Source organism: Rhinatrema bivittatum, chromosome 4, assembly GCF_901001135.1.
Source record: "Rhinatrema bivittatum chromosome 4, aRhiBiv1.1, whole genome shotgun sequence".
Classification (NCBI taxonomy): Eukaryota; Metazoa; Chordata; class Amphibia; order Gymnophiona; family Rhinatrematidae; genus Rhinatrema; species Rhinatrema bivittatum.
The window spans coordinates 97,031,143-97,319,500 of NC_042618.1; positions in this window are offsets into that span (position 1 = coordinate 97,031,143).

Here is a 288,358-nt window from a genome sequence, read left to right on the forward strand (position 1 = left end):
TCCTTGATATTGCTATTTGTTAATTACCTTAGGCAGTGTATCTCCTACCCCCTCCATTTGAAGGCTTGAATCAGGACAGAAATGTTTTTGATTTCTGAAAATTATTTACCTGTTGTGAAATAATAATACTTCTGTTTCTGTATTTCCTATCAAGAGTTGTCTTGTCAAATTATGTAAAACTGCAGAAAGATAAAATGTATTTATTTATTTATTTTTCTATACCGATATTCGATTTGAAATATCACACCGGTTTACATACAACGATTTGTCTGAAAGCAAGCCTTTTGGAGACATGGTACATTATAACATGGTATATTTTAACAGATTAATCAAGAAACAAAATATAAAGAGAAACTTGCATTCCATAATAACTCTTTTAAGATTAAATATGTTCTGACATAATTTACTATGTACCACGGGTGGAGAGGGGGGCTGATATTGGTCAGGAGGGGAAAGGGAGGGGGTCGGGGGTCGGGGATTGATTTTCTGGGGGGAATGCTTTCCGGAAGAGCCACATTTTGAGATTTTTTCGGAAGGATGGTGTCGAGGGGTCCGTTCTGAGAGGAGCTGGGAGGTTGTTCCATATTTCGGGGCCTGCTATTGATGCAGCGCGTTCTCTTGTGGAGGCTCGATGAACTTCCTTAATGGAGGGAGTGGTAGGTAAAGCTGTGTTAGTAGAGCGGAGGTTCCTTGTGGGATTGCAGGGATACAGTGGGCCTTGTAGCCATCTGGCCTTGTCATTGTGAATGGCGTTGTGGATGAGCATCAGGATCTTATATTGAGATCTGAAAGGGACAGGTAGCCAGTGGAGTTGTTTAGGTATGGGCGTGATGTGATCTGCTTTTTTGCTGTTTGTTAGTGATCTTGCGGCTGCATTCTGAAGGAGCTGGAGAGGCTTGAGGGTAATAAATAAAAAAATAAGCCCAGGAAACACTATGGATTACTTCTGGTCCCTCCTCCCCTGGAGTAGGTAGGCAGAGCCGAGCCTGGAGAATCGTAAAAGCAGCAGACTGTGTAGTACACAGTCAACGGGAATGCACTGGAGTGGTAGGAGGGTGGTGGAGGACTGGAGGCAAGCTATAAGCACAGGAAGGGAAGGGGTAAGCCAGGAGAAAATGTTTGGACAAAGTTGGGGAGTCTTCTGTCTGAGATGAGTGGACTGAGCTCTGAATGGAGCAGCTGGCTGTGGAACCAGCAGTTCTCCTGGAGAGTGGGACTGGGAAAAGGAAGGAGCTACTGCAGAAAGGAAGATCTTTACACCATGATGAGGCAGTGCTGGGTTTGGGGCACTCATTCTGTGAGCACAAATGCAGCAGCATAACAGTAACATGTCAGAAAGAATTTGTGTTTCTGTCTCAGAGAAAGAGAGAGTCACACACACACCCATATACACACTTTATCTTTGTCAGAAAAAGAGAGACAGAGTGAGAGAGAGTTTGTGTGTGTGTGTGGGGGGGGCATCTTTCTGACACAGATGCACACACACTCTCACTCTCAGTGTGTGGGTGTGACTGAAAGAGAGTGTGCATGACTGTGAGAAAGTGTCTGAGAAAGAGTCTGTCTTTTTATGTGTCAGTGTGTATGTGCCAATAGGTTCTGCAATCTAAAATCTGTTTGTATGACTGAGCCTGTGTTTGTGTGTCTGACACTGGCTGGTACTGCAGTTGTCTCATTACTTGCAAATGGTTCAAGAACTGATTGGTTGGCCAGACCAGGAATGCTGGAGATATATATATATATATATATATATATATACTGTATAGATAGATAGATAGAAAATCACTTATAGAGATTTTTGCTGCCTTGTGGGAAGCCCAATCAATTTGCATTTATTTGCTCACCCCTGGTCTAAATTGTGCTCTACTTCTCAGCTATTTAGGAAAAATGTGCTTTATTGTTTAGACATTTTAGGTCAATTCTGCTAGGTTCCAGGATTCAATTGGCTTGATTTTGGGAGCTGCTATTGCATATTCTGCAGGGAAAGTGCATGAGGGAGTCAAATACCCCATGGGCTGATAATGAAAAAATCCCCTGGCCTGATATTTTACTGCAATCTACCCCTGGCAAGACGAATAGGTTGTCAGGGAGTCCATGCCATACTGGAGGAGCGGGCCAGGGGTATTAGCAGGAAAGGGAAGTGAAATGGAGAGAAGAGGGGTGTAGGGAGTGAAAGAAGAGGGGTAGTGCAATAGGGAAGTGCAATGGGGGGGGGGAGAGTGGAAAGGGAAGAGCAGTATGAAGAGGAGAACAGTGAGTGGAAGAGGGAAGGGAGGGTGGAAATGCAATGGGGAAAGACCAACTCAGCCACACATACCCAGACACACAACCCCATCCCACTCCGGCAACACATACACATCCAACCCCTCTAGCCACACACACACACAGACACACACACAGCCTGCCACCCTTAGCCACACACAGACACAGACACACACACACACATACACACAGTCTGCCACCCTTAGCCACACACAACATGCCACCCCATATCACTATATCCCCCTTAGCCACATACAACCTTTGCCACCCACATCCTGCAACACAATATGTAAAATATTGAAGAGAAATTGATTTATGCTTTATTAAATTGAATCTTCCTAAAAATGCACCAAAAAGGAGGGAACAGTACGAAGTGATACTCCAGAGTCAGAAAAGCGCAGATAAGGCTCCCTACACGATAGAGCCTGCAGCTCCGAAATGCGGCGAGCGGAACAGATGGCCACCAGGAAGACAGCCTTGAGAGTGAGATCCTTGATCGTCGCACTTCGCTGTGGCTCGAACGGCGGACTCGACAGCGAACGAAGCACAAGATTGAGGCTCCAGGAGGGACAAGGGTCCCGTAACGGCGGTCGTAAATGTTTGACCCCCTTAAGGAAACGAGCAATGTCAGGGTGCTGTAGCAGGGAGCTGCCGTCACGCAACAGCGAGCCCAGGGCGGCCACCTGGACCCATAGGGAATTATAGGCGAGGCCTTTGTCCACCCCCGCTTGTAAGAACTGTAGAATCTGAGGGACGGAAGCCTTAGTGGGTCTCGTGTCCTGGCTGGCACACCACAGCTCGAATACTTTCCAGACCCGAACATAGGCCACCGACGTCGACGTCTTACGCACCTTCAGCAGCGTTGATACTACCGCCTCCGGGTATCCCCGGCGCCGGAGGCGGCACCTCTCAAAAGCCAGGCCGCAAGACAGAAGAGTTCTGCCTGTTCGAAAAATACCGGACCCTGACATAAGAGATGGGGGAGGTGGCCCAGTCTGACTGGCCCGTCGATCACCAGCTGCAGCAGGTCCACGAACCAGGGTCGCCTGGGCCATTCTGGGGCGACGAAAATCACGGTTCCCTGATGGCTTTCTATTCTGCGAAGCATCCGGCCCACCAGCGGCCACGGTGGAAATGCGTAGAGCAGCAGGTGTGGTGGCCACGGGAGAGCCAGCGCATCCACTCCCTCTGCGCCGTGCTCCCGCCGGCGACTGAAGAAGCGTGGAGCCTTGGTGTTGAGAGCGGAAGCCATCAGATCTAAGTGGGGGGCGCCCCACCGATGGACAAGAAGTTGCATCGCTTCCTGGGATAGGGACCACTCTCCGGGGTCCAGCAGCTGACGGCTGAGGAAATCCGCCTGAATGTTGTCCACCCCGGCGATGTGCGAGGCCGCGATCCGGACGAGATGACGCTCCGCCCATTGCATCAGCAACGCCGCCTCCAGCGCAACCTGCCGGCTGCGTGTGCCGCCTTGGCGGTTGATGTAGGCCACCGTGGTAGCATTGTCCGAAAGAACTCTGACCTCCCGGTTCCGGAGAAGCGGCAGGAAATGTCGCAGGGCTAGCCTGACCGCCCTGGTTTCCAAGCGATTGATGGACCACTTTGCCTCCAGCTCTGACCACGTCCCCTGTGTGGCGCTTCGATCGCAAACTGCTCCCCAGCCCACCAGGCTGGCATCGGTGGTCACCACCACCCATTGTAGCACCTCCAGGGACACGCCGCGCACCAGGTTCGACGGCTCCAGCCACCAGCCCAGGCTGTCCCTGGTGTTCTGCGGGAGCGGAAGGCTCATCTGGTAGTCCTGCGAAATGGGCTTCCAATGGGAGAGGAGCGCCCACTGCAAGGGCCGGAGGTGTGCAAACGCCCAAGGCACCATGTTGATGGTAGATCCCATCACCCCCAGGAGTTGGAGGTAGTCCCAGGATGTGGGATCCGGTAACGCAGAGAACCGCTGTATATGATCCCGCAAAGCCTGCGCCTTGTCCTGACACAGAAAAACTTTGGTCCAAAATACAAACAAACAGACAGAAAGCAGAGAAAAATACAAAGGCAGAAGAACTGAATCCCACTGTCTGGACTGATCCAGGTACGTACAGGGAACACTATATCCCCCTTAGCCACATACAACCTTTGCCACCCACATCCTGCAACACAATATGTAAAATATTGAAGAGAAATTGATTTATGCCTTATTAAATTGAATCTTCCTAAAAATGCACCAAAAATTGTAATTTGAGCTGTGAAAACATTAAAAAAACCCTATTTTTGTTACCCAATAAATAAACCTGAAAAATAAACCCCTGAAGTTACAATTTATAAATCCTAATCTAGTTCAACAGCAAATTTAATCTGTTTCTTAAATAGCCTTAATCAGAGGTCCTCAACCCAGTTCTTGTGACGCACCTTACCAGTCAGATTTACAGAATATCCAGAATATCCCTCCTGAGCTCTTTAAAACTTCTTCTTTGCCATTCTGACTTTCATACTATTTCTCAATCTCTGATCTTGTCCTCTCTCAACCACTGTAATATTTTATTCTTGGGCCTTCCTAATTCATACTTAAAGTCTTTTCAATTAATTCAAAAGTCTGATCTTTGGCTCCCCTTCACAGGATCACATCTCCCCCGTGTTAGCTCTCTTGCACTGGCTACCTGTGCCAGGTAATTTAAAATTCTCTTTTTGATTTTCAAAGCTCAACACTATCTTGTCCCACTTTGTATTGTGTCTGCAGTATTCACTTACCAGCCAGGTCGACAACTCTTTTCTTCTCAGTGCCTCCCTGGAAATCCCTTCACTGAATAAAGAAACCAGATCTTTAGAACAATTGGTCCCATCTTATGGAATAACCTGTTTGAAAAGATCAGGGCAGAGAAGGATCTATTACGTTTTAGGAAAATGCTTAAAGCACACTTCTCCCTGGCATTCTCTCCCTGAGGTTCCCTTGTCATCTTGGTTGTGGCTTCTGTGTTCCTTGATGACTTGTAGCTACCATTTGTTGGATAATATTGATGTTCTGTTAGTTATACTTGATATATGGTTTTATGGTGTTGCTTTCTTATCTTTTATTGTGTTTTGATTCAAATGTGTTTTCATTTATGACTATGGTCTGTTCGTTCTACTGTTATTATATCTACTTATGATTATATGTGTGCTACTGTTAACCACCAAGATCTGTGGATTGGTGGAATATACATCTTTTTAAATTAATAGATATGCAAATGATTGATATGCATGCAATAGAGGTAATGCATGCAAATCTACCTCATGCATATTCATTGTGAATAGCCTGAAAACCTGACTGGCTAGTTGTGTTCCAAGGACTGGGTTGAGAACCACTGGCCTAAATAGACGTAAGAAACATTAGAATAAATGGTTCTTCCTCTTTCCTTGCTTTGTGCTTTTCATATGTATAATTAAAATAAGTCCAAAAGGCTTGCTACATAGTAAACAAGCTACCGAAACATGTCCTCCACATCCCCTTGCATTTGGTGGTCCACAGGGCAAGGCCACGAACCACCACGCTTACCTCCAGCCCCAAGCCAGGTCCTCCCTTGCTAGATGCTGACATGGATGCCACAAGCCATGGCACGGTAGACCTCTGCATTCAGCTTGATGCCATGTGGCGGTATGCTGCCATCTCTCCTGCTGTCCATAGGTGCGCGCACCCGACTTCCCCTAATTTAAAGGGCCTGTGGTAGAAAATCCTCCACGGCTCACTGATGACATCACAGCCTGTGGCCCATAAAAGGGTCTTCATCCCTTCAATCTACGCCTCAGCAATAGGTCGACTACCTCTGGTAGAGCAAGTTGTCTCAGCGTGTTCCTGGCTTCCTGGTATTCGTTCCTGTATTCCTGGTCTTCGCTCCTGTGTTCCTGGTCTTCAGTCTTGGAAGTCCCTGGTCTTCATTCTTGAGTTCTTTGTCTTCATCCAGTGGTCAGTCTTCAGTTCTTCATCTTGTCCAGTGGTCAATCTTCAGTTCTTCAGGGTCTTCTGCCTGCCTGTGCTGTTCCTCATCTCCCTGCCTGCCTATCCTTCCCTTCTTCCCTCAGATGGATCTCTGGTTCTGACCTCGGCCTGCTCGACCTGCGACTACAACAGAACTCCTCTTGCCACTGACCACCGACTGATTCTCAACTATGACTGAACTCTGCCTGACTCCGACCATTGCCTGACTCTCACCACATCTGAATGCCGCCTGTCCTGACCGCTGTCTGTCTTCGACTATGCCTGTGCTAAACTTGCCCTGGATCCTAGCCTGAGTCATCCATCTCCACAGATCTCCACCTTGTCCACCGAGGCCCAAGCCTAAGTCCTGGCAGCCCTGGCACCCGAGGGCTCAACTTAAGGGGAGCGAGGCCTGATATAGGTAATGCTTCAGTTGGGGCTCTGCCACAGCCAGCTCTGCCAGCTGATGGTGGGAAATCTGCAGGGCTCATCCCTGTAGGTTGCGCCAATTCCACCTCATTCCAAGAGTCCATGCTCACAAACCTCTAATCATGGGGTGTCCTCTCCCTCCTCCCCCTTGATGCCACTATCTGCTACTGTTGTTCAATATCTGGCCTAGGTAGTGCCACCAGCAGTACACCTCTATTGCTTTAAATGTCTTTGACAGCTTTTAGGTGGCCTCCTTCAGTTACTGTTGCTTTCTCTCTCTGCCATGCTCCACCCATTCCTTTGTGTCCACTGGCACATGGGAACATGAAAAAGAAGCAGTAAACCTTTTACCAATCTCCATCACAATAGAAATTTTAAGACCTGGACCAACTCAAAATCTCAAACCCAAGTTTCGAATTCACATTGTGACTGAGGTTTAGCTCTCTGGATTTGCTTCAGATATGAATTCAGCCAAACTTGCCCAACTGGGATCATTTCAGCTTCTGGAATGCAGCTTTTTTCTAACTTCATTTAGGATTCCAAGGGGTAAACATACTTTAACATTAAGCAGATATCATCATGCACAAGTGAACGTATCCTTTCATGAATTGGTGCAATGATGTAATTACTGATCTTAGCTGCTGTGCAGTTATTGTCACTGAAAATTTGAAATCTTGTGAAAATATGAAATGCAAATTATTCAAATACATCGTGAGTGCCAAGTAAATCTGACAGTTTGAAACATAAATTCTAATTTATTTAAATGGTACAGTGTTTCACTTATGTCAGGATGAGAACATCTAGGCCCAATAGAGCACAAAAGGAAACAAACTACACTGTAGAATGATAATTGTCATAACAAGGGTTCCACTATATTCATCACCACAGATTAATTTCTGTACTACTCACAAAGATTTTGAGTGGCAAAGGCTATATTTTTCTATCACTCAGGAATCCTTTGCAATGTAAAAAGATACATATTTTAGCAGAGGATGCTCCTTGCCCTCTTTATTTTATCTCACAATAACAGAATTGCATTATTTCATAAATATGGAAATGAATGTTAGTTTGCCTACTAAACAGAGGTAATAATTGCAAGGTAGCATTAACAATACCAAGAAAAATGCAGTGGTTGTAAATGATAGAATAAATATATGGTAACAGCAAGAAATGATTTAAGACAAGAAGGGAAACAGTATTTCACATGCTCATCTGTTCTTGTATACAATTCTACTGCCAAGACATAAGTTACACAATTTTCATAAACTAATCTAGTCATTCTACATTTTGAGCACTTTCCTGATGAAAAGAAAATGGTTGTAATACTGAATGTCTGCTTTGATTGCTATCCATTACTGCCTCAGCAAAGAAAATGTGCATCTTGGTGCAACCAGCCTGATGATTTATTCATGAATATAAGTATGCTGAAGTAGGACCAAACATTCTTACTAGTGAAATGCCACCAGACAGCTACTAAGGTCAGCCATGTGATGGTTCAGTGGCTTCCCTGGTCCATTCCATTTTACTGTTTGTCCATGCAGTTTGACTTTGGCAGTAGCTTTCCAAATATTACAAACATAAGACTTTGTTTATGAATACACGACAAAGAAAATGCTAGTGAATCCTGGCAAAGATTAGTAGATCTTGCTGAATTTAATGTATTTTTAGAGGTCAATTTTCAAACAAAACAGTTACTCAGGTGAAATCGTCAGTGAAAAGATTGTCCTACCCCCTTTACAGGGACTTTAACCAACACACAAAGAGGAAAGCCTGGTGGAGAGTGGAACTAGCAGACAATGTGCAGGGATTTCATGTTGAAATCCTCATGCCTGTTTTACAGTACCTGCTTTGTGTTACGATTCTGCCCTCCCGGGCAGCTTCTCCACCCTATTTTCCCCTGCCTTTTTAACAGCCCGGAGGCTGCTGACATTTTTCAGCATGACTGGTGCCGTGCTGAGACTGCACACGTGGCAGCAGCCGCACGCGGATAGCCCCTCGTGGCACGGAGGCCATCAACACTCTCGTAGCATAGTTGGTGCCGCCCTGCAACTGCTCCAAGTGGCAGGAGCCGCGCTTCTACATTTCCATGTGTCCGGAGATCATGCACCTTACCCTGGGTCCTCCAGGGAAAGAGGGCCTGCATCCCTGGTCTTTCCTGATGGCTGGAGAAGCTAGCAGTCCCTCTTCAGCAGCAGGTTGCTGCCCCTGATCCCCGGGCCTGTCCTAAGGCCTGCTTCTCCTTCTACAGGCTTCAGTGTGGCAGCAGGGCCGCTGTCCAATGTCCTGCATAGCTTCCTGCTTCCTTCTAGGGGGGCGAGGCTGGCTCTTCTCTCCATATTTAATGGAACAGCATGGGAGTGGTGCACCTCTGATGTCATCATTGGATCCGCCTCTTCTGCAGTATAAAAAGCCTCAATCTTCATTCCAGCTTGGACTTCGCAAGGAGCCAATCCTCTCTAAGACTTCTCTACCATCCAGCTTCTCAAGGCTTGTGTTCTTCGTTGGAATTCCATGTTTGTCTTCTTCGTCCATGGTCTCTCAGCTTCGTCTTCTACTTCAGACATCTTCATCTTCAGATTGTCTGGACCCTTTCTCCATTATCTGATGTCTTCATCTTCGTCTACCTTCATCCTGATCTTCAATCAATTCAGACCTATTCCATGGCAACTTAGCCTCAGATGCCCTGGTTTTTATTGTCCTCGCTCCGAGTTGACCTCGTCCTCGTTGAAGCTTTTATCTTCAGGCTTCAAACTCTGAGTCCACTTGAGCTCTGCGCTGAGTGTGGCCACTGAGTCCCTGGATCCTGAGACCTTCCTGAACCCCTACCAGATTTTCATCACCGCTACCTTTGCCTAAAGATTGGTCTAACCTGTACCTTGGCATTTCCCTTGCCTAGTCTTCGTTGGCCGTGCAAGGCTCGCCTTGGCCCAGGCTTCATTGGAGCCATCGATATGTCCTGTATGGGGAACCACAAGCGTGGTCCGCGACCAGCTATGTTGGGCTGTGTAGGGCGTGCCGGCTGGCGTGGTCCGCGACCAGCCCTCATCGGTTGTGTAGGGCACGTGAGGTGCCCTACACAACCAGTTTGTGGATCTTCTGACTCTTCGTGATACCCACACGTTCCTCGAGTCTGCATCTCAACTCTGTCAGTAAGCCTGAGTACCCTCTCAGTCGAACTTCAATCAACTTGAGACTTTGTTTCTTTGTGAACTCCTCAAGTTCCCCATCCTCAAGTCTCTGTCTTCGTCTTGATGTCTTCATCCTTTGACCACCATTTGTCCTGTCGCAGTTGCTGCTCCATGCAGCAGGTCCGAAAGGGCTAGGAGTAGTCGGAGGACCACTCATGAGACCAACATTGCGTTGTTTGGATCTCTTCTGCTGCATACAGGTGCGGCGGTGGTCAAGGTCCATCTCATCATCCTACACTCGGACGCCTCTCACCTGCTGTGGTGCTTGCTGGAGCTCCTCTACAGCTGCGTCATCGCCCGAGGGCACACGTTCCACCAGAGATGGGTCCGCTACTCGCGGTCCCACAACACTTTGTATTTGCTACATTTTCAAAGGTAAACACTATGGGGAGTTTCGTTTAAAAATATACCGTACCCGAATATAAAATAACTCTGTGGAGAGTTTTTCTTTGACAATACACTGTACCCATATATAGGATTCAAGGTGCTCTGCCTGGTCTTCCTACTCCCCAGTGTTTTGCCCCTCAATTCAAAAATGCCAACCAGGTTGTTTTATACGATCAGCCACTAAACACATACTTGTGATACCACCCACTAAGTTTCTGAAACTTACCTTATCCAGGAAAGGAATATTTAGTGCGGCAGCATCATTACTATGGATGAGATCAGGGACGAGAGTGATGGCCACCATTTCAGAAGGCTGATAAAAACCCACTTCTTCTTACTTGCGTTCAATCTGTCAGGCACCTAGATAGCAGGGACTATCTCTTAGAGGGGGATCTAAAGCTATTTGCTGTATGTTCCGTCTAATGTATCAATTACTTAGTTTATTGTAACTCCTGATTTTACTGATTGTATATGTGTTGAGCTTTGTAACTTGATTGTGAATGTAGGGATGTAATCCGCTGAGATTTGTGGATCAACAGAATATACATTCCTTAAATAATAAATACAAAATAAATATAAAATGTAATAAAATTTAGTTTTAAAAATCACCCCAGGGAAACCTAACCTTTCAAACCTATTTACAGTATAGCATTTGTGTGCGCAAATGTATGTGTGGGATTTATGCTAGTATTTTATAAACAGTGGAGTGGGAGCTTTACAGTTTTATAAAATACACATAGTTTTGCTTCTGAAAGAACATATGCATGTTTTAGTATGCACGTGGCGCATGTGCACAGGTGTGCACATTTGCCAGCTTTTGCACATGGATGCGGTAATTTTAGAATACACGCGTGTATATGCACGTGGACGTGTGCCTATTATAAATCGGCTATACATGTGTACATGTGCAATGACTTTATATTGATTGTGTATGTGTGTGCAAATGCTGCCTCGATCACATAAGTGGGTTTTTTTTTTAAGTAGATACATGCGCCGACACAAATACCTGTTTCCCAGTTCGCCCAGTAAGTGAACGACTTCCTAAACCCCCAGCTAACTTGCCTCCCTTTTACCCCCATTAGCCCCGACCCTTTAAAAACCCCACTGACTAGCCTAGTTTTTGTTATTTTATTACTACATGCCGTCCATAATAGAAGTAAGCTATGCGGTAAGGGACCCAGTGCAAACTTGTGCACTTAAATACTTACGCACAGACTTCATGTTACAGACTCGGCCCGCCCATGCCCTGCACAGACCCTGCCCATTTCCCGCCCCTTTTTTGAACTTTTTGAGTTGTGCACATACTCGCACAGTTTTTAAAATCCACGAGGCAGGCACGAGGCTGAGTCATACTCGTATCTCCCGGCTTTGGCACTCATAGTACTTTTAAAATCCACTAGAAACATTTTGTTGGCACAAAATAAATAACACATACACATAATAACCCTGACTGATATGTGCAGACGGGTATTTTAAAATGTATGTGCATATAGGGGTAGATTTTCAAACCGCGCGATTTGACCTACTTTTGCTGGCGCATCAGGCGCAAGCAAAAGTACGCTGGATTTTAGTAGATACGCGCGGAGCCGCGCGTATCCGCTAAAATCCGGGATCGGCGCGCGCAAGGCTATGGATTCTGTATAGCCGGCGCGCGCCGAGCCGCGCAGCCTACCTCTGTTCCCTCCGAGGCCGCTCCGAAATCGGAGTGGCCTCGGAGGGAACTTTCTTTTGCCCTCCCCTCACCTTCCCCTCCCTTCCCCTACCTAACCCACCCGCCCCGGCCCTGTCCAAACCCCATCCTTACCTTTGTCGGGGGATTTACGCCTCCCTCTGGGAGGCGTAAATCCCCGCGCGCCAGCGGGCCGCTAGTGCGCCAGGACGCGACCTGGGGGCAGGTCCGGAGGGCACGGCCACGCCCCCGGACCGCCCCGGGCCGTAGCCACACTCCCGTGCCCGCCCCCGGAACGCTCCCGACACGCCCCAAAAACGCCGCGCGCTTCGGCCCCGCCCCCGACATGCCCCCGACACGCCCCCCTCAGAAAACCCCAGGACTTACGCGAGTCCCGGGGCTCTGCGCGCGCCGGTGGGCCTATGTAAAATAGGCTCACCGGCGCGCAGGGCCCTGCTCGCCTAAATCCGCCCGGATTTGGGCGGATTTAGGCGAGCAGGGCTCTTAAAATCTGCCCCATACTGTTTTGAAAATACTTGCATGCGTACTTGAAAACACTAGTTCATCGATACCTATGCCAGTTCACCCAATCCATGTGCAGTTCACCCAGACCCTTTAGCATGTCACCTTGAACACCCACCTATTCACACAGACCTTCCACCCAAAAACAGCAGACAACAGACAAGTCCAATTTCACTTGTGCCAGACAATTAGCAGATGTAAACGTGTACCTATAAGTTTGATAATGTAAACATGTATATCTCTTACAAAATAGCAACTATCTCATGTACTCTGAACAACCACCACAAAACGTCCCTTGCCCTCCCCTTTTATCTGCTGCTAAAATGTACATACAAAATAGGAAACCCTTGATTAAAAAAGCAAATCCATGAGTACATGCTACTTATACACGTTTGCCATTTTTATGCATGAAACTGCTTTGAAAATGTACTCCTTAATAAATAGCTTAATGCCAAAATGTACTATGTTAGCTTTTCATATGAATCTACTGATACAGTGTTTAACCTCATATTTTCTCTCCTCACTCTTCTCCATTGAAGTAAAGGAGATGGTTTCTCCTCCATTAATAATTGTTTATTATCTTTTAACCATAAAACATGGTGACAGATGTGGCACAATAGTCCTGGGTTTCTAGATTATTGATCTATTTCTTAGGTATTTCATTTTATTGCTGTATAATTTCTATGATTTTTTTTATTTAGAATATTTGTTACCTTTCCCCTCCAATAAGATTCAGGGCAAGATACAATAAAATTACATAAATTAAAATATTAACAAGACTGTAGAAATAGACAAACCATCATTTGTGCTGTGTACATATATCTCCAGATTAAGAATGCAATAAAGCGGATACAAGATGTAGCTAGAGGAGGAGACACCTGTTAAATGGCTGACATATAAGGAGAAATCACGGTCTAACTTATTGGCAGAAACACTTTGCTGAATAAGAATGTCTTGGGTTTTTTGTGAAGGCTGTAGTGTCCTTTGTGTTACGGATGTCGGAGGGCAGGGAATCTACAGAGTGGGTGCAAAGAGGGAGAATGATCTCTCTCTCTCTTCTCTCTCTCATCTCTGTCAGACATGCAGCCTTTGGGGAAGGAATATGATGTATTTTGATTGCTGTATTTCCTTGATGTGAACTGCCTTAGGTGGAAATTATCTCAAGGAAGGCAGTATAAAAGAGGAGCATAATATAAACACAGACTGCAGAAAGGCTGCTTCCCTGGCATAAAATCCATGCAGGGATTCTGTGCTATCTCATTTATCAGCAGAGCTTGTAGGTGGCTAGCAGGCGGCGGTTTAAGAACGGCTCAGTTTCTGTTTATCACGGCAGTCGGAAAACAGAAGCTAAAGTGAGGATGGCTGCCATGTTATGTATCTCCCTTTTCCAGTGCAAGTGGTTTGCTGGGGAGCACATTCACTACCTGCGCTCAGTCCTGCCTCATGTTCTGCCATACTGGCTTGGGTTTCTTCAACAGGGTAGGGGGAGGGGTCCACCTCCTAAGGCGAAACATTAAACAAGGTATGGTATTCCAATAATTAAAGTTTTTGCTGAAACAGTTCAAAATACAAATGACACCTGATACAGTCTTTCAATGAAAAAACCTATACAGCAGGCACTAATATGATACAAGGAGTTTGAAATCCTTGCCCTGGGATCCCCTTACTCCTCTGCCCGGTGTTTAAAACTCTCTGGATGGATAAGAGAATCCCTAGCACCCAAGGCACCCTGGCATACCTGACTCTCCATAGGCCCCCTTCATAATTATGTAAACCCCTGGGCTGGTTCTCACAGAGAAGTCTATGGGCTACCCTCAGTTCCAAAGGTTTAAAATATTCAGATTTTCTCAGACACTTGCTAAAGCTCCTCTCTGAGCTCTAAGATTCCCTGTCAGGGGTAGGGGAGAAGAGTCTTTCCCTCCAATGCCTTGAGCATTGCTAAGACTGCCTCTGCATTCAGAAGGAAGATACTGGAAGCTGATTGTGGTTGCTGACACTTGATGATGGAATAGTGAAATGTTTATTTAAAACCAAGGAAATCTCTGTAGGGCGATATCTCCCTGTTTACCAATGATGCACCAGTTATGAATTAAAATAGCCATGCACAGGATAAATTCTGACAGGCCCAGACCCTGCTATAGCAGGAGAAGGAATTTTACCCAGGTGAACTTTAAACTACCTTTGCATCAGTGGAAACTAGAGGCCTTGTTCAAATGCAGTATAGATGCCTTATCAGAGAGGCCTGTTTGTCAGTTCCTGTGCAAATAAAGATACATACAGAAGAGACATTACGACTTAAGATCTAAGCAAGTGTCAAGGATATTCAAAAAGAGGCAGCCCGAGACAATGCTGACCACTCTAACACAGCTTGGCATGCCGACGTGGCAGTTTCTTCCCCAAATAAATGGGGGGGGGGGGGGAACGGGACATGCCAACTGCAGTACCCTCCCGAAGTAATGAAGGGGGAGAAAAAGACCTGCAATGTGGCAAGAGACCCTTCACCCACCACAAGGGCGGCTATGCATGATCTTATGCATATTTATCAGTGGAGAAGTATAAGACAGGGGGGCAGGAGGCTAAAAAGAGATTCAGGTCTGAAAAGGAGAAAGAGGCCTGAAAGAAGAAGAACCTCCTGGCAGAGCGACCCAGAAACCAAAAAGGGAGCAGGTACGGAGGAAGAGGGGGACCAAATCCTGAACGCAAACCCAGAGAGAAAACCTTGCAAGCAAGAACCTGTGCTGAGGTGTCCCAGGAAGCAAAAGGAGTGTCCGAAGCTAACCAGATCTCCCTGCCACCAGGTTGCCTAAGAAGGGTAGAACCAACCCTGTCTGCCAGTCAAGCCAGAAAGCAAGCCTCTCCCCTGCCCACGCTCTCCAGTACTCCTGCCAGAACAGAGGACTCACCTGACAGTTAGAATCAGGGGTATGTAAGTTAGTCATAAGCAGGCTAAGGTTTATGGCATGTTTTGTTACCACCCATGATACAGAACTTTCTTTAGGGAAAACTGGTGTTTAGTAGCCAGGATGTTAAAGATAAGAATTATTGTTATTTTCTAATGCTATGTCCTGCCAAATCTCATAAATAAAAGTCTGTTTCAGAGGAGCATACACATTGTCTTTTACCTGACTTAGGATCGAAAGGAAGGTGGGAGGACCGCTAGCAGTGTCTGGTAGCAGACAGACCCCTGCAACCCCCAACCAGCCTACATCTGCAATAATTAAGTCTTTGGTCCTTCTAACTTAGAGGAAATAAAAATCATGCCCAAATTAACTGTCATAAGCACCACCATTCATTGGATGTGCACACACCAAAAGAATCTCTGACATCAGAGAACCAGTCTTAAGTTAGCATGAATTACATGTCTCAACATTCTTAGGTCACCTTGACCAGTAATTTTCTATTTCTCCTTTTTTCTTTCAGCAATCATACATATTTACTTCTGGCATATCTTTATATTTGCATCGCTAAGCATGTCAGAACATCTTTCCTCTGTAACCTTTAACCTTGTTCCTCTTTTCATCCTGTCCCATACGTCTGAAGATACAGCCTTAAAGCATATTTCCTGCACAGCTGTAAGAATTCAGTCACGCTAAATATATTCTACTAATTGCTTGTCCCTACATTGCACAATCATTGACCTCTGCCCACTTCTGATAACTAACACTGAGCAAGCTGAAAACATGGCCTGGCTACTCACAACACAACTTCTCATGCAATCCAGTCAATTTACATTTCTGATTTTGCCAATAAATCTGTACGCGACTGAGTGTACCGACAACTCTTTCATTCTACCTTAAGGAGCCCAGTTCAGGTTTGTAACCAAATCCTCCACAACGGATTCTGGGTGAAAGGAGGTTCCCTTCACCTACCATAAGAACTCTGGCCTAGAAAGCTTGCGGAGGCCCTAGGGATCTAGGAGGACTTCCTGGTATATTTGTACAGACAATTGAACCTAACGAAAGGTGAGCCAATATTTTGTTTCTGTAAGTGTGAACCAAGTCCTCCGCAAATAAATACTTGCACCAAAACTGGACTAGTTAGGTCTCATTGTGTTCCTGGATTATTCCTGAGGCTACAGCAGGCCTGAAAATTTTACATGTGGTTTTAGCAGTGGAAGGTTTTTGCTTAAGTGGGAAGCATAAGTAAAAAACCCATAGCCTCTCAGAAGAAAAAAAAAAGTCCTTTCCTGGGGCCCTCGGACTTCAAATTCTACTATAGCAGGCCAAGAGGGCTATCGCTGCCTGGACAGTCAGGGATCAAGTAATAAGTTAGGGTTGGACAGGCCAGCAGGTATTTTTGTTTTCTCTGCTTTGTGTGAGTTATCTGTTTGGGAGCTGGCCCCAAAGGGAGATAAAATGGAACAAATAATTCAGGTCCTGGCCACAGGTCAGCAACAGCTGCAGACTGCTCTATAAACACAAATAAACAGCAGTGGCTGCAAGACCAATTAATGCAACAAAGTTAAGTCTTAGCTAGCTGAGGCCTAGTAATTGGAGATGACATACATAGGAATGGTAACATTCAAACTGGTGCGTGGACGCACTTTGGTGCATGTGCATGCACGATATAAAATACAGTAGGCACATCAATGTGCGCTCAGTTTTAAATGCCACTTCTACTGTGTAAGTCAGTAAATTTTAAAAAGGGTGTGCATCCACATCATTACTATTTTATCATTTCATTCACCAATTTGCCTAGTTTTGAGCTAGATCCTACAAACAGCTTCTGGTTTAATAGCCTGCACTCCCCCCAATTACTCCAGATCCTTTAAATCCCTCTGAAACAGTTGGGGTATTTTTTCTGACTTACACCTCCTCAATAGTAGAAATAAATGTATGCGGCAGGGGACCTGGGTGCATGCCCAGGCACATAGACAGATACACGCGCATTTCTTGGCCCTGTCCTGGAACGTCCATGTCTCACCAGACCATGCCCCTTTTGGAAACTTATTGAGATATGCATGCCGCACCAAGATGCACGTGCATCTCAAAGTTTTGAAATAGGGTTGGGTGCATATGAGCCTGATTTTTGCTCGCATGTGTGTGCTGGGCTTTTAAAATTCACCTTTAAAGTTCCATGTTTCATACCCTTCTCCAGATGTTTATTATTTACTCTTTACTTCTTATCCATGTTCCTCATTTCTTGCTGGTACCTGCAGGGTACCTCCCCTTTTCAATCTTCAATATCCAGCTGGAGCACACTGAAATCCATCTTGTATAGATTTGACTCAAATATGTTCGCAAATCCATAGTCATGTGGGTTTCTTTTCCTTTTCTAAGTAATAAATGAATAAAGTTTAAAAGCTTCTTTCAGAAATCTACGTCAGTTGATTGAAATGCAAGGCCCTGATAGTTATCTCCTTGCCTATATTTTCCCTCAACCCTAAAATCAAACACTCCACATGCTTTATACAAACTGAATCAACACCGGGGTCATTCTTCAAAATGCGTTAGGCCCTTATTGTGGGCATTAGGGCCCTAACACCAGTGATAACGCTATAACGCATGTGATATTTATTGCAACGCAAGAAGTGAATGCAAATTTCTAAAATTTATTCAAAGGGGAGGGGTTGGGCTGGGCTCTATGAAAATGAGGGGCATTAATGCAACTTAACACACGTTTTTAATGCAGGAAATAACTACCACCTTTTTTCCTGGCGTTTTTTTTTTTCTTTTGCAGCTGTGATAGAGCTTAATTGTAAAAAGTGACAAGAAAAAAAACTATTTGGCTTTTTTTCATTTTTATAATGAATTGAAATGAAATGGGATATTTTGTTAAAATTTTGCATTTTGTTTCAAATGAATGCCCATCTCTATTGTATGATGCGGGTGGTACCAAGCAGGGAAATGAGGTCAGAGGTTGATGATGCATTTAGATAATCTTCACATAATTTTGAAATCTATCAGTACTTGGGAGCTTTATACAGTCACAGATGACTGAGTTTTTGCTGAACACTGGTGAAATAAATATCCTCAAGACAGTTGCCAGTGACATTTTTATGGCACTAACATAAGAGATGTTTAGAAAAGCCTTCCAGTGCCATGGTTTCTTGGTTAAGTTAGTCAGCAGAAATTGATATACAAACTAAGGCCTAGATTCATCAAAATGTGATAATTGTCACATGAATAACATCTGCAATAGGGAAAAGGGGCATAAGCTTCTTTATAAGGCTCTCATAGTAGTCAACTATTTATACCACTATAGGAGGGCCAGCTAGTAACTTGAGGTGAGGTTTTGGTGGTGGTCTAGGGTTTTGGGGCCAGTTTTACATGCACAATGAGATGCACAAACAGCACAGTACACATCAGGGAAGATGTGACGTGATTTTGAGTGAGGAAAGTCACACAAAGATGAGATTTCTACAATTTTCTCTCACCCTAGCTTGATCGTACCCTGGTAGAGAGTGCCCCAAAAAGACACCCCCTATGCACATAACCCCCCACAAACATTCAACATATACACCACACACATACAACCCCCACCCACAAATACTGCCCCCATACCTTCAAATCGCATCCACTACCTACAAACGCACAACCCCAGCTCCCAAACCACAATCCCATACATCTTGAAACCCTCCACAAATGCATCCCACTCACAAAACCACCTACCCACTCAAGAATACATACAAACCCCACACACTTATCCCCCAAATATATCTCCCCACACAGATACCCACACTTCACACAATGCTATACTCCCAGCCTATGCAGCCTCACATTCTCAAATACAATTCCCCATCATGTATGTATACAAAGCCACTAAACCGTACACACACATACCACACAGATACAATGCACCCTGTAATGGAAGTTTGTCTGGGATCTAGCTATACTCACACTTACTCAATGCAGGAAATGAAAAGGATACAGAAAAGGTAGTTGTTATAATAAACAAGGCTTAATATGCCTCTGAGAAACTATGCAGAAAGGTAGTTATTATAATGCTTAAAACACTTCTGAGAAACTATGTAGAGAAGATGACAAGTGGCAAGTGGTACCTTATAAACTAAAAAATGTATTGAGGCATGAGCTTTCGAGGACAGAGTTAATGTCATCAGATATATGAAGTGTAGTACAGGAAGTGGGTAAAATATACTTGATGATGGGTAGGTGGGGGGAGGGAAAAATACAAAGAGAAGGCACGGATTAAGGCAGGACAAGATATGGAAAGACTGTTAATAGGATTATAGTTCAGCCTACTGACAACTGAGGTAAATGTGAAAAATATATGTTAATCTGAAACAGTTACATTCCTAGATATTTGCAGTGTACCATGAAGCCATGGTCTCTGTTCAGACCTAGAATGACGGTGTTAAATTTTTTGATGAGTTCTAATTCAGCAATTTCTTACTGGAGTGTTCCTTTGAAGTTCTTTGTAGGATTATGCAACCTTAAGGTCAGAAAGAGAATGTCAGAAGAAGATAACATAAGTCTAGGGTGAACAACTGCCCAGTTTTGGACCGGACAGTCTGGTTTTTAAGCTAATTGTATAGTGTCCGGTTGCAGAGGTAACCAGGCACTGTAATGTTTGGTCAAAACTGCATGCATGCATGCCCCTAGGACAGCGTCGGCACTATATTGGCTGCACTGCATATCATCCAATCAGAGAATGGCTTGAATGATTATGGTGTCTGCTGTCCCTCCAATCAGATGTCTGGTCTTTGTATCAGGAAGCTGATGCAGCCACAGAAGGAAGAGGAGCAAGAGGGATTTGCAGATATTTATTTATTTATTTATTTATTTATTTATTTATTTATTTATTTATTTAAATCTTTTCTATACCGTCGTTAAGAAGGATCCGTCACAACGGTTTACAATAGGGCACATAAAATAAGGATGCTGAGATATATTAATTTACACAAGTGCCGTAATGCTTCGGTACATAGTTTTCTAAATGATAAAATTGGTTTGTGATACAATACTGTCCAGGAATTATCAGTTTAAAAACAATTCTAACTTTATAAGTGTCAATTTATCTTCTGTTGAAGAACGAGAAGGTAACGTAAAAACAAATAGAAATACAGCTACGCACCTTATTTGTTTAAACCTTTCACTTCGCCTGCCTCACTGTTTCTCCTTTTCTGTTTGGTAGGCTTGCTTGAATAGCCAAGTTTTTAAGCCTTTTCTGAAGGTTTTGTTGTCTATTTGCAACCTTAACTCTAGTGGCATGGTGTTCCACAGTATGGGTCCTGCCAAGGATAGTTCTCTATCTCTTACTTGAGTTAGTCTTGCTGTCTTTATTGATGGGATAGTAAGGAGTGCTTTATTCGCTGATCTAAGCTTTCTGTTTGGTACGTGTACGCGGAGGGCTGTGTTAAGCCATTCCGCTTTTTCGTTATGTATTAATTTATGTAAGATGCAAAGTGTTTTGTATTGTATTCTCTGCTCAACAGGTAACCAGTGTAACTCGGCTAGGGTTTCAGTGATGTGGTCTCTTTTACTTTTTCCGGTCAAAATTCTTGCAGCAGTGTTTTGTAAAATTTGTAGTGGTCTGAGTGAGGTATATGGTAAGCCTAGTAGTAGCGCATAGAAACTGTGCTTGCACATCGAGTGTTCAAGCTACAGCTAACTTCCACTACATCTCCTACCTACAGCTTGCTCAGTCAGTCATGCTATTCCATCACTGCTGCTGCCTTTTCCTAGCCATGACTTGTGCTGGTGCCCCTCCCAACTGTCTGCCTCTTATTTTCTAATGACTGCTGTTACTGCAGCTCAAACCAGACAATTCAGCCAGGTAAAACAGGAATTGTTTATAAAGAAAAACAGAAACCCTTGTCCCTTATCACATAAGAATTACCTGGAGTAAACAAAAACATTTAGGGGTAGATTTTCAAAGGGTTACGCGCATAACCCCCAAAAACCTACCGCTGCCTCCCCCTGCACGCGCTGAGCCTATCTTATATAGGCTTGGCGGTGCATGCAAGCCCCGGGATGCAGGTAAGTCCCAGGGTTTGAAACAATGGGCATTCTGGGGGCGGGGCCGTGGGCGGGGTGCCGGTCCGGGGGTGTTCCGGGTCAAGACCGAGGCTTCCGGAACAGCCACCGGACCGGGGGATGTAGAGCCGGCGTGTGCAAGTTACGCCTGCCTCTGGGCAGGCGTAACTTCTTCGACAAAGGTCGGGAGGGGGGTTAGATAGGGAAGGGAGGGGAAGGTGCGGGGGGGGGGGGCGGAAGGAAAGTTCCCTCTGAGGCCGCTCCAATTTCGGAGCGGCCTAGGAGGGAACGGAGGAAGGCTGCTCGGCGCGCGCAATTTGCACAATTGTGCACCTGCTTGCGCACGCCGACCCTGGATTTTATAATATGCTCACTGCTGTGCGCGCATTTTTATAAAATTGAGCGTAGATTTGTTCGCGCCGAGTTGCACGAACAAATCTATGCCTGTGTGCATGTTATAAATCTGGCCCTTAATGTACTGCAGTGACACTTTCCTGTCCCTCTCCCTGCCCAGCATCCCCTATCCTGACTCCAGGGGGGCGGGCCTGCGCTAGCCGGTTTCGCACCCAATAGCGCCACCATAGGAGGTGTAGCTATTGGGAGCGAAATAGGCAGCGAAAAGGCACTTACCTTTTCACTGTGTGCGCCGTCGTCGCGGAGTCGGCCCCGGTGATGCCCCGACTCCTCCTCTTCCGGGGCCGACTCCGCCCCCATTTTGGTATCGCACGCGAAAAGGGACATTTCGCGTGTGAAACGTCCCTTACCACGTGCGATACGTTTGGAAAATAAGGCCCATAGTTTGAAGCTGAGATGAAATCTGAATTTCTTTATCAGTGAGAAACTTATATGTATCAGCCCACTAGCCCCTTCACATATTTTTCCCTCCAACACTGGCTCATAAAATGGTGTCACCAGCTCATTTGCATATGTAACCTTGCATTATATATGTGACATGGGTTTCTTGCTGTAGGTTATTACTTTAGGGTTAACCAACTTCAGACTTTGCAAGGCTAAGGCTGTAGAGAGAAGTAGATATATACAAGAGACCTGCAGTTCAAGTGATAGCCCAGCACCAATAATGAAACTACACACCTCATTAGCATGTAACAGCATTAAACATTATTGAATGGTAGAGATGTGAATCGTGTCCTCGATCGTCTTAATGATCGATTTCGGCTGGGAGGGGGAGGGAATCGTATTGTTGCCGTTTGGGGGGGTAAAATATCGTGAAAAATCGTGAAAAAATCGAAAAAACGTAAAACCGGCACATTAAAACCCCCTAAAACCCACCCCCGACCCTTTAAATTAAATCCCCCACCCTCCCGAACCCCCCCCCAAATGACTTAAATAACCTGCGGGTCCAGTGGCGGTCCGGAACGGCAGCGGTCCGGAACGGGCTCCTGCTACTGAATCTTGTTGTCTTCAGCCGGCGCCATTTTCCAAAATGGCGCCGAAAAATGGCGGCGGCCATAGACGAACACGATTGGACGGCAGGAGGTCCTTCCGGACCCCCGCTGGACTTTTGGCAAGTCTTGTGGGGGTCAGGAGGCCCCCCCCAAGCTGGCCAAAAGTTCCTGGAGGTCCAGCGGGGGTCAGGGAGCGATTTCCCGCCGCGAATCGTTTTCGTACGGAAAATGGCGCCGGCAGGAGATCGACTGCAGGAGGTCGTTCAGCGAGGGTTCCGGCGCCTCGCTGAACGACCTCCTGCAGTCGATCTCCTGCCGGCGCCATTTTCCGTACGAAAACGATTCGCGGCGGGAAATCGCTCCCTGACCCCCGCTGGACCTCCAGGAACTTTTGGCCAGCTTGGGGGGGGGGCCTCCTGACCCCCCCAAGACTTGCCAAAAGTCCAGCGGGGGTCCGGAAGGACCTCCTGCCGTCCAATCGTGTTCGTCTATGGCCGCCGCCATTTTTCGGTGCCATTTTGGAAAATGGCGCCGGCTGAAGACAACAAGATTCAGTAGCAGGAGCCCGTTCCAGACCGCTGCCGTTCCGGACCGCCGCTGGACCCGCAGGTTATTTAAGTCATTTGGGGGGGGGTTCGGGAGGGTGGGGGATTTAATTTAAAGGGTGGGGGGGTGGGTTTTAGGGGGGTTTTAGTGTGCCGGCTCACGATTCTAACGATTTATAACGATAAATCGTTAGAATCTCTATTGTATTGTGTTCCATAAAGGTTTAAGACGATATTAAAATTATCGGACGATAATTTTAATCGTCCTAAAACGATTCACATCCCTATTGAATGGTTAGCAAACTTGGTCAATCTGCTCACTCCACAAATATATGAATACTGTAGAGGCTTAGACATTAAATCCTGCTCAAAGGTTTCAAACTGGTATTAAATCAGCAGCTAACTCCAATCTTTATACAGTCTTTGCACTGATAACAAAGTCCTAGCTTGTGTCCTACTGTGGAGCCATTTGAAAGCTGCAGGGCGGGAGAAGACTTCAGTGTTTCTTCTGTTACTAAGGGCTGATCCCTCCTTACAGCAGCCTCCAGCCAAGAGAACCCTAAGTCTCTGGCAGTTCAAAGGCCTCTAAGTCTTTCACAACATGGATCCTTAATTAAAACAGAATTTCTTTAGTTTCAGGGCAGAGCAAAGCAGAGAACTCCCTCTGTCTTGCTGAGGAAAGGGTGATCTGGCTGCAAATGCCTCTTTCTGAGTACAGCTCTCTTCGTTATCACACAATCAACATTTAAATGTAATATTTTGTAAGGACAAATACATTGCTTATAGTAATTCAACTAATAACAGTAGTTTGCATATTTTTAAATCCTAACAACTTGCACTATTATATAAGCAAAATAATGATGAAACTCCATTACAAGCTCGCTAACTGCTGTACAATTCACATGAATGCAGATATAAATGGTTTGTAACCTTAATTAAAACAGAATTTCTTTAGTTTCAGGGAAGAACAAAGCAGAGAACTCCCTCTATGTTGCTGAAGAAAGGGTGATCTGGCTGCACATGCCCCTTCTTGACTGTGGCTCTCCAGTGTGTTTACAGCCCTTAAACAGACAGCACCCAATTGGCAGCTTCAGTGTCACAGTGATAATTTTTTGATAGTGACTTTGTCTTCTTACTAAATTTGGGTTCACATAGACAGATACTTTCCTCAGGATTCCAGTGACAAAATGGAGTATGATTTTTTTTTCTCTTTCACTGAGAAAATTTGTTTGGGAATCCAAATTTTTCTCTTCCAAATAATTTGGAAAGGATTTTGAAGTGATTCACGGCATTTTCCAGTGTTTCAGATTCTCTCTTTACCGTAAACCCTACTTCTATAACACCATAATATATTTAAAAATCCCTACTCAAACTTTCATTAAAATAAAATATGTAGAGGGTCCTCTTCCTCCATTTCTGCTCCAGAACAAGGCCTTTGAAACCTCACAAAACCCCTTCAAAAACACAGGATGTATTTAGTTAGGCATCTCTGACCTGACCAATATGGATTTTCAGGTCCACCTTAGGCACTCTAGGGTATTTTTGACACATTCTGAGATCACAGACCACCTTTGGCTATCAGGAAAAGCTCCTCCAATTTGGCCCCAATGCTTATTTTGTCACCATTCTAACTTTAAAAAGAGCTCTTGGACCCCTAAAATTGATTTTGGCAAAATTCAACTGAGGTTTTAAATCCAAGGTGGGAGTCAGGCAGGCTGTCCCCATCTAGAATCGCTTTTTTTTTTTTTTTTTAATATCTTTGTTGCTCAGATCCATTTTTATAAACTTTTAAAAGTTCTTCTGACCTCTGTAAAACCAGGAAGTACCTCCTTCTTGTCACTTCTGGGTTGATGTCAATTCTCCTGCAACTTTATTGCACATTGCAGTCATCAGATTCTCATCAGCACAGGGAGGGAAACAAGAGCTCTTACAGCTGCTTGCACATTTTTACTATGCAGCATCATTCACAGTAGTCCTGGGGGAATTCTGCACTACTGCAGAGCACAGAATTTGTGCACGATTCCCCACCTGCGCAGAATTGACATTTTCTTCACTGAATTTGGCAATTATGTGCAGAAAATGGCAGAGGAGACCCTAGCATGCCGCAAACGGAGTGAGCAAAAATGAAGGCCCTCGGTGCTACGGGACGCATGCCATTCACCGTGAAAATGAAGGCCGCCAGTGCCGCAGGACGTGCGCCATTTGCAGCGAAAATGAAAGCCCCCGGTGCTGCGAGTGTGCTCTGCTCGCGGCAAAGATGAAGGTCCCGGTGAGAGTGAATGTATGTGTGTGAGAGGAGAGGGAGAGGGGTGTGAGAAAGGGGGGTGTGAGAGAGGAGAGGGGAGGATGAGAGAGCAGGGAGATGGTTGTGAGAGAGGGGAGGGTGTGAGAGAGGGGAGGGGAGAGGGGTGTGACAGAAGGGAGGGGAGGGTGAAAAGGGGGGGGGGGAAAGAGCAGGGGGGTGAGCAGGAAAGGGTGAGAGAGAGCATGGGAGGTGAGGGGGAGGATGCTTGAGTGTGGGTGCCAGAGAGAGGGAGCCTATATGAGGAGGTTGCGAAGGAGTGTGCATGTGTGTGAGAGATTGGGAACTTGTGTGTATGAAAAAGGGATTGTGTGTATGTGAGGGTGCTAGCCTGTGTGAAGGGATTGTGTATGTGTGGGACAGAGCCTGGGTAAAGTGGTGCGTGAGAGAGAGACATAGGTAGCCTGTGTGAGGATGTATGTGTGAAAGAGAAAGGGAGCTTGTGTGGGTGTGTATGCAAGAGAGAGGGCCCTGTATGAGGGGATGTGTGTGTGTGTATGTGAAAGAGTGAGGGAGCCTGTATAAGGGTATGTGTACTAGAGAGAGGGAGCATGTGTGTGAGAAAGGGAGGGACAGAGGGAGCCTGTGTGAGGGGCAGTACTGAAAACAGGGTCAAACTCTGGGACTGGTAATAGAGTGGATGGGGTTGAGCCTAGAGGAAGAGGGGAAAGATACTGGCAGGTGGAAGAGCTGGGGCCTGAGAGGGCAGAGTGGTCAGGGGAGTAGGGAGAGCGAGTGGAAGGGACACTCTTCTAGTGAATTTCTAGGGAAATTCTGCTCAAAATATTTAAAATTCTGCATCTCTAAGTAATAATTTTTTTCTGTATTAAAATATAATTACTTAAAAGACTGTCATGTAAATTGTGTTATTTTGACCAATATAAAGATTGCAGAGTTGTGCAGAATTTTAAGTTTTTGTGCGCAGAATTTTTAAGTTTTTTGCACAGAATTCCCCCAGGAGTAACCCAGTGAGAACTGGTAAAAAAAACACGCCACATACCAGCAATGTTTTCTTGGAGCCCAGGTTCCAGGTCAGTAAAAAAAAAAATCTTTACCCCCTTATTTTTATATTTTAACTCTGGTTACACAGATATGAAATTAAACAACTGAGCCTTTGTAAGGGACCTATATGTTATTTTTAGGGCATACATTAAACTCATTTAAGTTAATACATGGATAGGTGTATATATTTTTTACATCTTTATTGAGTGTTTCTTTATTGCATGTAGTAAATGTACACTAAGAAATATGCACTGATGTTAATGCACCCATTTCTTAGCTCACATTTAGTACATGACCCCCTACAAGGCTTTATGAATTTCGGAAGCTAAACATTTGAATCAGTAAGATTATAGTATTTTTTCTTACTCATCTAGATACACTTTTCTCCAACAGAATAGAAACGTTCAAGGCTATGATTTTTATTCTGATCATTTCTCACATGATTTCTAATAGACTTACATGCCAATGGCAGCTTTCTAACAAAAAGAGTATGAGAAATATTTAGTTACAAACTTAGCAGTGACCAGGAATGATTTTTTTTTAGATAGGATGAATTTAAGAGAATATCAGTTCCTTACAGAAATGGTAAAGCCAGAAGGCGCTAACCTTTCCAAATCTGTTTTTTTTTTTCTATGAAAAGAAATGGAGGTTCTTCTGGATTAGCTCGATTCAGAAAACGTCAGGATAATCAGAATACAGGGCTGCAGGAGAACTGGGCCTTGGATCCAGTTTCTCACTGATAATTTAATGCCAACCTTCCCCTCAAGTCTGAGTCCAGGGACTTGATTCTTACAGATAGTCCATAATCTTTCCCTGAGTTATCCTTAATCTTACTTGCTCCATTCATCACATTCCAGCAATACATGGGTATTGCTAGTAATCCCTCACCAAATTACTTCCAGATTTAGCCTCTGGGTTTACTATTTAGCTTCATTTTTTTTACTAATCTCTCCCAGACTCTAGTTTCCAGCAACAATCTGGTCTTATCCACCTTCTCATGGGTTTATGCAAGTTTCACTGAAATAATGAAGACATAAACATTGCCTCTGTAAATTCCCAGAGCTCACAATGTTTTACATTTGGTGCATACATGCCAATTTATCTGAACTACAGGCTATTCTTCAAAATAGTCAGAATATCAGGTACTCTTGCGCCATAACTTTATAATAACATTAAACTAACTCTAACAGATAACTATGAATACCTCAGATTTATTATTGAAGGGTAATTTTAATTGCTACTGCATGCATAGCAAAAGGTATTTTGTCTAAATATTGTTTATCAAGGCTTTCAAACACACAGGGCATCCACATTTCTTGATGAGACTTAGCCAAATACCTTTATTAAAGGGGTTGTTTACTAAGGCAAGGTTTTTTCCCTGGAAGGAGAAATACCATTGCAGGATTTACTAAGTACTAAGTACCAAGTACCACAGCTTATTTATTTATTTATTTATTTAAGGTTTTTTTATACCGGCATTCATGAACTCGTTCACATCATGTCGGTTTACAGAAAACAGGGGTGCGAATAATACAACCAAACATAAATAACGTGATGAAGAGAAGCAGTTACATACATAAAGGTATGTGTACTAGTAACCAAACATAAATAACGTGATGAAGAGAAGCAGTTACAATTAACAAGGGCTAATGAACTGGGAATGTAAGAAATAGAAAGAGATAGAGGAGGTTAATTATATACAAAAGTACAATATAAATATGGCAAACATGGCTTAGCAATATAAATATGGCAATATAAATATGGCAATATAAATATAAATATAAATGGCAATATAAATATAAATATAAATAAATAAATAATATAAATATAAATAAATAAATAAATATGGCAATATAAATATAAATATAAATATAAATATGGCAATATAAATATGGCAATATAAATATGGCAAACATGGCTTAGCAAACCCCGTGGTATGTTTCTTGGTAGGAAAATATCGCTGGGAAATAAACAGCAAGTTATTATCTCCCTAAAAATTCTCTGCGATGCTGGCTTCACAGCCTGGGACCATCATCTTGGTAAAGGGTCCGAGAGGTCCTAAGTACCCTTCTCCCAAAGTGTTACAATACTCTTGGGGGGTCTTGTAGGATCCCCTTGTCCCACCTATCCTGCTGCCCCTTGAGGCAGTCCCAGTGGAGGAAATGTTTAAAAAAGAAAGCAGAAATATTCACTGCACAGCCCCCCCCCCCCTTCAGCCTCCCAAACCCCGCCCCTCTTTCAAAATTATCCCCATCAAGTCTCTGACCCACAGGCCTCAAACTCCCCTCCTCCAAACTAGCCATCCCCTCGACCCTCCCCCATATCATTCACGTCATAGAAAAACAGCTGGCAGGCACCATTTTTATGACATCCTAGGCCCTCTGGGCCCCACTAGGCCACAGGGATTGAAAGTATGGAAAGGGGAGGTACAGGAGAGAGAGAGGATGGGGGAGGGGTGTCAGTGGTCAGTGCGGTTTATGAGGGGAGGGGGCCTCTGCAGTGACTATTTCTGCTTTTTAAAAATTTTCTTTATTGGGGCCACCTCAAGGGGTAGCAGGAGAGTGGGACAGAGGGTCTGACAAAACTCTCAGGAGTTTTGTCAGACTTTGTGGGATTACTTTACACCGCTTGGGCCCTGTGGCTCACTGCCCCAGGGGCATCAGGATGCATCTTAGTGTCCTGATACTTCTGGGAAAGTTAGTTACTACTCCAGAAAATAACTGGCTTGCGATTTTTCAGGAAAGTCACGTTGCTTTAGATACATAGATAGGATAGCTTTAAAAGACCTGTGCTTGAGCCTATATACTCGAGTACACAGATTTACCCCAGTATTTTACAACCCATGAGTATCATATTCACACGGGCTATAAAATATACATAAATCTACCCTGCAACATTCACATGCATGCAAAAGATACACGCAAATAGATATTGAAGTTAGCTGGATAAATTCCGTTTTATCAGTCTAACTGGTGGTTTTAAAGCGCTGGATACGTTTTAAAAACGCTACTTATCCGGTTAAGTAAGATAGTCGGATAATTCTCAAACAAAGCTACTTATCCAGATAATTAGTTTATTTGAGACTTATCTAGCTATCTTACTCAGCCAGGTAATTTATCCGGTTAAGTAGCGCACAACTACTCTGTGCGTGTATTTTTACTTCTTACTTTAAAAATATATGCGGAGAGATTTTACATGCATACATTTACATGCATTTTGCTCCCGTAAGCTGGCTTTTATGCATGTAAGTCAGGAGATTTTCCAATATGCGCCCGTCAATAAAATTACTTATTTTACTAATTCATCCACCAGTTTGCCCAGTCCATCTGAGGGTCTTTGAGACCTTCCTGGCTCTCCAGCCTGAACTGCCCCCAGTTTATCCAGACTGCTCACCCAGTCAGTATTTCACATCAAAGATGTTTTCTCTCACTTATGCCAGATAAAGAACAGGTGTAATATATGCGTGTAAGCTGCCAAATTTGCATGCATACATTTCTTATGAAATTGCATCTTACATGTGTAAATTTTGGCTCCACCTCAGATGGCCCCTGGACCTTTTCTACACGTGTACATTTACTCATGAAACCTTAGGCCTGTGTGTTAGAGGTTTATAAAACACACATGTGTATGCAAGTACATGCTATTTACGTGCGTTATAAGCTCAATTTTAAATGTGCAATCTTTTGAAAATTCACCTTTAACAGAGTAAACGCTTGGAGCTGCCTTCCTCTTGGTTTAAGATTTTATTTTGGGGATTATCGTGATGGACAGCGATTTTCAAGTCAATTTTGTTTAGCTTTGGCTAATTGATACTTTTAAAGGTGAATAATTGAGAAGTTTGATCTTAAGTAACTATCAGAAATCTGACAAGGCAATAATTGATGAAGCCTATTAGGGCAGTTGCTTTTCCTACTCAGTAGAGCTAATTCATGCTGGGGTTTTAAGCTTTACTATTTCCTTTATGAGTCTCACTTCAGTGCTTAGGTCAAGCTCAGTTAAAGGTTTCTGGAGAGTGTAATGTAATATTGCAGATTTTCAAGCTGGTTTAGTTTGTCTTTAAAGAAAGGTTCTTGCATTTTCTCTTCATGACATTTTGCTATCCTTCAAACTGTGAATAAAGAATTTTAGAAGCCATTTATCTGACATTCTGATGACATGGCCAATCCATCTCAGCTGAGCTATGCAGATCACTGCTTCAGCGTCTTTTAGTCTGGTAGGAGACAAGACACTAATGTTAGAAAGCACACCCTGCCACCTAATGAGCACAACACAAATGACAAGTTAGCTTCTTTTAAATGTTTATAGAAACACTATTATGCATATGTAATTTTAATCTCCATTTGATATTTAGGGGGAGATTTTCAAAGGTATTCACATGGGTTTTATGCAAGCAAAGTTTGCTTCAGAAATAATCATTAAAGACTGTGAGATCGATTTTAAAAGCAGTGCTCATGCAAAATGCCCACATACGTAGGCATTTTGCATGAGCAACGCGGATTTAAAAAGGTTGTAAAGTACGCACATATATTCCCATGATCACATAAAAAATAAGAGAGCAGGAAAGGGGCAGGGCATGAGCAGGGAATGTGTGGAGCATGGACGTTCTGGGGTGGGGCCAATAGTTACCCGCATAACTCTGTATTTTAAAACTGGGACCGTGGTATGCGTCGACTTGTTATTCTTTTAGCTTTACTGCTGCTCCAGATGAGAAGTAAGTCTGTAGATCTCAAGTTTTAGGGCTTACAGGACAGGCTGAGGGGTCTTGGTCAACTGGGGGGCATGCAGGATGAACATAAGAAATTTCCATGCTGGGTCAGACCAAGGGTCCATCAAGCCCAGCATCCTGTTTCCAACAGAGGCCAAACCAGGTCACAAGAACCTGGCAATCCCATGCTACTGATGCCAGTGATAGTAGAGGCTATTCCCTAAGTCAGCTTGATTAATAGCAGTTAATGGACTTCTCCTCCAAGAATTTATCCAAACCTTTTTTAAATCCAACTACACTAACTGCACTAACCACATCCTCTGGCAAAAAATTCCAGAGCTTAATTGTGCGTTGAGTGAAAAATAATTTTCTCTGATTAGTCTACTTGCTAACTTCATGGAGTGCCCCCTAGTCCTTCTATTATCTGAAAGTGTAAATAACCGATTCACATCTACACGTTCAAGACCTCTCATGATCTTAAAACCTCTATCATATCCCCCCTCATCCGTCTCTTCTCCAAGCTGAACAGCCCTAACCTCTTCAGCCTTTCCTCATAGGGGAGCTGTTCCATCCCCTTTATCATTTTGGTCACCCTTCCCTGTACCTTCTTCATCAGAATTATATCTTTTTTAGATGCGGCAACCAGAATTGTACACAGTATTCAAGGTGCAGTCTCACCATGGAGCGATACAGAGGCATTATGACATTTTCCGTTTTATTAACCATTCCCTTCCTAATAATTCCTAACATTCTATTTGCTTTTTTGACTGCTGCAGCAACCTGAGCTGACGATATCAAAGTATTATCCACTATGATGCCTAGATCTTTTTCCTGGATGGTAGCTTCTAATATGGAACCTAACATCATATAATTACAGCAAGAGTTATTTTTCCTTATATGCATCACTTTGCACTTATCCACATTAAATTTCATCTGCCATTTGGATGGCCAGTCTTCCAGTCTCTCTAGGTCCTCCTGCAATGTATAACAATCCACTTGTGATTTAACTACTGTGAATAATTTTGTATCATCTGCAAAGTTTATAGCCTCACTCTTCGTATTCCTTTCCAGATAATTTATAAATATATTGAAAAGTGCCAGTCCAAGTACAGATCCCTGAGGCACTCCACTGTTTACCCTTTTCCACTGAGAAAATTGACCATTTAATCCTACTCTCTGTTTCCTGTCTTTTAACCAGTTTGTAATCCACGAAAGGACATCGCCTCCTATCTCATGACTTTTTAGTTTTCTTAGAAGCCTCTCATGAGGGACTTTGTCAAATGCCTTCTGAAAATCCAAATACACTACATCTACTGGTTCACCTTTATCCACATGTTTATTAACCCCTTCAAAAAATGAAGCAGATTTGTGAGGCAAGACTTCCCTTGGGTTAATCCATGTTGACTGTGTTCCATTAAACCATATCTTTCTATATGCTCTGTGATTTTGATCTTTAGAATAGTTTCCACTATTTTTCCCAGCATTGAAGTCAGGCTTACTGGTCTATAGTTTCCCAGATTGCCCCTGGAGCCCTTTGAAATATTGGGTTTACATTGGCCACCTTCTAGTCTTCAGGTACAAAGGATGATTTTAATAATAGGTTACAAATTTTAGCTAATAGATCTGAAATTTCATTTCTGAGTTACTTCAGAACCCTAGGATGCATACCATCTGGTCCAGGTGATTTGCTATTCTTTAGTTTGTCAATCTGGCCTACTACATCTTCTAGGTTCACAATGATTTGGTTAAGTCCATCTTACTCATCACCCTTGAAAACCCTCTCTGGATCTGGTATCTCCCCAAAATCCTCATCAGTAAACATAAAAGCAAAGAATTAATTTAGTCTTTCTGCAATGGCCTTATTTTCCCTAAGAGTCTCTTTAACCCCTTGGTCATTAACTGTCCAACCGACTCCCTCACAGGTTTATTGCTCGGATATATATAAAAAAGATTTTATTATGAGTTTTTGCCTCTACGGCCAACTTCATTTCAAATTCTCTCTTTGCCTGTCTTATCAATATTTTATACTTAACTTGACAGTGCTTATGTTTTTTCTTATTTTCTTCAGATGGATCCTTCTCACAATCTTTCAGGCCGATACAGTACAGTACGCTCCAGTGGAGCGCACTGTTAACCTGCGATTGGATGCACGTTTTCGACACGCTAGCTTTACCACTTATTCAGTAGGGGGTAATAGCGCGTCGAAAACACACGTCCAACCCCCCCGAATCTAATAGTACCCACAACATGCAAATGCATGTTGATGGCCCTATTAGGTATTCCCGCGCAATTCAGAAAGCAAAATCTGCAGCCAAGCCGCACATTTTACTTTCAGAAATTAGCGCCTACACAAAGGTAGGCATTAATTTCTCCAGGCACCAGGAAAGTGCACAGAAAAGCAGTAAAAACTGCTTTACTGTGCACCCTCTGACTTAATATCATGGCAATATTAAGTCAGAGGTCCCAAAAGTTAAAAAAAAAAAATTTGAAATCAGCCCGCGGCTCGCGGGTTGAAAACCGGATGCTCAATTTTGCCGGCACCGGTTTCCGAACCCGTGGCTGTCAGCGGGCTCGAGAACCAATGCCGGCAAAATTGAGCATCGGCTATCAAACCCACTGACAGCCGCCGCTCCTGTCCGAAAAGAGGCGCTAGGGACGCGCTAGTGTCCTAGTGCCTCTTTTTACCTCCGGCCCTTATTTAAATATTTTAGTTTACTGAATCGAGCGCACAGGACACTGGCCTGTGTGTGCGCCGGGAGAGCGAGCGCTCGCCCGCTCTCCTGCAAACCTTACTGTATTGGCCTGTTTGAAGGATGTCTTTTTGACTAAAATAGCTTTTTTCACCTCACCTTTTAACCATGCCAGTAATTGTTTTGTCTTCCTTCCACCTTTCTTAATGCGTGGAATACATTTGGACTGCGTGTCTAGGTTTGTATTTTTAAACAATGTCCATGCCTGTTGAACGCTTTTAACCTTTGCAGCTGCACCTTTCAATTTTTTTCTATTTTCCTCATTTTATCAAAGTTTCCCTTTTGAAAATTGTGGGCCAGATTTTCAAAGGGGTATGCGCGTAAGATACGCGCATACCCCTCGAAAACCTGGCCCAAACTCCCCCTGCACATGCCGAGCCTATGTTGAGTAGGCTCGGCGGTGCTCGCAAGTCCCGGGACACGTGAAAGTCCTGGGGATTTCCTGGGGGGCGTGTCGGGGGCGTGTTGTGGCCGGGATGTCATCGGGGGCATTCTGGGGGCTTGGCCATGGCCTCCGGACCAGCCCCTGGACTGGACCATGGCGTGCCGGCGGCCGGCCTTTCGTGTGCATGTTACGCCTGCCTTGAGCAGGCATAACTGGTGCATCAAAGGTAGGGGGGAGTTTAGATAGGGCTGGGGGGGTGGGTTAGGTAGGGGAAGGGAGGGAAAGGTGCGGGGGGGGGGTGGAAGGAAAGTTCCCTCTGAGGCAGGCTGCGCAGCTCGACATGCACAGGCTGCCGATTTTGGGCAGCCTTGCGCGCGCCAACCCCGGATTTTAATGGATACGCGTGGCTACGCGTGTATCTATTAAAATCCTGCGTACTCTTGTTTGCGCCTGGTGCACGAACAAAAGTACGCGCGGGTGCAGATTTATAAAATCTACCCCTTTGTGTTAGAGCTGTAGATTTACTTATTGCCCCCTTCTAGTTATTAGTTTAAATTTGATCATGTTATGATCACTATTGCCAAATGGCCTCACCACAGTTACCTCTCTCATCAAATCCCGCATTCCACTAAGAATTAAATCTAAAATAGCTCCCTCTCTCATCGGTTCCTGAACCATTTGCTACATGAAGCAGTCGTTTATTACATCCAGAAACTTTATGTCTCTAGCATGTCCTGATGTTACATTTACCCAGTCAGTATTGGGATAATTGAAATCTCCCATTATTACTGCACTACCAAATTGGTTAGCTTCCCTGATTTCTCTTAGCATTCCATCATCTGTCTGACCATTTTGTCCAGGTGGATGGTAGTGTACTCCTGCCACTATACTGTTACCCAATACACATGGGATTTCCACCCATATAGATAGAGCAACTTTCCACCCATGTAGATAGAGCAGCTTTTAAACTAAAACAAGCGGGAAAGCGGACAGTCACTCAGCAGTGCATGGTTCGGAGGAATGTATCCCTGAAGGATACTAATGAAGCAGGAGAGTTAGGGCATCCCAACAGAGAGGTTCCAATAAAAGCAAATGTAGTCCATGTACCTCTATGTAAAAAATCACCTGAGCTAAAGATTTCCAAATTTCCAGATTTCTCCCAGTTAAGGCATCCTTGTTATAATGTAACATTATGCTCCTTTAAATTGTTACTTGTTGATTGGTTGGTTATAGTTCTGCTTAGTTCGATGTAAACCGAGTTGATTTGATTTGTATCAAGAAAGTTGGTATATAAAAGCCTTAAATAAATAAAATAAATAAATATAGATTCTACTGAGCATTTAGTCTCTTGTATGATCTTTATCCTGTTCTACTCTATACCCTCCCAGACATAAAGTGTCTGGGAGGGTATATGATCTTTATCCTGTTCTACTCTATACCCTCCCAGACATAAAGTGCCACACCCCCACCAAGTTATCCGATCCTCCCTATCATTGCGATATAATTTGTACCCTGATATAGCACTGTCCCATGTGTTATCCTCCTTCTACCAGATCTCTGTGATGCCAGTTATGTCTATCTCATCATTTACTGCTCTACACTCTAACTCTCCCATCTTACTTCTTAGACGTCTGGCATTGGCATACAGACATTTCAAAGTGAGTTTTTTGTTTGTATTAACAACCTGCTTTTCAGTTGATATGGATAATTTGGAAATCTTTAGCTCAGGTGATTTTTTTACATATAGGTACATGGACTACATTTGCTTTTATTGGAACCTCTCTGTTGGGATGCCCTAACTCTCCTGCTTCATTAGTATCCTTCAGGGATACATTCCTCCGAACCATGCACTGCTGAGTGACTGTCCGCTTTCCCGCTTGTTCTAGTTTAAAAGCTGCTTTATCTACTTTTTAAAAGTTATTGCCAGCAGCTTGGTTCCACTCTGGTTAAGGTGAAGCCTATTCTTTCGGAAAAGTCTCTGCCTTCCCCAAATGTTTCCCCAGTTCCTTACAAAACTGAATCCCTCTTCCCTGCACCATTGTCTCATGCACACATTGAAACTCTGGAGATCTGCCTGCCTCCGGGGCCCTGCATGTGAAACAGGAAGCAGAGAGGTCTTGAAGACCTTGATATAAAGTGGGCAAACAGGTGGACTAACTGGAAAAACTGGGTTGTCCCTCATGCGAGCATGTTTTAAAATCTACCTACATACTTTGCCGTGTAAAATCCGTCAAAGTCCAAAGAAAGATACGTGAAGTACATTTTCTCAAGCAATCTCTTAAGATTATGTGCATACTTAAGTGCAAGAGGTGTATTTTAAAATATAACATAAAATAGTAACATAGTATTGTCAATAGAAAAAGACTATAAGGTCCATCCTGTCTGCCCAGCAAGTTTCTTATGGTAGCTCCGTGCAGGTTTCCCCATGTGTGTGTTAAGGATAGTAGCTACTGCTCCTTGCAGATTGCTCCCATGCCTTAAGTTAAGGGTAATAATAGGAAGTTGGAACAATCAAAACTAAGCAACTGTCAAACCCATAGCAAAATTACTGCTAGCAACATTTTTATGTGGTGAGCAGCCTTCCTGATAATTCAGACAATGCTGCTTGAACATGCTTTGCTTTTGGATTTGGCCATAGAAACAGTCCTGTGCTTTATCCCTAATGTCAGTGTATCAGTACCCCAGTCCATAAAAGTTGGGGCTCAGTGTTGGCTGTCTTCAGAATCCAATACCCCTCACCCTGCCATCAAAGCAAAGAGCGATGTTGCAGTTGCGTCAAAAGCATTAAGGCTAATAGAAGGTAATCCCCCATGCCTTCTGTCAATGATACTAACTGCTGCTCTGTGTGCTTACCCCCTTGCACCCTTTTCTTCATCATCATCCACAAGCTTTTAGGAATCTCAGGCCTTTTTAAATTCATTTACTGTTTCATCCTCACCACCTCTTCCAGAAGGACATTCAAGGCATCCACCACCCTCTCCATGAAAAAAATTTCTTTATGTTAATTCTGAGTCTTCCCCATTGGATTTTGATTTTGTGACCCCTAGTTCTACTCTTTCATTTTAATGGAAAAGGTTCAAAGTTCTTGCATCATTAAACCCTTTCAGGTATCTGAAGATATGTATCATGTCTCCCCTGCACCTCCTCTCTTCCAGGGTATATATATACAGATCCTTCAGCTTCTCCTCATAAGTCCTCTGATACAGATCCCATACCATTTTGGTCTCCCTTCTCTGTACCACCTTCATCCTGACTATATCCTTTTTGAGATACAGGCTCTATTAATGAACACAGTACTCCAAGTGAAGCCTCACCAAGGACTGATTAATCCTCTCTCAATGCAGCACAGCATTCTTCTGGCTTTAGCTATCGTCTTATTGCATTACTTTGCTGCCTTCAGATAGGCAGGCACTATCACACCAAGTTCTATCTCCCAGTCTGTGCACATTAGTCTTTCACCCCCCATCACATGAGGGGGGTGATCAAATTTGCGGATGACACAAAATTATGCAGAGGAGTGAAATCTCAAGTGGATTATGATGACTTGCATGAGGACCTTGTGAGACTGGAAGATTGGGCTTCCAAATGGCAGATGAAATTTAACGTGGATAAGTGCAAAGTGATGCATATAGCGAAAAATAACCCTTGCTGTAGTTACACAATGTTAAGTTCTATCTTAGGAGTTACCACCCAGGAAAGAGATCTAGGCATCATAGTGGATAATATATTAAAATCGTCGGCTATGTGTGCTGTGGCGATCAAAAAAGCAAACAGAATGTTAAGAATGGAATGGCAAATAAAATGGAGGATGTCATAATGCCTCTGTATTGCTCCATGGGGAGAATGTACCTTGAAAACTGTGTGCAATTCTGGTCACCGCATCTCAAAAAGGATATAGCTGCACTGGAGAAAGTGCATAGAAGAGCGACCAAAATGATAAGGGGCATGGAATGGCTACCCTGTGAGGAAAGGCTAAAGAAGTTAGGGCTGTTCAGTTTGGAGAAGAGACGACTGAAGGGGGGATATGATAGAAGTCTACAAAATCATGAAAGGACTTGAACAAGTTAATGTAAATTGGTTATTTACTCTCTCAGATAATAGAAGGACTAGGGGGCACTCCATGAAGTTAGCAAGTAGCTCATTTAAAACAAACCAAAGAAAGTTTTTTTCACTCAGCGCATAGTTAAGCTCTGGAATTCATTGCCAGAGGATATGGTTACAGCAGTTAGTGTAACTGGGTTTTAAAATGTTTAGATATTGATAAGTTCCAAGAGGAAAAATCCATAAACTGCTGTTACGGTATTTAATAAGCAATAGTAGCTTGTGATTTATCTCATGTTTAGGTACTTGCCAGGTACTGGTGACCTGGATTGACCACTGTTGGAAACAGGATATTGGGCTTCATGGACCCTTGGTCTGACCCAGTATGGCATATCTTATGTTCTTATGTTTATACAGTTCTTTTGGATTACCGCACCCCAAATGCATGACTCTGCAGTTTTTGGCATTGAATCCCACTGCCAAATCCTCTTACCAGTCTTCAAGCTTTCTTAAATTACTTTTCGTTCTCTGCACTTCTTTAAGCATGTTCACTCTGTTGCAGATCTTAGTATCATCTGTAAATAGACAAATTTTACTTTCAATCCCTTCCACAATGTCATTCACAAAGATATTGAACAGAACCGGTCCCAAAACCGATCCCAGTGGCACTCTGCTTAATACCGTTCTTTCTTCAGAGTAGGTTCCATTTACCAATACCATTACACACTGTCTCTTGTCAGTCAACCAGTTTGCAATCCATGCTACTACCTTGATGCCCACTCTGAAGCTTCTCATTTTGTTTGCCAGTTTCCGATGCAGGACTGTATCAAAAGCTTTGCTGAAATCCAAGTAAACCACATCTATTGCTCTTCCTTGATCCAATTCTCTAGTCACCCAATCAAAAATATTAATCAGATTTGTCTGACAGGACCTTCCTCTGGTGAATCCATGCTGCCTTGGGTCCAGCAATCCATCAGATTGTAGATAGTTCACTATCCTTTCCTTCAGAAGAATCTCTATTAATTTTTCCACCACTGAAGTGAGGCTATCTAGCCTGTAGTTTCCAGCCTCCTCTTTGCTCCCATTCTTGTGAAGCGGGACCACCTTGCAACATATTTTTGTTCGTCAGTATGCACATGTATGGGTGCACACATGCTCATTTTTTAAATTATCCTATGTATGTGCAAAGTACATGTAGTCTTTACTGCTATGCGGGCTGTTGAAAATTACCTTCTTAAAGTCAAACTTGTTCTACAGTCGAACTTACTGAGACTAATTTTATAACTGTAGATGTAAGATGAAAATCTGCATGAAGCGGAGTTATTTGTGTAAGTCTGTTTTGAAAATTGGGAAAAACGTACGGAAAAATGATTCGCGTGCAGGAAGTCGTTCCCGGACCCCCGCTGGACTTTTGGCAAGTCTTGTGGGGGTCAGGAGGCCCCCCCCAAGCTGGCCAAAAGTCCCTGGGGGTCCAGCGGGGGTCCGGGAGCGATCTCCTACGCTCCTGACGTCGGGGGACAAAAAAACAAAATGGTGCTGGCGCTACCTTTGCCCTGTCATATGACAGGTCAAAGGTAGCGCCGGCACCATTTCTACAATGCACCGGAGGTCCGAGAGTAAAAGATCACACCGGGACCCTTCCTCTGGACCCCAGGTAATTTAAGGCATTTTGGGGGGGTTCGGGAGGGTGGGGGATTTATTTTAAAGGGTCGGGGTGGGTTTTAGGGTTGTTTTAGTGTGCCGGTTTTCCCGCCCTCCCCCTTCCCCCGATTTACGATTTTTTGATGATAAATCGGGGGAATTGTTATTGTATCGCGGCTCTAACGATTTTTGACGATTTAAAATATATCGGACGATATTTTAAATCGTCAAAAAACGATTCACATCCCTACTGTCTATTTACTACTTCTAGTCTCTCTCTACAGCTCAGCAACCCAGAGATTATATTCCAGTATCAGAAAGACTTCAGCCCTGCTGGACACATCGACTCACTACTGCCACCACTAGTGGTCCAGCTTCCAGCCTAATAAAGAACTATTTGTGTTTATTTCGTATTCTAGCCTAGCCGGTGGTTCCTCTCAGGATCTCATCCTGAGGACGCTATCATCTGCCATCGGCCCAGGGATTCACCATTTCCTCCAAGTAGTCATTCCTTACACTACTGTCACTCTGTGGGAGCCAACCACTACTGACCACTAACACCGCTTACGGAAATATTATATAGATAGCTAACTTCTCTTTCTATGGGACTTGCCAGCATCCTATATATAACAGATTGCTACTCCGTAGCAGAGGCATGATAGATCCAAAATAAAAATTTAAACCCCTCATCTTCCTTAATCCCCCCCCCAAAGACTTACCACAACTCCCTGGTGGTCCAGCGAGGAGTCAGGACGCCATTTCTGCCATTTCTGAACTCCTTTGCAAGGAGCACGTGACGTCGGCGTCACGTCGGAGTGACACGGCGTCACGTGATTCCCCGCGCGATCGCTTCGGGGGACCCTCGTTCGACCCAAAAGGAACTTTTGGCCAGCTTGGGGGGGCCTCCTGACACCCCCAAGCTGGTCAGGAGACCCCCCCCAAGCTGGTCAAAAGTTCCTTTTGGGTCGAACAAGGGTCCCCTGGAGTGATCGCGCGGGGAATCACGTGACGCCGCGTCACTCCGACATGACGCCGCGTCACTCTGACGTGGCGCCGACGTCACGTGCTCCTCGCAAAGGAGTTCAGAAATGGCAGAAATGGCGTCCTGACTCCTCGCTGGACCACCAGGGAGTTGTGGTAAGTCTTTGGGGGGGGATTAAGGAAGATGAGGGGTTTAAATTTTTATTTTGGATCAACAATCGCGATTTCCAACGTATTCAACATAGCTATGTTGAATACGTTGGAAATCCGATCGTTTTCGCCTCATCACTTTTTTAAGTTAAAAAAAAAAAATAAGTAGCGTTTTACATTTAAGTTCAAAACGAATGCACACCCCTACCAGTTCCCAAAGTTCATGTTCTGACTCTGACCGCTCACAGCAGGAGACAATATCCTCCCAGTCTCGCCTGCGCACAGCAGAGGCAGGACCTGAACTATGAGAGGAAGAAGAAAATGAGCTGGAAGAGCCACTAAGTGAGGAAGACAAAAATGTTGACTGCTTGTGTCTCAGCCGCTTGCGCCTTTCCCTGCCCTTGCGCTCCTTTGGGGCAATTTCTTCAATGCTTTGCACATCAGGCTTACCCTGCTTCATCTCGGGCGCACCAACAGCGAAAGGGGCCTTGACAGCAGCTTCAGTGACAAGGATCTGTGGACAGCAACTCTGTGACAGACTCTGCTGAGTGCACTGTCGACAAGCGGTGTCTCTAACTGTATGTGTCGCCATCTATATCTCACAATGGGCCATCTAGAGATGCTGCCAGCCGCTGTCTGCAACTGTGGCTACACCTGTATTGCTCCGGGAAATGACTGAGCCCTCCATATTCGGGATATGGTGAGGATCCTGGTGTGGGTACGGTGGGGATCGGAATGCATTTGCTGAATAATGAGGCCAACCAACCCACCTGGGTCATGGGTCAACATCGTAGGGCCTGCATCCCCAATAATACATGGCGCTGGCCAAGCCCCCATAGGGGTAGTAGTCGTAGGAGGGCCCATGGTACAGCTTGTGCCAAGGGCTGGGGCTGGCGTGGAGATACTCAGATGGAAGTCGGCCAGGATGGGGATCTGTACCACATCTCATTTGGTCTATGTGAGTTCCTGACACTGGGCTTGCGAAGAGATGCCGAAGCATGTTCTTCATGGCTAGCCAGACTTTGTGCATCTGAATCGGGCAGCACATTAGTAAGGATAGGCATGACGACTTTCATCTGGATAACTGCCCAATCCATGATTTCCCCAGGGGTAAGCTGAGATGTATCGGTGCTGAGGGTAACAATGCCTCCGCTGATACCCTTCATCGCTTTTCCTCCTTGGTCCCCATTTCTTGCCAAATTAGCCAAATTTATGTTTCGGGGCTCCTTTATTGGCAACGTTTGCTCCTCGAGGTGGCCCAGGTGCCCTACCTCCTTCCTGTCGGTTTTGAGCTCCCCTGTGGTCAGAAACACCAGCAGGTGGGAGAATCACGGGGTCGGGACCAGAAGGTTCCGGACCAGTGGGTACCTCGGAGACAGGGGTACCTAAAACTCCCGTAGCGCACTGTGCTGGGGCCTGCCGAGCTACAACCGAGGAGTTGGACCTCAGGGACATCTATACAAACATTGGCAGCGTCTCCTTACAGTAACGCAGAACCAGTATCGGCTGAATCGCAAACCAAATTAAAATAGGATTCTTTTTTTTTTGTTTTTTTGGGGAGCGTGACAAGAACCAGCAGGAGTGCAACAAAAGCAGTGGGCAGCTCTAAGTTTAGAACTGAGGGGCTGTGCAGCTCAAAGTCTGAAGCAAAACTTCCCCGTGGAAAGGTGCAGCTTAGAATTCCCTGAGGAAGGGAAATTAATTTCTAGAGCTGTGAGATAATTTAATTCATAAAGTTTTTTTTTTTATTTGTTTAGAGAGAAAGGAGAAGCGGGCTCACCAAGAGCTATGGAGCTCCAAAACAACTCCGCTCGGGGCCGAGGAGGAAGAGGCTGGCCCAAGGGAAGCCAGCAAGATTTAAATCGTCCACCAGCCACCCTCCCCACAACGTCGGCGATGCGCGCTTCCCCCAGCCAATTGAGTGGCCCGACATCGTGGCACATTCTAATGATGTCATTGTTCCTGCCGCCGGAGCAGTCGGGTGGGAACGCTGTCATCAGTGGCACCGCCGCATCACCTCACCCCCTCGGTACCAGCAACACGATGCCGGCGCCATTCTCAAGCATGCAGAGGGGATGGGAATCTGACCCCTCCCCCCACCAAACAGAGGTACGTCGCCAGCTTGGCGGAGGCAGCCGACCGCACATGTGCAGCAGGCGCTCAGTTATTCACAGCGCCCACACATCTGTGCTGGGGAGCCGCCCATTAGTTATCCTACCCTAGGGATGACTATAGTTTGGGTTTCATTTAAACCATAAAGCCAAATATGTGCAGCACCCCATGCATAGAGTGGAGTCCCACCTTGGATAGGCCAATTCTAGTATTTAAAGACTATCTATGAAATGAACCTAACTTTCAATAGGACCATTGATGACCAAAAATGGTAAGAATACTTCACAAGTCTGTACAGAGAAAACATTCTCTCAAGCTCTGTGTCAGTCTGGAGACTCAAGGAGTAGCAAGTTCATTCAGAATTTGGTTAGTTTTTAACGAAATTAGAATTTATGTTTCTTGATGACTTTTGAAAACTGCTTCCTGCTTTGTTCATGGACAGCTTTTGTTTTCATATTTCACTTGCACTCTGCAACAGTAGTTATGCAAATAGCTTGTAATAATTGCTAAATCATATATCATATAGGCTCCTAATTAGAGATGGATGATAAATCTGAGCCATTCGTGACTTGACTATGGTAAGTCCAAACTATTTGCAGCTGAACTTCAAATGCCACATTGGCCTGGTTTGTATTGAATATTTGTTTACATTTAAATCATACCTACTAAATACAGATTAAAACAAGTTGGAGAGTGGCACATAAAACAAAACAGGAACATTTCATAGACCTGTATTTCAATATTTTTATTGGTTCTTTAGTAATAACAAACAGTACAGTATTTGCTATGGGTGAGGTTCCTGGCTGAGTGGGAAGGGCTATCATTTGACTCCTGCAGGGTTTAAGACACAATGAGACTTTTAGAGAGTAATTTTCAAAGGCATTTACATAGATAAAATAATACTTTATCAATGGAAATGGCCTATTATAAAATTGCTTGCCCAATATGCCAGTAAACATTTTGGGTATCTCATATGGAGATTGGGTGAGGTTGGAACTTATGCACATACTTGTTGATTTTTTTTTTTATGTAAAGTATAAGGTCAATTTTCAAAGAGTTTAAGTACCTAACTTTCAGAGTTAGGATCCTAAATTTCTACTTTTGAAAATGTCCAAGGAATGAGAGCCTAAATTTAAACTCCTTGTTTCACTAGGCACCTAAATTTAGGACCCTAAAATGGTGTCCCCTACTGCCAGACTTCTCTTTGCAGCTTCCCCCTGGTTCCTCCCTTGGAGGTTCCCCAGGCCAGGTACTGCAGTCTCTATTGCCTACTTTTACCCTGTTCCTTCCAGGGTGTCACAGCTATGAATTTTGTTTCTCTCACCCCAGTTGGTGAGCTGGGCTTAAGAAAACGTAGTCCCAGGTTGACCTGATAGTTTAAAATCTCTATAGCCTTACTTTATCAAACAACAATAGTCCCAAAACTATGCAGTAATAAAGAAAATCTTTCCTTCATCGTCATTCCTGTTACTCACAGTTGCTTCCTCCACAGCTTAGGACTGGCTTGTACTCTATGGATCTGGTTCTAGGGGAACCAGGCCCTACTATCACCTCCCACTGTAGTCTGCAGTCGTGGTTTGTTCCTCCCCTTTTACTATGGCTGAACTTCTCCACCCATGGCTCCTGACCTGCAGATTCCCTGAGTGTATCCTCTTCTGGAGGGGTCTCCACCACTCATCTCCCAGTTCCATTGGCTCAGGCTCGTCCTCAAGGCTGCTGAAAACCTCCACCTCCATCTCCTCTGTTTCTTCTCCTTGTTCTAATAGAACTCTTTCCTGTTCCTGCCCCACCCCTTCTTCTAACAAGCTCTCAACCTTCTCCCACCACATCTCAACTTTCTCCCCCCACCCCTCGATGAGTAACCCCTGTGCTTTATGTATGTTGGAGTCTGACTCCTATGCTGACTTCTTTTACTTACTGGATCTCTTTCCCAGATTTTCCTTCTTTTATTGACCAGGGAAATATAATACCCATCACAATTACTTGCCTAAAATTTGCAAATCAGATAACATTGCTTGCCTCAAAAAATTGCAAGCTGTGTTATTTGATTCAAAATTAGCTACAACTCAAGAGTTGTAGCTAAATTTCCCTGAAAACATCTTGATTCCCAGAACCAATAATTTATTTATTTATTTATTTATTTATTTATTTATTTATTTGTTGAGTTTTATATACCATCAGTCGGTAAAGCCATCATAACGTTTTACAAGGTTTAACTTGCAATACATTTAACAATTAAGCAAAAAGTATAACAGGATGCATATTAAACACACATGAGAGACCTCCGATTACAAAGATATTAACTAGAACTAGCACTACGGATTGCACGAACGGGTGCACAAAGGGGGGTGATCCACTGAATAAACCCCCCAAGTGTGGCAAAGACCCCAAAGGTCTCTCAAGACCCCCATCACATTTCTATGCTGCCAGCTGAGGTGGCTAAAGTATCCAAAATAAATTATAAGGCCATAAAATTTAGCACAAACACTGCCCCACACCTCCAGACCCATCCCATTTTTCTAAATTCCCCCAGCCTCCCCAACCTAGCCCATCTGCCTGACCTCCCCTAGACTTAACAAACTTGCCCTGATAGTCTAGTGAGGGTCCAGGGTTCCCCTAGTGGTGGCCATTTTCCAAAATGGCACCAGTCAACTAATAGCTTGTCTTTGCCCCATCACAAGATAGGGGCAGCCAATGAATTTTGGAAAATGGCCGCTGCTGGATCCGGAGCCTAGGGCACGTTCCAGGCCCCCACTAGCCTATCAGGATAAGTTTAGTTTCAGGGGAATTCAGAGGGTGGAAGGGCCATCCACCAGTGGAATTTTTAAAAAGAAGAGAATTTGGGGTTCGAGCCATTGCTGCAATTTTATAGCCTTTAACGTTTATTTTGGGGACTTTGGCCAACTCAAGAGGCATTCTGGGGGTGTAAAGAGGCTATTGAGAGAACCCTGGGGTCTTTGTCACAATTTGGGGGATTTACTTGGGGCAGATTGGCCTTTTTATTCATGGTGTCTCCATAGCCTGGGGATGCCATTGCGTGGAATTTGAAGGGGCTGCTAAGCTGCGGTTCTGAGTATTGGAGCTTAGCAAATCCCTGGTATTTTCCTCCTTGGGGAAAATTCCACAGCTTAGTAAATGACCCCAAAGTTAGGTGTTTAGCACTGATTTTAAGCAACTGGCACCTAATCTAGGGCCTCATTTACTAAGCATTTTCCCCATAGTCACAGAATAGGAGAAAAGCCTTAGTAAACCAAGCCCCTAGACAGGCAAATGAATAGCAGGTCTTCATTTAGGATCCTTAATTTTAGGGATTCAAATTTATGTTAATTTTTCAGCTCAAAGCTTAGGCTTCTAAGCTCGAATGAAATTAGTTGCTTCACATAGGTCCCTAATTTAGATGCTTAAATGTCAGCACTTAGAGGGTAACTTTCAAGCAACTCTGTGGCTATACAGAGGTCTATGACAGTATTTTATAACTTGTTTATATGAGGTACACACAGACTATAAAATGCACATATGTCTGCTCCCAAACATATGCGTTTATGAATGGTTATGTGCAAATAACTGCAAGGCATTGAAAAAGCATATTTAAACACTTTGAAAGCACATACTTTTTCTACTTATTTTAAAAACATACATGTGTATATTCTACTTGAGAAAAAAAAAATCGTGACTTGCTCACATAAAACCCTATTTTCATGCAGAAGTCAGTATATTTTAAAACATGCGCATGCAACTGAAATCACCAGTTTGCGGAAACTTCCACCAGTTCACATAGTGCTTCTTGAGGCCATTGCAATGCTTCTAGTTCTTCACTCTGAACTCCCCCCCTCAGATCACTCAGATCTCCCACCCAACCAAGAGTAAGCAAGTATGCAAGATAATTAACAGATGTAAAAGTACACAAATAAGTTGACAAATGTACATGTATAAGTATCTTATAAAATAGTAACTTGCGATGCTTTGCCCTCAAAATGCCTCAAGACCATCCTTTTTGTTTGCATGTAAATGTGTGTGTGAGGTCGAAAATATTCACATACTTTTGATGTTTTTAAAATTGTATGCACACTAGTACATGCTACTTACGCGCGTATATGCTAATTTTACATGTGTAAAAGTTTTAAAAATTCATCCCTTAGATTTTTTGAATATCTGCCTCTATGGAGTAAATTTTCGAAGAAGTTTCATGTGTAAAAAAGAGCATATTTGATCAATAAAAAAAAGGAGGATATATCCACTTTTTTAATTCTTTTTTTTTAAATACTATTAATTGCACTCATAAAAAAGAGCATATACACATGTAAGTAGCATATACCCACATACATGCTATTTTATAAGCGCTGAGAGCACATGCATATTTTCCTGTGTTTGCATTTTACCTACAGATCAAGCAGGTGAGCTAGGGAATTCTGGGGCAGGGAATTCTGGGGCAGGGTTCAGAGGTATTTGTAGTACAGTACTTGCTATTTTGTAAGACATACACACGTATGTATTACTGAAATTATTCATACACTTTTATATCTGCTACTTGACTAACACAAGTGAAATCAGACTTGTCTGCAGTTTTTGGGTGAAAGGTCTGGGTGAACTGGTGAGGGTTCATGTTGAAGTGTTAGAAGGTCTAGTTGAACTGGAGATGGACTGAGTGAAATAATGGAGTATCGGCAAACTGGTGATTTCAAGTTATGCGCACAAGAATTTTCAAAATTGTAAATGTACATACTTTATAAAATGCCTGCCTCCAAGTATAAATTGGGGTTATTATGCATGCACATTATAATTTTTAGGCACATGTTTATAAAATAGGCATTTATTTATATATTTTTATTTAAATATCTGCTTTTTATTTATTTATTTGTTCATTTATTTCCAATAATTTGTATTCCACCTATCATCAGGACCTGTTTTAGGAAGATTCCAGGTATTCAAACATAAACAATAACATTTTTATTTATTTAGGTAGAGAAAGTATGTGTTTTTTCCATGGGAAATATTCACGCATACTGAAACTTATGTGCATACTTTTGGAGCAGAAATATGTGGTCTTTTATAAACTGTGCAGCTGCTGCCGCATAGCTTATAAAATACTAGTATTAATCTCCATGTGTACGCTTACATACGTAAATGCTATACCAAGGATAGCTTTGAAAGTTAAACTCCCTGTGCATAAATTCTTTTGGCAAAACAATGCACACCAAATAGAAGGTGTAATTGTGTGTGCATATTTTGGTGGGACAATTTTCAAAGAGGACTTAAGCATGCAAGTAAGTCCATTTTGAAAACTGGTGTGACTTCTACACATATTTGCTTGCTAATAATCAAATAATTTTCTCCTATATTTCTATTGTAAATGTCAACTCTTACATCTAAAAATACAAATAATTGTGTAGGCTGTCTACAATCTGATTGGCATTTTATCCTGATTTTTGAACTGGAGTTTTGTCTTGCATTCTCCCTTCTTGCTTTCCATATCCCACTTTTGGACCACATGTCACAAGTATAAGAACTATCATTACGGGATTTTTCCCAGTCATGTGACTTTTCTATGCACAAATCAAAACTCTTGATATACAAATCTTAGACTATACAGCATGACTATCTATAAAGGTGCTTGCAGTTATGAACTAGTATTGTACTTTGCTTTTTAAGTAAGCGAGAAGCAAATGGAATACATAAATAATTACAAATAAAGTGCTGTAGACAATTTTCATATTAATTCTGCTCTAGGATTATTTTGAGCAAGTAATATAGTATGCATGATTATTCAGTCAAAAAGCCATGGTACGATATGTAAAAGAGACAACTTTCTTAATCAATTTTCTAAAGTCAATTATTTAGTGATGCTGGTCTTTTACCATAAAAGTAAATGAATTAATGTGGAAGAAAGCTTACTTGTTTCATTTATTTTCAGCAATAACTGTCTCACATTCTGCAGTCTGCAATGAATATGTGATAGAGCAAAAGTGACACCTTCAGTTCTTATACTGTACTTTGGTTAGTTTGAATTTTTAAAACTGAGTCCAGAAGATAGAAAAAGGAATTGTTATGACCTTAAGGTAGGCTAATCCATTTCCATTTGAATGGCCTATAATCACGGGTTGATGTTTAAGCAATCTTTTTGATTAAAATCTGATTGCTAGATTACAAAACTTGTTTGCGGCTGTTAAATAGAAAGTTCTAGCATGACAAAAATAAAGTCATCTCTTCAAGAGGGGAGACTAATTTTTTTTTTACTGAAAAGAATTCTTTTTGCACACAATTCAACCAAATTCAAGATGCAGAAAAATATGAATCCAAAAGTTGTTTATTGATTTTGAAGGGGGAGGGGGGAAGCATCATGTTAAAAAAATGTGTAGCTCATGAAAATTGAATAAATCACCTCTTTAGACCTGCTCCTACTCCAATTTATGTAATATATTACAAACCTCGTTTCACTATGCATGAATCCATTCCTTTGTCCCAGTGAGGTGGCAAGCAGGCATCCCCCTTGCCCACATCACCAGCAAGCTATCATGGAGCAGATAGGGTGGTATTTCACATCACTGTCCCAGGGTGAGAGAAAGGCAGCATCAAAGGTGGTTACATAGTGCATCAGGGAAATAATTGCCCTGGATGATTAATCCCTGCAGGTGATGAGGAATATGGGATTTAGGACACCGCTGCTGCACCTTTTAGCCTCCAGTTACAAAGTGCCCTCTAGGAAAACATTCATCAGTTGACAGGAGGGACCATCATTCCTTTCCCTAGCACAGAAGAACCTTGTAGAAATTTCAGCTACACATCAAAGATGTGGGCACAGACCCATTGGTACTGTGGGCATACAAAGCCATGATCTGGTCAGAGTTGGATAAGGTGGACCATCATTTCCTTTCTTGTCCACCAACCAGTGTGACTAGTGAAAGTTATTCTCAATGGCAAAGGACATCATGAGTCCACATTATTCACATCACCAGATTTGGTGGAAAAGATTGCCTTCCTTAAAATAAAACTCCCTCTGCTGGATTTTCCTGAATTTCTGTGCAAGTGGCAGAAGGTCTGAGTGTACATCTACAGTAAACCAATGTCCACACATTATTACTGCCTGGCCTGCTTCTGCTGCAGGAGCAGACCAGGCAGCAACAGTAGTATAAATTCTGCATATAAAAAACTAGACTTTGGAATTTCTATTGTTAGAAATATCCGGACTTAAAATTTAATCAGGCAAACTGTTTGAATATCAACCTCTAAGTTTTCAGCTGAAGATGTTACTAAATGTATGTACCTATTTTTCTGTGGATACTCCTTCCTTGAAAAAACTATGCCCATAGTTTTAAAAATGAAAAACTGCTTATGTTGCTGCCATCCCTGACTTAATCCTGCCTTTCAATCAAATCTGTTTTCCCCCACAAATAAAAGTATGCACATTGTTGATCACCACATAAACTTTTAACAGGGAAAAGAGTAGACAATCACTTTTTAAAATTTCCTTTTTGTGGGACAATTATGAGACAGATCATGGACCTGAAAGCACATTTTGAAATCCAGCCATTGAGGAAGGGAGAAGGTTCAATGTGCCCATTTACATTTGCACCTGCTTTGAAATGTACCCATGAAAAACCATGTGGGACTTTCATTCTCTGTGGATTTTCACTCTCCGACCACCTTCTGCTCTGACTCCGCCCTCTTTTGGACTTAGGTGAAAGTACCTGCACTGTGACCAGCCTGCGTACTTTTATCCACGGAGGGGAGGAAGCGGTTTTCAGCATGTTTTCTCATAAGTAAACAACTGTTTACCTGCAGTTAAAACTCTAAAAATGTTCCTCTTTATGTATCCTCCTAAGGATTGGTTACCATGAATTTATAAAATACATTAGGAATAGGAATATAATTTCAAGAACATGGAATAAACTTGCTTAGCTCACATTAGAATGTCTTCCATGTTTTGTGATCAACTAGTTTATGGAACACTAATCATGATGAATGAACATTCAGGCATCACTGTGAATTTTGCCATATCACAAGTGATATAAATTTGAATGTTAATGAGGCTCAATATATTTTTATTAAAAGCCAATAAAAATGTGCCTGTTCTGTTTACTGCAAAATGGCTCAACACAAACTAAGATTCATTATCTTTATTATAATCCCTGCAAGCAAATCGTTGTGGAGTTTTACTTTTAGGGCAAGAAGGAAACTTCCTGTAAAGGTTTTATAGATGGAATTTTAGCATTCCAAATATAAGAACATTCTATGAATGTTTTATATGCCAGCTCCAGGAATTTTGCAATTAACATTAATGTTTAAGCATGCCAAATTCTGTCATTATATAAATTAATAATGTCATCAGGAAAACTGATCATTTTTTCTTGGATTCATGAAAAAAGAATTATCTATCACTGAGGGGGTCATGTTCTAAAGGGATCGCATGCGAAAAGGGAGTTTTTGCATGCGTGCGATACCTAGATCGGGGCGGGTTCTGGGCGGCATCCGCATCGGAAAGGGAGGAGTCAGGGCGGCATCAGGGCGGACGCCGCGAAGCCATCGCTGACGGCGAAAAGGTAAGGACCCTTATCGCTGTCAGTAACGTGCCCAGTAGCACCACCTTTCACGGTGGCACTATTGGTTTGCGAAAGCTGGCAGCATTAGCACCGTGGTGGTGCGATCGCTGCCGGCTTTCGCAGACCCGCCCCCCGCTTCGCCCCCCAGTACTGCACGATTCACAGAGCCGCGCGACGATAGAAAATCTAGCCCTATGTTTGGTCCGTTAACATTTTTAAGATGATGCTTTGTTGAAGCAATAATATACAATGTTCCCAATCTGAAAGTCTATCCATAGCATAAAAACAAATTTTGTGTGTAATCATCTGTTGTTACCAGATACAGTACCATGCTCATCTTGGACAATAAACGTTTCTTCTTACCTTTGCTACATAAAAAATGGATTTATAATTGCAGCCATCATGCATATTAGCCTCTCTGCAACCCCACAGTTTGAATGCTTCTCACCCAAATTAAAGAATCTGAGGGTAACTTTCAAACAACTTCATGTGGCACCCATATACATGCATCTATGGCCACATGGAGATTTACTACAGTATTTTATAACCTGCAAGTATCAGGTACACATATCATAAAATACATGTATATCTTCCCCCTAACATACTCATGTACTTTTCCTTATGCACAAATATCTGCAATGCATTGAAAGCATGTACTTTTCCTCTTTAAAAAAACATATGAATGTATATATTATGCAGATAACAAATTGTGACTTGCTCACGTAAAACTCTTTTTCAAATGAAAGTCAGTATATTTTAAAACATGCACATGTAATTAAAATCATCCGTTTGCCGAAACCTCCACCAGTCCTGCGCCAGGTCTTCAAGTCCCTCCTAGGTCTTCACTCTGAACTTCCTCCAGTTCACCTAGACCTCCCACCCAACCAATAGTAAACAATAGATGAGTCTGATATCAATTGCACAAGATAATTAGCAGGTGTAAAATCACACGAATAATTTGCCAAATGTACATTCATAAGTCTCTTATAAAATAGCAACTTGGTCGCATACCTCTTAGCCCTGACCCGGAATGCCAGCTATTTGCGTGTGTATATGCTAATTTTAAGCGTTAAATTATTTGAAAATTCACCCCTCAGAATAAAATTTGCATTTTCTTAAAAAAAAAAATATATGAATCAGATGCCCTGTATACTTTGGATCCCAAGAAGCAAGAAGGCAGGCGATCTATAAAAGCCGTTAGGAAAACAAAAGGAATAGATGCCAAGGTCTTTTTCAATTCTTTATTGAAGTGGAGATATGTCTAAAATAATACTGCCAAACTCTGGCCGAGTTTCGCTGCTCTCACACCGGCTGCCTCAGGGGTTTAGATATATATATTTTGGACTCAGGTTAGCTGAACAAGCTATCAGCTTGTGTATCAATATTGTTTGTACATATGTAATTCTGAGTGGAGACCATAATCCGGATGTGAAGCGCAAGGAGCCAATACATGAATCATATCTACAAGACTATGAATTGCATTTAAAAAGATAAGATTCAATGCCATTGTAGATTACGTATGTAGAAACAATAGAGATGTGAATCGGAACCGGAATCGGTTCTGATTCCGGTTCCGATTCACATCGTGGGTTTTTTTTCATCCGGCCCGATCGCGGTTTTGTTTATCGGCTGCGCCCGAGCCGATAAACAAAAAACCCACCCGACCTTTTAAAACTAATCCCTTAGCTTCCTCCACCCTCCCGACCTCCCCAAAAACTTTTTACAGGTACCTGGCGGTCCAGTGGGGGTCCCGGGAGCGATCTCCCGCTCTCGGGCCGTCGGCTGCCACTATTAAAAATGGCGCCGATGGCCTTTGCTCTTACCATGTGACAGGATATCCATGCCATTGGCCGGCCCCTGTCACATGGTAGGAGCACTGGATGGCCCTCGCCATTTTTAAAGATGGTGCCAGACATTCAGTGCTCCCTCCAAGTGACAGGGGCCGGCCAATGGCACGGATACCCTGTCACATGGTAAGGGCAAAGGGCCATCGGCGCCATTTTGATTAGTGGCAGCCGACGGCCTGGGAGCGGGAGATCGCTCCCGGGACCCCCACTGGACCACCAGGTACCTGTAAAAGGTTTTTGGGGGGGTCGGGGGGGTGGGGGAAGCTAAGGGATTAGTTTTAAAGGGTCGGGGTGGGTTTAGGGGTTATTTTTGTGTGCCATTTTTCCTGCCCTCCCCCAAAATGATAAGAGAACCCCCACGAACAATATTGTGGGGTTTTTCTATTGTTTTGGGGGAGCCCCCAATTTCTGACGATTTTGAAAATATCGTACGATATTTTCAATCGTCCGAAGCCCAATTCACATCCCTAACAAACAATATTGATACACAAGCCGACAGCTTGTTCAGCTAACCTGAGTCCAAAATATATATATCTAAACCCCTGAGGCAGCCGCTGTGAGAGTGGCAAAACTCGGCCGGAGTCGGGCTGTATTATTTTAGACACGTCTCCACTTCAATAAAGAATTGAAAAAGACCTTTGGCATCTGTATACCTTCTGTATACCTTGGGAAAATCAAATACATTTTCCTTATCCTGGTTTTAAGACACACCCGCACTCGGAATTGCAGAATATAAGATCAGGTTTTTTATATTATGCATGAGCCTTATTATCTTTTTCCCAATAAAAAAGTCACTTTTCTGTTATTACCAATGCCTGGAACTGAAGAGGAAGCAAAATGTCATCTCAGACTAATCACTGTACTTTATAGGAAGCAATGTGCATTAAGGATAGCATGCTTTGACAGCTCAGAGCTAACTTTACAAAGTAACCTAGCACTGAGTGGGTATATCAGAGGAAAAGGGATTCTCATCTGGCTCACACAAAAAGCCTTCATCAGCTTTTAACTTTTCATGAACTAAAGCACACAAGAAAACAGGAGAGGCACAGAACAGTACAGTTGCAACTCATATATACACAAACCATCATGCAGCCCAGTAAACTTTCATCAGTGTCAATTTCTAATGTCTAAAAATCACCCAAACAGTATTAATGGTGGGATTTTAATGACAGGCAGAAAGGGTTAAACTAATATTGATGTTACCCCGGTAGAGAGTCCATCAAGCTAGGTTGAGAGAACATTGCCCAAATCTCATCTTGGAGTGAGTTTCCTCACTCCGAAGGCCAGCAAATCTTCACAAGAGACCACTGTTCTGTTCGTAGGTGTCACGTAGAATGTCAAAGTGGCCCCTAACCCCCTACACTCTTACCTAAACCCCACCTCGAGTTACTAGGTGGGCCTACCATAGGGATACAAATACCTACCTATGGGCCATGATATTATGGTCTCTCTCTCTCTCTCTCTCTCTCTCTCTCTCTCTCTCTCTCTCTCTCTCTCTCTCTCTCTCTCTCTCTCTCTCTCTCTCTCTCTCTCTCTCTCTCTCTCATGTCAAAAAGGCCATAGCTTTATTAATATAACACTAATTCACCAGAGCTGCCAAATGCTTATACAATAACCCCCAAGAGTACATCTGCTTCATCCCACTGCCCAGCAAGGAGTCCCATCCATGTGACTGAACCCAATCACATGCATATACTCAAGGTACAGAGTATCAAAATAACCTGCCATCTAGCAGATTCTTTCACATTACCCCCAAAATAAACCTGAAGTATAAATCAAACAATAGAATGCAAGATCCTCAAAACAACTCACTAAGACATGAAAACCATAACTTTGTATCTTCATTATTTGAACTCTATGCCTTTTGTTCTAGTTCAATGTTAATATGTACCAGAAAATAGGATTTGAGAAATATGCTAGATAAATGCCTACCTTTGCATACCACCCCTGAAACCATATTTGTCTGTTAAATGTGTTATAATTATGAATGTCACTTTGTAAACTGTTGCGATCTATAAATGGGATGACGGTATATAAAATGTGTAAATAAATAAATAAATAGTATCAATACTTGATTTTTTAGAACCTTAATACAGTATAGTTTTTGCTTTATATTCTGTATAGTAGATATGTAATGCAAAAAAGGATATTAACTTCACTGTACATACTATTTGTCTTCCAAGATTTCTTACTTTAGTGCCAACACACAACCAGTGTACAAAACTTAGGGTGAAAAACATTCCAAGTACAAGCACGAGTGTGTATAAGTGTGTGTTTAGTCTTGATTTTGTGACATCCCCAATGTTACTGATGTTGAGATAATTTGCAGTTCTGGGAAAATGTTATAACCTAGTCCAACTCTATGGAATTTTAAGATGTGTGGGCAGAACTGGCTGTAGGGCAAATGATGCTCTGGGCGAAAATTTTCTATGGTGCCCCCTAGACATTTTCTTTCCTTTCTCCTCCTCACTCCATTCATTCTCTCCCACTACGTCATCCAGGCATTTCCCCCTTTCTTTCTCTATCCATTCTCTCTCCTCTTCTTCCCTTTCTCTCGCTCGACATTGTCTCCTTTCCTAGCCCATCTCTATCCATTTCTCCCCTCTCATCTTTCTTCCAGGCATTCTCTCCTCCTTCTCATGTACATCTTCTCTTATCCCCACTGTCTCATGTATGATGTATTATTTTACAAACATTGCATAACAAAAACAGTCCAATTTACAGTAATAGGGTATTCAGATTCATCACCCAGCTATGCTTTTTTAAACTTTCTTTATATTGATCTATAAAACATGTCCAACAGCAGAAATACAGAATTATACTTTCACAGGTGAACTTTAATGTACCTAATGTACAAATTTTGGAGTCACTTCAGTAACAGCAAGAAAAACTCTCCACTACCAGGTACTTTAGAAATAACATAAAACCCAACAACAAAAAATCATTCTTAGCCTATATAACAAATCTGCTACTGCAAAACAGTACTAACTTCCAAGACTCAGGGGGTCATTTACCAGATGGATCGCATGCGATACCAAGATGGGGGCGGAGTCGGACCCGGAAGAGGAGGAGTTGGGGCGTCACCAGGGCCGACTCCGCGAAGACGCTGCGGACGATGAAAAGGTAAGGGCCTTTTCGCGTCCTATTTCGCGCCCAATAGCTACACCTTCTATGGTGTAGCTATTGGGCTACACAGCTGGGTGGCTGGTGGGCGTGAGGATTGCCTGGTAACATGCCTACCTGGTGCGAAGGTGGTGGACCTCACGCATCACCTAGATAGGATTTTAGACAGTGCTGGGGAGGAGCCGGCTGTCGTGGTACATGCGGGCACCAACGACATAGGAAAATGTGGGAGGGAGGTTCTGAAAGCCAAATTTAGGCTCTTAGGTAGAAAGCTTAAATCCAGAACCTCCAGGGTAGCATTCTCTGAAATGCTCCCTGTTCCACGCACAGGTAACCAGAGGCAGGCAGAGCTCCCGAGTCTCAATGCATGGATGAGACGATAGTGCAAGGAAGAGGGATTCAGTTTTGTTAGGAACTGGGGAACCTTTTGGGGAAGGAGGAGTCTCTTCCGAAGGGATGGGCTCCACCTTAACCAGGGTGGAACCAGATTGCTGGTGCTAACCTTTAAAAATGAGATAGAGCAGCTTTTAAACTAGAACAAAGGGGAAAGCCAACAGTCGCTCAGCAGAGCATGGTTCGGAGAGAGGTATCTTCAAAGGATACTAATGATGCATTAGAATTAGGGCATCCCAACAGTGAGGTTCCAATAATAAGAAAAGTAGTCCAAGTGCCTGTAACTAAAAACTCACCTGAGCTAAAAAAAATTCTAACTTATCCCTATCAATTAAAAAGCAGAATGAAAATACAAACAAAAAACAAACTTTGAAATGTTTGTATGCTAATGCCAGAAGTCTAAGAAGTAAGAATGGGAGAATTAGAATGTATAGCAGTGAATGATGACATTGACTTAATTGGCATCTCAGAGATATGGTGGAAGGAGGACAACCAATGGGACAGTGCTATACCAGGGTACAAATTATATCGCAATGACAGAGAGGAGCACCCGGGATGGCATAGAGTCCAACAGGATAAACATCCTGCATAAGACTAAATGCAAAATTGAATCTTTATGGGTAGAAATTCCTTATGTGTCGGGGAAGACTATAGTGATAGGAGTATACTACCGTCTACCTGGTCAAGCTGGTGAGACGGAGAGTGAAATGCTAAGAGAAATTAGGGAAGCTAACCAAATTGGTAGTGTGGTAATAATGGGAGACTTCAATTACCCTAATATTGACTGGGTAAATGTGTCATCGGGACACGCTAGAGAGATAATGTTCCTGGATGGGTTAAATGATAGCTTTATGGAGCAATTGTTTCAGGAACCGACAAGAAAGGGAGCAATTTTAGATCTAATTCTCAGTGGAGCACAGTATTTGGTGAGAGAGGTAACCGTGGTGGGGCCGCTTGGCAATAGTGATCATAATATGATCAAATTTGAATTAATGACTGGAAGAGGAACAGTATGCAAATCCATAGCTCTCGTGCTAAATTTTCAAAAGGAAAACTTTGAGAAAATGAGAAAAAGTGTTAGAAAAAAACTGAAAGGAGCAGCTACAAAAGTAAAAAGTGTGCAAGAGGCATGGTCATTGTTAAAAAATACCATTCTAGAAGCACAGTCCAGATGTATTCCACACATTAAGAAAGGTGGAAAGAAGGCAAAATGATTACTGGTATGGTTAAAAGGGGAGGTGAAAGAAGCTATTTTAGCCAAAAGATCTTCATTCAAAAATTGGGAGAAGGATCCAACAGAAGAAAATAGGATAATGCATAAACGTTGACAAGTTAAATGTAAGACATTGATAAGACAGGCTAAGAGAGAATTTGAAAAGAAGTTGGCTGTAGAAGCAAAAACTCACAGTAAAAACTTTTTTAAATATATCCAAAGCAGAAAGCCTATGAGGGAGTCAGTTGGACCGTTAGATGATCGAGGGGTTAAAGGGGCACTTAGAGAAGATAAGGCCATCGCAGAAAGATTAAATGATTTCTTTGCTTCGGTGTTTACTGAAGAGGATGTTGGGGAGGTACCCGTAATGGAGAAGGTTTTCATGGGTAATGATTCAGATGGACTGAATCAAATCACGGTGAACCTAGAAGATGTGGTAGACCTGATTGACAAACTGAAGAGTAGTAAATCACCTGGACCAGATGGTATACACCCTAGAGTTCTGAAGGAACTAAAAAATGAAATTTCAGACCTATTAGTAAAAATTTGTAACCTATCATTAAAATCATCCATTGTACCTGAAGACTGGAGGATAGCTAATGTAACCTCAATATTTAAAAAGGGCTCCAAGGGCGATCCGGGAAACTACAGACTGGTTAGCCTGACTTCAGTGCCAGGAAAAATAGTGGAAAGTGTTCTAAACATCAAAATCACAGAACATATAGAAAGACATGGTTTGATGGAACAAAGTCAGCATGGCTTTACCCAAGGCAAGTCTTGCCTCACAAATCTGCTTCACTTTTTTGAACGAGTTAATAAATACGTGGATAAAGGTGACCCGGTAGATGTAGTACACTTGGATTTTCAGAAGGCGTTTGACAAAGTTCCTTATGAGGGGTTTCTAGGAAAAGTAAAAAGTCATGGGATAGGTGGCGATATCCTTTCGTGGATTGCAAACTGGCTAAAAGACAGGAAACAGAGAGTAGGATTAAATGGACAATTTTCTCAGTGGAAGGGAGTGGGCAGTGGAGTGCCTCAGGGATCTGTATTGGGACCCTTACTTTTCAATATATTTATAAATGATCTGGAAAGAAATACGACGAGTGAGATAATCAAATTTGCAGATGATACAAAATTGTTCAGAGTAGTTAAATCACAAGCAGATTGTGATAAATTGCAGGAAGATATTGTGAGACTGGAAAATTGGGCATCGAAATGGCAGATGAAATTTAATGTGGATAAGTGCAAGGTGATGCATATAGGGAAAAATAACCCATGCTATAGTTACACAATGTTAGGTTCCATATTAGGTGCTACAACCCAAGAAAGAGATCTAGGCGTCATAGTGGATAACACATTGAAATTGTCGGTTCAGTGTGCTGCGGCAGTTAAAAAAGCAAACAGAATGTTGGGAATTATTAGAAAGGGATTGGTGAATAAAATGGAAAATGTCATAATGCCTCGGTATCGCTCCATGGTGAAACCGCACCTTGAATACCGTGTACAATTCTGGTCGCCGCATCTCAAAAAAGATATAATTGCGATGGAGAAGATACAGAGAAGGGCTACCGAAATGATAAGGGGAATGGAACAGCTCCCCTATGAGGAAAGACTAAAGAGGTTAGGACTTTTCTGCCTGGAGAAGAGATGGCTGAGGGGGGATATGATAGAGGTGTTTAAATCATGAGAGGTCTAGAACGGGTAGATGTGATTCAGTTATTTACTCTTTCGGATAATAGAAAGACTAGGGTGCACTCTATGAAGTTAGCATGTGGCACATTTAAAACTAATCAGAGAAAGTACTTTATTACTCAATGCACAATTAAACTCTGGAATTTGTTGCCAGAGGATGTGGTTAGTGCAGTTAGTATAGCTGTGTTTAAAAAAGGATTGGATAAGTGATTTTATAAACCTCTGTTATATCCCCCTCAACCATCTCTTCTCCAAGCTGAACAGCCCTAACCTCTTTAGTCTTTCCTCACAGAGGAGCCATTCTATCCCCTTTATCATTTTGATTGCCCTTCTCTGTATTTTTCTAGTTCATCTATATCTTTTTGCAATGTGGAGACCAAAACTGTATACAGTACTCTAGGTGTGGTCTCACCAAGGAGACATACAGAAGTATTATGGCATTCTCCACTTTATTCTCCATTCCTTTCTTAATAATTCCTAACATTCTGTTTGCTTTTTTGACCACCACTGCAAATTAAGCCAAGTATTTCAAAGTATTGTCCACAATGGCATCCAGATCCTTTTCCTGGCTTGTAACTCATAATATGGAACCTAACAATATGTAGCTACATCATGTTGGTTACGTGTTCACATTAAATTTCACCTGCCATTTGGATACCCAATCTCACAAGTTCTTCTTGCAGTTTCTCACAATCCACTTGTGATTTCATTGCTTGGAATAATTTTTTGTTATATACAAATTTAATCACCACACAGTTCTTTCTCTTTTTTGGATCATGTATAATTATGTTAAAAATTGCCCATCTCAGTACAAATCTCTGAGGCACTACACTGTTTACCTTTCTCTGCTGAGAAAACTGACTATTCCTTTTCTCTATTTCCTATCTTTTAGCCAGTTTACAAGTCCACAATAGGACATTGCCTCCTATCTCATTGTTACGCCTGTCAGTCGCAGACGGCTGTGATCACTAACGCTCACCTCTTTCTTTGCTGCCTTGTCATCTTTTGGAAGAATGGTGGTCTCTGCCAACCATCGTCGACCAGCCTGGTATTCCCGGGATGGCATGGGCACTGCCGACCACCATCTTGTTTCAGGAATTACCTAGTTGCACTCGCGTGCGGGCCACCTTTGTACACGTCATGGCAGGAACCTCGGGGGCGTCCCCTCCGTATGACATCATCCATCTGTTGTACTTAAGCTGGCTGGCCCTTCAGTTAGACGAGTTAGCAAGGAGTTTCCTTGTTGCCGAATTCTGCTCCATCCTTGGACTTCCGGTTCCAGACTCCACACTTGACGAGAGACACTCTGGGTACCCACTCCTCGGGGGCCCTTCCTCGTCTATGGCTATCTGCTCCTCGGGCCTTCCTGCCTTGGACTTCTATCTGTCCCGCTCCCCGGGACCTCTCCTGGAACTACCTCCTGTGAGTACCTTACTACTACGGACTTCAACTATCCCAAGCCTCATTGTGGGATCCTCTTCAGTGTACCCTGTGCCTCGGGCCACTACCGCATCATCCCAGGAGGAACCTCTCTGGTATACCCTGTGCTGCAGGACATTCCAAAGTTGAATATTCTTGGGCAGTGATGGCGAACTCCAGTTCTCGAGTGCCACAAATAGGCCAGATTTTCAGGATATCCACAATGAATATGCATGTGAAAGATTTGCATACAATGGAGAGAGGGCATGCAAATCTTTCTCATGCATATTCATTGTAGATATTCTGAAAATCTGGCCTTTTTGTGGCACTCGAGGACTGGAGTTCACCATCACTGCTCCATTGTCTTCTGGATCAGGAACATAACATACGTGCATACGTTTACCTGCATATCTGGTGGGTAATTTTGTAAAAGGCCATTTCTATACATAAAACCATAATATACCCACAAAAGGCCCTTTTTAAAATTATCCTCAGGGAGGATAATTTTATAGTTCTGCAGTTTCTGATAAAGTCTGCTTGTAACTTTTATACTCAGTCTTTACCCCACATTTTCAAAAGAAAATTATGTGCATAAGTTTACTCTGAAAAAGCTTGGGTAATTTGGGTAATTGCCCTTCACTTTGCACAAAATAACCCCTACAAACTTACACCTACTCTTCGCAGGGCATAAATTTTGAGAGTTCCCTTACATTCAAGAAAAGAAGTATATGTGTAAGTCCCAACTGTGCTCCAATTATGCCCCCAGGAACAACTATCCCCGGTGTGCATAAAAGCACTCACAAAATTGGGTAGTGTCTGAGCCCTAAGCAATTTTTAAAAACCATTTATGTGCCTTAAACACTGTTTTATGTGTTGCGGTCCCGGTCGCCAGGCTAGCGACCGGGTCCTTACCTTTCTGCCGGCTCCCACGGGGCTGCCGCTATCCGCCGCGTCTGGGGCCTGTAGGGCCGCATGGCAGCGTCTCCCTCCACGTGGAGACGCCGCCGAAGGTCGAGCCTGACTCCTCCCACTGCCTGGGCACGCGCGCGCGCGAGGAGGGGGCTCTTAAAGGTCCAGCACCCGGAAGTGCTGAAACGCCCCGTTCCTGACGTCAGACGCTGGCTGGCTATTTAAACCAGCGTCTGACTGCCTTACCTTGCCTTTGCAACGTGGTCGCTCCTTGAGTGGTTAGTTGCCTTGTTCCTGCTTGTTCCAGCCGTGCCGTGCTTCCAGCTCTGGGTCCTGCTTGTTCCAGCCGTGCCTTGCTTCCAGCTCTGGTTCCTGCTTGTTCCAGCCGTGCCTTGCTTCCAGCTCAGGTTCCAGCTCGTTCCTGCTGCGCCTTGACTCCAGCTCCGACTTCACGATTCTCCTTGCCTTCAGCCAGCCACGACCCTCGGACTTCTTCACGATTCTCCTTGCCTTCAGCCAGCCACGACCCTCGGACTTCTTCACGATTCTCCTTGCCTTCAGCCAGCCACGACCCTCGGACTTCTTCACGATTCTCCTTGCCTTCAGCCAGCCATGATCCTCGGACTTCTTCACGATTCTCCTTGCCTTCAGCCAGCCACGATCCTCGGATTTCTTCACGATTCTCCTAAGTCCCAGCGACTCGGACCCCTACGGGCCCCTCCTGGGGGGGTCTCGGGTTTCCAGGGTGAAGACGTCATCCTTCAGCTCCAGCTAAGCTCCGCCTCCCGGCTCATTACCAACTGTGGACGTCGTCCATATCAGCCGGCCCAAGGGTCCACTATTGACTTTCTTCACAACATAACAGTTTGCAAAGGCCATGGACTCGGCGGACTCCTCTCCTGTGCAGGCCATCCCTGGCATGGCTCAAAGAATCCAGCAGCAACAGCAATGCCTAGATGTCTTGGCTGCTACAGTGGATCGTTTAGCCAGCCGCTTGGACGCCAATCCTCCATCGGTGGCACAACCTCTGCCTCCACCGGCAGTTCAGATTCCCGCTCAGACTCAGCTTCCAGCGCCTACACGTTATTCCGGGGATGCCAGATCATGCAGGGTGTTTTTGAACCAATGCTTCATCCGTTTCACCGTATTACCGGGGCAGTTCCCGTCCGATGCCGTCAAGGTAGCTTACATTTTGTCTTTACTCGATGGGAGGGCCATGCTGTGGGCCTCTCCCATGTGGGAGAAACAAGACGCCATGCTGCACAACTTACAGGATTTTGTGACTCATTTCAAACAGACTTTTGACGAACCAGCTCGTGCAGCTACCGCTACCACTGAAATCCTGCAGCTAAGACAAGGGTCCCGCTCACTAGCAGAATATGCTATTGAATTCCGTACTCTGGCAATGGAACTCGGTTGGCAGGATGACTGCTTACGGGGTATTTTCCTGGAAGGACTCGCAGGTCGTATCAAGGACGAGTTGATGGCTCGCGACCTGCCCCTCACCCTGAATGGGGTAATAGACTTAGCAGGGAGGATAGACCGACGATTGCAACAACGAACCAAGGAGGCTCGAGTGCTTCGTCGTCCCGTTTCCTTGGCACCTTCCTTCTCCAGGTCTATGGTAGTACCTCACAAAACATCATCGGCCACCGGCAGTTCCTCGGAGGAACCTATGCAACTTGGAAGGGCGCCTCTAACCGAGGAAGAGAAGAAACAACGCCGCATCCAGGGTCTTTGCCTATATTGCGGTACTAAGGGTCATTTCCTTGCTCAATGTCCTGCAAGACCGGGAAATGGTCGAGTCTAGGGAGAAATGAGGAGATTCCCCTAGGCTGTGTTAATCCTGCTCCTCAATGTACAGTTCCTATAACCTTGGAGTATCCTGGAGGTTCCTTCCAGACACTAGCTTTGATTGATTCCGGTGCCGGAGGGAATTTTATCTGGAAAGAACTGGTACACCAGCTCGGACTACCTACTAAGCACCGGAGACCCCCATTACGGGTTACCTCTATCCGGGGAACCCCGTTACCGGGATACATTTCTGAAATCATGATGCCTCTCACCTTACGAACTGGTGTGCTTCACACAGAGACAATCTCTTTTTTACTACTTGAGAAATCTGTGCACCCTGTGGTCTTGGGACTTCCCTGGTTGCAACAACATGCTCCTGTGATCCATTGGGACTCCCTCCAGATTGTGCAATGGAGTTCTCACTGTTTCCAGAATTGCCTGGATCCTCTTCCAAGTTCAGAGATAGTACTCTCTCACTCAGTCCTAGAACTTCCTCAGCCTTACCAAGAATACTCTGACGTGTTCTCTAAACAAAAGGCCGAACTCCTCCCATGCCATCGGCCTTTTGACTGTGCCATCGATCTCTTACCAGGCTCCACCCCACCACGGGGTAGGGTGTACCCTCTGTCACTGCCAGAGACTCGTGCAATGTCGGATTACATCACGGAAAACCTTGCTAAGGGCTTCATTCGCCCTTCACATTCCCCTGCAGGAGCTGGGTTCTTTTTTGTATCCAAGAAAGACGGCTCCCTCAGGCCATGCATAGACTATCGAGGCCTGAATTCCATCACAAAGAAGGATCGCTATCCTTTGCCGCTAATCCCGGAGTTACTCGATAGACTTCAAGGGGCTAAGATTTTTACAAAGCTGGACTTGCGTGGGGCCTATAACCTTGTTCGTATTCGTCTGGGTGACGAATGTAAGACAGCGTTCAACACTCGAGATGGACATTATGAATATCTGGTAATGCCTTTCGGCTTATGTAATGCCCCAGCTGTCTTCCAGAATCTTATGAACGAGGTTCTCCGGGAGATGCTTCATTCCTTTGTCATTGTTTACCTCGATGATGTCTTGATCTATTCCCAAGATCTCTCCTCCCATCGCCAACACGTCAAACGGGTTTTGCAGGCGTTAAGAGACAATCATCTATACGCTAAATTTGAAAAATGCCAGTTTGAGTGTGAGTCCCTTCCGTTCTTGGGTTACATAGTTTCCTCGTCCAGTTTCCAGATGGATCCAGAAAAGGTGGCAGCCATTACCAACTGGCCTCGCCCGTCTGGCCTGAAGGCTCTACAAAGATTTCTTGGCTTTGCCAACTTTTACAGACATTTCATACCGCATTATTCCCAGAAGGTAGCTCCCCTCACTGCGCTTATACGCAAAGGAGTTAACGCTCATGACTGGTCCACTACCGCCTCGGAGGCCTTTGAAGCGTTAAAACAAGCTTTCTTAACAGCCTCGTGCCTACGACACCCAGATCCACAACGTCCCTTTATTGTGGAGGTCGATGCCTCGAATCTGGCTGTCGGCGCCGTTCTCAGTCAACACGATGCTTCCGGCAAATTGATGCCATGTTCCTACTTTTCTAAAAAGTTTTCACCTGCCGAATGTAACTACGGCATCGGGGACAAAGAACTCCTAGCCATCAAGTTAGCCTTCGAGGAGTGGAGGCAATGGCTAGAGGGGGCTAATCATCCGGTAACCGTGTACACGGACCACAAAAATTTATTGTATTTAGCCCAAGCTCAACGGCTAAACCCGCGGCAAGCAAGATGGTCACTTTTCTTCAGTCGTTTTAATTTCCTCCTCAAGTTTCGACCAGCAGAGAAGAATGTGCGGGCCGATGCCCTCTCTCGCACTTCTCAGCCGGAGGAGGAGGAGGACTCACCACAGACCATCCTGGACCCTGCTTGTATTCAACTAAGTATCACCTCCATAGCCCCCGCAAATAAAATTACTGTTCCTAAAAGACTACGGAAGAAAGTTTTGTCTTGGGGACATGACTCGCTGACCGGGGGGCATGCTGGTAGGCTACGAACTTTGGACCTTATAAATCGCTACTATTGGTGGCCCGGCCTTCGCCGTGACGTTTCCACCTACATCAACTCTTGTCCTACTTGCGCCCTGCAAAAACCACTAAACGGCTCTCCGAGAGGTTTTTTGCAACCATTACCCATACCCACAGAACCATGGACCCATATTGCCACGGACTTTATGGTGGAACTTCCACCTTCGCAAGGCAAAACCGTGGTATGGGTCACAGTGGACCGCTTCTCTAAAATGGCTCACTTTGTGCCTTTGCCCAAATTACCTTCCGCCACTGAATTGGCCTCTCTATTCACACATCATGTATTTCGTATACATGGTCTGCCTCAGGACATTGTGTCTGACAGGGGTCCTCAGTTCACAGCCAGGTACTGGAAAGCCTTATGCAAAAAGTTCAAGATCCAGTTGAGTTTCTCTACCGCTTTCCACCCACAAAGTAATGGGCAAACAGAACGCATGAATCGTTCATTGAAGTTGTTCCTACGAGCGTTCATTAATCACAAGCAAGACAATTGGGTAGAACTTTTGCCCTGGGCGGAATTCGCATATAACAATCAAATACATACGGCGACAGGGAAGTCGCCTTTTTAAATCGTGTATGGTAAACAACTCAAACCACCATTACCTCTACCAGTACCAACCTCCTCACCTGCCGCTCAGGTTACCGCAGACCAGTTGAGTAAACTTTGGTCCTCTGTTCAACATCGACTCCATAAAGTCGCACGCACTGCTAAACACCACTACGATCGTCATCGAAAACCTGCATTCACTTTCCTTCCAGGCGATCGAGTGTGGCTCAGTACAAAGAACATTCACTTGAGACAACCGTCCAAAAAACTCTCACCCAAGTTCTGTGGGCCTTTCCGCGTAGCAGAGAGGGTAGGTTTAGTCTCGTATCGCCTTCGACTCCCTACCACTCTACGCATTCATGATGTCTTTCATGTTTCTCTTTTGAAACCAGTAATTCTTTCCAGATTTCACCCCAGACCGCTCGATGATGGTTCCACCACTACGGTTGAGGATCCTACATTCCAGGTACGAGAGGTCCTTGATGCGCGCTTCGCCAACAGACGTTGGGAATATCTGTTGGCTTGGGAAGGTTGTGGGAATGAGGACAATACGTGGGAACCTGCCCGCAACATTTTGGACAAGACTCTTCTGCAACAATACCATCAAGACCATCCTGACAGGCCAAGCCCTTTGAAGAGGGGGCGTAAAGGAGGGGGTACTGTTGCGGTCCCGGTCGCCAGGCTAGCGACCGGGTCCTTACCTTTCTGCCGGCTCCCCCGGGGCTGCCGCGATCCGCCGCGTCTGGGGCCTGTAGGGCCGCATGGCAGCGTCTCCCTCCACGTGGAGACGCCGCCGAAGGTCGAGCCTGACTCCTCCCACTGCCTGGGCACGCGCGCGCGCGAGGAGGGGGCTCTTAAAGGTCCAGCACCCGGAAGTGCTGAAACGCCCCGTTCCTGACGTCAGACGCTGGCTGGCTATTTAAACCAGCGTCTGACTGCCTTACCTTGCCTTTGCAACGTGGTCGCTCCTTGAGTGGTTAGTTGCCTTGTTCCTGCTTGTTCCAGCCGTGCCGTGCTTCCAGCTCTGGGTCCTGCTTGTTCCAGCCGTGCCTTGCTTCCAGCTCTGGTTCCTGCTTGTTCCAGCCGTGCCTTGCTTCCAGCTCTGGTTCCTGCTTGTTCCAGCCGTGCCTTGCTTCCAGCTCAGGTTCCAGCTCGTTCCTGCTGCGCCTTGACTCCAGCTCCGACTTCACGATTCTCCTTGCCTTCAGCCAGCCACGACCCTCGGACTTCTTCACGATTCTCCTTGCCTTCAGCCAGCCACGACCCTCGGACTTCTTCACGATTCTCCTTGCCTTCAGCCAGCCACGACCCTCGGACTTCTTCACGATTCTCCTTGCCTTCAGCCAGCCACGATCCTCGGACTTCTTCACGATTCTCCTTGCCTTCAGCCAGCCACGATCCTTGGATTTCTTCACGATTCTCCTAAGTCCCAGCGACTCGGACCCCTACGGGCCCCTCCTGGGGGGGGTCTCGAGTTTCCAGGGTGAAGACGTCATCCTTCAGCTCCAGCTAAGCTCCGCCTCCCGGCTCATTACCAACTGTGGACGTCGTCCATATCAGCCGGCCCAAGGGTCCACTATTGACTTTCTTCACAACATAACATTATGTGTATAAATTTCAGTATGCATACAAATAAAGTGTATAAACTGATCTATGCAGTAACCTGCACTAATGCTTGCACTATTCATTATTCATTTCACCCACATTAAGTTAACTGATCATGGCCAAGCCTGGATTTCCCACTAGGCAGTTACCTAAGGGCACCACACTCAGAGAGATGCATCTTATTCCATCCCAGCAGCACTTTTTCATATGCACTAGTTAACCTGAATGGCAGTTCAGACCCACACCTTCTAAATACATGGATTCATGGACTGGTAGCATCTGAAGACAATAAAACAAAATATGTTCCTTCAAGGAGGGTATAATGGGATCCTGCTGCTCAGGCTGAGTGGTGCTTGTGAGAAAGTGCCACTGTGCCAGAGTAGGAGGCAACCGTTTCATTGTGAGGCATGTTCAGAGGAAGAACCTGTGTCTTTAATGGGTGGGTCTAATGGGATGCGGCTGCTCAGACTCAGCTTGTGAGAAAGTGCCACTGGATTAGAAGAAGAGGCACCGGTTTCACCACAAGGCATGTTTGGAGGATGACATTCCCCTCCTCCTCTCCTCCACCACCACCAGCACTCCTGTTCTTGGGAAAGGAAGTTTCCCCTTCCACCCGATGCCTAGGGGCACTCATGAGATAAATCCTGCCTGATTGTGGCTGCTACTATGGAGATCATATAGGTCAGTGTGCAAAGCAGCAAAATTACCATTTCATAAAGGACGGAAACCCAGCAAGACAAGGTACTGGGCTGTTCTTCTCTTCCTGGCTTCTTATTGATCCTCTAAGGAGGTTTAAGATCTGGAGATGTGTGTTTCACTAGGGTGATACAACAATGAAGACATTCTGTCAGGTAACGTGTCTTCTAGGTGGCCATGAGAAGGGGAATGGCTCTTCCAGGGGAGACAGGAAGAGGAGGACAGAGGAAGGGAGTTTGTCATGGGCAAAGAGTTTAATTGAGATATGTGGGGGCAAGGGGATCTGTGCTAACCAATCCAAAATTACAAGATTAGATAGCTTGGGGGCAAGCTAACACATGGAGCCAAAGAGACAAAAAAAATCCAGGCAGGTTGATTTTAGGAACATTGTGCATAGTTCTAATATTTTAAAAGATACTTAACAATAACCTGCTGGAGTAAAATCATTTCTGTGATTGCATTTCTGTTCTGACTCTTGGATATATTAGGATTGTTTATAGTTAAAAGGCCTGTACAGGAGTCAGTAGTCCTTGGCATGTGTGCCACGGGATGGCATGTGAGCACATTTCATCCAGCATGCTGCTTCTCCTGCCACACTATGCCATGGCACTGTGATTGAGCATGTTCACATTTTTTGATTGGCCATGCTGATCATGTGTATTTATTGGGGAAAAACAGCATATACAACTTGAAAGTGATAGTCTGCAATAGGGGTGTGCATTCGGATTGACCGCATTAGTAAAACGCAACTCATATTTTTTTTTTACTTAAAAAATTGATTCGACATAAACGATCGGATTTCCCACATATCGAACATAGATATGTTCGATATGTGGGAAATCGCGATTGTTGAGCCAAAATAAAAATATAAACCCCCTCACCCTCCTTAATCCCCCCCCCGACTTACCACAACTCCCTGGTGATGGAGCGAGGAGTGAGGACGCCATTTCTGCAATCCTTGGCGAGAAGCAAGTGACGTCGGCGGCACGTCGAGTGACGCCGGCGTCACGTGATTCCCGGCTCGTTCGCGCCGGACGGCTCGTTCGGCCCAAAAAGAACTTTTGGCCAGCTTGGGGGGGCCTCCTGACCCCCCCAAGCTGGCCAAAAGTTCTTTTTGGGCCGAACGTGCCGTCCTGCGCGAACTAGCCGGGAATCACGTGGCGCCGCGTCACTCAGACGCGACGTCACGTGATTCCCGGCAAGTTCGCGCCGGACGGCTCGTTCGGCGCGAACAAGCCGGGAATCACGTGACGCCGACGTCACGTGATTCCCGGCAAGTTCGCGCCGGACGGCTCGTTCGGCCCAAAAAGAACTTTTGGCCAGCTTGAGGGGGTCAGGAGGCCCCCCCAAGCTGGCCAAAAGTTCTTTTTGGGCCGAACGAGCCGTCCGGCGCGAACTTGCCGGGAATCACGTGACGTCGCGTCTGAGTGACGCGGCGCCACGTGATTCCCGGCTCGTTCGCGCCGGACGGCTCGTTCGGCCCAAAAAGAACTTTTGGCCAGCTTGGGGGGGTCAGGAGGCCCCCCCAAGCTGGCCAAAAGTTCTTTTTGGGCCGAACGAGCCGTCCGGCGCGAACGAGCCGGGAATCACGTGACGCCGCGTCACTCGACGTGCCACCGACGTCACATGCTTCTCGCCAAGGATTGCAGAAATGACGTCCTCACTCCTCGCTCGATCACCAGGGAGTTGTGGTAAGTCTGGGGGGGGGATTAAGGAGGGTGAGGGGGTTTAATTTTTTTTTTTGCACATATGTACATATACCCAACTCATTGGATTTTTTTTATGTCCATATTGGCCGCAAGTGGGACCCCCTTTCGGACATAAAAAATATGAACATAAAATTTTGCTCTGCACATCCCTAGTCTGCAATATGATGACATACTGTGGAGGAGCGATATTCCAAGGCTAAATTTTGCCAGGAGGGGCACATTCTTCCCTCCCAGCCCCAAATGCTTAAAGAAGTAAAGAAATAAAGTGACATGAATTCTTTGGGAGCCCCCACCCCCTGACACACACACATACACACACACACACATACATACACACAAACTCACTGGAGACCAAAGGATTTTAATGAGAGATTACACATATGTACACACTCCTGGCATGCCAACTATTTGGCATTTTTTGACACTCAGCCAAAAAAAACATTGTTACTCTGAAAAAGCTTAAAGAATGTGCTTAAAGAATAATCACAGTTTCCTGGGGCCCTGACTTGAAATAGCAGTGCATAGTGCATGTTAGAGTTTCAATGGGCTGAAAGAGTTTTCAGATGATGTCATGCTCTACAATAAAAACAAGATTTGGAATTGATTATACACTGTACACAATATTGCAGTATAGAAGAAAAATTCCTTTGAACTTTGACGCTAAACATTGATAAATGTCAGTTTTGGTTGCTGGAACTCAAAGAAAAACTTTCAACAAGATGGGTACAATCTAACACTGAAAAAGTTCAATTTGCCAATGAAATGCCAAGCCCAAACAAAATAGAATCTCTGATATACCTTAGAATAAAAAGTTCCAGGGCTAAATTCGTACTTCACTTTCCAGTTCTGAGAAATCCGCTAGAGGATATAAATGATTGGTTGAGGAACCAAAAGCACAGCTAAAATGGAATAACCTAATAGATTTTATCACAAAAGAACCTATTTAAAATTTTATGATCCCAGCAGAACAGTAAAACTGTCCTTTGATGCATGAAGAGATGGATTGGGTGCAATTTCACTCCAACCATATCAGGGAGCCTGGTTTCATGCATTATAACATATGCTTCTTGTTCACTTAAACCTGGAGAAGGATGTTATGTGCAAATGGAGGAGATTTGAGAGGGTTATTTATTATATTAAAATAAACTTTATTGATTAAAAAAGATTTACAAAGCTATCATCAGATACAAGGTCAATTCAACAAAGAGCAGTTCAAAAATAGGGGCAATAATGAAAAGGTCATGGGTAAACACATGCAACCCACATAAAAACATGGTTTGATTATTGCTTCCACCACATCTAGTAAAAGTATGTGTACTTTGAAACAGCATGCATAATTTTTCACGCAGAAAAAAAAAAAGGGGCAGCGTTAGGTTGGTACGAAAGCAAGTGCAGATATTTAATCTCTGCATGTACTTATGTTATATTGTGCATGTTGATTGCATTTAAAAGAAAATAATATTAAAGCAAAAAATCTATGGGGCTTCTGAAGTAAGGAGGAGGTACTGAGAGTTAATCTGGAAAGAGGGAATGGAATATCTGTTTTTTGTTGCACTGGCGATGGAATGGAGTGCAACTGGGAGCTCTCCAGCATGGGACAAGGAGAGTGTGTGCCCTTGCAGTGAGGACGGTCCAAGTCTGGAGGCAAGAACAGGCAAGGAAAGTCCATGAAGATTTGGAACAGGCGCAAAGACTTTGAGCAGACATGAAGACTTGGAGCAGACGTGGACGAGGAAAGTCCTTGAAGACTTGGCGTAGACATAGACGAGGAAAGTCCTTGAAGACTTGGAGATAGACACAGAGGGGGCGAGCAAGACCCTCAGGTGCCCTACACAGCCCAGAGGCTGGTCGTGGACCATGCTGTCCTCAATGCACCCTACTCAGCCCGATGGCTGGTCACGGACCACGTGGGGAGCGGGACGGCTCGGAAGGTCTCATAGCACAGGAGTGAAGCAACCCCTTGGATCCTCCAGAGTAGGGACAGGTTTCCGGAGCAGATAAAACATGGAACTTGGAACTTGGATTAAAAACAAGGAATCTCCGGAGGCATGGGTTAATCAGGACCTGGAGCATCAGGACCGGGATGAGACATCAAACATCAAGACTGGAACAGAATATCAGGACTGGAACCATGGGTGAAGATCAAGGATGTCAGGCAAGAGCTGGAAATGAGGAGTCCATAGGAGGACTAGCCCCTTGCTGAAGCAAGGACTGACAGGCAGAGAAGCCCCATGGGAGAAGGGATCTCCCTGGGAGGAGTTCAGGAGGAGTTAGAGGGACCACTCCCTGCTGGCCCTTTAATTACAGTGAGGAGATGTGGCCACGACCCCTAGGCAGAAAGGGAAGAACCCTGGACAGCGGCCATGCTTGCTGCTGAGGAGACAGAGCAGGGCTGGGCCTAGGAAACAGTTCCCGATGTGCGAGGCGGCTCTCCTGCTGCCGAAGGAGGAACAGGAGGCGGCAGGAGGTGATGTCAGCAGCCCAGCCGCAAAGGTAGGAGCGGCGGTGGCATGGACTCCAGGCTGCAGAGATGGCCCAGCCAGCGGTGTCCTGCCGCGGGAAGCACGGCGGCATCGGGGGAGTCGGGCCAGCCAGGTAAGGAGCTACTCATGGCTAGGCCTGCGAGCAGAACCTCAACATTTCTATCGCCGGCAGAAAAAATGGATATAAATTTAATGGAGGATATTCACAGCATTCCTAAGAAAGGGGAGGTGCTATTGCTAGGTGATTTCAGTCCATTAGATATTGATAGGGATATCCTAGCTATGGTGTCGACTACAAGCAGGGAGATCCTGGATTCTCTAAAGGAAAAATTACTCCTTCAACTAGTAACAGAACTCAAACCTGGAGAGGGGTGGAGTGGGCAAGGGCAATGCTTGACATAATGCTGACCAAAGGGGAGAGTGTTTCTGATGTCATAGCGGATCATCATCTGTGATCCGGTGATCACTGGATGATATGATTCATTACTAGATGTAAGGCGGTGATGGTTCAGGCAGACTAACTACATTAAAACTACCTGAATGATTTTGTCAAGCTGGATGGAAAAATATATGAAAACTGGAAGAGCAGTGAGCAAAACTAAAAGGAGATACTATAAGGGCAGCTAACCTTTTTGGGGCCGATGCAGTACAGTGCACTCAGCTGAGTGCACTGTATAACCCGCAGTCAGATATGGGTTGAATAGGCGCTAATGAATCCCCTAATTCAATAAGGGGATTAGCGCCTATTCAACACGCGTCCGACGCAGAGTGAGTCTAATAGCGCTAATCACGTGCAAATGCATGTGATTGAGGCTATTAGCATTCACTCCAGATGCAAAAAACAAATGTGCATCTAGGATGCATATTTAGCGCTCAGCAATTAACGCCTGCCTGGAGTGATATTAAGTAGGAGGAAAAACAAAATTAAATAAAGTTAAAAAATAGAAAATAAAAAACCCACTGGCAGTCGAGTGCAGGAAACAGACGCTAGAATGACAAGCGTCTGTTTCCTGAACCCCCTGGCTATGTGGCTGTGCAGAGTTTAGGTAAAACCGACATTGATAAACTCAGCGTCAGTTTTCCTAACTGGCAGCCCGCCGACGCAGATCGGGTTCTCATTAGCAAGGAGGCTCTAGGGGCGCACAAGCAACCCTAGCACCTCCCTGCTAACGTGACCCCCTAATTTAAATATTGCATATCGCCCCCCTTGGAGGCTCCTGGGGCACGTTAAGAAAGCGGGCGCTGACTGTTCAGCGCCCGCTTTCTGCGCATATTTATTACATCGGCCCCTTTGTTAGGAAAATAAAGGTAAGAGGAAAAAGAAAACAGTTTTCTAAAGAGGTAGCTGAAAAGTAAAGAAAAAAGGTTAGCATTCATAAACTATAAGAGATCACACAAAGAGGAAGACTGACACTATCTGGAAAAAGTAAGAGAAACAGGGAAAGCAGATAGGAGAATGATGATTCAAATGGAAGAAATAGTTAATATGGTAAAACAGGGTGGCAAGACTTTTTTTTAAAGATATATTAGTGATAGGAGGAAGTGCATAAGCGGCATTCTGAGGCTCAGAGGTGAAGGGGTGGAATATGTAGAGGCTGAAAAGGAAAAAGTGGAATTACTTACCAGATTTGTTCTGTCTAAATTATCTAGTGGCCAAGTATAAGAGTTGTTTATATTTGCATTATTATGTGCCTTTTAAAGTGGGGCTGCTTTAATTAAGATAAATGTGTGGAATCTAGTTTTTTGTAACTTTGTAAAAAGTAAGGAAAAACAAAAAACCTTTTTGTTTCTAGCTTTGTACTTATTGGGAGGGACTGATTGAGCAGTCATAAGATTAGTGTGTTCTACCAGATCAGAGCCATTTTGTCTACAGGTATTCCTGTGCATAGATGCTTCACCAACCAAGTACACATTTTAAATTTTTCCTGTTTAAATTATCCAGGGACCAAGTATAAGAGATGTCTATTATTATTGTGTGCCTTTTTAGAGAAAGACTGCTTTAATTAAGAAAAATATGTGGAATCTAGACTGTTTTTGTAAATTTGTAAAAAATAAAGAAAAAATCCTAACTTTCAGTAGATTAGATAAGCTCCTATTGTTAAAAGCTCTCCTTCCCTATTCCTCTATCCACTCAGCCCTTAGATTACTTTTTTAATACAATCTTGCTAGGGTACATAATTACAGTAATTGCTAACAAGATACTTTGCAAATCTTTATCATATTAGAGTTCCTTATCAAATCAAATTAACATAGTGGCTATTATTCAATAATAGGGATGTGAATCGTTTTTCTGATGCGGGCCATCCATTGCTCCTACCATGTAACAGGGGCCGGCCAATGGCACCGATAGCCCCTGTCACATGGTAAGGGCAAAGGGCCATCGGTGCCATTTTGATTAGTGGCAGCCGACGGCCCGAAAGCGGGAGATCGCTCCTGGGACCCCCACTGGACCACCAGGTACTTTAAAAATGTTTTGGGGGGGTCGGGAGGGTGGGGGAAGCTAAAGGATGTGTTTTAAAGGGTTGGGGTGGGATTTTTGTTTATCGGCTCGGGCGCAGCCTATAAAAAAAAAAACCGATCAGATCGCATGCAAAAAATTTCACGATAGTTCCCGAATCTGGAATCGGAACCGATTCCGGTTCCGATTCACATCTCTATTCAATAATATCAACTGTGGTGTTTTGAGGCTGGTGGTTACATAGAATGTCCTCCTGAAGAGGTGGACATAGTAATATAGTCCTTTTCTGCCATCATTACTATATTCAGGAGGCAAACATTGTAATATAGTAATGATGGCAGAAAAGGACCAAATGGCCCACCCAGTCTGCCCAGCAGGCTTCTTATGGTACTATCTACTGTGCCATGCAGGTTACCCCATGTTTCTCTTAAGGGTAGGAACTGATGCACTGTGCAGTTATCCCCAAGCCTATTGATAACCCATAAAAAAGATACTGCTATCTACATTTGTACTGAGGGATGAGTCTCTTTGAAAATTCAGACAGTGTTGCTTGACGTGCTTGGATTATGGACTTGGCTGTAAACGCAATCCTATGCTTTTTTCCTTATATACGAGTATCAGTATCCCAGACCGTAAAAGTCAGGGCCAATGTTGGTTGTCGTCTGAATCCAGTTCCTGTTCCTCCATCCCCCTGCCATCAACATGGCAATGCTGCAGTTGCATCAAATGCATCAAGACTTATTGGTTAAGGGATGTAATCCCATGCCTTCTGTTAAGGGTAGTAACTGCTGCTCCATGTAGGTTACCCCCATGCTTAGCATTTCCCTAGACTGTAAAAGTAATAGGAATACTCTGCAGGTGTGACGGGGTCTATATCCCAACCCGGAGATATCGGTTCAAAACCCCAGAACCAAAAATCCCTGAAAGGGAGGGAAGGAAAACACAGAGACACCAAGCCAGGGAAGTACCCTGGTTCCTTCCCCCAGTTGCTCTAAAAGACTGGGAGTCTGGTGCTCCTCCTATTGTGGAAGAAGGACGGCCATCGCAACTTCAAGGAAGGTGAGCTGTTGGATAAAGACTTTGTTTACTGTTTTGGGATTTACCTACCTAAAAGGACATTTTCTCAGGGAAACTGCTGGCGGGTGGTTGTATCTATTGGGGGTAAGCTGAATATCCCAGAGATACAGTGGGAGGTGGCAGTTAGGCCCATTGGGCCAGACTTTTGGACTTTATAAAAACATATGGAACTTTAGTTTGGATGTTTTTGTCCCCATGTTGGATGTTTCTCTTACTGAAAAGCAAAGGCAAAGGTTTAAAGGTGGACTTGTTGAGACTAGCTGTTGTTGGCTCACCCACTGGTTCAGCGGGGCAGGTACCTGCTTTTGGAACAGGTGAGAGATGGTTCAAATCCCGTCTGGAATTTGTAAAAAGAAAATATATATAGCTTTCCCATTGAGTTTTCAAGTGCATAGAAAACTGACACCTTCAAGACAGGTCCCATCAAAAGCAGACCTGGGAGCATACCCCCAAGAGGAAACATGACAGCAGGCCATCCCGAAGCCTATATGTAAACTATAGATATAATAGAAAAGTTACTTCATTTCCATTCTTTAGTCAGCAGAGCTAAATGTCTTTGTCCTACATCGTTTCTAATTCTGGAGGACTGGAGACAGATCAATGTGGCTCATTTTTACAAAAGTGAAAGTGAGGAGTCTGGGAACTACAGGCCACTTAGTCTGACCTCTGTGGTGAATAAATTAATGGAATCACTGCTAAAACAGATGATAGTGCAGTTTCTAGAATCCAGCTTGGTTTTACCAGAGGCAGGTCTTGTCAGACAAATCTGATTGATTTCTTCGACTGGGCGAATAGTGAGTTGGACAAGGGGAAAATGCTAGATGTAGAATACTTAAGAGTTCAGTAATGCCTTTGACAGAGGTCAGCATATGTGACTTATTAAACTGAGGGTGCTTAGTATGGGTGTTACAGTTTTGGCTGCAGTGCAACCGCCTCACCACCAGGGGTCCCTCTAGTGCTGGCTCTCCTGACAGGCCCAGGCCATCTCCCCTGTCCACTCTTTGTTCTGGGTTGGCCCTTATAACCCTGCCTGACAGTTCCCTCGGTGCTTCGGCATCGAGCTCACCTGGGCTCCCTGCTCGAGCCTTGCGCAGCCTTCGGGCCTTTCCTTGCCTTGCCCGGCCTTCGGGCCTTTCCTTGCCTTGCCCTGCGCGGCCTTCGGGCCTTTCCTTGCCTTGCCTTGCGCGGCCTTCGGGCCTTCTTCCTCGCTTCTCTTACCTGGCCTACGGGCCTACTGACCTGCCTGCTCTGCTTACGGTGTGTGGCCTACGGGCCTTCTGTGTATGTGTGGCCTACGGGCCTTCTGACCTGCCTGCTCTGCTTACGGTGTGTGGCCTACGGGCCTTCTGTGTGTGTGTGTGTGGCCTACTGACCTGCCTTGCCCTGACTACGGTGTGTGGCGTACGGGCCTTCCGTGTGTATGTGTGGCCTACGGGCCTTCTGACCTGCCTGCTCTGCTTACGGTGTGTGGCCTACGGGCCTTCTGTGTATGTGTGGCCTACGGGCCTTCTGACCTGCCTGCTCTGCTTACGGTGTGTGGCCTACGGGCCTTCTGTGTGTGTGTGTGTGGCCTACGGGCCTTCTGACCTGCCTTGCCCTGACTACGGTGTGTGGCCTACGGGCCTTCCGTGTGTATGTGTGGCCTACGGGCCCTCTGACCTGCCTGCTCTGCTTTCGGTGTGTGGGCCTACGGGCCTTCTGTCTGTGTGTGTGTGGCCTACGGGCCTTCTGACCTGCCTTGCCCTGCTTACGGTGTGTGGCCTACGGGTCTTCTGTGTGTGTGTGGCCTACGGGCCTTCTCTGCCTTGCCTTGCTTACTGTGTGTGGCCTACGGGCCTTCTGTGTGTGTGTGGCCTACGGGCCTTCTGACCTGCCTTGCCCTGACCCAGCCTAGACCCAGACACTGCTACTTGCCGCCTGCCCTGACCCAGCCTAGACCCAGACACTGCTACTTGCCGCCTGCCCTGACCCAGCCTGAACCCAGACACTGCTACTTGCTGCCTGCCCTGACCCAGCCTGGAACCAGACACTGTTTCTAGCCATTCCTGTCTCTCTCCACCTGGAGCCACCCTGCTGGGTGGTGTTCACGACTCCTGACCGGAGCCCAGTCGTAACAATGGGCTCTAAGGTGGCTGACTGGATTAGAAACTGGTTGGGAGGAAAAAAAGGGTAGTGGTAAATGGAGTTCATTTTAAGGAAAGGGGCATTACTAGTGTTATGCCACAGAGTTCTGTCCTTGCACTGGCTCTTTTCAACATTTTCTTAAGTGATATTGCTGAAGGACTACTGGGAAAAGTTTCTTTTTGCAGATGATACCAAAATCTGCAGCAAAGTAGAAAGCTATGGAAAACATGAGGAGGGATCTAGTAATGTTTGAGGAATGGTTTAGATTCTAGCAACCAAGATTTAATGCTAAAAAATGCAGTGATACATTTTGGTTGTAAAAATTTCAAGGAAATGGTACAGTACAAGGGATGACATTCTTCTAAGCATAAAACAAGAATGAAATCTGGGGATGATCATATCTGATGATATTAAGGTAGACAAACCAGGTAGATAAGAGAACAACAAAAGCCAGAAAGATACTTGGGTTTATAGGTAGAGGAATGGTCAACAAAAATTTGGAGGCAATGTTACCCTTGTATAAGTTCCTCATGAGACCTCATTTGGAATACTATGTACAATTCTAGAGACACACCTTCAAAAGGATATAAATCAGATGGATTGTGTTCTTTGTTATAAAACATATAGGAACAGACTTAAAGATCTAAATATATATATTATTTTATTATTTATTTACTTTTATATACCGGTGTTCAATTTTACATATCACATCGGTTTACATTTAAACAAAATTTGCAGGAACTTATGCGTTACCTTTGTCAAATACATTAAATATATGTAGAGAAAAAGCAGAATCAGAGTGCTATGACAGAGAAATGTAAATATTTCCAAGGTATCAATGGGAGGTGGGCCTCCTTCAATGGAAAGGAGACTTTGGAACAAGGGGGTCATGGAATGGGTGTGAAAGGGGGTTAATTCAGAATTAATCTAAGGAAATATTTCTTTGTACAAAGGGTGGAAGATGCATGGTACAGCCTCCCCGTAGAGGTGATGGAGACTAGGATGGTATCTGAATTTAAGAAAACATGGACAAGCACATGAGATCTCTGAGGACGTGGTAGGGATTGTAGAGTTGATCAGTTATTTATTTACTTGTGTTTATAGGCTGCTATAAACACAAGTTTATAAGTAGTAAGCCTGAAGCGGCTTACTACTTAACATACACAGCCAACATGTTTTGGAGGGGCAGACAAGATAATCCATATGGTCTTTTTCTGCTATAGTATTTCTATGTTTCAAAGGGAAATTCCCTGAGGAGTTTCCCTTTGAAAACAAACTTGCAGTCTTGTGAGGTCTTTACTGCTGTTATGACCGTCGGTGTACTTACTTCCTGCACTGCTCTCCTGCCCTCCCCGGAGCTGCTCGCGGCTCAGGCCAGCTTTCACTGCCGCATTCCCCGGGACTCCTCATGGCAGCCTGGACGCCGCCGCCATCTTCCTCGACCGGACCTTCCTAGGCACGCGCGACCACTGGGCCCTCCTTTCAAGCCTCCTTGATGGGAACCTCGGGGGCATCTCTGGTTGAATGCATCATCAGACCGGTTTATTTAAACTCCACCTTCATCCTCAGCTAGCCAACTTGGCAACAAGTTCCATACATCTTCGACTACTGCTTCCTGTTCCTCATACTACGATTCGTGCCTTGGATGTGAACCCTGTCTGGTTCCTGATCTTCAGGGGCCAGTGCATGCAATGGGGACTTGCTCTCCTTGCTGACCCCGCTTCTCGGGCTGGCTCTGCGTCTCCTGGGTTCTATCCTGCAAGGCCTCCCATTCCTCAGGAGTACCTCTAGGACACCTCAACAATTTGTGAGTTCTACTAAGGGTCTTCCCTGCTCCTCGGGGTTGCAGCCGCATTCTGAACTGGACTGGCCATGCCTCCCCCTCCTCAGGACTGTGCCTTCATATTACAGTGATTGCCAGAGCTCCCCCGCTGCTCGGGGTAGCATTCTCCGGCTTCCCTGGGACTTGTGCACTTCCCCGCTCCTTGGGGTTGTGCCTACGAATTATATTGGGACTGCCTATACTTCCCCGCTGCTCAGGGCAGTGCTACGTCATCACTAGAGGCTCAGCTCGAGCTTCCCTGTCCTATGGGCTGGCCTACGGCATTACATCTTCACTCTACGCTGTGCAGCTTTCCCCTTCAGGGTTGCTCTCCGGTGTACCTCCTGATTGGTCAAGCCTCACGCCCCCTGCTCTGCAGTCTGTCTGGCATCCCTTCCCTCAGGATCCCTGCCCAGGTATTGCCTCCAGTCTACTCTCATGGGGGTCCTCTCCTGGTGCTGCGGGATCTCTCTATTGCCTCACTCAGAGCTCTCCGCTGTCTCTGACCTCGCCTCCCGACAGTGCAGACCTGTGAGGGTCCTTCCCACAGGTAGTAACAACTTGCATCTCGGGCCAAGGGCCCACATACCCACAAATCATAACAACTGCAAGATCCCCACGGAGTCTTCAGATACACATTGTTTAAAGTACAAGAATAGGCATTTTAAATATATTGCAGACATTTTATACATCCTAAATATTGCTAGACCACATCTGTTCTGACAGACAGACACAGTTGTGGCTTGCAGTATCTAAACTGAAAATGGTTTAGTCTTCATCTTCTTCCTCTGGTCAGTTAATGATGGTGTAGCTCCTGAGCATTATCTGGATCAGACTGCAGAAACCTAGATGGATGCTGTCCTTTTCTATAGCACAAAGCAATTTCTAAAAAAGAGAAGGACATCCTTGATGAAGTGGAGAAGTCTCCAAGCATCTTGGACGGCTCCCCATTTACATATCCAATTCATAGGTTATCCACTGGTAGGTGTTGTATCTGCTCAGGATGCAATCTTTGAATTCAAAGGGTTCTGCTTTCAGTATCTCATAGACAAAGGATCACTCCCAGTGTAGGTCAAGTGCATCCCATTTGCTGTGTAGAGCCTTAAGCAGTGCCTGTACATGAAGAAGCATCCTTGCTGGCATGAATGTTCTTGTGATCATCTGCCCTATATCGCCATTTGTGTGATGTCTTCATGCTGGTTATCAGTCTCCTAGAAATTAAGTTTTGCCATGCCATTGTGCAGGTGGCTTCCAGGAGTTTGGTTGCAGGTTCCACGATGCCCTTTGCTCAGATTAGCTTGTAGATGCTCTTTGGAATCCACAAGACTGGCTTCATATGTTGTAATCTGAACTCCTTCGCAAAATCTTTCACTTCTTTGTAGAGAAGAGAGTGAGTCCAGTTGTTACCTTCCCAGATATCCCAACAAAGTCTTCTCTAAGCTGGGAGTAGAAAGAACCTAAGCATGAGGTATCCTGCATGGGCTCTGGAATTTCTTGTTAGGGTAATCCTGATGCTTCAAAGAAGCTCTAGAGCATTGTAACAAGATCAGAGACTCCATTGCCACCTCTCCCCCTTCTTACCTTTCAAGTACTCCTTGTACATAACTGCACACTTTACATGATCCATCTAGGCTGAACAATGCTTGTGAAAAAGTACTTCTGGGAAGGAAGAAGAGGTGGCCCTTTTAGTGAGGCATCACAAGGCCATTGCCTAGTGGGAAATCCAGGCCTGGCCATGATCAATTGGTTTAGTGTAGGTGAAATGAACAGTGTATAGAGCGAGCATTAGCACATGTTAGTGTATAGATCTGTTTATCCACTTTAATTGTATTCATACTTTACACATACTAGACTGGGTTTATAATGATTATTAGCACAGTTAAATTAGCTTTACAATAGTGGAAATAGTAGAAGCCTTCCCATACTTTAGACCAGTAGTCCCCAACCCTCTCCTAGAGCCATACCTATCCAGTTGGGTTATCAGGATTGCTACAATGAACATGTATGACATAGATGTGAAACATTAGAGACCCAGTGCATGAAAATCTATTTCATGTGTATTCATTTTGGATATCCTGAAATCTAGACTAGTTAGGTGTGCCTCCAGGAAAGGGATAGGAAACACTGCCTTACTAGCTTCTTTCTGCCCAGGAAATCAGAAATAAAAATGAATATTGATGTCTTTGCTCTAACTCAATGGTATTCACTAATGGTCCTTAAGGGCTGCAAATAGATTGAGTTTTCAGGATATTTCCTATTGCAGTGGTTCTCATACCTGATCTGAAGGACCCTTAGCCAGACATGTTTTCAGAATATCTGGAATAAATATGCATAACAGAGATTTGCATGCACTGCCTCCATTGAATGCAAATTTATCTCATGCATATTAATTGCAGATATCCTGCAAGAGTTCTCCAGAAAAGGTTTAGGAACCATTAATCTAATGAACATGCATGAGATAGATTTGCCTACAATTGAGGTAGTGTACATACAAATCAATCTCATGAATACTGATTAGGGATATCCTAAAATCCCAACCTGTTTGTGCCCTTGAGGACCAGAATTGAATTCAATTGTCTCAACTCATGGCTGAATTATTTTTAAATTCTCTTAGGTATAATTGTTCTTGTTATATGCATCTTGCCAGACCTCTAGAATATAAGATATTTCAAAATAGAAGTTTTATTTTTTTATTGTTATAGGGCACCCTGCCCAGGATACACACATAGTGTTCTACAAAAGATCAAAGAAACACATCAATATTCATGCAGCCAGGCATGCCTGGATTGGTTTTACTTAGTCATCAGTGATGGATTAAGGTTGAAGCTAACTAAGCTACTGTTTAGGACCTTGCCATATGAGCAGCCTCTAAAAAAGAATAAAATGAATCCATTTCAAATTTAAACAAAATTAGCTGATAAAAAAGAGATGGAAAAAAAGAAGTTCCTCTGTAAATATAGATCTTTTCAATCAAATATGTCAACATATGCACTTCTAGCTAAAAAAAAAAATGCACTTACCTGCCCTTTACCCTTCACTAATTATTCTTTACTGTCAGACAGTAGGCCAGGGCTGAGAAAAAAATAATTACACTTGTAAAATTTATATTTCAATGAATAGGTCTGCTATCAATCTCCTAAGACATTATTTTGTTGGCCAGCTGCTACTGGAAAAACATACCATTTTGTAGGTCACCTTGGTAAAATTTTGGTTGTGCCTTCACAATTTATTTAAATAAAAATAATTTCAGTGATGATAAAATTGGGAAAAATGTGAGGTTGAAGATGCAGTGTTGTGAAGCAATCCTGTCAGTCTCATACTATACTATCCTGTCAATGTCCCAGGAATGACATCAATATATAGCGTCCATCTTGATTGATAAGGCTTAGGCATACTCTTATGTTTACATTCCAGCACTTTTACTCATATTGACTATAAATTTTATATTCAGAAAGCCAGTGAGTAAATAAGCTATCCAGGTAAAGTTTCTTGGATAACTTTACCAAGATTATATCAGCAGAACTGTCGGGGCATCTTCGCTGGTTAAGGGTAACCCCCATGGCCAGAGCAGTCAGAACAATATGCAGGGCAAGATCATCTGCCTGACATGCCACCTCCGCCTCAGGTTGAGCCTTCAGGTTCTGGTGTGCCAGTACCACCAGTCACTGGTGGTACTGGCACAGGCACTAGAATGTACCCACTGAAAAAGGGTAGGACTGGAACAGCAACAAGAATACAAGGGTGTCCACAAAGCCAGATACAAGAAATTACAAGACAACATGAAGACCAGCACACATGACAAGAAGCAGACAGGAAGAAGGCAAGACAAGAACAGAACAAACGACAAGACAAACACAAGGATCCAGACGGCCACAATAAATGGGTCAAATGTAGGATAAATAACAAAACAAGAAGAAAAAGCTAAGAACTATGGAGGGCCACAGCAAGGACTGAAGTTAAACCCAAGCTAAGGCAAGGAACGTCTTCCATTCATCACCGGGGCGAATCCGCACCAAGTTGTAAGCACCCCGCAGGTCCAGTTTCGTGAAGACTTGAGCTCCTTGCAACCTATCCAGAAACTCGGAAATCAGAGGAAAAGGATAACGATCCCTCTTGGTGATAGCGTTCAGACCTCTGTAATCGATGCATGGCCTGAGTGACCCGTCCTATTTCCCCACAAAGAAGAATCCCGCTTCTGCGAGTGACTTAGAGGGTCTGATAAACCCCCTGGCCAGGTTGTCAGTGATGTATTCTGACATGGCATGGGTCTCCGGTAAGGACAGAGGATACACCCTACCATGAGGAGGCATGGTTCCAGGAAGTAATTCAATGGCACAGTCAAACAGGTGATGCTGAGGTAAAATCTCGGCCTCCCTTTTAGAAAATACATCAGCAAAGTCGGCGTAAGGCACTGGTGGAACCACTGAAGAGAGAGCCAGAGAAATACGGGGTCCTTGGATGGTTTTGAGGCAGTTGGTAAAACAGAAGGGGCTCCATTTAGCAATCTGTAAGGAGTCCTACTGAATGACTGGAGAGTGTTGCTGCAGCCAGGGTAAACCTAAAACTACAGGATGAACCGCTTTATCTAGAATCAACAAGGAAATCCTCTCGGTGTGGAAGACTCCTGTGCGCAAGGTGAGCGGGACCGTGGTGGCAGAGATGTCTCCGGGGAGGAGAGTACCACGGATAGAGGTAATGCGTAAAGGAGGCTTACATGGGCGAGTGGGAATCTGTAGTTGTTGGACCAGATCCGCCAGGATAAAATTCCCTCCTGCCTCTGAGTCTATGAAGGCGATGGTCTCGAAGGAACCACCCGAGTATTCCAAGGTGATCGGTACCATACATTGAGGAGCAGCATTGACACAGCCTAGGAGTAGCTCCCCACGTGTTCCTAGGCGCTGGAGTTTTCTGGTTGTTCCTTACATTGGGCTAAAAAGTGACCCTTAGCCCCGCATTAAAGACACAAGCCCAAGGTTCGACGCCGGCGCCTCTCCTCTGCCGAAAGAGAGGTGCGGCCCAACTGCATGGGTTCTTCCGTGGAGTCCTCTGAGCGTGCAGTCTCCCGACTGGACGAAGCGGTCACAGACCTAGACAAACCGGAGGCAAGGGACATGGGGTGCCAGGTTGAGCAGCCCTCCTTAGCCCTTTGTGGCAAGCAACGGTCGATGCGGCCTGCCAAATCTATAAGCTCATTGAGGTCATCAGGAATGTCGCGGCTCGCTAACTCATCCTTGATCCGAGCCAATAGTCCCTCAAGGAACACTCCTCGAAGGCTGTCTTTTCGCCATCCAACTTCAAGGGCGAGGGAGCGGAACTCTAAGGCAAAGTCCGCCAGAGGCCGAGACCCTTGTCTTAATTGCAGCAGTTCAGAAGTAGCCGTAGATAATCTTGTGGGTTCATCAAATGCCAACTTGAAATTGGTCACAAACTGTGATAGGTTGTTCAACAGCGGATCATTGCGCTCCCACATGGGAGAGGTCCAGGTCAACGCCTTTCCATCCAACAAAGACAGAATATAGGCCACCTTTACGGAGTCTGAGGGGAATTGACTGGGAAGAAGAGAGAACCTAATGAAACATTGGTTCAGGAATCCTCTGCAGGTTCTGGCATCCCTGGAGTAACGTGACGGAGCCGGCAGGTGAGTAGGCGTGCTGACCGATACTACGGGTGCGGGTAGGGGAGCCGTAGGAGCCTCTGGGGGTGAGCACCTCCAGGCAATGTTGTTGCTGCTGAATCCGCTGTGCCATGCCCGGAATGGCCTGGAGACTAGACAGATCCGCCGAGTCCATGGCCTTGCAAACTGTTGTGAACGGATAAGTGGACTCTTGGACCGGCCTTGTGGAGAAGATGGTACATACTCCGCTGAGAACAGCAAGGCCGGGAGGCTGAGTCAGGTGAACGCGGATGTGGTACTCTGGCTCTGGAGCCCCGCGACCTCCCAGGAGGAGCCCATGAGGTCCAAGCCACGGGAACAAGGAGACCTAAGATGCTGAATAGATGGCTTTGCCCTGGAAGCTCGCGACCCCCCGGGAGGAGCCCATGAGGTCTGAGCCACTGGGACTTAGGAGATCTACGAGGCTGAGAAGTTGGCTTCACCCTGGAAGCCCGTGGCCCCCCGGGAGGAGCCCGTGGGGTCCGAGCCGCTGGGACTTAGGAGATCACAGACGCCGAAGAAAAACCTGAGACAGACCAGAGTCAAGGCAGGCGCCAGGCAGAAGAGTCAGGAACAAGGCTGAAGTCAGCAACCAGGAAGTCAAGCAAAGTTTCACGGACAGGAATCCTCAGGAACAAAGGCCAGCAGGGGCTGGAGGCACCTGAAGCAGCGCAGCACAACGAGGAACAGCAAGAACCTCGTTGCAAGGTGATTTGTTGTGACCAGACGCCAGGTTTAAATACCAACCGGTGTCTGACGTCACTTTGGGGGCTGACCCACGGTTTGGCGGGAATTGCCCTTTAAATCCTTGCTCCTTGCGCGCGCGTGCGCCTAGGAGGGGAGGGGCTACGTTTAGAGAGTCGGCGGCATCTCCCTCGTGGAGATACCGCTGCGGCACCACCCGACCAGGCCCAAGCTGGTGCGATCCCCGCGGGAGCGGGCACCCCAGGCCTGGACCCCGCCGGCCACGGCCCGCGGAGGCAGGTAAGGGCTCGGTCGCTGGACTGGCGACCGCGACCGCAACAGATACATATACATAAAAATATGACAGTGCTGAATCATGTTGCAAACATGGCTGCCAGCAGGACCTCCAAGCCCTAGGAGCTTGGAGGACTAAGGCAGCATGGAACACAACCCAATGAGGGCCCATGCTGGCAAGAAGAGAAGGGCTGAGTCCTCACAAGAAGTGGATAAGTGTTCTGCTGAATGTCCAAGTAAGGTTATCTGAGTAAATTTTAATTTGCTATTTATACAGACCAACTTTTCTGCATACATTTAACCATGTAACACTCAATATGGCACTTTTCAGATAATATGTTAATCCACCCTCATCTTGCCTCCAACCCTGCCTTGTCTTGGTAAATTTGTCTGTACAAAAAATGTGTACAAAGTTACCCATACATGGGAGGGAGTATTTTTAAAAAGGAAGATTTATGCATGTAAAAGTCAATTTTATTCTCATAAATCTTTTGAATACTAATCTCCTTATGTCTTCACTCCCATCATCTTCATTTTTGTTTAATTGCATAGGGCCATTTACACTTAACTAAGAGCTTCAGAATGTCATAGCCCAGTATTTCCCAATCCTTTCTTGGAGGCACACTTATCCAGTAAGGTTTTTAGCTGTGCCCTCATGAATATGCATGTGATAGATTTGCATACAATGGAGACCCAGTGTATGCAAATCTCTCATGCATATTCATTGAAGATATCCTGAAAACCTGACTGCTGTCATAAGCCAGCCCTAGTATTCATTTAGATCAGGGTTTCTCAACCTAGTCCTCAGGATGTGCCAGGGCCAGTCAGATTTTCAGGATATACACAATGAATATGCCTAAGATAGATTCACATCTACTGCCTCCATTGTATGCAAATCTATCTCATGCATATTCATTGTGGATATCTTGAAAATCTGACTGGCTAGGTACATCTCAAGGACTGGGTTGAGAACCACTGATTCAGATTACTATTTTATGTTATATATACTTGTCATTCACATAGGGGCTGATGTAATTAGACCCATGGCAAAACAGGCGCTAGTTATGGGCGCACGGCTGAAGATGATGCTTCCACGGGATGTAAAAAACATAAATTATGCAAATGATTTGTGCGCAGAAATCCACGCACATGAGGAAAAATGTGCGTACCTAAGCGTGGTAAGGGCCTATGTAATAAGCGGCCGCAATCACGCTCAAAACCCACACTGATAATCCGCACATAAAAGCAAGTGAGCGAACGCGTCTCCCTATTAAGTGAAAATATGACCCTGGAAAGTATTTTTAATATTTCAAATAACTGTGCTGCAGAAATCATGGCAAATATTTTCATGGATGCTAATTCACACTGGCATAGAAGCGAGATAGGTGCTCATTTGGGCACTAATCTGGATGCTCAGGTGCCGACATAGGCACTCAGCCGGGAGTGAATATGGATGCTCTGGTGCCCAAAAAGGCATCTAGCAAATGTTGCCACTCAGGCGCTGAGCTAGGCGCTTAGTTGGTCGCAAATCTATATGATTGGGTGCCCAGAAAGGCACCTAGCTAATCTTGCTGCTCAGGCTCTGAGGTAGGCACTCTTCTGGCCGTGTATCTGGCCACTCGGGCGCTGAGCTAGGCACTCAGCTGGTCACAAATCTGGCCGCTTGGATGTCAAGAAAAGCACCTAGGGAAGCACCTATCTAAGCTGGCCGTTCCGATGCTGAAAAACGCGCCTAGCGATGCTGGCCGCTCGGTTGCCCAGAAAAGCACCTAGCTAAGTTGGCCACTTGGACGCAGAGATAGGCTCTCATCTAGTTGGTTTTCAGGACACTTGGATGCCAACATAGCCCCCCCCCCCCCCCCCGAGTCGACACAGACACTTAACTCGTGCCCTGACCGTGGCGGTACAAATCCCACACTAGCATTAGCGTGGTTCCCTGCATTGCCTATGATTAGCTAATTGCCTCCTTTGCATGCTGTGAGCATGCATTCATGCAGGAAAATCTGCGGGTCTGTAAGCGTGTTCATACGCGCTTTTTTCCCACGCACAAAACCCTTATTACATCCCCATATAGGGATTTGCACAGGAAAACGTGCATACAAACATGCGTACAGACACTCAAAAACCCGTGGCACCTTATTACACCTATAGTGATTCCGCCCCACCCCCTCACTCCCACTGCTTGTTATGCTCAGTGGCTCACAGGATGGACCCACAAGCTGCCTCACTCACCCAGGACGCCACCGTCTGCCCCGCAGGACCCTCCTTGGCAGCAGCAAGAACACCTCCACCACATTTTCCTATTTGTGGTATGCTGCCACCTATGCACACACCCATGCAGATCCCTGGATCTTGTGGGCTCTGCAGTGGGAGACATTACCATGGCCCCTTCTGGTGATGACAGATTCTGGCCCTTCATAAGCCTCCCTCCCACGGATGCCCAGTGCCTCGGCAACAGGTCCCTTGAGCATCTCTCATCAATGCGTATTGCTATTCCCTGTTAGTCCTGCTTTGCTTCCTGTTGGTCTGTCTTGCTTCTTTCCTTGCTTGTGTCTTATCTGTGCTTCATTCTTGTTCCCTTCCAATCCCTGCCTTGCTTGTTGTGGATCTCTTTGTCCTACTTGTCTTATATTGTCTATCTGCTTCTTGGTTCTGTTTGTCCTGTCTGTCCTTGGCTTGCTCACCTGGATACTGAATTTGGCTTCGATTTGTCCTCCATGAATTGCTGCCTGGACCTGATGCCTGCTTAGTCCCATTTCTTGCTGTCTGTCACCCACTATGACCCTTGGTCTGTCTTTCGATTACACTGCCACAGCTAGGATCCTAATTAATTCAAGGCGAAGAGACCATATCACACCTATCCTCAAAAATTTACACTGGCTCCCCATCAACTTTAGAATCCTGTTTAAGACCCTGACCATCATCCACAAAACCATCTACTTTCAATACTCTCTCCAATTCAAAATTCCGCTCAACCTTCACGCCTCTACGAGACCGATCAGAACGGCATATAAAGGATCTCTCCAGGCACCCCCTACTAAACCCTCACTTCACCCCTCCATTCGGAAACGTGCTTTGTCCACTGCCAGACCATCTCAATGGAATTCATTACCACCAGAACTTCGCCAGGAACAATGCCCTTTCACCTTCAGAAAGAAACTGAAAACATGGCTTTTCAAACAAGCCTTCCCTTGAATGGCCACATCTCAAGTAAGGGATTGTACATAAATCTTCTTTCATATCTCCCAGTCAGAACCACCCTGCTCCATTAATAACTTTCATAACTCTGACAGCTCTCATGCTTCAAACCTGTATTAATGCAAACCTCCCCACGAGATTCTCAGCCCTCTGTTCCCCCCCCCCCTCCCACCCTTCGGTCTTTCCCCCTCCCCCATCCCTCTTGACCCCTCTCCTCCTAGTCTCTACTCCTTTTCCGTTCTTTTGTCACCCTGCACAGATGTCACCACCCCTGGAAGAACTGTTTGTTTGAGTACCTACTAGGTCTTTCGCCTAGTTACTATTATACGTTGCTTGTTATTTACTCTATAGTAGCGCTATGTTAAGCTAATTCTACCTCTCTTAGTTGTCCTGAATTCATCACCCTGTTTTTTGTAACTTTCTCCTATATCGCTGGTTATCCCTTGCTTTGCTGTAAACTGGTACAATAAGATACTCGTCTTGAGAATCGGTATATTAAAAGATTTTAAATAAATAAATAAGTAAATACACTGTCTGCCACCCACCTTGACCCTTGGCTTGTCTTCTGATTATGCTGTCTTGCCATCCACTTTGACTCTCGGCCTGCCTATTGGATTATGCCATCTGGCTGCCAGCCCTGACCCTTGCTTGGACTTTAACTTTCACTTCTTCTATGACCCCAGGGACCCACCTAAGACCTGCTGGATATCAGAACCAAAGGGCTCAACCTGTGGGGAAGACGGTTGGTAAAGGTGAAGCTCCAGTTAGTCCTACCTCAGGGCCTATCTACCTGCTGTAGTGTACCACATTACAGCCCAAGGGTCCACTTCTCCTAACACTGCTACTGCCAAATCTCTAGCACATGCTTTTCTTTGTTCTTCTCAAGTACTATAGTAGTTTCCTATGTAATAAAGAGCAGTCAAAAAACTAATTAAAAGAAAGAATCTGTATTAAGTGAATTGGTATAAGTTGGAAATCCATAAAAAAAAGGACATTAATCATCAGTTTCAAAATAATGAAAACACAATGACATAGCTGAGCTACTAACCTCAAATAATGATTGCAGATAAGCCACAAATATGTACATTTTATTACAAATCATACTTGAAGGGCATTGAATGCAATTATGCAGTGATATCAGCCTTTATAGGTGCATTATTAAGTCTATTTTACAAGAATTATATATATTTGTATCATAACTTGATCGTCAGTAGCTGATGGAATCACTTTTGGCATTTTTCCCTATAACTTTTTCCTCAGAAAAAAAATCTTATGTTAAAATGGGAAACAATAATTTAAAAATGTAATATAAAAATAGGGGGTAATTTTCTAAAGGATTTACACACTTAAAATTGGGTTTTGCATGTGTAAATGCACTTTACGCTTGTAAGTAGGATTTTGAAAATTGCTACAACATATGCCATTGAATTGTCAATAGGTTTTATTCATGTAAGTGCACTTTAAGCATGCAATGGACTTTCTAAAATTGCTACATTTATGCGCTTAACTCCTTTGGAAATTACCTCCTAAACAATGTTCCTAGTAGTACCCATGGTTTGCCTGAGGGGAGTCTACAGTTTAATCCTTTTCACATTACCTCTTTCTCTCTCAACCTCTGGATTCAGATTGATAATATTGGACTGTGGATAGATTGTTAGATGACTTTTCCATATGACTTTTCAGAAGTTAACTTAATCATAACCTTTCTTCACACCTCCATCTCCCTTTTCTCCCCTCAAGTTAGGGAGAAAAGGGCATTTTTAGGCTGGGGAAGAGCCTGAAATGAGGAGAGAGAGAGAGAGAGAGAACCTCTGGGGTACCAACATAGTAAGCAGCTATTTATGCTACTATAGGAGGCCCACCTAGTAACTCGAGATGAGATTTAGGTAGTAGTGTAGGGCTTAGGGGCCACTTTTACATGCAGAGTGAGATGTATGAACAGAACAGTGCATTCTTGTGAAGATTTGATGTCCTTCGGAGTGAGGAAACTCACACAACGATGAGATTTGTACAATGTTCTCTCAACCTAGCTTGATATTACCCAGGTAGAGTGCAGTTTGATAAATCTAGGCCTAAGTAAGGTTTGTATATACTAAAATTGATCAAAACTGTATCAAGTTCTTGTAGGAAAAGAGAGTTTAATGAGTTCAGTAATGCCATAGTATTTGTTTGGTTTTTTTGTTACATTTCTAATATTCTATTCTTCTGAAAACGATACAATACAAAATGTGTACAAGCACTGTCTCGTAATATTGCCTACCAAAACTATGCCATATCCAGTTGCATATGAAAGACTATATTTATACAGCCTGTTCCTGATGCTGGTAATGCTGTGAAATAAACTAGGCATGCTCAAGCAAGTAGGTCATGTGCCCCTTTTGTAACCATATCATTTGGAAATCAGTTTGACCAGCTTCAGCAGTCATGCTCCAGGTAGGTTCTGTTTTGTTCCCTAAGGCAGGCTATGCCCAAACAGTGGGACACATTGACACACAGGAACTCTTTGGTTGTATTATTGTTTAAACATTAATATTAATTTCTATAGAGTTGAGGCAATCATTTAAAAGAATTGTTTTATTTCCTTAAAAACAAAAACGTAGACCTTTTGGGGTAAATGATTGACATATTGCAATTCAGCTCAATGCAGAGTATACCAAGCCTTTTGGGCATCTGGTAACTTTTCTCCTAATTTTTTAAAATATAATTCTTTCTAATATGGTATATGGTTTGTTTGACACTTTATGAGCATTGTCTGACAGACAAAGATTTGCTAATATGAAGTGGATTTGTTTTTGTGTTTGCCCATTCCCCTTAACACAATCAACTTTTGTGTCAGCTATGTTGATGTGCCCCTAAGTTCTCTTATTCTTCGACATTACTGGACTCAAACTTAAAGAAGCTTATTAGAGTGAGTGCTTCATAATTTATCATCTTTGATGTTAAAAAGAGCAAAAAACTAATCCTTCTAATTATGGCATATAGCATCAGTTAGAACATAATTAAATCTGTAATTTTATGATTTATAATCTTCTGGGTTTTTTTCTCTATAAAGAGAACTCTAATTTAACCTATAAATACATAGACTAGGGATGTGCATTTGTTCTAAACAAATTTCAAAAACGTGACAAGGGCAATTCATTTCATTTGGGGGACCCCGAAAAGAACTGAGGGCCCTGCAACTGAAAAGAACCATATTTGTTGTGTTAATTTAAAATGAATGCACTGGGTGTAGACCTGAGGCTGGATCCTCACCTGGAGCAAAGGCTGAGGCCCAAAGCAGGGGCTGAAAACTAGGCCCAAGTGCGAAGCTGGGGTCTCAGCCTAGGCCCCGGGTAGGCTGCGGCGTCGGGCCTGAGCTTAATCTCCAGCCTAGGCTGAGGCCGAAGTGTCAGCCTTGAGTAGGCCAAGGCCAAGGTCACAGTGACCTACTATGGCCACAGTCTACACAAGTCCGAGGCTTTAGCCTGAGCCAAGGACTCACCAGCGGATCCACACCAGACTGGGTAAGTAAGAGCCAGGAAGGATCCTGACCCCGGCATTTTTCTGGGTGGAAGGGATGGGTGGTGGGCAGGATAGGAGGCCCTTTTTTCTTTTTTTTATGTTTTTGTGTTTTGTTTTGTTTTTTTACTGATTGATTCTTTTTTTTTTTTTTTTGCACAAATGAAACAAATCACACATTCCAGAAACTGAAAAAACCTCCCAAAAATGAACTGAAAAACAAAAATGAATTTTGTATCCCTGCACACCCAACATAGACACAGATATGCCAAGTTTCATGCAATTTGCATGAGACTTATACATCAGGAGGGGGTCTTATGCTCTCATGCTGTGAATGAGTTTATTAGTAAGTGAGAGAGAAGGGGAAAAGGGAAGGAGTGGGGGAATGAGATGGCCCATGTGACCAGAATAAAGGAGCAGGAGAAGCATTGTCCCAAGCACCAAGAGAAAAGAAGAGAAGTCCCGTCAGCTGCAGGGGTTGAAGATGCTACAGTTTTTGCATTCTAGAGGGTGAAAAGACTATGTGTGTGCGCCTGTGTGCAAGTAAGTGTGACAGCGTGAGCGTTTATATATGACGGAATGAAAAGATAAAGACCTGTAAGGGAGGCTACCATCCAGCAATTCCTGGAGCTCTTTTGTATTGGTGGGCATGGACATGTGAACCCTTAGGAGTGGTGCCAGAAGAAGAATGTCCAGTATGAGAAGATCTATGGATAGCCAACAGATGACAAGCAAAACCAGGCAAGAGATAGGCAATGTTCAATAAGCAGGCACAGGCCAAGACAAGCATCAGGCAAGGCAAGGTCTGGTAAATAGGCTGAGATCGAGGCAGGTGGCAGATAGGGTGAGGTCCGGAAAACAGGCTGAGGTCAAGCAGGTGGCGGCAAGGCAATATCAGAAATTGGCCAGATCAGGATTGAAGGCAAGAATCTGGGCTCAAAGATTCGAGATATGCAGGGACAGGCACTACCCACCTGAATGAGCAAGCTTATATGCAGGAGGATTGATGACATCATCAGTGCACCACAGGAAGTCCAGGATGCTGGACCTATAAAACCAGGATGAGGAGTCTGGGCAAGGCAGGTAACAAAAAAGGAGTTCGTGCCAGAGACCTTGCCAAACCTCTCACAGGTAGCAGAACTCAATACTGTGGCCAGAGACATAACACACTGGGTGCCCTTTTGGGAGCAGAGATCCATGACTGGCAGTATGTTACAAGACATACACTTCAAAATAAATGATGATGTCCAGATATAGTCTTTAGAAGAAATATGCCAAAATCTTTATTAAATAGGAGGGTTAATATTCAAATCCTGGCCTGCTAAGTAACTTTGCCAAACAACACTTATCCAGCTAAGTTATAACGATATTCAGTGGCATGGCTATGCTACTGAATATCTGTGCGTATATTGCAACTTTACCAGATAAATTATATCCATCTAAGTTTAAACATGTTATTCAGCAGGTCTAACTTAGACAACTATTCCAGCTACGTATCAGTATTGCTACTTAGCCGGATAAGTAGTGCCACCTTGATCTGCCCACTGCCCGCCCTCAAAGTTGTCCCCCTAATAGATAGCCGGCTAAGGCCTGGATTTTCTAAAATCACACAGCTTTCTGAATCCCGCGGTAATGGGAGGGGGCGAAGTGGGAGGCAGGCCTGAGAAAGTCGGCAGCGATCACACCAACGTGGTGTAATTGCTGCCGGCTTTCGCACCCAATAGCGCCACCGTGAAAGGCGGTGCTATTGGGCTCGCTACTGGCAGCGATAACGTGTCTTACCTTAACGCCACCAGCGAAGTTACCACCAAGTCCGCCCCGACTCTTTCTCTTCCGGTCCCAACTCTACCCCTATCTAGCTATCTGTTATTATTTGTAAGAGTTTTGGGTGGATCCCTGGGCCTGTGGCAGATGACTACGCCCACAGCGGGAAGTCCCGTGAGGGGCCACAGGTCAGGCTCAGCGTAGGAGACACACACACACACTAGTTCTTTTTAGGGATGTGAATCGTTTTTTGACGATTTAAAATATCGTCCGATATATTTTAAATCGTCAAAAATCGTTAGGGCCACGATACAATACCAATTCCCCCGATTTATCGTCAAAAAATCGTAAATCGGGGGAAGCGGGAGGGCAGGAAAACCGGCACACTAAAACCCCCTAAAACCCACCCCCGACCCTTTAAATTAAATCCCCCACCCTCCCGAACCCCCCCCAAATGCATTAAATTACCTGGGAGTCCTCCGTAGCAGCGGTCCGTGGCTAAATCGGGGGAAGGGGGAGAGCACGAAAACCGGCACACTAGATCGTGAGGTCTTCAGCCGGCGCCATTTTTCAAAATGGCCGCCGCAAAATGGCGGCGGCCATAGACGAAAACGATTTGACGCAAGAGGTCGTTCCGGACCCCCGCTGGACTTTTGGCAAGTCTTGTGGGGGTCAGGAGGCCCCCCCAAGCTGGCCAAAAGTTCCTGGGGGTCCAGCGGGGGACAAGGAGCGATTTCCTGCCGCGAATCGTTTTCCATACGGACAATGGCGCCGGCCATACGCGTATGGCCGGCGCCATTGTCCGTATGGAAAATGGCGCCGGCAGGAGATCGACTGCAGGAGGTCGTTCAGCGAGGTCCGGAAATCTCGCGAGGGTTCCGGACCTCGCTGAACGACCTCCTGCAGTCGATTTCCTGCCGGCGCCATTTTCCGTACGGAAAACGATTCGCGGCAGGAAATCGCTCCTTGACCCCCGCTGGACCCCCAGGAACTTTTGGCCAGCTTGGGGGGGCCTCCTGACCCCCACAAGACTTGCCAAAAGTCCAGCGGGGGTCCGGAACGACCTCTTGCGTCGAATCGTTTTCGTCTATGGCCGCCGCCATTTTGCGGCGGCCATTTTGAAAAATGGCGCCGGCTGAAGACCTCACGATCTAGTGTGCCGGTTTTCGTGCTCTCCCCCTTCCCCTGATTTAGCCACGGACCGCCGCTACGGAGGACTCCCAGGTAATTTAATGCATTTGGGGGGGGGGGTTCGGGAGGGTGGGGGATTTAATTTAAAGGGTCGGGGGTGGGTTTTAGGGGGTTTTAGTGTGCCGCTGGACCCCCAGGTAATTTAAAGCATTTGGGGGGGGGGTTCGGGAGGGTGGGGGATTTAATTTAAAGGGTCGGGGGAGGGTTTTAGGGGGTTTTAGTGTGCCGGCTCATGATTTTAACGATTATGACTATACTTTACACACACAAACGGCAACAATACGATTCCCTCCCCCTCCCAGCCGAAATCGATCGTTAAGACGATCGAGGACACGATTCACATCTCTAGTTCTTTTATTATACAGGATTGGTGAACCACCAGAGGAAGCAATAGTGAGCTGGAAAGTAGCCCGGTTGGGCTTGTAGTCCCTCAGGCTCTGGAACAGCGATCCCACAATGGCTGTGCTGTAATAGAGAGAACTGATATTGTGAGTAGTAGCAGGATATGCAGCGGATATGCAGGATATGCAGCGGTCTCTCAGTGTGAAGCACAGGAGCTGGAGTAAAGGTAGGCCCTCGAGGAGCAAGTACCTGGTTCCATGGAATAGCTCTGAGGGATAGAGATGGTAACTTACAGATGTTATAGGCAGCGGTGTCTTCCTGGCAGAAGTGGAGTCCACGTAGTGAGTCCAGGAACATGGGCCCTCGAGGAGCGAGTACCGGTTCCAGACTGCGACCTGAAAGATAAGAAAGAGAGAGAGGCCCCCGAGGAGCGGGTACCCCAAATAGAGTAGGCCCACAAGAGGCAGAGTTGCAAGGTATGGAGAGCGAATCCCATCCGTTAGGAAACCTTTGCTAACTTGATTAGCTAGCAATCGCGTAGGCCTTTTGTATCCTGGATGTATGACGTCATCCCAGAGGGATGCCCCTGAGGTTCGCGCCACTGAAGGTACTTGAAGCAGGGCTTGTTAATTTTGTGTCCAGGCAGTTAGAACTGTTTCGATATTGAAGCTTTATTATATTGTAATTTAAATTGTTTATTCATGGCATTATGAGGGCCAAGCCCATACCCAACAAGTATTACAATAAGCGTATTGCCATATGGGTTGTATAAATTTGCCTGGCAACAAGCAACAAAGGTCGGGCAAGATGCTCTTGTGTCCAAAGCTCCAGCTAAAGGCAGAGTTGCATCTTTACAGAGACACAGACAGACAGCACAGTAGCAGCATGTCCAAAAGAGGAACCAGTATTTGCCAGCTTGACAACAGTTAACAGAAAGCATAAAGCAGTTTGCCCAGGTGTTGGGGCATAACGCAGAACCAGAGCTGGGACATTTGTGGTCAGAAGGGGGATGATACTGGCTTAGGGGGGAAGTGTATCTCAGCGCTCTTTTTGGTGCATGGTAAATGACAAATTATGCATAACTGAGGAGGGAGGATTGGAGGGGTATGGAGCCTATAGCAAGAATACTGTATATAAGCTGGCTCTCTGAAGGAATTTGAAGAGCAGTCAGACACTGCACTCTATGTAACTGTTCTCTTTCCTTCCACCAATACCTTGTAAACCAAAGACACATTTTTCTTACAATAAAGATTTCATTATTGGCCATATTTGGTTCTCCTGTGTATTGGTACTGGGGATTAAACACATTTTTGGTGACTCCCAATGTGATACCCCAGGGATGTTTAGCCCTGGATGGGTCTTATCCGGCCTGGCATTCTCCGCAGAATGCAGTGCTGTGAAACATCCCCTGCCATGACATCTGGGAAGGAACACATACTGTAAGTTATATCCGTGCCAAGACAGCTCCATAGCAGAAGAGGCTGTGAGTATAATCTTTTTTCTTTTGGGGTTTACTTGTAAGAAATGTTTCCCTGACTACTTGTCCATAAAAGTACTTCATCAGGTTTGTTGCTTTGTGGGGGATGCCGAAGTGTTCTTTTTTTTTTTTTGCCCTTTTAGTAATGAGATCATTATGTCTGACCCTAATTCTAGTTCACCTGTAGATCTTGTTTGTGCAGTTTTCCCGCTTATTAAAAAAGACATAAAGGAACATAACAAAAAAATGGTTCAAAGCTATTAAGATTACTTCCTTTCGGAAATGGCCCGCAGAAGGTTCCCTTGCATGCTCTGTGCTTGCTGGGCTGCACAACTTTTTAAATGAGCATAAGCAGGGCAAGTCCCGTAATAAGCACTTACAAACCCTAGGGCTCTGGGATCTGGTATAGAAGGGTGTCGGGCTGCTCACTTCCCCTCTAGTGCAGAATGGTCTGTTGCAGGAGGGTCTGAGGGTACAGTCAACAATTTCTAAAAAAGCATTGTTTACCATAGGTGGGGATAAATCCCCAGCAGGGCAGTCCTCCATGACTACATTATATCCAAATTTGTTGCCAGTAGCTTACGGATATAGTCCACTTCCAACTGCCCCTGTGCCAGATGCACCACAGGGATCACAAGTCCCTCCACAGGCTGGCACCGTTTTGTCTGCTTCGCTTCAGTAAATATGACATTTTGGGGCATAAGGATTGGGCAAGAGGGAAAAGAAATAGACAAGGAAATGCAGGCTGAAGAACAAAGAATGGCAGCTCCTCAGACTGTGACACAGATGAGGGGACTCTTGGTTTACTTAATTTTTGCCGACTTTGGATTCCTGCCTATAGTGCTCGATCTAAACCCCTTAGACGCCATGTGAAGGGAGGAGTTAAAGGTTCAGACCCCATTACACAACGCCTATGGATCAGGAGGTAATCTCTGATTTGGTGCAAGCTGACACAACAGCCCCCTTCTTATCCTTTTACACACCAGGGGTGCCCGTTGACTTGGTAGTATATCATGGTGCTGCTGGGCTGGGCAGCTGCTACCGCCCAAGGCCAGACTGAGAATCCCGTAGCATTTTTCTCTTGCTCATTTACTGCTGTTGAGAATTCCTTCACTTATTGTGATCTGCCTGTTGTAGCATGTGCCCAAGCTGTTTTGAAATTACACAATCATATTCCTGGAGTGCATATCTCCCTGACGGTCCCTCATTCTGTGGTCCAACTGTTATCTGATTCCTTGGTTAATTTCTCTGCTCCCCGGCTGGGCAAGTATCAGGCAATACTGATGAGTTCCCAAGTTACAGTGAAACTATTTCCAAAAAAAAGCCTCCCTACACCTTTTTGTCACACAGGTAGTTCCCTTGTCCCCTGAACATGTTTGTGGTGCAGCAGTTTTACCTCTGCCACTAGGGATTATTGTGGGGCAAGTCCTCTCCCAAATGCCCTCAGTTGGTTTACCGATGGATCTTGCTCCCAGCGGACTGCAGGGTTTGCTGCCCTTGCCTTTCCCTTGCATTCATTTCAGCCCATACACCAGAACAGTGCCTCCTACCGGGCACTGATAGTGCACAGTGTGCTGAGCTGTCAGCTCTTGCTTGAGTCTTGTCACAGTCACCTTTCTCAAATCAAGATATCAATATTTACACTGACTCTCACTAGGTTGTTTCTTCCCTGACTCAGCATCTCAGAAAGTGGCATAAGAGAGGGTTTGTGGGCACAGGAGGTTCCCCCACATCATTTTTACCTATGTGGCTAGCCATTTTGCAGTTGTTAGAAGAGAAACATGAGAAAGGTTTAAAATCTGCAGTTTGTTAGGCCAGAGCCCACACAGGAAACCAGGCCTGGACCTCCTATTGTAAGGATCAAGTTGACAGTGCAAGTCAGGCACTTACAGTGACTCAGCTCTTTGTTACCCACTTTAGAAGACCCACTGATGAGGAGGTAGTTACAAGGAATTCCCCTACAGACACTGAAAGGGATGAGTTAATAGCTGCTTCTGCGCTTATTTTAGGTGTTGGTCATACAACTGCTAGGTTGGCTACCAGTGTGTTATGCTTACAAGCTATTGTTGAAATTTTTAGAAATATTACTGTAGCTGCTCTCCATCACACAGCTGCACAGATAAGAGAGATCACACACACTTTGCAGGATCACCGTCTTGCCCTTGACTTTTCCCTTATGTCACAAGGAGATCTTTGCCATTTTATTAAAACCACCTAGGGTAAACAATGCTATTTAGAAATTGTTGGCCGTACCCCAATTATTTTTAACTTGACACAGCACTTGGAAGATAATTATAATTTAATCTCTAATTGGTTAGCTGACCCTGAGTGGAGAAAGCCCCTGATTTCTCTTTAGGAACAGGTTAAAACCTGGGGTTTTAAGATCCTGATATATATGTTGTGATGTGGACCCTTGGGCCTAGGCAGGGTTGATGCTACCTGCAGAAGGCAAGCACCACTGTAGGTCACTGCTGTCGGTGGTGGTGTGGAGACGCTACTGGATCTTCACTACTACCAGCCCTTGTCCCCCGCAGATTGAGCCCTTGGGTGCTGGGACCGGCTGGACTTAGGCACGGGTCTCCATGTAAGGATTCCAGGTGGACAATGAGTGAAGGCAGAGTCAGATGGTCCAGAGTCGGGGCAGGCAGCAAGCAGACGAATCCAGGAGACAAGCTGAGGTCAGTGCAGGCAGCGAGCAGACGAATCCAGGGACGTACCAGGGTCAAGGCCAGAAGAGCAATCCGGGGGACTGGAGCAAGACTGGAGCAGGTACTGGATTCAACACACAACCCATGCGGAGCTGAGCCATTGCTGAGGCAGTTCTGGGGAGGCACAGCTGCCTTTAAATAGGCCCTCCCGTTGATGTCATCAAATGGAGCCGCGGATGAATTTCCTGCTGCAGCCCCCTTAATAGTCGAGGCGAGCCGCATTCATGCACCTATGGGACCCCATGGGGAAAGGCGCGCCATCGTCAGCGAGTGGCTGCAGCGGAGGAGGGCAGCGACGACAGCTTCCTAGGGCTGCATTTGCGGGCCAAGTTTGGCGAGGAGTGAGTGGAGCTGGCCCCGGGACACAGCAGCCAGCCGCCACAACATATATTGGTATTGGCATTTGTATTACATTATCCCTTGTTGTTTGTTGTGTTAAGACCTTATTTCAGCGGGCAGTTTACCGTTTCCTTCCAGTTGTTGAGCCTTCTCCACTACTTCTTGATGACATCCCATTACCACCTCCACCCTCCCCTGTGACAGAGACTTGTTTCATGCTATCTGACCAGGCTTATTCTCATTGGGGTCAATTTTTAAAGGATCGCGCGCATGTCTATGTGTGCGCAGTTCCCGGCGTGCGCATGTTATAAAATCCAAATGTACACCCGCGCTTACCTTTTAAAATCCGGCCCACAGGGTTCAAGTGACTTTTTTGTTGTTTTTTCCGGGTTTTCTGGTTGGCACCACAGTAGTGCATACGAATATAATATACATGTTATTTTAATTGATATTTTACTTCAGAAAACAGTACATTGAATCTCCGTTATCATGTAAAATCTTTTATAAATGCATAATTTTTTATTGTATGTGAAGTTGGCCATGGGGGGGGGGGGGGGGCAAAGCTGTAAGTTTGACCTAAGACACCTAATACACTTGCACCTGTCCTGATCTGGAATCACATACAGACAGTGCACATGTGGAGAAAAAGGAGACTATAGCAGTTCCTGGAGCTACACACAGGCAGAGAAAGGAGTGAGGTAAGTGATATATTACCCTGAATTGTTGAGCATAGCAGAGTCTGAAGATGTTTACTGTCCCATGACAAGGAAAACACCATCTGCCTCCCAAGGTACAGGGAAAGCCCACAGAGAGGAAAAGAGAGCCCACATTTGTACCCCAGACACACCACCTGACAAAATCTTACTCTTTTGCCTACAATCTCACTCATTGGAGTGGTAAACCTCACTCATTGGGACAGACCACCCTTTGAGTCTCTATAGACATGACCTATATATGCACATATGAACAGGAAAAACATTAAGCAAAATCAGCATGCCTGCACAGAGCAAAAATCAGAAAATAACCCTCATCCTGGTTGCCATGGAGACTGTTTCACTGGCTGCCTATATAATCCTTCCTGCACACTCTCCTTTCAGCTGGGAATAAAATGGATTCCAGTCTCTCTGTGAAGTAAGAAAAATAGCATGCAATAGGCATGAAAAGTAGAATAGAAATTAAAAAAAAAAGGGGGGGGGGGGGGGGATTTGTTGGCTACTGGATAAAGGCATTGCTCCACAAAAGCTGCAAAAATCAAAAGCCTGGTAACCAATCATAGGCTTTATAAAACAAAATGTCCTCTCTCATGTGTATAAAGAAATCATAATATAGTCCAATTAGGAAAAAAAACAATTATAAAATGTTACATTTTTTGTATGTGTTAATATTTGAAAACTCTTTGAGGGAGATCTAAAGGAGAAAAAAGTAGGCATTTAACTTAAATTGAAGGTGGGATACTTTTAGGTAAAAGAAAGTGAAAAATAATTTATTTAATGACAAATGAAAATATATAAGGTGATACTTTTCTATTGGACTAATAATAATACATTTCTTGACTAGCTTGTAGGAGTTAACACTTCCTTCCTCAGGTCCAAACAGAATAAGGAGGTTAAAGTAAAGGATGATATTGCCAGAAAATGCAAGTGAATCACAGATTACAATGGTAATATGAAGTTGCAGGGGGAAAGGACCCATGTCATGGTCAGGTGCAGAGAAGAGGTGCTGGATATGATAGCTTAATAAGGTGATAAAGAGGCAGTAGAATTATTTCTGAAACTTGATTTTTTTAAACTCAGTACATCTTAAGTGCCTTTAAGTCTATTATGAAGTGTGTGATAATTTTCTTTTCAAAAATCTTTCTCTACTGAATTGTTGAGAATTTACTTGTTATGGTGAATTGTCTTTCTTTTTGGGGTCCTATGATATGTGCTGGCATGGGAGCAATTTCCATTTATCTACAGGGAAAAAAAACCTTTTGACTATTGCCCTCTTCCCATGGTGGGAAAATGGGTAATGCCAGGGATGGGGGTTGAGCAAGCTAGGTAATGTATGGGAATTTCATTTTGAATTCCTGCTCCTGCTTTACCCTGCATACTGTGCACCTTCAAACTATAGTGAATAGATAATCGCTGTGGCACCAGTCACTACAGGATTTCGAAAGAGAAACTCTATGGGGAGTTACACTTTCAAAATTGGCTTGTATGCAGGTCCATTGAGTACAAAGTATCGTGGGTCTGCAATCACCATGGCCATTTTCAAAATCACATCCCCATTTGCGGCGTGATTTATTGCAGGGATTTGTGACATTTTCTTCTCTCTGCATTTATCTGTTAGAAGCTTGTTTCTCATTAGTTTAACTAGAATTTATTGTTTTATGAAATGTATTGCTTTTGTATTTATGTTTTATTGTTAACCAATATGATGATATATAAACTGAATGATGGTTAAATCAAATAAAGAATAATAATAATAACAACAACTTTTGTTTCAATTAGTTGGTTGAAGGATGGCTATTAGCAGCAGAGTAGAGAATGTTTCTTTCAATGACTCATTCTCCAGAAGAAGTGGCTGTAGGTCTTTTATGATTTATTCTCAGATTTTTTGGCTGTGGGTTGTATGTTACTACAAAGAGTATGTGCTCTATAGTTTTCTTTTCTTTGTCTTGCAGTAGGTTTGTCTTGGGTGTTTTAAGTAAAAATGCAATCTCACTAGAGATGATTTTAAAGTTGTACTTTTTTTGCTTGAAGGATTTAATAAAGATTTTTAGGGGTTTGTCCCTGGTTTTTCGATCAGAGCATATGTGGTAATATCATGTGACATGACTGTGGATAATGCACTTTATTGTATGTAAAAAGGGTGGAAACAGGAACTGTGAAGGTAGTTATTTGTACATGACCATTGTTTAAGTGATTGTGGTATCCAAAAAGTTAACTTTTTCTATAGAGTAGTCCATTTCAACCTGATTGAAGCATGGAATTCAGAGTTATGAAATTGATTGAAAGTCCCTTCTCCCTTAGTCCAAATCATAAAAAATGTCATCAACATATCAGTAATCTTTGAAAAGTCTGGTTAGACACCCAATAAAACTTTTTCTTCCAGTTCTTCCAAGCAAAAGTCAGCATACTGTAGTAGTATACTTGTGCCCAAAACAGTGCCCCAATCTTCAGACAGATGTCATTGTTGAAACTTAAATAGTTGTGGGTTAGGATGAATTTAATTAATTTTGTAATATTTACCAATATCTATTGAAGGTCCAGGATGGATGTCTTTAGAAATCTGTAACATGCAGTTGTGCCAACCGCATGGGAAATATTTCTGTTGTTGCGACCGTCACTGCCCGATGTCTCTACTCTGCCCTCCTCACCTCCTTGTCGACTCCCTCTTGCTCAAGTGGAAGGTTGGCTGCCGCGGCGTCATTCTGCCATTTTCCTCCGGCGTCTCCAGAGCAGCTCGATGCTCCAATCCTCCATGTTTCACAAGAGCCTAAGAGCACGCGCATGGCATGGCCCCGACTGATGTACCAGCAATGGCGCGAATCTCAGGGGCATCCCCCTGAGATGACATCAGCAGTACCGGATATATAAGGTCTTAGAAATAGCTAACTAATCGAATTAGCAATGGAAAGGACCAGTTTCACACTCTCCTAGCTACTCTGCCTCCTCGGACTTACCAGGGGTAACCACTCCTCGGGGGCCTCGCTCTCTCTTTGTTTTTCAGGTCACAGTCTGGAACCGGTACTCGCTCCTCAAGGGCCCATGTTCCCAGACTGGTTGCTGAATACTTATTCTGCCTGGAAGTCATCGCTGCCTACTACACCAGTGAGTTACCATCTCTCTCTCAGAGCATTCCCTGGAACCAGGTACTCGATTCTCGAGGTCCTAACTCATTCCAACACCTGGACTACTTCTAGAGACTATTGTGTGAGTGTTACCATCAAGGTTCTGTTCCTGAACTCTGCATACTCTGCCTACTCACTATATTCAGTTTATCTACAGCTCAGTTATCCAGGATCGCTGTTCCAGTACCTGAGGGACTACAGCCCTGCCGAGCACTTCCAGCTCACTACTGCCACCTCTGGTGGTTCAATATACTGTTTAATAAAAGAACTAGTGTGTGTCTGTCTCCATACTCTGAGCCTGACCGGTGGTCCTTCTCGGAATCATCCCCCGGGGGCGTGGTCAACTGCCACTGGCCCATGGATCCACCCACAACTACCTCAAACACCAACAGCTGTATAGCAATTCTACATCCATTTTAACATAGGGGAGATGTATTTGTATCCCACAAATGGCTAAAATATAGTGAATTACTCCATGCTCTTTTTATTTGTTGTTCTCCAAAACAAATAGAGGGAGCCCACAAACTTAAAAAAAAAAAATAATTTCAGTTGCCATGCAAGCCTATGGCCCATTCAAGTCTATGACTATGCTGTGAGCACTAAAGAAACAAGTCCAAGAAACTAAAGCACAAACTATAGCCTATATGACACCATAGCCATCTGGGAGCTGAGGCAGGACAAGTTGGCAAGAAGATAAGACAAGAAAAATCACAATGAAGCATCTTCTTAACTAAACTATAGTTGCCATTTGGATCAAGTGACACTAACATTCTCCCACTGAAAGATCTGAACATGTGCAAGAAAGTCTCTATTTCTTCTCTAGCAGTTGGTAGAAAAGGATATAGTTTTGAGAAGCTTTCATGAGAGTTCAATAAAAAGCTTTTAAAAAATTGGTTTTAGCACTGGAAAAGGGCTGTTTCTGATCTCTGCTGCACTGGTCTCACTTACTGCATTGGAAAGACAAAGGCAATAAAACTGGGCTTTCTCTGTTCACTGGGGAAGGATAGGCATCTGGATATTGAAACAGTGCTTTTGTCTCTGTCTGAGTGTCTAATGCAATGCAATGAGTTTAGCACACTGACAAGTAAAGATTAATCAGAGTCTTGATAGAAAGTTAAACAGAACCAACAAGGTTAACAGCCTAACAATTTTCTGTGTGTGGAAAAGGAGTTAACAGTGTGTGTACGTGTGTGTGTGTATGTGTGTCATGAGAGAGAGAGATTTCTACAAACAGTAGAATGATACTGTGAGTGGTGGTATAGTATCAATAAATAAATTCCTTTATGACAGCCAAACCCCCAGTACGCACTTCAGATTTCATCATGCAACTGAGAAGAAAAGGCAGAATTCAGCCTTGGCATGGGTCGAGGACTTGTTACAGAGCCAGTTCAGCCTAGTAGTAGCAATGAGGAAAAAAGCAGTCCTGCCCCTAAACTGAAAAGAGCATTTCATAACCCTTGAAAGCAGGCGTGGAGGGCAGTTCAAGGCAAAGCAATTGATATTTGGAGAGCATGTTCTTTCACCCCCTGTTCCTCTCTCTCTTATTTTGAAATACAGGGAAAAGATGGGAGAGCCATACGAGGCTAACAATAGCAGGGCAGGGGCATGGACTAGAGCAGCAAAGGTACAACAGCTAAAACTAGCAGTATGCTCCTCTGCATTGGTTACTTCTTCTAAGGATGGATGCAGTATTTTTAAACAACTGATTCTGAGGAAGAATCTTGTGTGGAATTCCCTAAATCAGAAATTGAAGAGCTAGTAATTGAAGAGACTTTCAGAAGTTTAGTCAGAACAATGATGGGGAAGATTGATGATACTGACAGTGTTAAGAGCAACCCTCAGGAAGAGAAAGCAGCATAAATAGAGAGAGTGAGTGATGACCCTGGCATTTTTTCTTAGGGTCCATCCTGAATCTAAACTCTTGTGTCAGCATTAGCATTAGTCCCCCCAAAATGCAGAGAAGAGATCACAGAAGACTTCCCTAATCTGGAGGCACATTAAATAGAGGGAAAACCTGTGCCTTTCTCAATGGTGAAGGAGGGTTCTTGATCCCCCTAAAGTCCCTCTCTCCATTCCCCTAGTCTGAGATAAAAAAAAAAAAGAACTCAGAGTTTTTGGTAATAGTAACTTTATTAGCCTGAGCATGTATATTTGGGGAAGTGCTATACATTTCTAAAAGAATATGGGAAGTATACTGATAATCATACCTTGCCAGAATTTACACGCAGGAAAAAAAATTAAAGACAGGTTATAGTGACCAAATAAGGTTTGATTCTGGAGCAGGTCAATAAAAACTTTTTAATGAAATCTAACATAAATAAAACTTTAGTAGCTAATACATAATCATTAAGGACCCTTCCCTAAAATGTAGCAACTCCTGTGTATGTGCAGCTCATTATAGCTAGTCTAACCACAAACTGCAATTTCTCTAAAGCAGATAGAAATGGGGAAGTTCAACTAGAACAGAAATATTTGCAATCATTCTAATGTCTTGCTCAAGTTGATTTCTTACTCTCTTTCTGCCCTATGTGGCTCCAGCTTTAAATTTATATTATTTCTATTTGTCTATATAGTTATGAATATACCAATGTGTGAATATAATTGAACATGAATAGAAGCATAATTATCTGTAGATATTCTGCAAATACCAGTGCAGGCCCTTAGACAGTTTCAGAGCACAACTACATCAGAGAGGGCAAGGCCCTTCTTAGCTTATTTTTCCCCAAAAGTGTATTCACTGCAGTAAGATATTTAGTCAGGGGAATCAAGTGGGGCATCTGGCAAATGCCGGTATACTAACAAAAAGATCTTACTCTGGAACACAATATATTCCTAAGGTTATTTCAATGGATATACTTTGCATTAAACAGATCTCATAAATAGAGCACCAAATCTGCACCTTGTTTTCCTGGTGCCTGCTGATCTCATATAGACATATGAAGTGCCTTATAACTTATAATCATTAATCTGAATGATTGTAGTTTTTTCCCAAGTGCCATCCAATTATTTTTTAGAAAACAAATAAAATATATACTTTTTCAAAAATCATTGTTCATAGAGGTAAAGAAGACAAACCATTTATCTTGGGGATTGATAATTTAAATTTTCACAATAGTGCAGTCTCTTCTACAGCCTGATGTTGCATTTGGCCGGTTGCGGGTCTGTCCTGCGACCGGCTGCTCTTACCACCAACTCCAAGTCAAAGGAGACCCACTGATGCTGCAGCTAGGCACCTGGTGAAGACGCAGCCAGCCGCCACTCAGGCCCAACGTGCAACGCTAGGAATGCCACTCAGCTGAGTAGGGCGTCCCTAGACATGCACGCGGCTCAGGCATGTTTAAAGGGCCCATGATGGGAAATCCACCGTGACACCCCTGGATGACATCACAGGCCTTCCCCTATATAAGGCCTGCTCTGCTCTGCCTCAGATGCCTCGGCAATAGGTCAAACTCCTCGGAGTAGCTGACTGCCTCTTCATTCCTGGTTCCAGTTCATGTTCCTTGTCTTCATGTTCTTGGTTTCTTCCTGTGTCTTCAGAGTTCCTGCTTTCCTGTCTTGTGGTCCTCATCTGTCTTCAGTGTCTTCCTGCTGTTCTGCCTTGCCTTATTCCCCTTGGATTGACTTCTCGGCTTGACCTCGGTTCAGATCCCTGGCTTTGTCTTCATTTGGATTCCTGACTTGACTTTGGACTGCTACTCAACTACGTTCACTTCTGCCTGCCTTGTGACCACTGCTTACTTCTTGTCTTGTTGAACTTTGCTGCCCTTGACCTCTGCCTGCTCTTGTTTCTGCTGTCTGCTGCCTGCCCTGACCACTGCTTGGACTGACTTTGTTCTATTCCCACTGGCCAACAATATTTTCAGTGATGGATTCTCTTCACAGAGGCCCATGCCTAAGTCCAGTCAGCCCCAGCACCCGAGGACTCAACCTAAGGGGAACAAGGGCTGGTATTGGTGAAATTCCTGTTGGGCCTCTGGCCCAACCAGCTGGGCCTCCTGATGGTGTAGCTCTGCAGGGCCCCTCCCTGTGAGTAGTGCCAACCTCACTTCAGTCCAAGGGTCCACTTCTGCAACTCATGACACTGCAGTATTTTGAAACTACCTGTCTTTATCAGGGGCTGAGTTAACTGTGACAATGAAGATGCGAGAGCCTATTAGCTGTCAAACTTCCAAGCATGACCCTAAAACAAACATATCAAGTAAGAACATTGTAACAAATAAAGATAAGACAAAAAACATTTGAACAAAAAATTGTGCATATCAAGAGAAGAATTAATTGTCCGCTCTTAAACAAATAAAAGCCTCCGTGTTATGTGCTCACACCTCACAAAAATGCTCAGTCTTTATCTGAGAACCGCGCACTTCCCATGGTGTCTTCAGATCCAAAAAAAGAGAGACCCTGCTCTATGCAGTGAGCCACACAAGGAACATGTGCATTTTGTATGTAAATGCGGCTTCTATGTTCAATGAGTCATGTGCAGATTTTCCTGGAAGTATGACCCAAATAAGTCAGTGAGCACGGGCATAACAATAAATAGATAACATGCTGAGAATTGCAATCAGTGTCAAATGTTCAGAAAGCCTTTTTGTCCTGTGCAGGGATGTTGCCAAAATGGGCCAATCATTGTACTGTCACACATATCTCAAGGTCCACAAGCTCTGTGTCCTACAGTGTGAGCACCTGGTGCTGCAGTAATTTGTGGGACTGCTGAAACCACACAATCTTTAACATTTCTGCCACATATGTAAGAAAACAGTGAGAGATGATCAAATACTGGATGATAATTCAAGATGTGCCAATGACTTTTGATGGATGAAACAATTTTAAGAGTAACATTGGAATATTTAAGAACACAAACTATGTCATCAGTTCTCTCTGGTGCCTTATACTGAAGCAACTGCAGATGGTGAGAGAACCATTCATACAACTGTGCAGTCTTGATGGTCTTCTTAGGATGTCCTCGAGTGCTGAATCGCTGTAACATATCTCTACACTGCACATCAAATTCCTCTGATGTAGAGAAGATTCATCACAGTCTGAAAAACTGTCCAACAGGCAGTCCACACTTGAAGGATCTAGGATGATGACTTTCAAATCTCAAAAGATTATTCTGCTCTGTTGGTTTACGATGAATGATAATCTGTAATTTGAACTCACACAGTATATCTGGCTATGGAGTCGTTATATTGACAACAGCTTTCTTATTTGGATTACTTCAGAGACAACCTTATAACCTTTGGCTCAATCAACTAGATGCCAGCTTCCAATTCACAATGACATATCATGAGCTTATCATATTTATTATAGACATGACTATTTACTGGTTTGAGTCCCAATTACAGACTACTATTTATTGTAAACCAACAGAGAAAAATAATCTCTTGAGATTTGAAAGTCATTATCCTAGATCCTTCAAATGTGGACTACTTGTTGGATAGTTTTTTAGACTGTGATGAATCTGCTGCACATCAGAGGAATTTGATATGCAGTATAGAGAAGAGCAAAGTAATCCTGTAACTCTAAAATCACAATAAAAAAAACTGATAATGAAAACAGATAATATATATATAAACACACACAGTAACAAAACCTTTAGTCAGGAAGAAATGCAGGCACAACAGAAACCATGTACAGGAGAAAGCTTTTAAATGTTTTGAATGTAGGAAAGATTTCAGTAAGAGAGAACTAATGCCATACCAGCAAACCAACAAATGGCAGAGCTGTTCAGCTACAGAATATGGGAAAAGCTTTCTTAATAAAGCAAACTTTATAAATTATTACTAGGTGTGGTAACCCAAAAAAATATTGTTCTGTTTTTACTTGTATTTTGGGGGTGGGCGATTTTCAGGTCCACTCCTGGATCTTTTCCTTTTTTGTTTTGTTTAAAAAAAAAAAAAAAGAGAATCCATCCCCAACCCTTCTCATTTATTAAAATATTCAGCCCCCACCCCCACCAGCTGACCTTCCTCACCACCCTAGATCACCCATCCAGCAGAGCCCCAGGAATGACCTCCCACTCCAGGCCTAGCCACGCTTTGCCCCTATCATGTGACGGGGCTACCAGTACCAATGGGTCACCCCTGTCATATGATACGAGCAATGGGCTACCTGTGCCATTCTGAATAATGGCAGCCACTAGGCCAGGGAGTGGGAGGTCAATCCACCAGGGACACTTTGGTGAGTCCTGGAGGGGGTCACAAGGGTGAGTGAGGGGTGTCAACTGATGGAGGTGTGCTGAATATTTTAATAAATTGGAAGGTTGAGGGGATTCTGTTTTTTAATTAAATATTGTGCCTTTAAAAAAAGAAAAAGAAAAAAACCCCACAAAATTCTGTTTTGTTTTTTTCATTTTTTTAGACCAACGGAATGCAATGAAATAGTAAATATCATCAGTGCTATTTCATTGAGAATGAATGCCCACCCCTATAAATTGCCACACTGATGAGAGACCATTGTCATGTCTGATTGTGACACATAGGAGTCTTTCTTCCACTCAGCATTGCTGCCATATGCAAGCTTTGCATCTTAAGGGTCTTGCTGCCACTTTGTCTAGCTGCCATGCCCCAGATTTACCACCTTGGGGATTTTACTGCTACTACATCTGCTGCCATATCCCGATGTACCAACTTGGAGATATGCTGCCACTATGCCTACCTGCCATGCACAAGATATAAAACATTAGGGTTCTTGCTGCTACTGTAGCTACCAACATGCCCTGGATATACCACCTTGCTGCGACTTTGCCTACCTCACATTTTTCTTAGGGGTTTTGATCCCACTCTGCCTAGATTTTATGACCCAGATGTACTACTTTGGGGATCTTGTTGCCACTGTCTCTAGCTGCCATGCCCTGGATGCTATACACTGGGGTTTTTATGTCTTCTTGTTGCTTGCTGTTTGGATACTAGCCTAGTTATTCCACCCTACTTCTTTTTTGGTTATACATGAGTTTTCTGTCCCCAAAATAAAATGTAAAAAAAAGAATATAATAAAAGTTTCCCTTCCTACTCGATCTCTTTTTTTTGTTAACTATCTTACTCTTTTATTGTACATATAGGATCCCATCCTAGTTCTCCTACCCTTCTTTCTTGGTTATACTGGTTTTGTCCCCAAAATAAAAAAAATTTAAACATTTGAAAACCATCTTACCCCATTGTTTGGTTATAACACAAAATAACACAATAAATGAGGGTATAAAAAGGCTCAAGTAATCCATCCAGTCTGTCTAGAAAGTTTATTTTTATTTTATATACATTTTATTCCTTAGGATAGTAATGGATGCTTTGTGCAAGTTACCCCAATTAACATGGGTTACTCCTTTCCTTCACTGACATTCTTTAGCCACTGGGAATCCCCTGTGTTTATCTCAAGCCATTCTCCAATCTTCAGAAAATATGATCCCAGATATAGTAATTAGGGATGTGAATCGTTTTTCAACGATTAAAATTATCGTCCGATAATGTTTATATCGTCTTAAATCGTTATAGAACACGATACAATAGAAATTCTAACGATTTATCGTTAAAAATCGTTAAATCGTGTTAGTGCGCACTAACTCGAGTTAGTGCGCACTAACTCCCCGTTAGTGCGCACTAACTCGATTTAGTGCGCACTAACTGAAAATGATACAAATAAACACTTTCCAGGTCACTGAAGGTCAGTTAGGAATGAATATGTGTTCCTATTGGCTGGCTGCCCTCTTATCTATTGATGTTACCAAGGTTACCACTGAGGTGATGGTTGGGGGGATGGGAAATGGAACTGGAAACTAACGAACACCAACAGAAAATGAAACAAAGTGTTCACACTTCCCAGGTCAGTAAAGGTCACTTAGGAATGAATATGTATGTATGTATTCCTATTGGCTGGCTGTGCTCTTATCTATTGATGTTACCAATATGGTTGGGGGGATGTGAAATGGAAACAGTTGGAAGCTTGACAAAAAAAGTAATGTAATGATCAGCACTCACGTGACTAGAACTTGTTTGTTTATTATTTTTGTTAGCAGGCACCTGAAATGCTAGTGCATGTTGAATTTGCCAATCACTGTGCATTTTAGAAAGGTGGTCCTGGCTGGAACTGTACACAGTTCAAATATATGTAATTGATTGTTGGTAAGTGTATTTTTTAAGTAGCCACACTGGCACCAGTATGTTTACTTTTCCTCCTACTTAACTCACTAGCTCAGCTTTGTAAGAAGGGCTTCTCTGCTTGTGTGTTGTTTTTGTTTGGTGTGAGGAGAGCAGAAACATCAGATCTTTATTCAATCTACTACAGTCATCTCTTACAGTGCCCTATCCCTATTAATACCAGGAGTGTTGTGATCTTCCTGCACACAGTGCCCTAACCCTGATACTAGTCTGAGACAGCTCCCTCCCTGCATTACTAGTGAGAGGCTGGCTTCACAGACAGGGGGGAGCTGCCTGACCCTCACTCCTGACTTCCCCCATGTCCCAGCTAGTGAATCGTGTGTGGGTGAGGGGGGGGGGGGAGGATGGTGAAGTCTGAGACAGCTCCCTCCCTGCATTACTAGTGAGAGGCTGGCTTCGCAGACAGGGGGGAGCTGCCTGACCCTCACTCCTGAATTCCCCCATGTCCCAGCTAGTGAATGGTGTGTGGGTGAGGGGGGGGGGGGGAGGATGGTGAAGTCTGAGACAGCTCCCTCCCTGCATTACTAGTGAGAGGCTGGCTTCACAGACAGGGGGGAGCTGCCTGACCCTCACTCCTGACTTCCCCCATGTCCCAGCTAGTGAATGGTGTGTGGGTGAGGGGGGGGGGGGGAGGATGGTGAAGTCTGAGACAGCTCCCTCCCTGCGTTACTAGTGAGAGGCTGGCTTCACAGACAGGGGGGAGCTGCCTGTCCCTCACTCCTGACTTCCCCCATGTCCCAGCTAGTGAATGGTGTGTGGGTGAGGGGGGGGGGGGTGGATGGTGAAGTCTGAGACAGCTCCCTCCCTGCATTACTAGTGAGAGGCTGGCTTCACAGACAGGGGGGAGCTGCCTGACCCTCACTCCTGACTTCCCCCATGTCCCAGCTAGTGAATGGTGTGTGGGTAAGGGGGGGGGAGGATGGTGAAGTCTGAGACAGCTCCCTCCCTGCATTACTAGTGAGAGGCTGGCTTCACAGACAGGGGGGAGCTGCCTGACCCTCACTCCTCCGGGGTATTGTGATCTTCCTGCACACAGTGCCCTATCCCTGATACCAGGGGTGTTGTGATCTTCCTGCATGCAGTGCCCTATCCCTATTAATACCAGGAGTGTTGTGATCTTCCTGCATGCAGTGCCCTATCCCTATTAATACCAGGAGTGTTGTGATCTTCCTGCATGCAGTGCCCTATCCCTGATACCGGGATGTGTGCAAGAAGATCACAACACCCCCGGTATCAGGAATAGGGCACTGTGTGCAGGAAGATCACAACACCCCCAGTATCAGGAATAGGGCACTGTGTGCAGGAAGATCACAACACCCCCAGTATCAGGAATAGGGCACTGTGTGCAGGAAGATCACAACACTCCTGGTATTAATAGGGATAGGGCACTGTGTGCAGGAAGATCACAATACCCCTGGTATCAGGGTTAGGGCACAAGTTCTAGTCACATTGACTGATCACATTACTTGTTTTCTCAAGCTACCAACTGTTTCCATTTCCCATCCCCCATATACTGTCAGTAGGAAACTTGGTAACATGAATAAATAAGAGGGCAGCCAATAGGAATACATATTCATTCCTAAACTGACCTTAACTGACCTGAAAAGTGTCAAATTGTATCATTTTCAGTTAGTGCGCACTAACTCCCAGTTAGTGCGCACTAACTCCCGTTAGTGCGCACTAACTCGAGTTAGTGCGCACTAATCGGAAAAAACGATTTTTAACGATTTTTTAACTAAAAAATCGTGCCTAAGACGATTTTCTTGCCCTGCCACACGATTTCTATCGTTAAGACGATATGGAAAACGATTCACATCCCTAAATACAGGAGCATATCACTGGGATCTCAGTGATAATCTGAAAGGGAACAAAATGTTACCAGAAAGTATTGAAAGCATGCTTCTGACTGGGGGAAAAATTGCAGGACTAAATGGATCTCCAAAAAGAAGGAAAAAAATTCAGCGGGATATTCAACTGATAATTCTCCTGTGTATGAGCAAATTTCCAGTAACATCATATACAGGGGAAGAACAAAGGGATTCTTTAACTATGAAATCTCATCAGAGAAATTATACTGAAAACAGACAATATACATATACAGACTATATCAAAGCCTTCAGTCAGTTGGAAGAAATGCAGACACAAAAGAAAACATGCACAAGAGAGACCTTTAACATATTTTGAATGTGGGAAAGATTTCAGTAGGGAGAAAAAACTAATCCAGCACCAGAAAATCAATAAAGGTAAAAGGCAATATTCAGCTACAGATTATGGGAAAAGCTTTCTACAATCCTCAGAGATCACCGGGAAAGCCACACTAATCAGAGACCATTGTCTCTTAGCAAATTAAATAATCAAGCAACCCAAAGTTCCATCTAGCAGCAAGGTTAATTTCAAGTAGTAAATATAATAAAAGGTTGTTTCTCAAAAATGATACTGATGACAAATCATTCTCTTGTACTAAATCTGACAAGTGGAAAGTGCTTCAACAGAAAGACAGTCATCTCCCATGCCAATCTACCTTGATACTGAACCCTTGTCTTATACCTTAGGAGTCATACTTCCACTAAGCATCACTGCCATACCTTGACTTTTCAACTTGATTCTCTTGCTGTCATACCATAAACACTGTAGCTAGGGATTTTCTTGCCACTATGGGGGGCTTTGCAACTCTTATAGTGCCTGGTCACACTTTATAGTGTCACACTTTAGCTTCTTTGTCCTTTTATTGGTGCCTTGGGGTTTTTCCTGCCAGCTTTTCTGCTTTGTTCCCCTTTCTTGATGCCTTAGGTTGTTGATGCCACTCTTGGTGCTACTTTCCCTCTTGTGCTGCCTTCCAGGGCTCATGCCACTGTTGTCAATGCCCTCTTTTGAAGCCTTGAGATTTTTTCCCACTCTTGCTGCTTCTCTGCTCCTCCTGCAGTTCCTTGGATAAGTCCTGTCACTGCTGGAATCCCTTTGCCCCTTATTAGTGCTTTAGGCTATTCATGTCACTTTGCTACAGTCTAGATGCTTTGGAGTTTTGTCCCCCTTCTGATGATATCTTCTCACAAGTTTCATTTGAACTGATGAGAAAACCCCAATTTTAGAGTCCAAAATAGGCTGCAGTTTTTCCCCCATTGACTTTAATGGCAATCAAATAAAAAAAATAACATGAATAAATACAATTTGTTTTTGTTTGAAATAAACCAAGCAAGTGGAGGGGACCTAAAACACAAATTAACAAACCAAAGCAAAAATGTTGTCTCTGCACATGCCGGCAAGGACAGTATCAAGCTGCTTGAAGTTCTTTAGCCTGTTCAGAAAGTCAGGAGTGTATTATATGAAGTTTTGTCCTGTGCTAAGATTTTGAGAACTCCTTCTATTAGTTGTTATTTCCATTGTGAATGTGCCATAACTGAATATGATTCATCTGCCAGGATTTTAGGTAGAGTGTAGAAGGTACCATTATAAGGATGGATTGCTATCAGGTTATACAGCTGAGATAGAGCTTGCATTGGATTTGCACTGATAAGATTTTATTCCTGTATAACTTCCTCAATAAGTTTCCTGTAGTATGTATGTTTGAGAGATATCTGTATACCTCTGTGAGGGGTATAAACCCAGAGACCACAGAACATCTTAAGAACAGAGCTTAGCTATCTGGCCCTGGTCCATCTTAAGACAGGAAATTCTGGGTACAGGATGTCTCCTGTGGCCCAGAGATATAATGGAGGATGAGCTGAGAGCAATGGAAGGTCCCAGGATTCCAGGAACATAAGTAAGAAGGAAAAGCAGTCCCTTGAAAATAGCTGACCTGTTTATGTTTGTATGTAATATGGGAGAAGGCAGCTGCTTGCATAGCTGGCTTGAATTTGTGTTGTGCAAACTGTGATTACCAATGGTTTTGTTACATTGTAAAATAAAGCACTTAAAAAAAGAGAACAAAGCCTTGACTGCTCATCTTTGTGCCACAGCCTCTATCTGCTTTGTATGTCCATAATTAACACAAAGTGTATCCTTAATAACTCTCAAGCCACCACAACATATACCGCTAACATTTTATTAAGAATTCACATTGAAGGCTCTATTATTCAGCCAGCCTCTGCCCTATTTCCTCTTCAATCATTTCCAGGTCAAAGTACAAACTTCAACTTGTCCATACAGAAACTGTCAGACTCCTCAGGCATAAAACATTAATATTAGCTAGGAACTATCAGTCATTTAACTATCAATAAATAACATCATTATATAACAGTTTCTTCTTTTGAAACAGAGAGATATAACTGGCTTTTCAGCCCATAGAGACCTGCTATAAGCTATTAATATTTCATTCTGTGTTATTTAGAAATGAATGGGAAGAGGTAGCTAAATAGTGATAAACAGCCATTATTGCAATTTTTGTAACATATAGTGAATCAGGTGAAATTCCAAAAGGATTTAAACATGTAAATGTAACTACTATCATAGCAATTTTCAAACACCATTTATGAGTGTAAAGTGCACTTACGCGAGCAAATTATATGGACAATTCAATGGCATACTGTATATTGTAGCAATTTTCAAAAGCCCACTTATGCGAATAAAGCATATTTACTTGCATAAAAGACAGTTTTATCCAAATAAATGCTTTTTAAAATCAGGCCTTAAGGCTTTGGTTCTGTGTCATTTACCTTATAAACACTTACATAAGAAGTGCCATTCAATGTCAGACCATTCAATATCCCACATACTGTCTATGACAGTGGCCAATCCAGATACTATATCCAAAATCAAAGGGTCTAAGGCAATTATTCATGTCAATATTATCTTTTTATTTTCAATAATCTCCAAAGTTTTACCATAATCTCCAAATTTTTACAAAAACATTTGCTGTATACAGGGACCCTATCCTAAATTTTCATATTCAATGTTTCCATTAAATTACCCAAACATGCTTTACCCCTCAATAACTACACTCCAAACATACCCATATCACATTCGTACCTCAGTCCTCAATCATCCATCACATAAAAATGTGCAACAGTTTCAAAGTTTGCCTTATAGCACTACCAATACAAATTTCTCTACATTTTTACTACATGAAATGCTGTTTTCATATTACATTCAAAGAGCACAATTTTTTACAGGTCTTTTTTTGTTTTCACACTAGAAATATAAATCTTATATCATCCTCTTCTACTCCTGAAAACCTGATGTATTGTCTATGTATGCTCCAGAAGAGTTTGTCTGTGTGTTCCAGAGTATTTGTCCAATGAAAGCCTCGTTTCACTCTAAATCTTAGGGCTTCTTCAGGGACATCATAGTTTTAAACTTCCTAACTTACTCCTTTGCTCATAGAATCTAGCACATGTGTTCATATGAAACTGGTCCACTGTATGACGTATATCTCATTTCATGTATTGTGTTTACCACCGTCTCTCACACATAGCTTCAACACCGCTCGCAACTGCAGTTTTTTTGGCAAATTACGCTTAAACTCTCACGATCTTAACTGACAATTCTTAAAACTGTATGTTGTGTCCAGCTGTCATAAGATATTGTGTCATCATTGTTTTAAACTTCCTAACTTACTCCTTTGCTCATAGAATCTAGCATTTATGTTCATATGAAACTGGTCCACTGTATGACATATATCTCATTTCATGTATCTATAAATACAATGAATATAGTCAAAACTACTCTAAATAACCCAAATACTTTTTTATGTTTTAAAAATTGCTCAAATACAATTACAATATATGTATCCCACACAGTATTAGAATAAACAGATATAGCAAATTTAATTATCCCGTTTCCATTCGCATGCACACCCTTGTATTCTTCCACATAGCTACATAGCAGCTTGACTGTGCTTCACTAATTAATGCTTACATTAACTATGAAACTTTCTTATATATTATGTTCAGAAATTCCGGGATATTGCACAGTATATTCAGCTACACTCTACTATCTGAAATGAGCATACACTATTATCATAACTGCACGAGTTTTACCCCCATACCCTGCTACCTTTTAAAGAACCATATTTCAACACTGTGGATTATACTTTTAAACACAATCACACTCCAACACTTAACTGTGTTTACCACCGTCTCCCACACGTAGCTTCAACACTGCTCGCACCCGCAGTTTTTTTGGCAAATTACTCTTTAAAACTCTCACGATCTTAACTGACGATTCTTAAAACTGTATGTTGTATCCAGCTGTCACAAGATATCGCGTCTGTTTTCTACCATCTGTGAATAAATTGTTGAATTCACCATTATCAGACCTACAAGGCTCTCGCTAATCACACAATATACAATATATATTTGAGTACTATAACGCCCGATACTCACTGTGTTATCACAACCTCAAATGCAGAACTTTGACACCACTCACATCCACGGTTTTTTCAACAAATTATTCTTTTAGACTCTCAACGTCTTTGCTGGTGACTTTTAGACCGGGCCGTGGCCCTTCATTTACATCTTCCTGCATATACTTCGTACTATAAACGATCTTTTAACCAATAGGGCTTCACTAACCCGTGACTTATTTTGAACCATGCATGGCCCCTCATTTGCATATTTCGCGCGTATTCTACGTACTATAAACAATCCTTTAGCTAATAAGACTTCACTAACCCATGACGTAGAATATGCGTGAAATATGCAAATGAGGGGCCATGCCTGCACTTTACTGGTCAAGGAAGGAAAGGAGGAGAGATGCTGGAGAGGATAATTTTACTGGAAGGAGGAATTAGTGACTATTGAGGGAAGGGGGGAGGAATGGGGTTCAAGAACCATTGGGAACTGGAGATCTGACTTGGGGAGATCTGACTTGGGGAGATGAGGAATAATGGGGGGGAGCTTTGAATGGAATATTAGAATCACCAGGGCAGAGAGGAGGAGGAGGAGGGTAGACAGAAAGGACACCATTCTCTGTACACTCCTCCTGCTCCTTCTTACCCTTCATCTACAGCCCCAATAGTGTTCAGCTTCACCCACCAGTGCTTACAGAGCATTGATGAGTAAAGAATGGCTAGCAGTTGAGTGCTGGTATGGGTTGGGGATGAAAGATCACTGGAATGTGTGTGTGAGAAAGTGAGTATGTGTGTTTAAAAAACAGAGAGAGTTCACACCTGGCCGTGGTCCTGCTCCCTCATCTCCAAGTTACAGCCTATCTTGTCTCTTCTCTCCTCACTCCTCCCCCCCCCCCCCCCACCTCTCCAGAGTTCCATTTCCTTTTGGACTACAAAATGGCTTTCCCAAGTCTACCTGGCTAATTTTTTATGGACCTTTCCTTCAGGAACTTGTTCAGCCTTCTTATAAAGGTTCAATAGCAGTCTAGTAGCTGGCAGTTAAAATTAAATGTCAAAAAGTTTAGTCATGTATTTGGTTTCAGAAATCAAAGATAGTGATATGCAGTAGGTAGTGAAGACCTGATGTGCCCCAAGCAGGAAAGTGACTTTGGTGTGATAGTATTAGATGATCTCAAGGTAGCAAAACAATGTGATAAGGTGGTGGTCAGAGGTAGGAGGATGCTTGGATGTATTCAAAGAAGCATAACCAGTAGAAAAAGAAAAGGTAAGGATGTATCTTTACAGGTCATTGGTGAGGTTTCACTTGAAGAACTGTGTTCAGTACTGAAGGCCATATTTCAGAAAGGATATAAGAAAATTAGACAGGGCCAGAGAAGAGCAACCAAAAAGGTGCAGAGTTTGACACCTAAAGCTTTATGAGATGAGACTGAAGGAACTTAATATGTATATCTAGAAGACAGGTGAGATGGTGTGGGGGGGGGGGGGGAATATAATTTTGACTTTTATATACCTGAAAACTATTAATAGACAGGAAACCAAGCTTTTTCAATGGAATGGAAGCAATAGAAATAGGGATCACAATATGAAACTCCAACAGGCTACACTTAGGAACAATGTCAGGAGGTATTTTTTCACAGACAGGGTAGTGGATGCCTGGAATATCCTCTCAGAAGATAGAGACAAGGACAGTGTCACACTTCAAAAAAGCATGGGATAAACACACAGGCTCCCTAGAGGCAAGAGAATGGAAATGAAGTACTGGGCATTGTGGGCAACCTTCACCGACTGACAATTGCAGCCCAAGGCAGTAGTGATATGGCTGCACCGTACTTCCTGGAAGGCATGGGATAACCTGCACAGACCAACAGTTGCAACCCTAAAAGGGACATAACAAGATTGGTGGTTGGGTTCCATGTAAGATTCAGATCTGCTTTGAGTAAAAGTGCATAAAATTGCTGCTGGGCAGACTAGATGGACTTATTTGGTGTTTAACTCCATCATTTAATATATTAATATATTAACAGCCATCCTTCTGTAGCCCTCATAAAATTCTGGGCCTGAGCAGAGGGATACCCCGGGAGGGCCACGGACCATGCAAGGCCCCATGACCATCCCTGGGGTTCCTGCACATGTGAGAAAACACATGTTTTTAAGGCCTTTAGCGTTTATACTCATTCTGGGGCTCCTGTGCACAACAGCTACTCTTTTCACCGCTTTAGGAAAGAGAAAATCACTCTTCAGGCCAGCACTATTGTACAAAATAAAGGGCTGGATTTTAAAAACTTTACACGCGTAGAGGGGGTTACGCGTGCTGGGTCTATTTTATAAAGGCCCGATAACGAGCGTAAAGCGTGCAACCTGCGCCTGCCCGGAGGCAGGCACAGAATGTAAAATATTATTTTGGGGGGGTTTAGGATAGGGCTGTGGGGGGATAGGTTAGGGGAAGGGATGGGAAGGTTAGTTTAGGGGGAAGGGAACAGGGGAAGGCCACGGGCGTCGGCGCGCGCAAGATGCACTAGTGGGCATTAGGGATGTGAATCGTTTTTCAACGATTAAAATTATCGTCCGATAATGTTTATATCGTCTTAAATCGTTATAGAACACGATACAATAGAAATTCTAACGATTTATCGTTAAAAATCGTTAAATCGTGTTAGTGCGCACTAACTCGAGTTAGTGCGCACTAACTCCCCGTTAGTGCGCACTAACTGAAAATGATACAAATAAACACTTTCCAGGTCACTGAAGGTCAGTTAGGAATGAATATGTGTTCCTATTGGCTGGCTGCCCTCTTATCTATTGATGTTACCAAGGTTACCACTGAGGTGATGGTTGGGGGGATGGGAAATGGAACTGGAAACTAACGAACACCAACAGAAAATGAAACAAAGTGTTCACACTTCCCAGGTCAGTAAAGGTCACTTAGGAAAGAATATGTATGTATGTATTCCTATTGGCTGGCTGTGCTCTTATCTATTGATGTTACCAATATGGTTGGGGGGATGTGAAATGGAAACAGTTGGAAGCTTGACAAAAAAAGTAATGTAATGATCAGCACTCACGTGACTAGAACTTGTTTGTTTATTATTTTTGTTAGCAGGCACCTGAAATGCTAGTGCATGTTGAATTTGCCAATCACTGTGCATTTTAGAAAGGTGGTCCTGGCTGGAACTGTACACAGTTCAAATATATGTAATTGATTGTTGGTAAGTGTATTTTTTAAGTAGCCACACTGGCACCAGTATGTTTACTTTTCCTCCTACTTAACTCACTAGCTCAGCTTTGTAAGAAGGGCTTCTCTGCTTGTGTGTTGTTTTTGTTTGGTGTGAGGAGAGCAGAAACATCAGATCTTTATTCAATCTACTACAGTCATCTCTTACAGTGCCCTATCCCTATTAATACCAGGAGTGTTGTGATCTTCCTGCACACAGTGCCCTAACCCTGATACCAGTCTGAGACAGCTCCCTCCCTGCATTACTAGTGAGAGGCTGGCTTCACAGACAGGGGGGAGCTGCCTGACCCTCACTCCTGACTTCCCCCATGTCCCAGCTAGTGAATGGTGTGTGGGTGGGGGGGGGGGGGGAGGATGGTGAAGTCTGAGACAGCTCCCTCCCTGCATTACTAGTGAGAGGCTGGCTTCACAGACAGGGGGGAGCTGCCTGACCCTCACTCCTGACTTCCCCCATGTCCCAGCTAGTGAATGGTGTGTGGGTGAGGGGGGGGAGGATGGTGAAGTCTGAGACAGCTCCCTCCCTGCATTACTAGTGAGAGGCTGGCTTCACAGACAGGGGGGAGCTGCCTGACCCTCACTCCTGACTTCCCCCATGTCCCAGCTAGTGAATGGTGTGTGGGTGAGGGGGGGGGGGGTGGATGGTGAAGTCTGAGACAGCTCCCTCCCTGCATTACTAGTGAGAGGCTGGCTTCACAGACAGGGGGGAGCTGCCTGACCCTCACTCCTGACTTCCCCCATGTCCCAGCTAGTGAATGGTGTGTGGGTGAGGGGGGGGGGGAGGATGGTGAAGTCTGAGACAGCTCCCTCCCTGCATTACTAGTGAGAGGCTGGCTTCACAGACAGGGGGGAGCTGCCTGACCCTCACTCCTGACTTCCCCCATGTCCCAGCTAGTGAATGGTGTGTGGGTGAGGGGGGGGGGGGGGAGGATGGTGAAGTCTGAGACAGCTCCCTCCCTGCATTACTAGTGAGAGGCTGGCTTCACAGACAGGGGGGAGCTGCCTGACCCTCACTCCTGACTTCCCCCATGTCCCAGCTAGTGAATGGTGTGTGGGTGAGGGGGGGGGGGGAGGATGGTGAAGTCTGAGACAGCTCCCTCCCTGCATTACTAGTGAGAGGCTGGCTTCACAGACAGGGGGGAGCTGCCTGACCCTCACTCCTGACTTCCCCCATGTCCCAGCTAGTGAATGGTGTGTGGGTAAGGGGGGGGGGAGGATGGTGAAGTCTGAGACAGCTCCCTCCCTGCATTACTAGTGAGAGGCTGGCTTCACAGACAGGGGGGAGCTGCCTGACCCTCACTCCTCCGGGGTATTGTGATCTTCCTGCACACAGTGCCCTATCCCTGATACCAGGGGTGTTGTGATCTTCCTGCATGCAGTGCCCTATCCCTATTAATACCAGGAGTGTTGTGATCTTCCTGCATGCAGTGCCCTATCCCTATTAATACCAGGAGTGTTGTGATCTTCCTGCATGCAGTGCCCTATCCCTGATATCGGGATGTGTGCAAGAAGATCACAACACCCCCGGTATCAGGAATAGGGCACTGTGTGCAGGAAGATCACAACACCCCCAGTATCAGGAATAGGGCACTGTGTGCAGGAAGATCACAACACCCCTGGTATTAGGGATAGGGCACTGTGTGCAGGAAGATCACAACACTCCTGGTATTAATAGGAATAGGGCACTGTGTGCAGGAAGATCACAATACCCCTGGTATCAGGGTTAGGGCACAAGTTCTAGTCACATTGACTGATCACATTACTTGTTTTGTCAAGCTACCAACTGTTTCCATTTCCCATCCCCCATATACTGTCAGTAGGAAACTTGGTAACATGAATAAATAAGAGGGCAGCCAATAGGAATACATATTCATTCCTAAACTGACCTTAACTGACCTGAAAAGTGTCAAATTGTATCATTTTCAGTTAGTGCGCACTAACTCCCAGTTAGTGCGCACTAACTCCCGTTAGTGCGCACTAACTCGAGTTAGTGCGCACTAATCGGAAAAAACGATTTTTAACGATTTTTTAACTAAAAAATCGTGCCTAAGACGATTTTCTTGCCCTGCCACATGATTTCTATCGTTAAGACGATATGGAAAACGATTCACATCCCTAGTGGGCATAAATAAATAAAAATCCCTGATTTTTATTTATTTTATTTTTATTTATTTAACAGCTTTTTTATACCAACATTAAAATACACATCATATCGGTTTACATCTTAACAGAAGGTGGAAATTACAAAGAATAGGGCGGGGGTGGGGGGGACAAACCTAAAAAAACAAGAGGTAAGAGACTCTAACGGCGAGCCTGAAAAAGTGGAACTAAAACGGAGAGAATAAGTAGATAAGGGAACATATTTACAAGGGTTACGGGGCGCGTGTTGCTAGGCGAGGATTGGTGGCAAGAGGACGGGAGAGCAGAGAGGGAACAGGGATGGGAGAGGTTAATCTGGAAAAGCCTGGTGGAAGAGCCAGGTCTTTAGCATTTTCCTAAATTTGAATGGACAAGGCTCCAGTCGGAGGTTGGAAGGTAGAGCATTCCAGTGCGTCGGGCCGGCAATTGAGAGAGCACGGTCCCTTGTTGCTGTGAAGCGGGCCTTTTTGAGGGATGGGACTTGTAGTGTGGATTTGAGGTTTTGCTCTGGTGGGGCGGGCAGATTGAGTGAGTTGGAAGGGTTCACTGAGCCAGGATGACTTATTTTTGTGGATAGATTTGTGTATGATAGTAAGAGTTTTGAAAAGGATACGGGATGAGATAGGGAGCCAGTGTAGTTCTTTGAGGATGGATGTTATGTGGTCAGTTTTGCGTGCATTGCTGATTATCCTTGCTGTCGCATTTTGTAGTATCTGTAGGGGTTTGTTGGTGGAGTAGGGGAGGCCTAGGTACAGGGAATTGCAGTAATCAAGCTTAGAAGTTAGGGTGGCTTGGATCACAGTTTTGAGATCATGTGTGTGGAGAAGGGGCTTGAGCTTTTTTATAATATTGAGCTTGTAGAAACCTCCTTTTAGGATGGAGCTGATGTGTTTTTTTAGGTTCAGCTGTGGGTCGATTAGGACACCAAGGTTTCGTACATGCGCGCATGTTAGTAAATCGGGCATACATGTGTGTGCGCCGGGTAGCATGTGCACATGTACGCCGGCGTGTATGTTTTAAAATTTACCCCAAAGTCTTCAAGCAACACTGCTGACAAACACAAAATCCAAAACCAGCACACTTGAACAGTGCACCAATACTGGAACAGTGTCAAAAAAGTACAAAACACACAAAATCACAGTCTCTTCCCTCTTTTCTCCAACTGGTTAGATCTTCTGGGCAGGTACCCCTTTCCACACCCTGTGTTCTCCTAGAATCTATTGGGGTAGCTTTTTCTCATCTCTTCTACAACAGATTTTTTTCTCTCACGGCTTGGAGTCAGGCTGATGATATTGGGATCAGTATTTGATTCTGATGACCTTCGCAGGCTGAATGCTACTCTGTTCAACAACTCTTAGTACACCGATCCAGACTCTGTCATCTTCTTTTCTTCTCTCAACTTCCAGGAACTTCCACCCTCTGCGTCTTCTCCTCCTCTCACCTCTTGGGACACAGCCCTAGGGAACCCCCTCAATGGGAGAGGGCTCTAGACACCACTTAGGACTTAGAATCCTACTCCTTACATCTCTACAGTCCTCTGAACTTTTCTTCCACTTTCATATGGGAGCAGGAATTTTTTATATCACCACTTTGCTCCTCCCAGTGGGAGGGATAGTCCTCCTTAACACACCTACCACTATTCTGACATCACCAAAGGGCAGAGTCTGAGAACTCTGTCATACCGAGGGCATTAAAACCAGCTGAAGCCACATTCTGCATGTTTGCGAAGGGAAGGAAATGAACATCGCTTCTACACTTCTATAAAGTTGTGTTAAGGGGGAGGGCGGGATTCTAACATTAAAAAAAAAATCAGGAAAAGATGGAATTAAAACTAAATAAAAGTAAGAAAAAGTAATGAAACAATCTAAAGGAGAAGACAAAACTATTCTATGGTGTTGAATCCTAAAGCATCACATTGGTTCAATTATCTCTCCAACACCATCTGTTATTTACCACCACCACGTTTGACCAGAAATGTTTGTATCAGTAAAAATCCTTAGCTGTTTAGTGTCAAAATAGACATATCACACATTAGCTAATTTTATCATACATTTATATAAATAGGATAGGAAAAAATCAACTCCCAGGGCCAAAACTTTCTCATGCATCTGTAAAAGTCCCTTCTGCCTGTTCTGTGTCAATCTGCATAGGTCAGGAAAAATTCATAATTTTTGACCCCAGAACAAGCTACTCCTAGCTCTAAAGAAAATTGCATAATTGAATTTCTGTTTCAAAAGCAAAGGAAGCAAGAAGGGTGGCATGGCTAACTTCTGCCTCCGGGGAGTTCTCAAGGAATGCTATGAGTTCCAGACTATCCACAGTCACTTATTCTTGCTTTTGTTCACCTGGAACCACAGGTCACTCTACACCCTTCTTAAAAGAAAGGAAGAAAGCCCTATTCAATGGTAGCAAAGAGTCCCCAAGTATCTTCATCAAGTGGACTGATCATTGGAACCTAAAAGAAATTGAGGACTCTCACATTAAGCTCCCTTATCCTGTTTTTCAACATTCTCATTCTATGATGGAAATCTGTGCTGTCTTCTTTAATAATAGCATTAATAGTCTGCACAGATGTTAATTGCTCCTCAAGGGACTCCACTTTATTACTATATAGAATCTCTGTATTTTCCAATGTAGCTACCTGTTCCTTACATTCCCCAAAGGAGGATTTCATACCTCCATTCATTTGGTATACTGAATAAAGGGGCCATTTAGTTCCTAGGATATCAGTGCCCCAGCCTCTGATTCTCTCTGCTATCACATCACACCTGTAGCTCCTGGGATGTCGGGGTTCAGCAGTGGGGAAGATGTTTAGGCCTCTGAGGCCCTTCGTGTTGTGATAGGTATGCACAATGCAGTCAAAAAATCTCACCCACGTCTCAATCAATTAACAGATATTCACTACAAAAGAATTCAATAAGCTTGAATAGCACAAAAAACACAGCCAGGAGCCAATTACTGGTGTTCAAAAAAAAAAAAAGCAGAATTTATTTCAACTTGAAAAAAAATCCAAGTCAAGATTGCAAAGATCATTAACATAAAAAAACAGATGACTACTTCCAAGGCTACAATTTCTTTGTCCATGGTGCACTTTATCACAGATCTCTTTCTTTGATCTGAATCAGTGTCCAGAACTCTCTTCCCATAGAGATTTAGAAAAATCTCCTCTTCTGAAAACATGAGTAGGAGATAAGAATAAAAAAAAATTCCCCTCTTCAAAACTGGATCCAAAAGTCTTCTCACTCAGTATTCTCTTCCCCACTGTTAGCCGATCCCAGGTTGAAACCTCTGGGAAATACAGCCCTTCCAGCTTTTTATCCTGGCCCTCCTGTTAGGAACAGGATAAAAAGCACAAACTTCAAAATATCTCTTCCAAAGTCTTTCACTGATGAGCCTTGAGGCTTTCCTAAAACACCACCTCAAAAAAAACTCTCCAATGTCCAAATGCAAGAAAATCTCCTTGGAGTACAATCAGAAAGAATATATATGCATCCTGAGTCCATCCCAAAAAAGAAATGCTTACAAGCTAGGGGGAGGAGCCCCCAAAATGCTAAATCTTTTGCTACCTGAAAAAGGTTTACTAATGGTTTGGAGTCTCCATTACATATCTGTTATTGTTTGGGATAGTTGTGGGTGGATCCTTGGGCCAGTGGCAGATGACCACGCCCCCGGGGGAAGATCTCAAAAGGGACCACCGGTCAGGCTCAGAATTTGGAAACAGACACACACTAGTTCTTTTATTAAACAATATATTGAACCACCAGAGGTGGCAGTAGTGAGCTGGAAGCGCCCGGCTGGGCTGTAGTCCCTCAGATACTGGAACAGCGATCCCAGGGTGGTAGAGCTGTAGAGAAACTAAGTATAGTGAGTAGGCAGGGCATGCCGAGTTCAGGAATGGAACCTTGATGGTAACACTCACACAATAGTCTCTTGAAGCAGCCCAGGAGCTGGAATGGATTAGGCCCTCGAGGAGCGAGTACCTGGTTCTAGGGAAAGCTCTGAGAGAGAGATGGTAACTCACTGGTGTTGTAGGCAGCGATGACTTCCTGGCAGAAGTGGTATTCAGAAGCAGGTCCGAGAACGTGGGCCCTTGAGGAGCAAGTACTGGTTCTAGACTGCGACCTGAAAGGCAAAAGAGAAAGCGGGTACCCCTGGTAAAGTTCGAGGAGGCAGAGTAGCAAGGTATGCAGAGAGTGAATCCCATCCGCAATGATACCTGGAGAAAGCACTTGCTAACTCAATTAGCTAGAGATTTCAGAGACCTTTAAATATCTGGTGATGATGACGTCATCTCAGGGGGTCGCCCCTGAGGTTCTCGCCACTGCTGGTACTTGAGTCGGGGACGCGCCACGTGCGCGCCCTTACGCTTCTGGGAAACATGGTGGAGTGCAGCATCTAGCTGGTCCGGGGACGCCGGAGGAGGTCGGCAAGATGACGCCACGGCAGCCAAACATCCAACAAGCAAAGAGGGAGTCGCCAAAGAGGTAAGGTGGGCGGAGTGGAGATGTCGGGCAGCGACTGTCGCAACAATATCATTGGGTATCCACTTCCTGCACCCTCCTATAGTAATGTCTATTCCTCTGCATTTCCTCCCCCCAATGTCCTAGCATTATTCCAATCTCTGAAGCAGCAAGCTGCAGTGTTTCCAACACCTCTGTCCCAACTGGAGTAGAAGCCATCCACAAATCTATTCCATCATGGGAAGTGATCACCTGCATAGCTCCTCCTGCAGGTTCCCCTCCACTGCTCCCTGGATTTGAGGGAGTATTATGTCCATCAGGACTAACAGAAACCTCAGCCATAGACTGGAGAGAAGCTCCTTCCTCCTTACCAACCACACTGGGCTCTGACCCCTGATATATTTGAGGCACTTGGGACTACAAACCAGCAAATGGACTGTTCTAATGTTTTAGAGTCAGAGGGAAGCACACATACTGATCCCTTCCTTTTCTTCCCCATAAAAGCAGAAAATTCGAGAAAAAAGAAAAACAAAGCACTGCAATAAAAGACTGAGTTATAGTATCCTGAGTACCAGAGGAAGGTACTTAAGTGACATCACTTCCGTGTCATCCTTCAAGTGGATGGTGCCATTTTTAAAGGATTGAGTGGGCATCGCTACTGCCCTTTTTTACACAGGATCTGGGAAGGGGGTAAGTGGGGCCTGGGATTGGAGCTCCCCAGCCCTGGCACATTGAAATAATAGGGAGGGCTAGGAACAGCCCCAAGTCAGCTGCGGGCTGGCTCCAGGTAGGCACTGAGCAGGCTTCAGCTAGGCCGGTTGTAATTTTGGCCAGGTGTAGAGGTTGGAGGGACCCAGGGCAGTCCAGCTGAGCAAGCCCAGGAGGGGCTCCAGGCCTGCAGGAAGCCCCCCCCCCCCTTTTTTTTTTTTAAATTGGTTTGTTATCAGTTTTTTTGTTTTGGGTTTTTTTCACATTTAATATTTTTTTTTAGTTTGACAAATAACCAAACTGGAAAAAAAAAAACATGAAATGAACTACAAAATGAAAAAAATTCCCAAAACAAAAAAAAAAAGAAATCAAGAAGAAAAATTGGGAGCTGTACATTCCTTGAAATTGATTAGATTTGTCTGACAAGATATATCTCTGTTAAAAAAAAAAAAAAAGGCCATACTGCCTCAGATCTTGTAATCCATTTGATTTCAGAAACTGCACTATTTTATGCTTTAGCAGTGATTCCATTAATTTACTCACCACGGAGGTCAGATTAACTGATCTGTAGTTCCCAGCCTCCTCCTTCCACTTGTGTGAAGAGGACCCGCACCCTCCTTTCCATAGTCCTCTGGAACAGCTCTATACTCTAAGAAAGATTTGAAAGGGAGTCAGTGGAGGTGCCAGAACCTCTCTAAATTCCCTTAAGGTTTTCAAATGCATCCCTTCCCTCCAATAATATAGTGCAGATCTAGGATAGAGAGAATTGCTGAAAATGCTCCAAATGTTGACATCAGCAATACAGTGTATATAATTATGTAGTGCAAAATACTTGTAGATACCTCAAATTAAATTAAAGGGATATTTCCAGGTTTTTCTACTTAACACAGACACATAAGTCAAAGTAGGTGAGCATGGAACTAAAAACACTATAGATTTTCTCACACACAATCCTTTTCCAGGAATCCTTTTCCCTTGAGCCTCTAGATATTGCACTTACAACACCATACCAGTACTATCTGAAACTCCTGGACTAATAATCACACTGGAAGCAACTTAACTTTTAATGATTAAACATGGATACTGATGAAAATATTTCTTTTACAGGCTGTTGTTAAATACAACCTATTGTGTACAGCTTTAGATTTTCAATAAAGTTGTGACCTTACACTTCCAGTCCATTTATTCTGTTGTTAAAGCAAATTTATTATTCTTATTCCTTGCCCTTTCCACCACTAGAGTAGTCTGTAAGGTTCCTCACAAATTCTGGCAGACAGGATATTAACCCCATTTAGAGGTGTTAGAGGAAATTCCCATTTGTCGTACCTTTGATCCAGTAACTCCATCTTCTCCTCACTACCGTTTGTCATACCTCCTCTTCCCCCTTGTTATCTCGATAAAGTGGTCACGGATACACACGATAGGTGCCACCTATCTAGTTTCTCATACTCCTTCCTCAGGATTGAATGGGAATTCAGTCTTCCACAAGAACATTGATTGTCCACAGGTGCTCTCTCTGTGAGAGACATACCTTCCTCAAGATGGGAGAAGAATGGATACCCTGGGCCCTGGGGTACTCAGAAAAAAAAAAAAAAAAGAATAATGCTGAGGAAAAGAGGAAACCAAAACCAGAGGAAGGAAGGATTGACAAAACTGCCTCCTTCTAACAAAACGTCTCCAAAAAATATGGGGGAAAGTTTTCTTTACTTCACCTGGGTATAAGTCCTAGAGACCCAAGGGTCCTTCCCTAGAAGAAAAGAACCATAAGGGATCAGCAAAGGGCACTTGCAGCCCCTAGAAGGGTCAACTAAAAATCCCACACACTAAGACAGTAACTTTTAAACAGGAGCCCAGGCACACCAGTGCGCGTGTTTGCCAGCTTGCATACATAGACATAGCTATTTTATCACATATGGACCTATATGTGTACATGGTATAAAATAGGCTGAGCATGTGCACAGGTGTGTGCAATTTGAAGTGAGCACGCACATATGCATGCAAATCTCGCTTCCACCGTATAAGTGAGGGGATTTTAAAAGGGGCGCACGGCCACACCATTGCCAGTTTCACCAGTTCATTCCCAGTTCGCCCAGGCTAGGGATAGGACATCCAAACCACCCCTAGTGTAATAGCCTCCATTTGCCCCTGTTAGCATCAGCCCTTAAAACCCTGCTGACTAGCCTAGATTTTTTTTTGGAACAGCTCCCCTATGAGGAAAGGCTAAAGAGGTAAGGGCAGTTTAGCTTGGGGAAGAGACAGCTGAGGGGGGATTTGATAGCGGTCTTTAAAATCATGAGAGGTCTAGAATGAGTAGATGTGAATCGGTTATTTACACTTTCGGATAATGGAAGGACTAGGGGGCACTCCATGAAGTTAGCATGTAGCACATTTAAAACTATTCGGAGAAAATTCTTTTTCACTCAACGCACAATTAAACTCTGGAATTTGTTGCCAGGGGATGTGGTTAGTGCAGTTAGTGTAGCTGGGTTTAAAAAGGGTTTGGATAAGTTCTTGGAGGAGAAGTCCTTTACCTGCTACTAATCAAGTTGACTTAGAAAATAGCCACTGCTATTAATAGCATCAGTAGCATGGGATATAATTAGTTTTTGGGTACTTGCCAGGTACTTGTAGCCAGGATTGGCCGCTGTTGGAAACAGGATGCTGGGCTTGATGGACCCTTGGTCTGACTCAGTATGGCAAATTTTTATCCTCTTATAATTTTATGTTCAGGCCTAAGATCATGGCAAAGGTCTAGAGTTCGCCATCTCAGGCTCCCAGAAGGGATGCAAAACTCCTAAAAAAATTCTGTGTTCCCCCTATACAGATTAACTATTCCTCTTAGTAGGAACCCACAGGGTTCTCTACATATCTGTTGCAAACCAAAAACTGGAAAGCAAAAACTATTCTTTATTTGCTTCTACATTCAAAAACTGACTTCTGAGGATCACCATAACCTCTCCTAATTACCTTCTCTCACTCATTCCTTCAAATGCTACTCTCTATCTTATCCCATATTTCATGCATCCTGATCCCTGGTCTTAGATTTGACTGAATGCATTTTTATTCTCAATATTCTTTGTACTAGAACCCTCTTCTTCTGGAAGGTAGGTAACTTGTACTCCATCTAGAAATCTTGTTCAGCATGGAAGCAACATTGTAGGACTCTGCAGAGATGAAGAGAGAGTCAGAATTCCAAGGATCCACTCTGAATTAGGACAACTAAGCTTCTGCAGTCCTATTCTAAACATTCCCACATTATCCCAGAATATATGCTCTACTGCTAATGACATTTTAAAGGCAGGAGGAACCTAGAAATGCTTGGGATAGTCTTGGTTCAGGAATTGAATGCAAATTTCCATAAGAACATAAGAAATGTCCATACTGGGTCAGACCAAGGGTCCATCCAGCCCAGCATCCTTTTTCCAATAGTGACCAATCCAGGCTACAAGTACCTGGCAAGTAGCCAAACACTAAGTTTATCCCATGCTACTGATGCTAGTAATAGCAGTGGCTATTCTCTAAGTCAACATGATTAATAGCTGTTAATGACTTCTCCTCCAATAACTTATCCAGACCATTTTTAAACCCAGCTACACTAACTGCACTAACCACATCCTCTGGCAACAAATTCCCCACAGCTATATGGAAATTATTTCTTCTCTACCAATAGACAAGCAGATCTAGACACAAATTCAGGCTGTTGTTTACAGCATTGTAGTTAGTTACCAGCATTGTAGTTTACCTTGAGAGTGCATAAGGTTAGGTAATAAATTTACAGTTACTGGCAAGTGGTAATGCACAAAACGGCAAGAATCTAGCACTATACCTGTGGTACCAGAGTGGGATATTCACAACATTAAAGGAGCTCATAGTAGAACACTGCATCATTGACCTCACTTTTTAGAGAAAAGCAGAAAGCATGGTATCACTATAAGAGAAATAATCTTTTTCCTAATTCACTCTTTGTCATACTTCCTTTTTCAATATTACCATCCTCACACTAGCTCACAGTCTCTGATTTCTGCTTGGTCCCTTAAGCTTACTTCATTCTGTTTTCTTCAGCATCTCGCATTCTCGCAGGAGACTCAGCTGTATACTAAAGCCATGTGAACATGAGGCTGGAGTTCATTATCCTTCCACCTGCCCAAGCTCCATGACAAGAACCTTTCCTTTTCACAGAAATGCAGAGGAATAAAAGTTATACCATATACTTACAGCTTTAGGATTATGTTAGACTGGGATTGTAGGTTTTTAGAATAGTACAGTCCAGTTTCAGGATAAAATAGTTACAAGAATGGTAGAGTAATATTATGGAATTCCATATTTAGAATTTCAGGGGAAGCTTTGAAGGTTTTATGATTTGGGCCAGGTTAAAAAACTGGAGGTTTAAACATGCAATGCCAACATAGAAGTGAGCATGAAAGAGTCAGAATTCTTCATTAAAGAGTCAGAATCCAGGGTCTTGAGTTTAAGATTGCAGGATCAAGTCACAAGTTTGTATATTCGGGATTTTGGGATCAGTACTGCACATTTAGAGGTTGAAGATGTAGTTATTCTTTGCTAGTTTAAAAGTCAGATGGCCTGCCTTTTACAAACTACTGTGCCTTTACAACTCAAGAAATTACTGTTTGTAATGTCTGTTTTCATAATCTCAAAGGAGAAATTCAAACTTTTATAGTCTGTATAATGGGTAGGAAGTTGAAAAACATCAGGTTAACTCTGGCACTCCATGTCCATATGAATCACTGATGAAAAAGAGCATTCAGATCTTATTCTGTCTGGATCAGTCAAGCAGACCTAATTGCATTACCACTTCCAAAGTAGTAAAACTTCATCCATTTTACAACACACTTTAAAGTTACTCTATCAAAAAATGCACCATTTAGAGCAAAACCTGCACAAAATGTATTCTTCTTCTCAGCACTGATGGTCTTTTACATTGTAAAAACAATAAAATAAAATAAAATGGGATGGAAAGGAAAAACAAAATGTATCTAGCCTGTTTACAATCTCATAGTCCTCTCCAGGCATCATGTCTAGTATTTATATACTGATTTATTGAAAAAGGTAGAGATCATGCAGCATGCCATTCAGCAAAGTTCTCTGTTGGAAAGTGATATATCAGATATTGTACAAAAAAATGATTTCATCAAACAGATCTGACAAGATTGTTGAAAAATATTACTATTACGGTTGTTTGCTACCTATACTTAACATAGTTTATACTTTACAGTTGTCTTACAGACTGAAATACTTTTATATCACTGGTTTCATTTTTCCGGGCCAGATAGAGTTCATTGTCTACATGGATCATAGTCCTGTTTTAATTAAGGAAATCAGAAATGTAATTCCATGCTGGCAGTGAGATATGACCAGGACTGGATCGACCTTTTCTGAAAAACAATAAACCCACAAGTAGGGTGTAATGATTCTGGCTGCGGTGCAGCCTCCTCACCACCTGAGGCCCACCATGAGCACTCTTCCCTGGCTGGCCCGGCCTTCCTTGCCTACCTGTACCATATCCAGAACTCACTATTTAACCCCACCTAACCAATGCCTTGGTGCTTCGGCATTGAGTTCCTTTGGGCTCCCTGCTTTAGCCATCTGTTCTTTGCCTTGTGTGCCTTCCAGCATCCTGCCTTGCTCTGTGGATTACAGGCCCCTTGTTTTGCTGATCTTGTTCTGTGATCTACAGGCATTCTAGTTCTTGCTTGCCTTCTTGTCCTCTCTCTCTCCCTGAACCCCCTTGTAGCTGTGCTATTACTCGTCTGCTTGCTCCTGCTTCCCCTTGGACTTCCTTGCCTTGCTGCCTTCGGGCATTCTGTGTTTCATGCTCAGTGTAGTCCTTGTCCTGGTTTGTCCTGTCATTGTCTGTCTTCCTTGCTCTGGCTCCCCTCCTCCAGTTCATGCTTACCCGCAGGGCTGGAGGAACCACTAGGTGAGCTAGGCCTGTGCCTAGGGTGCTGAGACTTAGGGGGGCACCACAGCAGGCAGCAGAATTTTGAAAGGGCAAAAAGTGTCCTTTCAAAATTCTGCCAGCCCCCGACTCGCCCTGCCTCCCCTCCAGTGCCACCCTCCCGACGCCCCCCCTGGTGGTCCAGCGGAGGGCCCGGGAGTAATCTGCCGCTCCTGGGGTCTCGGCTGCCACTAAGCAAAATGTCATCGATGACCTTTAGCCCCTACTATGTGACAGGGGCCAACCAATGGCACCGGTAGCCCCTGTCACATGGTAAGAGCTGAAGGCCTCCAGCGCCATTTTGGTTAGTGGCAGCCGAGGCCCCAGGAGTGGCAGATCGCTCCCGGGCCCTCCGCTGGACCACCAAGGGGGCGTCGGGAGGGTGGCACTGGGGGGGGTGGCAGGGCGAGTCGGGGCTGGCTGCCTGCCGCGGCGCCCCCTAAGTCTCGGCACCTGGTCTCCGGCTGCGCCAATCTTCCTTTCTTCAGCCACATGATCAGCTAGACCGGCTGCACCGATCTTCTTTCTATGTGTGTGTATGTGATGTATATGTGAGAAAGGAATGGTGCTTCTGTGTGTGTATGTACGTGATAAAGGAACGGTGCTTCTGTGTGTGTATGTACGTGATAAAGGAATGGTGCTTCTGTGTGTGTGTATGTATGTGATAAAGGAATGGTGCTTCTGTGTGTGTATGTACGTGATAAAGGAACGGTGCTTCTGTGTGTGTGTATGTATGTGATAAAGGAATGGTGCTTCTGTGTGTGCGTATGCGGTATGTAGTGAGAAAGGAATCTGCCAGTTTAAAAAAATGAAATGTGATAATACATATACCTCAACTTTTGTGCTGGTAGCGCAACTTTTGAAAAGTTGGATGAAAGATGAAATTACTGAATTTTAAGCATCCCTCTTCTGGAAAATAAAATTTAACAAAGTGGGTAGAGACAAATACTAAAGCAAAAAAATATTAAAGTATGTAAAATGTTTATCTCAGCAAAATCACAAATTTAAGATACTGATGCCAGGTGGGGTTTGATTTTTTTTTGAAGCATAATTTAAGCATGAAGACTAGAATAGTTCCAATCTGGGGGGGTCAGAAGAGTCCCCCAAGACTTGCCAAAAGTCCCTGGTGGTCCAGCGGGGGTCCAGGAGTGATCTCCTGCACTCAGGCCGTCAGCTGCGGTAATCAAAATGGCGCCAATAGCCTTTGCCCTTACTATATCACAGGGGCTACTGGTGCCATTGGTTGGCCCCTGTCACATGGTAGGAGCAATGGATAGTTGGTGCCATCTTGTGCTCCTACCATGTGACAGGGGCCGACCAATGGCACCGGTAGCCCCTGTGACATAGTAAGGACAAAGGCTAATGGCGCCATTTTGAATACCAGCAGCTGATGGCGTGAGTGAAGTAGATGGCTCCCGGACCTCCGCTGGACCACCAGGGAGTTTTGGCAAGTCTTGGGGGAGGGGGGTCAGGAGGGTGGGGGTTTTGTCTAAATTCACTCCTTTAGACAGCTGAATAATTCGGTGAAGATTCATTGTATTCGTGGGAATCGAGATACGTTTCGTGATGCAACGAATACAACGAATATGGCCCTATACGTTGCGGATTGCCAATACATGCAAACGAATGCACACCCCTAGTGGCAATGTCCCTGTATCCCTAGCGAACTACCCCCAGACAAAGCTTGCCCCCATTGCACAGCTACCAGACCAGCTGTTCCACAAGTCACATCAGCCTGTGTTCTGTGTCTACCTATGGAAAACAATGTAATTACAACTGGCACTGCCTTGGTAAAATATTTTAGAAAACCTTCTTATGGCACCTTAGAGAAAACCTCTCAGAAAAAATTAAATTCACTACCAGAAAAGTCTGGCACTCACCTGGTCAGTAATGTTCCTGTGACTCCCTTGCTCTGTCCTCAGAAACAAGGTTCTCTAGAGCAGAGAACACTGATTAAGCCAAGCAGAGCTCTGCCTTTCACAGCTGCAGGTCAGTCACAGCTGACGAGCTGCTTCCCAAGGTGTTCCAGAACTGCCTGTGCTTTTACTAATCTGCAACCCCACACATTATAACCAGGGACCCGTGATCAGAGGATCGACAGCTTGCCTCTACCCACCAATTGCTCTGTAGCCAGGTCTAATCACTCTTCTCAGTCTAACATGGCCAGTTCAGTCATGGAAAATCTTACACCTTGTGACCAGTTAGCAGCAGGCACCCACATCCAACCAGTTGATTTTGCATGAGATGCCTGTAAACCGACACCACGACCAGCAGGAGGCGCCTCCATTCAGCAAATTCTTCCAGCAGACAGCATTTGCTCCCAGCCAGTCCAGCCTACAGTGGTTAGTTATTCCCAGCCAGCCAGTCCTGAAAGGGACATCTACTCTAGTTGCACCTTGCCACCCCAGGAAGGATCTGAGTTTGCCACGCCACCCCAGTAGTGGTCTGAGCTTGCCTCGCCACACAGGAGGGGGTCTGAGCTTGCCATGCCACCCCAGGAGGGGCTTGACCTGGCCTCTCAGCGGCCCCAGCAGTTCCAGCAGGGGCTTGACCCAGAGGAAGGGTCTGAGCTTGCCTTGCCACCTCAGGAGGAGTCTAAGCTTGCCTCTCAATGGTCCCAGCAGTTCCAACATGGCTTAACCCAGTCACACCTCCCCAGAGGAAGTCTAGACAAGTTCACCCTGCAAGAGGCACTTGCTTCCAACAAGTTTATTTATTGAAAGAAATCGATCCACACCAGTCCATAGCATCCTCCTTCAGCTAGTACCCCCTGCAGAGATGGGATCCAGGAGGAGGAGGAGGTCTTAAATGTGGGGATACTGTTACGATTCTGGCTGCGGTGCAGCCTCCTCACCACCAGAGGCCTCCCATGAGCACACTCCCCTGACTGGCCCGGCCTTCCTTGCCTACCTGTTCCATATCCAGAACTCACTATTTAACTCTGCCTAGCCATGCCTTGGTGCTTCGGCATTGAGTTCCCTTGGGCTCCCTGCTTTAGCCTTCTGTTCCTTGCCTTGTGTGCCTTCCAGCATCCTGGTTTCCTGCCTTGCCTTGTTCTGTGGCTAATGGGGCTCCTGGTTCTTTGCTGATCTTGCTCTGTGATTTGCAGGCATTCTAGTTCTTGCTTGCCCCTGCTTCCCCTTGGACTTCTATGCCTTGATGCCTTTGGGCATTCTGTGTTTCATGTTCAGTGTAGTCCTTGTCCTGGTTTGTCCTGTTATTGTCTGTCTTCCTTGCTCTGGTTCCCCTCCTCCAGTTTACGCTTACCTGCATGCGGTTCCTGTATTCTGATTTCACCCTTTCCTGCACTCAGTTCCAGTGTAACATAGAAACATAGAAACATAGAAATGATGGCAGAAGAAGACCAAACGGCCCATCCAGTCTGCCCAGCAAGCTTTCGCACTTTTTTTTTCTCTCACATACTTATCTGTTTCTCTTATCTGCATTCACTTCTATGCATACCCACATTCTGTTCAGTGTTTCCTGAAATTCACCCTTGCCACCACGCACCCAGCCCCAGAGACCCCTCTCAGCCTGCAGCCAGCTCTAGAGACTCTATCCAGCCTCACCAGATCACCTGCAATTGTTCCTGTCATCCTGTTCTGTGTCACTCCTGAAGGTGGTATTCACCACACCAGACTACAGCCTAAAACTGTAACATAGGCTTAGAAACAAACAATATTGTAATGGTAAATAAGAACATAAGAAATTGCCATACTGGGTCAGACCAAACTAGGCCATCCTGTTTCCATCAGTGAGCAAACCAGCCTACAAGTACCTGGCAAGTACCCAAATATAAATAGATCCCATGCTACTGATGCCAGTAATAGTAGAGGCTATTCCCTAGAGATGTTTAAAATCATGAGAGGTCTAGAATGGGTAGATGTGAATCGGTTATTTACTCTTTCGGATAATAGAAAGACTAGGGGGCACTCCATGAAGTTAGCATGGGGCACATTTAAAACTAATTGGATAAAGTTCTTTTTTACTCAACGCACAATTAAACTCTGGAATTTGTTGCCAGAGGATGTGGTTAGTGCAGTTAGTATAGCTGTGTTTAAAAAAGGTTTGGATAAGTTCTTGGAGGAGAAGTCCATTACCTGCTATTAAGTTCACTTAGAGAATAGCCACTGCCATTAGCAATGGTAACTTGGAATAGACTAGTTTTTGGGTACTTGCCAGGTTCTTATGGCCTGGATTGGCCACTGTTGGAAACAGGATGCTGGGCTTGATGGACCCTTGGTCTGACCCAGTATGGCATTTTCTTATGTTCTTATGTTCTTAAGTCAACTTGAACATATCCAAACCTTTTTTAAACCCAGCTACACTAACTGCAATCACCACATCTTCTGGCAACAAATTCCAGAGCTCAATTGTGCGTTGAGTGAAAAAGAATTTTCTCTGATTAGTTTTAAATGTGCTACATGCCAACTTCATGGGGTGCCCCCTAGTCCTTCTATTATCCGAAAGAGTAAATAACTCATTCATATCTACCTGATCTAGACATCCCATGATTTTAAAGACCTCTATCATATCCCCCATCAGTTATCTCTTCTCCAAGCTGAACAACCCTAACCTCTTGAGCCTTTCCTCATAAGGGAGCTGTTCCATCCCCTTTATCATTTTGGTTGCCCTTCTCTGTACCTTCTCCATCGCAACTATATCTTTTTTAGATGCGGCGACCAGAATTATACACAGTACTCAAGGTATGGTCTCATCATAGAACGATATAGAGGCACTAGCAACCGTACCTGTTCTACGCCAGGTGGCGAGCCTTTTTATTGGCAGTATGCTCTTGTATGGAAGCATTAGCTGAAAAGGAAAATCAAAATTGTTTTCACCCAGGGCAAGGGACGTGGAGGCACATTTGCTAAAGCCAGGGCTGGCAAAGTTTATTTACCAAGCTGTCTGCACTCTCCCACAACCCCTCTCCTCTCTCACACACACATTCTCTCTCATCGGCATCCCCCCACCCACCCTCTCTTACCTCCCATGCTCTCTCTCACACCCTTCCCACCCCCCTCTTACCAACCATGCTCTCTGTCACACTCCCTCTCTCACACACACATTCTCTCTCACCGGCTTCCCCCCCCCACCCCATGCTCTCTCTCACACCTCCTTCTATCTCTTACCCTCCCCTCCCCGACACACATTCTCTCTCACCAGCATGCCGTGGGACCCATGCCATTCGCAGCGAAGATGAAGGACCGGTGCGCTGTTCGCGGCGAAGATGAAGGCCCGGGCGCACCGATTGCGGCACACAGGGGCCTTCCCTTTTCACCACAAACAGCGTGCCGGGCCTTCATCTTCGCCACAAATGGAGCAAATGCGACGGGACGTGCTCCATTCGCAGCATGCCAGAGTCTCCTCCTCTTTCCGGTTTTGAATAGTCTTCCTACGAGGGAGGAAATCAGTGAGGTGAGGGAGGAAATCTGCGGGAAGGAGGAATTCTGCACAAATGCTGCATTCTGCAGTAGCACTGAATTCCCCCAGGAGTACCTCTTGTAGCTGGTGTTCTGACATGGCCACTGTAAGGCGTGTTTGAGCCTCCAAGGCAGCCAGGGAGCTGCCTGCGCCATCTATCGGTGGGCTGGGGAACATGCGCGAGCACTGATGGACACACTACCAAGCCCGATATATTATAGATTATGACATTTTCCGTTTTATTAACCATTCCCTTCCTAATAATTCCCAACATTCTGTTTGCTTTTTTGACTGCTACAGCACACTGAGCCAATGATTTCAAAGTATTATTCACTATGATGCCTAGATCTTTTTCCTGGGTGGTAATTCCTAATATGGAACCTAACAGCAAATAGATGTAATGAAATAGCTAATTTTTTCAAGGACAAAATTATGAACCTAAAAACAAAGGGGCGGATTTTAAAAGGCTCACACGCCAGCGCGCCTATTTTGCATAGGCCGCCGGTGCGCGTAAAGCCCCGGGATGCGCGTAAGAACCGGGGCTTTCGAAAAGGGGAGGGAGGGGGCATGTCCGGGGCGTTCCTGAAACGACCCGGCATTTCGGGGGTGTGCCGCGGTGTTTCAGGGGTGTTTTGGGGTGTGGCGCCAGCCCGGGGGCGTGGTCGAGGCCTCCGGACCAGCCCCCAGGACCAGAGGACGGAGCGGGGCTGCCGGCGACGCGCGCAAAGTTAGGGGGGGTTTAGATAGGGCCAGGGGGGTGGGTTAGGTAGGGGAAGGGAGGGGAAGGTGGGGGGAGGGCGCGCGCAGATTGCACAAATGTGCACCCCCTTGCGCGTGCTGAGCCCTGATTTTATAAGATATGCGCGGCTACGCGCGTATCTTATAAAATCCAGCGTACTTTTGTTCGCGCCTGGTGCGCGAACAAAAGTACGTGATCATGCAAGTATTTAAAATCTACCCTATAGATTCCAAAATTATCAACACAAACAATCAAAATGCAAAAATGAGATGTTAAACAATGGACAGCTTTCACTGAAATTTCAGAACTAGAAGTAGAGTCAACGCTAAAAAAGCTAAATCCTGCCCCACATACACAAGACACAATATACCAACCATAGACTTAAAAAAATTGGCCTCCACAGTCTCTCCGACTCTAACCAATATCATTAATCTATCCTTATCAGAAGGAACTATGCCAGATACGCTTAAAGGAGCAACAGTGAAACCGATTTTAAAGAAAAAAAACAGTGATCCTCTTAGCAACTATAGGCCGGTATCAAACCTACCTCTGCTTGCAAAACTAATAGAAAAAACTGTACAAAACCAATTAGCAGAACAATTAGAAACCAATAATATCCTATACCCGTCACAACATGGATTTCGAAAAAAACTATAGCACTGAAACTCTCCTGCTGGCACTAACAGACAACATCGTGAGAGGGTTTGACAGCAGTAAACATCATATACTGGTAATGCTAGACCTATCAGCGGCATTCGATACAGTAAACCATGAAATACTGCTAAATAGACTAGAAGAAATAGGACTAAATAATAATACAATTAAGTGATTCAAATCATACCTAAATAACAGATACTTCCAAGTACAGATCAAAGATACAATGTCAAATAAAATAGAACTTCAAACAGGAGTCCCACAAGGGTTGGCCCTATCCGCCACACTATTTAACATATACATGCTGCCACTATGCCACCTATTAGCTGGACTGGGCATAACGCACTATATATACGCTGATGATATTCATTTAATTCTTCCCATTAACAATACAATCGAAAAAACTCTGGACCTAGCCAATATGTATCTAGATATTATCAAACAGCTTCTCAACCAAATGGAGTTAGTTATTATCATAGAGAAAACAGAATTCCTACATCTAGAAAGAAAAAATCTAGAAATCATCCAAAATCCTATAACACTCAAAAACAACGAAAAGATTGAACTAGCTGAGAAATTATGCAACCTTGGAGTGATAATTGACACTGAACTGAATATGAAACAACATATATCTTTCAAAATAAGAAAAGGTTACAACAAACTTAATGCTCTTAGGAGATTAAAACCCATGCTAACAACAAACAACTTCCTATCGGTGCTACAAGCATTAATCTTTGCAAGCACTGACTATTGTAGTGCCCTACTCCTGGGTTTACCATACAAAACAATTAGACCACTCCAGATACTGCAAAACACAGCGGCAAGAATTCTGACTGGAAAAAGTAGAAGGGACCATATCACTGACACTCTAATTGAACTACACTGGCTACCCATTGAACAGAGAATACAATACAAATCACTATGCACCATACATAAATTAATCCATATCAAAAAAACAGAATGGCTAAACACTGCACTGAAAGTACACGTCCCCAACAGGAACCTGAGATCCGCAAACAAGGCATTACTAACTATTCCCTCTGTTAAAACTGCAAGACTAACTCAAGTAAGGTATAGAGCCCTATCATTAACAGGGCTACATTATGGAACACTATGCCATCAGAAATCAGACTGCAAAAAGACATCAAACTATTCAAAAAAAGCCTAAAAACATGGCTATTTAAACAAGCATACCACAAAGAGAATGGAGAATAGAATCCAAAGAATTGTAGAAAGCGATGAGTTTGTGCTTTGACACAACACACCTACTCATAATGAGTGTTTTTACTTTTAAGCAGTAACAGATAACGTGTAGATTATAAATAATTTTGAACCGACCTGTTAAACCTAAACACACAACCTCACCTAGCATCTTATAGCTATTATGAAACTCTGTACCGTACCTTACAGGCACCTGTCTAGATGTTAAAATAACAGTTAAACAACATTATTTTAAGTGCCTTATTGTTAACTGTTGTGATGGCTTCTAGCTTAATGACGGTATAGAAAAGAGTTTAAATAAAATAATAAATAAAATAAATAAAACATCATGTAACTACAGCAAGGGTTATTTTTCCCTGTATGCATCACCTTGCACTTATGCACATTAAATTTCATCTGCTATTTGAATGCCCAATCTGTTACGGAGCATGGACCCTTTGGCCAAGGCGAAGTTGGTACCACCTGTGGGGAGGAGCCCCACAGGTCTCCACCGTTAGCAGGAGAGGCTAATGGAAAGCCTGAGACCTTGTTGACGCTTCATCACTACCAGCCCACGTTCCCCTCAGGTTGAGCCCTTGGGTACCAGGGCCAGCTGGACTTATATGGGGCCCCAGGAGACAGAGTCCAGGTGCAGGTGTAGCTCTTAGCAGGCAAAGATGAGATGAAGGCTGGAGCTGGTAAAGCAAGACAAATGGCGTGGCTGGAGGTTGGGTAAAGCTGAGGTCTTGGCAGGCAGCGTAACTCGGAAGTCAGGAGCAAGCAGAGGTATTGGCAGGAAGCGAATCTCGGAAGTCCGGAGCAAGCAGAGGTCTTGGCAGGCAGTGAATCTCGGAAGTCAGGAACAAGCAGAGGTCAAGCCGGTCAGAAGTAAGATTACAGGAACGGGACTATCAGGAATGCAAGCAGGAGCTGATTAGCCAAGATACGGGCTTGCAGGAAGGCCTTGCTATAATAGTCCCGGGTCAAGTGGGAGGAGCCCTAGTACCTCTCATAGCGATTCCCTTAAATGATGTCAGAGGCTGTGCGCATGCGCCTAGGAGCACAGGGCACCCCTTCGGGACCAGACCGGGCACCACCGCGTCCAGGCCGAGAAGGATCAGCAGCATCGGAGGCCTGGCGTAGGCCCCGCACTGAGGAAGCACGCAGCCAAAAGGGAGTAGCAGCGTTGGATGCCTGGAGATGTTCCTGTGAGGAAGGAGTGCACAGTCAGGAAGGAGCAACAGCATCCGAGGCCTGGCGGAGGCCCTACGTGGAAGAAGCGCATGGCCTGGGAGGAGCAGCTGCACCAGAGGCCTGGCAGGAGCCCGGAGCAGAGAGCACATGGTGGCTGCGGTGCCCCACGGTTGGGTGACTTCCAGGACTAGGAAGGGGTGGGCAGCTGCGGCGGTAGGTGGAGGGAGCAGGCTGTGGCCTACCGTGGCCGGATCCCATAACCCAATCTTCCAGTCTCACAAGGTCCTTCTGCAATTTATCACAATCCGCTTGTGATTTAACTACTCTGAATAATTTTGTATCATCTACAAATTTGATAACCTCACTCATCATATTCCTTTCCAGATCATAAGAATATGCCATACTGGGTCAGACCAAGGGTCCATCAAGCCCAGCATCTTGTTTCCAACAGTGGCCAATCCAGGCCATAAGAACTTGGCAAGTACCCAAAAACTAAATCTGTTCCATGTTACTGTTGCTAGTAATAGCACTGGCTATTTTCTAAGTCAACTTAATTAATAACAGGTAATGAACTTCTTCTCCAAGAACTTATCCAATCCTTTTTTAAACACAGCTGCACTAACCATATCCTCTGGCAACAAATTCCAGATTTTAATTGTGCGTTGAGTGAAAAAGAACTTTCTCCAATTAGTTTTAAATTTGCTACTTGCTAACTTCATGGAGTGCCCCCTAGTCTATTGTTCGAAAAAGTAAATAACCGATTCACAGTCATTTACCCGTTCTAGACTCTCATGATTTTAGAAACCTCTATCATATCCCCCCTCAGCCATCTCTTCTCCAAGCAGAAAAGTCCTAACCTCTTTAGTCTTTCCATTCCCTTTATCATTTTGGTCGCCCTTCTCTGTACCTTCTCCATCGCAACTATATCTTTTTTGAGATGTGGCGACCAGAATTGTACACAGTGTTCAAGGCATTATAACATTTTCCATTTTATTTAACATTCCCTTTCTAATAATTCTCAACATTATGTTTGCTTTTTTGACTGTTGCAGCACACTAAACCGACAATTTCAATGTGTTATCCACTATGACGCCTAGATTTCTTTCTTGGGTGGTAGCTCCTAATATGGAACCTAACATTGTGTAACTATAGCATGCATTATTTTTCCCTATATGCATCCCCATGCACTTATCCACATTAAATTTCATCTGCCATTTCGATGCCCAATTTTCCAGTCTCACAAGGTCTTCCTGCAATTTATCACAATCTGCTTGTGATTTAACCACTCGGAAATATTTTGTATCATCTGCAAATTTGATTACCTCACTCGTCATATTTCTTTCCAGATCATTTATAAATATATTGAAAAGTACGGGTCCCAATACAGATCCCTGAGGCACTCCACTGTTTACCCTTTTCCACTGAGAAAATTGTCCATTTAATCCTACTCTCTGTTTCCTGTCTTTTAACCAGTTTGTAATCCACGAAAGGATATCGCCACCTATCCCATGACTTTTTACTTTTCTTAGAAGCCTCTCATGAGGAACTTTGTCAACACCTTCTGAAAATCCAAATACCGGTTCACCTTTATCCACATGTTTATTAACCCCTTCCAAAAAATGAAGCAGATTTGTGAGGCAAGACTTCCCTTGGGTAAATCCATGTTGACTGTGTTTCATTAAACCATGTCTTTCTATATGCTCTATTATTTTGATCTTTAGAGTAGTTTCCACTATTTTTCCGGGCACTGAAGTCAGGCTCACTGGTCTATATTTTCCTACATCGCCCCTGGAGCCCTTTTTAAATATTGGGATTACATTATCATTGCAAGAAATGTTTATTTCCTTTGTAAAAACAGTTCATGGAAATAAAGATGGCTTCTGTTTCACTGTTCCTTACCCTGCTGCTAAGGAAAATCTCAGCATTTGTTGTTTTTGTAAATTACCTTTTTTTTTTTTTTTTTTAACATAAACTGCCCCCTGGCTTACTTTTCTATAATAATTTAAGTGACAAAAGTACCTTCAGCCTTGTCTTGCTCTACTTTGCTCTCTGCTGCTGGCTATATTAATGTTCTGGAGGTAAGAGAGCAATAATAGCTCATGTCAGATCCAGCAGCTGCATCAAAAATATATCCTTGTTCAGGCAGAGTGTTTGGATTATGAATGCAGAATATTAACATTACCCTTTACATTTTTTTTTACCAGCTGCTCACAATTATTTTTCATCACTGACACAGAAATGTACATAAACCAATGACTTACAGCTCCTGCAATGTGCTTTGCATTTGCAACATTGTGGAATCTGCTGGAGGGCAGGGGCAGGAGCAAAAAATACAGTTTATTGCAGGACTAAGCAACTCTTTGTTAAACTGGAAGTACAGAAATCCTAATTCCATTGTAATCAAAGAATGGAGAAACGAGGATAAATGAAAGATGCAAATGCTGAAAAGTTGTTTTTTTTAATTGAACATAATCATCAAAATTTGAATGAATGTATAGCAAGTGAACAACTCTATCATTCCTATGTGTACATTATAAAATCTATATGTTGGTTTACTTTTAAAAGTACATCTTGTATTTTTTAGCAATAACAAGGAGGAAATATGTTAGTTTTCCAATCTATTGATTGTTATATCTAAGCAAAAAACCCAAACTGTTCTACACTCTTCACAATTACAATACTATTATCATTTTCCAATTATGGTTATGTAAACAGAGGCAGAAGCAGATAAAGTGACTTGGCCAATGTCAGACTCCAAGGTTGATGACAGAGTTATTAGAAAGCTCCCCGTGTTGCATTAAATTATTTTCTCTGGGACCAAAAATGGGTTTCTGCAGCTTCATACAGTGTTCCCACTTTCTGAAACAGCATAAAAGATGAAAGACAAAGCAAATACTTCTCATCAGATGGTCAGGTCAATCTGTATACAGGACCATCTGTGCATATTAAGGACTGCAATGTACAGGCACTATTGGTCTTAATAATCAAATTGCATGATACAGGTGAAATAGCTATTATTAGTGTAGAATTAGCAATAAAAGTTCAAAATGTGTTGTATGAATGTTTCAACTGCAAATACCATGGTAAAACAGCAAACGTTTTGTGCCAGTATCCATATAAGCATTCACCCACCAAAGAATATTTAACTCAGATTATCTACACTCAGGAATTAGAACAGTTTATAGCTAAAAGATATTCACTGTGTTAGATTTTATGTTTGAAAACCACTGCCTGCTGGTCAAAAAGATATTCTACATGACTCTAATAAAAATATTTGAAATACACAGATGGAGGAAACACTGTAGAAGCTCCATTAGCAGCTTTCAATTTGCCCATGAACAAGCTCACAAAAGTTATTCATCTTACAACTTACATGACTTTTTTATTTGAGCCCCCATACCTGACTATTTTTATTTGTATCCTCCTTCTCAAACATTCACTAGCAGTACATACACTCAGGGGGAATAACTTTCCAAACTGCTCGCGTGCACCTACATACACATCTATATGGGCGCACATGAATTTGCTGCTGTAATTTATAACCTGTGTGCAAATCATGTATGCAGGTTATAAAATACAATAATATATGCGCACACACATAGAAACATAGAAATGACAGCAGAAAAGGACCAATAGTCCATCCAGTCCATCCAGCAAGCTTTCGTTGGTAGTATTGCCACACCATGCAGGTTGCCCCCCAAGTCAGTGCTGCTTGATGTGCTTTGCTTATGGACTTGGCCGTAGAAGCAGTCCTGTGCTTTTTCCTTAATGTCTGCGTAACAGTACTCCAGACTATAAAAAAAAAGCCATGGCTCATGTTGTCTCTGAATCCAAATTCCTCTTCCTTCCACCCCTACCCCCATCCTTTGAAGCAGAGAGCGATGTTGCAGTTTTTTACATACACGACTTGTGCAAGTTCAAACTTATCCGGAAAAATAGCGATACTTATCTGGATAAATTCCAATTTATACAGCTAAGAGTGACACTTAGCTGGATAAGCCTGAAAGGCACTACTTGTCCATCTAATTAGCACTTTTCTGACTTATCTGGGGATGTAACTTAGCCAGATAAATCGAAAACAAAAGTGCTATTTATCTGGATAAGTTCAAATTTGTCCAAGTATTTACAAAGGTGCTATTTGTTGCAGTGGATTGGGGCATCCACTGATGGTGGGGTAAGGAAGACCTGCTTGTGCTGTGCCTCTTAATGAGCATACACAGCGACAATGGCCTGCTTCAGAGGAAGAATATTTTTTCATTCATTGTTTTGCGCTATCTTTTATGTTGGAGGCACAGAAGTTTTATTCCACCCTTCTTGCTACTTGGCTTAATTTTTTCCATTTTTGGGTTCAGCCAATATTGTTTTCCACTTGAAGCTGATGATAACCCATGGTATCTGGAAGTCAGCATACCAAACCTTGGGAACAGGGAAGTTTTTCATCTAGACTTCATCTAGGAGGTGTTACATTTTTCCATCTACAGCAAGGGATCCCAGTAAAGTGCACTGATAGGAGAAACAAAGAAGATGCACCATAAAGTTAACAAGAACTTTGTTAGTATTGGGGGAAGGTTACTTAAATGTGTGAGAAGTGCCCACCTGCCACTGCCTAAGGAATGGAAAGAATTCAGTGAAATACAAAGGGGAGTAAAGTACCCTTAAGGAGTTGCATAAGGAGTTAAAATTATTCACAGAGGATTTCTGAAGAATATTACATCTGGGGCTGAGTTCTGATTAAATATCGGAACTGAATGTGTGTGCTAACCACCGTCAGTGGGAAGAGGCAAGAGAAATAAAGTGGGAGGTAAAGGAAGATTTAACTACTTCAATTCTGTATATGCTGAGGAATTAAGGAATTGGAAACAAGGAGTAATTCTGTATAAATTTAAACCTTTCACTAGAAGTACAGACTTTACTAAGAAATAGTCTCAGATCTAAGCAGTAAATATTATCCAGTCATCTAACCAACCTATCAGGAAAGTTGGAAACCACAGTTCCTCTGCTGTGTGTTTATTGGATGCTGAGACTGTATAACTATTGATGCCGTGAGCTAAGAATGGAAACAGGGCTTAATTGCAAAGAAGCAGGATATAAAAGCTATTCTTCATCCCCATGTATTGGAACTCTTGGACTCAGATTAAAGCTATCCAGAAGGGAGAAGGAGTTGTATAGAGATTGGGAGGAGTTGCGCATAAAGGGCCAGCTCTAATTTCTTTCTATGTGCCTCTGAGTGCCAAGTAAAGGATTTGTGCCGCCCAGGGGTTACACAAGACTTACACGTGTATTTTGGCAGACTATAAAATAGCAATTTATAGGGTAGATTTTAAAAGTGCACTGATTTTATAACATGCGTGCGCTGACGCACGCATGTTATAAAATCCGATACCCACGCACGCATACACGCCCTATTTTATTTCAGCATGCGCGGGAGACGCTTAAGTGGGGATTTTCTTTAAAAGTGCATGGTGATGCAATCTGGACATCCCCAGTTCCCTCCCAGTACATTCCAATAAAGGAGCAGACTGAGAGGGAACTTCCCTAACTCCCTGCCTAACCTTCCGCCTTTTTCCCCTCTCCTCCCCAACTCCTAAATCCTACCTACCTACTCTCATTTTTTTTGTTAAAGAACTTACCTGCTCCTTCAGAGCAGTGGTAAGGTCCGCCCACCGGCCAGCTGCCGGTGGTCACTTCCCCTGGACAGAACCTAATAGTGCTGTCCCGGCTGGCCCCCAGCCCGACGCATTTCTAAACCCTGGCTCTTCCGCATCTACAGGCAGATACATGCATGGTCAGACCGTTTAGAGAATGCACTTAGCTTGCGGTCAGCCCAGCCACACGTGAACCTGCTGGGATTTGCAGGCATCGGGGATTTCAAATCATCCCATATGTTTGTAAATGTTGGCCTCTCCCTGGAATGCCCATGGCTTGCCCCTTTTTTTACAGGTGAAAGTTTACTTGTGGTCCCTGATATTTTACATGCACAAATGCTATTTGTTATGTGCATATCATTTAAAAATTAATCTCCCATTCAGCATAAATTCTAGATCTGGCAGTTAGAATCTGATACAGAAGGCGTGGGGCTAACCTGCGCAGAGCAGCAATTATAGTCCTAAAAAAACGTTGCTGGATAGGTCAGATGGATAACACACAAGTTATCTAGAACATAAGAAACTGCCATATTGGGTCAGATCAAGGGTTCATGAAGCCCAGCATTCTGTTTCCAACAGTGGCCAAACCAGGCTACCAGAACCTGGCAAGTACCCAAAAACTAAGTATATCCCACGCTACTGATGCTAGTAATGGCAGTGGCTATTTTCTAAGTCAACCTGATTAATAGCAGGTAATGGACTGCTCCTCCAAGAAATTATCCAAACCTTTTTTAAACACAGCTATACTAATTGAACTAACCACGACCTCTGGCAACAAATTCCAGAGTTTAATTGTACGTTGAGTGAAAAAGAATTTTCTCCAGTAGGTTTTAAATGTGCTACATGCTAACTTCATGGAGTGGCTTCTAGTCTGTTTATTATCCGAAAGAGTAAATACGTTTACCTGTTCTAGGTTAACATTTACCTGTTCTAGGCCTCTCATGAATTTAAAGACCTCTATCATATCCCTCCTCAGTCATCTCTTCTCCAAGCTGAACAGCCCTAACCTCTTTAGTCTTTCTCAAAGGGGAGCTGTTCCATCCTCATTTTGTTCACCCTTCTTTGTAATGCACTTGGTATCAGTTGGCCTTTAGTGCTATGGCATGGTTAGTGCAGCTTAACAGGTGAGCCCACTAGGCCCACACTGAGAGATGGTGGAAGTGCCCTGTGGCTGGACAGGCTGGAGGTTCACTTATTATACCAGCCACTTTCCCTACAGGTTGAGACCTTGGGTTCTGGCAGTTGGCAAGTCATAGGTAGGTCCCTAAGGCAATCCAGAGAACAAGAGTTTAAGGCCAAGTGAAGATCAAGCCAGAGGTTGGAACAGACAGTGGATACCAGAACACAAGCCAAGGTCAGGACAGGCAGCACACAAGGCAAGGTCAGGTACAAGGCAGAAGGTCAAGTCCAGGTGGCAATCAAGGAATAATTTATTTTATTTTTATTTATTTAAGGTTTTTATATACCGGCATTCATGAAAAATTCACATCAGGCTGGTTTACAATAAAACAGTGGTGCATAAAAAGAAAAAACAAACATGAACTGTAGTGCGGAAGAAAGCAGTTACAAAGAACAGGGATGCTTAAACTGGGAGCAGAAGGAAAAAAGAAGAGGTTAAAAGCATTTGAAATATTTACAACGGTCCAATAATCACGGTCCAATAATAATCCAATAATCCAATAATAATCCAATAATAACAACAATATTTTTTTTATTATTATAAAAAATAATAATAATCCAATAATGGTCCAATAATCACGGTCCAAGTTGAAGTCAGAGTCCAGAAAAACAAGCCAAAGAAGATAAGATGAAGACCAGGACCAAGACAAGACAACAACCAGGGCCAGGTGAACAAGAACAGAGCAGGACAAAGGCAAGACAAAACATACACGAGCTCAGGAACAGGTCAGAAATTGCAGGAACATCAGGATGCGGAAACACAGGCAACATGTACTGAAGAGGAAAAGCACATTAGGAGACCTGTTGCTGAGGCATCTTCTGCTCCTCTGGAGAAGCCTTAAATACAGGGAAGACCATGATGTCATCAAAGGGCACTGTGACTGAGTTGTTGGATGTGTGTGCAAATAAGGGCGAGCAGCAGCATGGCAGCGTTCCTGCCATGAGGCTCCATTGTCAGCATCCTGTGCTCATTCAGGTGCTGGTGGTATTCGGGGTGAATGAGGCGGCTTGTGGGATCATCCCACGAGCCATTAAACATAACATTATCCATCCAAGGCCTCGATTTATTAAGCTGCAATAAGGCGTTATCACGAGTTAAACACAATGTAGTGCATATGTTAAATGCTGTTTATCATGCTGCAGAACAAAATATTTCCTCCCCCTACAGAAATAAGCTGCTTTGCATGTATTTGCATGCATAAAATTGCCCAATGCATGCAAAGCAGCTTATGCATAGGCAAACCTATGTAATAAAATAATGTGACAGATAGAAAAAGGTCAGCTCCTGCATCTCCTCTCTTCCAAGGTATACATATATAGATTCTTCACCCTCTCCTCATAAATCTTCCGTTACTGATCCCATGCCATTTTGGTTGTCCTTCTCTGGATCACTGCCATCCTATCTCTATTCTTTTTGAATTATGATCTCCAGAACTGAGCACAGTCCTCCAGGTGAGGCATCACCAAGCACCAAGGACCTGTGCAAGGGGATTATCACCTCCTTTTTCTTTCTGGTTATTCCTCTCTCTATGCTGTTTAAGAAATCTCCATCTAAATGGCAAGTTTAGAGATATTCAGCCACTTATCCAACTAAATTATAGCTTTATTTTGAGGGGAGGAGCCTCACACAGGTTATAGAGCTGTGTTTAGGCTGTGGCTCTACATGCAAACCTCCACTCCACTGGACTGAAAAAAAAATATATACTTCTGTAAGATATAGTTTAAAAAAAATTATGGGCCTAGAAAGCCCATTTTTACAAGTCCACCCACCCATCTCCCTTGCACCCCAGTGAGCTGTTTTGAATGATTTTGTATTGCAACACCTCACTGGGGGGAATTTCAATAAACTTTAGTGTGATGCTGACTATGCATAAATGACAATTTTTCAAAAATTGTTTTCCAAAGTGATTTTCGTTAAAAAAAAAAAAAATTCCATGGAAAATGCCCAGATTTTTGCATTTTTGAGCTGAATTATGGACAGATGGAAGGATGTTAATGGACCATCTATGGTGTTTCCTCCTCCTGCTTGCTTGTAATATCGTCATGAGAGCCATGCTGAATATCATTTTAGACCACCTCAGATATCTTCCAAATGTCCCCTTTGAAGAAGTTGCTATTTTTCAAAATGGAACTATCCCAAGATATTCATGCTTTGAAACCCTAAACCACAGGGGCGTTCCTGTAGTCAAACTGTATAGAAAAGCATGTAAATTGTTATATAGAGGGTTTGGAATAAATCCCTTATGAAGAAAGGCTAAAGAGGTTAGGACTCTTCAGCTTGGAGAAGAGATGGCTGAGGGGAGATATGATAGAGGTCTATAAAATAATGAGTAGAATGGAACAAGTAAATGTTAATCAATTGTTTACTCTTTCAAAAAATAGAAAGACCAGGGGACACACAATGAAGTTACTAAGTAATACATTAAAAACTAATAAGAGAAAATATTTTTTTACTCAACACATAATTAAACTCTGGAATTCATAGCCAGAAGATGTGGTGAAAGCTATTAATCTAGCTGTGTTTAAGAACGGTTTGGAAAAGTTCCTTGAGGAAATGGCCATTAACCATTATTTAGGTAGATTTGCAGAAATCCACTGCTTATTCTTGGGATAAGAAGCTTGGAATCTTTATACTCCTTGGGATCCTGCAAGGTACTTGTGACCTGGATTGGCCACTGTTGGAAACAGAATTCTGGGCTTGATGGACCTTTGGTCTGACCCAGTATGGCAATTTCTTATGTTCTTAAGACTGATATTTAGCGCTACTTAGCCAATTAAGCAGTTACTTCTCTGGCTAAGTAGCAGCCGCTGAATATCCCACCATGTTCAGCAGTTGCCACTTAGCCAGGTAAATATTTATCCTTTTATGAAGATAGCTAGAGATCATGGGATGGGCAATGAGCTGATTGAAGTGGGGCTATTTATCCAGTTATCTTAACTAGATAAATGCAGATATACAGACTTATCCAGATAAGTTAATCAGATAAGTTATATCTGCCATAAGGCAGGTCCAGCTTAGCCAGATTTAACTTATCTAGCTAAGTAGCAATTTGTACATGGATATTCAGAAGCATAGCTGTGCTGCTAAATATATCCCATTTAAGTTAACCGGATAAGTCTTTTAGTTTTGAATATCGAGCCCATAGATATTCCTGGTGTAAAATCAAAATGTTGATTCATCATTACATTTTCCTTGATTTTCAAAATAGAAAACTTGGAAATTCTTTTAGTTGCTATAATTTAATCAGACCATTATTAAACTTATACATGATAAAACATTTTCCTTTATTGAGACATTCCAGCAATACATTTCCAGGTGAAACCCAAACCTTCCTCAGGAAATGCTAGTTCTGTTCACAGCCTCATTTTGCCAGTTGTTCCTTACTTGCTTCCTCTCCTGGGACCATATTGATTGCATGTTTGAAATAAACTAAAGCAACCTTCTTATGAATTTGGTTCTTAATTTTCATCATTTAGAAATATGCATGTAAAGGAAACATTCCACGTAGTTGTTGCCTCTAAGATAGTACTCAATGTGCTCATGTTTTAGTAATGTTACATGCAAAATATATAACACTTTACATGGTTTCATATGCAGTATGATCACAGGAACATACTGAACTTATATATTTAACAAGGTTATATGAATGTATGTAAAGGTTTATTTCATTTTTGAAATTCAGATATTCTTAAAACAGCAGGGATGCATAGAAAGAAATAGAGCCAGACCCCTTTTGCACCACCATTTCAATGTCTCTATGAAACTCCTTTCCTCCCATCAAATAGCTTTACTCTCTGAGGTCCAGGCTCCTAAGTGAGGGTATGAGAATATCAAGTCCTTTTTTCCATCCCTGGTACACAGCACTAAGCTTTACATTGTCTCTGCATCCAAGTAACACACAGCAGAAGAACGGTGGTTTCCAACTTCTTTTACTCATAGTTGCTTAGATGATTATATGCTATTTACACGTCAATTCTTTTCATAGTCCAAATTAATAAATAATAAGATAGCAAGAAGATATAATAAACTTGTGACTCCAATTCTTCATCAGTCTGTATTCTCAACTGGAAGCTCTTAAATTTACACTGAATTCCTTTTGTTCTTCAGTTTCTTTCTTCAGTATCTTAGTAGAGTGAATGTAGTCCAAGTCTTCCTTAATTCCTAATTTAGTTCTTACAACTTCCCTCTGTAGGTGGTCAGAATATATATATAGTCCCAGAATTAATCTCCTCCAAGAAATCCTTTTGAGCCTACTTTATCTGTAAGACAGCACCAGAAGGGAACTTTACTCTTGTTCTTGATTCTTTGAGCTCCTTAGGCAGTACCAGGTGGGCAGTTCTCACCCCCCCTCATGTAAGACTTCCCTCGATAGCAAAAGATTTCTTGTCATCTTTACATTGTATCATCATTGTTTCTCCTGGTAATGCACTTTATTGGTATCCCTTATTTTTTTTTTGTAATTTATATCTTTATTGATTTTTCAAATTAATACAGAAATAATAGTAAGATCTCATAATAATTCAATCAAACAATAATAATTCCATAATTCTTCCTTATTATTTTATCATCAAACAGAAATAATTATCCATCATCATAATTCAAACAGAGGCTCGGAAATAAGGGAGCATATATAAGGAAATTAAGACAAATTCTTCTATTAATCTCATCCACAGTTGAGCTCTGAATATAAACTTACTATTCACTAGAAAGTGGGGAAGATGTAATTATTCTCCTTTGTTCAATAAAATGTTTTAATTGGTCGGATAAGAAAAATACAAAAACATCCTGTTCTTTTTTTAACATACATTTGCAGGGAAATTTCAGGGTATAGGAAAATCCCATAGTGATCACCTCCTGCCGGAAGGCCAAAAATTCTTTTCTTTTTTGCTGTGTAGCATATGATAAATCTGGAAAAAATTTTACCAAATTGTCATAAAAAGATATGGGGTAGGCTGAAAAATATTTTTTCATTACCTTATTAAGGTCAAGAAAATTTTGAAAGGTAACTAGTAATACCCCCCTATCTATTATTCTTTCAGAGTTTTCCAAAAAAAATTGAAAGGTTACCTTGAAATGGTAACTCCATAGTGTTCACTACAGGGTTTTTCTTAGGTAAAAAGTAACATACACTTATTGCAGGTAATTCTTCTGAAGGAAATAATAAAACTTCCTGAAAAAATTGATGTAATGTCTCCATAGGAACTTGTCCAACCACCCTTGGAAATTTAATATTCTTAAATTTAATTGTTTGGAGTTATTTTCAGAGGTTTCCAATCGTCTAAACAAATATTCCCTATCCTTAGCTACTACAGCATGAAACTCCTGGTACTTTTTCTCTAATTCTTCCAGTTTTTTAATTCTTTCGGCAGATTTCTTTACTTCCTCCCGTATCTCTATAACTTCCTGAGAATTATTTCCTGCCATACTATCAATCTTTTTTTCCAACACTTTCATGTTTACATTCATTCTGGTCATCAAGTCCCACAACAATTCTAGTGTCACCACTTGAGGACGTGTTATGATCTCTATTGCCTCACCTCTGGTTGCAGAGTTTTCCCCTCCAGTCTCGGCCATTTGGGTTGAACGGGCCTTCAGAAGATTTGTTACCTCAGAATCAACACCTTCCGTGACTGAAGAGCTCTCGCCATGGTCAACCAAGTTTAACTTAGTCCCAATAGATGTTGTCTGCTTTGTTATACTCCCAGGGGAAGCCTCACTTCCTCTCTGCGTTGGTGGTGGCCTTAGATTGGGGCTCAGCGATGCCTCATCTAATAACCCAGTGTTTTCTCCCACATACACTGAGTCTGCAGAGTCCTTGGTTGCTGGAGTTTTCAAAGCTACATTGGTCATATAGCGTACAATTTCCTGCTGTATAAGAGAGGGGAGGGGTGCCGGGGGATAAACCCTTACCCTCCCCTTACGTTTAGGAGGCATAAAAATTTTAAATCAATTATAGCAGGAGACGCTTATGTACCAAACAACTGTGGTCTTCTGAGCCTCTGTGGCAGCCAAATTTTTGCAAGGAGTATCCACCCTGTCCGGCCTGCTCCGGACTAAGCCGGACAAAGCCGCACGTGCCCCTTAGGCGCGCGCGGCTTTGGCGGCGCGTCGGCGGCTGCGGTGTGCCGTAGAGCGCTGATTTTGTAGGCGCTGAGTCCCCTCGGATGACGTCAGACGGGGCGGGAAATTCAAGCTCTTTTCTTGTACGGCTCACCGGATGGATTTCCTCCTCGCCCAGGCTCAGCTGCAGCCTAAGCGTCTCAGAGCGCCGATTTTGTAGGGGCTGAGTCCCCTCGGATGACGTCAGATGGGGCGGGAAATTCAAGCTCTTTTTTCGTGCGGCTCACCGGATGGATTTCCTCCTCGCCCAGGCTCAGCTGCTGGTATCACTTATTTTAGATGGATTATGGAACACCTCTGTATCTTTCTGGCTGAAAGACTTCCTTCTTTAATAGGTTTGGAATACTGAACGCCAGATACCATGCGCTATCTGATCCAAGTAGCAACACAATAGTTAAAACCCAAAGGGGGAGTAAGAAGCAGGAAGGATGGAATGAAACCTCCTTGTCTCCAGAGAAGATAGTAAAAAAAGAAAAAAAGGACAGTTAATGCAAAAATGTTCTTCCTCTATAAAAGGTCACTGTCAGGTATATACTCTAGAGGAGATAAAACACTCTGCAGGTCTTCCTTCCTTCAAATCCAGCCTCGAATACAAGGACGCCCCAATCTTCTGTAACATGGGGTATTGGCTGTCAGAGGAAATTCTCAAAAATTGGCTTTAAAAGTCCAAAACAATCTGAAAAGGATGGATAGTCGAGTCAACTGGTGGCTAGAACCTAAACAGGATGCTTCCTTACTCCTTTCCCACAGCTTAGAAAAGATTGCACTCCAGGAGGCAGCAAGCTCCTTACTGTATGAAAGTCTACATGTAAATCCACAAGGAAAGACTGTGCTGTGGGATGATAAACAGCTAGGACTCACCACCTGCCTGTTCCCACATGGGGGAGCAAAAGCCAAACCTCTCTCAATGAGTTCTACACACAAACTCCCCAGTAAGTTGATGCATTCCTTTAGTAAGGGGAAAGCAAAGGTCCCTTACACATTGCTAAGGAAAATCATTGTATAAAAAAAACCTGCTGTAGCCATTGTTGTCATGCTATAGTCATGTGTTGTCAGTTGGATCATGGAAGACTTATAGGGAAACAATAATATTTTCCATTCTTCGCTAAATTTAGACTGTGCTAGATACAACCACAGTTTATAAAGGCAAATATTTGCAGAGGAGTTCAGTTAGAAATGCCTTACAGTTGATTATATGCTTAGATGATTATATGCTATTTACACTTCAATTCTTTTCATAGTCCAAATTAATAAATAATAAGATAGCAAGAAGATATAATAAACTTGTGACTCCAATTCTTCATCAGTCTGTATTCTCAACTGGAAGCTCTTAAATTTACACTGAATTCCTTTTGTTCTTCAATTTCTTTCTTCAGTATCTTAGTAGAGTGAATGTAGTCCAAGTCTTCTTTAATTCATCATTAGAGACTGTGGGTCATAATACTGGTTCAGCCAAATATATATATACAAGTATTATGACTCACGGTCTCTAGTGATGCTGTTGTATGGCATTTCTAGATTATACCATGATATAATCCTCAGAAGGTCATGTTTCAAAGCAATTTATGCAGGTAAAAAAATGTTTTACCCACATTAAGCACCTGTCTGAAAATTCCCCTCTCTCAATGCAACTAAAAGCCTGCATGTTGTTCTCACCATCACTTGATTTCTTTTTTACATAAAAGGGCTAAAAGCATCTGTAAACCATGCTAAGACATAATGGGGCAGATTTTCAAAGGGTTATGCGAAAACCTGCTCCTGCACAAGCCCCAGGACGCGCAAATGTCCTGGGGTGGGGTCGGGGCGGCGGGCCGGGATGGCAGTCCGGGGGCGGTCCCAAGTCCTCCATCACAGCGGCCCTGCCGGGGGATGGCATGCCGGCAGCTGGCCAGCACGCGTAACTCCTGAAATAAAGGTAGGGGGGATGGGTTAGATAGGGGAAGGGGGGGGAGCGGAGGGAATGGGGAAAGCCATCGGGGCTCCCCTAGGGCTCGGCGCCTGCAAGGTGCAACCCCTTGTGTACGCCACGGGGGTGCATTCATGTTATAAAATCAGGCATACATTTGTGCGCGCTGGGTAGCGTGCACAAATGTAGGCTATGGACACAGGTTATAAAATCTGCCCCAATATGTTTGGGTACAAAAAGAGCTTTCCAGTCCTAAAATTTCTAGAGACTTTAGATACCCATCCCATATCGAATACTGATGTTACCCAGGTAGAGAGTTCATCAAGCTAGGTTGACAGAACATTGCACAAATCTCATCTTTGCGTGAGTTTCCTCACTCCAAAGGTCATCAAATCTTCACAAGATTTGTTCGTACGTCTCACTCTGCATGTCAAAGTGGTCCCCTAACCCCTACACAAATACCCAAACCTCACCTTGAGTAGCTAGGGTGCTCATATAGAGGTATAAATACCTACCTAGTATGAGGGCCTTATAGCTAGTCTCTCTCACTCTCTCACTCCTTAAAATCCTGAAAACACTATTTGCGAAAACATCGCAAAGTGCTATAAAGCCATATCGCACGGCTTAATGCAAATGAAAAAGGTATAGTTAAAACTGTGCGATATGGCTTCCACTTGGCCAGAAATCCTGCCCCAAACTCCTCCCCTTTTCCTAATTTGCATCTCACCATGCGTTATGGTGTTTTCGTATGCGTTAAAGGTGCTTTTTGCATGCAGAAACACCATATAGCACTTTGATAAATGACCCCCTATGACAGCTCTTTTGGCTTGGATGGATGACCTAAGAAGAAGTTGAAATAAGAGATGATTCTGTGGTTGTCCTTCTTAACTTTTCAACTGCCTTCAATACCAAAAGCCACATTATGCCATTGAAGAAGTAGAGTTCAGAAAGAGAACATAGATGATACTCTATCCTCCTCTGGGATATTCGAATATGTTGTATTTATTTATTAGGATTTATATTACACTTTTCAGCACTTCAAAATGAATTACATTACTGCAGTAGTCGGTTTGTTCCCTTTACTTTTCAAGTATATACAGATGACATCTATATGTACTATAATCTTGGTGAAAATCAGGGAGAAAGAATTGAGAAATTATTTGTTTAGATGCTATTTGAGTTCAATTAATTGAATACAACCTTTCAAAAACTGTGATATTATGGATTTGGAATACTTCATCAGCTGTTACCTTCCCTCAGATTCTAGTAGATGGAATTTGATTGCCTGTGAAGTCAAAGATAAAAGTACTGGGTATAATTCTTGATAGTATAATCAACTTACAGACTTAAAAAACAAGTGCGGTTTGGGCTGCATTAATGCAACTTCAGTTAATTCATAATCTTTGACCATACTTGAGTGTGATGACTTAACCTCAGTAACTCATATACTGATCTCCTGCCGAATGGATTATTATAATTTGTTCATGTATTAGCCTTGGTAAGACTTAACTTCAGAGACTCCAGCTTATTCAAAACATGGTTGCTATTATACATTTAGGTTTAAATCAGGGCTTCCCAAACCTGTCCTGGTGACCCACAGCCAGTTGGGTTTTCAGGATATCCACAATGAATATGCATGAGATACATTTTCATATACTGAGTCTCCATGATATACAAACTGGCCATGGATTCCTAAGGACAGATTTGGGTAGCCCTGGTTTATATCCCATGCACCACATTACACAAGCCCTGGAAAGCCATCCGTGGCTTCTAGTGGCCTCTAAAATCCAATTTAAAATTATTTCTCTGGTCTTCAAAGCTATGTTATGTAATAGACCACTGTATTTTGGAGATGGAATGAAGATTAATTCCCTTGTTAGGACTCTTTAATCCTCTCAGCAGGATTAGAGAGCCGTAACAGAGGAATTAATTTCTGTACTCCTTTAAAAAAACTAAACTGATAGAAACCATAAAGACCTCCTCATGTTTAGGTCCCAACTTGTAGAACAAAATCCCTAAAGAGCTATTCAGGTTTTAGAAAGCATTGCAAAGCATGTCTTTTAAATACCACTTTTATATGACACTGCTATTTACTATCTGCTTGTTTTTTCATTTCCTTATTATTTTGTAATGGTTGCTTTTATGTATCATTATTTTCAGTTACATTGTTTTTAGTTATATTTTATTTTATGATGTTACCCACATTATATTTTATTGGTGCATGTTCTGTTCTTGATCTTGAGCTCTATTGGGTAAGCAGATGAGAAATTCAATTAAATAAATGTAAATATTCATTCTTTTAGCTACAATGAGAGGAGTTATTCCCGGGGCTGTTTACTAAGGTAAGGGGAAGAAAATTAAAGGTATAGTTATCATTTTCAAATATATCACCTACTTTTTCTCAAAACTCTACCCCTGAAAAAGTAAATGTAAGTGGCTGCATGTACTTTGTACCTGTAGCAAGATTCAAAGCAAAGAGCATACGTAACTGATTACCATACCACATACACAAGTATAAGACCACTGAGCAGAACTGTTATCACATCCAATAATTTTGTTATAAAGCCCACTACATTTTATATTCCTTGGGCATGAGCACCTAGAAACCAAGGAACAATATCAAATTATAAAATGTATACATTTACTAGGACAGATTGAATCACTTCATATTCTTCCTTCCAAATGTGCTGGATAATACAAGGATCCAGTAATATTTATAAGATTTCTGCCCTATGCATACCCTTGCCTGCTGGTGTTTTCCCAAGGCTCTGACCATCTACCTAGATTCTCCTTTGATCTCACATCAATCATTGCTCCTTATGACACATGTCCTACTTATGATGCCTGCTGTAAGATAAGATTGTGTGCCACTGTTACAGTTAGATCTTATCCCTCAGACTGACAAAGAATGTGCCTTTTGTCGCAAATATTTTAGCCTACATTATCTGTCCATCTATCGGAAGCTAGTTCTGTATTGTTCTTCAGATGAGATCATACCAACTTGCACACCTATCATACATACACACACACACAACTCAACCATGCATACTTTCACTTTGTTCCAATGAGAGCAGTTTGGAAATTGTCCCATAATGGCTAAAGATCTCACAGTGACTTGAAAACATCTAATATAAAAAATAGAAATTGTGAACTATAAAAAATGCCATATCACTTTGAATGTCTTTCTCTCTCTCTCATAATAATATTCTTATAATAGCAATTCTAAAATTAAAGTAATGGTAGTAAAATAAATGACCCTTATTTAGTAAAAGAAACCAAAATTGTGGTATGTATCAGCGTGTGCTCCAGTGAGTTCTTTTCATTTTTTCTGCCTTTCATTTGTAAAACCTTGGGGCAAATCTTTAAAGGTACGCACGGGCGCAGATTTGTTCGCACAACATGGCGCGAACAAATCTATGCCCGATTGTACAACATGCGCGCACTGCTGTGTGCATGTTATAAAATCCAGGGACGGCGCACGCAGGGGGGGTACACAATTGTGCAACCTATGTGCGCCAAGCCGAGCAGCCTGCCTCCGTTCCCTCTGCCTCCCCCACCTTCCCCCTACCTTCCCCTATCTAACCCACCCCCCAGCCCTACCTAAATCCCCCTCCTAACCTTTATCAAAGAAGTTACGCCTGCCTCCGGACAGGTGTAACTTGCGTACGCCGGCTCTCCATCCCCCGGCACGGCGGCTGTGCCGGAGGCCTTGGTGCGCCCCCGGCACGCCCCCAGACCGGCACCCCGCCCTCATTCCCACCCAATGGAAAGCCCCCTTTTGCAAGCCCCGGGACTTACGTGCGTCCTGGGGCTTGTGTGCACCGCCGAGCCTATGCAAGATAGGCTTGGCACGTGCAGGGGCAGCTTGGGGTAGGTTTTCGGGGGTTACGCGCGTATCTTACATGCATACCCCTTTGAAAATCTGCTCCTCAGTGTATGTTTACCCTAATCCAGGAGATCTACTCCCTCTGAAAGCTCTGTAATCCTTCACGTTTTGTGTTCTTTCATTATTATTATTTTTTTTTTTAAATAATCCTTGTCACATGATAGAGGCAAAGGGGCTGATTGGCGGCATTTTGCAAAATGGTGCCAGTTAGCCCTTTGCACCTATCATATGACAGGGGTGATTGTTGCCATTGGGTAGTCCCTGCCACATGACAGAGGCAAAGGGCCGGTGCTATTTTAGAAAATGGTGGCTGCTGGGCCAGAAGAAGGGGGGGGGGTCACTACTGGGCCCCTACTAGACCACAGGGCAATTTTGGAAGTCTGAGTGGGTCAGGAGTGTGGGCAATAGAGAGGTCTGGCATCTGGGAGGCTATTTTATAAACAAAAGGAAGGGGATGGGGAGGGACATTTGAATGGAGGTTTTCCCCAAATATTACATTTCTGTGGGAACTTCGGCTGCCTCCAGGGACAGGAGGAGGCATGGGACAGGGAGGCCTCTGGAAACCTCCCAGGTTACAAGATTTGTTGGGGAAACATGTGTGCATTGTTTGCAACTAGTGCACACAAAAATTGTTAGAAATTAAAAGAAAATTTTGTGGTTTTTTGTATCATTTCATTTTAAAAATGACATGAAATCTCATACACAATGTAATTGACATTGTCTGTCTGTGTCATTTCAAATGCAAGCACATCCCTATTGCTAATACGTCATCAGTAATTAAGGCCAGACGTACAGATGAGTTGTCCCCATTTTGTGTCTAAGGGAAAAATGCTCAGTATACCTGGCCTTGAATTTGTTAAAAATGGAGCATTTGGATCAACAATCCTATCGTGCTTCCTGTGAATGCTTGGCTAAGCAAGGTTGGACCTGGATGGGAGACCACCAGGGAATACCAGGTGACTAGTCAGCCAGATAAACCAATTATTCATAACCAAGCAATATAAACTGCACATACAGGAAGAAGAAATTTATTAAAATCATTTCATAAATAAAGGCAGTCAGCCCTTTCTGTTGCTGTACTATCATGATTTATGAGAGAGTCACTGTTATTAATAGCACTAACCAGTTGCTTATAAAAGGCATAATATCATGCTGATCTGTTAACATGTACACTACATGCTGTTTTTAATACTTTAGCAAACTCAGAAAAGTTGTACAAGAAAACTTCACAGATATGGAAAAGCCAAGCCAGAGGCAAACAGTCAAATTCAAAAATGCAAAATATGTCACACTCTGCTGGGAAATGACATTGAGCAATGGTGCTAAAAATAAATAAGCTTTATTACAAACTTAAAAAAATATAAATAAATCCGCCCAATATGATGGCCAGAACAGAGACTACTAATCCCCAAAAGTGCTTCAAGCAAATGGCTCTTTTTCAAATCGTACCTGTTGTTGTGTGTGATTACCCAGGGGCAAGCAATCAGTTCATGCATTTGAATATTTTAACATTTTACAAACACAGTAGATTGCATGAGTAATATATGAGAATATACTAATAGCCTAACAAGAGGTAAACAAAACTAGATGGACAAACACTTTGCATACCAGTTTGACAAGGAAAACACTGAGGATCATGCAGTACTACCAAAGGAACGACTTGCCTCAGGTTAAAAAACATTTTCTTAGCTGGGTGGATTGAAATAATTGAAAATACAGAGGGCACTGGAGAGAGCCAAGCCAGCCTCAAAGAGAACACATTTCAAATGTGCTCACTTTAAGCTGGCTATGTTTGTAAATTGGGTGACAAAGTAGTTTATCTTTCTGCAAGGTATATAATGCAACCTTCATAGAAGTACCCTGAGATTACTCCTAATTTGTTTCTGTAGCAAATCACTTCATACAAATGGCTGTTCAGTTTCTTGTACATCTAAAAGTTTGTAAATTCCATTTTACCACCTTGCAGTAAGCCTTAGGAGTGAATTTTCAAAGGAGTTACATGTGTAAAAGCAGCATATATGTGCATAACTAACTCATGCTAACTTATATGCTATTTTATAAACATCAAAAATGTGTGTATTTTTTGTTTTGTGGTCACGTCTACCTGCACAATAAAGGGGAGATCTAGGGGCATTCTAGGGCAGGCCCAAGAGGAATGTGCAAAGGTGGTGGAAGAGCCAACTACAATCAAATGTATGTAATTTAACCTCTAATAAAAAAAACATTTGAGCATAAAAGATTTATATGAATACATTAGCCATTTATTTGTGCAATTTTATTCCTGCTAAATTATCTAGTGCAATTAAGATCAGACTCCTCTGTTGTCTGCTATTGAGTGGGTGGGCTGTCTAGGTGAACTGGGGGAGTTCAGGGTGAATAACTAGGAGGATTTTGATGACCTAGAGAAGGACTGGCTGAATTGGTGGAGGTATCAGCAATCTGGTGATTTCTATTATGCATGCATGTTTTAAAATATACTGACTGCCACATATAATATCAGGGTTTTATGTGGGCACGTTTTTTCTTTTTTTTTTTTTTTGTGCATTAAATATATGTGCATATGTTTATGTAATGATGCTTTGGGATCATCGCAAGGCCAATCCTTGAACCTTGTGAGCTAGGATAGGAAAGGTAGTGGAGGAAGGGGGTACTTCATTTCTGAACAGCTCCTTCACTGAGGGTGCTGGAATGGCCAGCCCCTGCTGCTTATAAAAGCAGGCTGCAGCAATTCTAGATATGGCATTTTGTTTAAGGGTTAGATAAGTAGGAGTGTTTTTTTCTGAGTTGTTCCCCTGCTTGGGTTCTGGTTTTCTCAGCCTGGACCAATGCCCTAGTGAGAAGAGGATCAGTGCCTGTCTTGGTGCCGATTCTGCTTTTGATTAAGATTTTTGGATGTGTTTGACTTTTTTAGGTTTTCTTCTGTGAAAGCCCTGGCTGGAGAAATTTGGGCTATCCGCCGGCTAGGTTAGATCAGGAGGTAGGGAAGACTCCAAGTGGTGACCCACTGAAGAAGGATTCTAGATTTTTGCTACTTTTATTTGAAGATTTTTTCTGAGATCCCACGAGGAAGTTTTTGGACACTCTTGCTGCCTGAAGAGGGGACATCTGTATAGAGATGCTGTGTTCCCTGCCACTGGACTTTTCCTAAGAAAAATCCTATTGAGACAACTGAAGAAATGAACTGTAAGTCCTAACTTTTTATTCTGAGGACACCCAACAGAGTCTTCACCCTGGGAGAGAGACATTTAGGGGAGACTGTGCAGGGGCTGTAACTCTTTTGCCAATCAGTATTTTTGGAAAGAGTTTTCTGTCCCATCTAAAGATGCCCTGTCTGACTGGGAACTTTGCTTGTCTAAACCACAGAGGATGAGAATTTCTTGACTTGATACTGAGAGATGCTTGCACAGATAAAATGAAGAACTTTAAATTTCATCTTATCAAGACAGGAACTTTGTGAAAATGCCATTTCTACCATTTATGAACTCTGACAGTAAAGATTTAATTTTGGACACTTAATCTGAGCCTCCTGAGTCTTTCCTGGCACTTACATCCCTTGAAGAAAATATAGACTGGTTATCCCCCAGGGCAACAACCCGAGAGTCACCCCAACCATCTTGGGCCCTGTAAGATTTAGTCCACCTCCCATTGAAAAAAGAAACCTGGCCTGCCCTAATGCCCCTGGACTGTGTTGGAATGGGAGAAAGTTAAAGGATTGGCTCTGGAACCCTCTTCTGCTCCTGCCCTCCTGAACTCTAAACCAGAGAGGGGGTTGCACTTATACAATATGTAAGAAAGATGCATGCTTTCAATGCCTTGCAGGTATTCATGCTTAACCAAACATTCACACATAAGAACATAAGAAGTCACCATACTGGGTCAGACCGAGGGTCCATTAAGCCCGGCATCCTGTTTCCAACAGTGGCCAACCCAGGTCCTAAGTACCTGGAAAATACCCAAACATTAAATAGATCCCATGCACCTAATGCCAGTAATAGCAGTGGCTATTTCCTAAGTCAACTTGATTAATAGTAGTACTAGTATATAGACTTCTCCTTCAGCTAAACTGACTGCTTTAACCACATCCTTCAGAAACAATTTCCAGAGCTTAATTGTGCATTGAGTGAAAAAGAATTTTCTCTAATTTGTTTTAAATGTGCTACTTGCTAACTTCATGGAGTGCCCCCTAGTCCTTCTATTATCTGAAAGAGTAAATAACCAATTTACATGTATCCATTCTAGCCCTCTCATGATTTTGTAGACCTCTATCATATCCCCCCTCAGCCGTCTCTTCTCCAAGCTGAACAGCCCTAACCTCTTTAGCCTTTCCTCATAAAGGAGCCATTCCTTCCCCTTTATCATTTTGGTCGCCCTTCTCTGTACCTTCTCCTGTGCAACTATATCTTTTCTGAAATGTGGTGACCAGAATTGCACACATAGTCAAGGTGCAGTCTCACCATGGAGCGAAACAGAGACATTATGACATTCTCCATTTTATTCATCATTACCTTCCTAATAATTCTTAACATTCTGTTTGCTTTTTTGATTGCCACAGCACAGCACACTGAGCCGATGATTTCAATGTGTTATCCACTATGACGCCTAGATCTTTTTCCTGGGAGGTAACTCCAAATATGGAACCTAATATTATGTAACTATAATAAGGGTTATTTTTCTCTATGTGCATCACCTTGGAGTCCCAGTCTTCCAGTTTCACAAGATCCTTCTGCAATTTATCATAATTTTCATTTGATTTAACTACTCTGAATAATTTTGTGTCATCTACAAATTTGATCACCTCACTCATCCTGTCCCTTTCCAGATCATTTTTAAATACAGTATATTGAAAAGCTCTGGTTGAAGTACAGATAATATGTTAGGGGTTAGGCATAATGGGTATTTAATAATCTGTATGTAGTTGATACCTGCAGGTTATAGAATACTGCAGTAGATCTCCATGTGACTATATACACATGTATATGGGAAAGCATGGAGTTTTCTGAAAAGTATCCTCGCTGTATGCAGCATGTATGCAACTAGAAAAAGTTAGATTATAAAAGTGAAAGATACATGCTGCTCAAAAAGACATGTTCAGACTTGGTGTCCTTGAGTCATGATATAAGTAGCAAAATCCCTGGACCTAACTCATGTTTCTCTTTTTCATGAGACAGCAATAACAGTGCAAAACCAGGTTCATAACCTTAGTTTCTTAATTGCCAGCTCCCTGTCTATGGTTCCACAGATCAGGCAGGTCTGTAAGTCCTGCTTTATGCACTTGCGCCCTGACAGGCCTGTCCCACCATCAGTCAAAAAAAACAGAATGTCAGAGTCAATCCTGCTGGTGGCCAAAGAAAGGAAGGTGAGAGTGAAGTCCAGGCGAGGCCACTGGTAGAGTCCATCCTACCGCAGCCAAAAAAAAGAAGGCGAGAAGCAGACCTCGACAGGGTCTCTGGCAGAGATCATCCCACCAATAACTGAAAAATGACAGAGAAGACTGGCTTGAATGAGAGAGGGAACATATGTGAGGCAGTATGTGTGTATAAATGAGAGAACATGTATGAGTGAAAAAGTCCTGGTTGGTGTATAGAAAGAGACCTCATACAGCGCCCTTGCAATGAGTGGTTTATATATGCAAGCCTTTTCCAAGCACTGGAACTTTTTTAATCATAGGTCACTTTAAGAATGATGCATTCCCCGGAGGGTTATACTTTACACATTATTTGCACTTATCTTTGCATGAGAAATCTGTGATGCAGCTGTATTAGAGTTTTCCACATTTGGCATTTAAAGTTCAATACTGCAGTGCTGTGTAGATCATCTGACACTGCAAGTGTTTCGAAGCGCTTTACTTCTTCTTCAGGGAACACAATAGCTGTTAGCTGCAAGCATTTATCTGTGCAATAGAAAACAAAAACCTTTAAAAACAGCTACTCGCTTGGAGAACAACATGGCTGTAAGGGAACATGGGACACTTACTATATTTCAAAATGTGGTCGGTATGCCATCCAAAGAAATTTTTATAAGCACTGATAACAGTAGCTTGTGGCACGACAACGTGAGTAACTCTTTTTTCTAACGTGTTAATTCAGTAAAGTTCTCACAACTTTTAAATATGGGCTGATACTGTTTTCTTCATTATTTCAGTGCTTATAAAAATTTCTTTGGATGGCATACTGACCACATTTTGAAATATAGTAAGTGTACCATGTTCCCTTACAGCCATGTTGTTCTCCAAGGGGTAGATTTTGTAAATCTATGCCCATGCGTATGCAGGATTTTATAAGATACACGCGTAGCTGCACGTATCTTATAAAATCTGGGGTCGGCACACGCAAGGGGTTGCACATTTGTGCACCTTGCACACGCCGAGCCCTGCGCGGGCTGCCAGTTCCCCCCCAAGGCCTCGGACGGAACTTTCCTTCCACCCCCCCACACCTTGCCCTCCCTTCCCCTCCGCTACCTAACCCACCCCCCCAGCCCTATCTAAACCCCCCACCTGTGTTTTAAAAGTTACGCCTGCCAGAAGCAGGAATAACTTGCGCGCCCCAGCGGGCTGCTGGTGCGTGATTCACCGGCCCGGGACCCGTTTCAGAGGCCTTGGCCACGCCCCCGAAATGCCCCCATGCCGGCACCACGCCCCCTGACACACTCCCCGGAACGCCCCAAATGTCGCGTCGACCCCGATGCCCCCCGACATGCCTCGAAACACCCCTTAGCGAATCCCCGGGACTTAGGCTCGGCGTGCGCAGGGAGGTTTTAAAATGGTTATGAGCATAACTTATGCGCGTAACCCTTTTAAAATCCAGCCCCAAGCGAGTAGCTGTTTTTAAAGGTTTTTGTTTTCTATTGCACAGATAAATGCTTGCAGCTAGCAGCTATTGTGTTCCCTGAAGAAGAAGTAAAGCGCTTCGAAACACTTGCAGTGTCAGATGATCTACACAGTGCTGCAGTATTGAACTTTAAATGCCAAATGTGGAAAACTCTAATACAGCTGCATCACAGATTTCTCATGCAAAGATAAGTGCAAATAATGTGTAAAGTTGTATAACCCTCCAGGGAATGCATCATTCTTAAAGTGACCTATGATTAAAAAAGCCCCAGCGCTTGGAAAAGGCTTGCATATACAAACCACTCGTTGCAAGGGCGCAGTATGAGGTCTCTTTCTATACACTAATAAGAACCTACCAGCATAGCGGAATTTTATTTATTTTTGTTTTCAGACAAGTATTTCCAGTTAATTTCAGGATAATTTTGTTGAGTGAAAAAGTCAGCATGTGTGAGTGAGAAAGGGAGCATATGTGTGTGAAATAGAGAGAGAGAATGTGTGAGTGAGAGAGAGGGACCGTGTGTCTGTGTGTGAGAGAGAGAAAGTATGTGAGTATGTTAGAGGAGGAGGGAGTATGTGCGAGTGAGAAAATATATGAGTGTGAGAGAAAGTGTGCAAGAGAGAGGGAGCGTGTGATAGTGGTATCTGAGAGAGGGAGTGTGTATGTATGCATGTGTGTGTGAGAGAGAAGAGAAAATCTATGCACCTCCCCCATCCCCCCACACATTAATCCATGACATTCTCAGGGTGACTAGAAATCAAAAGTTCCCAGTTATGGAGATCAGAGGATTTTTGTATTCTTATTAGTTTTAATTATTAAGGTTATTAGATATATCTGCTGTTTTGAAATAATTTATTGGTGTTTGGGAAACTAAAAAATGTTGGATGTTCAGTTCATCAGCTGTTTTGAATTATTTATTTTTATTAATCTGGTTTTACTATTATGACTGTTTTATATTTCTATATTTTATTGTTTGATGTTTTATGAGGAATGGTAATGTTTCCGGTTTTCTATTGTTGCACTGCATGCAGAGTCCAGCTTGTTGCGATTTCCAGTTCAGTTTGTGTCTGCATGTTTCTATTCATACTTTATGGTCTCTTTATTCTAGCTTTGGTGAGGAACCATCTGTGTTCTGCATGGTGTAACTGAGATGGGTTATTCCCTAGCACAGGGATAGGATATGAAACTCCAGTCCTCAGGTGCCATAAGCCAGTTGAGTTTTCAGGATATCCACAATAAATATCTATGTAATATATTTGCATGCAATAAAGGTGGTGCATGCAAATGCATTTTATGAATATTTAGTATGGCTATCTTAAATCTCGACCAACTTATGGCACTCAAGGACTACAGTTGCCTATCTCTGCCTTCACATGTATATGGATCTATAGCATCCTTGCTTGCTCTGTTCCTAATAGGGGTTTTAAGGGATGTGAATTTATTTTCAAAAATGTGAAAAATGCTGTGAATGAGGCCCTCCAAAACCCCCTCCCACCTCAAAAAATCAAGGTTGGATTCTAGGTCTATTCTGGGCTGACCTGAGTTCCTCCTGTTGCATTTGGCTAGCCATGGGGCGGATCCATGACCAATTGCTCTTACCTCCCGACCTGAACTACGGGTGAGATCCTCCAGCATTGGGGCAGGCCCCCCTGGATAAAAGTGCGGCAAGCCGCTCCACCTGAAGAGGCCCGATGCGCCAGCCAGAGGAACACCACCGCCAGCTGCCTGAGGCATTCCTAGGCACGCATGTGCAAACTCATCGTCTTTTAAAGGGCCTGTGGTGGGAAGTCCCCCACAGCACTGTTGGATGATGTCAGAGCAGCTTCTATTTAAGGCATTCTCCAACATTCCTCAAACACCTTGGCGATAGGTTGACTTCTTTGGAATGGTGGTTTGTCTCTACGTGTTCCTGATCCTGGTTCCTGATTCGGGTCTTCCTGATTATGTTCCTGAATACCTTGTCCTGTTCTTTGCTCCTGTGTGACTGTTTGGTTGAGTTCCTGTCCTCTTCCTGGTTAGTCTTCATCCCCATCATCTTCTCCTTGTTTATATGGTTCCTCATTCTCCTGCTCCTTCTTCGTTCTTTGTCTCCTTGGATGGATCCTTGGCTTTGACTTTGGATTGCTCCCTGATGCTGCTAGACTGCCACCTGCCCCTAACCATGGCCTGTGTTTCAACACTGAATGAAATCCACCTGCCCCGACCTCAGCCTGAACCAGATCTTATTTACCTGTTGCCTGCCCTAACCCCTGTTGGATGCTGACTCTGTTCTTCTTCTCTGTGCTGGCCTGCACCTCTCGTCTCGACAGATCTTCAGTCTCACAGAGGCCCACGCCTAAGTCCAACAGGCCCTGGCACCTGAGCGCTCAACCTAAGGGGAAGAAGGGCTGGTAGTAGGGAAGCTCCAGTTAGGCCTCTGCTTCAGCCAGCACTGCCTTCCAATGGAGGGGACCTTCAGGACTCCCCCTCAGCTCAAGAGACCACTTCTGCAACATCTCCAACCCCCATTCTTGTACTGTCCAACATTTCTGGGGCCAAGAACCTCCCCATTCTCCTTTTATCCCATCTGTAGTGCCACAAAGTCCAAAGGACATGAGCAATACCCATTTGCTTCTGCCCTCAGCAATGCAGTACTTTAAAAATAGCACCGTTGCACTCAAGATGGCATCAAAGTGACATAACTTTGGGATCTATCTCAAGGACAGCTGGAGCCATTTTGTTTTATGGTCATGTACCATAATAGTGCCAGCTGCACCTGAGGAAGGCACTGAAGTGATATCACTTTGTCATTATCCTCAGTATAGCAAGTGCCATTTTTAAAGTTACTGCCAGCTAGGGCAGGAGAAAGTGGAGATTGTTCCTGCCCTTTAGATCACCAGAGCCCACACAATCATAATCCTGGATGCTGCTGGAAGAAGTATTAATGTAACATGCTTCTGGTGGCTTTAGGGGTGTTTGGGGTGGTTCTGGGTGTGGTGGTAGAGCTGAAGTAGGGGTTATGGATCAGTGGAGATGTAGTTAAGTGGGGGCCTGGAGCCTGTGAGTCATTTTCAACATCAGGGAGGCGGGGAGGCCCCTCAGACCAATATGGTTCACAACGTTTTGTATTCTTTTCTGAGGTTTGCGGGGGTGCTCTGTAACTTACTGATAGGGTCATTTATTAAATTGCGTTTTTGCGTTTTTGCATGCGTTAACATGTTAATGCATTTGAAAAATACCTTAACGCATGTGAAAATGCGTTAACACATGCGATAAGCACCATAAGACACATTGCAATGCAAATTTTAAAAGGAGAAGGATTGAGGAGGAGTCTGGGGTCGGATGTTCAAAAAGTGGGCTGGCTTCACAAAGCATAACGCACAGTTTTAATGCTGAATATGACCATAACACAATTTGTGATTTTTTTTTTTTTTGCTAATTTTGTTTCGGGCATTTTTAGGCTGGGGAGGGACAGAGAGAGAGAGAGAGATAGAAACAGATCTGGGGTGCTGTCATAGTAAGCAGCTATTTATGCTATTATAGGAGGCCCACCTAGTAACTCAAGGTGAGGTTTAGGTAGTAGTGTAGGGGTTAAGGGCCACTTTTACATGCAGAGTGAGACGTACAAACAGAACAGTACACTCTTGTGAAGATTTGATGTCCTTTGGAGTGAGGAAACTCACACAAAGTTGAGATTTGCACAGTGATCTTTCAATCTAGCTTGATGTTACCAAGGTAGAGCGTCCATCAAGCTAGGGTGAGAGAACATTGTGCAAATCTCATTCTTGTGTGAGTTTCCTTATTCCAAATGACATTAAATCTTCACAAGAGTGTACTGTTCTGTTTGTACGTCTCACTCTGCATGTAAAAGTGGCCCCTAACCCTACACTACTACCTAAACCTCACCATGAGTTACTTGGTGGGCCTCCTCCTATAGAGATATAAATAGCTTACTATTAGAGAGACCTTGTAGATAGTCTCTCTCTGTCTCTGACTTTCTCTCTTAAGAAATTAATATAAACCCATGCCTTTTTCTACCTCAAGTGATATTTATAGCAATTTGATAAATCTAGCTATAAGTCTGCCATCATTTTTACTGATATTAAGGATGGAAGGTGGCAGATCAAGCTTGCTCTTCAAGAATTTTTTTGTACAGAATAGGCTATATTTTGAATATATTCAAATATAATTGGTTAGGTCTAAAAGTTATCCCGGTAATATTACCCTGATAAATTTAACCGAGTATATTCAGCAGGAGATTTATCCCACTCAAATTCCATGACAAGACATCTAGCTAACTTTAGGCAGATAACTTGTCCAATATGCATATGGATCTGTATGATTTCATAACATGAAAGCATATTTTTTATATGTGTAATAAAATATTGTTTTCATTAATTCACTCCTAATATGAGGCTAAGTGTGAAATGATAAATGACAGATAGCATATGTAATGTAGCAAGTCACACTTATGTTTTAATAGCATTAAATTTTGTCTCCAAATCCTATATCATCAAATAATATAATTAGAATGAAGAACAAAACTGATAATAGTATTTAATCATATTTAGGTCCTTATTAAAAAATAACTTTTTTTCTTATTCTGTGTCAATGGCAAAATCCTTTACTACATAAGTCTTTTAGAGGTCCATATTGAAGGAATATCTAACAGGCCAATACAGTACACTGCGCTCCGATGGAGTGCACTGTTAGCCTGCTCTTGGACGCGCGTTTTCCCTTGCCCCTTATTCAGTAAGGGGAGGAAAACTCGCGTCCAACCCGCGGCACCTAATAGGGCTCTGATGGCCCTATTAGGTATGCACGCGGGATACAGAAAGTAAAATGTGCAGCCAAGCCGCACATTTTGCTTTCAGAAATTAGCGCCGACCCAAAGGTAGGCGCTAATTTCTTCCGGCACCAGGAAAGTGCACAGAAAATCAGTAAAAACTGCTTTTCTGTGCACCCTCCGACTTAATATCATGGCGATATTAAGTCAGAGGTCCCAAAGAGTAAAAAAAGTTAAAAAAAAAATAAATTTGAATTCGGCCCGCGGCTGTCGGGCCGAAAACCGGACGCTCAGTTTTGCCGGCATCCGGTTTCCGAGCCCATGGCTGTCAGCGGGCTCAAGAACCGATGCCGGCAAAATTGAGCGTCAGCTGTCAAACCCGCTGACAGCCACCGCTCTGGGCTAAAAGGAGGTGCTAGGGACACGCTAGTGTCCCTAGCACCTCCTTTTCCCCGTTTCTACCACACCACCTAATTTGAATACTGAATCACGTGCACCAGCGAGGGGCCGGTGTGCACGCCGGAAGAGTGGGCGTTCGTCCGCTCTCCCGTGGACTTTACTGAATCGACCTGTAAGAAAGTTATCCGGGTAAATATACTGTATTCGGTTAACTTAACCAGGATATTCAGCAGTATGGCTGTGCTGAATAATTTGGAATTAGCTGGATAAGTTTATCCAGACAATTTTAGACGTGCTCAATGGCAGGTTTAAGTTATCGGACTAATTTACTGGGAGATTCATCAAGCCGCAGTTTGGTTATAATACACAACAAAGAGTGGATATCACGCGACATAGCCCTATCATAGCAATATCACGTGTTGTTCATGATAATTTACATAAATTTGGCCAGATTCCCTCCCCTATTCCAATGAGCTGCTTTGCATGACATTTGCATGCATGAATTTTGCAAAAGCATGCAAAGCAGCTCATATATAGGTAATCTATGTAAATAAAATAACTCGGCCGACTTAGAAATTTGTTAGCTACATTATTTTATCTATACCTTTCCTAAAATTATTAATCTACCACGGGAGCATCAAGACCTTGATGTGAGTCCCAGTGCTCCAGTGCAGATTTAAAGGGCTCAGCTGTTCCATAATAAAAAGCAGCCAAAAGTATAAAAAGTGTCCTGGGGGTCAAACAAAATCCCCCTTCTTACCCCGGGCTGCCAACAACAAAAGTTTAAAAAAATAGATAGTTATAAACGTGTGACAACGCGCCCCCCCCCCCCCAACCCAGTCAAAATTAATAAAGGCCATAGAGTATCCCTCCAACACCCCTTTCAATAAAAACAATTCCAGATAGGTCCCCCTGTCCTCTTCCCTGAATAAAAAAAAACATTGTGAGGTTGCTATTCATCTGCCATTTAGATGGAAAACATAATGGTTAACCATCTAAATGGCTATATTCAGACTTTATCCAGCTAAATTCTACTCTCAGTTTACGCTTCCAGCACTGCCTACCAGAAGCAGCACTGGAGCTGCTGGAAGAGGGTAGGTAATACCCTTGCTCCTGGCATGGATGGATTTGGGCAATCTGGGGTGGGGGAGGGGGGAGTGGGACAGGGAATCCAGGTGTGAGCCCATGTTCTTCTGTCACTACGGGGAGGGTGAGGAGGGAACAGATTGAAACTTTCATTTTGAAACTGGGCGAAGATTATTGGAGGTGGGAGGGAGAAAGAGGGATTGGACATGTCTTGGAGTAGAGGAGCGCTGGGCTCCACAAGAAAGTTTATTGATCAGTGACGAAGGTTCACATTGGGCCTCGGGCCCTTTGATTTATGTTCTGGTTTGTTTTTTTTATTTTGTTTTTTTTTTATTACACTAACAGCAACTTAACTGGATATCACTGAAGATATCCGGTTAATTAGAAAGTTATCTGGTCATACAAGGTTAGATAACTTTAAAACCTAACCAGCTATATTTGAACGTAGCTGTTTAAGTTTTAAAGTTATCCGGCTACATGTAGCCAGATAATTTTAAGTATATTAGCAGAATGTTTATCCAACTGACTTTACAGATGAAGTTATCTGGATAACTTTACTCTGGCAACTTGTCTACTAAATGGCTGACTGAATATTGAGCTCTCTTGGGATATGGTGCCCCCCCCTCCTCCCCAGGCCCCCTTAAGTCCACAAAAGAATCATTGAGATATAATCCCCCCCCCCCCCCCCCGAAACCTGCTCCCACACCCAATTATCTCAAACCCGTGAAATCCTGCAAACCCCTGACTAGGGAAAGATCAGATTGGTGCCATTTTGGAAAATGGAGCCGAATTTGCCCAGGGCTAGGGGCACCCTGGGCTCTTCTGATAATTGGATTTCAGGGATTTGAGGTAATGGGGTGCAAGAGGACAGGTTCTTGGGTGGGGGATCCCACTATACCTCAAAGATTTTTTTGTGGACTTGGAAGGTTCGGGGAGGAAGTCAGATCATTATACCCCAACAATGTGTCTTTTTTTTAATTCAGGGAGTTGTTTTTATTGAAAGTGTGGAATCTTTTCCTATTCCTGGCTTCAAAAATCTTTGGATGCCTCACAAGCCCTGTCTCTTCTCAGGATTCACCAGACAACACCCACAGACTCTCACTAACCCCAAGCCATTACCCGTGGAGGGAATGCGCCTCCAACTTTACCCCCATCCTTTACAGTGCCAAATTTTCACATCCCCCTATGCTTTCCCTCCCCTAAACAGGAAGGATAATTGCAAAGCACACAGCCCTAAAGTTTGCACTAGCAGAACTCTCTGTCTTCTAAATTAACTCTAAGAGGTACATTTTAAGAGCAGGTGCGTACACATGCTTGTGGCAATTTTAAAACATAGGCACGTATATGCGCACATACGTGCACGTGTTTTAAAATTGACTGTTCACACATAATCATACACATGATTTCATATTGATGCGTGCATGTGCGTCCAAATGCCGCTTTGCTCACATAAGTGTGTGATTTTTCTAGACACTCACCGTTGCTAGAACCCATTTTCCTAGTTCATTCCCAGATCATTCCCAGTTAACCAATCGGCCTTTCTAATCCTCCCTGTTACTTTGCCTATCTTTTATTCTGTTAGGCCAGACCCCCTAGACCTCACTAAGTAACCTTTTTTTTTTTTTTTAATTATTTTATCACTTACACACTGTCCATAGCAGAAGTAAAGTTATGTGGCAGGGGACGCCGGTGCACGCCTGTGTGCGGAAATAGGTACACACAGAAATCATGCCTCAGCCCTGGCCTGTCCATGCCCCACCCAGACCACACCCATTCCCCGCCCCTTTTGGCAAAAATGTATTTCGTGCATGCACCAGGAGATAGGTGCGTACCAGCGTGGGTTTTTAAATCCACACGGCGCACGCCGTGCTGAGCCCCATGCATCTCTCCCGGCTTCGGCGTGCGTAGGGCTTTTAAAATCATCCAGTAAGACAGCAGGAATCCTCTATAAACACACTCTTGATTTGCATTGTTGAGCTGAACCCATCCAGAAGTCTTCTAGAAACATGTCAGCGACTCTAGGTAGGGTTACATATTTATTAAAATGTATTTATTCTCTTCTCATCTCAACACATCAAAGTGAAGCACAATAAATTATTAATATAAAATACATACAGCAATGATACAAATACATTAGCATAAATAATCCCACAATTCCCCCTTGATCCCTGTAAGAACTCAGGCAACTACTCAAAAAGCATACACTATAACACTAAAAGAAACAAAAATAATCCCACTGTTTTCCACTCAGTGTCAGACTCCAGATAACAGCTCAAAAAAAAAAAACAGATCATTTCATACCCTCCTGAACCGAATATAATTGGATGGCATCCTGTGACCTACTGGCAAAGTATTCCAGAGTTTAGATCCAAAATTGCAAAAAGCTGCATGGCGAATGGAATTCTGTCTAATTTCTTTAGCTGTCGGTACAGTCAGTAAAAACTGCTGAGAGGCTCGAAGACTCCTAGGCCGTAGGTAGTCCCTCAGGCACATCGCTAAATCCTGTGGGTTATCATGATGGAGACATCTAAACGACAACATGGCAACCTTAAATTTTATTTGTGATCCAACAGGTAACCAATAAAGATCCAATAATAAAATGAAACATGGTCAAATGATTTGTTTAGCACATACAGATCTAGGTACAACTGAACAGAGACAAATAGAGTTCGATATTCGAAAAAAGATGATTTCCTAAATTTAGGATCCTAAGAGAGAAATATAATCAAGCCACAATATTTTACCATGGGATGGGCAAAATATAGTGGGGGGAATTCCTGTTATATTTCACCCCTTCATGAGAAACTACCACAGTAGGTTCCCCACGATACTTTTTCTCGTAGAAAAATTCCACAAAAAAAAAATATCTCAAGGAAAGGGCGAAAAAATATGTCAAGGTAAGGGCTGTTATAGCAGCCGCCTTCACACAGGGCCACCATCTTCTAAAAGGGCCAGCATCGGCCTTAATCCCCCCCCCCCCCCAAACCATGTAAAATACCCCTTAGAGGTCTGTGCATACCCCCACCCTCCCCCATCACTTGCAGAGGCAGCTCCATAGTAAAAAAAAAAAGAAAAATAAAAGCATTTATTGTTGCATGGAGATGGCCGCCCCTTCCCAAAATTCCTCCTCTTTCAAAAAATATTCACCTTGGGTCTAAATTCCCCCGAGGGCTTCCTACCCCCTGCCCCACCTGGCAAGTCCCCAGAATGCCCCTCCCCAATACATTATCACAAATCTCTGGTATCTAGTAGCCCAGTCCCTGGACCTCTTCATACCTTTAAATGAAATCCCTGGTGTCTACTGGGATGCAGAGCATTCCCTAGCTCTGGGACGATTGTCATCATCTTTCAAAAATGGTGCAGAATGGCCTGTGCCCCATCATGTGATGAGGCAAAAGTCAATCAGCACCATAAATGAAAATGGCATCGAGCTGCGAACGAACAGGAGAGAGGTCCAGGAGTGGGCCACTAAACACCAAGGACCTGTGATAAAGTTTCGAGGAATTGGGAGGAGGTCAGGGGAAGGGATGGGGATAGGAAGCACTCAGAAGGGTTAGAACCTGAGAATATTTTTAGAAAGGAGAAGGGTTTGGGATGGGGTGGATTATCACCACACTGCAATAAAAGTTTTTGTTTTTTTTATTGCAGAGCCATCTCGATAGAGGTGGGTGGGGTCTGCACAGATCCTCAGGGGAGATATTTTACACAGTTGGAGGGGGTTTCCGGGCTGCGTGGCCCTTCAGTTTCAGCCATGGAAGCATCAGGATGTGCTTTAATGTCTCGATGCTCCCACTTAAAAAAATTACCTACAACTCCTGAGCTGAAGCAAATTTTTTGGTAAATAATGTGTCTGTCACAAGCCATGTTATTTTATAATAGGATTACATATGCATTAGCTGCTTTGCATGCATTAGTAAATTTTATGCATATAAAAGCATGCTGTAGTAACATGGATGGTAGTGACTTTGGAAACGGCTTACCTTGCTGTTCTGACAATATTCAACATCAGTTGTAAACTGTCCTCTCTTAGGAAGGCTTCCTCTCTGCTCTCTGGGACCTCCTCCAATCCTCTTGACCCTGGTTTCTTATCCCTGGTCTGCAGTGATCCACCCTAGCCCAGAATCCCTTGCTGGGCTGGGATTTAAGGAAGACCGGTACAGATAGCTGTGGCTGGTCCTTTAAGGTATTCTGAGGGAGTTTCTTATATACTCCCTCACATAACCTCCCCCTCTAGCTCTGCTTGTCAGGCCAGGCATCCAGCCATACCCGGGCTACTTCCCGGCTCCACCTCCTAGATGAACCATCCCTGGGTGGGTTGCCCTGCTTTCCTGTGAGCCGGCGCTACAGGGCTGAAAACTGGGGACAATCACATCCCAGAATAATGGTACAGGAGGTCAGGAAGGACTCCTGCTTCCATAAAGGCATCACCTGCCTGGGTCCTCAACAGGACCTGACTGGTTGGGTACGCCTGTTTGTCTCCATGTATACAGGTAAGTGTCTCTTTTCTCTTGGGATTGATGTGCTCTTTTTGGAAAAGGTCCTTATGAATAAGAGTCTTGCCAGATCCTGAATTCACCAAAGCTTGGGGAGAACATCACCAAGTTCCACCTGAATCATCAATAACTTACAAGGCTGGTGAGGAATTATACATTAAGCTACAATTCTGCAGTTTTGCAAGCATTTTTGCCCATTCTTGTTTCCATTTTCTTTCTCATTCTGGGGTTCTGCCATCACCCCCTGCGTTTTCTTGCGCTGTTCCTCCAGTTTGTGTTCGCACTCCATGTTGTCTAGCAATGGACGCTTTTCAATGATATGGTCCACTACTTTGAAAAAAAAGCATGCCCACTGGGTGGGTTCCCCTTGGCTTTTAATACTTCCCTTCAAGAGCTTCTCAATGTTAGCCCTTCCAAAGGGGCAGCTGTCCTCCAGATGGCACAGAAAGCAAAAGTATCTGAAGTTTCATTCTTGGGACAGCTTGAACGCTTTCAGATACTTTTCTTCTTCCGAGGTGAGAGTCTTTCCTGCTTCAGAGTTTTCCCTTTATCCCCAGGAATTTTACTTTCTGGTGGCGGCTGGGTCACTAATCTGACATCCATAACTTCAAGTCTCTCAAATTGGCAGCCTCTTGCCAAATGATCTCTCTGACCACAGTTAAAGCATGTGGACGAGACTGTGTCCTTGGTTCTGTTGCCCGAAGATGAGTTATCTGCCTCTGAGCTGGGGCGCCGTGACTGCTGAAGTTGGTGGCATACCTGAAAATTTGTTGCTGTCAGATGCCCTAGAACACAATCCATCCTGCTACATGACCTTGTGACCTCTACTTTCTTTGATACAAAAAGCCTATCAATTTTATGCTCACAGAAATCCAGTCCTTAGAGGGAAAATTAGCTAAATCCATCCCTTAAAATAATCACCTAATCTACTAAAATCAGTTACAATAAAATATGTGAATGAAAAAATATTTTCTGCAAGAATATTCAAAACCATTTTTCTGCATGCAAATTAAATTAATAAAGAGCAAACCCTCTGTTTCAAATTGAAATGAGAAAGAGAGGACCATAATGCCATAAAAGCCAGTGATAAGAACCCATAATTTTCACAGCAAAAATTCAACTTACACAAGAATTGGATCTTTAAAATACAGACAAACCCTCATCAAATACAAATTAGAAACATGCCACCAAAAACTATACTGGAAACCAGAAGCCCAGCTGTATTATTATTTCTCGCAACACATCAAGCAATAAAATCAAGAGATATAAAACATCATTTTTAATATTAAACCATGCTAATATAAAGAATAAATGTCAACACAGCTGATGAACATCCAATAATTTTAAAAGAACTTGCATAAATTTGTTCTAATATTTCTGAAATATCAATAAATATTTTGAAAACATCTGATGAATTAAACATCCAATAATTAAAACATGTTCTAATATTTTCCCCCAAAAAACAGCTAAATGTTTCAAAACAATAGAAACATCAAATTACACCCAGTAATTGAATATGAAAAAGATTAAAACATCTCCTGCTCTTCATATCTGGGACCTTTTGATTTCCACTCACCCTGAGATTATCATAGATTGAGGGAGATACGGCCAAACAAACTCACTCTTCTGTCTCTCATTCACACACACACACACACACACACACACACACACACACATACTAACACATTCATCCTTTCACACATTCCCTTTCTCATATACATGCAAATGTTCTCACATACACTCCCTCTCTCACAAACACAGGCTCTCTCCCAAATGCTCCTGCTTGTGAGAGCCTGTATGTGACAAGCCAGGTCCTAGAACATTCATACACCACCTATTGGGCAAACAGAGCAAGCCAGACTGCTTCAAATCCCTACTGAGAAACTACACGCTAGTCAAAATACTGCACCTCTGTCACACATGCACATCACAGACAGACCCTTACCTAATACAGAATAAGCGACTACAAATTTGAAACAGAAATATGCAGGCAAAACCAGACTCTGTGAACTCTGGAATACTGAAGATAAAGCAAAATACAAATATATACGAAATGCACATTCCCAAAGATGGCATATTCCAATTGCTGAAAGGCAAAATCATTTTTTTTTACCTTTGTTGTCTGATCTTATTTTTCTAATCAGTTGGTCCCAGTCTCTTTTTCCTCCTTGTCTGTCTTTTTTTAATTCATTTTTCAGAGTCTATTTTATTCTTTCTGTTTATTCTCTCTCCTCCTGTCTTCTTTCCTTCCTCCTGCATATAAATAACTGATTAGCAGAAATAAACAATACACACACAGGCTCTCTCTCACATACGTGCTCTTATACACAAGCTTTCTCTCACACAGGATCCCATTCCTGCATGCTCTCTTTCAAATGCTATCTCTCACATGAAAGCTCATGCTTTCACATGCTATCTCTTACACGCAAGCTCCCATTCCCACACATACATGCAAGCTCTCACTCTTACATGCTCCCACTTCCACACACAGACACAGGCTCTCACACTCACATGCTCTTACATGCATGTTCCCATTCCTACAAACATACACAAGTCTCACTCTCACAATCTGTCTCACACACAGGTTCCCATTTCCCCTCAGACATATACAGATTCTCACTCTTACATGATCTTTCACACACACAGACATACAGGCTCTCACTTGCAGGTTCCCACTTCCATTCATACATACACATACATACACACATACATATCATTAAACAAAACCCTCGAGTTTTGGGACACCTGCCTCAAGTCCATAAACAACCTTCTATCAAGCCTCAACTTGATCCTGAACACAAAAAAGACGGAATATCTACTTATCTCGCACGACGGCAATTTCACACAGCTTAACCCCCTTCCTGCAACCCTTCCTACTTTCTCCTCCCAAGTCAGAAATTTGAGAGTCCTCATGGATAAACAACTTAACTTCAAAAGCTTCATCAACAACACTACCAAGGACTGCTTTTTCAAACTTCAAGTTTTAAAACGACTTAGACCTCTCCTCCACTTCCACGACTTCCGTACAGTACTTCAGGCAATCATTTTCTCAAAAATAGACTATTGCAACTCTCTGCTGATCGGCCTCCCTGCAAATACTATCAAGCCATTACAGATGGTGCAAAATGCCGCTGCCAGGATTCTAACCAGATCCAAAAAATGGGACCACATCACCCCCATCCTGAAGATCCTCCACTGGCTCCCTATCAATTACAGAATCCTGTTCAAAGCTCTAACCATCACCCACAAAGCGATATTCAACATCACACCTTTGGATCTCAAGTTCCCTCTTAGACTGCACTTACCATCCAGGCCGGTAAGAGCAACATATAAAGACACCCTCCGGGTTCCCTTTCTAAAAACAACTTCAGGAATGAGAGCCCTCTCAGCGTCTGGTCCAAAACACTGGAACTCTCTCCCTCCAGACCTACGGCTAGAACACTGCCCAGTCACTTTTAAGAAAAGACTCAAAACCTGGTTGTTCAATCAGGCCTTTTCCTATTCAGATAATCCTCTGAATTAAAACCTGTCCGTTCATGAGTAGTATTTTGACTCTTCCTATCATTTATATCACCTTAGTCTAAAAATTTCATGTCCAGATTTAGCTCCTCTACTTAGTTCCTGTTGCCTTCACTACGGTTCACATACCTAAAGTTTACCCCACTAGCCTTTTATTATATTGTACAGTGACACCCTTATATGCCCCTCTGTTCCATGATATTAGCTTATATGCCCTCTGTTCCATGATATTAGTTTGGTGCAATCCATTGTTGCTTCAATCCCTAGTTTTCTGTTTCGTAGTTCAAGATCTTAGCCTCTGCTATCACGTATGTACTATATTTACTCTCTCCGAGACACTGTTTTCTGTATAAATGTTAAATGTTATCTGCTTGTTTTATTGGTTAATAATATATTATTCTTATTGGAACCCTTAGTTCTTTGTAATTGTTCTCTTTTGAAGCTCTGTTAATGTTCAATGTAATTGCTTTCATTTACTGAAGCACTGTTTCTGTTCAATGTAAACCGAATTGATTTGTAACCCCTTACAAGAATTTCGGTATATAAAACTGCTAAATAAATAAATAAAATAAATACACACACACACAGGCTCTCACTCTCACATGCAGGCTGCCACTTTATCATACAACACAGTTTCTCACTCTCACATGTTGTCTCTCACATGCAGGCTCACATTCCCCCCATAGACACACCCATTCTCTCTCACACAGCTTCATACTGCCACACAGACAAGCTCTCATATACTCTTTCTCATATGCAGGCTCCCACTCCCATACATATGTACATAAACACACAGGCTCTCATTCTCACACGTAGGCTCCCACTCCCACATAATCATTCACTCCCTCATACCCACACACAGGCTCTCACTCCCATTTGCTCGTTCTCTTTAACACATACACGTGCAGGATCTCACACCACATGCTCTCTCTCTCTACCTCTTTCTCATACACACACACACAAACACGCAGGCATCGTCATGCATGCCCGTTAATGTGCTTTCACTGACTTGGGGGCCCATCAATTTGGGCGTTCAAGCCAGCGAAGCGCATGATGTCACGGCGTACGTTCATATGCTTCCTGGCTTGAGCGCCCAAATTGACGGGCCCCCAAGTCAGCGAAAGCGTATGAACGGGCGTGCTTGACGTCATGCACGCCCGTTCATACGCTTTCACTGGCTTGAGCGCCTGTGCACTATGGGCGTGCGGTCATCCATCTTTGCCGGCGGGGACCTCTGGAAGCCGCTTTCGCCGCTGGCTGTCCCCGGGAGGCAGGGGAGCCGCAGTGCATGCCTCCGGAGGAGGGCAGAGAGGACACGTGCGTTGGACATGCGTTGGACGCGGCTTGCATTTGCATGCCATTTAAATAGAGTATCGAGCGGTAAGCAATCCGAACTGTGCATGCGGCAAACGCGGGTGCGCCCGGCCCTAACGCACCTCTTTCTACCGCACCTTACTGTATCGGCCTGTGAGTTAGTATTGTGTTTTGTTGTACAAGTTGATCTTGAAGTGTATGCTGCTGGTCAATTTGCATTTGTATGACATTTGTATGACATTCTGCAATTGCTGCTACCCTGTACTAAGGACCTAGCTCACTTGCTCTATCTTCCTTGCTTCCTGGGCTGCCTCTAGATGGGGTATCTCTCCGGAAAAGGTATGGGAATAAAACATAAAAATCCTGCTAGCCTGTCCAGCCCTGACTCACTGCTTTGCCCTTGACTGCACAGCGGGGCTAACCCTCTTAGCCTGTTGTAGCTTTGATTGGGGGAGTACATCTGGGAGGATCCAGGAAAAGGAAAAATAACTCTGAAATTAGCTTCAAATAAACTAGGTAGAGAGTGCATTGTACAAATCAGCTTCTCTTGTACCTTTCATCAATTGAAATGACAGAAAATCTTCAGTAATGTGTACTGTGCTGTTCATACCTTCTACTGTGTATGTAAAACCACATCCCCAAACTGACCTCACCCCACTAAACCCCATTCTGAGTTAAAAAGTTCCCCCTCTTACAGGACGATACTATAAAGTGTGCTCAGCTGAGCGCACTGCTTAACCCACTGTTGGATGAGCGTTTTTGATGTGTGTCCACCACGCCTTATACAGTAAGGGGTTTAGCACATTAAAAATGCACATCCAACCCCTCCCCTCCAAAACTAATAGAACTCATCCCAAGGAAATGCATGTTGATGAGGCTATTAGTCATTCGCCCGGGATATGGAAAAAAATGTGCGGCCGATCTGGACATTTTATGCTCAGAAATTACTGCTTGCCCAAGGGCAGCTGCTAATTTCTGAGCAGCCCGAAACAATGTACAGAAAAGCAGAAAATACTCCTTTTCTGTACATCCTCTGACTTAATATCGTAGCAATTTTAAATCGGAGGAAACAAAAGATTAAAAAAAAAATGTGCTCGCAGATAAGGTAAGGAAAGCAGACGCTCAATTTTAGGAGCATCCGTTTTCCTAACCCACGGCTGTGCACTGTATCGGCCTGATACAGTGGTATAAATAGTAGAGTGACATGTTGTTCTCTCTCTCTCTCTCACTCTTTCTCTCAACGGCATGTGCAATAAAAATCTTTTCGCCTGGGAACGTACAGCTAACGTGGACACAACATACAGAAAAAAGGTGTTTTTAGAAGAATACAAACTTGGTACAGAATAACAATATTGCAAGTAGTAACAATATTTTAGGGTAACTAATAAAAGTAAAAAAAAGAAAAACATTAAGGGGTAGATTTTAAAACATGTGCGCGCGTCCATGTGCGCGTGGCTCCCAGAGTGCACATAGTCGCACCAATTTTATAACATGCTTGCGCCCGTGCACACATGTTATAATATCCATTGGCTGTGAGGGCATGCATGCCTTATTTTAAAATCCATGCCAGCCCACTCCTTTTTAAGGGCCTGGCACTTGTGCGTGTATCGGCACTTACGTACTTGCCTGGGCCCTTTTGAAAATGCACGTGGCATGTGCAGGGCCCATCCACGTACGTAAGTGCCGATTTTTATGTGTGTGGCTGTTTTAAAATTTGGCCTTATTAATGCTGGGTCCAATTTTCAAAGATATCCAGTTATCTAACTTATCCAGATATTAATTATCTGGTTAACTTAGAATGGATATTCAGCAGCAACCAGATAAGTGCTAGTTAACTGGATAAATTATATCCAGATAACGTTGGCCCTGCTATTGAGTTGTCTAACTTATTCGGTTAACTTAACCGAATAAGGCTGAATATAGACACTTAACCAGTTATGATAGCTGGATTTTCAGCAGCTGCCAATTAGCCGGATAAGTCCTACTTATCCAACTAAATAGTGTTTGAATACATATTTTATTATTTTTTAGACTACAAACAAAGGGGAGGTGGGAGGTAGAAAGAAAATGGGAAGAATAAAAAAAAAAAAGAAAAGTGAATTAAAAATTTAAGGCCTAACATGAGTCTAACCTGATCATATATCTATCTTAGCCTATAGATCCAACTTCTCCACTTGATCAGCTCGAGAAGCCTTCTTTCCATCTAGAAAACTTCTTAATTGCTCTGGCTCAAAGAAAATATAATCAACATTCTCAAACTTTACCAATCATTTGCAAGGATATCTAAAGAAAAAACTAGCACCAATGAACTTAGTTTTTTGATGCATAGCTAGAAAAGGTTTATGGTGTTCTATTGTGGTCCTAGAAAAATCGAGATATTTCCAAATTTTCTGACTCATAAAAAGCTCTTTAGAATTCTGAAAGTATAAACGAAAATCCATATTAAGCTTTTGCTCAAAGAGAAAAGAGACTGATAAATTAGCTCTTTGAGAAATATCTTGCATTGATGTTTTCAATATCTCTGTAAGGTTGTCCACTACAGATATCACAAGAGGAATAGACAATTCCTTCTTCCCATAAGGCCATAATACAGTATGTTTATAGCTGGAAAGGTTTCCTCTAAGATAGGCAATATATCTAGAAAATATTTCTTAATAAAATCTCTAGGAGAAATTAAATGAGATGGAGGAAAATTCAAAAATCTTAAATTTAATTGCCAGGAAAAGTTTTCCAGATGTTCCATCTTTCTAAGAAATAAAACACTGCCATTCATTAATGCAGGATTAGCCTCCTTCAAACCAGAAACTTTTTTAGAAAGAGATTCACATAAAGTTTATCCTGTCTTTTCTCAAGCTCTTGCATATCCATGTAAGATTTAACATTATTGGATACAGAAACAATGTCTGTTGAACATAAGGAAACAGAGCTGTTCATACTCATCAGACCTGCCCAAATGCGTGTCGAGGGTTACTTCAGATGGTTTTCCAATGTTGGAAGGAGTCAACTTTAATTCCTTTCTCTCCTTCTCTACACATATCAAAAACTCTGCTAAAACATGCCGTCTCTTTCTCTATAATCACCAAAATCCATCCATTCCTTTCTGACTCATTACTAGAACCCTCATCCACATTCTCATCTTCTCCTGCTTAGACTATTGCAACATGCTTCTCACAGGTTTTCCTGCAAGCCATCTCTCTCCACTACAATCTAACCTATATTCAGCTGCCCAACTTATCTTTCACCAAAGTCACTATACCCATCTATATTTCACATCTTCTAAAGTCACTACCTTAGCTCCCTATCCATTCCCACATACAGTTTAAGCTTCTCTTACTCACCTACAAGTTCCTTCACTCTGAAGCTCCTCACTACCTCACCTCTCATATCTCTCTTTATAACCCTCCTTGTGTACTTCCCTCATTAGACAAATCATTTATATCTATGCTCTTCTCCTCTACTATCAATTCCTGACTCTGTGCTTTCCATCTGACTGCACCATGTGATTGGAATAAGTTTTCTGAGCTGGTGTGTCATGCTCCCTTGCTCACCTTGTTTCAATCCCATATAAAAACCCACCTTTTTGAGGTTGCTTTTAAATCTTAAGCCTGATTGCCCACCTTCGGCCTCATTAGTAATTTTAATCATTGTCTTACTATATGAAACTCCTCAAATCTCTTGACTTGTATGTTTATCTTGATTAAATTGTAAACTCTATGGAGAAAGGACTGTCTCTTATGTATACAGCACTGCGTAAGTTGGGTAGAGCTATAGAAATGTTAAGAAATAGTAGTAAGTTGAAACTCTGGTACTAGTAATGGCACTAGAAGGGTTGGTTAAGTTGAAGCCTGCTGGGGATGAGTTATAGATGGAAAAAAGGATAGGGGATAACAAAGGTCCAAAATACCCACTACTAGAGAGGAAAGTAATGGTGTGAAATCTTAGGACAACCATGTACACTAAAAACCTTCAGGAGGAGAAAAGGAAGGCAAGATATAGGTCTGCAGTGGTTTGGAGTTTAGGTTATAAGGGAGAAGGCCATATTTAGATGAAAAAAGAGGTCCTAAAGATGACCGATAACCATAGAAGAGGTAGCTGAATAGGGGCTAATAAGATTGCAAGATTCAAGGCCTTTCTTCAGATACCCAGAGGGAAGATGAGGCACAGTGGACCCTTAGACCGAGGGGGAGTTGCACAACCTGCAGGGAGGAGCTCTGCAGGTCCCCACTGTTGGCAGGTGGGGCGAGTCGGAACAGAGGTCCAGCTGGAGTTTCACCACTACCAGCCCACTTTCCCCTTAGGTTGAGCCCTCAGGAGCTGGGGCCGGCTGGACTTAGGCACAGGCCTTCAGGTAGATGAATCTGAGGTGGTGCAAGGGAGGCTGGCCAGGATCAGAGAAGTGCAGCATCAGGTGCAAGCTGAGGTCAGGACAGGCATCAATCCAATGGAGTCGTAACCAGGCAGAAGATCAGGGCAGATGGCGATTAGATGGGGTCATAAGCCAGGCAGAAGTTCACACCGAAAGATTAAGCCAAGGAAGCTCTGGAACCAGGTCCGACTTGAATCCGAGAACCAGCTGGAAGTGAGGAGGACCAGGCAGGTAGCACAGCGTAAGTAGGAAGCAGAAGTCCAGAGAGACTACCAGAAAAGCCTCAGGAGCAGGGAAGCCAGCAACACACGGGCAAGGAACCTGGTTGCCAAGGACCAGAGGACAGAGAGAGAGCTGGCCTTAAATAGGAGATATGTGATGAAGCAGGGGCTTTACACAGGAGAAGCAAGACAGTTAGAGACTCCAGAGGGCAGAAGGAGCTCTAAATGGAGGTACAGAAGGAATAGTGCTTTAAGGGGGAAAGAAAAGCAAACAAGTTGGCTAGGGGATTATAAAGCCTGAAGGAACGGGAAGCACAGAACTGCTGGTAAATGCAGTTTTGATGTCTTTGGCAGAGAAGTAATTAGGATCCAGGCAAAAGCCAGAGAAAGATATGTTGTTAATTGGATGATCCAGTTGGAGGCTAGTTACAGAATCAGCATCATTTTGAAGCCAGAGAAAACATTGCCATACTGAGGGAGACAGAGACAAAATCAGAAAGGAAGCCCAGAGGGTAAGGACTTACCTGGATGCAGAAGCAGATGCCTACAGCCTTTGAGAGTGTTTCTATATCTGCAATAGGTACAGTTAGGAAGTAAGTGCTATATGGTCCTGGAAAACTGGGCCGGCTTCCAAATGACTGTTAATATACCTTATTGATGTCTGAAGAGAGAGAAACTGGAAAATATCTGCTCTGACTGCAAGTAGCTGGCTCTGAAAGATGTGTTCCAGAAAACTCTTAGCAGATTGTGCATGGCCCAGTCATTAGACTGTTACAAGCCTAAACCACTAAGACTTTTTCCTCATTCTGTATTTATAGGGAAAACACTTAGGGGTAAATATTCAGCTGTTGAGCAAATAATTATCTGGATATCCATATCTGGCTAACTTAATCGGGATATTCAGTTAGAGTTAGCAGGATAAGTGGTATCCAGCTAACTTTAGACCTGCCCTATGGCGCGTCTAGAGTTAGCCGGTTAAGTTAATGGCTTCCTCTGCTCCTCCCTGGAATGCCTACCTCCCACCCTGGGAATGACCCCGACTTACCTGACTAAATTCTAGCCAGATAATTCATGGCTTTTGAATATGTACCCCTACGTGAATCAGTACCTTAGCTTTTAAAGAGGACTGTCACGGCTGGGCTGGCCAGTTTGAGGATGCCCCCTAGCAGGGGGGAGCAGGAGTCAGGAGTAGAGGTCAGGCATGCGATATTCTGCAAGGGTCAGGTGTGTCAGGACCATTATAGATCTTCTGCCTAACCAACCACCTTCCCTTCGTGTTAATAATGTTTTATTTATTTATTTAATTATATAGCCCCTGAAGCAGCCCCTCTTGTATGGGCAAAACTCAGCCTGAATTGGGCATTTTGTTCTACTAATTAATTAATAAAACTACCTTTAACACCGATCTACTACTCTTCTGGTTGCATTTTGCAAATAGGATAGGCCACTGGGAGGCCGGAACAAGACACAGAAGGGCCACTGGGAGGCTCACAAGACACAAGAGAGCTACTGGGTGACCCACATGGAACAACAGAGCCACTGGGAGACCAACAGGAAACAGAAGGGCCATTGGTAGAGCTTCAGGGAACAGGAAGGCCACTGGGAGGCCTTTAGGGAAAAGGAGTGCTACTGGGAGACTGAAAGGGATCAGAAAGGGTCACTGGGAGACCCACAGGGAGCAGAAGGGTCACTGGGAGACCCAAGGGAAGCATAAGGGTCATTGGGAGGCCCACAGGGAGCAGAAGGGTCACTGGGAGGCTCACAGGCAACAGAAGGATCACTGGGAGACACACAGGGAGGAGAAGCACAACTGGGAAACACACAGACTAGGGAGATCACTGAAGGGTTAAACCAGAAAGGACAAGTAACAGACTACAGGCAAACAGAATGGGTCCAAACAAGACAAGGACAAGGGAAGGAACACAGGCAAGAAACAAGGCAGAGTAGACAGGTTAGAAAGACTAAACAGGGCAAGAGCTATACACAGAACAAGGATATTAGTTAAACAAGCAAAGGTCCAAGAACAAAGAGCAAGGGCAAGGTTAAACAGGCAAGCACATAACAAATGGCCAAAGACAGAGAGGATACTCCATGCTAAGAGGGGGAGTGAGCTGTGAGAGAGGTTCATACAGGGCTGGCCTTGCTGATTTATGCTGCCTTCAGGGTGGCGGCTAGAGCGTGCCTGAACATGTCCCAGTGAAGGATCCTGCTGGCAGGGGGGGGGGAGCTGTATAGCAGCCAGGTTTGTGAGAAGGACAATAGCAGATAACATGCTTTTAGAATCAGTAGCAATAACTCCTTTGGAACTTAATGTAAAATTGTTATCAAATATCTTTTAAAAAAGTCAAGACCAGATATTACCTCTATTTCTGGAAAATATACCAATCATAAATTTCTCAATTTAAGGACATTATCCTTGACTAAAACATTGTTCAAAGCTTGCTGTTTTATCATCTGATTTTAAATAGCCTTAGGTTGTTTTAAGCTCTTTTACATCAGAGCTGTAAGATAAAGCATTTTAGATTCTAGCTTTTTAACTTTTATGTGTAGCCACAGAGGCATTCACGGAGCGGGATGCCAGTGGCCAGTGGTAGGTGTCCACCTTCATGGAGCGGAAGGATGTAGGGCTGTCATCTCCCAATTAAATAAAAAACAAAAACAAAAAACAAAACAGGGATGGGATCCATCAGGTCTAGAGGACACATATAAAGAGCAGGTAGTAAAATACTGCACGGAGCGGCAGTAGCCACAGAGGCATTCACGGAGCGGGATGCCAGTGGCCAGTGGTAGGTGTCCATATAAAGAGCAGGTAGTAAAATACTGCACAGAGCGGCAGTAGCCACAGAGGCATTCACGGAGCGGGATGCCAGTGGCCAGTGGTAGGTGTCCACCTTCACGGAGCGGAAGGATGGAGGGCTGTCATCTCCCAATTAAATAAATAATAAAAAAACCCAGGGATGGGATCCATCAGTTCTAGAGGACGCATATAAAGAGCAGGTAGTAAAACACTGCATGGAGCGGCAGTAGCCACAGAGGCATTAACGGAGCGGGATGCCAGTGGCCGGTGGTAGGTGTCCACCTTCACAGAGTAGAAGGATGAAGGGCATCCATCTCCCAATTAAAAAAAGAAAAGAAAAAAAGAAAAAAAAACAGGGATGGGTTCATGGGCTTATAGGTATTACCAATTATTAGGCTTTTCAATATTTGATGATAGTTAATGTGACTTTCAAGGCATTCTTCACTTTCGGTGCATGTCCGGCATGACTCCTTGCTTCAATGACAGGGGAAAAGAAAAACTGATACTTCACACATTTCCAGCATTGCCCTCTGCTTCATGGCAGAGAGCTATGCTGCCGCTTACCCAACTAATCAAACTTAATATTTCACTTGGAAGCAGCTCCAGCACTGCTCTCTACATTAATGGTGGGGGTGAAAAGGGAATTAGAACATAAGGTTACTAAGAGCCAAGAGAAACAGTTAAGTATGAGAACAAATGTGTGAAGCTTGCTGGGCAGACTGGATGGACCGGTTGGTCTTCTTCTGCCGTCATTTCTATGTTTCTATGTTTCTATGTTAAAACCAAAGATTCCAATTTAATAATACCTGTCCAAAGAAGAAGTATGATTTCCTTGGGTAGAACATTAATGACCTCATCTCTAAATAAAAAACCAGAATTTAAAATCAATAGATTCAGGCCAAAATTTAAATTCAGTAAATCCTTCCCTGAAGCTGGGCTCAAGTTGCCTAACATAAATATACAAAGAATAGCAACTGTAATCACATTTGCTTTCCAGGAGTGACTACAGAGGTCTCCTTTTTCACTGGAAAGAAGATTCTTAATTGAACCCTATAGCCAATGAGCACTCATTGAACTAGGTCCACAGAACACAATTCCTTCTTCACTCTTAGCTCAGCGTCCTCACCAAAGGCATCTCCTAGCAAGCTCTGACACTGTTTCCAGCAATGGCAATCAAAATTAATGAAAATAGCACAGCTCAGTTAACCCCTCTCACTTTATACCGTGGGTATCTCACTCAGATTTCAATAACTCCTAAGAGCCATGGATAACTGGAGCATGTTAGGGTACCAGAGACTGAAGTTTCTCCACCAAAAGGGAGGACAACATACAGAAACATAGAAACATAGATGATGATGGCAGAAAATGACACAATTGCCCATCTCGTCTGCCCAGCAAACTTACATCCTATATGATTCACAGACCGTCAGGGTCTGGGCCATGTAGATTACTTGTCTGAGTTGTGTCATGGTTAATTGGTTAAGCGTAATATGGGTCGCATCGGTATGTACCCCTACCCCCCCCCCCCCCCCCCCAGTACTTGATTATTTGTATAGCTATACTTCTTCCTGTGCTGTTTGTTTTTTTGTTTGTTTGTTTTTTACAGTTCTCACTGGCACGTCTCTCCAATGTTTACTTGTTTTCCCTGACTGCCCTCCCCCCCCCTACTTTTTCTTCCTTTTATTTTTCTTTCCCAGATTATAGTTCATGTCTTGGGTTTTTTGCTGTCAGATTATTTACTGTATAAAGGATCTTGCCTCTGTCTTGCGTCTTTCCTTATTTCACTTCTATCGCCTCTAGGGATCTGCAGTGTTTTTCCCATGCCCTTTGAATTACTTCACTGTCCTGGGCCTTACCTCATCCTCCAGTAGGACATTCCATGCGTTCACCACCCTCTCTGTGCAGAACTATTTTCTGACATTCAGTCTGAAATGTCCTCCTTGGAGCTTCATTTTGTGACTCCCCTAGTTCTCCTTATTTCTTTCCAACAGAAAGAAGAAGAGGTTTGTACTTAAAGTTGCATCATTTATGCCTTTTAAGTATCTGAAGATCTGTATCATGTCTCCCTTTCTTCTCCTGTCCTCCAGGGTGTACATATTCAGGACCTTCAACTGCTCCTAGTATGACTTTTGGTGAAGACCCCCCACCACCACCACCATTCTGGTCACCTTTCTCTGGACCGCCGCCATCCTATCTCACTCCCCCTTTGAGATACGGTCTCCAGAACTGTACACAGTACTCCAGGTGAGGCCTCACCAAGAGCTGTACAAGGGAATTATCACCTCCTTTTTTTTGCTGGATATTCCTCTTCCCAGCATTCTTCTGGCCTTGGCTATCGCTTTGTCACATTGATTTTTCATTTTTAGATCGCTAGACACTATCACCCCTAGATCTCTCTCTTGCTCCCTGCACATCAGCCCTTCTCCCCCCAACTTGTATAGCTCCTTTGGGTTGCTGCTCCTCAGATGCACGACTCTGCACTTCTTTGCATTAAACTTCAGCTGCCATGTTTCAGACCACTCTTCATTTTCCTAAATCTCTTTTCATTCTGTCCACACCTTCCGGAGTGTCCACCCTGTTGCAGATCTTAGTGTCATTCACGAATAGGCAGACTTTACCCTCTGTTCCCCCTGCAATGTCGCTCACAAGGAAATTAAATAAAACTGGTCCTAACACTGAACCCTGCGGCACATCACTTAATACCGTTTTTTTCTTCTAAGTAGTTTACATTGACCATCACACTCTGTCTTCTCTCCAACAACCAGTTTGTAATCCACACCACCATCTTATCACACAGTCCTAAGCTTCTCATTTTGTTCACGAGTCTTCTGTGCGGGTCCATTTCAAAAGCTTTTCTAAAGTCCAAGTATATCATGTCTAGTGCTATTCCCTGATCCAATTCCTTAGTCACCCAATAAAAAAAAGTCAATCAGATTCATCTGATACGACCTTCTCTTGGTGAATCCATGCTGTCTTGGATCAAGCAACCCCGAGATTATAGATAGTTTGCTATCCTTTCTTTCAATAGCGCCTCCATTAGTTTGACTACCACTGAGATGAGGCTAACTGGCCTGTAATTTCCAGCCTCCTCCCTACTCCCACTCTTGTGCAGCGGTACCACCATGGCACTTCTCCAATCTCTAGGCATCACTCACGTATCTAGTGATCTATTGAACAGCACGCATAGAGGATCTGCCAGCATGTCCCTAAGTTCTTTCAGTATCCTGGGGTGGATCTCTTCTAGCCCTATGGCTTTGTCTGCTTTCATTTTACCTAGTTCCTCCCATACATTCTCTTCTGTGAAAGGCATCTTTTATTTCACCTCTTCTAAAGTCTTTTTAACCAACAGAGGACTTTCTCCTAGGTCTTCTATGGTGAACCTTGAGCTGAAGCATTTGTTTAATATTTCTGCCATCTCTTTGTTCCCCTCCACAGAATATCTTTGTCATCTTTAAGTTTCAGTATGCCTCTTTGGACTTTTCTCTTTTCACTGATGTACCTGAAAAATGTTTTGTTACCTTTTTTTTTATTTATGCATTTAACAAAAGCTTACAAGAATACTTCTTGACAAGAAAAACCAAGGAATTTTCTCTATATTATTCCAATCTTATTCATCAATCTCAAATAATTTCTTAATATCAATTCCTTACTATAGCCCTCTATATGGGGTGGATACAAACCTCAACCTAAGGAATGTTATATAAACAGAAGGTAATATTGTAGTTATTATAAACAGCAGTATATTTAATTTGTTGGAATTACCCAAAGCTTATGACTGTGTAGTATAAGAGGAAGTACTAGCTGGTGTTTTCCCTACTAAAATTGAATCAACTGTGGAGGGTCATAAAAGATTTAAGAATTTTCCTGATATTTTACCATACACTTGCATGGAAATTTAAGTAGTAATAGACCCCCCCACACACACACACCCCACCTGACCTTTTGCTTTCCTGATTACTTTTTTTGTTTCTCTCAGTTTCCTCCAGTATTTTTCCCTGTGTTCCACTGTCTGGGAACCCTTGCATTTCCTGAATGCTGTCTTTTTTGCTTTTGTAATATCAGCCACTTCTTTTGTGTACCAGATTGGATGTTTTCTTCTTTTGCTCTTGCTTACTTGTTTATCAAATATATTTGTTGCTTTTTTGATTATTCCTTTTAGACTGGCCCACAGTTTTCCTACCCCCCCCCCCCCCCCCCTTTTCCTCCCAATCCTTTAATCGTATCTCCGGGTACTTCCCCATTTTCGTATTTTTGAAATTCAGCACTCTGGTGTTTGAGTGATATCTCCATGTCATGTTTGCAATATCAAACCATACTGAATTGTGATCACTGGTGCTGAGGTCAGCTCTCACCCGAACATTTGAGACATTATTTTCATTTGTGAGCACTAAGTCATGTGTGGCCTCGCCTCTCATGGGTTCCTTTACTATTTGCTGGAACAGAGCCCCTTGGCGGGGCACTCTACTAGCACTCTACTTCTGTTAGAATCCGCAGAGGGCATTTCCCAGTCTGCATCCGGCAGATTAAAATCTCCAGCAATCCACACTTCTCCTTTTCTTTCCACCTTTTGAATGCCTTCAATGAGATCTCTGCCTAATTCCTCTGATTGGGAGGTCTGTAAACCACTTCAGTAAAAATGGATCTACTGTCATCTTTTTTCAGGATGGCCCGTAGTGCTTCTTCTTTGCCCCATTTGCCTTGCAGTTCGATAGCTTGGATGTTGTTTCTGACATAAAGAACTACTCCTCCTCTTTTTCTGCCGGCTCTGTCCTTTCTTAATAAGTAGTGTCCCAGAATGGCCTTATCCCAATCATGTGAATCTCTGAACATGTCTCTGTAATAGCTACAATGTCCAATTTAGCTTCCAACATTATGGCTTGCAGCTCTGGAATTTTCCCACTCAGACTACGAGCGTTTGTGCTCATAGATTTCCAGCTGCTCTCATTTGTGTTAGTGTTCTTTGTGTACTTGATTTGTTGAGTTTTGATAACCCTTCTGTCTGTTGCTTTATGATTATGATTTGGAGTTGGATTTTGTGGGTGACTGTCCTGCTTGCTTTTGTCCCCCATCAACTAGTTTAAATGTTTTATGGCATAGGATTTGAATTTGTCGGCCAGGATCTTTTTTTTTTTTTTTTTTACATTGAGAGATGTAAATCATCTTTGCCATAGAGCCATTTATTTTTCTATACATGGCCCCGGTCTCCAATGAATCCAGAATCTTGTTCCTTACACCAATCTTTGAGCCATGCATTAAATTTAGATATGAGTTTCTGTCTCTCTTCCCCCTTACCATGAACAGGCAGTACTTCTGAAAAGGCTATAGTTTTATTTTTGTCCTGTGAGTAATCTGTTTGGCTAGAGACTCTAAATCCCTTTGTACCTCTTAGATGCTGTTTTTAGCAAGGTCATTTGTTCCCAGGTGGATTATAACATCTGAGTCAGAGTCCTTACTTTCTTTCTTGATTACATCGATTCTTTAGATGGTGTTTCTACCAGCTGATGCTCCTGGTATGCTTTTAGCAATAGCTCTTCTTTTGAATGGGGTTTCCATATTAGTACCTCTGTTGATGGAGTCCCACAGCACAATGAGTTTCTTCCTGTGGTACAAAGTTGTATCATGCATTTTCTATTGGTGTAGGGATAGACCTAACCTTTCTGGTACCTCTTCAATGACTCTTCCTATAGCTGTTCCAGTTAGGTTTCAGAGAGGGGACTTTGTGCTTTTAGGATAGAGAGGGGATTTTATGCTTGATTATCAGTTGGAGAGATATTGTTCAGCAGACCCTGACAGCATTTTAGCTGCTAAGGAAGAAACTCCTATCACTCCATTAACATGTTCCATTAAAACTTTTGAGGAAAAGCCAACAGTTGGAGAACTCATCTTAATTGCATCTAGTAGAAGCAACCATCTTAGGTCTCTCATAATCCATCTTCAGATTTGAGTAAATATGTTTCAATTTGATCCAAGATTTCCTCAATCCCAAAAGTAAGGTTTAACAGTGTATTTTGGTAATAGCTGGGAAACTACATTTTATATTTAAAGGTTTTATAGACACAATTTATGGAGTTACTGGGCTCACAATTAAAGAAGAACTTAAGACATTTTTCTATTTGTTGGATAAGAATGCAATTAGCTGAGGTGGTTGATAGAATAGGAAAGATAAACCCTGATGTTTTACAAGACATTTACATGGATATTTTAATATAAATGCTGAGCCTAACTCAAGCACTTGTGGTCTCAACAGTAAAAACTGTTACTTTCTTCTCTGTATGTTTTTAGATAAATCTGGAAATATCTGTATTTTGTGATTCAGAAAAAGCTCATTGCGATGTTGAAAATATCACTTTAAAATCCATTCTCTGTCCATATCAAGTAAGAGAGTTATTACTAGTGTCAATGTTTCTACCACTTCTTCATCAGATTGCTCTAATATTGCTGAAGACCAAAAAAAACAAGATGGAATTCGGTCTAGGATAGCCACGGATGCCTTGGAAAAGGATGTATTCAAATAAATTGTAATACGCCCGACTCTGGTCAAAGTTTCACTTTATGGCTGCATCAGGGGCTCTATAAAAGATACATTGAAAATAAACTTTAATAACAATGATAAAAACAACCCAACAAGATTGAATAAAATGAGACAAATCATATGGGGCCTCATTTTCTTAGTGGCTCGCACGCGATAAGGGACCTTTCACATGCAAAAAGTCCCTTATCGCGTGCGATACCAGGAGGGGGCGGAGTCGAGGCGGAGTCGGCCCCGGAAGAGGAGGAGTTGGGGCATCACCGGGGCCGACTCCATGATGATGGCACGCACAGCGAAAAGATAAGTGCCTTTTTGCTGCCTATTTCGTTCCCAATAGCTACACCTCCTGTGGTGGCGCTATTGGGTGCAAAACCGGCAGCACAGGCCTGCCCCCCATTTCGGCCCCCCACCCCTCATCTTCTAAAGTATCGCAGGCCTGCGATACTTTAGAAAATGAGGCCCATGGTGTCAAGATAAACTGAAAAACATTCTTTAACAAAAATTATATGAAGAAAAAAGGCAACAAGTTAAATATAGGAATAAAGAACAGAGAAGAGATAATGATTGTATGGATAAACATGACCCTTGATATTGAATAATGTCTTGAGTATGTACTCAAAACAATGTGTTTTCTCTGGGAGTATACACTAAAAATAGAGGTAAAAAATTATTTAAAATACCAACTGTAAAAATTAAAAGCAACATTTAAAATTTAAAAATTGTTAAAAAATAAAAATATGTATTAAAAACATTTTTTGTATATAGAACACATCAGTAATATAAAAATGGGTTTACCTGATTAAATGTATTAGACTGGCTTTAAAAACATATCTTGATCAGTTGACCTATAAAATGGGTAATAAGATCAATTCTATGAAAAAAAATTTTAATTTTAAAATTTAAGTTAAAATTGAAATGAAAAATAAAGATAAAATGAAAATGATGCAAGTGTTGTCTGCCATATGAATTAATTCTAATATTTCACTTGAACTACTGTATTCATTGGGGTAGATTTTCAAACCGCGCAAATTGGCGTACTTTTGCTGGCGCATCAGGCGCAAGCAAAATACACGGGATTTTAGTAGATACGCACGTAGCCACGCGTATCTGCTAAAATCCTGGATCGGCGCGCACAAGGCTATCAATTCTGTATAGCCGGCGCGCGCCGAGCCGCGCAGCCTACCCCCGTTCCCTCCGAGGCCGCTCCGAAATCGGAGCGGCCTCGGAGGGAACATTCTTTTGCCCTCCCCTCACCTTCCCCTCCCTTCCCCTACCTAACCCACCCGCCCGGCCCTGTCTAAATCCCCCCTTACCTTTGTCGGGGGATTTACGCCTCCCAGAGGGAGGCGTAAATCCCCGCGCGCCAGCGGGCCGCTAGCGTGCCGGGACGTGACCTGGGGGCGGGTACGGAGGGCACGGCCACGCCCCCGGACCGCCCCGGGCCGTAACCATGCCCCCGGGCCCGCCCCCAAAACGCTGCCGACACGCCCCCAAAATGTCGCGCTGACCGGGCCTGCCCCCGACACGCCCCCGACACGCCCCCTCGCCAAACCCTGGGAGTTACGCGAGTCCCGGGGTCTGTGCGCGCCGGTAGGCCTATTGAACATAGGCGCACCGGCGCGCAGGGCCCTGCTCGCCTAAATCCGCCCGGATTTAGGCAGATTTAGGCGGATTTAGGCGAGCAGGGCTCTGAAAATCCGTCCCATTATGTATAAGGATCTTAGATAAATTTAATCACCTCAAAAAGTCTTGGAGTCCACGATTAAGAATGTTGTAAGGGCATCTTTCAATGAAAGAAACTATGTAGCTAGTTCAAAGACTCTTTGTATCCTCAACAAAGAGTGTCATATGTGCTTTTCAATGGCAGAATTCTGTAACTATTTTGGGAAAACACAATGTATCGGTTGTAGACATTATCTAATCCAAAAACAGATTTCTATTGTGGAAACCTTTAAAACCAAGTTGTAAGATTTAATACCTGCAATATCCAACATTATTATTTGAACAAGTAAATAGTCAAATTACATTTACCCAAGAGATGTGCTTTGTTTTTTTCTACCGGGTCGTTTTTCGGTTCGAATACTTCGTGGTATAATTCGGGTCTTCTCGTTTCGTTTTCGGTTCGTTTGCCCGAAAACGAAACGAGAAACCCGAAACCGGACCGAAAAACGAATCGGTAACGAAGCGAAAAAAAAAAACCACCCCAAGCATTTAAAAACATTTTTAAGCATTTTCGTACATATATAACAACCCCCCCTCCATCCCGATCCCTCCCCAAGACTTACGAAGATCCCTGGTGGTCCAGCGGGGTCCCAGGGTCCATTTTCCCTCCGTGCCCTCCGTGCCCTCCGTGCCCGGTGTGCTGTGCTGCAAGCCGTGCGCCTCAAAATGGTGCCGAATAGCCCGAACTACCATGTCACAGGGGCTTTCGGCGCTATTGGTCAGCCCCTGTCACATGGCCATCGGCGCCATCTTGTGCTCCTATCATGTGACAGGAGCTGACCAATGGCGCCGAAAGCCTCTGTGACATAGTATGGGCAAAGGCTATCGGCGCCATTTTGGTTACTGGCAGCCGAAAACGAAATCGCATTCGGACCCTTGCTGGACCCCCAGGGATTATTGGCAAGCCTTGGGGGGGTCAGGAGGGGGCTTGCCAAGGCTTGCCAATAATCCCTGGGGGTCCAGCAAGGGTCCGAAAGTGATTTCGTTTTCGGCTGCCAGTAACCAAAATGGCGCCGATAGCCTTTGCCCATACTAGGTCACAGAGGCTTTCGGTGCCATTGGTCAGCTCCTGTCACATGATAGGAGCACAAGATGGCGCCGATGGCCATGTGACAGGGGCTGACCAATAGCGCCGAAAGCCCCTGTGACATGGTAGTTCGGGCTATTCGGCACCATTTTGAGGCGCACGGCTTGCAGCACAGCACACCGGGCACGGAGGGCACGGAGGGAAAATGGACCCCAGGACCCCGCTGGACCACCAGGGATCTTCGTAAGTCTTGGGGAGGGATCGGGGGGTGGTGTATTATAGTGAATTTAAATGTTTGGGGTGGGTTTTAATAAAAAAAAAAATTTGTGCCCCCTCTCCCCAGGCAAACCCGAAAATGAATTTTCCCCCGAATTGCGGGGAAAATTTCGTTTCCGGTTTCGGGGGCTCCGAAATAACGGCGTTTATGTCGTGTTTCGGATACTCCGAAACAGAAACGAATTAGGAAATTTCGTTAAATTTCCTAAATAGGGCGAAAAACGAACCACATCTCTATTACCCATTCTATTCCACCCGAGATTCTATAGACCTCTATCAAAACCCCCCTTGACCGTCTCTTCACCAAGCAGAACATCCTTAACATCTTTAACCTTTCCTCACAGGAAAGCCATTGCACCCCTTTATTATTTTGGTCACCCTTCTCTGTACCTTTTTCAGTTCAGCTATATCTTTTTTGTGATGTGGTGACCAGAATTGCACACAGTACTCTAGGTGTACTCTCACCATGGACCTATACAGAGGAATTCTCTGTTTATTTTCCATTGTTTTCCTAATAATTACTAATATTCTGTTTGCTTTTTTGACTGCTACTACACACTGAGCCAAGGATTTCAAAGTATTGTCCACGATGATGCCCAGATCCATTTCCTGGGTTGTAACTCATAAAATAGAACCTAACATCGTGTAACTTCAGTATGGATTACTTTTTCCTATTTGCATCACTTTGTACTTGTTCACATTTAATTTCATTGACCAGTCACCCAAACTCTCAAGATCTTCCTGCAATTTCTCACAATCTGCTTATGATTTCGCTACTTTTTGTCATTAGCAAATCTGATAACCTCACTCTGTGTTTTCTTTCCCAGATCATTTATAAATATATTTAAATCACCAGTCCCAATACAGATCCTTGAGGCACTCCACTGTTTACATTCCTCCACTGTGAAAACTGATCATTTATTCTAACAGTATATTTCCCATCTTTTAATCAGTTTTTAATTCACAATAGGACAGGGCGTTTTATTTTTCTCACAAGTCTCTCCTGGGGGATTTTGTCAAACACATTCTGAAAATCTGAATACACTATATCCACAGGATCACCATTATCCACGTTTATTAACCCTTTCAAAAAATGTGAGATTCAACTTACAGAATTAGATGAGATACCTGATAAGATACAGCAAATATAGCTAAGCTCAAATCTCTCTGAAAAGACATTGAAGAACTAAGAAATCATGGATGCCATAATAATATACATCTTATGAGGGTACCTGAATGAGCTGAAGACTCTAATTTCATTAAATTTATTGAAAGTGTGGACCCTAGATACTGCAGTTGAGATTTGAAGTGCCATTTGAGGTGGAAAGAGCACATTGTGTTCTGTCTCTCACTCTTCCTAAGACAAAGTTTCCAAGGCCGATCGTTTTCAAGGTGTTAAGGTACTCACAAGCTCTTGAAATCTTTTCTGCTGCTTGATTAAAAATGCCAACTTAATTTGAAGGGAAACAGATTTTCTTCATGCCCAACCTTGCTAAATCTGCTGCTTCCAGGCACAAATAACTCCTAAGTCTACGATCACAATATAAGCAATTAGGAGTAAGATATGGGCTTCTATACCCGGCACAAATGAGAGTAACATACAATAACTCAACCAAAACTTATGAAAATCCCACCGAATTGGAAGCATTTATAAATAAAGAGAGAAATTGTATGGAGAAAAATTAACTTTATTGTCAACTTTATTTAAAAACCCAAGGCTATAGTTCTAAAGTTTCATATAATCAGTTACTAAAAATTATACTGCAGCCATAGTGATATTTTTATCTAAACAGTTTAAGTGGTGGTTATATAGAGCATTTGTTGGTAATCTGCTCTCTCTGATGCACATATGTCTTTTGTTTTGCGCATGTGTCGGGCATATTTGTTTATTGTTTGTATGACTATGTCCTGCATGCTTCAAAGGGGAAGCGTAATGATTGTATAAAATGGCATGCATCATTCGTCCTCATGAAATATTCTAGAAATGAGACAGAATTGTTTTAAGCACAGGCAAATAGATTGTGAATAAGATTGCTAAGTATAAATTTAAGCAGCATTGTATGTAATAAGAGTTCTTAACTGTATGGGTTCCCAGATGATTGAAAAACAAAACAAATTGATTTAATGTTTTGTCTATTGAGAGTCTATACTACCTAAAGATAATAATATTCTTCTGCATAGTGGCGACATTTCAGATATACTTACTCAGTGCAGGAATTAGTTGTGTCCTTGTAGTGCTTTTCTCATAGTCCCATGTCATTCATTTTACTTTGTTACTGCTGGCTTCTCCCATATTTGGAGTTTTAAATCAGCTGCTTGCTTGTTTTATTTTTATTGTGATTATGTACAGGAGATACAATCTATAATTAGGAATTCCTATTATATAATTTTTAATCTAAACTATAAATGTCAATTTGCAACTAATTATTTTCACAAGACTTTTTTTATTTTTTATTATTTTTAGAAATGTATTCTCCTAACCATATTACTGTATCCAGTCTGAGCATTCATGGCATTAATTACCCCATTAATAGGAAAAACAAATCTTGTCCTATATTAAGAAATGTGGATCAGATATAACATATCTACAAGAAACACATTTAGATGCAAAAGAATCATCTAAATTGCAACAGAACTGGGTGAGGATGTTATGATTACCGGCCGCGGCAAGCCACGACCGGGACCTACCACTTGCCCCAGGGCCCGGACGGACCGTTGGTGTTGAGGCGGACTTCGGGAGTTCCTTCAGCGGCAGCAGCAGCTGCTGCCCCAAGATGGCTGTGGCGTTCCTCCCCGCGCGGCTAAGCTCCGCCCCTTGACATCTGCTAGGGCCGCGCAGGCGGCTATGGCTGCTAATTTATAGGAACACTCTCAGGAAGTGGGCTGGCCCCTTCCTGCTGCATCTTAATTGGCTGAAGACTATTTAAGGCAAGGTCTGTACCCTCAGACCTTGCCTTGACTTCTTGACTCCTGAGTTTGTTCTTGTTCCTGGTTCCTGATTGGTTTCCCTGTGTTTGATTCCTGGACCGGTTGACGTTTCTCCTGGCTCTCGATCCCTGGCTTGGCGACAATATCTCTGGCTCTCGACCTCTGGACTGGCTGCGGACATCTCTGGCTCTCGAACCCTGGACTGGCTGTGGATATCTCTGGCTCTCGACTCCTGGACTGGACTTCTGAGGGATCCTCGGGGTTGGCTCTTCGACCCGCTGAAGGTGTCAGCTACTGTTTTCTCGACCCGCTGGAGGCACCAGCATCTGGACTATACGACCAGCAAGAGGTGCCTACATCCAGATCTTCTTGAAGTCTACCTGCCATCCCGAGGATCGGCCTCACCTACCATCGGTGGCCTAATCGGACATCGCCGGATCAAGGGTCCACACCTCTGAGCATAACAGTAAGTCAAGGCCATGGACCCAGCAGAGGCCTCAGCTTTATGAGCCATTCCAGGCCTGGCCCAGAAAATCATGGAACAACAGAGTATGCTCGAATCCATGGCCGCCTCCATGGAGCGGCTCAACGCTCGGCTAGATGCAGTAGTGGCTAACCAGCCCGGTATGTCAGCCACAGCTCCACCGGTCGCACCTGTTCCACTCCCAGCACAGAGCAGCCTCCGTCCAGTTCTTCCACTGCCAGCACCACCACGATACGCCGGAGATCCCCGTCTCTGCCTAGGTTTCCTGGATCAGTGCATGATGCATTTTCGACTACAATCCCCCTTCTTTCCAGATGACGCCACCAAAACCACATACATCCTGTCCTTGTTGGGAGGCAAAGCCCTCACCTGGGCCTCTCCATTATGGCAATGATCGGATCCAGTGTTGCAGAACTATTCTCAGTTTATTGAACTTTTCCGGACTACCTTCGAGGAACCTGGAAAACAAGCAGCTGCCACCAGAGATTTACTTCATCTCCGTCAAGGAGGATGTTCTCTCATGGATTATAATATCGATTTCCATACTTTGGCCAACGAACTCCATTGGGAGGAGAGCGTTCTTCGGACCATTTATTTAGAAGGACTAACTGCAAAAATCAAAGACAAGCTGGCCACTCGAGAACTTCCATCTTCCTTAAATGGCACCATTGAATTGGCCACCAGGATCGACCGTCGGCTACAAGAAAGAGCACGAGAGGGTGGAAACTGGAGGAGACGGTCTGTGTTTTCCCAGGTCCCTCCGTCCACCCCTACGCCTCCTCGTGAAACCCCTACTGGTGAGGGTCCAAGGGAAGAACCTATGCAGCTCGGAAGGGGTCTGTTGACACCAGAGGAACGCTTGAGACGGCGCAGATCGGGTCTTTACTTGTACTGTGGTGGTTCCAGACATCGTTTAGCGAACTGCCCTATTCGTCCGGGAAACTTCAAAGCCTAGGAACTTTGGGGGGCATTTCCCTGGGCCTTTCTTCTCCTAAACCCCCACTCACTCTACCAGTAACTCTTTGTATGAATGGACTGGAATTTACCACCCTGGCGTTGGTGGATTCAGGAGCCGGAGGAGATTTCATCTTGCAAAAACTTGTGGATAGACTCCACATCCCAGTCCAACCTTGTCAAAAACCTCTAGTCATTTCCTCCATCCACAGGGAACCTTTACCTGGAAGGATTACGCATCAGACGAAACCCCTGGACTGTTATATTGCACTGGACCATTCTGAACAAATTACTTTCTATGTCCTCGAGAGAGCCATTCATCCTGTGGTGTTGGACATACCCTGGTTGCAACGCCATAACCCCCAATTCGATTGGGCTTCCTTACGGCTGACACAATGGGGTCCTGAATATTCTGGGACTTGTTTGAAGGACACAGGTTCTGCTTCCAATTACGTCTGTGCCTCAATTTTGGGGGAATTACCCACTCCTTATAAACAATTTGCAGACATATTCTCCAAGAAAGCGGCCGATGCCTTGCCGCCTCATCGGACGTTCGACTGCGCAATCAAGTTGGTTCCTGGTTCCACACCCCCGCATGGGCGAGTTTACTCCTTGTCTGCTGCCGAAACTCGAGCTATGGCTGAATATATTCAGGACAATTTACAAAAAGGATTTATCCGGCGGTCCACCTCGCCTGCGGGGGCTGTATTTTTCTTTGTGGAGAAAAAGGACGGGACTTTACACCCTTGCATCGACTATCGAGGACTCAATGCTATTACCATCAAGGATCGATATCCCTTGCCTCTCATTGCGGAATTATTTGATCGTCTGCAAGGAGCTCAAATTTTTTCCAAGTTGGATCTCCATGGCGCTTACAATTTGGTACGAATCCAAGAAGAGGATGAATGGAAGACTGCTTTCAACACCAGAGATGGACACTATGAGTACTTGGTTATGCCGTTTGGTTTAACTAATGCTCCTGCAGTTTTTCAAAATTTTATTAATGAAATCTTTAGAGACCTGCGTTGTGGTATATCTTGATGACATTTTGATTTTTTCCAAGGACCTACTAACTCATTGCCAACACGTACTACAAGTATTACAACGACTCAGGGGCCATCAGTTGTATGCCAAACTGGAGAAATGCGTTTTTGAAACAGAGTCTTTGCCGTTCCTGGGTTACATTATTTCTAAACGAGGTTTCCAAATGGACCCAAGAAAAATAAAAAGCATACAAGAGTGGTCTCAACCGAAGGGTCTAAAGGCCTTGCAGAGATTTCTTGGTTTTGCCAATTACTACCGACATTTCATTAAGGACTTTTCCAAATTATCCACACCTCTCACCGCACTTACACGAAAAGAAGCTAATATCACCAATTGGCCCACAGCCGCAGAGGAAGCATTTCAGGCTCTTAAGGACTCCTTTTTACAACAGCCCTGTCTCCGCCACCCTGACCCAAGACGCCCATTCACTGTTGAGGTTGATGCATCCACCGAGGGGGTAGGAGCAGTGTTAAGTCAGAATGATGCTAAAGGTACTTCTCACCCCTGTTCCTATTTTTCAAGAAAATTTTCTTCTGCTGAGCACAATTATGCTATTGGCGACAAAGAATTATTGGCCATTAAACTCGCATTGGAAGAATGGCGACAATGGCTGGAGGGGGCCCAGCACAGAATCACTATCTTTACAGATCACAAGAATCTGATTTATCTACAGCAAGCTCAACGTCTTAACCCGCGGCAAGCCCGTTGGGCATTATTTTTTTCACGTTTTGATTTTGAACTCCGGTATCGACCAGCAAGCAAGAATATCAAGGCGGATGCACTATCCCGTTCCTTTGTCTGCGAGGATGGAGAAGAGACTTTGCAGAATATCATCGATCCAGCCCGTATCATCCTTGCGGCTACCTTCTCTGATCTGATCGGGAAAACCGTGGTTCCCAACAGACTCCGCAACAGGGTACTGAAATGGGGACATGAGTCCCAGTTCGCTGGACACCCTGGACGTAAGAGAACACAGGACCTCCTTCAACGATTCTACTGGTGGCTGGGGATGTGCAAAGACATTCGTGCATACGTAGATTCCTGTCCCGTTTGTGCCCAACATAAGAATCCTGTGGGGAGACCGTGGGGATGGCTACAACCATTGCCGGCACCAACCAAACCTTGGACTCATATCTCCACCGACTTTGTGGTTGATTTACCTGCTTCTGAAGGACACACGGTTATCTGGGTGGTGATTGATCGTTTCTCTAAAATGGCTCATTTTACACCCCTGCCCGCCCTTCCCTCTGCTCCTCGTTTGACTCAACTATTTATGTCACATATATTCCGACTTCATGGCCTACCCCTGCACATTACTTCCGATCGAGGTTCACAATTCACAGCCCGATACTGGCGGAATCTCTGTGCCAAATTTCACATTGCATTAGATTTCACTACCGCCTTCCATCCGCAAGCCAATGGACAAGTAGAACGAACCAATCGTGCTCTCAAACAGTTCCTACGGTCTTATGTTAATGCACGACAGGATGATTGGGTGGCTTTGTTGCCTTGGGCGGAGTTTTCACATAACTTCCACACTTGTACATCGACTGGATTCTCCCCTTTTCAAGTTGTTTTTGGCTATCAACCTACACCGCCGGTGCCTCTACCCCTGGCGGTGCCCTCTCCGGCGGCTCAACTCACTGCCACATAGTTCAAGCAATTATGGATACACACTCGACACATGCTCTGTAAAGCAGCACAAACGGCTAAGAAGTTTGCGGATTGGCATCGGAGACCGGCACCTCAATTTCATCCTGGTGATAAGGTGTGGCTTAGCACCAGAAACATTCGATTGAGGGTCCCCTCTATGAGATTGGCTCCCCGGTATATCGGTCCTTTTCCTGTGACTAAACAGATAGTCCTATAACTTACCAACTACGCTTACCTACCTCCCTTCGCATCCACAAGGTTTTTCATGTATCCCTGTTGAAACCGTTGATCCTCAAATGGCCATCTTGGAAGGTTCCTGTGTCACCACACGTACAGCTGGAGGAAGACACGACATATCAAGTCCGGGAGGTTCTCGATGTTCGGAAACGAGGCCGTAGATGGGAGTATCTCCTAGCGTGGGAAGGTTTTGGGCCAGAGGAGAACTCCTGGGAACCTGCTACTAATATCCTGGACAAGGATCTTCTCAATAACTTTCATAACAACCACCCAGAAAAATCCAAGCCTTCTAGGGGGAGGCCTAAAGGAGGGGATACTGTTATGATTACCGGCCACGGCAAGCCGCGACCGGGACCTATCACTTGCCCCAGGGCCCGGACGGACTGTTGATGTTGAGGCGGACTTCGGAAGTTCCTTCAGCGGCAGCAGCTGCTGCTGCCCCAAGATGGCCACGGCGTTCCTCCCTGCGCGGCTAAGCTCCGCCCCCTGACATCTGCTAGGGCCGCACAGGCGGCTATGGCTGCTAATTTATAGGAACACTCTCAGGAAGTGGGCTGGCCCCTTCCTGCTGCATCTTAATTGGCTGAAGACTATTTAAGGCAAGGTCTGTCCCCTCAGACCTTGCCTTGACTTCTTGGCTCCTGAGTTTGTTCTTGTTCCTGGTTCCTGATTGGTTTCCCTGTGTTTGATTCCTGGACCGGTTGACGTTTCTCCTGGCTCTCGATCCCTGGCTTGGCGACAATATCTCTGGCTATCGACCCCTGGACTGGCTGCGGACATCTCTGGCTCTCGACCCCTGGACTGGCTGCAGACATCTCTGGCTCTCGACCCCTGGACTGGCTGTGGATATCTCTGGCTCTCGACTCCTGGACTGGACTTCTGAGGGATCCTCGGGGTTGGCTCTTCGACCTGCTGAAGGCGTCAGCTACTGTTTTCTCGACCCGCTGGAGGCGCCAGCATCTGGACTACACGACCAGCAGGAGGCGCCTGCATCCAGATCTTCTTCAATCCTACCTGCCATCCCAAGGATCGGCCTCACCTACCGTCGGTGGCCTAATCGGACATCGCCGGACCAAGGGTCCACACCTCTGAGCATAACAGTGGAATTGTATTTATTCATCTGCTTTTGACAAGAAAAATGGAGAGGCAATTCTATTTAAGAACTTTATTGCACTCCAAATTATATCTCAATAGTCTGACTTAAAAGGCAGATGGGCATTGGTACTAGTATCTATAGCTAAGCAATACTTTTTGTTGTTAAATATTTATGTGCTGAATGTGGACTGCCCTGAATTTTTAAAGATTTAGCACAGCTCATTTTGGGCTATGGTGATATCTCCATTATTTTAGGCGGAGCCTTTAATCAGCCTCAACTTGATTTTGGACAGACCGTCGAAATGTAGACCAGTTAGATGCTGCATGATAATAAATTAGAACAAGGTTTAGTAGATACGTGGCACATTCTTCAACCTACTGGAAAATAATTTACTTTTTTTTCTTTTACTTACTAATCATACAATCAGATAGCTTTTTTTTTTTTAGTTTCCAAAGTTCTTATGCCGGAGATCATTAATGCAGAAATCCACCCTATTTTGATTTCATATCATGCAGCTGTTACTATGTCATTTTCCATATCGAAACTTAATCAGAGGTCACGCACTTGGAAACCGAATGCCAATTAGCTAGAAGGTGATGAGTTTATGGGCTAAATTTCTAAAGAAATTCACGATTTCTTTATTCTAAGTGAGGTAGATGGAACCCCTTGTCATACTTTATGGGAAGCCTTTAAAGATACTCTCCATGGTGAAATTATAAGTTATGTTGCCTTTAAAAATAAATCAAATTATTTAACGTCAAATGCCCTAGAACATGAAATAGTTATGCTAGAGGAAGAGCATATCCAGAAGGGTTCACCTGATGTTTTACATTGCCTTGTTGAACTGAAATACAAATATAACACCCTGCTTAGTCAGAAAGCTGGAAAATTGATTTTCATGCAAAAATCCTGATATTATGCAAAGAATAATTGGTAGGAAGGTTTCTTGCACAATATCTTGCTATCAAAAGAAATGAGTCATATTCATGTAATACAAACATCTAAACCTTCCATTTTGTTAAAAGATGCTGAAATAATGCGTCAATTTCAGCATTATTATCAATCTTTGCATCTGAGGTCACTGACAAAGAAAAAGCTAAAAAAGACTGCAAAGCACTTTTTGCTAATCTTCATGTACCATGTCTTTCGGAGGAGGACATGAATTATTTAGACTCCCCGATCACTGAAAAAGAAATTGGGCAAGCAATTAATTATCTCCCTACACAAAAGTCTTCTGGTCCTGATGAATATGGGATAGAGTTTGATTGAATTATCCACTCCGCTTTAATACCTAAACTTAAGACCCAATACTCTCATTTCATACATACGGGAAAGGCTTCTGGTAATTTTTAGAAGAAACAATAATATTATTAGAAAAACCTGGTAGAGACCTCTTACTGGTACAAAATTATAGACCAACTTTGTCCCTAAATGTTGATTGTAAAAAATTTACTCTAAAATCTTAGCTACGAGACTAATTTCGACTTTAGAAAAATTGATTCATCTGGACCAAGTTGGGTTCATAAAAGGTAGATACATTTTTGACAATTCCAGGATTTTTCATCACTTAATTGCCATTGCCAAAACAAAACAATTCCCCTGTTAGCTTATCTGTTGATGCTGAGAAGGCATTTGACAGAGTTGAATGGGACTATATGTTCAGTGTACTTAAACAATTTGGTTTTGGAGATGTCTTTATAAAGTATGTGATGGTGTTATACAGTAACCAGCACTCAAGCATCTTAGTTAATGGCATTCTCTCTGACAATTTTTCTTTAAACAGAGGTACTAGACAGGGATGTCCTTTATCACCTTTGCTCTTTATCTTAACTTTAGAGCTGCTATTGCTTGCCTTTTGGCAAAATGTTAAATTCACCGGATTCTCAGTAGAAAATCAAAATTACAAGTTGTCTGCATATGTTGATGACTTGTTATTATTTCTATCACACCCAGCGTGTATCTTAAATGATTTATTGATCCTAATGGGCGAATATTCATCCTTCTCTGGTTTTAAAGTAAATTGGACTAAAACTGATCTAATGCTGCTGTCGTGCCTCCTGGCCGCGGGCAACCATGGCCGAACCCCCCTACCTAGAGTCGCGGCATCAGGGGCTGCTGCCGCAACAGCATCAGGGAAGCACCGGGAATCGCTTCCTCCCATCCCTGTTCCTCGGCATGGTTCCACGGGGATTGCCGGTGGGGAAGCGCCCCCAGGCCTCTTCATAGCGTCATGCTGCTCTGCAGGCATCCCCGAGAGCAAGTTGGCCGCCCTGCTCCTAGGCACGAGGCCACGCCTCCTTAGAAGATTTAAAGGGGCCTCATGCCCTACATTACCCTCACCTGCTCCTGATGGGTCAAGCGTGGGGAAGTATATAAGGAGCCTTCCTCCAGCCACTCCTTGACTTGGCAATGAGTCTGCTCGCTCCGGTGAGTTTCCTGGTGCCTTTGGTTCTGGTTCCTGCTTCTTCTCAGTGATTCCTCGGTGTGTGACTTCGGACTGGCAAGCGGTGATTCCTTGGTGTGTGACTTCGGACTGGCAAGCGGTGATCCCTTGGTGTGTGACTTTGAACTGGCAAGCAGTGATTCCTTGGTGTGTGACTCCGGACTGGCAAGCAGCGATCCTCTGGTACTCGACCTCGGACTTCCTCCGGACCATCCACCTTCAAAGGCCCACCTAAGTCCCAGTGGCCCGGGTCCCTACGGGCTCCTCCCGGGGGGCCACGGGCTTCCAGTGGCGAAGATCCAGTTGACCCTTGCACTGACCTCATGCCTCTTCGACCTCTCAAAGGTCCACCTAAGTCCCATAGGCCTGGGTCCCTACGGGCTCCTTCCTGGGGGACCATGGGCTTCCAGTGGCGAAGATCCAGTTGGCCCTTGCTCCGACTCCATGCCTCATCGCCCCAGAGGTCCACCTAAGTCTCCAGCAGCGAGGATCCAGCCAGTTCCAACTTATGCTTTGCCTCGCCACCCGACGGGGGAACCTGAGGAGCCATCTCCTAAGGTCATATCAACCTCCCGTCGGTCGAAGGGTTCACGTCCCTCCTGGTCATAACAGATTGCCAAGTCCATGAATCCGGCAGAGGCTTCTTCCCACCAGGCCATCCCGGAATGGCCCAACATATGATGGACCAGCAAAAAACCCTTGATGCCCTTGTCTCCGCAGTGGAGAACCTGAACCAACGCTTCGAGGCGTTAGAGCCATGAACCCCACCTTGCCATCTCCGTCTATGGCTCCTGGGGCCCGCTCGGTGATTCGCCTGCCTACACCACCTCACTTTTCTGGGGAACCCCGGTCCTGTAGGGGTTTCATTAACCAGTGCAATATGCACTTCCGTCTGCAGCTGACCCTCTTTCCTGACGACGCTACCAAGACCATCATCATTCTCTCTCTCCTTGAAGGGAAGGCCCTAGAATGGGCTTCCCACTTGTGGGAGTGGGATGACCCCGTACTGAATAATTTGAGAGAGTTCTGGGAGCTGTTCCGAATGAGCCTTGGTGACCCCACTCAGGAGGTTTCTGCCGGGTCCAAACTTCTCCAACTGCGTCAGGGTTCGAGAACGCTTGCGGAGTTTGCCCTTGAGTTCCGGACCCTCTCTTCAGAGCTTGGTTGGGGCCCAGACTGCTTACGAGTCATCTTCTTACAGGGACTCAGTCCGAGAATCAAGGATGAGCTCGCGGATCGGGAGCTACCTAGGTCCTTCAACGCCCTCATTGACCTGGTGGGGTGTATTGATAGGCGCCATCAAGAACGCCTTCAAGAGGCCCAGATGGCCATGAAAACCTCGACCCCCTCCTAGACACCCTCGACGCTCACCTTCTCCCAAAGGTGAATCAGGAGGCTCCCGAGCACCGACCAACGAACCCATGCAAATGGCCTGAGGGAGGCTCTCCACTCAGGAGCATCAAAGGCGAATCAGAGAAGGACTCTGCCTCTACTGTGTCGTGGCAGGTCACCAATTAGCCGCATGCCTGGTGCGGCAAGGAAACTCCCAGGCCTAGGACCTGAAGGAGGTCTCTTCCTGGGCCTAACACCACCGGCACCTCCACTAACCCTACCAGTCACACTGACATCTAGGGATGGCGAATTCCATACTTTAGCCCTAATAGACTCAGGAGCTGGGGACAATTTTATTATGAGGAGTTTAGAGGAGCACTTAAAAATTCCACATCTTCGTGCCCAGGCCCCATTGGTCCTCTCGTCTATCCAGGGCAAGCCCCTCCCAGGGTGCGTAACACACCTCACGGAAGTCGTTCAACTTTGTGCTGGGCTTCTTCACGTCAAGCGGATTTCCTTCCACTTCCTGGAACACTCTATACACCCCATTGTCCTGGGACTCCCCTGGCTCCAAAAACATTGTCCCCAATTCGATTGAAGAACCTTACAGCTAATCCAATGGGGGCCAAATTGTCACGGCACCTGCCTCCAACCAGTAGTTCCAGTGCAATGCTCAACCACCCTTGCCAGTCTCCAAGGCCTGCCGACATCATATGCTACTTACTCTGATGTCTTTTCCAAGTGGAAGGCCGAGACGCTCCCGCCTCACTGACCATTCGACTATTCCATTAACCTTCTCCCCGGCAGAGAATCTCCTCGGGGACGCACCTATGTCCTTTCACCCTTGGAGACTCAAGCCATGTCTCACTACATCAAGGAAAATCTGGAGAGGAGATTCATCTGCAAATCGACATCCCTGGAGAGGGCTGGTTTCTTCTTTGTTGGAAAAAATGATGGAACCCTCCGCCCTTGCATTGCTTACCAGGGCCTGAATGCCATAACAATCAAGGACCGGTATCCATTGCCTTTAATCTCTGAGCTATTTGATTGCCTTCAAGGAGCTAAAATCTTTACAAAATTGGACTTCTGGGGAGCGTTTAACTTGATCCGTATAAAGGAGGGAGACGAATGGAAAACGGCCTTCAACACCAGAGACAGTCATTACAAGTACTTAGTAATGCCATTCGGGCTCTGCAACACCCCAGCAGTGTTTCAAAACACCATGAATGAAATTTTCTGAGACCTGCTATACCACTGTGTGGTCGTGTACCTCGATGACATCTTAATATTCTCCAATTCCCTTGCTGCTCACCACCAGAATGTCATCCAGGTACTACAATGACTAAGAGAAAACCAACTCTACGCCAAGCTCGAGAAATGCCTCTTCGCGCGAGAGGCTCTCCCATTCCTGGGAAACATCGTCTCCAGCAAAGGATTTTGCATGGACCCCCAGAAACTGAAAGCCATTCGAGAATGGCTCCAACCATCTGGGCTGAAACCGCTTCAATGGTTTTTGGGTTTCACTAATTACTACTGCTCATTTATCTCCCATTACACTTCCATTGTTGCACCCCTAATGACCTTAACTTGGAAAGGCGCTGACCCCAAGAACTGGCCCCCCCGGGGCTGTAGCCGCCTTCCTCCATCTTAAAGAGGTATTTCTTCGCCAGCTGTGCCTCCATCATCCTGACCCTCAATGTCCATTTATCATTGAGGTGGATGCATCCTCTGAAGGTGTAGGGGCCGTTCTTAGTCAGAACTTGGCCCAACACAAACTACACCCATGCACCTTCCTCTCTCACCAATTCTCCCCCACAGAACGAAACTACACCATTGGTGATAAGGAGCTTCTGGCCATCAAAATGGAGGAATGGCGTCCTTGGTTAGAAGGAGCTCAACATCCATTCACGGTCTACACTGACCACAAAAATCTAGAATATCTGCATCGGGCACAATGCCTCAATCCCTGACAAGCACGATGGGCATTATTCTTTAGCTGATTCAACCCCCTTTGGTTCTTAGGTAGAAAGCTGAAATCCAGAACGTCCAGGGTAGCATTCTCTGAAATGCTCCCTGTTCCACGCACAGGTCCCCAGAGGCAGGTAGAACTCCGGAATCTCAATGTGTGGATGGCATGATGTTGCAAGGAAGAGTGATTCAGTTTTGTAAGGAACTGGGGAATCTTTTGGGTAAGGGGGACTCTTTTCCAAAGGGATGGACCTTAACCAGGGTGGAGCCAGGTTGCTGGCACTAACCTTTAAAAAGGGATAGAGCAGCTTTTAAACTAAATCAAAGGGGAAAGCCGGCAGTCGCTCAACAGCACATGATTCGAAGGGAGATATCTTTGAAGGATACTAATGAAGCATTAGAGTTAGGGCATTCCAACACAGAGGTTCCAATAATAAGAAAAGTAGTCCAAGTGCCTATAATTAAATATTCACCTGAGCTAAAAGATTCCAGTTTAACCCTGTCAACTGAAAAGAGATTGTTAATACAAACAAAAAACACACTTTGAAATGTTTGTATGCTAATGCCAGAAGTCTAAGAAGTAAGATGGGAAAATTAGAGTGTATAGCAGTGAATGATGACATAGAATTAATTGCCATCTCAAAGACATGGTGGAAAGAGGGTAACCAATGGGATAGTGCTATACCAGGGCACAAATTATCTCGCAGTGACAGAGAAGAGCATCTTGGTGGCAGGGTGGTGCTTTATGTCCAGGATGGCATAGAATCCAACAGGATAAAGATCCTGTATGAGACTAAATACACAATCAAATCTTTATGGGTAGAAATCCCTTGTGTGCTGGGGAATAGTATAGTGGTAGGAGTTTATGACCATCCACCTGGCCAAGATCGTGAGATGGACAGTGAAATGCTATGAGAAATTAGAGAAGCAAATCAAATTGGTAGTGCAGTAATAATGGGAGATTTCAGTTACCAAAAGTGTATCAGAGCAAACTGCACTTTAAATAATCTCACATCAGACAAAAAGTGCAGGTAGAGGGTCAATCCTGACAAGAGACTCCAAATAGATTTCAAAGTTAATGAGGATTTTTATTCATTTATGAGGCAACTCCACTGATTCAAATCCCAAGCAATACTTTACGGCGTCCCCCGACACGGTCCCGTGTTTCGCCTAGGGCTGCATCGGGAGGGTAGCGCCAACAGGATTTCTCAATAGGAAAGCTAAAACAAATTAAACAAAACGTCAGGATGCTATATAGGACTTACGCCGACTAAAAATACAAACAATGATGATTCACCATAACTCTTACCTGACAGCTTGATTTTCTGAATTCTGACAGGGAGCGCACTAACCCTAAACGCTGTCAGGTATTTCAAGGATAGCAGTGGCGCCAAAATCACAGGTGAACCAATGACGTGGGTAAATTGTCCCCGTTCATTGGTTCCGTTCCTGTGAGGTGCCCTAGCAGCATAGTGTGTGACCAGTGCTTACTGTGAGAGATCTTATGTGAACAGAAACCATTCTATCTCCCGATTAAGTCCCTTGGGGGTTACTGAATCTAAAGTAAATATCCACCGCTGTTCAATACGTCCTAGCTGTTCTGCATAACAGCCCCCTCGGGCAGGACGTGGGAACACTTCAATAACACTGAACTTGAGGTCAGCGAGGTTATGAGATTTGTTTACCCAGTGCTCTACCAAGGGTTCGTTCTCTCTTGCGTGCCGGATGTTAGAGCAATGCTCAATAATACGTGTTTTAACCATTCTCGTGGTTTTACCTACGTATATTAAGGGGCACGGACAAATGATCACGTAAATAACTCCTGAGGTGGTACAGTCGGAGTAGGAACGAAGTGGAAAAGCTCTGTGAGATGTTGGATGAATGAATGAAGTAGTAGATTGTGTGTATGAACATACTGTACAGTGGCCACAGGGGTGGTGTCCGAATGTGTTAGGTGGATGCCGTTGCTGCACCAAGTCTGCATGAACAAGTTTGTCTCGTAAATTTTTACCCCGCCGGTACGTGAACCGTAGGGGGCCGGGGAATACCAACTGCATGGATAGTGCACGCCAGTGTTTGCGGATCATAATTGTGATTTGACGACTAAGTGTTGAGAATGGCAAAATACAATTTGTGACTGGTATCAGAGCTAGAATGTGGGAGAAACAGCAGATCACGGTTAGTAAATAGGGCCCGTTTCATGGCTCGCCTTACCACCCGCTTAGGATATCCACGGGTCAAAAACCGGGCTGACATTAGTTCTGCCTGAAGGAGAAATTCGTCACGAGTGGAACATAACCTACGAAGTCTGAAAAATTGACCCGTGGGGATGTTATTTCTTAAGGGGCTAGGATGACAGCTGTGAAACTCCAATAGTGTGTTTCTGTCTGTATCTTTGCGATGGATAGTGGTCAAAAATTGGGCATTATGAACTGAAACTGTAATGTCTAAAAAGGCTATCTGAGATTGATGCCAACTGAAATTAAATTGTAAATTAGAGTCTTGAGCATTAAGCCAATCAATGAACAGGAACAACTGTATTTCTGTACCTAACCAGACCATAAACACGTCATCGATGTATCTTAACCAGGTTGCAATGTGTTGAAACCCTTCTGAGGGGTATATCTGGGAGTCTTCAAACTCTGCCACAAAAAGGCAGGCTAAACTGGGGGCCATGGTGGCCCCCATCGCCGTGCCTTTTACCTGTAAATAAAATTTGTCATGAAATCTGAAATAATTATGTGTAAGAGCTAAAGATGCCAGCGTGACTAATAATGAAGTTGGAATTCTCTGGGGATTTGTACGGGTATTTAATACTTTCTCAATAATTCTAAGAGCCTCAAATTGGGGAATGTTAGTGTAGAGAGAAACTATGTCCAAGGTGACTAACAGAAATGGTTCCGTGGGAAACGGTATGGAATGTAAAAGTGTGATAAAGTGCGCTGAGTCCCTTATGTAAGACCGGATCTGTGGTACAAATGGCTTGAGAAAAAGATCCACAAATTGAGACAAGGGTTCCAATAATGAACCAATGCCAGCCACGATAGGACGGCCAGGTGGATGTTGAAGATCCTTGTGAACCTTAGGTACCGTGTAAAAGACCGAAATAATAGGATGGTCAGTGATCAAAAATTTAGCCTCTCTAGAAGTTAAAATGCGGCGGTCAACAGCCTGCTCCACGATAACTTTAATCTCCTGAAGTAGCTGAGGGGTAGGGTCCTCCAATAATACTTGATAAAAGGAAGTGTCAGAAAGTTGACGTGTGGCTTCCAACATATAGTCATCCCTGTCTTGTATAACTATCCCCCCTCCCTTATCCGCTGGCTTTACTATAATAGAGGGGTCATTCCGCAGGTTTGCCAGCGCTTGTGATTCCTGTCTGGTGAGATTAAATTGAGTATAATGCCGGGCGGAGGCCAGCCCCCTCAGATCCTGGTCCACCAGCCTCTCAAAGGTTAAGAGAAGCGGATCGCCAGGGCCCGGGGGGACCCACCTTGACTTCGGCCGAACTAAAGAGTGATCAGAGGGTGAGGGAACATCTGCAAAAAATTGCTTAATTTTCAACAGTCTACAAAACCGGTAAATATGTACTTTATAGTCAAATAAGTTCATAGGTACCGTAGGGACAAATGACAAGCCCTTAGTTAATACCTTAAGTTCAAGCGATGAAAGTGGTCTAGATGACAAGTTAAACACTGAAGAATGCTCTAAAGCCATGGATCGGATGTCTGAGTCGTGGTCCGGGTGGTCCGTTGAGACTGTTGTGCCCGGCCCCGGGAGCGGGTGATTCGAGTGGGTTTGGAAAGAATGCCTGGATCTGGTGGACGCTGGCCTGAGTCCAAAAAAGAGGCTGCAATAGAGGCAGGACCCAGTGGTAACTCCTTCTACGGCTCCATCATCTTCAACGTCCGGATTATCATCACGCTATGCCTCTATTGCAGCCTCTTTTTTGGACTCAGGCCAGCGTCCACCAGATCCAGGCATTCTTTCCAAACCCACTCGAATCACCCGCTCCCGGGGCCGGGCACAACAGTCTCAACGGACCACCCGTGGAAACTGCTATAAAGAATAAAACACAAAACATTTGGATAAACATGGTTTAATGGGACATAGCCAGCATGGATTTACCCAAGGGAAGTTTTGCCTCACAAATCTCCTACATTTTTTTTGCAGGGGTGAATAAACATGTGGACAAAGATGAACCAGTAGATGTGGTGTATTTGAATTTTCAGAAGGCATTCGACAAAGTCCTGCATGAGAGGCTTTTAAGAAAACTAAAAAGTCATGGGATAAGAGGTGATGTCCTTTTGTTGATTGCAAGCTAGTTAAAAGACAGGAAAGAAGGAGTAGGATTAAATGGTCTGTTTTCACAGTGAAAACAGTAAACAATGGGGTGCCTCAGGGGTCTGTACTTGGACTGGTGCTTTTTAATATATTTATAAATGATCTGGAAAGGGGTACGAAAAGTGATGACAGATGACAGAAAGTTATGCAGAATAGTTAAATCTCAAGTGGATTGTGATAAATTGCAGGAGGACCTTGCAAGACTGGAAGATTGGTTTTCCAAATGTCAGTTGAAATTTAATGTGGTCAAGTGCAAAGTAATGTACATAGGGAAAAATAACCCTTGCTGTAGCTACACAATGTAATGTTCTACCTTAGGAGTTTCCACCCAGGAAAGAGATCTAGTCATCATAGTGAATAATACATTGAAATTGTCAGCTCTGTGTGCTGTGGTGATCAAAAAAAGCAAACAGAATGTAAGGAATTATTAAGAAGGGAATGGCAAATAAAATGATGGATGTGATAATGCCTTTGTATTGCTCTATGGTGAGACCACATCTTGAATACTGTGTGCAATTCTGTTCACCGCATCTCAAAAAAGATATAGTTGCACTGGAGAAAGTGCAGAGAAGGGCAACCAAAATGATAAGTGGCATGGAACAGCTGCCCTATGAGGTAAAGCTAAGGAAGTTAGGGCTGTTCAGTTTGGAGAAGAGATGACTGAGGGAGGATATGATAGAGTTCTACAAAATCATGAAAGAACTTGAAAAAGTTGATGTAAATCAGTTATTTACTCTTTCAGAAAGTAGAAGACCTAGGGGCACTCCATGATGTTATCAAGTAGCTCCTTTAAAGCAAATCAAAGAAAATACTTTTTCACTCAGCACTTTTTAAGCTCTGGAATTCATTGCCAGAGGATGTGGTTACAGCAGTTAGTGTAATTGGGATTAAAAAAGGTTTGGATAAGATCTTAGAGGAAAAATCCATAAACTACTTTATTAATAAGCAATAGTAGCTTAAGATTTATTTAATGTTGGGTAATTGCCAGGTATTTGTGACTTGGATTGGCCACTGTTGGAAACAGGATACTGGGCTTCATGGACCCTTGGTCTGACCCAGTATGGCAATTCTTATGTTCTTTTGTTGAAGCTTCCCAAAGTTCAGGGTGGGGTGGGTCTCCCTGACTTTCAAAATTATCATAATGTTTTTCTTTTAAGATATGCTACCTGTTGGCTTTTAAATATAAAAGAATTATACTATGTACCAAATTGACTTACTCTAGAAAGAGATTTGGAAGTTCCCTTACCTCTGTGCTTGTTGCCTGGTATGATAGCACCAAAGATTGTGAGAAAATTCCCAACCTTGTATGCCACGCACCAAGCTCTATGTGCCTTAGATAAATTATTACAAAATAAATTGAATTTTAGCAGGTGTTCTCCGTTATGGTATAACCCAAAGTTGAAAGTTGGTCAAGCTGTCAAATCAAGAGGATATAATTGCAATATAATTTGTATCCTGGTATCACAGTGTCCCATTAGTTTTCCTCCTTCCACCAGGTCTCTGAGTTGCCATTTAAGTCTACCTCTTAATTCAGTGCTATGTATTCTAACTCTCCCATTTTACCTTTTAGACTTTAGTCATTAACCATTAGACATTTTTTAACTCTTTATTTTCAGATTTTTCAAATAAGACGTCCAGGGGCAGATTTTCAAAGGCTACGTGCGTAACATTCGCGCGTAACCCGAGAATATCTGCCCCTGCGCGTGCTGAGCCTATTTTGCATAGGATCGGTGGTGTGCGCAAGCCCCGCGATGCGCCTATGTCCCGGAGCGGGCTGGGGGCAGGGCGTGACCTTAGCCTCGAGGCACAGCGGGCATTTACCGCTGTTCCTGGGATCGCGGGCTGGCCGTTGGCCAGTGCGCATAAGCTATGCCTGTCGGGAGGCAGGCACAATGTACCTGTCAAAGGAAAGGGGGGGTTCTAGGTAGGGCTGGGGGGCGGGTTAGGTAGGGGAAGGTGGGGGGAGGTGGAGGGAATGGAGGAAGGCTGCGCGGCTCGGTGTGCGCAAGTTGCACAATTGTGCACCCCCTTGTGCGCGCCAACCCTGGATTTTATAACATGCGCATGGCAGTGCGCGTATGTTATAAAATCGGGCGTAGATTTGTTCGTGTCGGGTTGTACGAATAAATCTATGCCCGCGCACACCTTTTAAAATTTGGCCCCCAGAATATAGCGAATTAAGGCCTGGATTTATCAAAATGCACTAAATATCGCATGCCATAGAAAAAGGGGTGTGTTTTATGGTAATAGGCAGTTTATTGCAATTTGCACTAATACCTATGCAAAGCAGTAAGTTACCACAAATTGTGATACCTCTCACTCTGAAGGTCATCAAATCTTCACAAGAGAGCACTGTTCTGTTCGTAGGTCTCACTTTGAATGTCAAAGTGGCTTCTAACCCCTACACTAATACCTAAACCTCACGTCGAGTTACTAGGTGGGCCTCCCAAAGAGATATAAATACCTACCTAGTGTGAGGGCAATATGATTAGGTGTTTGTTCTCTCTTTCTCTCTCTCTCTAAAAAGGTGTAGTTAAAGCCATGCAATAGCTATGGTGCTAATGCTATAACACTATTTGATAAATGACCCTGTAAGAAAGGAAAGAAAAAGTTACATAAAAAGAAGATATATCCTATAAGGCCACTATGGGCCTCATTTTCCAATATCGCATTAGGGGGTGTTACCAATGCAAATGAAGCTTCTTTCGTGCAGTGGGGAAACATCGCGTGTGGCGATGTTTTCGCCATTCGCGAAAACATTAGCACTGCATGTGATGTTTTCCCAGTGTGTCATTGCAGTGCATGATAATTGCCAGTTTTTGCACTTCAATCTATGAGAGAGAGAGAGAGAGAGAGAGAGAGAGAGAGAGAGAGAGAGAGAGAGAGAGAGAGAGAGAGAGAGAGAGAGAGAGAGAGAGAGAGAGAGAGAGAGAGAGAGACTTACTATAGTGCCTGTGCCCTAGACAGGTATTTTAATCCCTATGGGAGGGCCACCTACTAACTCGGGGTGGGGATTAGGTATCAGCGTCGGGGGTTGGGGGCCACTTTCGCATTCCACATGAGACCTACGGAAAGAACAGTGGTCTCTAGTGAAGATTTGCTGGCCGTCGGAGTGGGGAAACTCACTCCAAGAGTAGATTTGGGCAACGTTCTCTCCACCTAGCTTGTTGTTGCCCAGGTAGAGTGTCCAGCAAGCTAGGTGGAGAGAACGTTGCCCAAATCTACTCTTGGAGTGAGTTTCCTCACTCCGACGGCCAGCAAATCTTCACTAGAGACCACTGTTCTTTCCATAGGTCTCATGTGGAATGCGAAAGTGGCCCCCAACCCCCGACGCTGATACCTAATCCCCACCCCGAGTTAGTAGGTGGCCCTTCCATAGGGATTTAAAATACCTGTCTAGGGCACAGGCACTATAGTAAGTCTCTCTCTCTCTCTCTCTCTCTCTCTCTCTCTCTCTCTCTCTCTCTCTCTCTCTCTCTCTCTCTCTCTCTCTCTCTCTCTCCACAGTCCATAATGCAAATTTGAGGGTTGTTGTTAGCAGCTGCACTAACCTTCCAGCTGATCAGAATCAAAGGAAATATATTTGTTAGTACCTGTTTTTATAATACACTTACAGGGAAATTGCAAAAGAAATGATGCACCCATATTAAGCACTCGTTGCTTTTTAGCCAACAAAAGCTTCCTTCTAAGTTGGGTCGCCTTAGCAACATCAGGAAGTAAAGCAAGTTGTTGAACTAAGAAGAATTTGTTAGCAGAATGAACAAACATTTTCATAGTCCATATATGATCATGTTCCTAAGCAAATACAACAAGCAAAGTAGCAGTAGCCTATATTTCTATCTGGGATTCTTGCAAAAATGTTGTCAAATTTTCTTTCTTTTTTTTTAAACTCTTTATTTATGATGTTAAATCAGTTAACAAGTTAAACAACTTGACAGGAAATGGTATAAAGAGACCAAACATGTATAGGAAAAAACATACAAAGAAATACAAGGATCTCAATAATATCCTGTTAGACCACCAATTTAAGAGGTATTCCATTAGTAAATATGAGAAGCAAAGTTTTAATTACAAACATTATAGAAAAAAAGGCCTAACTACACTAAACTGCAGAGCTATCTATATTTTTACATCGGGACACTATAGTTAGGAGCTGATCGTAAGGGAAGGTGGATCCTGTCTTATTTTGTCATTCAGAAAAGTATTAAGCTGGGATGGATCAAAAAAGACATATTTGATAGAGATGTGAATCGTGTCCTCGATCGTCTTAACGATCAATTTCGGCTGGGAGGGGGAGGGAATCGTATTGTCGCCGTTTGGGTGTTTAGAGTATCGTGAAAATCGTTAAAATCGTGAACCGGCACACTAAAACCCCCTAAAACCCACCCCGACCCTTTAAATTAAATCCCCCACCCTCCCGACCCCCCCCCAAATGCCTTAAATTACCTGGGGGTCCAGCGGCGGTCCATAGCTAAATCGGGGGAAGTGGGAGGGCAGGAAAACCGGCACACTAAAACACCCTAAAACCCAACCCCGACCCTTTAAATTAAATCCCCCACCCTCCCGAACCCCCCCCCCCCAAATGCCTTAAATTACCTGGGGGTCCAGCGGCGGTCCATAGCTAAATCGGGGGAAGGGGGAGGGCAGGAAACCGGCACACTAAAACACCCTAAAACCCACCCCCGACCCTTTAAATTAAATCCCTCACCCTCCCGAACCCCCCCCCCCCCAAATGCCTTAAATTACCTGGGGTCCAGCGGCGGTCCGGAATGCTCTCCTGCAATTGAATCGTGTTGTCTTCAGCCGGCGCCATTCTGCGCCGCCATTTTGCAAAATGGTGGCGCAAAATGGCGGCGGCCATAGACCAACACGATTCGACTGCAGGAGGTCATTCCGGACCCCTGCTGGACTTTTGGCAAGTCTTGTGGGGGTCAGGAGGCCCCCCCCCCAAGCTGGCCAAAAGTCCCTGGGGGTCCAGCGGGGGTCCGGGAGCGATTTCCTGCCGCGAATCGTTTTCCGTACGGAAAATGGCGCCGGCAGGAGATCGACTGCAGGAGGTCATGTTTAATAACACATTTACAAGGAAAATAAAGCCAGAAGGAAGCACCCAAACTAGTAACAGCAGGACACATTATCAGGAAACATTTTCTTTTTGATTGTGTTACTTTGGATACATACAGAAACAATCAAATCTTACATCCTAGAAACAGTCTATCTTTCTTATGAAAGAACATTTTTAATACAAAGTCCAGATCTGAGTCCAGAGCAAAAGTGACAATTAAAGTAGAAGATGTAATTCCTTCTTCCGTTGAACTCTCAAGGAAACAGGATAAATGGGATAAATCAGTAGGTACACTATCTACAGGTAACATTATTCGAATGAGACAATATCTTATTTGGCAAAAAAAATTAGCTTTTGAGATAGGTGGAAGCAAGTTTTCTTTGATAGTTAATACTGCTACAAAATATCCTAAGGTTGCAACGTCGTATATTGTTTTCCAGATTTCCATTTTATTTTGTAGAAACAAATGTCCAGCCAATATAATGTACACTGACTTCTGTATGATTGTCCCCTTGGACTCCAGGGATTCCACTTGAGTTTTAATTTCAAGATTTTGAGACTGAGAAGTATTAAATGTGTTTGATAACTCACATTATTGGGAAACAAATTGTGAGACTTAATTAGATAAATATGCAATAGCTTCCCAGATTATGTCCAAAGTAATATTAGGAGGCTTTATTAAAGAAGCAGTTATTATCTCTGATGCAGCCGCTATGGATTGCCCAGCCTTCGAAAAAATTGGGGAAAAATTTGGCAAGAATTCAGCTCCCTTAGCTGGCAAACAGCTCCTTCAGCTTGTCCCTCTATGCTGACTCCACCCGACACTGATTCTGTCGGCAGTCCTCGATCATCAGGAGGTGATGGGAGCAGGCTGATCACATCAGCATCTCCCACGGGGGGGGGCAGGCTGAGGAGGAACCCGACTTGGCTCCGGAGAAAAAGATGACTCTGGGTCCAGGGTCATCAAATATTCTAATGCAATGACATGTAGTGAAACATGACTGTTAGCATTCCCACTCTGTCTAAAGGATAAATAAAATGCTTTGGTAATGGGAGGAATCAAATCAGGAGGAACTTTAAGAACCTCTATGTAAAATTTCCTTAACAATTTGATTGAAGAAATACTCAAGGATTTAGGAAAATTAAGAATTCACAAATGCAATTTCCTTGAATTATTCTTCAACACTTCTAATCTAAGTTGGATAGATTCCTGACCTTTAATCAAAGACAGATCACATTTCCCTAAAGAATCAGACTGTTTTTGCTTTTAAGAACTTGATCATAGGCAATTACTTGAGTTTGAACTTGCACAACTGTTGAATGAACATTATCATATTTGGACACCAAACACTGTTCTAAACCCTTGATTGCAATCCAGAGAGTCTCTAGTGTTATCTGTGCAGGGGTCTCAAGAACTGAATGTAGAAGATGCTCCCACAGTTGGATATGCCAGGGATTCAATAATGTTCCTTGCCGGGTCCTGAGACTCAGCCAAAGCAAGTACTCCCACCTCATAGAGGGAACTCTGGTCACTTTGTGGTTGCAGAGGAGCCTCCATAGAACTTGCTGAAACCACTGAGCTCAAAAGAAGTGGTAAGCGAGAGTCAGGACTGAGGGAGAGAGAGTTCAATAGAGAAGAAGCGGCATGGGAACCCATGCCTAGCTGGACAGGCCCTATGGGAGTACTCAAGCCAGAAGGCTGAAATTAACCCTCAATGGTTGGTTGAGAGAGAGAGGGAACTACTGCAGGCATAGGTGGGAGAAGGCGAACAGTTCCTTTTCAATTCTTCCCCATTCAACCTGAGGGAAATGCAAATAAGGCAAAAAGCAGGAGAGAGTATTTATTTATGTATTTATTTATTTATTTAAGGTTTGTTTGTTTTTTTATACCGATAACCGTTTGCACATTATATCAGTTTACATGGAACTGGGTTATTAAATAATGTAGGATGAAACATTTACATGGAACGGTTTGTAACATAAGTGAAAACATTAACATGAAATGGTTTTGTAGCATAAGATAAAATATGGTACATATGGTTAAATAGGTACATAACTATTGGGCTGATACAGTAAACTTCGCGGGAGAGCCGGCGGAGCGCCCGCTCTCCCGATTGCGTACCCAGGCCACTCTCCCTGGGCATGCGATTCACTAAGCCAAGCATGCAAATTAGGGCCCATGGTTAAAAAGGAGGCACTAGCGGGTTTGACAGCCGATGCTTAATTTTACCGGTGTCGGTTGTCAAACCCGCTGATAGCCACGGGTTCAGAAAACGGATGCCGGCAAAATTGAGTGTCTGTTTTCCAACCCACGGGCCGCGGGCAGCTTTTTTTCTTATTTTTAAAGATTTTTTCTTTTTTTTTTTTATCTTTGGGGCCTCTGACTTAATATCGCTATGATATTAAGTCGGAGGGTGTACAGAAAAGCAGTTTTTTCTGCTTTTCTGTGCACTTTCCTGGTGCTGGCTGAAATTAACTCCTGCTTTTTCATAGAAGTTTGATGCAGCGAGAGGCTTTTACAATTTTGTATAAATGAGAAGCTAAATAGCCTTTAGGGCTTTGCTCTAGGTATATTGTGAGTAGATAAGGTGATCTATTAATCAACTGCAGTGACCCTTTCAGATCATGTAAGACATTACGCAGTTGCAACCAGGCATAAAATTGAGTAGGAGGAAGATGAAAACCATCTTTAATTTGTTGGAAGGGTAATATGATACTGTCAGACAGAATTGAGGAAAGAAACCAAATTCCTCCATCCTGCCATTTAGCCCAATTGAAGGGGTGGCCATCAATTTTTATCTTGGGATTGTGCCATATTGGATTTAGGCGAGAATTCCGCCATGAAGGAATATGAGGGGTGAGCGCATCAAATCCTTGCATAGCTATGTGAAGCGTGCGCAAAATTTGATTGATCATTAAATTAGAGGCAAGAGTCATACCTGGGAAACAGTGGAGAGGAATAGGAGCAATACAATGTTGAGATCGCTTATTTAGTATTTTAGTAGATTATTTATAGATTATTGACATTTTGATATAATATTATATTTTTCTATTCTTTAAAATAAGCCTTGGAAACCAATTCTATACTCAGAAGTATAAATGCAAATGGAAGTACATTTAAGTAATAGTTCCATCTTCAAACAAAGGCCTGGATTTATCAAAATGCGATAGCAAAAGGGGCGTGTTTTATGCAAATAGATAGTTTATTGCAATAATACCTATGTGAAGAGCTAAGTTAGCGTGAATTGTGATAATGTTTTCACACTTTGTGATACGTGCACAGACTAGGGGATGTGAATCGTTTTCCATATCGTCTTAACGATAGAAATCGTGTGGCAGGAAAAGAAAATCGTGTTTGGCACGATTATTTCATTGAAAAATCGTTAAAAATCGTTTTTTCCGATTAGTGTGCACTAACTCGAGTTAGTGCGCACTAACTCCCCGTTAGTGCGCACTAACTCGAGTTAGTGCGCACTAACTCAAAATGATACAAATAGACACTTTCCAGGTCACTGAAGGTCAGTTAGGAATGAATATGTGTTCCTATTGGCTGGCAGCCCTCTTTATCTATTGATGTACCCAAGGTTTCCACTGAGGTGATGGTTGGGGGGTATGGGGAAATGGAACTGGAAACTCATGAACACCAACAGAAAATGAAACAAAGTGTTCACACTTCCCAGGTCAGTAAAGGTCACTTAGGAATGAATATGTATTCCTATTGGCTGGCTGTGCTCATATCTATTGATGTTACCAAGGTTACCACTGAGGTAATGGTTGGGGGGATGTGAAATGGAAACAGTTGGAAGCTTGACATGTGATGATCAGCACTCACGTGACTAGAACTTCTTTGTTTATTATTTTTGTTAGCAGGCATCTGAAATGCTAGTGCATGTTGAATTTGCCAATCACTGTGCATTTTAGAAAGGTGGTCCTGGCTGGAACTGTACACAGTTCAAATATATGTAATTGATTGTTGGTAAGTGTATTTTTTAAGTAGCCACACTGGCACAAGTATGTTTACTTTTCCTCCTACTTAACTCACTAGCTCAGCTTTGTAAGAAGGGCTTCTCTGCTTGAGTGAGGGTCAGGCAAGCTCCCCCCTGTCTGTGAAGCCAGCCTCTCACTAGTAATGCAGGGAGGGAGCTGTCTCAGACTTCACCATCCTCCCCCCCCCCCTCACCCACACACCATTCACTAGCTGGGACATGGGGGAAGTCAGGAGTGAGGGTTCAGGCAGCTCCCCCCCTGTCTGTGAAGCCAGCCTCTCACTAGTAATGCAGGAGGAAGCTGTCTCAGACTTCACCATCCTCCCCCCCCCCTCACCCACACACCATTCACTAGCTGGGACATGGGGAAGTCAGGAGTGAGGGTCAGGCAGCTCCCCCCTGTCTGTGAAGCCAGCCTCTCACTAGTAATGCAGGGAGGGAGCTGTCTCAGACTTCACCATCCTCCCCCCCCCCCTCACCCACACACCATTCACTAGCTGGGACATGGGGGAAGTCAGGAGTGAGGGTCAGGCAGCTCCCCCCTGTCTGTGAAGCCAGCCTCTCACTAGTAATGCAGGGAGGGAGCTTGTCTCAGACTTCACCATCCTCCCCCCCCCCCCCCCCTCACCCACCCACCATTCACTAGCTGGGACATGGGGGAAGTCAGGAGTGAGGGTCAGGCAGCTCCCCCCTGTCTGTGAAGCCAGCCTCTCACTAGTAATGCAGGGAGGGAGCTGTCTCAGACTTCACCATCCTCCCCCCCCCCCCCTCACCCACACACCCATTCACTAGCTGGGACATGGTGGAGGCAGTCCGGAGTGAGGGTCAGGCAGCTCCCCCCTGTCTTTTGAAGCCAGCCTCTCCTAGTAATGCAGGGAGGGAGCTGTCTCAGACTTCACATCCTCCCCCCCCCCCCTCACCCACCACACCATTCACTAGCTGGGAACATGCGGGGAAGTCAGGAGTTGAGGGTCAGGCAGCTCCCCCACTGTCTGTGAAGCCAGCCTCTCACTAGTAATGCAGGGAGGGAGCTGTCTCAGACTTCACCATCCTCCCCCCCCCCCCCTCACCCACACACCATTCACTAGCTGGGACATGGGGGAAGTCAGGAGTGAGGGTCAGGCAGCTCCCCCCTGTCTGTGAAGCCAGCCTCTCACTAGTAATGCAGGGAGGGAGCTGTCTCAGACTTCACCATCCTCCCCCCCCCCCTCACCCACACACCATTCACTACCTGGGACATGGGGGAAGTCAGGAGGTGAGGGTCAGGCAGCTCCCCCCTGTCTGTGAAGCCAGCCTCTCACTAGTAATGCAGGGAGGGCGCTGTCTCAGACTTCACCATCCTCCCCCCCCCCCCCTCACCCACACACCATTCACTAGCTGGGACATGGGGGAAGTCAGGAGTGAGGGTCAGGCAGCTCCCCCCTGTCTGTGAAGCCAGCCTCTCACTAGTAATGCAGGGAGGGAGCTGTCTCAGACTTCACCATCCTCCCCCCCCCTCACCCACACACCATTCACTAGCTGGGACATGGGGGAAGTCAGGAGTGAGGGTCAGGCAGCTCCCCCCTGTCTGTGAAGCCAGCCTCTCACTAGTAATGCAGGGAGGGAGCTGTCTCAGACTTCACCATCCTCCTCCCCCCCCCCCCCCCCCTCACCCACACACACCATTCCCTAGCTGGGACATGGGGGAAGTCAGGAGTGAGGGTCAGGCAGCTCCCCCCTGTCTGTGAAGCCAGCCTCTCACTAGTAATGCAGGGAGGGAGCTGTCTCAGACTTCACCATCCTCCCCCCCCCCCCCTCACCCACACACCATTCACTAGCTGGGACATGGGGGAAGTCAGGAGTGAGGGTCAGGCAGCTCCCCCCTGTCTGTGAAGCCAGCCTCTCACTAGTAATGCAGGGAGGGAGCTGTCTCAGACTTCACCATCCTCCCCCCCCCCCCCCTCATCCACACACCATTCACTAGCTGGGACATGGGGGAAGTCAGGAGTGAGGGTCAGGCAGCTCCCCCCTGTCTGTGAAGCCAGCCTCTCACTAGTAATGCAGGGAGGAGCTGTCTCAGACTTCACCATCCTCCCCCCCCCCCCTCACCCACACACCATTCACTAGCTGGGACATGGGGGAAGTCAGGAGTGAGGGTCAGGCAGCTCCCCCCTGTCTGTGAAGCCAGCCTCTCACTAGTAATGCAGGGAGGGAGCTGTCTCAGACTGGTATCAGGGTTAGGGCACTGTGTGCAGGAAGATCACAACACTCCTGGTATTAATAGGGATAGGGCACTGTAAGAGATGACTGTAGTAGATTGAATAAAGATCTGATGTTTCTGCTCTCCTCACACCAAACAAAAACAACACACAAGCAGAGAAGCCCTTCTTACAAAGCTGAGCTAGTGAGTTAAGTAGGAGGAAAAGTAAACATACTTGTGCCAGTGTGGCTACTTAAAAAATACACTTACCAACAATCAATTACATATATTTGGAACTGTACACAGTTCAAGCCAGGACCACCTTTCTAAAATGCACAGTGATTGGCAAATTCAACATGCACTAGCATTTCAGGTGCCTGCTAACAAAAATAATAAACAAACAAGTTCTAGTCACGTGAGTGCTGATCATTACATTACTTTTTTTTGTCAAGCTTCCAACTGTTTCCATTTCACATCCCTCCAACCATTACCTCAGTGTTAGCCTTGGTAACATCAATAGATAAGAGCACAGCCAGCCAATAGGAATACATACATACATATTCATTCCTAAGTGACCTTTACTGACCTGGGAAGTGTGAACACTTTGTTTCATTTTCTGTTGGTGTTCGTTAGTTTCCAGTTCCATTTCCCATCCCCCCAACCATCACCTCAGTGGTAACCTTGGTAACATCAATAGATAAGAGGGCAGCCAGCCAATAGGAACACATATTCATTCCTAACTGACCTTCAGTGACCTGGAAAGTGTTTATTTGTATCATTTGCAGTTAGTGCGCACTAAATCGAGTTAGTGCGCACTAACGGGGAGTTAGTGCGCACTAACTCGATTTAGTGCGCACTAACACGATTTAACGATTTTTAACGATAAATCGTTAGAATTTCTATTGTATCGTGTTCTATAACGATTTAAGACGATATAAACATTATCGGACGATAATTTTAATCGTTGAAAAACGATTCATATCCCTATGCCAGACCTGTGCACATCCCTATGCCAGACCTGTTCCTGCATACAACCACTGGGGGTTGTATGCAGGAAATAATGGTCCCAGGGAGGTCAGATAAGATAAGAGAGAGAGAGAGAGAGAGAGAGAACCTAGCTGTAATGCCCTCTCCCTAGATAGGTATGTATATCCCTATGGGAGGCCCACCTAGTAACTCGAGGTGAGGTTTACATATTAGTGTAGGGGTCTAGGGGCCACTTTGACATTCGATGTGAGACATACGAACAGAACAGTGCTCTCTTGTGAAGAGAGGAAACTCACCCAAAGATGAGATTGGTGCAATGTTCTCTCTAACTAGCTTGATGTTACCCAGGTAGAGAGTCCATCAAGCTAGGTGGAGAGAACATTGCACCAATCTCATCTTTGAGTGAGTTTCCTCTCTCCGTAGGTCATCAAATCTTCACAAGAGACCACTGTTCTGTTTGTGGGCCTCCCATAGGGAAACAAATACCTTTCTAGGGAGAGGACATTATAGCTAGTCTCTCTCTCTCTCTTTCCCTCTCTCTCTCTCTCTCTCTCTCTCTCTCTCCACAAACTGCTAAACCCAGCCCACTCCTCCTCTTTTTCAGATTTGCATCGCACCATATGATATGGTGCTATCGCATGCGTTAACAGGGCTTTTCGCATGCGATAAGCCCTTAACGCATATGGAAATGCCTTAGCACATTTTGACAAATGACCCCCACAATTTGCTATAGAAAATGGACACATCTTATGTTTCTGAAATATCTCACATTCTGCAGCTTGCAAAAATTACTTACAAAAATGACTAATGACTGATGGCCTAATCAAATGTCCTAGAAAGAAATATTAAATCTATATTGTCCCTGCTGTTGTATTTTCTACTCAGTACGGTCTATACGCTAGGAAACCATGTTGAATTCACTTCAATCAAAATGTACTGCCCTAAAATAAATTCACTTAAAAATCCATCAATCTATCAATATACCAGGATGAGGAAAAACTGGTAGATCTGAAGCTATTCGTAATACTACTGCTGCTATGACAACAATCCCCTGTGTATACACAAGATGTATGTACTCAATTGTGGTATGAAAATGTGAACAAAAGATTAACGAAGCCAAAGTAATGCAAACAAAAAAAAGGATGTTTATATAAAAGGGGAGACAGGTGGGGCAAGGACATTTTTCTTTGGACTCAGCAATACAGATCAGAAATTAAAGCATTATAAACAAAAGACCAGTTAATTTGGACTGCAAAGAAAACAGTTTTTTCCATGGCTGAAGGACAGTAAGTATACTAGGAACGCAAAAAAAGTACAAGACAAGAATTAGCTACAGCGAGGTCTTCTGATTCATTAGATTCAAACATCTTAACCTGTGCTGATAATTGTGATGACCTATATTTCTGTGGCAAAATCAACAAACACACTCAAAACAAGAAGAGCACAGTATAAGAAAGTGAGATTGGAACACAAGAAGGGTGCATTTGATATTTATCTGTCTAGAAGATGGAATTTCAGCCCTGTCCTCCTACCAGGTTTTCGCAATATCCTTAGGGGCAGATCTTTAAACCTGCGTGCGGGCATAGATTTGTTCGCGCAACCTGGCGCGAGCAAATCTATGGCTGATTTTATAACATTAGCGCGGTGCCGTGTGCATGTTATAACATCCAGGATCGGTGCACGCAAGGAGGTGCACAATTGTGCAACTTGCACGCGCCGAGCCGCGCAGCCTTCCTCCTTTCCCTCTGAGGCCGCTCCGAAATCGGAGCGGCCTCAGAGGGAACTTTCCTTCAGCCCACCCGCACCTTTCCCTTCCTTCCCCTATCTAACCCGCCCCCCAGCCCCTATCTAAAACCCCCTCCTGACCTTTATCGGGAAAGTTACGCCTGCCTATGGGCAGGTATAACTTGCGTGCGCTGGCCAACTGCCGGTGTGCCATCCCCCGGCACGGCGGCTGTTCCGGAGGCCTTGGTCCTGCCCCCGGAACGCCCCTGGGCCAGCGCCCCACCCACAGCCCCACCCCTGGAATGCCCCTTTTTTGAAGCCCCGGGACATACCCGCAGCCCAGGGCTTGCGTGCGCTGCCGAGCCTATGCAAGATAGGCTCGGCGCACGTAGGGGCAGCTTTTCGGGGGTTATGCACGTATGTTATGCGTGTAACCCTTTGAAAATCTGCCCCTTAATGAATAGGCATGACATATATTTGCATACAGAGGCAACAGGGCATGCACATCTATCTCATGCATATTCATTGTGGATCTCCTAAAAACCAGACTAGCTAGGAGGAACTCGAGGACAGGGTTAAAAATCCCTGGTCTTGCAGAATCTTGATATAAATTGAGAATGGATTATCGCCTGCTGTGGAGCTTGTTCACTTCACAATGCATTATAAATCAAAAAAACATTTTGAGAATAATTCTGAAAGTAGAAAGGAAGAAGACAACATGACTAGTATGGCATCCAGATCAAAGGATGTTTAATCTCCAATGAGAAATTCAATAATAGATATCTTCATTAGTAAAAAGAAATTGTGGCTAATCTGGTGCCTCAATGCCAAATTTCTTGGGTACTTTTACCCATAGGTTTTACATTAATAAGCAAAGCAAAAGCCCACCCAGGCTTTTCCTTTGATTATTTTCTCCAGAAGAATTACTTGTAGAGATTGTGTCTTCTTTCTCTGAGCATAATTTTTCCATCTGTAGTTCTGCAGTTAGGCTTGAATAATTAAACCTACAGGCATAGTTCCTCCCTGTGCTCCCACTCTGCTCTTGGAAACATCTCCAGAATCTGCAGGTAGGAAGTACTTGTGGTGTTCAATAACGCACATACTTTTGACATCAGGCATTTTAGACAATATTCAAAAACACCACCATTCACTGAATCTACTGCAACCCTTCCACCATGTCCACTCCATCCATGCTACACAGGATTGCCCACTGTCAGAAAGACACATATCAGATGTGGAAAGGCTAGGAAGGGGTATCCAGTTTTTGGTGGTAAGTGCTGCTTCCTCACCATCTCTCCAAATTCCCCCTCAAAGCCTTCTGTGAGGGATTTATTGTTCATCTCCTAATCCCTTATCTATGCTGCCAGCCCTGTCTTGCAGACTATTTTAACCATCTAAAGCCATTCAGGACATGGAACAGATAAAAATAAACTTTTCTTCACGATCCTAGCAATGGATAAAAATGTGCGCAATGATTCTTTATTTGAAATTGTGAAACAATTGCATCTTAGAGTTTGTTAAGTTTACAACAATGTTAGAGAAACCATTGTCCTCTGTTAATCTTATACTTGGAAATACATTTGCATTATCTAAATAAATGTGGATATATTTGTTCTGCATGCTCTTCTCTGTCATTCTCCCTCTCATTCCTGTTCTGCACTCCACACGTCCCATAACTCCTCCTGTTACACGGCCAGATATATCCTAGTCCAACCACAACTAACCCATTGATGATAGAGAGGGAAATCTGCCAGGACTGACTCTAAAGGACACCAATACCAAACACCCCTCCAACCTTCCATCAGCCACCCTATAGTGTTGGGTCCTGAACTGTCCTTGCTCCTGGTGGTGCCCTGAGCAGGTGAAATGAGCACCATGAATCTATGGAGGTCCTAATGAGAACAGTGAATCAGATGGGAGGCTCTGCAAAGTGGCTCCAGTCTAATTTTTTTGCCTAAATGCTAAAGTCTTCTAACCCTATTTGAGCATGCATTGATGTGCCTTACTGCATAGCATGCTAATTTTTGTGCACATTAAATAGCTTTAGCATGCATGCCAATCTTTAGTGCATCGGCCCCATTGCACTTAATTTAGTACAAATGAAATGGAATCTAGGTAAAAGCAGCTCTTGAAAGAATATAAATTAATCTGTGATGAATACAATTTAGTATAAATGGGGAAACTAACATAATTAATGTAATTAGTATAGAATTAATTAGCTCATTTTAATTCATTTTATTATGGTTGTATGAATTGAATTGGCCAAGTTAGTTCTTAAGATTAAATGTGTTTATTTACCATATCCTTATTATTAACCCGTAAGCATGTTTTGAAAGAGTAGCAGCTATGAAATATAATTCCTATCATGTGAGGAATAACATATAAGCAAGAAAATCATATACTACAACTACTCTTCATCTATCTTGCCCTCATCTGTCTCTTACATATTTTTCTTTAATCTTATCTCTCTCCATCTTTCTTCTCTATTTCTCTCCCTTCATTTACCAGATTTTTGGCAAGCCCCATTATTTTATTTGTATAGGATTACCTATGCAGTAGCTGCTTTGCTTTGATTGCATTTACAAAATGTATGCATTCAAATCGCATGCAAAGCAGCTCATTGTAATAGGGGCATGATTTGGTCCAAAATAATGAGCGATATCGCAAATATCATGTGATATCACCATAATATGGATGTATCCTTTGTTACATGCTGTTTTATGTGTGTCATTCCCTTATCTCAGCTTAGTGAATGATCCCCTCATTCTGGATATTCAGTAGTGTAGGTGTATCACGGAATACACCCAGTTATATCAAAGTTTAACAGATAAATTTATAATAAACTGAGCAGTTAAACTGTGCACTGCAATTGAACACAGTTTCTTAAAACACAGGATAAAAAATTTGTAACTCTAATGGTATTATTAATTATTAATGTAAGCTAATCGTATTCTCATGCACTTGGAGTTTTAAAACGTTAACTAATCTGAAAATGTGTGTAAAATAATGCTTAGCATACATAAAAACATTATTTAAGCACATCTATATTTTTTACATAGAGATGATAACTTTCAAATGGGTGCGTGGGCACATATGTACATGTGTATATGGGCACATGGCCAGATATGTGGCAATTTTATGTCTTGACGCACATACATGTACATGCTATAAAATAGCCCTGGTGTGTGTATAATTTTTTTTTTATGCAATTTTCAGATATATTTACTTCATATATCAGAAGAATAATAAGAGATCCATACAGATTAAACATAACAAGAAAAACATTATCCAAAAAGAATATTACACATTGAACTTAGATCTCTTAAACAATAGCAAATCTTGGGACCAAGATGTACATCCAGGCAATAAAGAAGCTCTTAACATATATATTTATCCAATATAGGAATAAACCAACACAGAGTAGCACCTCCCCTTATTTTCTGATTTGGGGCAAAGCACTTCATTTTTTTACCATCTAAGAACCCCCTGAGTTGTTCCGGTTCATAAAAAATGTATTTATTTTCCTGATATTTCAAGAAGCATTTACATGGATATCTCAACAGTATAGTAGCTCCACGACTTATTGCCTCTAATCTAATAAGCAAAAACGTTTTCCTTCGTTCTTGCATGGAACGCACAATACCTGGATAAATCCACACCGAGTAACCATAATATTTAACTGCTCTATTTCTAAAAAAAAACCTTTAGAACAAGGTTTCTATCTTGCTCAAAAGCAAAGGTTACAAGTAATATACCTCTTATTTTAATCTCAGTGTGTAATGATAATTCGATCAACTCTGAGGTGTTCAAAGATTGCTGAGACTGATGTTGTACTTCCTCTCCTTCTCCTGTAGTTAAATCCAATTTCTTTGAAACAAAAAAGGCTTTCGAAACAACCGGCAAAATTTCTTTAGGTATCTTTAAAATTTCCAACATATACTCTTTGAACATCTCAACAGGATTTAATCTCTTTACCACTGGAAAGTTCACTATCCGAAGATTTAAATAACGGAGTGAGTTCTCAATATTTTCAAATTTTCTTTCGGAATTTATCCCAGCTTTTACCAAAGTCCCTTGTACATTTTCCAGTTTAATAATTTTCTCCTCAGCTCTCTCTATTTTCTCCTGTTGTGCATTCAACACCTTCTCTGTGTTCAAACCTCTTTTGTTTGATTCTAAAAATGCCTGTGTTAAAGTGGTAACAGCAGATTCAATTGACACCATTGCTTTCCACAAAGTGTCCAGCGTAACTACGGGAGGCTTTTGCAGAGAAAATACCGGTTTGGTTTGTAACTTTACCAATTCTTGAAGTGCTGTGTCTCCTTCGCTGTCCCGCGCCGGCATAGCTCTGTGGGGTAGCGGAGTTGAGGTTGCCAACCCCTCCATTGCTCCCTCAACTCCTCTAAACGCCATTACCTCACTGTCTCCGTCGGGTTGTCTGGGGGGGCCTGCTCGCTCCTCTCCTCCTGCGAGTCTAGTGATGTTTCTTCGCCCTCCTCTCCAGCCCAACCTCCCGGCAGCGGTGGCGTTACAGGAGCCCCCGGGCTGAGCAAGATTTCCTTGACCATAGGGATCAGCCCGAGCTCCTGGGCTTCTCCCTCCACAGTGTTCGCTCCCGGCATTGTAGGGGTAAGATTAAAGAAGCTCTCAATCTTAGCCTGTTGACTTCCTTCTTCTTTTATGATTAGATTCTCTTTCAGATGAGCCTTTCGCTTCATGTGAGGCATTTTAAATTACAGGAAAAAGCTGAATAAACCAGGTATTATAAAATTCCAAGAACAGGCGTAGCCGGAGCTCCTTATCTGCTTCTCATATGTTGGCCATCTTGGTCATCTGTATGCTTCTAATTTTAAGCTTATGCATGCACAGCAGCGTAAGTTAACTTTGGAATGCGCAAGTGAGGGAATTTTTTAATAGACATGCGTCCAGTCCATAACCAGTTTCACCAGTTCATCCACCAGTTTGCTCAGTCTAGAGCTAAGTACTCCAAAGCCCCCTGGTTCTTTAGCCTGCACTGCTCCCCTCCCCCAGTTAACCCAGTCCCCTCAAATACCTCATGGGTGCCTGGAAATAGTTTTATAAAGACTTACATCTCCTCCATAGCAAAAATAACTTTGTGCTGGAATATATCTGGGCACATGCCCCAGTGCGAAGCTACTTGCATGTATATTTCTTGGCCCCATCCCAGATCACCAATGCCCCGCCCACATTTCATCCCTTTTTTTCCTGATGTGAGATGTTCGTGCATCGGTACTTGTGCACGCATGTGAGCAGCTTATAAAATCTGGTGTTCACGCACATGTGCTAAATGCATGCACATCTCCCGATTCTAGCACATATTTTTTGTGCACATAAATCAATTTTTTGTGCACAGAAATATATTTTACGAACAAAAATATACATGTTTTGTGTGCACAAAGTTTATTTTCTGCACAAAAATCCTAAGTACAAGTCCTGGTATCAGAACTCAAACTTCTGCTCATAGACTAAATTAGCCATGGGAACTTTACTCCACCTCTGACTAAGAGTTAAGTTTCCAGCACTAAGAAAACACAAGTTAAGTCAGCACAGCTTTCTGCATTGGGGGTAATATATTTAATGCATTCAAAAAATATGCACAAATCTTTGGGAAAGCTGGGCACTCTGCCGAGAGCACCTTATTACATCAACCCCTGAATTAGCCAGATGACACTGAAAATTAGAGCTAGCGGTTAACTTATCTGATTAACTTAACTCCTCTCCTCCTTTCATTAATTTTTATCATAAGCAAGCCCCAGAAGGGAAATGCATGTCCTCCATCTGCTGGAAATAGAGAATCCACTTAGCATGATAGTTATCAATATTGGCAGAATATAAGAATTTTAAAAAGATAAATAAATAGATACTGGTGGGCTGATGTTAGGGCAGGCTATATGTCTGTGACATCAGCTTTTGCTCTGTCTCCATCTGCTGGTAGAGGTGCATAACCCCACTGGTGTAGATTAGATTCGTGGACCCTTGAGCTGGCTAGAACTGATGATGGTGCACCGTGGGAAGGCCCACAGTAGAGGTTGTAGCCGGGAAGCGGTCCAAGCCAGGAGACCAGTCAAATCTTTACCACTGGAAGCCCGAGATTCCCCCAGGAGAAGCCCTTGAGGACCCGTGCTACTTGGACTTACGTACGGTCTCCTGAGGTCGAGTATCCAAAGAGAAGTCCAGGAGCGCTGAGGAGAGGAGAAGCTGGAACCAGGAGGCCAACCGGAACTTCACCACTGGAAGCCCGAGGTCCCCCCAGGAGGAGCCCATGAGGACCCGAGCCAATTGGACTTAGGCGAGGCCTCCTGGATGGAGCAGTCCAGATGAAGAAGAGCAGAAGGAAGGAACCAACTAGGATTCAGGGCAGGCGGCAGACAGCAGAAGTGAAGATGAACCAAAGTCGAGGCAGGCAGCAAGCGGGGAACCAGAAGACAAGCCGAAGTCAGAAGCCAGAGGACGATCCGAAGTCAGAAGCCAGAGGATGAGCCGAAGTCAGAAGCCAGTGGACGAGCCAAAGTCAGAAGGACGAGCAAGGCAGGAACAGCAACTAGCACACTCCAAGGAGTCAACCTCATTGCAAGGCCAGGAGTGTAGCTAGTTGCAGGGTTTTAAACCCTGAGGGCGCCTGACGTCATCCTCGGGGCTGTGCTACATTTCCCGCGCTGGCCCCTTTAAATACTAAGCCCCTGCACGTGCGCTATAGGAGGTGGGGCCAGCTACAGTGCATCAGCGGCATCTCCCTCGAGGAGGGACGCCATGGACAGGAGCCAGGCAGGCTGGACCAGGCCCCAGCGATGCCACAGCATCCTGGACAGGCCCTGAAGTAGGAGGAGGGACCGGGGTACGGCCCGGGACCGCAACACTGTCTGAGTACAGAGGAACAGCTCTGACTTATCTAAGTGCAGAGCTGCATATACTCATAAAAGTCGGAAGTGCTGAGACTGGCTGGAAATTAAAAAAATAGGGTTTGTCTGGCTAAGTCCCAATTTCATCATCTAAAGCAACCAACAGACTCAGGAAGTCGTTAAGTACCCACTTAAATTGAACATTATTTTGAAGATCACATTTGCCTTCCCCGCAAGTAAGGTAACATCTATTAAACCATGGATGTCACTGAATATTATTGGGACTTTAATATTAATATACAGCAAAAAAAATGTTTAAAAAAACTTGCTTTTGGAAGTGGTAGGAGGTTGATGATTATAACCAACAGTATATTGGTGCTGGAACACCTACACTATATATGAAACCTTCCACTCCTCCTATAAAAATATTTTTCCTTTAGGTTTTTTTCAACATTTAGAAAATTAATAGATCCACAGGGTGTAGGTACATTGAGTAACAATTGAAATTATATAAAGAAAACTACTTGAGCAATTTATTTAAAAAAAATATATATTCTTTCACACAGCGACAGAGCAGTTTTCCTGTTCTTGATTTGTTCTGGATTTCAGTGGATCGCTGTTTACAGTGGTGGTCATTTTGAGATTTTTCTTGGTAAGTCCCAACTTAGCCTGACGTAACCTTCTGAATCTGGACCTTATAATTTCTTGCCAGCAGGTCAGAAACTTGGGGCCAGATTTTCATATCTACGCGTGGGCACACATGTGCACCTTGCGCGCGCCGAGCCCTAGGGGAGCCCCGATGTCTTTCCCTGTTCCCTCCCGCCCCCCAACCCTACCTAAATCCCTCTCCCCCCACCTTAATTTCTTTATTTACGCCTGCCTCCGGGCAGGCGTAGGTTGTGCGTGCTGGCCGGTTGCCAGCGCACGAGCCCATGGCATGACCTCTGTGCCGGAGGCCTCGGTCTTGCCCCCGCCCCAACCCCAGCCCACCCACTCCCCGCCCATTTTTCAAGCCCCGGGACATACGAGTGTCCCGGGTCTTGTGCGCGTCACCAAGCCTATGCAAAATAGGCTCGGCGCCCGCAGCAGGATTTTAAAAGGGTTACGCGCGTAACCCTTTTAAAATCCGCCCCATAATTTGGCCATGGATAATATGAAACAACCAGAACTTGGGAACTGTCCTTGTTATTATCATTTCTGTGCCCTGTAATCTTATTTTACTATTATTAGAATGATTTTTTTCTTTCTTTGACTGACAGTTATTTACCCTTTACAATAGTACAAGGGAAAGGGAGCACCATGAAACTAATAAGTAGCACATTTAAAACAAATCAGAGAAAATATTTGTTTCTGTTAACACACAATTAAACCGTGGAATTTGTTGCCAGAGGATATAGTGAAAGCAGTAAACATAGCTGAGTTTAAAATGGATTTGGACAAGTTCCTGGAGGAAAAGTCCATGAATCATTATTAGCTATGTAGACTTGGAAAAGCCACTGCCTATCCCTGGTTATGAGTAAGAAGGACTGGATCTATTCTTTGGGATCCTACTGGGTATTTGTGACATGGATTGGCCACTGTTGGAGACGGAATGCTAGGCTTGATGGATCTTTGGTCTGACATAGTATGGCATTTCTTATGTATTTTTTATTTTAACCACTATTGGGGAAATTTTCAAAACTGTGTATTTTGTTGTAAAGTCTGTGGGTACTTTTACCGTTAAATAACGCTGTCTGCATTATTGGTCATTTTTGGCACAGTAAGTTTAATGCAGAAACATATAGTCCCTTTGAGCATTGCCCAGGAAAAAAATGTCCACTTAACTTATACCTGCTTTTTCAGAGGGTACTTTATCCAAAGAAAAAAAACACAATTTTCAACAGGGCGTTTTCTGCAGGTTAACAGTTGTTTACCTATGGAAAAAGCTTTGAAAATTAACCTCCATATGTATTACTTTGTCAAGTCATGCCAGTAGAGTTTCCTGAATCTGAATCTGACAGAAGAGACATAAAGACATCTTCCAGCCTGTTTTTCTTGGTTCCAGTTGCAAATGCATTAACATAGCATTCTTTGTATGGATGAGTACCTATATTATTTTCATTTTGTTTTATTTTTCATTTATTTTTTATTTTTTGTTTCAGTTGTGGTTTATTTTATTTTATTTCATTTTTGCTATTTAAACAATACAAATATGACTAAAACAATTAATTTAGGACTCCTCTCCCCTTCTGAAAAAAAAGTGCCTCAGAAATAAAAAATATCATCATCCCCCTTTCTCCATTTGTGACTGGAGTGATCCTCAGTCACTCCTGCCCTCCAGGTTGGTATTTCAAAATGGTACTGGCAGGCTCTGGCACTGGCACCGGCACCATTTTGCTGTATGGACATTTCGTTATATATAGTATTTGTTAACAAACTGGTGCTGGCCATAGTGATGGCCAAATCCATTTTAAAAGGAACAACAAGGGATTGCTTCTGCCTCATTTGGTCTTTAAAGAGTAATTTTGAAAAACATCCTCTCAGAGAGCTAAAGTCTAAGGGGTAGTCTTAAAAGCCCTGCGCGCCGGTGCGCCTATTTTGCATAGGCTGCCGGTGCGCGCAAAGCCCCAGGACACATGTAAGTCCTGGGGCTTCGTAAAAGGGGCGGGAGGGGGCATGTCCGGGGGCATGTCGGCCGGCCAGGGGTGTGTCCGGGGGCGTGTCTGGGGTCAGGGGGCAGTCTGAGGTGGGTCCGGGGGCATGGTGACAGTTCGGGGGCGGGCCGGGAGGGCGGACCCGAGTCCCCCGGCGCGCACAAGTTATGCCTGTTTCAAGCAGGCGTAACTTGTACAGCAAAGGTAGGGGGGGATTTAGGTGGGGCTGGGGGGGTGGGTTAGATAGGGGAAGGGAGGAGGAAGGGAGGGCAAGGTGGGGGGACGCGGAAGAAAAGTTCCCTCCGAGGCTGCTCTGATTTCGGAGCTGCCTCGGAGGGAATGGAGGCAGGCTGCGCGGCTCGGCGCACGCAGGCTGCTGATTTTGCATAGCCTTGCGCGCGCCAACCCCGGATTTTATAAGATACACGCGGCTACGCGTGTATCTTATAAAATCCGGCGTACTTTTGTTTAATGCCAATTGCGCGAACAAAAGTACGCACATGCATACCTTTTAAAGATCTACCTCAGCGGGTACTTCCTACCTGCAAACTTTATCCCAAATTTTCAAAGCGGACTTATTTGAATTGCTTCACATTGAAAATTTGCAGATTCACTAGTAAAAAACACACAGACATACACACACACAGTTACACCTGCTCCATTTATATTTTCCTTTGAATATTACTCTGATGCTTGTTTCCAATGATTTTTTTCTAGAAAACAAGGTGGCTGTACTCAGATGCGCAGCTATGCTTGGGAGGGCATAGTGCAACTTGGGGTAACTGCCCAGCAACCTTCAACTGGCTGAAGGGTTCAGTTCTAGCATGATCCTCCCCCATTCTTATTGTCTTTCCTACTAGCAGGAGGCATATGAGAACAGAACGTTTCACTTCTGGTGCCTCTTCGCCCACCTCTGTGGCATAGGAGGAGGTTAAAAAACAGAGAGGCACTTCTATCTCTCCCTTCCTCTCCTACTGGTGCTTTTCTCTAACTCCCTCTTCCTCCCCTCTGGTGCTTTTCTCCCTCTCTCCTCTCTTTTTGCTTTGCTCAAATTTATTTATTTTATTTTTTATTTATTAAATTTATGAATCGCTTTCCAGATTTTACATTTAAATCTTCCAAAGTGATGTACAACAATATAAAAAGACTGTATGCCCTCCTTTGTATTTTCCCTCTCCCTCCTTTTCTCTCCCACACCCTTTTACCTCCGTTATGCTGTTTTCTCCTCGACACTCCATTTGAATCTCTGATTTAATCTGCTCAACTCTGCTGTTTTGAACTATATTATGATAACCTTGTATAGTTTAAGATTATTGTTTTGCTAGTAACATGACACCTTCATCAGAATTATTCTCTTTAAGATATATTTATTACTATTGTTGTCTAAGAATCCCTCGTTCATACTCCCTGTTAGTATATACATTTTTATCCCTTGTATATTGTTGCATAGAGTGATTAATTACACATATATCTCTTGTATATTTGTTTTCCACTTTCTTTTTACTGTTCATTGTAAGGGCTATGCCTACAAGTTATTAGTTGTATGTAAACCGATACGATGTGAAAACGGCTATCGGTATATAAGAAACTCCATATAAATAAGAAACTCCAAATAAATAAATAAATAAATAAATAAATAAATAAATAAATAAATAAATAAAAATAGAACAATTAAAACAAAATAAAATAAAGCACCCCAATCATAAATAAAATAAACTATAAAGACATTTATCCCAACATAATAGCTATCAACTAAAATTAAAATTAACACATAATAATTCACTGTTAGACCCTTCTAAACTATTTTGATTTATCAGAAACTTTTGATTTTAGAAAATTTTATTGTCATGACAAAATGGGTACATGTTGATCCAAAATGGCTGCACTAGTAACTCACAGATAAGGGCTTTTCTTACCAATTTTCCCTTTAGAGAATATGTCACAATCTGCCTGCAATGGAGAGCCAGGGAGGGAGAAGTCTCAGTTGCCTCCTCCTCAAGCCCCGCTACTGGCCTTATGGATGCCCAAGTGAGACAGGGGATTTCTATCCTGGGAGTGAAGTCGCTGGAGAGATCTCGAGAAGGAGTGGAACTCGATCTGCTCCCTGACTCGATGTTATCTCTGTACCCAGTGGATCAGATTGAACCCTTGAATCCTACCCAGGCCCTGATGCTGGAGGAGTGATAACACTCTCACTGACCGTCGATGCGGTGATCGCTGAGTCAAGGTCTGGGACCGCAAGCCTAGCAGAAGTTGGGATGGAACCACCTTTTATCAGTGGCATCGATGAGAAGTTGACAGGGAGAGAGGCAGTTCAGCGGACAGAGGAGGAGAATGCTGATTTGTGCAGGAAACAACTTTACAATCCTTACCTCTCATAAGACCTGCTATCTTTTTCCTCAAAACCATCTGGGAGGCTATCAAGACTTTGAATAATAACATATCTCCTCAATTAAATCCTGTGGTTCATTGTTTGAATGAACTGGAAACTCGAGTAGCATTATTGGAATCAGATAGAAAATCTCGAACCCCTAGATTTATCAATTTGCTATAAAATTGTGAAAAATAGCACCCTTGATTAAAAAAGGGGCATGGTTAGGGTAATTTTACCTGATACTGCATCACTATTTATTTTATTTATTTATTTATTTATGCAACTTTTCTATACCATTATACAGAAAACCAAGTCTCTATCTCTACGGTTTACATATTAATAATATAAAACAATAAAAAATAAAAGATAGATTAGAATAAAAATTACATAAAACCATTCAATACAAATAAAATCTAGCTAAAAAATATCTAAATTCATTACTTAAAAAGAGACAGTAAATGAAACAATAAAAGCAAAGTCATTATCATTAACTAGGGATGTGCAGAGGGACCGCATACATTACATTCGGTATTCGTATTCATGGGGGGGCAGATACGTTGCATTCAGCAAAGGGGGGCCCCGATCTGTTCACGTGTTCCATTCTTATTTGTTTCCTGGCTAAAATTTAATTAACTACACCCCCCCCCACCCTTCTGATCCCCCCAAGACTTGCCAAAACTCCCTGGTTGTCCAATGGGGGTCCGGGAGCCATCTAATGTACTCACACCGTCGGCTGCCGGTATTCAAAATGGTGCCGAACACTTTGCCCTTACTATGTCACAGGGACTATCGGCACCATTTTGAATACCGGCAGCCAATAGGGATGTGAATCGTTTTTTCACGATTTAAAATATCGTCCGATATTTTTTAAATCGTCAAAAATCGTTAAAGAGTGCGATACAATAGAAATTCCCCCGATTTATCGTGAAAAAATCGTTAATCGGGATAGTGTCCACTAAAGGGAGTTATTTGGGGGGAGGATGGGAAATCCGGCATACCAAAACAACCCCTAAACCCATCCCAACCCTTTAAAACTAATCCCTTACCTTCCCCCACCCTCCCAAACCCCCCAAAACTTTTTACATGTACCTGGTGGTCCAGTGGAAGCCCCGGGACCGATCGCCCGCTCTCGGGCCGTCGGCTGCCACTCATAAAAATGGCGCCGATGGCCTGATAAAAAAAAAACCCACCGACCCTTTAAAAGCACCCCCTTAGCTTCCCCCACCCTCCTGATCCCCCCAAAACATTTTAAAATTACCTGGTGGTCCAGTGGTTGTCCCTGGAAGGCCCGCGCCATTTTTAAAGATGGCGCCGGCCATCCAGTGCTCCTACCATGTGACAGGGGCCGGCCAATGGCATGGATACCCTGTCACATGGTAAGGGCAAAGGCCATCGGTGCCATTTTTATTAGCGCAGCCGATGGCCCGAGAACGGGAGGTTGCTCCCGGGACTTCCGCTAGATCACCAGGTATTTGTAAAAAGTTTTGGGGGGGTTCGGGAGGGTGGGGGAATCTAAGGGGTCAATTTTAAAGGGTCGGGGTGGGGTTTTTTTTTTATCGGCTTGGTCCTCACTAAAAAAAATTAGCGATGTGAATCGGAATCGGAACCAATTCCGATTCACATCTCTAGCTATCAGATTTTTTTCTCCCTCCAGCTGAACCCGATCGTTAAAACGATCGGGCACATGATTCACATCCCTAGCAGCCAATGGCATGAGTGCAGTCGATGGCTCCCGGACCCCTGCTGGACCACCAGGGAGTTTTGGTGAGTCTTGGGGGGGGGGGTTAAATTCGCTCCTTTAGATGGCCAAATAATTTGGTGAAGATTGATTGTATTTGTGGAAATCGCGATACGTTTCGCTTCCCCATGAATACAACAAATATGGCCCTCTATGTTGTGGATTACCAATATGTTGCAAACAAATGCACACCCCTATCATAACTCTCAGTCTGATATTTAACTGCAATGCATGTTAAATTTGTTGTACCCGTGATATTTTCACATTCCAAGCTGAGACATGCCCAGACAGACTTTTATTGCATTTTGGACTGCTGGTGAGAGAGAGAAAGAGACCCTTTATAAGACTCACATATAACTGAACTATTTATACCGCTATAAGAGGGGCAACTAGTAACTCAGGGTGAGGTTTTAGTAGTAGGCTAGGTTTTGGGGGGCAGTTTTACATGCACAGCCAAGCTAGGTCGAGAGAACAATGTACAAATCTCATCTTTGTGTACCTTTCATCACTCCAAATCACATAAAATCTTCATTGATGTCTACTGTGCTGTTCCTACCTCTGACAGTGCATGTAAATCTGCCCCTCAAAACCTAGCCCACCACTAAAGCCTCACCCCGTATTCAGAATGGCCCCTCTTACAATAGTATAAAAAGTTGACTAATATGTGTCTCGTTCTCGCTCTTGCTCTCTTTCACTCTCTCTCCATGATTTATCGCAAATCCTATTTTGGCCATAATGCACGGCATAACGCCCAGGAAAAAGGTGTAGTTATTTCCAGCGTTAAATCCTCATTATGCTATCGCATGCAACGTTACTTGCTCCTCATTTTCATAAACTCCTCTTACTTAAATACATTTTAAACATTTACAATCTCGCGATGTGTTATTTATCACGTGCATTATGGCGTTATCACAGGTGTTAGGGCCCTAACACCCGCAATAAGGCCTAACATGATTTGAAAAATGACCCTCTATAAGAAATAAATGATTCCCTTAAATTAGAAGTGACCAGCAATACTGCCTTGCAGCAAAGTTTACTTAAAGAAAATCAATATTTTTCATCTTGTTTGGAACAGCTGGAAAATGAAACTAGGGGGAAAAATCTTTGGTTCATTAATTTTCCTAATGACCCTGGTATATCTCCTAAAGACATGTTGAGAAAATACTTTATGGAGGTTTTAAGAATATCTGAACCAACTTTGCCTATTACTTCGAGGGTGTATTATTTACCACCTTATAAAACAACCCTGCCAACTGATAAGAACATGCATTAAGTGTTGTCTCGGATTAGACCACCGGACTTGAATTTGTCTACAATTTTGGAATCCTCTGATGTAGTTACTCCAGCTACCTTAGTTGCTGTTTTTCTCTTAGAATCAGATAGAGATTGGGTCTTAAAGCTTTTCTTTCAACATTGTATGGAAGTATTTTTGAACCTTAAAGTTTGAGTTTATCCTGATATTTCTAGACAAAGACAGAGGAAGAGGAGGCAACTTTTGTTGTTAAGATTTCGAGACTTGGAATTGGGTGCTTTTTTTGCAGTTAAGTTTCCCTGTAAATATCTTGCAAAATATCAGAGTGTTTCCTGTTTTTTTTCTATTCCTCAAAGCTTGTTTTTTTCTTGAGTGACAAATTCCCCCAGTCAGCGGTTACTTCCCTTCTACTAACCGAGAATGCCTCAGGCTACCAGTCATGATACAAATTAGCTAAATAATTATCCCCTGTGGCTAATTTTTTTCTCTATAGTTATTAAGATGGGATAGTATTCTCTTTTCTTTTTCTTTTTCAGTTGTGCTAGGATCCTTCTTATTGAGGACTTAGAATGAAATGAGAGAGGAGAATTTGTTTTTCCTATTTTTCACTATTAATGATAATTTCATATGCATGCTTTACTGTCTCATTGTTTTTCCATTCAAGTTTAATCTTGATGTATATTTGAAAATGAATAAATAAAAAATTGAAAAAAATGTGTATGTTGCCAAATTAATATATAAAGCAGTTAAAAGGAGATAAAAAGAAAATGGAATATATAATAATGCAATAATAGCAATTAAAACTACAGGATAAAGAATGATTAATAGTACGGACAATTACAGGTTCTGGTGCTGTTCTGTATTATCTCTGGTTACAGCACATAGTACAGGTACCCCAGCTGTATTGGCCAGGACCCTACAGAGAACAACCTTCTGCTTCCTGCTCCATCCAGCACTTTCACTCTCAGGCAGCAGCCTGCAGAAAATAGAAATGGAGAGGTGAAGCTAAACCAGACAGAACAGAGTAGGGAAGAGCTTCTATGCTGCGTAATTCAGCCCCTCCTCTCCAGTCATTCCCCAGTGGCTGATATAGAGTAGAAAAACATAAGCTACCTACCACCAGGGGGGGGGGAGAGAATGCCTAGCTATAAGGCCCTCATACTAGGTAGGTATTTATACCTCTATATGAGGCCCACCTAGTTACTCGAGATGAGGTTTAGGTATTAGTGTAGGGGCTAGGGGTCACTTTGATATTCAGAGTGAGACGTACAAACAGAACAGTGCACTCTTGTGATGATTTGATGTCCTTTGGAGTGATAAAATTCATCCAAAGATTTATTTATTTATTTGTTTGTTTGTTTGTTTATTTATTTATTTACTTTTATATACCGACATTCGATTGAGATATCACATCGGTTTACAGCAAACGATTAGAACAGATAAGGCATATGCATCTTATTTCTTACAGAGTAACTTAGTAGACAGTATAAAACAGTATTAAATACTCTTATGTAATTATGCAGAATAACTTAGTAACGGTATAAACAGTTTACAGCAAATTAGAATGAAAAAGGCATATGCATCTTATTTCTTACAGAGGAACTTAGTAAACAGTATAAACAGTATTAACTTCCTTATGTAACTGTACAGAATAACTTAGTAATGGTATAAACAGTCTTAATATTATTGTGTAACTAAGTACTTGGAGGCTCACTTGGAGACTGGGTTTACAGCACTGGAGGTGGTGCCTGTTGCAGCGATAGTCAGGTTTAGAGGAATGCCTTTTGGAAAAGTCATGTCTTAAGGTTTGTATTATGGGTTCATTTCTTAGATGAGATTTATGCAATGTTTTCTCAACCTAGCTTGATGTTACCCAGGTAGAGAATCCATAAAGCTAGATTGAGATTCAAATGCTGGTCTTCTGCTTCATAGCCCACTGCTCTTACCACTAGGCTACTCCTCCACTCCAATTGTGTGTAAGTAGTTTTGGTGGGAGGATTTTAGGAAGCAAAGTTGTATGCATAAGTTTGCTTTGAAAATTAATGTAATTTATGCATGTATTTGCCATCTAATTTATGCAGGCTGTTATAAAATTACCCTTTAAAGGACAAGTTGTGTATCTACAGGGTGCTCTGTCAGCAGATGACAAGTAAAACAAGTCCTTATTTCCTGCAACATCCATATGATAGACAAAATGCAGCACATTGGTATCAAAAGGAATTGGTGCCACACAGCAACAAACATTCCATAGAATATATACCCAAAGTAAGCAGCTGTTACAAGGCAAAAACCAGGAACAGCTCAACAATAATTTGTAACTGAAATTTTACTTAAAATTCAAGATCCCACAAATGAAAAAGATGATCAACATATATTTTGTATATTTTATTTGCTTTGTGATTTTAATGTATTGATTTTCTGTGTTTTTGATGTAAATTATTACCTTTGATTGTAGACTGCTATGACAATATTGTATTGAATGGCAGTCATTCAAATTAAATAATAAAAATAATTTTACTTATGATTCCTTTGTACTGAAATTTGATCTATTCTTTTTTTGACACTCTTGTGGGCTCCCAGAATGTCTTATTTGTTTCAAACGGAAAATTAATTTTCTTATATCTTTTTTTTGGCTCATGACTGGCATGCAGTTTGCATATATATGTGCTCTACATTTTCATGCTATCTGTTCAGCAAGTTAGCAATTCATGGTTCTCAGGCTGAAGTGCTCAATTATAGTTAGTTGTATGAAGATACAGACACATCACTTAGTATAATAGCAGGTACAGAGATACCACTCTGAAACAAAGTGTTTGCATTCTTATGAAAGCATGTTTCCAATACAGTATTTTCTAAACTTTTTCCATTTGGGACTTAATCTAGCGCTATAGCAAAATCATTGAAGGAGCAATTCTAACCATCTTAGCCAGTGCCTGTGCCTTAAATTTGATTTTGAAAATCAACTAGCGAACTAGTGATTCTCACAAGGAATGACAGTATATAAAACACTCAAAAAATAAATAAATAAATAAATATAAAACTATACTGAACAACCTACCAATGCAGCAACTATTCTTTAAGACAGATTAGGATAACAGCACATTTAATTATTTAGATTGTGTATTACAAGATTGTTTTTTTTAGTTGAGGGCAAATGATAAAGACATGAGAATAATGGCATGTTAAAGTTTTGTGTTTTTTTCCCATGTACATTATATATTGGCTTGTCATAACAAGTATAAGAAAAAATAAATGTACTGGATGAAAGGGAATGAGACCATAATGTAAATTACTATTTATTAAAACAACAAAAAAAAAAAACCCCTTGCGAATGTATACCAATGATCGAATGTACAAAATTCCTGTTTTCCAAATGCTGTTGAGTAATGACTGTGGATGCAAAAAAAGATACATAATTAGAGAGACAAACAGAAAGCTAGGAACTCTAGTACTCAACCATCTCAGGTGCAACCCCCTTATCTCGCCTATCTATAATTAGCCCCACCCTTGTCCCATGTTGTCAATTTGTAAGAAACCACTGTCAGTCCATTATTCAAAAAAAGATTTTGTTAGGATACTGCTCGCAGACCTAACCGCGAGCAGCCTCTTACCTCTGCTTCCAGAGGTCGCAGCCGACATCCTGCTCCGAGGTGGGTCAGCCACCGCTGCCATGCTTCCATGTAGCTTGGAAGCCGCTGCCTGTCTTCCATGGTGGTCAGTGCCTCCGCCATTCAGCCTTGCAGCCCGGAAGCTGCTCACGCCTTACTCCTGCATGGCGGGCTATGCCACCATGCTTCCATGTAGCATGGAGGCCACCGATGCCATCATTTCTCCTGTGGCGGGCAGGGCTGCTGCTGCAGTGCTTCCATGCAGCCTGGAGGACGCCGTCAATGCTGCACCCTCGTGGCTGGAGCCGCCCTCGCTAGGATCTACTTTGTGGCCTAGTGCCGCTCCTGCCTCCTCTTCACATCATGGCCGCTGCTGTCCCTGGTCCTGCCTTCCTTAGGTGCATGCCACGCCTCTTCTGTCCTCTTAAAGGGCCCTCATTGGGAAAGGCCCTGTGGCGCTGATTGATGATGTCATCAGGTGTCTCCACTGTATTCCTATAAAAGGGTCCTTCACCAGTTCTCTAGCACCTTTGCAAGGAGCCAGTCTGCTCCTGGACTTCTCAGCATCTTCATCTTCTTCAAGGCACTCTAATCTTCATGGGAATTTCCTTCTCATTTTCTTCTGTGGTTACTGGTCCTTCGTCCTGTCTTTGTCCATGGTTCCTGATCCCTCATCGGATCTTATGTCCTCATCTTCAGATGTTCCAGATGTTCCTGCCTTCAGGTGTCCTCGTCTTCAGATGTCCCTGATGTCTTCATCTTCAGATGTCATGTCTCCAGACGTCCTATGTCTTCCAGCTCCTCTCTTTAGTTGCCTAGCCCTCGGATGTTCTTGGTTCCGGTTTAACTCCTAGCACTCCTGCCAAGTTCTGCTTCTAGATGACCTTCTGGTTCATCTTCCATGCCGGGTCTGAAGTTTTGTCTTCTTCTGGTTGACCTGTCAGGTGCTTCAATCTTGCTGGGTCACTGAAACTTCTGCCTGGGCCGGTCCCTGCTTTGAGTGTCGCCCGGATTCCTCTTCATTCTGAATTTTAACCTGCTTTCATCTTTTCCACTCATCAAATGTCCTCGTCGATGATCCTGATGTTCCTCTCCTCTAATGTCCTCTCTCCAGATGTCTTGGTATACCCCAGCTCCTCTCTTCAAATGTCTTAAGTTCCGGGGCCAGCCCTAGCCTTCCCAGCATACCCTGCTTCTAGATGACCTTCTGGTGCATCTTCCTCGCTGGGTCTGAAGTTTTGCCTTCTTCTGGGTGACCTGTCAGGTGTGTCAATCATGCTGGGTCATGGAAGCCTCCTCCGGCTGGACTCTGCTACGAGAGCTGCCCGGATCCTCTCTGCTGCACCTAGTGTCTTTGCCTTGTCCAAGTCTCCAAGTCTCCTCGTCTCAACCATGTCTCCAAGTGTCTTCATCTTGTTCCAGTACCATCGTCCATCCTCGACCTCTGTCCATCCTGTAGAGTCTGCCGTTCCCAAGCAGCAGGTCCGAAAGGGCTATTGAGTGGCCGGAGGGCTACCCCAGAGACCAGCATTGCGTTGTTGGGTCTCTTCCGGTGCATTCAGGTTCAGCAGAGGTCAGAGCTCCTGGTCTTCAGCCTGTCTGCTTGCACTTGGACACATCTTGCCTGCCTCGGCGCTTCCTCGGAGCTCCTCTGCAGTCGCAATGTGGTCCAAGGGCACACCAACCTCCCCAACACCAACACCAAGGGCACACCAACATGGGATATGGGATTAACACTGAAGATCACTGTTTGCCTCAAAGTGTACTTAAAAACAGAGCATGCATACTCCTAATTTTGATGCAGTACAGCAGATAGAATTGACTCTAACTGCTTATATCATCTGGTAATAAGGAGATGGTAGATGCCTATAGCACAGAAATAAAATAGACCAACTTTAAACATCATGTATACAAACACCCGAAGTCTAAAAGAAAACCAGATTGGAAGTTAGAATGGATGGCTCAAAAGGACAGAATGTCTTTTTGCATTAAAAAGTTATAAGCAAGCCAATAAAATTGTAACATGGGCCAAAATAATGAGACACAGGCACAAACATAAACTAGATGCAAAAACTAAGGGCAAGTTCAAGCAAAAGTCCATTGTAGAGGCAAAGAGAATACCTAAAAGAATAGAAAACATCAACTTATGCCATGGAATACAGGGATCACCAGCATCATAGGAATATAAGGTTTGCTATGCTGGTTAACAATAAAGGTCCATTAAGCCCAGTATCCTGCTTCCAACAGAGGCCAATCCAGATTACAAGTTCCTGGCAGGATCCCAAAGGATGGATGGATTCCATGCTGCTTATCCTAGGGATAAGCAATTGATTTTCCCACATCCACCATAATAACAATGGTTTATGGACTTTTCTTCCAGTCCAAAGCCAGCAATTAGCAAAGACTAATTAACACAAAGGAAGACGTCCAGGAGTAATACCCTACTTAACCACAAGATTTCTCTTATTTATTTTAAATATATTGATGGGGGAGGGGGGGGGGCAGGAGAATGATCGCAACTTGCAGCATGTAAGCACCTACCTCTTAAAACTTCATGCCGCGTAATGAAGACTGCAGTTGAAGCATTTATTCATAAAGTTTTGTAATACACATGAAAATGGCCACCTTTGGTGTCTATTGCAGCCTTGACCAAGATGACTGATAATATTAAACAAATGCAATTAAATAAGTTCTAGCCTCCTCAAGTGGCTTCACAAATACATGGCTGCTCATGGCCGCTAGCAATAAAAGTGTCTCTAATTGCATTTCCATAATCAGGGGCAAAACCAAATCACCTCTCCCCCTAACAAAGGCCGCTTGAGAAGGCAGCCGCATGCAGCTTAAATAGGCACCTGAGGACCAAAATTAATCCCACCAGCCTTTTTTTTTTTTTTAATATTATAACTGGCTGAACAGTACCATGATTACCACCCCAATATCCTTAAATAAAGGTGCCAAGTAGCAATAGACTGCATGAAGGTATGCTGCCAAATTCCCATTGTTTGGGTGCTTGCATGCCAGGAAGAGATGTGCTCCATGTTGCACTACTTGTTGCTGCACCCCCCCCTGCTGAGTCCCCTGCCTTTCACTATAATAGCACACAAATAAGCATTTTTTTTTAAAGGCAGAAACACCGGAGGATACCCACGGCAAGGGATTCTATCTTTTCGATGGTGGGGGAGAAGGCTGCAAAAAACAAGCCCTAAATTGCGTCAGGCAAGTGCTGCTCATTTCTTCTCCACCTAGATCCCATCAGTCCTCTGGGCTGCTATGTGGACACAGGCACAGGCGTGCACACAAGGCCCTAAACAAGAGCCCAAAGCAAAGCCTCCTCCAAGGCCTTTTGAGCCCTCAAACTGACATGCGTGCAAGGTGGGGTGCTCCAGCTAGATGGGAGGAAACGACCAAGAGAAAACTGATGATGACAGCAGAATGGCCATCAAAGCAAAGGGGGAGCCTCCTTTAAGGCTGCAAAAAAAACCCTCCTGCCACCTTGCTGCCTGATCTTGCACCTAAGATACCTAGGACCAACAGCAAGAGAGACACCCTGATGGCTGCACACACTAAACACCGCAGCCCGGAGGACAGTAATAGGCCACACGCCTTTGCTGCCCCACCTCATGACCACTGTGCCCAGCAAAAAGCAACTGCCATCAACACAGACCATCAGCCGCCCAGCCCTCAATGATCTGCTGTGGTCACTGCTGACCCTGCCCTGCCTTGCCCCTCCTATCACCTATGGGAAATCATGGGACAACAAAGGCCTGGTAAGCCAAATGGGAATAGAGCTCTTGGCTGGGCTGGACCAGTGAGCACTGTTCATCGAGTGCAGATCTGGGGCCATCACCATGCAGTGAGGCAGCCTGCAAATGAGTGACCCCCCACCAAATGAGAGAAGCAGTGAGAAAACTGGGCCTGTGAAAGGGTGGAGAAAGGTGGGCAAAGATAGCGGTGTGTGGGGCAGGCCCCGAGACCACCCGCTCCTACAGACAACTGCGGGACTGTGAGACCTTCCCCAGAATGTCCCGCATAAGCCACAGGACAAGGGCACTGCTGCCGCACCCAAAACCAAAGTTCACGGCCCACAGATAATGCAATGCCCGGGAACCCAGGCAAGCTGCAATATACACCCACCACCGAGAGGCCATTCAGCTCACTGGCCCCAGCCAGGCCATGCCAGCTCGCCGCTCGGAGAAGCTCCCAATGCCTATCCCCCGGCAAGGATCAGCAGAGCTGCATTCCCAGAGTTCATATGCAGGTAGGCCGCAAAGTATGTCTGCTCATGGGGTGGGTAAGGAGAGGAACAAAGGGAACAAGACCTTACCAAAGACTGACGCCTGCAAACAGCCAAAAGAAGAGGCCAGGGGGGCAGGCCAGCTCAGTTTTAAATTCTGTTTGCTGGCCCAACCACCCAACCACTGCCCCCTCCCTTGCTCCAAAGGTGGAGCACCTTGCCAGTTGTGGCCTTCCCGTCTAAGTTGGGGGTGGGCCGACCCCTATCTGTAACTAAGACACATTTGACATGGAAAATCAGATATTCGGCAGTGCTATAGTTTAACCTTTGCTTCAGTGATTTGAATCCATCAGACATTCTTCTCATAGTCACTACTGAAGTTTTATGATCTCCCACACTTAAGCAAAATGAACTTCACAAAACAAAGAAACAAAAGGATTTGCAATGTGATCCATGTAGCCCTTTTAGTTGTACTTATGCATCTAAGCAAAAAGAAGTCATGTAGAACATAAGAACATTTATAGCAAAAATTCTTGAAAAGACTGTCAACATTCAACTAACCGACTATCTAGAACACCACCACTTTCTTTTCCCATCTCAGCATGGCTTCCGTAAACACTTCAGTACAGAGACACTCCTGACCTCCCTCTCTGATTACATCCTCACAGGCCTTGATAAGGGCCAATCATACATATTATCTCTACTAGATATATCGGCAACTTTCTATACCATTAGCCATTGGATCCTTATTGACAGGCTATCTGAAATTGGCATCTCAGGGATCCCTCTCATCTGGTTCAAATCCTATCTAAGCAACAGACATTTCAAAGTCAAAATAGGAAATCATGTATCCAAAGCAATTGACATAATGCAAGGTGTGCCGCAAGGCTCCTTGCTATCTTCCACTCTTTTTAACATCTACCTATTGCACCTCTGCCATCTCCATTAAGATCTTGGCCTTCCTCACTTTATATAAGCTGACGACGTGCAAATTCTCATACCTATCACTGACACACTAGCCAATGCTCTAAATAAATGGAATTGTGCCCTTTCTACTATCAACAACCTTCTTACAAAACTCAACCTAGCCCTAAACACCAATAAAACAGAACTCATGATCATTGCAACCCCACATCACAGTCTCAACCCCCCCCCCCCCCCCCCCCCCTCCATCTCTTAACATCCCTCCCTCCCTCCCTTCCTTTTAACAACACGTAAGGGACTTAGGCGCTACCATTGACACAGAATTTAACCTAAAAAAATGCATCAGCTCTACATTAAGGGAATGTTACTTCAAGCTGCATACACTAAAGAAACTAAAGCCCCTCTTGTACCTCAACAATTTCAGATCAGTACTACAGTCTCTCATCCTATCTAAATTAGACTACGCAAATGCCCTACTCTTAGGCCTTCCCAAGAACTCCATAGCCCCACTACAATTGCTGCAAAACGCCACAGCATGTATACTAACAAACACCCACAAAATCGAGCATATTACCCCCATTCTTAAACAACTCCACTGGCTTCCTATAGCCTCCAGGATCCACTTCAAGACTCTCTTGCTCATACACAAATCTATCCACACCCCAAGCATGCATTGGTTTAATGATTCATTACACTTTCGTTCCTCTACCAGACCCACCAGAACGCAGCATCTTGCCACTCTACAAACACCCTCCCCTAAACTCACGTAGTTCACTTCCACAAAGGAATGCTCCCTATCCATTGCTGGACCGGCGCTATGGAATTCCATGCCTATCAACTTACGCCTAGAGCAGTGTCCAAAGATATTTAAACAAAAATTTAAAACATGGCTATTCAAGCAAGCTTACCCCTGAGACCTGCCCTACTTCTCCCACCTCTTAATCCTCCTTTTTCCTAGTGTAACTAGCAAAGTGAATCCTTCTGACTCAATTGTAAAATGTAAATAATCAATTGCTAAATGTAAATAATTTCACTAACAACATTTCACTACTTAGCCCTATTCTGAAGCAGTTGACTTTGAAATTTAACCTCCTTCTTTACAATTCCCACCACCCTATTCCCCCTTGTACCCTCAAAGATGCCGCTTCTCATGCTCCTAGTGCATTCCCAGCATCCTCTACCCCAATAGCGACATTATTATCGCATATTTAATGATTGTAAATAAATGTTATTATTATCAGAATTACTATATTATAATGACTGTACTATATTTACTGAAATATCCCCTTTTTTCTCTTTCTTTCCCCCTCCCTTTATAGCTTCTATTATGTAGTGTCCCCCTTCCCCCAGTTTCCCACCGTTCAAAATCAGTTTAATTGTAAAGCCTGTTGCCGCATTCCTGTTTTATGGAAACCAATGTGATGTTTTTAACGAATGTTGGTATATAAAAACCGTCAACGAAATAAATAAATAAAATAAGATATGCTGTACTGGGTCAGACCAAGTGCAGTATCCTATTTCCAACAGTGGCCAATCCAAGTCACAAGTATTTGGCAAGTACCCAAAGCTACTATTGCTTATTAATTAATAGACGTTTATGGATTTTTCCTCTAGGAACTTATCCAAACCTTTTTTAAACCCAGTTACACTAATTGCTGTAACCATATCCTCTGGCAATGAATTCCAGAGCTTAACTATGCGATGAGTGAAAAAGAATATTTTTTGATTTGTTTTAAATGAGCTACTTGCTAATTTCATGGAATGCCCCCTTAATCCTTCTATTATCTAAGAGAGTAAATAACCGATTTACATTAACTTGTTCCTTTCATGATTTTGTAGACCTCTATCATATCTCCCCCTCAGTTGTCTTTTCTTCAGACTGAACAGCCATAACTTCCTTAGCCTTTCCTCATAGGGCAACCATTCCATGCCATTTATCATTTTGGTTGCCCTTCTCTGCTCTTTCTTCAGTGCAACTATATCTTTTTTGAGATGCGGCGACCAGAATTGCATACAGTCTTCAAAATGCGGTCTCACCATGGAGCGATACAGAGGCATTATGACAGCCATCATTTTATTTGCCATTCCCTTCTTAATAATTCCTAACATTCTTTTTGATTTTTTGATTGACACGGCCCACTGAGCCAATAATTTCAATGTATTATCCACCATGATGCCTTGATCTCTTTCCTGGGTGGCAACCCCTAAGATAGAACCTAACATTGTGTAACTACAGCAAGGATTAATTTTCCCTATATGTATGTACTCTCACCCTAGCTTGATAGCAGCTAAGTAGAGAGTGGAAGAGTAGCTCTAGTGGTTAGAGCAGTGGGCTATGAACCAGGAGACCAGGGTTCAAGTTCTGCTGTTACTCCTTGTGACCTTGGGCAAGTCACTTTACCCTCCATTGCCTGAGATACAAACGCCTGAGGTACACACATATCTTATAAAATCCCGGTGGGGTGCACATTTGTGCAACTTGCATGTGCCGTGCACTGCCAGTTCCCTCTGAGGCCCTATCTACAGCCCCCCTAACTTTGTCAACAAAGTTACACCTGCCAGAGGCAGGCATAACTCGTGCATGCCAGTGGGCTGCTCGTGCGCCATCACCTGACCTGGGGGCTGTTCCGGAGGCCTTGGCTGTGCTCCTGGGCCGGCACCATGCCCCTGACTTGCCCTGAACATCGCGCCGCCACTGACCTGCCCCCCCCCCCCCCCGACATGCCCCCTAGCGAATCCCCCAGACTTACGCACGTCCCATATGCAAAATAGGTTCGGTGCGTGCAGGGGGGTTTTAAAAGGCTTGCGCCCATAACTTATGCATGAAACCCTTTTAAAATCTACCCCATGTGCAAAAAACATCACAACCACAATAAAGCCCTATCGCACAGCTTTACGCAAATAAAAAAGGTGTAGTTAAAGCCATGTGATATGGCTTCACAAAACTGTGAGCCCAGCCCACTTGGACAAAATTCTTGCCCCAATATCCTCCCCTTTTTCTCATTTGCATCGCACCAAACGTTATGGTGCTTTCACCCTAGCTTGATGTACCATTCAGGTACTGTAGGTATTTCCCTATCCCCAGAGGGCTTACAATCTAAGGGAGTCATTTATCAAAGTGCTATATGGCATTTTTGCATGCGTTAAGGCATTTTCGCCTGCAAAAAACACCTTTATTGCATGCGAAAACACCTTAACGCATGCGAAAACGCCATATAGAACTTTGATAAATGACTCCCTTAGATTGTAAGCCCTCTGGGGATAGGGAAATACCTACAGTACCTGAATGTACAGTACATCAAGCTAGGGCGAGAGTACATTGAACAAATCTCATTTTGCGTACCTTTCCCCATTCCAAATCACATCAAATATTCACTGATATGTATTGAACTGTTCATACCTCTGACTGTGCATGTAAAACTGTCCCCAAAACTTAGACCACCACCAAAACCTCACCACTAGTTACTAGTTGATCCTCCTACCGTGGTATAAATATTTGACTAATATGACCCCCCTTATAAAGAGTCTCTCTCAGTACTTGTCTGGGCACTTTCACAGCTTGTGAAGTGAAAATATCAAAGGTGTGATAAATTTAATGTGTTGTAGTAAATTACCTATGCAAAGCACTAAAATAGTGTGCATTGTGGTAACTCAAAAGTAACCTAACAATGTCCCTTTTTTTTATCACGGGCACTATTCATGTGAAATTTAGAAATTTATAGCAAAATGATGAATCTAGGTCATAGTTCTTTACAGACAATTAATAGAAATAATCAACCAAAAGAAACAGCAATTCCAGTGTATTAATAGCTAAGGATTTGAGATTGCATATGTAATTAACAATTGCCTCTGTACCATAAACTACTAATTATAGATCTGTTTACATCTGTGATTCCTAACTTTTTTCAGATTGAGGCCTACTAAAACATTTTGGAAAGACCGTTAAACCAATATGACAGCAGTAGGGTTCACACTAATTACAGATAAACCCACACACAAAGCCAGGCATTCACTCGACCTGACATATATCAACCATAGCTTCCTCGAACACATCAACACCAATTATATTCAAATTCCATGGTCAGATCATTTTCTAATTCAATCTAATATTAAATGCCTAAAATCAAAGGAAATACAAAAAAATGAACCATTAGAGTTTAAGTATTGTCCACCTTTTAACACTGAAATACTAAAAAATAAATTAGAAGAAACATTAACACACTTTGACCACAAAGACTGCGAAGCCGCAACAATGGCATGGCTAATGAACACAAATAAATTAGCAGATGAGATACACCCAACTAAACTGATACAAATCAATAAACCCAAACAAATAAATCTGTGGTATAATGAGAAGATAAAGGAAGTCAAACGAAATCTGAGAAAAAAAGAAAAAAATTGGAAAAAAGATAAAACAGAAAGCCTGACTAAATTCAGGAAACACTAGCTTACTACAAAAAAGTAATTCTTGATGCAAAAAATCTATTTTTCAGCTCAAAAATTGAAAAATTTGCAAACAACCCAAGAACACTATTTAACATAGTAAAAAATCTGACAAATGATAAAGTAGAGGCACCACAAACCCCACAAGAGAATAAACGTGACGAAATAGCACAATATTTCATAGACAAAATCACAAACCTAAAAACTAAAATCCCGAACTCAACAAAACAAGAAATTAAGATGCACAAAAGAGATGTGACACAATGGTCCACATTTGACGAAGTCTCAGATATCAAAGTTGAATCAATGCTAAAAAATTTAAATCCTGCCCCACATAAAATCGACACCATTCCTAACATGGAAATAAAAAAACTAGCTGACATAGCTTCCCATACACTACCTTCAATTATAAATCTATCCCTTAACAAAGGAACGATGCCAAACATACTTAAAGGGGCAATAATCAAACCAATATTAAAGAAAAAAAACAGCGACCCAAATATATTAAGTAATTACAGACCAGTCTCAAACCTACCCTACTTCAAAATTAATAGAAAAGACGGTACAAAAACAACTAGCAGAATATCTAGACAACAATAACATACTTTATCCTTCACAACACGGTTTCAGGAAACATTATAGTACCGAAACATTACTAATCTCTCTAACAGATAATGTACTGCGAGGATTTGATAGTGGAAAACACTACATTCTGATACTATTAGATTTGTCAGCAGCTTTCGATGCAGTTAACCATGCCATACTACTCAAAAGACTAGAAGAGATAGGACTACAAAACAAAACAATTCAATGGTTCAGGTCTTACCTAAACAATAGATTTTTTCAAGTACAGATAAAAAACACAATATCAGACAAAATTAAGCTAAAAATAGGTCTACCCCAAGGATCAGCCCTCTCAGCGACACTCTTTAATATCTACATGCTACCCCTATGCCACCTCCTGGCAGGACTAGGTATCATATATTATATTTATTCTGACGACATTCAACTAATTTTGCCCATAGAGGAAATGATTGAAAAAACTTTAAATCTAGCAATGATATACCTAGATATAATTAAACAACTACTAAACAAAATGGAATTAGTGATTAACATAGAAAAAACAGAATTTATACACCTTGAATGAAAAAACATTGAGTTGATTCAAAACCCCATCAAACTTAAAATTGATCAGAAAGTAGAGCTAGCCAAGAAAGCTCAAAATCTAGGAGTAATAGTTGACACAGAGCTCAGCCTTAAACAACACATATCGCTAAAAGTTAAAAAAGACTACGCCAAACTTATGGTTCTCCAGAGGCTAAAACCCTTGCTAACTGAAGCACACTTTAGAACAGTCCTACAGGCACCCATATTCGCTAGCACAGATTACTGTAACACACTATTTCTGGGATTACCATATTCAACAATTAGACCACTACAAATCCTACAAAACTCTGCTGCCAGAATACTTACTGGTAAAACCAAAAGAGATCACATCACTCAAACACTTGCCGAATTACACTGGCTGCCAATAGAACAAAGAGTACAATATAAAACACTCTGCACGATTCACAAACTAATCAACAAAGAAAAAGCAGACTGGTTAAACACAGCACTACTCTTACATGTCCCCCTGAGAAATCTCAGATCAGCCAATAAAGCCCTTTTAACCATCCCTTCGGTCAAGACAGCTAGACTGACCCAAGTAAGAGAGCGAGCACTATCGTTAGCCGGTCCAGTACTATGGACACAATGCCACTCGAAACAAGATTATAGAGAGATTTAAAACTCTTCAAAAAAAGCTTAAAAACTTGGGGCCTCATTTTCTAAAGGCCTGCGATACTTTAGAAGATGAGGGGCGGGGGGCCGAAATGGGGGTGGGCCTGCGCTAGCCGGCAGCGATCGCACCGTCGCGGTGCGATCGCTGCCGGTTTCGTACCCAATAGCGCCACTATAGGAGGTGTAGCTATTGGGAGCAAAATAGGCAGCAAAAAGGCACTTACCTTTTCGCTGTGCGCGCCGTCATCGTGGAGCCGGCCCCGGTGATGCCCCGACTCCTCCTCTTCCAGGGCCGACTCCGCCTCCATTTTGGTATCGCACGCGAAAAGAGACATTTTGCGTGCGAAACGTCCCTTGCCGCGTGCGATACGTTTGGAAAATAAGGCCCTTGGCTTTTCAAAAAAGCATTTTACAGTGAGAACAGAGAATAAGAAATATAAATGATCAGGCAAATGAACTTCAACACACAGCACAAAAGTCACCAGATGCATTTTTGCATATTTTATTATTTTCTCCTAGTTAACTACTAAGGATAAAGAAATTCAGTATGAAATACAATAATTGTATGGTTACCCCATATAAATGGACAAGATCCATGTCACCTATCATTTATCTTATATTAGTAAAACATGTAACCGAAACGTTATTGGCACTTTGTTAGAGATTTTTACCTAATCATGAATGTATGTGCCTCCCTGTAAACCGTTGTGATGGTGCATGACTAAACGACGGTATAGAAAAGTTTTTAAAATAAAATAAAAAAAAAAACCAATATGAAGCTGAAATGATTCCACTTCCCAATTTTAATAGCTTTTTTATGACGCATACGGTATATTCTCATCTGAAGGTTCTGGCCCCTGGTCCATAGCAGCCAGATTGTAGGGCACTCATGTTAGACTGACAGGCCGATGCAATACAGTGCACTCAGTCGAGCGTTCTGGTTAATCTGGTTAGACACACATTTTGGACGCATGTCCACAACCCCTTACGCAATATGGGCCGGATTTTAAATGCCCTGCGCGCGTAAATCCAGCCAGATTTACGCGCGCAGGGCCCTCGCGCGCCGGTGCGCCTATTTTGCATAGGCCGCCGGCGCGCACAGAGCCCCGGGATGCGCGTAAGTCCCGGGGCTTTGTAAAAGGGGCGTGTCGGGGCGTGTCCTAAAATGATGCGGCATTTCGGGGGCGTGACGCAACGTTGTGGGGGTGGGCCTGGGGGCATGGTGCCAGCCCGGGGGCGTGGTTGAGGCCTCCGGAAAATTATAAAATCTACTCCTATGGGGATTAGCATGTCCAGAATGCACATCCAACCCTCGGTGAAGCTAATAGCGCTCATCACATGTAAATTCATGTTGATGAGGCTATTAGCTAGTGCCTCTGGATGTAAAAAAAAAAAAAAATGTGTGCCTGACCCACACATTTTTATCCTCAGAAATTAATGCCTGCCCTGCTTTTCTGTAGTTTCTTTGACTTAATAGTGCGATGATATTAAGTTGGAGGACCTGAAAAAAGGAAATAGGTAAAAAAAAAAAATATTTTTTAAATGTGCCGGTGGTCAGGTTAGGAAAAAGGACACTCTATTAAGAGCTCTCATTTTCCTAACCTATGGCTCTGCACAGGTTAGGAAAAATTGAGCGTCTGTTTCCTAACTTTCTGACAGCCACCTCTCCTGAGCACTCACTGCCAAGGAGGTGCTAGGGTTGCACAATTTCCCCTAGTGCCTTCTTTTTACTGCAGCAGCTCATTTGCATATTGCATCGGGTACCCTGAGAGGTCGAGCGGTGCATGCTAGGAGAGTAGGCGCTCTTATCATGAGCGCCCATTTTCCGCATGCTGATATTGCATCGGCCTGTCAAAAACCTGCTCAATCGCTCTTCCCATGCAGAAGTGTCAGATAGAAAAAAAGCATGAAAGGGACAGGAAGTTGGCAGAGCCTAGGGAAGCAGGCCTGGTAGCCAGGCTGAAAATTATCAACTCTTTAGGAGGAATTTCAATCTACTGCTATTTATATTATTAATTAATAGAACAGACAGGATCAGCCTGCCCTAGTCAGTGAGATACCGAATGGTAAATGGGTAGTTACCATTCCGTTAGAGCTAGTTGTAATGTTTTCCCTTTTTTGCTTGATCTTTTGCTGTAACTGTTGTTCTTCCTTGCTGCAGCATTGAGACATTTAAAATAAACCCACTTTGACAAGTGAATGCTTTTGGGTCCTGCTTTACTAAACATGAGTGCTGCTAACATCTTGGAGGGGCCAGACCTCAGACCATTACATGTGACAGCAGTAGTAAGATTTGATTGCCTCAAGAGGAATTATTTGAAAGAAAAAAAAGTAAAATGGAGATGATTCTACAAGTCCTGGAAGACAGTCAACAGCAGCTGCGAAGTATGAAACAGAACCAGCAGCAACTATTACAGCTTGGGATAGCATGACTCCAACAAAAATGTGAAATTCATTACTTATTTATTTTACTATATTAGATGCTTAATTTTCTTAGAAACTCTAAGTGACTTACAAGATAAAAACATCATCATTGTTTATTTATATCATGCTTTTCTAGCTGAGGAGTTCAAAGCATGATACAGCAAATTTGGGTCCAATAGTAAGTATCAGGTACATCAACAATAGGAAGATTACAAATCCAATACTATTTAGACATATAAACATATAGGGGTAGATTTTAAAAGAAGCGTGTGCGGCGTACATATGCACGTGCTACCTGGCGCGCACACATGTATGCCCAATTTTATAACATGCGCGCGCTGCCGTCCCCCTTTCCCTCCTAAGGATGGCATTGCTAGGAGATCTTTTGTAGGCAAATGCCAGGTAGCTGATCAGTCCTCACACTACAATGGGTAGGAAGGCTTTGTATTCAAAAGAATGGGGGTTTATAGGGAGATCTTTCAACCTTTCAAGTAAAGTTTTAAGGGATCATCTGCAGTAGAAGAGAATTGGAAGGCTCATCTGCATACTGCTCCCAGCATCCCCTGGGAGAGGACTCCAAAGGTCACAGCGAGCAATCCAGGTTTCGACTCCACAGCCCCAGCTTCCAGAGACCCTGCACCCATTGCAGTAGAAGAGGACTGGAAGCACGCTCCTAGCGGCACACAAATCTCAAACTTCTCCTTTGAGTAAAGATTAACTTAATGGTGGTTGAAGAAGATTGGTAAGTATAGCCTTGGAAATTCTTAGGACTCAAAAAAGTTTGGAGAGAGGTTTAATAGTGGGATATATTCTTTAGAGTTTGTGTGTTTCTGAGATAATAAGCAAGCCAGAGGGAGTTAATTCTAGTGTCTGTCTTTCCTTCCCAACCATCCCTAGCTCAACCCTTGATTTTAAGCCATGAAACACTTTCTCAGTAAAAATAAATCAGGCTCTTTTCTAAATCAAACTATTGCACCAGCCCTTATTGCATATTTAATCATCCCCTTGTAGGTCACTAGCAAATTAATTAATGAATACACCTATACATTTAAAGTACTCTCATTCCAACTCCCTTAGCAACCTACACTTAACTAGGAACTCAACAAAACCTAGATGAAGGCAGTAATCCAGCAGCAAGAGGGGGGCTTTCCAGTCTTTTACATCAAGTGTCACATGTATGATTTTTTACCCACCAGTGAGAGGTTGTATGTGTGCACCCAGTGCAAAGAGCTCCTGGCTCTCAGATAATGAGTCTGATCTCTGGAGGCTAGAGTAGCAAACCTGGAGGAGCTGAGGCAAACAGAGAGGTAAATTGATGAGACCTTCTGGGACATAGTAGCCAAGTCCCAAATCCAGACTGGCAGCCCTGGTACTGCCTTGAATCAGAAAGGTCTCCCAGTTAGAGAACATTACCCTGGTATAGCAGATAGTGATCCTGTAGCAAGGACCTGTTCTCCAGGTCATGTGTTGTCTTCTCACACTGAGGACAAGTCTCCCAGGAGGGAAGGGTTAGTTCTGCCATCATAGTTGGTGATTTGATTATTAGAAATGTAGATAGCTGGGTGGCTGTTGGACATGAGGTCCGCCTGGTAACTTGCCTGCCTGGTGTGAAGGTGATGGACCTCAAGCATCACCTAGATAGGATTATAGACAGCACTGTGGAAGAGCTGACTTTCGTGGTACATGTGGGCACCAACAACATAACAAAATGTGTGAGGGAAGTTCTGGAAGCCAAATTTAGGATTTTAGGTAGAAGGCTGAAATCCAGACCTTCCAGGGTGGCATTCTCTGAAATGCTCCCTGTTCCACAAGCAGAACCCCAGAGGCAGCAGAGCTCCAGATTATCAATGCATAGATGAAACAATTCTGAAGGGAAGACGGATTCAGTTTTGTAAGGAACTGGACAACCTTTTGGGGAAGGGGGAGATTTTTCGAATGGACAGGCTCCACCTTAACCAAAATGGAACCAGGCTGCTGGCACTAACTTTCAAAAAGGAGATAGAGCAGCTTTTAAACTAGAAGGGGGAAAACCGACAGTCACTCAGCAGTGCAAGGTTTGGAGGAATGTATATTTGAAGGATACTAATGAAACAGGAGAGTTATGGCATCCCAACAGAGAGGTTTCAATAAATGCAAAAGTAGCCCATATATAAGTAAACAATCATCTAAGCTAAAGAATTCTAAATTATCCCTATCAACTGAAAAAAAGGCTGTTAGTGAAAACATATTTTGAATGTTTGTATGCCAATGCCAGAAGTCTAAGAAGTAAGAGTGGGAGAGTTAGAACATATAGCAGTGAATGATGAGATAAAAATAATTGGCATCTTGGAGACCTGGTGGAAGGAGGATAACCAATGGGACAGTGCTATATCAGGGTACAAATTATTATACCACAATTATAGGGGGGATCAACTTGGTGGGGGTAAAGCATTTTATGTCAAGGAGAGTATAGAGTCCAACAGGATAAAGATCATACAACAGACTAAAGAGTATAGTGATAGGAGTATACTATCGCCCACCTGGCCAAAATGATCAGACAGATAATGAAATGCTAAAAGAGATTAGGGAAGCTAATCAATTTGGCAGTGCATTAATATTGGGAGATTTCAATTAGCCCAATATGACTGGGTAAATGTAACATCAGGACATGCTCGAGACATAAAATTCCTGGATGGAATAAACAACTGCTTTATGGAGCAACTGGTTCAGGAACCAACGAGAGAAGGAGCTATTTTAGAATAAATTCTTAGGGGAATGCAGGATTTGCTAAGAGAGGTAATGGTCATGGGGCCACTTGGCAAAAGTGATCATAACATGATCAAATTTGAACTAATGACTGGAAGGGGGACAATATGTAAATCTACAGCTCTAATACTAAATTCTACAAAGGGAAACTTCGATAAAATGAGGAAAATAGGAAAAAACTGAAAGGTGCAGTTGCAATGGTTAAAAGTGTACAACAGGTGTGGACATTGTTTAAAAATACAATCTTAGAAGCCCAGTCCAAATGTATTCCATGCATTAAGAAAGGTAGGAGGAAGGCAAAATGATTTTTGGCATGGTGAGGTGAAAGCAGCTATTTTAGCCAAAAGTACATCCTTGAAAGATTGGAAGCAAGATTCATCTAAAGAAAATAGGAAAAAGCATAAGCATTGTCAAATTAAGTGTAAAACATTGATAAGGCAGGCTAAGAGAGAATTTGAAAATAAGTTGGCCATAGAGGCAAAAGCTCATAATCAAAACCTTTTAAAATATATCCATGACCAAGAGGTTAAAGGGCTCTTAGGGAAGATAAAGCAATTGCAGAAACACTAAATGAAATATATACTTCTGTGTTTACTAATGAGGATGTAGGAGAGATACCGGTTCTGGAAATGGTTTTCAAGGGTGATGATTCAGATGAACTGAACCAAATCACTGTGAACTTGGAAGATGTAGTAGGCCAGATTGACAAACCAAAAGTAGCAAATCACCTAGATCAGATGGTATGCACCCAAGGGTTCTGAAGGAACTCAAAAATGAAATTTCAGATCTATTAGTTAAAATTTGTAACCTTTCATTAAAATCATCCATTGTACCTTAAGACTAGAGGGTGGCCAATGTAACCCCAATATTTAAAAAGGGCTCCAGGGTCAATCCAGGAAACTATATATCAGTGAGCCTGACTTCAGTGCCAGGAAAAATAGTGGAAACTATTCTAAATATCAAAAACACATCGCAAATAGAAAAACATGGTTTATTGAAATATACACAGCATGGATTTCCCCAAGGCAAGTCTTGCCTCACAAATCTGCTTCATTTTTTTTGAAGGGGTTAATAAACCTGTTGATAAAGATGAGCCAGTAGATGTAGTATATTTGGATTTTCAGAAGGCGTTTGACAAAGACCTCATGAGAGGCTTCTAAGGAAACTAAAAAGTCATGAGATAGGAGGTGGAGTCCTTTCATGGATTACAAACTGGTAAAAAATAGGAAACAGAGAGTAGGACTAAATGGTCAATTTTCTCAGTGGAAAAGGGTAAACAGTAGAGTGTCTCAGGGATCTGTATTTGGGCCGGTGCTTTTCAATATATTTATAAATTATCTGGAAAGGAATATTACAAGTGAGGTAATCAAATTTGCAGATGATACAAAATTATTCAGAGTAGTTAAATCACAGGTGGATTGTGTTACCTTGCAGGAGGAACTTGCGAGGCTGGAAGATTGGGTATCCAAATGGCAGATGAAATTTAATGTGGACAAGTGCATGGTGATGCATATAGGGAAATATAATCCATGCCATATATACACGATGTTAGGTTCCATATTAGGAGCTTCTACCCAGGAAAAAGATCTAGGCAGCATAGCAGATAATACATTGAAATCATCAGCTCACTGTTCTGTGGCAGTTAAAAAAAGCAAACAGAATGTTAGGAATTATTCGGAAGGGAAAGGTGAACTAAACGGAAAATGTCATAATGCCTCTGTATTACTCCAGGGTGAGATCGCAAATTGAGTACTCTGTACAATTCTGGTCACTACATCTCAAAAAATATATATTTGTGATGAAGAAGGTACAGAGGGTGACCAAAATGATAAAGGCGATAGAACAGCTCCCCTGTGAGGAAAGGCTAAAGAGGTTAGGGGTGTTCAGCTTGGAGAAGAGATGGCAGAGGGGGGATATGATAGAGGTATTTAAAATCATGAGAGGTCTAGAATGGGTAAATGTGAATCGATTAATTTTCTCTTTCAGATAACAGAAGGACTAGGGGGCACTCCATGAAGTTAGCAAGTCGCACATTTAAAACTAATCAGAGAAAATTATTTTTCACTCAACACACAAGCTCTGCAATTTGTTTCCAGAGGATATGGTTAGTACAGTTAGTGTAGCTGGGATTAAAAAAGGTTTGGATAAGTTCTTGGAGGAGAAGTCCATTAACTGCTATTTATCAAGTTGTCTTAGAGAATAGCCACTGCTATTACTGGCATCAGTAGCATGAGATCTTCTTAGTGTCTTGGTACTTGATAGGTACTTATAGCCTGGATTGGCCACTGTTGGAAACAGGATGCTGGGCTTGATGGACTCTTGGTCTGACCCATTATGGCAAGTTCTTATGTTCTTAACCCCAAGAGAGCACCTAGATCTTATACTACAGGCTCTGAGATTCATACTGGAAATAGCTAAAACCCAATGAGAAGTTGATGAAACCAACCAGGAATTGATGAAACAGATCCTCTTGGAATAGTTGATAGCTAGCTTACCAAGTGCAATGAGTATTGTATTCATCAACATCCCTGCATCTCCTTCAAAGAGAGAGTTGAGTTGGTAAAGGGATTCCAGAGGACTCATGCACTGCCAGAAATGGCAACTTGGCCACTCATAAGATAACTTTCCCCATCATTAGCACAACCCGAACCGTGAAATACTAAAGCATCTGTTGGGAGAAACAAAAAGCCAAAGGGAAGAGAAAAAAAGAGCAGTTTGATGCCATGAACAGACAGCCCTAATTTCCCAGTGACTAGTTTCCAGAGAGTGGAGTATACCAGTGCTAGAACTGTGGAGTCTGGAAAAATTTAATCCATGGGTACTAAAATGGAAGAGTAGAATGGACATTAATAAGGGGAAAACCCATTTATTTACAGTCACCAAGTCTAAATCACTGGAAGGGTGCCCATTATGATACTGTTAGATCTGGGAATCAGCCAAGTTATGCTACTAGTTGATTTTAGCAGGATGAAAATGTTGGCATCTGTGAATATTAGCTAGTCTGAGCTAAAACTCAAGAAACCAGTAGTGAGCTCATGTATTCATGGAGATACTAGGGAGTATCCTATGGGCTGGGTTAATATTAAGAACATAAGGGGATCTATGTGCATGTTGGTAGGGATATTGCCCTCAAGATGATATAACCTAGTAATTGGAAAGGATTTTGCAGGATTTGAGTATGTGCTGTGTTAAAATCCAGGCACAATCAGTGATCCACAAGATGAGTGTTGCGAGCGTGGACCCTTAGCCAATGGTGGGAAACCCCCACAGGTCCCCACCATTGGGTGGTGAGGCTGGACGGGAAGCAGAGGCCAGCAGGAGCTTCACCACTACCAGCCCACATTCCCCGCAGGTTGAGCCCTTAGGTGCTGGGGCCAGCTGGTCTTAGGCAGGCCTCTGCATGGATGATCCTGGGAGCACAGCCAGTCAGGGCAGATGGCGAGCAGGGCTGGAGGCCCAAGGCAGGCAGCCAAAGACGAGGTCAGATCTGGTCCAGAGGTCAGAGGCAGGCGGCAGAAGACATGGTCAGGAAGCAGTCCGGGTCAAGAACCAAAGTCCATCCGAGGGAAGGGGGACAAAGGAACAGGAACTGGAATGCAGGAACTGGAACTGGGAATCCGTAACAGGAGCAGGAACAGGAGACGGGTGCAGGTACAGCAACTCAGGAGCTCAGTCAGAAGACAGTGAGGAGACCTGTTGCCAAGGCAAGCTCTGACTGTCAGAGCTTGCTTTATATACCCAGGACTGTTGACATCATCACTAGGGGTCGCGGGAGTTTTTCCCGCCATGACCCTTTTAAATCCCCAGCAGAGGCGCACGCACCTAGCAGCAGGGGCCAAGAAGGAAGGTTGCGGTGGTATGGTTGGCGTGGCGGCATTCTCTTGCCACAGATGAGAGGCAGCCAGAGAGGATGGCGGTGGGGTTGGCATGGCAACATTTCCCCGCTGCGGATGGGAGGTAGCAGAGAGGTCTGAGGCTCCCAGGCTGAGGAGGGTTGCCAGGAGACGGCAGGACCATGACAGCGGCTGCCCACCGTGGCCGAGGTAAGGAGGGGCGAGGTCGAGGCCCGGCACCGGGAGGTAGGGGCTGCCAGCCTGCGGCCGGGAATTGTAACAACGAGGAACTCCCAAAAGGGAAAGAATTCATTTTAGATGATTTGAAGTTATTTGCACCCAATGTTATAATTAAGAAAAGTCACTGGCAAAAGATACTTTTAAAAATCTGTGTCCACTGAACAGCCTCCAGGGAATTCCAATACCCAAGGAGGGGAAAAGAAAAGAATCACATGAATACTGTTGGGAAACAGGCAAGGCAGAAACATGGAGCAGGCTGGAAGCATGGAAGGAGGACCTGTTGCTGAAGCGTCTGTTGGTTGTCTGGTGGTGTCTAAAATAGGCAGAGGGCCCTGATGTCATTCAGGATACTGCAGAACATGTCCTGCCACAGAGCCTTTAAGAATCAGGTCACATGAATGCATGCCTAAGAGGAAGCCAGCTGGGAGGGAGCATGGCGGCGGCATGTTGCAGCAGTGGTGTTCTGGGGTGAGTCGGTTGGTTGCAGGGCTGTCATTACAGGCGACCTATGAAATTGTAGAGGAATACAGTTAATTAGCAACAACTCAAAACTGGGCTCTCTCCATTGCAAGTCCAGTACTTATGAATTCTCTCCCATTCTCTCCACATTCACTCAGCAACACCAAAGACTTTAAGAATCAGCGATGGAGCCAGTGGGAGCAGGTGAGTGATGTTCCTCACTCCCAGAAGGGATGGATTTTGGTCATCAGGGGAATGGGATGGGAGAATCTGGGGGTGATCCTCTTTTCTGTGTGACTGGGGGGGGGGGGGGGGGGGGAGAGGGAGGTTTGAAAGTCCAGAGAGGATGTCCAATTGGATCATTTGAAATCAAATCAGGGAAAGGTTGGGGGGGGGGGAGAAGAATCGGGCATTTTTTTTTATGGGTGATGGGCGCTAGGCCCACAAGAGACCTTTATATATAAGCTGGGTAGGCTGACATTCAGACTGCAGATCCATTGATTTACTTCCGTTTTTTGGTAAAACTGACATGCTACTTAACTGATTATCTTTGAAGATATCCAGTTAAACAGAAAGTTATCAAGCAACACAAAGCCAGATAATGTTACAACCTCACCGGCTATATTCAAATATAGTCGATAAGGTTGTAAAGCTGTCAGGCTACATATTTATCCCACTGAATATACAGGACAAGTTATCCAGCTAACTTTAGCCGGATAACATGTCCACTAAACGACCTATGAAATATTGGCCTCAAAATATTTTAGCAGTTTTGAATTTTTGTAGAGATAACCTCAAAGTTGCAAGCTGAGTGGACTTTGAGGATGACAGTGTTATCCACAGAAATAAAGAAAGGGGGAAGAGGTGAAGTATGTATAGGGGGAAAGATGTGAAGTTCTCCTTGGCCAAGCTAATTTTAAGGTGAGAGTGGGAAATGCAGTCAGCAATGTTAGAGAGCTTAGCGACTGGATTCCTGATAAAAATATTGGTGTAGAGAGGTTGATCTAGAAGATGTCAGCGTAGAGATGGTACTGAAAGCCATGGGAGGAAATCAAAGCATCAAGAAAATGAGTATATAGAGAGAAGAGAAGACGGCCAGGACAGAGCCCCAAGCACACCAATTGATTGGGGGTTCACAGTGGAGGAGGATCCCGCAGAGGACTCACTAAATGTGTGATGGGAGAGGTATGAAGAGGATCCAGATAGAATGGAGACCCAAAATGGCACTGAGAACAGAATGTCAGGGAACAGGTGAAGTGTTGAGTAGCAGTGTCAAACACAGCAGATAGGTCAAGGAGGAAGAGGAAACAAAATATACTTCTTTCAAGGCCTTGATAATATATAAATGAATAACACTTACATATACTGAACTGTGCATACGCATAAGATTTATAAACCATTAATTTTAATTATGTACAACCAGAATGGCAACGTCTTCCTATCCTCTGACTGGAGAGGACGTACCCTGCTTGCTGTTCTTTCTTGCTCTGCTTACTTTCAAGTCTCATGAAAAATGGCTTCCATGTTTCAAATCCATAACTTCAGTTAGGGGCATATAAAATGAAAAAGGTCTGATGTTGAAAAGCTGTGTTCCTGGCAACAGCTCTTTTGGTTCAAAAAATACAATGGTCGAGTACATGCTGGACTGGACCTGGCTCAGAGGCTTAAGAGCAATATTTACTACTGCTTGACAGATAAACTAGAAAATCCATTTTTTCCTCTCTGTGACCATCAGACTGCATCCTGCACAAAATCTTCTCTTTTACACCACTCAGCAGATCCAAAACCTCAAATCCACAAACTTAGGACATCTCAATTAGAGTCTTGTATTTGTATAGTGACTTATATTTCAAAATTATAAAAACTTGCATTCTTCTGTCGTATCAGCAGTCAAGTTACATTCAAAATCACAAAAGGATGAGTCACAGGATTCCACAACAGGCCCGGGCCATACATAATTTGCTTTCTTCCTCTTTTTCCTTATTTGCAGCTCTTGTGTTCAGTCATAACCATGAAGACCTATTTTACTAACCATGCCAGTGCTAGCACTGACCCATTGACAGCCTACAAGGTCCTTCAGAGATATTAGCTGCTGCATGCTAGCTTTCTGAAACATCAGTTTTTTACTGCTAGGCACTAGGATTATGACCAGTTATAACTTATCAAAGGCTGTCAAACTTCAGTATTTGTAGAACAGAGGCACTTAAGCATGAAGTTCCCCTTTAATGTGTCGTAGCATTCTGTTTCCATTGTTTCATTATTTGCACAGTGACAGATGCACAGCACATGTCTGGACAGGTGCCCTGCTATGGGTTTGCTTCCTTATCTTCCCCTCAAAGATGTTTGCTCTTATCATGGTCTTGAAAATGAAGTTCAGCTAACAAATATTGCCCAGCAAGAGCAAGGGATGTGAATTTTCCTTTCATTTCAGCACACGCTACTTCAAAATAGCATGTGCTAAATATTTAGCATGTGCTCTTTCGTTCCTAGTGCTTGCTGTTTTGTAATAGCACATGCTAAAATGAAGCAGATCTAACAAGACGAAACAAAAAGAACAAACAAGCAAAAAATGTTCACCTTGCAAGCCCTAGTGAATGCAGATGAAATTTTCAGAGTAATTTCTAAAAGAGATTTTCAGCACATATATACTCAATTCTCCTTTCTCTCTTTCCTCCTTCTCTTCTCCTTCTCCCAATTGAGCTTTCAGAAAAATGCCTTATTAACTCTGCTAACCATGGGACTGGGGAGAAGGGAAGATAGCAGCAACACAGTCTAGATAGCTAGCAAAGAAATCCTCGCCAAAATGAAATAATTTTCCAAATTTGGGGTTTGCAGTTGTATTTTTATCCTCGTCTCTGCTTGCCCTTGATCTTCTCTTAGTTTCCTCTCTGCCTCCTCATTTAGAACCTATTTTCCTGTCTTCAACTCATTTCTTTAGCATTTCAGTTCTCTTTCCTCCATTTGTATATGGATTTCTATCTACAGCCTGTCTCTCTATCTTTCCCCTCATCACAGACTGCTGTCTTCTCTTACCTGTTTCTAATCTCATTCACTCTGTCCACTTCCTCCCCTCCCTTTTCTCACCATCTGATGCATCTTTCTCTCCACTTTCTCCCATCCCTCAGGTCTCCCCCATGATGTCCTCCTCATAAATCTTCTCTAAGCTTACCTTCTCTCACTCTCCCATTCACAACCTCACGCAGCTCCTATTTCAGCTCATTTCCCTCTCTCAACTATTCTGCCCCTCACAGTTTCCTTCACTTCCCTTCATCCAACCCACATCTGCCTTTCCCATCCCTCTCCCTCCCCTTTTCTCACCGCTCATGCCCCCATCTCCTCTTTCAGTTCTTCTGGCCCTCACTTCCTGTGTCCCTTCTTTGAGCCCCTCTTCCTGCTCATCCTCTCTCCTGGTTCCTCTTCCATTTTCCCCACTCATGGCTTGCATGCACTCTCTTTTTTTGTCTTCTCTCCCAGCTCCCCTTCCTTTCACAGCCCATGTCCCCTCCCCGTGCTTCTCTCCCATCCTGTATCCTCTCTTCTAGCTCCTCTCCCCCTCACAGCTCCCTGCCAGCATTTCCCCCCAGTCTTTCTCCCTTTGCCACCTCTTTGTCTCTCTCTTCCTTTCACAGCCCCCCCCTCACTCTCCCAGCTAATCCTCACAAATCTCCTCTCCCCGCCCCCCACTCCCATAGCTCCTCTCTCTGCCCATTTTGTATTGTTCCAATAAAATCCAACCCAGGATCCTGGCCAGATCTTCAGTAGGACCTTTGCTGCCAGGACAGCCAGAATAATCCATTCTAGGTTTTTGAAGAGATGACAAAGGCTAGAGGGAAGGCAGGAGGATAGTAGGCTGATAGATATTTTTTCTAGAGCTAAGCAAGCAAAGGGATTAAAGTTATATTTTTATATCCAAAGGAGTCTGCTGCCTTTATATGGAATCTTCATAATGATCCCTCAAAATAAAGCCACAACATTTTCATCCTCATAGCTTCTCTCCTACTCTCCCACCCAGTATCTTGTCTGGTAGTCCCTCACCTTTCAAATCCAGCATCTTCTTTGACAGAGCTTATCCTTTCACAGTCAATTCCAGATCCTCTCCCCTTCCCACACTATCGCCTTTCCCCAGCAAGCATTGTCTCTCCCAGCTTCTCCCACCCTTTGCAACAAATATCCCCTGTCACAGCCGGCATCTCCTATCACCTCTCCTTGCCCCCTCTATCAGCTCCTCTCTTCCCTCCCAGTCCCTCTATCGGATCCCCTCACTTTTTCTCAACCTCTCTATCAGTTCCTAACCCCCTTCTTCCAATACCCTCTCTCATCTCCTTTATCAGTCATTTTCTCATCTCCCTATCTCCTCTATCAGCCGCTCTCTTGTTTCACCTCAGCACTCTTCAACTTCTTGCCTCCTTCCCATTGGCAGCAAATCAAATATGAGTGAAGGGGCATGAAGCGTGTCTCTGCTATGCTGCAACTCCTTCTTTCTGCATTGTCGTTCCAATAAGCTGCAGGGGCAGGCAGAAGTGGTAGCAGAGGAAACACAATTGCTTATGCTTCCTGCCTGCGCTCCCCAGCGACATTGCAGAACAGAGCTCCCAGCTCCCAACCTTTTCCCAGGCTCGGCAAGAATCTGTTCTCTGCTCACGGGACTGTGGGACACAACAGCTAGATGTGGGGGGGGGGGGGGGGGAACACGACCTCTCAGGCATTAACTTATTACATATTTTAGAGTTTGGATGTATTTATTTATTTATTTATTTAACATTTTTCTATACCGAACTTCATGACAAGCTTCATATCAGGCCGGTTTACATCAAACTTAAATTTATAATTCGAATCTGATTACTCACTACATAATATAAATCTCATACGTTTTATTATTTGCCTTCCTAAACCCGTGCTCAAGGCAAGTTACAGTTCAGGTACAGTAGCTAGGTCCCAGCCTTAGAAAAGATTTATAACCTAAGCTGCCATCTGGGGCAATGGCGAGCAAAGTGACTTGCCCAAAATCACAAGGAGTATCAATGAGAGAACAGGGATTTTTTTTTTCCTGCCCTTTTACCTGCCTTCCTGTGGCAATGCCATTTGCAGTATAAGCAGTTACTTGCCTGCTTCAGTCTTTAGGGTATAAAACATATCATTTGATGTAATCTGGTTGCCCATTTTTCTGCTTTATAATAACACCACATCACAATAATCAGTTAAAGCTAATCTTTATTCTTTATACAAATTAAAGTTTTATGTAAAATGCACCTGCTAAGCTGATTGATGCAGACAATTTTCCACTTTAGATTTTGAGTAAACAATTATGACTTAAAATAAGATGTTTATTTCTTGCTCCCTGAGCAGTTCCATATTGTTGTTTTGACATGTTTTTTTTTTCCCTGTTTGGCATCATATGATAATGGCATATCTGCTACCCTGATCCACATCTCTGGAGCTTATACTGTTCAGAAACTGCTCAGATAAATCACAGAAAAGGTGGAGCACATAAAATAAACATTTGAATTTTGAGCCACAACAGTTTACCCACACTTTTAAATGGGGAAAAATGTGACTCGGTCAAAACTGCAGGTGACTGCCTTTGAATAGAATGGCAACATGCACATAGGTAAAGTATGAAATTGGGTTGTGCCTGTGACAAAACTGGATACCACCAACCAATATGAAACACGATTCTGAGGTTATGAGCATGTATTTCGTTCTGCTAAATGTTGCAGCATAATACCAGTGATAAAAAAAAATACAAATAAACTAAAGCTATTGAACAAATAAAAACATAAAATATAAAACTTTAAATAGCACTTTAGTCTCCATTGGTCTCTGTTGCCCTTAACACAAGTAACATGGTCCTAACATGAAAAGCTATAATGTATGCTAAGTAGCTGATGAATAATAAATTTAGCACAATCATGTAAAGTAACTGGTAATGCAAAAACTTAATAGTTTAGTTTAGTTTATTGGATTTTCTATACTGTTACATCGGCAAGGCCTTCACAACGGTTTACAAATAATTGCAAGTAAGAAAATACATTATTTTGTTAAAAATAGTAACAGCTAAAACTAATAAAAGACCAAAGAACAGAAAAATTATATAAATTAGCTGTTAAACTAAAAGATGTACAAAAAACTAAAAGCATTAAAACTAAAGCAAAGTACTATTTCAAAAAATTTGAATATTACTAAAAGCAGTTAAATTCAATTAATATTCCTAAAATAAGATAAAAAGTTAAAAGAACAGGATTAGAAAAAAGTTAAGCTCATGTATAATCTGGTGATTTTGCTGCAAATATCATTAAGTTTCATGCTCTAAAAAGACGCATTTGAACAACCAAGTTTTCAATGCTACTTTAAATTGCTTTTTTTCTGCTAGTAATCTCAATGTAAGCCAGTCCTACCCCTCCCCACGAAAAAAACCTCTCATGAGACACTTCCCGTCTCCCCTCAGATATCCCACCTAAGTCAGACACTCCTTCAAGGCTGTCCTCCTCCAAGCCATAGTCAACCCCCTTCTGATGTTGCAAAGAAAATCAAGAGCTGGGCTCTCTCCTTCTTTAGTCTTCTTTGAGACAACATCTAAAGAGAGGTTTGGGAGGGTGCTGACTAGGGGAGCAGCCTCAGGGAGGGATGATGCTGGATGGGCTGCCTCCTGGGAGGGTTTACTTAAAGGGTGATATTCGGCTACCTCATGGGGACATGATATTGAGTGGGAGATAATATCTCACGAGGGGTTACTTGAAGGGGAAACTATCTCATCGGAAGGTAATGTTGAGGGGTTCACACTACAGGAATTTTCTTGGGAAATAGGTTCTTTGAATCATAGTTTTTTATTTTGGGGGGCGGGGAGGGGTGGGAGGGTTGGAGGCCCAGGGATGAAAGGATTGATGTTTGGTGGAGTGGGAATATTGAGACCATGGACCCTGAATGAAGGTTATATTAGGGCCATTGAGCAAAAGATCATTAATATACAAAATGCACAATTTTGTGCAGTAACAATCAACCTAAGTCCAATGCATTCAGGTGCTGACAAGTGCATACTTTATGTTCATAATGATTTATTGTATTTCTGCTGTTTTATTTTGTTACCTATTTCACTTATGTTATTTATGAGAATGACTGCTGTTCACTCATGAATGTACCTCACCTTGAGTGCTTTTTGCTGATAAGGCAGTGTCAGGACTAGGGAAGGAGATAAAAAGTGTGGCTGCCCTGGGTGTCAGGCCCAAGGGGAAGTCATCACCAAGAACAAAGAGAGCTCTGCCCTGATGATTCTAGTGCCCATTGCCCAGAATCTCAAGCAGCAAAGAACAGTCCTCTGCTTCCTGCTCCTATACCTCCCTTCCCAGGCAACATTCAAGAAATAGGAGGGGGAAGTGGATTAGCTTGGAGTAAACAGAGGACTGTGTAAAGCAAAGAAGAACACTCTGCTCCCTGATCTTGTCCCTCCTCTCCTTTTGTTTCCCCCTCCCTCCTGTATGCAGAGAACACGAAAGACAGAAGATGAACCTGAAATGGATAGCAGAAAAATAATAATTCCAATTCTGTCTGCATATTTCTACTTGTAATTTATGGTCCATTATTCTGCATTTGGTGAGAATCTATGTTCTATGTATGTGACCTAGGTGAGCTATTCTGCTATTCAGCTATTCAACTATTCTGTGTAGGGATCAGAGGCAGTCTAGCTTTTATTGATGCTTTAGAGTTTGGTGGAATATTTGCAGGCTTGCCTTTCCATACAGGGTTGTTGCTATTTGAGTTCTGGGAATTAGTGCTGTTTTGGTATAGCAGGTATCCTATATAGGTTCTGAGTGACTTTTTTGGCAGGGTCTTGTGGTACTTCACAAATTGAAGGGATTTTGTGTCACTGTTACTGAAGTAACAACATGATTTTAACTTTTGTTTCCCTGTAGTGAGTAGCAAGACTAACCATTCCATTTCAGCCCAGCCAGCTATTTCAGACATTACCATCAACCAATGTAGTATTTTCTCAGGGGAGAGGGGTTGCAGTTTATCCCCAAAAATCATGGATGGCACATTCATCAGTCACTGTGACATGATTTCTGAAACATATTTGTATGACATTAATATTTAAAAATGAGATTTCCAATTATGTGGCTTTATAGTATTGTTCTGGGGCTGGTGGTGTTGGGGGTAAAATGATTGTTGAGTTCAATTATCAGAATCTTGAGGAGGGGTCCTAATCAGTCCTATGGGACTCAAAACAAATTCTGGAAAGGTGCTATAAAAGGTGGGCTAATTGGTAGGTTATGGTCCCAAAAAATAAAGCGGAAGCCGATCCAAGATAGCTTTGCAGAGATAAAAACGAAGAAGAGGATCTGTATAAAAAAGGACTTTTATTGAATCTTGCCCGAATCTGGCCGAGTTTCGCTCTGCAAGGAGTTGCTTCAGGGGCTACTAAAAACAAGGATAAAAACACATATACATAAATATATGTAAAAGCAAAAGGATGTACATATATATTAAATTAAAAGAATAAATAAATTGTAAAGTATAAAATTACAAGGATGCACATACATATAAAATAAACACATAAATAATTCCAAATATAAGACAATGTATGTGTATACAAAGACAAATATTAAAAAAATAAATAAAATTATATGTGTGTAAAAAATATATCATAATGGTGGATATACAGAATATATTTTCAAATATAGTAATGAAAGGAGGGGATGGAAGAAAAGTGACCGAATACCTGTGTGAAAGAACTTTAAGTGGAATGATTTCAGTCAGTGAGAAAACAGGTAATGCATATTCTAAAAGAAACAACATAGAAACATAGAAATGATGACAGAAAAGGACCAAATGATCCACCCAGTCTGCCCAGCAAGATTATGCCAGTATCTGCTGCACTGTGCAGGTTACCCCATGCTTATCAGTTTTCCCAGACCATAAAAGTCAGGGTCCTCAGATGCTGTTTGAATCCAATTTCCTTTAACTGTTGCCATGGAAGCAGAGAGCAATGTTGGAGTTGCATCAAAAGTATCAGGCTTAGGGGTGGATTTTCAGACTCCGCGAATAGGCCTACTTTTGTTTGCGCTCCAGGCGCAAACAAAAATACGCTGGATTTTAGTAGATACGCGCGGAGCCGCGCGTATCTACTAAAAACCTGGATCGGCACGCGCAAGGCTATTGATTTTGTATAGCCGGCGTGTGCCGAGCCGCGCAGCCTACCCCCGTTCCCTCCAAGGCCGCTCCGAAATCGGAGCGGCCTTGGAGGGAATCCTCTAACGCCCTCCCCTCACCTTCCCCTCCCTTCCTCTACCTAAACCACCCGCCCGGCCCTGTCTACACCCCCCCCTTACCTTTCTCCGGGGATTTACGCCTCCCGGAGGGAGAAGTAAATCCCCGCGCGTGAGCGGGCCTCCTGCGCGCCGGGCCGCGACCTGGGGGCGGGTATGGAGGGCGCGGCCACGCCCCCGGACCGCCCCGGGCCATAGCCACGCCCCCATACCCGCCCCCAAAACGCTGCCGACACGCCCCCGAAACGCCGCGATGACCGGGCCTGCCCCCCGACACGCCCCCCTCGGAGAACCCCGGGACTTACGCGAGTCCCGGGGCTCTGCGCGCGCCGGTAGGCCTATGTAAAATAGGCTCACCGGTGCGCAGGGCCCTGCTCGCCTAAATCCGCCCGGTTTTGGGCGGATTTAGGCGAGCAGGGCTCTGAAAATCCGCCCCTTAGTGATTAAGGGTAGTAAGTGCCACATCAGCAAGTTACCCCGATGTGTATTTGTTCCCCAAACTGTAAATGTCGGGGCCCTCATTGGTTGCTGTCTGAATCAAATTCCCCTTTTCCCTCCTCCATTGAAGCAGAGAGCAATGATAGAGTTGCATTGACAGTATCAAGGCTTATTTGTTAAAGGTAGCAATTGCCACACCAGCAAGATACCCCCAGTTACCCCATGCACTCTTTATTTTCAACCTTTAGCCTTTAGGGATCTACAGTGTTTATGTTGCACCCATCGGTCGCAGACAGCTGTGCCCTCTGTTGCTTACCTTTTTTCTGCCTGATTCAGTCCGTTTTGGTAAGATGGCTGCCTCCACTTCTCCACACCGAACCCTCTGGCATTCTCAGTCTGGCATGGGTGATTGCGTTCGCGTGCAGCCCCATCCTTTACGTGAGTCATGGCGGGAACCTCGAGGGTGTCCCCACCGCATGATATCACTAGCGCTGGTATTTAAACTCCTTTCTCGATTCCAACTATAAGTTAGCAAGGAATCCTCCTTGCTGATCTCTCCTCATTACCAGACGCTCCAGCTCTGTGTTCTCTCGCTCCAGGACGACTTATGTACCCACTCCTAAGGGGCCTTGCCTCAATCCTCTATACCCTCCGGTGCTATTTACTACCAACAAGGACGCCTAAGGTACCCACTCCATGGGGGCCTTGCCTTGCTCCTCTTTACCCTCCGGGGTATCTGCTACCAACAAGGATGCCTAAGGTACTCGCTCCTCAGTACCTTGCCTTGCTCATACTTACCCTTCGGGGTTGTCTACCCATTACCAGTATGCCTATGGCACCCGATCTTCGGGGGTCTTGCTCGTCCGAGACCTCCGCTCCTCGGGGCTCTCCCTTACTACAACTACCAGCATCAGAGTGAGTACTGCCGCTCTTGTTCTATCTTGCTTGTCTCATCTCTCTCTCCATAGAGGCTTGAACTATCCTGCACCGCGGCTCTGGTGAGACTGAGGAACTGCCTTTTCTTCTCTGCAAACCTTCAGATGGAACATCATCATCTGGGTTCTCCTCTCCTAGCTGGAATCATCACCCGATCCTTGGGTTACCATCTACTTTGCAGTACAATAAAGCTTTATCTCTGTGTCCATCTCTGCTTAGAGTTAGCCTTTCACTGCAAGTCCCTCTCCCAGTCCATGCACATCTCTTATAGCGACCAGGGGCCCACGCTTCAATGTCCAAAGTACAACAGTTTATCCCATGTCCCTTTGAATTCCTTCACTGTTTTCATCTTCACCACCTCTTCCAGAAATGTATTCCAGGCATTCACAACCCTCTCCGTGATGAAATATTTCCAAACATTGGTTCTGAGTCATCCTCCCTGTAGTTTCACTTCATGACCCCTAGTTCTACTGATTTCTTTCCAACGTAAAAAGTTTGACAATTGTGCATCATTAAAACCTTTCAGGTATCTGAAGGTCTGTATCATATCTCTCCTGCACCTCCTTTCTACCAAGGTATACATATTCAGATCCTTTAGCCTCTCCTCATAAGTCTTCCAATCCTAACCCCTCACCATTTTGGACTGCCTCAATCCTAACCCCTCACCATTTTGGACTGCCTCTATCCTATCTTTATCTTTTTTGAGATACGGGCACCAGTATTGAATGCAGTACTCCAGATGAGGCCTCACCAAGGCCCTGGACAAGTACATTATCACCTCCTTTTTCTTACTTGTTATTCCTCTCTCTATGCAGCCCAACATTCTTCTGGTTTTAGCTATCAGTTTGTCACATTGCTTCTCCACCTTCAGATCATCACACCAAGGTCCCTCTCCCAGTCCATGCACATTAGTCTTTCACCATCCATCACATAAAGCTCTTTTGGATTGCTGCACCCCAGATGCATAACTGCACTTCTTGGCATTGAATCCCAGGTGACAAAGCTTTGACCACTCTTCAAGCTTTCTTAAATCACTTTTCATTCTCTCTAATCCTTCAGATGTGCCACTCTATTAAAGATTTTAGTATCATCCACAAATAGACAAACTTCTATTCCTTCTGCCAGGTTGCTCACAAAGATACTGAACAGAACTGGTCCCAAAACTGATCCTGTGACACTCCACTTAACACTGTTCTTTCTTCATAGTAAGTTTCATTTACCATTACACGCTGTCTCCTATCAGTAAACCAGTTTGCAATCCATGCTACAACCTTGGCACCCACTCCCAAGCTTTTCATTTTGTTCACAAGTCTCCTATGTGTGTCTATATGAAAGGACCTTCCTCTGGTGAATCCATGCTGCCTTGGGTCCAGCAACTCACCAGATTATAGATAGTTCACTAACCTTTCCTTCAGCAGAGTCTCCATTTATTTTCCCACCACTGAGGTGAGACTAACTGCCTGTAGTTTCCAGCATCCTCTCTGCTCCCACTCTTGTGAAGTGGGACCACAACCGCTCTTTTTCAATCATGTGACACCACTCCTGTTTCCAGGTATCTATTGAACAGGTCCTTCAGCAGACCTTCCAGCACATCTCTGAGCTCCCTCAATATCCTGGGATGTACATCATCTGGTCCCATGGCCTTGTCCACTTTCAGTTTTCTAAGTTCTTCCCATACATTCTCTTC